General features: G+C 34.6%; 1 protein-coding gene and 1 pseudogene across 2 annotated transcripts; one reads left to right on the top strand and one right to left on the bottom strand.

Annotated features, from left to right (window-relative positions):
• Positions 1 to 2546: 2546 nt before the first annotated feature.
• Positions 2547 to 83435, top strand: LOC143239285 (glutamate-gated chloride channel-like). The gene is made up of 7 exons (XM_076480211.1): positions 2547 to 4595; positions 46830 to 46897; positions 64973 to 65196; positions 72836 to 72918; positions 75074 to 75217; positions 80022 to 80236; positions 83214 to 83435. The coding sequence occupies exons 2-7, from the start codon at positions 46850 to 46852 to the stop codon at positions 83418 to 83420; spliced, it is 921 nt and encodes a 306-aa protein (XP_076336326.1). The 5' UTR covers positions 2547 to 4595; positions 46830 to 46849; the 3' UTR covers positions 83421 to 83435.
• Positions 83436 to 107123: 23688 nt separating this feature from the next.
• LOC143236781 (diacylglycerol kinase beta-like) lies at positions 107124 to 227569 on the bottom strand (annotated as a pseudogene). Its single transcript, XR_013019750.1, has 27 exons — positions 227291 to 227569; positions 220761 to 220968; positions 218591 to 218670; positions 209216 to 209362; positions 206474 to 206681; positions 205850 to 205987; positions 202092 to 202208; positions 191287 to 191336; positions 185752 to 185826; positions 179058 to 179177; positions 177903 to 178020; positions 172164 to 172252; positions 171426 to 171540; positions 162396 to 162494; positions 147889 to 147978; positions 142923 to 143017; positions 139655 to 139729; positions 138630 to 138715; positions 137819 to 137908; positions 136728 to 136891; positions 133306 to 133370; positions 130460 to 130550; positions 128897 to 129101; positions 122988 to 123108; positions 122277 to 122337; positions 114761 to 114890; positions 107124 to 108974 (listed from the first exon to the last, which is right to left on the bottom strand). The product of XR_013019750.1 is annotated as a diacylglycerol kinase beta-like (transcript).
• Positions 227570 to 288358: the final 60789 nt, after the last annotated feature.

Genomic DNA, 288358 nt, shown 5'->3' on the forward strand with positions numbered 1-288358 from the left:
ATGGTCTATGGCTCTGCCAGACCCTCGGCCTTAAAGATGCTGGACCCCATTCATCACCAAGGACTTCGACTCTGCACTGGGGCTTTCCGTACCTCTCCAGTTCAAAGTATATGCATTGAATCTCATGAACCTTCTCTACACCTTCGCCGTTTGCAACTATCTTTACAATATACTTCGAAACTTCATTCCTTACCAAAGCATCCCACCTGAAAATGTGTTTTCCTTCCTCGGTGGGCAGTACTTTTTCAGAACAAACGATCTATAATTGCTCCGTTTGGCCTTCGCATCTGGGCGCAATTGGATGAATTGGGTCTGTCCTTGGATAACATTGCAGATTCCACAGATTGGCCCATCCTACCATGGCTTATTACAGCCCCCAAATGTGACCTTTCTTTCAGTCACCTAAAAAAGGCAGATACTCCAGATTGGAAGTACCGTCTTTTATTCAATGAATATCTTTCAAACAATCATTCAGTTCCCATTTATACAGATGGTTCCAAATCCGGTAATTCAGTGGGCTCTGCTATGGTTTGCTATGGGTCAGTAGTTGCGCGCAGAATCCCTTCTACAGCTTCTGTGTTCACTGCTGAACTGTATGCCATATCTCTTGCCCTGGATCATATTGCAGCTGAGCAGTACTCCAACTGCACTATTTATACTGATTCGCTTAGTTCTATACTTGCCTTGGAATCGCTACACGTTAGCTCACATCCTATTCTCACTGATATTCGAAACCGACTGGCCCATTTCTCATTAGCAGCTACTTCAATCCAGTTTTTCTGGATACCAGGCCATGTTGGTATTCGCGGGAACGAGCTTGCAGACATGGCAGCTAAATATGTCTGCTTCAGCACCATCACTCCTATGCCTATTCCGTACATGGACTATGGTGTTATTTTCAAGGGTCGGCTCCGTGCCAGCTGGCAGTCCACTTGGAGTGAGCAATGTGACAACAAACTTTTTCAAATCAAACCCAAAATTGGACTTTGGCCATCTAGCTTCCATAAAGTTCAGAAGGAGGAAGTTGTTCTCACTAGGCTACGCATTGGTCACAGTTTTTTAACTCATCATTTTCTTTTATCTGGAACTGATGCACCAATGTGTAGTTTGTGTAACACTCAAATCACTATCAGTCACGTTTTACTTTCTTGCCATCGTTACAATTCTCAACGACGGCAATATTTTAAACATATTTTTTCCCAGGGTCAGTCTGTAACATTGGACAGAGTTATTGGTGATGGTGACTCTGTCCACCTTGATAATGTTTTTAGTTTTTTAATGGCCATTAATCTTTTTAATCTCATTTAAGTGTTGCATATTTATTCATTACACCTTTTTAATTGTGGTTCCTTTTTTACAGTTTTAATCTCTCTCATTCAATTTGACATTGGACAATGGCCAGAACATTAAATAACTCGACACCAGGACTGGAAAGGCCAACTTCAGGTGACTAACGCTACTGTTTGAACTATCCGTTTGAACTACTCGTTAGTCGTCCTGGCGAGTTGTCATTATACTTTTGCTGCATATCATTTCACACTTTTACTACTTTACTTTTTAGTACTGGCAATATTGACTCATAACCCGGAACCAGGACTGGAAAGACCAACTTCAGGTGACTGACGGTGGTTTTTATACTTACCTGTTAGTCTTCCTGGCGGGTTATGATCATTACCATTTTGCTAGAGTAAATATTTTACAACTTTGAAGACTGGATGTCAACATTGGTTTTTACACCATTTTCTGTTTTAATTGCTGTTTTGTTTTTACCTTCATTTACTTTTACAAATTTTACTCCATTTACTTGACTTTATCTTTTTACTGGACATTTGGCTACTCATTGTTACAAATTTGCTATGTATCTTTTAAAACTTCTATTTTTTTACATTTTGATACTGGCTGCTATGACACATAATCCGGAACCAGGACTGGAAAGGCCAACTTCAGGTGTCTGACGGTGGTTTTTATACTTACCTGTTAGTCTTCCTGGCGGGTTATGATCATTACCTTTTTGCTAGAGTAAATACCTTACAACTTCTTATACTCTGCCTTCTATCTTAACATTGTAGACTAGGTGTCAACATTGGTTTTATACTTTTTTGTTTTACCTTCATTTCCATTTATGTCTATTACTACATTTACTTTATTTTTATATTTTTTTTTACATTTTTACCGAATGTCTGGCGCAGATAGCCTCGCTGCTTTGTGCCATAAAACACTAAATCAATCAATCAATCAAGTCTGGCTATTTTAATTTCAAAAAGTGGTTTGATAGTCTGGTTACTTTAATTCAAAGAATAGGTAATATTGTCTGGTTATTTTAATTCAAAGAAGAGGTTAGATAGTCTGGTTGTGTTAATTTTGAAAAAAAAAGATGGTTTATAGTCTGGTTATTTTAATTTCAAAAAAGTTAGTTGATAGCCTAGTTATTTTAATTCAAAGAAGAGGTTAGATAGTCTGGTTATTTTAATTCAAAGAAGAGAGTAGATAGTTTGGTTATTTTAATTCAAAGAAGAGGTTAGATAGTCTGGTTATTTTAATTTAATGAAGAGGGCAGATTGTTTGGTTATTTTAATTCAAAGAAGAGGATAACTAGTCTGGTTATTTTAATTCAAAGAAGAGTGTAGATAGTCTGGTTATTTTAATTTCAAACAAGAGGGTTGATGGTCTAGTTATTTACTTTAAAGAAGAGGGTAGATAGTCTGGTTATTTTAATTTTAGTTTGGTTGTTTTCGTTTTGAAAAGAGGTTTGATATTGTAGTTATTTTAATTTAAATTAGTGGATAGTGAGTCTGGCTGTTTTAATTTGAAAAAAAAATCGTTTTATACTCTTTTTATTTCTGATTAATATATGTTTATTCAAGTCTATGATTAGATGACAAACAAAATTCCTTTTTGAGTCAACACTGATTTTCCAGAGTTATAACGTCAAAGTCCAGTAAATTCTCAGCCTTAGACAGAGCATCCTGTGTATCTTAGCTCTGAAGAAACTAACATAGAGATGGAAAATTACGCCTATTCACTTTAAAACTCTAGACAATAAGAACGGGAGGAACATTTGGAAATACATTTACAGTCCATTCTTTTTACAAAATTTTTCTCACTATAGACACAACATTAAAGCGAAAATTTTAATTACATGCAGGATTTGTACCTTATCGAATCAATATATTTATAGCGCATGTTAAAGTTATTTATATTGTACCAAAGCCTGAACAAGTTTCTGGGAAAATTCACTAGAAATAGTCACTAGCAGTCTAATATATTGGTGTTAAGCCTAAATCATGTAATAATATGACGCGAAGGCGAGAAATAAATATAGAAATTTGACACATTTTCAAGTTTTTTCTCCCGTGACACACGACGTTGTATCAGCATCTGAACCGACTTCCAGCGACTCGGTGGTAAATCTCACGGCTTATCACGCAAAAAATCACGTTTTGTGAGTGCATTATTTTGGTAACTCTGCGATCGACAACAAACTAGTAATCTAACGGAACTACAACACGGTACTTTATGTGTGTATGTAAGAGTTTTATTAAAGTTTCTTTAACAGTGAGTTAAATCCACTTTAAAAGTTCTATAGTTAACACGTAGAGGGCGCCAGAAACATGTATTAAAATTTTCAATATACCGTGTTTCTCCGATAATAAGACCTACCCATAAAATAAGACCTAGTGTGATTTTTGGGGATAGTTTTAATATAAGCCCTACCCTTAAAATAAGCCCTAGTTAAGAGTGGCAGGAAGAGGAAAGAAATAAAAAATAATAATTTATTAATTAGTTTAATAGTTAGTTAATTAGTTTGTTTAAGTATTAATCAGTTAGTTTAATAATAGTTTATTTTAAATGGTTAGTTTAATAGTTTTACTTTGTAACTTCATTTTTTTAATATATCAAAATAAGACATCCCCCGAAAATAAGCCCTAGTGTCATATTTTCGAGTGAAAATTAATATAAGCCCTGTCTTATTTTCGGAGAAACACGGTAGAAGAACACGTGGTTCAGATGTACATTTTTGTAAACTGTATAAACTGAAGAGAGTGTTTGTAAACACCGATATCTGTTTTATTTTATACGTATTATACCTTTTTAAAACGTTTTTCTGAGTAAAATAGATTTTGGTCTGAATGTCAAACAGTTATTATAATTTGTTGGACCAACAATAAAGTGAAACGTGTTTTCCCAGCTTTAATGTATATATTATGTATATTATTTAATAATATGTTGGAGATGTACACTTGTGCACACACACACATACTGTAAAAATGGTATAATTGTTGGTATAGAACTCAAAACGTGGTTGATTACGAATTTCCTGGTTTTTCTACCAATCGTCGTGCACCACTCCTACGCGAGAATTGACGTAATTATAATCACCTACGAATCAAATCGGCGAGTTTGGAGGATCCCTATCTGCACTAGTCGAAGTCTTCTCTTCACTTTTCTGTGTAACTCGAACGGCTTTAGAGGTAAAGCTGCGATTACAGGGGAAATACGACCATCGAACCATTAAGTATATCAAATTAAAATATGAAATATTTTGTCGTAGGGTTCGTAGCAGGAATAACCGTTTTAGTTTGTTCGACTGCTGGGTAAGTTAGCAACGAGTTAGACCATTTTATGTGTGTGTATATATATATATATGTGTGTGTGTGTGTGTAGCACTGAATTTTTCAACTCATTAATGATTTATAATGATAATGTGTAAATACACACACATATATATACATATATCTATAATTTTTTAAAACATATAATCAAAAAATTCAGATGAAAATTAATTTTCTACATTTTATATCAAATTTAAGCTTCACATGTTTAGATGTTTTATGTTGTTTTTTTATGCTGAAAAGTAACCTGTGACTACCAAACATTAAATAAATAACAGTTCGGTAAAAACAGAAAATATTCGGTATTTTTAATACATATATTTATCTTGAAGTGAAAGCACTTCTATTCTCAGTGTGTGTATATCTTTGCGCATGTTGTAGTTAAAGTGATAATTGAATTTTAATAAAAAAAACATGAAATTGTTTCTACGTAGTATCGATTAGTTTCGTATAATTTTATTTATTTTAATGTCGCTACAAATTCAAACTAGATGTATTTTTATTGTAATGTTCTCTAAATACAGGGTCCTGTGCTTTTATGTATTATGTAGCTGGAAATTGTTATTAAGCGGAGAAGAGATGGGTGATCGAAAAGGTTTTTCCATTAATTTAAAACGTAAGAAACGGTAATATGGTATATCAGCTGACTTCACAAACATTATAGATCACGTTTTTGTCCACCTTGTCTGTTCAATAAAAATACGACGGAATTAGAATGAAATTAGGTTTTTCTGAAGAATAATCCTTTATGGCTGTCAGTTACGTTTTGATGGCACATCTGAAACTTTGAACTAAATAGTTAGATAACCGTTCTTTATCATTAATTCATTTCGAGTACAGTGAGGTTTCGAATCCTAAGTTCATATTTATATAGATATACATCCTTCTAATTTTGGTTTCATCTTAAATAAGATCAATAGATACAAAGTCTTAAAACTATGTTTTATTTACTTATAAATATGAATACTCGAAATTGTCTTAACGAGTTTATCCATACAAATATACAATTTTACTGTAACAACTTTCGAACCCCTTGTGAATACGCCTGCGTGTAATGTGCGCTAACACACACACACACACACATATATACATGTTTATACATCTGTAATTAATTTTTTATATTTCTTTCTAAGCAAATGATTGACTTTGAGCAATTTTTTTATCAGTATATTGCTCAGAGTAATCACTTAAGTTGGTCAAATCCAGTCCATCATTTTGTTGTCCTAACAAACTGACTGGCTGTGTATGTAATAATTCATTTGTTTAAGTGTTCAACCTGAGTAAACACTAATGAAGTGTTCATCAGATGTGTCACGTTGGTCAAAAAGCTATTTTTTTTGCATATCGATCCTTGTTCAATTACAAGTGTATGTGACACATATTATATATGATCCAGTGTCACAGCATCCTTTGTTCCTGAACGCATCACGTTAACGTAATATAGAGTTTATGCAACAATTACTGTATGTGATCCGGCGTCACAGCAACCTTTGGTCCTGACCGCATAACATTAACATAATATAGAGTTTATATGACGAGTACTGTATGTTATCCGGTGTCACAGCGACGAGGGACTTTACCGTATCACATTAACATAATTCTTCGTTGTTAAACGCAAAGCTAGACAAGGGACTATCTGTGCTGTGCCATATACCAATAGAAAACCTTATTTTTAGCGTTATATTCACTCAGACTCCCCGCTGGGCCATTGTAAGGGTCAGTTTTGTTGATATGTTGTGCACGTTCTGTGTTTGGATGTCTTTACAGGCTTCTGTTAAAATGGTCATCAAAGATCCGCCCTGTAGTTAGACACGAACGTTGGTGTTAAATGAATCGTCTGGAGGGCACGCGTGTCTGAAAGTTCGCGACCCATTGCCGCACAACTACGTCACTCTGCACTTTTGGGACTATGAATGAGTTACGAGAGTGAATAGTTCAATGGTTAACTATGGTCGCTGTCTTTCCTATAATATATTAGTTGAAAATCACGGATGGTTACGTGTTATCCCCTATAGCCGTTAGCGTAACTTTGCGGACAGCCGACCAGAAAAAGAACGCATTAAGTGCGCGGACACACAGTTACATAGTGATCTGATGTCCGTTAGAAAGAAATAGACACGAAAAATATAGGATAACTTTTTTTATATAAGGAACGTTTCCAAGGCTTTCAGTTAGTGTGTTGTTTATCGTTTTGCTGGAAAGTATATTGAATTTGACCAACAAGTATGGCAGTCTAGCTTAATAATTCTCTAATACAGATCGCAAAAGTAAAAACATGGCGAATAAAATGTGTTTGGTTAGATGTTGTTTCCTGTTTTATTCTTTAGACGACATCGCCCTCTGGTATCTAGTTAATCAACTGTAGCATATAATGACAAAATTTACTGAATAATTTTCTGTTTTATTGTGTAATGAATACTTTGTTTTAATAACACTGTGATGCATTGAATATACTTTCACTCCTATATATTTATTTTGCTATTCTGATAAATTAAGTTATTTTTTGACAATGATTATGGTGTTTTGATGTGATTTCTTTGTTTGACTGCATTAGATTAAACCAGTCATAATAGGTTTTGCACCTCCTGGTGGTTCAGCGATAAGTGTGTGGATTTATAATGCTAAAAGTTGGGTTTTGATACCTGGTAGGCGAATCATTAACTGTCCGTTGTGTAGCTAAACGAATGAAAGTTTTTTTTTTTTTTTGTTACTTGCCTCATTTGGTTGAAAATTTGAGATACTATAAAGTGTTGTCACACTTTTTTAAGAGCCGAGTGTGGTCTAGTAAAAACCGTGTTGGACTGAAAGTCGGAAGTCCCGAGATTCGAGCCGCAAAGTACGTTCAACGTCTTTAGTACTGGGAATATTATGACCGTGTCAGTCTCGCTGTTGTTTTCTAATTGGTTGCTGTTCCTTAGGGTCTCGAACCTGATCATCTAGGAGTTGTGTGGGATATTGTTTGGGTCAAAAATTCCTACGTCGTTACACGCGTTTTAAACAGATTAACTGGGTTGACTTAGGCTAGTGGCCCGACATGGCCAGGTGGCTAAGGCATTCGACTCGTAATCCGAGGGTTGCGGGTTCGAATCCCCATCACACCAAACATGCTCACCCTTTCAGCCGTGGGAGTGTTTATAATGTTACGGTCAATCCCACTATTCGTTGGTAAAAGAGTAGCCCAAGAGTTGGCGGTGAGTGGTGATGACTAGCTGCCTTCCTTCTAGTCTTACACTACTGAATTAGGGACGACTTGCGCAGATAGCTCTCGTGTAGCTTTGCGCGAAATTGAAACCAAACCAAACTAGGCTAGCTAGAAAACATTTAATATTACCGTATTTTAATAACCGAACTGGAACATAATGTTTATATATAACATAAACATTAATCAATCTCTTTCCTGTATAAGTAGCATTTTTTAACATTGTTTATACAACATAATCCGAATTTCTTTCCAGTCTAATCCTCGTAGCTTAACAGTCACCTTACGTGTACGTAGACTAAATATTCTGGTCACCTTACGCGCACGTAAACTAAACATTTTGGTCCCTTTATACTCATGTAGACCAAACATTTTGGTCACCTTATACTCGTGAAGATTAAGCATTCTGGTCACCTTATACGGACGTAAATTAAACATAATTTTGAACAGCAGAATAGAGGATTGGTTTAGTTGGTTTTGAAATTCGTGCAAAGCTACACGAGTGCTATCTGCGCTAGTCATCTCTAATTTAGCAGTGTAAGACTAAAGGAAAGGCAGCTAGTCATCACCATCCACTGCCAACTCTTGGGTTACTCTTTTACTAACAAATAGTGGGATTGACCGTCACATATAACGCCCCCACGGCTGAAAGGGCGAGCATGTTTGGTACAACGGGGATTCGAACCCATGACCCTCGGATTACGAGTCGAATGTCTTAACCAACTGGCCATGCAGGGCCACAGAACAGACGAATCTTAGCTGGAAGCACCAGTTACCACAAGTTGTGTCCGGCTTTCTTAACCTTATTGTTCTTATAGTTCGTCCATTGATGTAAGCGCAGCAACACGTCCCTCAACTGTGGGTAACGCAGCCTAACCTGCTAACCACTGTGCCACACCTGGTCTCAGGAGACACAAAGCCACGCCCGGTCCCAGGAGAAAAAACATTTTTATAGGCTGTTAATATGCTTATATTGACGATAAATTCGTAACAACTAACACACCTAGAGTTATTGTTTCGTAAAAGGAAACTTGTACCACTTAGAAATCGATTATTTTGCTTCACAAATTTACAGCTGCTGTTACGTATTAATTATTCATATTTGCGTGGACACAATTCCGCGCGTGAGTTGCCGAGGTCGTGAGTTTACGTAAAAAAGACTAAATTTAGTTATGCTGTTTCAAGCTCTGTTTATCAGAGATCAAACTATTAGTTGTTAAGTCGTCCGATTAGTAATCATATAGAAGTTTAACTTGTACGAAGTAAGATTTCATTTTTATCCCATTAGAAGCTTTCAACACGATTCCAGAAATAAGCTCTCGTGACAACGCGTATAACGTGCGAGATTCCCGTATGAAACGATAAATCAAGCTTGCTTCTAGATGCTTGGACTTTCGAAGCAAGCTCAAATTCGTTCATTTCTTTAATTTTACTTTATATTGTGTATCATTGATTGTGGGATTACACACGAAAAAATCAAATTATAATAAGCGTGTGTATATATATATTTATATATACCTCATTTACTTAAAGTCTAAGAAATGTTATTGCGCTAATTAAAAAGTTTAATATGAGGAAAAATTCACTTTTCTTTCTAAATTGTACACTACTCGCTTGAGGCCCAAAACTAGGGATGTTAGTCCGAGGGTCCATGGTGCGCGTCCCGTTGCCGCAAAACACACACGTAATTTTGCATTTTGGAGCATTGAGAGCTATTAACTCACTGCTTTCTTTCTAGTCTATCAGTTCTGAACTAGGGTTGGCTCTTTTGTAATATCGCGAGAATGTCCGAAACAGAGATTCAAGCCGAAAATTTGTGCGCAATTTCAGGGTCTTTTTACTTTGCTAACAGTTTAACCAGTCTTTATGTATCTCAGGCACGATTTCATTTGTTTCTGTTTTGAAATATATTTTCATCAATAACGCTGAAGTCAGCAAAATTCTCAATACATCAAACTCATTGGTAAACAAAGATGTTAAACGTATTCTTTTCCACGTATTCTACTACACGTTTTGAAGCTCATTTAGTCACTTTCCGCGAGAGGGCGTTCAGATCATAGTACAGTCTGTTACATTGAACTTAGTTAACTCGGCATCCAAAAGAGCCAATAAGTAAACCACGGATTGTTTTAGCCATTCCGATGAAATCAGTTTCTGAACGTCAGTAATGAAATCCAAAATAAAACAACAATACTAAATAAAAATTAATGGAAAATCATCTGTTTTCTTCTAATTTCTGGAACGTTTTTTTTTTTTTATTTTTCACGAATGAAATGACTGTGTTAACAGTTTTATTAAAAGAAATTGGCCCTAACGATTATTACAGAACACAGCCTTTGTATGAAAATCTTGTCTTCTCTTGTCAAGAGTAATCGACTGTTTTTAACCAAAAGTTTCTATATTTCCTTTGCAAGCCTCCCTGCGTCCATCAAAACTTTAACCAGTTCTTTACTGACGTCCAGGGCCGGAGTAAGGTTTAGTGGGGCCCTAGGCACAAGTAATATTTGAGAATTATAATAAAATCATTCTTGCCTTCATTCTGCTAGTTTTACGAACCATTATTTTATTTCTTGGGTGACTCTATGTCCAGAATCCTCGGCTCAGGACTAGATGGTCCATGCGTTAACCTGATACTGCTGACAAACGGAATCGTTTGTTGTTGTTGTTGCAGAATCGTCTTCAATTTTATGATGATGACTTCGTCCATATCGACACCTCTTGAGTTTTCATCGGGGAAAACTTGTTGACAGATGCATCAGCAGTCGTCACGAACCGATAATTGTTCTTTGTAACTTATGTCAGGGGTGTAGGCTAGTTAGAATCGTACAACACTTCAAGTTTCTGTCACGACATAAAATAATTTAATAAGCACTAACTTTCACCATTCTTACCAGAAGCAAATTTGTCTTCTAAAACATGAACTATTTTACGATAAAACATATTATTTTCTTGTTCAGTGTTATGCACTAAAAATTTATATCAATCTATTACAAAACAGTTTCAATTTGTAACGTAGTAAGATATATTGTTATGTTGAAAGGTCATTTAATAACAGACGTACTTAATACTTTGTATCCACCCCAATAATCCAACTGTATTCTAGAGAGTTTGTAACCATAAACTTTGGGGTCCAATCCTTATGGTCGGCACAGGACAGATAACTTCACAGTGCGCTCCCCTTCTGGAACAGCGGCGAGTCTACAGATTTACAATGCTAAAATCAGGGCTTCGATTCCCCTGCGGCGGAGATAGCATATATCCAGATGTGGCATTGCTATAAGAGCTAAAAACACACACAGATTATGTGTATAAGCAAACAACTTTCTTCAACTACCACATTCGTGTTTCTCAAGAAACTTGAAAATACCGTATATGGACTACCATCAATAAAATCTGTGACATTAAATATACAGGGAATATACTTTTAAAGCGAATATGGGGATTCCCCAACGTACTTGCACAATGTCCTCACTTAAATAGGATTAAATATAATAGAGAAAAATAACTTCGAAAGTTTAGCATTACTCCACGTCATGGGAGTTTTTCTATTACAATGAGATAATTACATGGTTAATACTCTTTCCATGCCCTAAAAGTAAATGAATAAATCCCACAAATACAAGAAGAAATAGGTTCCTTCCAACTAGGGTTAATAACCTTCTCGTTTGTTTTTTTAATTTCGCACAAAGCTACACGAGGGTATCTGCGCTAGCTATCCCTAATTTAGTAGTGTAAGACTAGAGGGAAGGCAGCTAGTGGTCACCACCCACCGCCAACTATTGGGCTATTCTTTTACCAAGGAGTAGTGGGATTGATAGGGACGCTACAATGCCCCCACGGCTGAAAGAGCGGTCATGTTTGATGTGACGGGGATTCGAAATCGCGACCCTCATTTTAAGAGTTAAGCGCCCTAATCACGTGGCCATACCGAGCACTGTCCTTCTCGTAAACGCTTATTGGTCAAATTTGAATCGTGTGCTGAAGTTTTGCGAAACATGGAAAGCTTCTTCGAAGTATTCAGTGTTTATTTTACCCAGGCACTTTTTTATTACTAACATGAATCTTTCTCTCTTTCTGACATCCAGTGGCACAGCAGTATGTTAGTGAACTTACAACGCGAGAAACCGGGTTTTGATACCCGTGGTAAGCTTTGTACTTAATTCCAAAATAATCAATCAAACTCTCTTTTTTTTTAAATTGCGTGTTTCTCTACACCAGAGATTTCACTAGATTAATAAAGATTAAAATTATTTATTACATTAATGTAGTTAGTGATATATAACTGAGTGGACAAGAAGAAAACAACTCAGCCACAAAACAAATATCCAACACCTGTGTACAAACAATATGGCGGACTGTCATGTATTGGGTTTTGGCTTGTTTTTTAGATTCTTTGAGGCACGGGGCGAAGTAAAACCCAAACAACGCACGAGGTTTATATGTGTTTCTAACCTTTATTTTATTTAAACAGTTTGACCGAATCTTCACCATTTTTCCAAAATATTTCCACAATACCCATTGCAGAACCTTTCGTGCTTTGTAACAGGAAATCTCTTGGTACAAAAATCAAATTTCTTTTCAAGGCGAGACAACCTTCGAAAGAACAAATCCAAGATGAACAAATTATTTATAGAAATATAAATTTCTAGTACACTATAATTCATGGGTTTCCATAAATAAATAAATAACTGAACATCACAGACATTTTTCAGAAATTGTGATTAAAAGAAAAAAAAACGAATTTAATTTGTCACCCACATTATGACTGGTGCTGTGATACGATATAACAATGTAGTGATATATATCCTGTTATCTGTTCTTTATTTGTGAACAAGATTAAAGAGATGAATTTCTAACGTAATTAACAAAGAATATACAAACTCATTCATCCACTGTGAGGATAGTTTAATAAAACACATACAGACTCATTCATCCACTGTCAGGATAGTTTAAAAAAACATATACAGATATATTCATCCATTGTCAGAATAGTTTAACAAAACTTATACAGCCTAATTCATCCACTGTCAGGATAGTTTAACAAAACATATAGCGACTCATTCATCCACTGTCAGGATAGTTAAAAAAACTTATAAAGACTGATTCATTTACTTTCAGAATAGTTTTAAAAAAAAGAAACTCTTCATCCACTGTCAAGATATTGTAACAAAACATATACAGACTCATTCATCCACTGTCAGGATAATTTAACAAAACTTATAAAGTCTCCTTCATTCATTTTAAGAATAGTTAAAAAAAAATCTTAATTCTCTGTCAGGTTAGTTGAACAAAACTTATACAGACTCGTTCATCCACTGTCAGGATAATTTTATCAAAACATATAGAGACTCATTCATCCATTGTCAGGATACTTTAACACAGCATATTGAGACAAATTCATCCACTGACAGGATAGTTTGGCAAAAAATATAGAAACTCATTCATCTGCTGTTAGAATAGCTTAAAAACCATATATTGACTCATACCTCCACTGTCAGGATAATTAAACAAAACATATACAGATTCATTCATCCAATGTCAGGATAGTTTAACATAACATATATAGACTAATTCATCCACTGTTGGTATATTTCAACAAAACTTATACAGACTCATTCATCCATTGTCAGGATAGTTTAACAAAAGTTATACAGACTCATTCATCCACTGTCAGGATAGTTCAACAAAACATATAGAAACACATTCATCCACTGTCAGGATAGTTAAAAAACTTATAAAGACTGATTCATTTACTTTCAGAATAGTTTAAAAAAAAAGAAACTCTTCATCCACTGTCAAGATAGTTAACAAAACATATACAGACTCATTCATCCACTGTCAGGATGGTTTAACAAATCTTATACAGACTCATTCATCCACGGTAAGGATACTTTAAAAGAACTTATGCAGACTCATTCATTAACTGTCAGGGAAGTTCATCAAAACATAGAGAGACTGATTCATCCATTGTAAGTATAGTTTCACACAACATGTAGAGACTCATTCAACGACTGCCAGGATAGTTCAACAAAACATATAGAGATTCATTTTATCCACTGTCAGGAGAATTTAACAAAAGTTATACAGACTAATTTTATCCACTGTCAGGAGAATTTAACAAAAGTTATACAGACTAATTTTATCCACTGTCAGGAGAATTTAACAAAAGTTATACAGACTAATTTTATCCACTGTCAGGATAGTTTAACAAAATATATACAGACTCATTCATCCCCTCTCAAAATAGTTTAACAAATCTTATACAGACTTATTCATCTACGGTCAGGATAGTTTAACAGAACTTATGCAGACTCATTCATTTATTTTCAGATAGTTTAACAAAACATATACAGACTCTTGCATCCACATTCAAAATAGTTTTTAAAAGAATTATACAGACTCATTCATCCATTGTCAGGATAGTTTAACAAAAGATATAGAGACTCATTCATCCACGGTCAGGATAGTTCAACAAAAATTATGCAGACTCATTCATCCACTATCAGGATAGTTTAACAAACATATAGAGACTCATGCATTGATTGTCAGGATAGTTTAACAAAACATATAGAGACTCATTCACCCACTGTCAGGATAGTTTAACAAACCATATAAAGACTCATACATCCATTGTCAGGATAGTATAACAAAACATACAAAGTCTCATTTATCTACTGTCAGGATAGTTTTATCAAACAATTGGAGTCTCATTCATCCACGGTTAAGACAGGTTTACAAAACATATATAGACTCATTCATGCAATGTCAGGATAGTTTAACAAAACATGTACAGACTCATTCATCCACTATCTGGATAGTTTAAAAATACATATAGAAATTCATTCATCCTCTGTTAGGAAAGTTTAACAAAACATATAGAGACTCTTTTATCCACTATCTGGATAGTTAAATAATACGTATAGAAATTCATTCCTACTCTGTTAGGATAGTTTATCAAAACATATAGAAACTCATTTATCCACTCTTAGGATAGTTTAACAAAACATATACACATTCATTCATCCACTGACAGGATGGTTTATCAAAACATATAGAGACTCATTTATCCACTGTCAGGAAAGTTTATCAAAATATGTAGAGACTTATTTATTCACTGTCACCATAATTGAAAAAAACATATACAGATTCTTTCATTCTCGCTGAGGATGGTTTAACAAAACTTACAGAGACTCATTTCATTTTGTGTCAGAATAGTTTAACAATACATATACAGACTCATTCATTCACTCTCAGGATAGTTTAACAAAATTTGTAGAGACTCATTCATTCACTGTCAGGGTAGTTTAACAAAACATATACTTACTGATTCATGCACTCTCAGGATAGTTTAATGAAACATATGGAGACTGATTTATTCCCTGTCAGGATAGTTCAATATAACATTTATAGACTCATTCATCTATTGTTAAAGTAGTTTAACAAAACATAAGAAACTTATTCATCCACTCTTAAGATAGTTTAACAAAACATATAGAGACTCATTCATCCACTGACAGGATGGTTTATCATAAGATATATAGACTCATCCATTTACTGGCAGGATAGTTTAACCAAACATGTAGAGACTCATTTATTCACTGTCATGTAGTTTAACAAAACATATACATACTCATTCATTCACTCTCAGTATTGTTTAAGAAAACATAAAGAGACTGATTCATTTACTGTCAGGATAGATTAATAAAATATGTAGAGACTCATTTATTCACTGTGAGGATAGTTTCAGAAAACATATACAGATTATTTCATCCACAATGAGGATAGTTTAACAAAACTTATATTGACTCATTTTATTCACTGTCAGAATAGTTTAACAAAACATAAAAAGCCTCATTCATCCACTGTCAGGAAAGTTTAACAATACATATAAAAATTTATTCATCCTCTGTTAGGATAGTTTAACAAAATATTCATCTACTCTAAGGTTAGTTTAGCAGAACATATAGAGACTCATTCGTCCATTATCAGGATAGTTGAACAAAACATATAGAGAATCATTCATCAATTGTCAAAAGAGTTTAGCAAAACAGAAAGAGACTCGTTCATCCAATATCAGGATAGTTTAACAAAACTTATACATACTCATTCATTTATTCTCAGGATTGTTTAACAAAACATATAGAGACTGATTCATCCACTGTCAGGATAATTTAATATAACATTAATAGACTCGTTCATTCATTGTCAGGGTAGCTCAGCAAACCAGAAAGAGACTCATTCATTCACTGCCAGGAAAGTTAATCAAAACATAGAGAGACTTATTCATCCTCTGTCAGGATAGTTTAACAAAACATATACAGAGGTTCAGATAACTGTGTAATTTGTATTGTTGGGAAACTAAAAATAATAATTTTCATGCTGAACTAACTTTTTTAATCTTAGGTTTCAGTTTTTTTTCGCTCTCATTTTTTGCGAAAATCTTAAAATAACTTTATCAGATGACTAAGTCACTAATATAGCGAATGTTCTAGTACATTTGATTTAATTATGGTTCAGAAGTTTGGTTGTTCGTTCACATAAGTTAACTCTTTTCGTTTAGAGAATCCGATATAATCTTGTTCACCTCTGAAGCAATGTATTATACCTTATACTTAATTTATTTATAATAATAATAATACGGTTTTTAATTTTTTAAGTATTGGAAGATGTACCTTACGAAGTGTATTTCTTAACTGATTTTTGATAATCATTAAATATGTGCCCATATATAGCAATTTATTTGAGAGGAACGTGTCTATACTTCGTATATGGATGGCTGCGTAAAATTTTGGCTTCTTATTTAGTTTTTATCTATAACATATATAAATTTTATTATATGGATGTTTTTGGACACGTAACTGCACAATGGAGAGTCTGTGCTTTGTCCACCTCATGATTATTAGCGGTATAAGTCTTCAAATTCATCTCTGAGTCGTTAGGCTCAGCATATATAGAAAAAATTATTTGTGTTTAAAAGTTCTTTCACATTATTAAATTTTCTGATGCCAAACTTTGTTCGTACTGAATATAACATTCGCACGACCACGCAAAATCTTCACCAAGTTTTGTTTGAAAAAACCTTTGGTCCAAAACTTGCGAAGTTTGAATGTGAGATGTTAAACGTTTACTGTGAAGTACATCACGGTCACCGGCTAGGATATATGTCACGAAATCTCTTCTTTCCATTTTTTTTTTGTAGTGAGAACTTTGTTCTTTTAATAGTTTGAATAGCTTCACATAAGTTTCTTACAACAATAATTGTTTTCGTGTGAACGGTTTTCCAACGTGTCGAAGCACGATTTTAATTAATTATACTCTTTTCTAATTATTTACAGTTTTTAATGGACTAGATAAAGTAATGTGATAGGCTCAATATTAATGTGTTATGACAAATATAATTAATTATAACAACCTGCAGATATCTCTTATGTAGCTTTGCTCGAATATCTGAAAGGAACAAATACGTCCCTCTCCTCAGTTTCATGGCGATAAATCTGTGGACTTATAACAGTAAAAATCGGGTTTTGATACCAGTTAAACATAGCACAGATAACTCATCGTGTGGCTTCACGCTTAACTACAAACAGACAAACAAACATAGCGTTTTGATTCTGACGTCGCGGAATACGTGGAAACTGTGGCTACTTTCACCAAGAAAAAATTTTACTATAATGGGGGTAGTGTCGTATATGTATCTATGTATGTGACCGAAATTATAAATACAATGTTGCACCATTATTTGAATGGCACAATAAACACAAAATTCCTAAATAATTTCACACTCTGGGTATTCAAGATTGAGATAATCAGAAAACATAACTAGGGTATGTGCAACAACCATGATCACAGAACACAATTTCAAATAAAGTTACTGTCTTCGCAACAAGAACACAACTTTCATTTGGGCTGTGAGTGAGAGTTTGATTATTTTTTTATTAAATAATTTGTAAATATACTACTAAACAAATGGAGTTATTTAAAAATTAATGTTATTTTTCGTTAAAGGGTACCACTTTTATTATATGAAGCACATCACAGTTTATATCAACACAATCCGAATTCTTTACCCATGCGGTAGTTCTTAGAAAAATTCACTTTATTTCGAGTTTTTCACTTTTTTTTTAAATTTCGCTTTGAATTATTGATACTGCGATTAGTAATTACCAGCGCGAACAGCTGCCTGTTAGATGGCGCTTCTACTAGTTTAAATGATGTACATTTCTCAAACATAATTCAATCATATCATGAACAAAATCTGCAAAACGTAACTATTTGTTCGCCCCCCAGGAACTCAGCGGTAAATCTGCAGACTTATAACGCTAAAAATCGGAGTTCGTTACCTGTGGTGGGCACAGCATAGATAATCCATTGTTTAGCGTTGTGCTTAACAAAAAAACAAGCAAATAAATTATCGTTTTACTTTAAAAAAAATTGTTCGTAACCGAGTCGGGAGTTTCGTTCATCCGCAACGTTGTACTAATATTTCAACATACACTCCAAGTTATTGTACATATTTGCTAATTGTCTCCAAGGCTTTAAATCATAGCAAATACGAAAATAATAGAGTAAGTGAACTAGCAAAAGACAGGAATCACCTGGTAATGAAAGCTAAATAAATTAATGTTACAGTCAACAGTGCAACCAATGTTCGCGTATGCATGAAGTGCTTTTAATTTGTTGTTTCATTTCCATAGACTCGCGTTCTGCGTATAGTAATTGGTAACTGGTCAGTTCCTTATACGTTTCTATGTAAAATAACTTTTGATTAACAAAACAAAAACGTATTTTACGTATTACTGACTACAACGCCTGTATTTTCTCTCGGGAAAGACACACGTTATAAACCTATTGTTTCATTCAGAAGTGCATAGAACCTACAGTGTAAAATAACAACCCCTCGTAATTTATATGAAACATTAAGTTTATGGCTTGTAATACTTTATCTGTGGGCTTACGTTAACAAAATCATATGCTCTCCTTAAACGGTAACACATGCTAATTGTATTCACCGTTGAGAGTATACAATATTTTTATCATATAACCTGCATATCTTATTTATTGTAAACCTTGCATATGTTTATAGTCAGTACATACTCGATATACCATATAACTATATACCTTATAAATATTATCACTACATACATATCCTGGGTATTCTATTACTGTTTCTTCTGTATACCTTATTATTATGTATCTTATTTAATTTATTTATATATATGCCTTACAACGTGTATCTCTTCCACGTCTTATTACTATATACCCCTAAACTATGGTTACTAAACACCCTGTTCATTTTATCAGTATAAACCATTTATATCCTACCAATATATTAAGGTTACGGGTTGTTGTGAAAACCACAGTTTTTATGTACCTGTTATTTACTACTGATGTTTCACGTAGTGGCGAGAACCATAACCTTCCAAATAGTAAATATTCATTAAAGTTAATATAACAACTGTTGTAATCGTATCCTGGTGGTGAACTGACATACAGAGTCTGATTTTGTATAAAACCTAACAACTTGTCCCTCTTCATCCTTGCAATCAAATCATTCGGTTCACTACTTTTAGACGTACGTTCGAAACGAAATTTTTAGCTGACATTTTCATCGAATCAAATTCAGTAATATCCATTTTATAGAGGTGTTATTTGACTTCGACTTATAATTTATGTGCACAATTAACATAATTTATGGTAATAAAATACATAGCAATTGCTGTCACTTTTTTCTTAGACAAGCCGTCTGGTGTTATGTCTGTTGTGTGAGTAAGTTTGGTTAGTTATGCTGAGTAATGGCTGGTTTTGTAATAAAGTCTTCCGTCGATTCCCTGGACGACTAGCAGTCAGTATTATGGATATTGCTTTGAACATTGGGTAATCAGCCTTATGATGATTCTCCTTAACTTTGGGTAATCAGCCTTCTGTTGATTCCTCTAAACATTTGGTAATCCGTATTATGTTGAATCCTCCAAATATTGGATAATCAACCTTCTGTTAATTCCTCTGAACATTGGATAATCAGTATTATGTTGAATCCTCTGAACATTGGATAATCAGCCTTCTGTTGAATCCTTTGAACATTGAGTAATCAGTATTCTGTTGATTCTTCTGAACATTGGGTAATCAGTATTATGTTGAATCCTCTGAAAAATAGGTAATCACCCTTCTATTAATTCCTCTGAACATTGGGTAATCAGTATTCTGTTGATTATTCTGAACATTGAGTAATCAGTATTCTGCTGATTATTCTGAACATTGGATAATCAGTGTTATGTTGAATCCTCTGAACATTGGGTAATCAGTATTATGTTGAATCCTCTAAACATTCGATAAATATGTATTCTGTTGATTCTTCTGAACATTGGGTAATCGGTATTCTGTTGATTCTTCTGAACATTAGGTAATCAGTATTATGTTGATTCCTCTGAACATTGGGAAATCAGCCTTCTGTTGATTCCTCTGAACATTTGATAATCAGTATTATGTTGAATCCTCTGAACATTGGATAATCAGCCTTCTGTTGAATCCTCTGAACATTGAGTAATCAGCCTTCTGTTGATTCTTCTGAATATTGGGTAATCAGCCTTCTGTTGAATCCTCTGAACATTGAGTAATCAGTATTGTGTTGATTATTCTGAACATTGAGTAATCAGTATTCTGTTGATTCTTCTGAACATTGGATAATCAGTATTATGTTGATTCCTCTGAACATTGGGTAATCAGCCTTCTGTTGATTCCTCTAAACATTTGGTAATCAGTATTATGTTGAATCCTCTGAACATTGGATAATCAGTCTTCTGTTGATTCCTCTGAACATTGGATAATCAGTATTATGTTGAATCCTCTGAATATTGGGTAATCAGCCTTCTGTTGAATCCTCTGAACATTCAGTAATCAGTATTGTGTTGATTATTCTGAACATTGAGTAATCAGTATTTTGTTGATTCTTCTGAACATTGGATAATCAGTATTATGTTGAATCCTCTGAGCATTGAGTAATCAGTATTATGTTGAATTCTCTAAACATTCGGTAAACATGTATTCTGTTGATTCTTCTGAACATTTGGTAATCGGTATTCTGTTGATTCTTCTGAACATTGAGTAATCAGCCTTCTGTTGATTTCTCTGAACATTAGGTAATCAGTATTATGTTGATTCCTCTGAACATTGGGTAATCAGCCTTCTGTTGATTTCTCTGAACATTTGGTAATCAGTATTATGTTGAATCCTCTGAGCATTGAGTAATCAGTATTATGTTGAATTCTCTAAACATTCGGTAAACATGTATTCTGTTGATTCTTCTGAACATTTGGTAATCGGTATTCTGTTGATTCTTCTGAACATTGAGTAATCAGCCTTCTGTTGATTTCTCTGAACATTAGGTAATCAGTATTATGTTGATTCCTCTGAACATTGGGTAATCAGCCTTCTGTTGATTTCTCTGAACATTTGGTAATCAGTATTATGTTGAATCCTCTGAACATTGAGTAATCAGCCTTCTGTTGATTCTTCAGAACATTAGATAATCAGTATTATGTTGAATCCTCTGAACATTGGATAATCAGCCTTCTTTTGATTCCTCTGAACACTGGATAATCAGTATTATGTTGAATCCTCTGAATATTGGGTAATCAGCTTTCTGTTGAATCCTCTGAACATTGAGTAATCGGTATTATGTTGAATCCTCTGAACATTGGGTAATCGGTATTCTGTTGATTCTTCTGAACATTGAGTAATCAGTCTTCTGTTGATTCCTCTGAACATTAGGTAATCAGTATTATGTTGATTCCTCTGAACATTGGATAATCAGCCTTCTGTTGATTTCTCTGAACATTTGGTAATCAGCCTTCTGTTGATTCCTGTGAACATTGGATAATCAGTATTATGTTGACTCCTCTGAACATTGGGTAATCAGTATTCTCTTGATTCTTCTAAACATTGGGTAATCAGTATTATGTTGATTCCTCTGAACATTGGGTAATCCGTATTATGTTGAATCCTCTGAACGTTGGATAATCAGCCTTCTTTTGATTCCTCTGAACACTGGATAATCAGTATTATGTTGAATCCTCTGAACATTGGATAATCAGCCTTCTTTTGATACCTCTGAACATTGGATAATCAGTAGTATGTTGAATCCTCTGAACATTGGATAATCAGTATTATGTTGAATCCTCTGAACATTGGGTAATCAGTATTCTGTTGATTATTCTGAACATTGGGTAATCAGCTTTCTGTTGATTCCTCTGAACATTGGGTAATCAGTAGTATGTTGAATCCTCTATGAATTTGGTTATCACTCTTCTGTTGATTCCTCTGAACATTGGATAATCAGTATTATGTTGAATCCTCTGGACATTGGGTAATCAGTATTATGTTGACTCCTCTGAACATTGGGTAATCAGTATTCTTTTGATTCTTCTAAACGTTGGGTAATCAGTATTATGTTGAATCCTTTGAAAATTTGGTAATCACCCTTCTGTTGATTCTTCTGAACATTGGGTAATCAGTATTTTGTTGATTATTCTGAACATTGAGTAATCAGTATTCTGTTGATTCTTCTAAACATTGGGTAATCAGTATTATGTTGAATCCTCTGAACATCGGGTAATCAGCCTTCTGTTGATTCCTATGAACATTGGATAATCAGTATTATGTTGAATCCTCTGAACATTGGATAATCAGTCTTCTGTTGATTCCTCTGAACATTGGATATTCAGTATTATGTTGAATCCTTTGAATATTGGGTAATCAGTATTGTGTTGATTATTCTGAACATTGAGTAATCAGTATTCTGTTGATTCTTCTGAACATTGGATAATCAGTATTATGTTGAATCCTCTGAACATTGAGTAATCAATATTATGTTGAATTCTCTAAACATTCGGTAAACATGTATTCTGTTGATTCTTCTGAACATTGGGTAATCGGTATTCTGTTGATTCTTCTGAACATTGAGTAATCAGCCTTATGTTGATTTCTCTGAACATTAGGTAATCAGTATTATGTTGCTTCCTCTGAACATTGGGTAATCAGCCTTCTGTTGATTTCTCTGAACATTTGGTAATCAGTATTATGTTGAATCCTCTGAGCATTGAGTAATCAGTATTATGTTGAATTCTCTAAACATTCGGTAAACATGTATTCTGTTGATTCTTCTGAACATTTGGTAATCGGTATTCTGTTGATTCTTCTGAACATTGAGTAATCAGCCTTCTGTTGATTTCTCTGAACATTAGGTAATCAGTATTATGTTGATTCCTCTGAACATTGGGTAATCAGCAATCTGTTGATTTCTCTGAACATTTGGTAATCAGTATTATGTTGAATCCTCTGAACATTGAGTAATCAGCCTTCTGTTGATTCTTCAGAACATTAGATAATCAGTATTATGTTGAATCCTCTGAACATTGGATAATCAGCCTTCTTTTGATTCCTCTGAACACTGGATAATCAGTATTATGTTGAATCCTCTGAATATTGGGTAATCAGCCTTCTGTTGAAACCTCTGAACATTGAGTAATCAGTATTATGTTGAATCCTCTGAACATTGGGTAATCGGTATTCTGTTGATTCTTCTGAACATTGAGTAATCAGTCTTCTGTTGATTCCTCTGAACATTAGGTAATCAGTATTATGTTGATTCCTCTGAACATTGGATAATCAGCCTTCTGTTGATTCCTCTGAACATTGGATAATCAGTATTATGTTGACTCCTCTGAACATTGGGTAATCAGTATTCTCTTGATTCTTCTAAACATTGGGTAACCAGTATTATGTTGAATCCTCTGAACATTGGGTAATCAGTATTCTGTTGATTCTTCTGAACATTTGGTAATCGGTATTCTGTTGATTCTTCTGAACATTGAGTAATCAGCCTTCTGTTGATTTCTCTGAACATTAGGTAATCAGTATTATGATGATTTCTCTGAACATTGGGTAATCAGCCTTCTGTTGATTTCTCTGAACATTTGGTAATCAGTATTATGTTGAATCCTCTGAACATTCAGTAATCAGTATTCTGTTGATTATTCTGAACATTGGGTAATCAGCTTTCTGTTGATTCCTCTGAACATTGGGTAATCAGTAGTATGTTGAATCCTCTATGAATTTGGTTATCACTCTTCTGTTGATTCCTCTGAACATTGGATAATCAGTATTATGTTGAATCCTCTGGACATTGGGTAATCAGTATTCTTTTGATTCTTCTAAACGTTGGGTAATCAGTATTATGTTGAATCCTTTGAAAATTTGGTAATCACCCTTCTATTGATTCTTCTGAACATTGGGTAATCAGTATTTTGTTGATTATTCTGAACATTGAGTAATCAGTATTCTGTTGATTCTTCTAAACATTGGGTAATCAGTATTATGTTGAATCCTCTGAACATCGGGTACTCAGCCTTCTGTTGATTCCTCTGAACATTGGATAATCAGTATTATGTTGAATCCTCTGAACATTGGATAATCAGTCTTCTGTTGATTCCTCTGAACATTGGATAATCAGTATTATGTTGAATCCTCTGAACATTGGATAATCAGTATTCTGTTGATTATTCTGAACATTGGGTAATCAGCCTTCTGTTGATTCCTCTGAACATTGGGAAACCAGTATTATGTTGAATCCTCTGAATATTGGGTAATCAGCCTTCTATTGATTCCTCTGAACATTTAGTAATCAGTATTATTTTGAATCCTCTGAACATTGGATAATCAGCCTTCTGTTGATTTCTCTGAACATTTGGTAATCAGCCTTCTGTTGATTCCTGTGAACATTGGATAATCAGTATTATGTTGACTCCTCTGAACATTGGGTAATCAGTATTCTCTTGATTCTTCTGAACATTGGGTAATCAGTATTATGTTGAATCCTCGGAACATTGGATAATCAGTATTATGTTGAATCCTCTGAACATTCAGTAATCAGTATTCTGTTGATTATTCTGAACATTGGGTAATCAGCTTTCTGTTGATTCCTCTGAACATTGGGTAATCAGTAGTATGTTGAATCCTCTATGAATTTGGTTATCACTCTTCTGTTGATTCCTCTGAACATTGGATTATCAGTATTATGTTGAATCCTCTGGACATTGGGTAATCAGTATTCTTTTGATTCTTCTAAACGTTGGGTAATCAGTATTATGTTGAATCCTTTGAAAATTTGGTAATCACCCTTCTATTGATTCTTCTGAACATTGGGTAATCAGTATTTTGTTGATTATTCTGAACATTGAGTAATCAGTATTCTGTTGATTCTTCTGAACATTGAGTAATCAGCCTTATGTTGATTTCTCTGAACATTAGGTAATCAGTATTATGTTGCTTCCTCTGAACATTGGGTAATCAGCCTTCTGTTGATTTCTCTGAACATTTGGTAATCAGTATTATGTTGAATCCTCTGAGCATTGAGTAATCAGTATTATGTTGAATTCTCTAAACATTCGGTAAACATGTATTCTGTTGATTCTTCTGAACATTTGGTAATCGGTATTCTGTTGATTCTTCTGAACATTGAGTAATCAGCCTTCTGTTGATTTCTCTGAACATTAGGTAATCAGTATTATGTTGATTCCTCTGAACATTGGGTAATCAGCCTTCTGTTGATTTCTCTGAACATTTGGTAATCAGTATTATGTTGAATCCTCTGAACATTGAGTAATCAGCCTTCTGTTGATTCTTCAGAACATTAGATAATCAGTATTATGTTGAATCCTCTGAACATTGGATAATCAGCCTTCTTTTGATTCCTCTGAACACTGGATAATCAGTATTATGTTGAATCCTCTGAACATTGGGTAATCGGTATTCTGTTGATTCTTCTGAACATTAAGTAATCAGTCTTCTGTTGATTCCTCTGAACATTAGGTAATCAGTATTATGTTGATTCCTCTGAACATTGGATAATCAGCCTTCTGTTGATTCCTCTGAACATTGGATAATCAGTATTATGTTGACTCCTCTGAATATTGGGTAATCAGCCCTCTGTTGAATCCTCTGAACATTGAGTAATCAGTATTATGTTGAATCCTCTGAACATTGGGTAATCGGTATTCTGTTGATTCTTCTGAACATTGAGTAATCAGTCTTCTGTTGATTCCTCTGAACATTAGGTAATCAGTATTATGTTGATTCCTCTGAACATTGGATAATCAGCCTTCTGTTGATTCCTCTGAACATTGGATAATCAGTATTATGTTGACTCCTCTGAACATTGGGTAATCAGTATTCTCTTGATTCTTCTAAACATTGGGTAACCAGTATTATGTTGAATCCTCTGAACATTGGGTAATCAGTATTCTGTTGATTATTCTGAACATTGGGTAATCAGCCTTCTGTTGATTCCTCTGAACATTGGGAAACCAGTATTATGTTGAATCCTCTGAATATTGGGTAATCAGCCTTCTATTGATTCCTCTGAACATTTAGTAATCAGTATTATTTTGAATCCTCTGAACATTGGATAATCAGCCTTCTGTTGATTTCTCTGAACATTTGGTAATCAGCCTTCTGTTGATTCCTGTGAACATTGGATAATCAGTATTATGTTGACTCCTCTGAACATTGGGTAATCAGTATTCTCTTGATTCTTCTAAACATTGGGTAATCAGTATTATGTTGATTCCTCTGAACATTGGGTAATCCGTATTATGTTGAATCCTCTGAACGTTGGATAATCAGCCTTCTTTTGATTCCTCTGAACACTGGATAATCAGTACTATGTTGAATCCTATGAACATTGGATAATCAGCCTTATGTTGATTCCTCTGAACATTGGATAATCAGTATTATGTTGAATCCTCTGAACATTGGATAATCAGTATTATGTTGAATCCTCTGAACATTCAGTAATCAGTATTCTGTTGATTATTCTGAACATTGGGTAATCAGCTTTCTGTTGATTCCTCTGAACATTGGGTAATCAGTAGTATGTTGAATCCTCTATGAATTTGGTTATCACTCTTCTGTTGATTCCTCTGAACATTGGATAATCAGTATTATGTTGAATCCTCTGGACATTGGGTAATCAGTATTCTTTTGATTCTTCTAAACGTTGGGTAATCAGTATTATGTTGAATCCTTTGAAAATTTGGTAATCACCCTTCTATTGATTCTTCTGAACATTGGGTAATCAGTATTTTGTTGATTATTCTGAACATTGAGTAATCAGTATTCTGTTGATTCTTCTAAACATTGGGTAATCAGTATTATGTTGAATCCTCTGAACATCGGGTAATCAGCCTTCTGTTGATTCCTCTGAACATTGGATAATCAGTATTATGTTGAATCCTCTGAACATTGGATAATCAGTCTTCTGTTGATTCCTCTGAACATTGGATAATCAGTATTATGTTGAATCCTCTGAATATTGGGTAATCAGCCTTCTGTTGAATCCTCTGAACATTTAGTAATCAGTATTCTGTTGATTCTTCTTAACATTGAGTAATCAGCCTTATGTTGATTTCTCTGAACATTAGGTAATCAGTATTATGTTGCTTCCTCTGAACATTGGATAATCAGCCTTCTGTTGATTTCTCTGAACATTTGGTAATCAGTATTATGTTGAATCCTCTGAGCATTGAGTAATCAGTATTATGTTGAATTCTCTAAACATTCGGTAAACATGTATTCTGTTGATTCTTCTGAACATTTGGTAATCGGTATTCTGTTGATTCTTCTGAACATTGAGTAATCAGCCATCTGTTGATTTCTCTGAACATTAGGTAATCAGTATTATGTTGATTCCTCTGAACATTGGGTAATCAGCCTTCTGTTGATTTCTCTGAACATTTGGTAATCAGTATTATGTTGAATCCTCTGAACATTGAGTAATCAGCCTTCTGTTGATTCTTCACAACATTAGATAATCAGTATTATGTTGAATCCTCTGAACATTGGATAATCAGCCTTCTTTTGATTCCTCTGAACACTGGATAATCAGTATTATGTTGAATCCTCTGAATATTGGGTAATCAGCCTTCTGTTGAAACCTCTGAACATTGAGTAATCAGTATTATGTTGAATCCTCTGAACATTGGGTAATCGGTATTCTGTTGATTCTTCTGAACATTGAGTAATCAGTCTTCTGTTGATTCCTCTGAACATTAGGTAATCAGTATTATGTTGATTCCTCTGAACATTGGATAATCAGCCTTCTGTTGATTCCTCTGAACATTGGATAATCAGTATTATGTTGACTCCTCTGAACATTGGGTAATCAGTATTCTCTTGATTCTTCTAAACATTGGGTAACCAGTATTATGTTGAATCCTCTGAACATTGGGTAATCAGTATTCTGTTGATTATTCTGAACATTGGGTAATCAGCCTTCTGTTGATTCCTCTGAACATTGGGAAACCAGTATTATGTTGAATCCTCTGAATATTGGGTAATCAGCCTTCTATTGATTTCTCTGAACATTTGGTAATCAGCCTTCTGTTGATTCCTGTGAACATTGGATAATCAGTATTATGTTGACTCCTCTGAACATTGGGTAATCAGTATTCTCTTGATTCTTCTAAACATTGGGTAATCAGTATTATGTTGATTCCTCTGAACATTGGGTAATCCGTATTATGTTGAATTCTATGAACGTTGGATAATCAGCCTTCTTTTGATTCCTCTGAACACTGGATAATCAGTACTATGTTGAATCCTCTGAACATTGGATAATCAGCCTTATTTTGATTCCTCTGAACATTGGATAATCAGTATTATGTTGAATCCTCTGAACATTGGATAATCAGTATTATGTTGAATCCTCTGAACATTGGGTAATCAGTATTCTGTTGATTAATCTGAACATTGGGTAATCAGCTTTCTGTTGATTCCTCTGAACATTGGGTAATCAGTAGTATGTTGAATCCTCTATGAATTTGGTTATCAATCTTCTGTTGATTCCTCTGAACATTGGGTAATCAGTATTTTGTTGATTATTCTGAACATTGAGTAATCAGCCTTCTGTTGATTCTTCAGAACATTAGATAATCAGTATTATGTTGAATCCTCTGAACATCGGGTAATCAGCCTTCTGTTGATTCCTCTGAACATTGGATAATCAGTATTATGTTGAATCCTCTGAACATTGGATAATCAGTCTTCTGTTGATTCCTCTGAACATTGGATAATCAGTATTATGTTGACTCCTCTGAACATTGGGTAATCAGTATTCTCTTGATTCTTCTAAACATTAGGTAATCAGTATTATGTTGATTCCTCTGAACATTGGGTAATCAGCCTTCTGTTGATTTCTCTGAACATTTGGTAATCAGTATTATGTTGAATCCTCTGAACATTGAGTAATCAGCATTCTGTTGATTCTTCAGAACATTAGATAATCAGTATTATGTTGAATCCTCGAACATTGGATAATCAGCCTTCTTTTGATTCCTCTGAACACTGGATAATCAGTATTATGTTGAATCCTCTGAACATTGGGTAATCGGTATTCACTTGATTCTTCTGAACATTGAGTAATCAGTCTTCTGTTGATTCCTCAGAACATTAGGTAATCAGTATTATGTTGATTCCTCTGAACATTGGATAATCAGCCTTCTGTTGATTCCTCTGAACATTGGATAATCAGTATTATGTTGACTCCTCTGAATATTGGGTAATCAGCCTTCTGTTGAATCCTCTGAACATTGAGTAATCAGTATTATGTTGAATCCTCTGAACATTGGGTAATCGGTATTCTGTTGATTCTTCTGAACATTGAGTAATCAGTCTTCTGTTGATTCCTCTGAACATTAGGTAATCAGTATTATGTTGATTCCTCTGAACATTGGATAATCAGCCTTCTGTTGATTCCTCTGAACATTGGATAATCAGTATTATGTTGACTCCTCTGAACATTGGGTAATCAGTATTCTCTTGATTCTTCTAAACATTGGGTAACCAGTATTATGTTGAATCCTCTGAACATTGGGTAATCAGTATTCTGTTGATTATTCTGAACATTGGGTAATCAGCCTTCTGTTGATTCCTCTGAACATTGGGAAACCAGTATTATGTTGAATCCTCTGAATATTGGGTAATCAGCCTTCTATTGATTCCTCTGAACATTTAGTAATCAGTATTATTTTGAATCCTCTGAACATTGGATAATCAGCCTTCTGTTGATTCCTGTGAACATTGGATAATCAGTATTATGTTGACTTCTCTGAACATTGGGTAATCAGTATTCTCTTGATTCTTCTAAACATTGGGTAATCAGTATTATGTTGATTCCTCTGAACATTGGGTAATCCGTATTATGTTGAATCCTCTGAACGTTCGATAATCAGCCTTCTTTTGATTCCTCTGAACACTGGATAATCAGTACTATGTTGAATCCTATGAACATTGGATAATCAGCCTTATGTTGATTCCTCTGAACATTGGATAATCAGTATTATGTTGAATCCTCTGAACATTGGATAATCAGTATTATGTTGAATCCTCTGAACATTCAGTAATCAGTATTCTGTTGATTATTCTGAACATTGGGTAATCAGCTTTCTGTTGATTCCTCTGAACATTGGGTAATCAGTAGTATGTTGAATCCTCTATGAATTTGGTTATCACTCTTCTGTTGATTCCTCTGAACATTGGATAATCAGTATTATGTTGAATCCTCTGGACATTGGGTAATCAGTATTCTTTTGATTCTTCTAAACGTTGGGTAATCAGTATTATGTTGAATCCTTTGAAAATTTGTAATCACCCTTCTATTGATTCTTCTGAACATTGGGTAATCAGTATTTTGTTGATTATTCTGAACATTGAGTAATCAGTATTCTGTTGATTCTTCTAAACATTGGGTAATCAGTATTATGTTGAATCCTCTGAACATCGGGTAATCAGCCTTCTGTTGATTCCTCTGAACATTGGATAATCAGTATTATGTTGAATCCTCTGAACATTGGATAATCAGTCTTCTGTTGATTCCTCTGAACATTGGATAATCAGTATTATGTTGAATCCTCTGAATATTGGGTAATCAGCCTTCTGTTGAATCCTCTGAACATTTAGTAATCAGTATTCTGTTGATTCTTCTGAACATTGAGTAATCAGCCTTATGTTGATTTCTCTGAACATTAGGTAATCAGTATTATGTTGCTTCCTCTGAACATTGGGTAATCAGCCTTCTGTTGATTTCTCTGAACATTTGGTAATCAGTATTATGTTGAATCCTCTGAACATTGAGTAATCAGTATTATGTTGAATTCTCTAAACATTCGGTAAACATGTATTCTGTTGATTCTTCTGAACATTTGGTAATCGGTATTCTGTTGATTCTTCTGAACATTGAGTAATCAGCCTTCTGTTGATTTCTCTGAACATTGGGTAATCAGTATTATGTTGATTCCTCTGAACATTGGGTAATCAGCCTTCTGTTGATTTCTCTGAACATTTGGTAATCAGTATTATGTTGAATCCTCTGAACATTGAGTAATCAGCCTTCTGTTGATTCTTCTGAACATTAGATAATCAGTATTATGTTGAATCCTCTGAACATTGGATAATCAGCCTTCTTTTGATTCCTCTGAACACTGGATAATCAGTATTATGTTGAATCCTCTGAATATTGGGTAATCAGCCTTCTGTTGAAACCTCTGAACATTGGATAATCAGTATTATGTTGAATCCTCTGAACATTGGGTAATCAGTATTCTGTTGATTATTCTGAACATTGGGTAATCAGCCTTCTGTTGATTCCTCTGAACATTGGGAAACCAGTATTATGTTGAATCCTCTGAATATTGGGTAATCAGCCTTCTGTTGATTCCTCTGAACATTTAGTAATCAGTATTATTTTGAATCCTCTGAACATTGGATAATCAGCCTTCTGTTGATTTCTCTGAACATTTGGTAATCATCCTTCTGTTTATTCCTGTGAACATTGGATAATCAGTATTATGTTGACTCCTCTGAACATTGGGTAATCAGTATTCTCTTGATTCTTCTAAACATTGGGTAATCAGTATTATGTTGATTCCTCTGAACATTGGGTAATCCGTATTATGTTGAATTCTATGAACGTTGGATAATCAGCCTTCTTTTGATTCCTCTGAACACTGGATAATCAGTACTATGTTGAATCCTCTGAACATTGGATAATTAGCCTTATTTTGATTCCTCTGAACATTGGATAATCAGTATTATGTTGAATCCTCTGAACATTGGATAATCAGTATTATATTGAATCCTCTGAACATTGGGTAATCAGTATTCTGTTGATTATTCTGAACATTGGGTAATCAGCTTTCTGTTGATTCCTCTGAACATTGGGTAATCAGTAGTATGTTGAATCCTCTATGAATTTGGTTATCAATCTTCTGTTGATTCCTCTGAACATTGGGTAATCAGTATTTTGTTGATTATTCTGAACATTGAGTAATTTAGTATTCTGTTGATTTTTCTAAACATTGGGTAATCAGTATTATGTTGAATCCTCTGAACATCGGGTAATCAGCCTTCTGTTGATTCCTCTGAACATTGGATAATCAGTATTATGTTGAATCCTCTGAACATTGGACAATCAGTCTTCTGTTGATTCCTCTGAACATTGGATAATCAGTATTATGTTGAATCCTCTGAATATTGGGTAATCAGCCTTCTGTTGAATCCTCTGAACATTCAGTAATCAGTATTGTGTTGATTATTTTGAACATTGAGTAATCAGTCTTCTGTTGATTTTTCTGAACATTAGGTAATCAGTATTATGTTGATTCCTCTGAACATTGGATAATCAGCCTTCTGTTGATTCCTCTGAACATTGGATAATCAGTATTATGTTGACTCCTCTGAACATTGGGTAATCAGTATTCTCTTGATTCTTCTAAACATTGGGTAACCAGTATTATGTTGAATCCTCTGAACATCGGGTAATCAGCCTTCTGTTGATTCCTCTGAACATTGGATAATCAGTATTATGTTGAATCCTCTGAACATTGGATAATCAGTCTTCTGTTGATTCCTCTGAACATTGGATAATCAGTATTATGTTGAATCCTATGAATATTGGGTAATCAGCCTTCTGTTGAATCCTCTGAACATTGAGTAATCAGTATTGTGTTGATTATTCTGAACATTGAGTAATCAGTATTCTGTTGATTTCTCTGAACATTTGGTAATCAGTATTATGTTGAATCCTCTGAGCATTGAGTAATCAGTATTATGTTGAATTCTCTAAACATTCGGTAAACATGTATTCTGTTGATTATTCTGAACATTTGGTAATCGGTATTCTGTTGATTCTTCTGAACATTGAGTAATCAGCCTTCTGTTGATTTCTCTGAATATTAGGTAATCAGTATTATGTTGATTCCTCTGAACATTGGGTAATCAGCCTTCTGTTGATTTCTCTGAACATTTGGTAATCAGTATTATGTTGAATCCTCTGAACATTGAGTAATCAGCCTTCTGTTGATTCTTCAGAACATTAGATAATCAGTATTATGTTGAATCCTCTGAACATTGGATAATCAGCCTTCTTTTGATTCCTCTGAACACTGGATAATCAGTATTATGTTGAATCCTCTGAACATTGGGTAATCGGTATTCTGTTGATTCTTCTGAACATTGAGTAATCAGTCTTCTGTTGATTCCTCTGAACATTAGGTAATCAGTATTATGTTGATTCCTCTGAACATTGGATAATCAGCCTTCTGTTGATTCCTCTGAACATTGGATAATCAGTATTATGTTGACTCCTCTGAACATTGGGTAATCAGTATTCTCTTGATTCTTCTAAACATTGGGTAACCAGTATTATGTTGAATCCTCTGAACATTGGGTAATCAGTATTCTGTTGATTCCTCTGAACATTGGGAAACCAGTATTATGTTGAATCCTCTGAATATTGGGTAATCAGCCTTCTATTGATTCCTCTGAACATTTAGTAATCAGTATTATTTTGAATCCTCTGAACATTGGATAATCAGCCTTCTGTTGATTTCTCTGAACATTTGGTAATCAGCCTTCTGTTGATTCCTCTGAACATTGGATAATCAGTATTATGTTGACTCCTCTGAACATTGGGTAATCAGTATTCTCTTGATTCTTCTAAACATTGGGTAATCAGTATTATGTTGATTCCTCTGAACATTGAGTAATCCGTATTATGTTGAATCCTCTGAACGTTGGATAATCAGCCTTCTTTTGATTCCTCTGAACACTGGATAATCAGTACTATGTTGAATCCTCTGAACATTGGATAATCAGCCTTATGTTGATTCCTCTGAACATTGGATAATCAGTATTATGTTGAATCCTCTGAACATTGGATAATCAGTATTATGTTGAATCCTCTGAACATTGGGTAATCAGTATTCTGTTGATTATTCTGAACATTGGGTAATCAGCTTTCTGTTGATTCCTCTGAACATTGGGTAATCAGTAGTATGTTGAATCCTCTATGAATTTGGTTATCACTCTTCTGTTGATTCCTCTGAACATTGGATAATCAGTATTATGTTGAATCGTCTGGACATTGGGTAATCAGTATTCTTTTGATTCTTCTAAACGTTGGGTAATCAGTATTATGTTGAATCCTTTGAAAATTTGGTAATCACCCTTCTGTTGATTCTTCTGAACATTGGGTAATCAGTATTTTGTTGATTATTCTGAACATTGAGTAATCAGTATTCTGTTGATTCTTCTAAACATTGGGTAATCAGTATTATGTTGAATCCTCTGAACATTGGGTAATCAGCCTTCTGTTGATTCCTCTGAACATTGGATAATCAGTATTATGTTGAATCCTCTGAACATTGGATAATCAGTCTTCTGTTGATTCCTCTGAACATTGGATAATCAGTATTATGTTGAATCCTCTGAATATTGGGTAATCAGCCTTCTGTTGAATCCTTTGAACATTTAGTAATCAGTATTGTGTTGATTATTCTGAACATTGAGTAATCAGTCTTCTGTTGATTCCTCTGAACATTAGGTAATCAGTATTATGTTGATTCCTCTGAACATTGGATAATCAGCCTTCTGTTGATTCCTCTGAACATTGGATAATCAGTATTATGTTGACTCGTCTGAACATTGGGTAATCAGTATTCTCTTGATTCTTCTAAACATTGGGTAATCAGTATTATGTTGATTCCTCTGAACATTGGGTAATCCGTATTATGTTGAATACTCTGAACGTTGGATAATCAGCCTTCTTTTGATTCCTCTGAACGCTGGATAATCAGTATTATGTTGAATCCTCTGAACATTGGATAATCAGCCTTCCTTTGATTCCTCTGAACATTGGATAATCAGTATTATGTTGAATCCTCTGAACATTGGATAATCAGTATTATGTTGAATCCTCTGAACATTGGGTAATCAGTATTCTGTTGATTATTCTGAACATTGAGTAATCAGTATTCTGTTGATTATTCTGAACATTGAGTAATCAGTATTCTGTTGATTCTTCTGAACATTGGATAATCAGTATTATGTTGAATCCTCTGAACATTGGGTAATCAATATTATGTTGAATTCTCTAAACATTCGGTAAACATGTATTCTGTTGATTCTTCTGAACATTGGGTAATCGGTATTCTGTTGATTCTTCTGAACATTGAGTAATCAGCCTTATGTTGATTTCTCTGAACATTTGGTAATCAGTATTATGTTGCTTCCTCTGATCATTGGGTAATCAGCCTTCTGTTGATTTCTCTGAACATTTGGTAATCAGTATGATGTTGAATTCTCTGAACATTGAGTAATCAGCCTTCTTTTGATTCCTCTGAACACTGGATAATCAGTATTATGTTGAATCCTCTGAACATTGGATAATCAGTATTATGTTGAATCCTCTGAACATTGGGTAATCAGTATTATGTTGACTCCTCTGAATATTGGGTAATCAGTATTCTCTTGATTCTTCTAAACGTTGGGTAATCAGTATTATGTTGAATCCTCTGTGAATTTGGTAATCACTCTTCTGTTCATTCCTCTGAACATTGGATAATCAGTATTATGTTGAATCCTCTGGACATTGGGTAATCAGTATTATGTTGACTCCTCTGAACATTGGGTAATCAGTATTCTTTTGATTCTTCTAAACGTTGGGTAATCAGTATTATGTTGAATCCTTTGAAAATTTGGTAATCACCCTTCTGTTGATTCTTCTGAACATTGGGTAATCAGTATTTTGTTGATTATTCTGAACATTGAGTAATCAGTATTCTGTTGATTCTTCTGAACAGTGGGTAATCAGTATTATGTTGAATCCTCTGAACATTGGGTAATCGGTATTCTGTTGATTCCTCTGAACATTGGGTAATCAGTATTATGTTGAGTCCTCTGAATATTGGTAATCAGCCTTCTGTTGATTCCTCTGAACATTTAGTAATCAGTATTATGTTGAATCCTCTGAACATTGGATAATCAGCCTTCTGTTGATTCCTATGAACATTTGGTAATCATCCTTCTGTTGATTCCTCTGAACATTGGATAATCAGTATTATGTTGACTCCTCTTAACATTGGGTAATCAGTATTCTTTTGATTTTTCTAAACATTGGGTAATCAGTAATTTGTTGCATCCTCTGAAAATTAGGTAATTAGCTTTCTGTTGATTCCTCTGAACATTGGGTAATCAGTATTCTGTTTATTATTCTGAACATTGAGTAATCAGTATTCTGTTGATTCTTCAGAACATTGGGTAATCAGTATTATGTTGAATTTTCTTAACATTGGGTAATCAGTATTCTGTTGATTCTTCTGAACTTTGGGTAATCGGTATTCTGTTGATTCTTCAGAACATTGGGTAATAAGCCTTCTGTTGATTTCTTTAAAAGTTTGGTAACCAGTGTGCAGTTGATTCTCTCTAACAGTACAAATTACCTTCTTTTAATAGAATACCAAAATTATTTGATAGTGTATGTGTGAATTGGCCAACGTTGAATTCTACCAAAATTGTGTCCATTTTAACTATATATATGTACTATATTTCCCAGTAAAAGTTATGTAAGTTTATAAATATATTATTTTTTCTTACAAGAAAACAAACAAGTAGCATATTATTATGGTTAGTGGAATAGATCTACTCACACTGTTTACTTTCATTGGTATGTTTTGATACAACACAAAACACGAAAAGGATTCTTATCTCCCCCATTTAGAAGAGAGTTGTTACAGTTAAAACAGTTTCGCGCAAAGCGTTATATTCACACAACTTTCTTCAACTTTGCACAGACAGAAGGAACACAGACAGACAACAACACTTGTCGTCCAGTTTTGAGCGATTTTTGAATGACTAGATTGTAGGATCTTACCATCTTTCCTTTGTATGACACCCACGGTCCCCGTGTGCAGGGCTTATTTTTAGTTGACTACGGGACGATTACCATGAATCATTGAATTCGCAGTCACGACACATTTGTTTATTTTATTGTGACTTTATCCTTTTAAAGTTACAGTCTCTGACCAAATACTTCATAGATTACTTAATTGTTCTCACCAGTAAAGTTGTTTTTAATGTGTGTTTGTTTTTACATACACACAAAATGCCACACTCACCCCGACCCCTTAAGCTGGAAATAATATGAATAAGCAAGAAATATGCACATGATTTAATCACGCCACCTGTCAACATCTTTTATTGAAAAACGCTTTTATCGCACGTTCACTTTTGAAACAATTGCAGAAAGAGCCGAAATACGCATCAGAGAAAAACGTTGCATTTTATTTTTCATCAAAGCAGTGAAATATCTGTGCTGTGGTCGTCGCAGGGATCAAGCTTTGAATTATAGCTTTATAAGCCTCGAGATTACCGCTGATATACCAGGAGACAGAAACAAAATAAAAAGAGAACTAATTATGGTTATTTTGTTCTAGAACTTTCATTTTTATATTTGCATACACAGTATAAAGATAAATTTGGTCTATAAATACAACTATTGGTTCGACATCTTCGAAACCTGCGTGTAAATTGATGTTGGTGGAGTTTGTAGTGAAACCTGATAATAATGACAACTTTCCAAAAACTGAAAACAATGTAATGTATATGTTTTAGGTTTTGTTGCTGTTTATTTTACTTCTAGAATTTTAATATATTTCATAAACTACTTACAGGAAGGTTGAGGCAACCTGATACGAACTGTTATGGTTATAAGCTTGTACCATCATTTGAGTCAATTTCATAATTAGTTATGTGATATACAAGCATATCATATGTTTTTTATTCCTTTACGGATATATATATATATATATATCCACAAGCTTTGGTTATTTAGTTTCATCATCTGTAATGGCAGCAACATAAGAAAGGCGTTGAGACTGACTACCTTGTCCTAGTTAATTTATTTCTTTGTTCGTTTTAATAAATAATGCCCATCAAATAATGCCCGATTTGATATTAAGGTAACATTTGACATCCGAATTGAAAGGTTTGGCACTTTTATGTGCTTTGCTCGCTGAGTATGACATCATCTAAATGTATCAGTCGACAAATGCTATGAAGGGAAAAATCACGAAGTGACCATGTCGACTGGACAAAGAAAGCGAGTTTACCTTTTGAATTCAAATGCGTTTTATTTGTTCAGTTTTACTTGGTTTTCATCATGACTAGTTCACCAGATAATTATCTCGAGAGACATAAAACCGGTGAACTATTCACTGATCCAGTGAGGACTATTTCTCTAAGTTCACACATACACTGTTCTTGTTGTTGATGTGTATAAATAAAGATTGTTTTAACCGTCTTTCAAATGAACCCAATTTCTTTACTCCTTATGCAACTTTAAACTCGGCCAATTTATCAACTACATAATACACCCTATATTTCCTGGTCGAATAAGTTGTTATTTGCGGTTTTTCCTGTCTTCTACTTGTTATAAAACGAGCTTACCTGAAACTACCACAGCTACTGAGTATGCTGGAATTATATATTAATTACCAACTATTTCAAAAATTTATATAGTGCAAAGAAGATCATACTGTGAACAAGTATAATACTAGAGGAAAAACAAAAATTCAAACACAAATAAATGAGTAATGATTTGGTTTAGTTTGTTTTGAATTTCGCGCAAAGCTACACGAGAACTATCTGCGCCAGCCGTTCTTGATTTAGCAGTGTAAAACTAGAGGAAAGGCAGCTAGTCATCACCACCCACCGCCAACTCTTGGGCTTCTCTTTTACCAACGACCGTCACATTATAACGCCCCCTAGGCTGAAAGGGCGAGCATGTTTGGTGTGACGAAGATTCAAACCCGCGATTCTGGGATTACGAGTCGAATGCCTTAACCACCTGGCCATGCCGGGCCATGCGTAATGAACCTTTTTCATATTTTACGCACCCATTCCCTCGGTGGCTTAGCGGTAAGCCCGAGATCGTATAACATTAAAAATCGGGTTTCGATAGCCACAGTGGACCGAGCCCGAGATCGTATAACATTGAAAATCGGGTTTCGATAGCAACAGTGGACCGAGCATAAATAGTATATTTTGTAGTTTTCGTACGTAGACAACAAACAAACCCATTTTACCCATTTTCTATTCGAAAAATTAAGGTGCTATTATCTTATATAATTTTTCGAGCAATTCACGTAAAGTGTTGAACCAAAATTGACACCAACTGGAAAGTACCGGTTTATTTTTAACTATTACACAAGTCACGGTTTAAAAGAATACGAAAGTTTTAATATTTCTCCCAGTTTTCACAGTAGAAACATATTTGTTTATGACGTATGGTGTATCAATGAACTTTGATATGTCTGTTACTGATAACCTAGTGGATGTTCATTTAAAGGTTCTATTTTTAACATCAAAAATGGTTCCTTTAAAATATTTTGACCCAATAAATTGTGCGACTCATTTGGAAGTCAATGTTAAATCGTTTGTTTAACAATACCAGCCAGAAACCAAACGTAAATATGTGGTGGAAGGTAAAAGTGACAAAGACCAGGCTGTCGATAGGGTTAACAGCGACAAAAATCAAGCTGTTGATGGGGTTAACAGTAACAAAGGTCAAGCTGTTGATGGGGTTAACAGTGACAAAAGTCAAGCTGTTGATGGGGTTAACAGTAATAAAGGTCAAGTTGTTGATGGGGTTAACAGTGACAAAGGTCAAGCTGTTGATGAGGTTAACAGTGACAAAAGTCAGATTGTGGATAGAGTTAACGGTGACAAAGGTCAAACTGTGGATGGGGTTAACGGTAACAAAGGTCAAACTGTGGATGGGATTAACGGTAACAAAGGTCAAACTGTGGATGGGGTTAACGGTAACAAAGGTTAAGCTGTGGATGGGGTTAACGGTAACAAATGCGAGTAGACAAGAACTGCTACTGTAACAAACTGTCCACCCGTTATAAGTGATAACAATGTTTCATTGATTGATTATTCTGTAAGCACACATATCACTCCACAGTTTTTAAATACATGTAAATTTATATAAACTTTGAAATATAATAAAAGCTGTATTCATTTCTCTTTTCTTTCCAGAGATGGCCAAGAACTATCGGAAGCTCATTTTAAAAATATGATTAACAACCAATCATATGATTGTGGGGAACGACCAATTGGTAAAGATGGCAAGTGTTTCGATTTACTAATTTATGTAAAAGGGCAGTGAAAATTAGTGAGGTTTATTTATTTCTACATTTAGCTGAATTACGGATGCACACAAAGTTATTTTTAGCCCTTTTGTGTTTTTAATGGAATGAACGGGAACACACACACACACACACACACACATACACTAGCGTATAGCCTATTGGAAATGACAGAGCAAGTACTCCCACCCTCGCCCGCCCCATACCATACCCTAACCTCATGTTTCATAGCTAATTGAAACAAATTCATTTGGAGAATATTAAGCTTGACCAAGAAAGAAGCAAAAAAGTACAGTCGAGGCAGTCAAACGTTTAAAATTAAATCTATATTTTACTTTCATGATAATTTATGTACTTGACTCTAAGTTAGGTGATCCCACGCTACAGCTTTAATTTTGGTTTATTATATCAACATTCACTACACATATAAGGTTTCACGTCCCACTTGCACTCCCGTCACTAAAATCGTAATGGGCAGACAGCAATTGAATTATTCATTCCAAATAAATGCAATTTGGTGTTTACGACTCTACTTATTTCAACTGACTTCTTTATAGGTTAGGTATACAAGTTCAGCGATAGTTGATCATAAAATGTGCAAACGCAATAAGGAATATAAATATATTTAGTGTTGATTATTGGAGGCACAAGTGTGCCTTTCTATGCTCTCTATGTTGGTTCTGTGATAATACTATAAGTGTAATTATTTATTATTTATTCAATATCTCTATTTTCTATACTTTATCTTCACATATGCCCTATTTTCGTATACTAAGATGTCTGTCTTGTGAGCTAATTTCTGTTATGTATAATAAACACTTAACATTTCGCTTTACAACTTCTTTAGGAGCGTCCACGAAACCACGAACCGAAACTGACAGTGCATAACTTTAAATGGCTTAAAATAATGAATTATAACATAATCTATAAGGTTTATTTCTACAGCGTGCTTTTGACGTATTGAGGGTCGAAGTTTATAATTTTAAAACAACAAATTTAGAAGACGTCTGCTGGAGAATGTATGACATTGAATTTTATCAGTGTCTTTGTTATTCAAACAAAACATAGTATGTCTGTTATGAACATTATTGAAGGATGTATAATATTGAATATTATCAGTGTCTTTGTTATTCAAACAAATAAAAGTATGTCTGTTATGAACATCATTGAAGGATGTATAATATTGAATATTATCAGTGTCTATGTCATTCAAACAAATCATAGTATGTCTGTTATGAACATCATTGAAGGATGTATAACATTGAATATTATCAGTGTCTTTGTTATTCAAACAAATAATAGTATGTCTGTTATGAACATCATTGAAGGATGTATAATATTGAATATTATCAGTGTCTATGTCATTCAAACAAATAATAGTATGTCTGTTATGAACATCATTGAAGGATGTATAATATTGAATATTATCAGTGTCTATGTCATTCAAACAAATAATAGTATGTCTGTTATGAACATCATTGAAGGATGTATAATATTGAATATTATCAGTGTCTATGCCATTCAAACAAATAATAGTATGTCTGTTATGAACATCATTGAAGGATGTATAACATTGAATATTATCAGTGTCTATATCATTCAAACAAATAATAGTATGTCTGTTATGAACATCATTGAAGGATGTATAACATTGAATTTTATCAGTGTCTTTGTTATTCAAACAAATAATAGTATGTCTGTTATGAACATCATTGAAGGATGTATAATATTGAATATTATCAGTGTCTATGCCATTCAAACAAATAATAGTATGTCTGTTATGAACATCATTGAAGGATGTATAACATTGAATATTATCAGTGTCTATATCATTCAAACAAATAATAGTATGTCTGTTATGAACATCATTGAAGGATGTATAACATTGAATATTATCAGTGTCTATGCCATTCAAACAAATAATAGTATGTCTGTTATGAACATCATTGAAGGATGTATAACATTGAATATTATCAGTGTCTATGCCATTCAAACAAATAATAGTATGTCTGTTATGAACATCATTGAAGGATGTATAACATTGAATATTATCAGTGTCTATGTCATTCAAACAAATAATAGTATGTCTGTTATGAACATCATTGAAGGATGTATAACATTGAATATTATCAGTGTCTATGTCATTCAAACAAATAATAGTATGTCTGTTATGAACATTATTGAAGGATGTATAACATTGAATATTATCAGTGTCTATGTCATTCAAACAAATCATAGTATGTCTGTTATGAACATCATTGAAGGATGTATAACATTGAATATTATCAGTGTCTATGTCATTCAAACAAATCATAGTATGTCTGTTATGAACATCATTGAAGGATGTATAATATTGAATATTATCAGTGTCTATGTCATTCAAACAAATCATAGTATGTCTGTTATGAACATCATTGAAGGATGTATAACATTGAATATTATCAGTGTCTATGTCATTCAAACAAATCATAGTATGTCTGTTATGAACATTATTGAAGGATGTATAACATTGAATATTATCAGTGTCTATGTCATTCAAACAAATCATAGTATGTCTGTTATGAACATCATTGAAGGATGTATAACATTGAATATTATCAGTGTCTATGTCATTCAAACAAATCATAGTATGTCTGTTATGAACATCATTGAAGGATGTATAACATTGAATATTATCAGTGTCTATGTCATTCAAACAAATCATAGTATGTCTGTTATGAACATTATTGAAGGATGTATAACATTGAATATTATCAGTGTCTATGTCATTCAAACAAATCATAGTATGTCTGTTATGAACATCATTGAAGGATGTATAACATTGAATATTATCAGTGTCTATGTCATTCAAACAAATCATAGTATGTCTGTTATGAACATCATTGAAGGATGTATAACATTGAATATTATCAGTGTCTATGTCATTCAAACAAATAATAGTATGTCTGTTATGAACATCATTGAAGGATGTATAATATTGAATATTATCAGTGTCTATGTCATTCAAACAAATCATAGTATGTCTGTTATGAACATCATTGAAGGATGTATAACATTGAATATTATCAGTGTCTATGTCATTCAAACAAATAATAGTATGTCTGTTATGAACATCATTGAAGGATGTATAATATTGAATATTATCAGTGTCTATGCCATTCAAACAAATAATAGTATGTCTGTTATGAACATCATTGAAGGATGTATAACATTGAATATTATCAGTGTCTATGTCATTCAAACAAATAATAGTATGTCTGTTATGAACATCATTGAAGGATGTATAACATTGAATATTATCAGTGTCTATGTCATTCAAACAAATAATAGTATGTCTGTTATGAACATCATTGAAGGATGTATAATATTGAATATTATCAGTGTCTATGTCATTCAAACAAATAATAGTATGTCTGTTATGAACATCATTGAAGGATGTATAACATTGAATATTATCAGTGTCTATGTCATTCAAACAAATAATAGTATGTCTGTTATGAACATCATTGAAGGATGTATAACATTGAATATTATCAGTGTCTATGTCATTCAAACAAATAATAGTATGTCTGTTATGAACATCATTGAAGGATGTATAACATTGAATATTATCAGTGTCTATGTCATTCAAACAAATAATAGTATGTCTGTTATGAACATCATTGAAGGATGTATAACATTGAATATTATCAGTGTCTATGTCATTCAAACAAATCATAGTATGTCTGTTATGAACATCATTGAAGGATGTATAACATTGAATATTATCAGTGTCTATGTCATTCAAACAAATCATAGTATGTCTGTTATGAACATTATTGAAGGATGTATAATATTGAATATTATCAGTGTCTATGTCATTCAAACAAATCATAGTATGTCTGTTATGAACATCATTGAAGGATGTATAACATTGAATATTATCAGTGTCTATGTCATTCAAACAAATCATAGTATGTCTGTTATGAACATTATTGAAGGATGTATAATATTGAATATTATCAGTGTCTATGTCATTCAAACAAATCATAGTATGTCTGTTATGAACATCATTGAAGGATGTATAACATTGAATATTATCAGTGTCTATGTCATTCAAACAAATCATAGTATGTCTGTTATGAACATTATTGAAGGATGTATAACATTGAATATTATCAGTGTCTATGTCATTCAAACAAATCATAGTATGTCTGTTATGAACATCATTGAAGGATGTATAACATTGAATATTATCAGTGTCTATGTCATTCAAACAAATCATAGTATGTCTGTTATGAACACTATTGAAGAATGTATAACATTGAATATTATCAGTGTCTATGTCATTCAAACAAATCATAGTATGTCTGTTATGAACACTATTGAAGGATGTATAACATTGAATATTATCAGTGTCTATGTCATTCAAACAAATCATAGTATGTCTGTTATGAACACTATTGAAGAATGTATAACATTGAATATTATCAGTGTCTATGTCATTCAAACAAATCAATGTATGTCTGTTATGAACATTATTGAAGGATGTATAATATTGAATATTATCAGTGTCTATGTCATTCAAACAAATCATAGTATGTCTGTTATGAACATCATTGAAGAATGTATAACATTGAATATTATCAGTGTCTATGTCATTCAAACAAATCATAGTATGTCTGTTATGAACATCATTGAAGGATGTATAACATTGAATATTATCAGTGTCTATGTCATTGAAACAAATCATAGTATGTCTGTTATGAACATTATTGAAGGATGTATAACATTGAATATTATCAGTGTCTATGTCATTCAAACAAATCATAGTATGTCTGTTATGAACACTATTGAAGAATGTATAACATTGAATATTATCAGTGTCTATGTCATTCAAACAAATCATAGTATGTCTGTTATGAACATTATTGAAGGATGTATAATATTGAATATTATCAGTGTCTATGTCATTCAAACAAATAATAGTATGTCTGTTATGAACATCATTGAAGGATGTATAATATTGAATATTATCAGTGTCTATGTCATTCAAACAAATAATAGTATGTCTGTTATGAACATTATTGAAGGATGTATAACATTGAATATTATCAGTGTCTATGTCATTCAAACAAATCATAGTATGTCTGTTATGAACATCATTGAAGGATGTATAACATTGAATATTATCAGTGTCTATGTCATTCAAACAAATCATAGTATGTCTGTTATGAACATCATTGAAGGATGTATAACATTGAATATTATCAGTGTCTATGTCATTCAAACAAATCATAGTATGTCTGTTATGAACATTATTGGCTCGGCATGGCCAGGTGGGTTAAGGCGTTCGACTCGTAATCTGAGGATCGCGTGTTCGAATCCCCGTCACACCAAACATGATCGCCCTTTTAGTCGTGATGTGTTATAAAGTAATGGTTAATCACACTGTTCGTTGGTAAAAGAGAAGTCCGAGAGTTGTCAGTGGATGGTGATGACTAGCTGCCTTCCCTCTTGTCTTACACTGCTAAATTAGAGATAGCTAGGGCAGATAGCCCTCAAGTAGCTTTGTGCGAATTTCATAACCAAACAAACAAACAATGAGCATTATTAAAGGATGTATGACATTGAATATTACCATTGTCTATGTCATTCATACAATATTATGGTATGTCTGTTATGTTCTTTTGTTTTGTCCATATTTTAGAATCTTTGTTGACAATAATCGTTAAGGTATTACTAGACAGTGATAACTATAGGTTATATGTTATTAACTGCGAGTTTTATAGTCCGATCAGAACGTTTCATCGTTTTGATAACTATAAGTTATATGTTATTAACTGCGAGTTTTATAGTCCGATCAGAACGTTTCATCGTTTTGATAACTATAAGTTATATGTTATTAACTGCGAGTTTTATAGTCCGATCAGAACGTTTCATCGTTTTGATAACTATAAGTTATATGTTATTAACTGCGAGTTTTATAGTCCGATCAGAACGTTTCATCGTTTTTACTGAGTTCAATTACCAAAATAAACCTTTTCTCTTCACTGACAATAATGGTTCTTACAAAATATAAATGCTCATGTTTTACAAGTTATAAAAGTAAATAATAAATTGTTTACTGCCTGAAATATAGTTGTTTCCAGTATAATTTTGTCATTAATTCAATGCTGGATTTTTTTTTTCATATCAAATTCAAATACTTTTATAAATAACAAAACTATACATTTCTATTTCATCTTGTTCGTCAAACTAATTATAAATCATATTTTAAAAAGTTACTTACAAAGTTTTATATATACATAAAACATGAATCAATAGTTTTGACTTCCTTATTTGAAACTATAAACTCATTTTTTATAAAAACTAATGAACGTGTTTGTGTTGTTTAAATTTATAAATGCATGCTAAAATGGCGAACACGAGTTTGCTTTTTTGATTTTTACAAAAGAAATGTAATGTTTTATACTTTACTGTTAAAATATATTTCTGTAGGTAAGCCACTGACTGTTAAGATGCAACTGGAAGTCGGATACCTAGGGACAATTAACTCCAAAGCAATGGTGAGTGAGTTCAGTATAAATTAACATTCAATAAAGAGATACAAATTATACAACGTCGAATAGGAAGCGCGTGGTTTAACGCACATAAAACGTTTACGCATAACGTTGGAATGGTCTGTTGTTACGCTTTCAGCTTTTGATGCATTATAAGAGCTACTGCAAACCTTGTCATTCTGTTCAAAGCTCTTGTGACAGCGTGTGGTGGTAATTGTTTTCTTCACTCTGCCCCGGCATGGCCAGATGGGTTAAGGCGTTCCACTCGTAATCTGAAGATCGCGGGTTCGAATCCCCGTCACACGAAACATCCTTGTTCTTTCAGCCGTGGGGGCGTTATAATGTGACGGTCAATTCCACTATTCGTTGGTAAAAGAGTAGCCCAAGAGGTGGCGGCGGGTGGTGATGACTAGCTGCCTTCTCTCTAGTCTTACACAGCTAAATTATGGACGGCTAGCGGAGATAGCCCATTCTCTTCAATGATACCGTACATTTATGAACATCAAATATTTTGTTTTAATTATTATGACAGAAAAGTTGGAACACTTTAGATTTAAGAGTGATATTTTTCATGTTAGAAAACTGTTTTGTTTATTTGTTTGTTTTTGAATTTCGCACAAAGCTACTCCAGGACTATCTGTGCTAGCCGTCCCTAATTTAGCAGTGTAAGACTAGAGGGAAGGCAGCTAGTCATCACCACCCACCGCCAACTCTTGGGCTACTCTTTTACCAACGAATAGTGGGATTGATTGTCACATTATAACGCCCCCACGGCTAAAAGGGCGAGCATTTTGGCGCGACGGGAATGCGAACCCGCGACCCTCAGATTACGAGTCGCACGCCTTAACACGCTTGGCCATGCCGGACCTTTAGAAAAGTGCAGTAAATAAATGCTGGTAATGTAGAAAGTAGTGAGTTTCTTATTTGTAGCCATGTTCCTTTTGTCAGAATTAATGAGATATCATTTATTTACATTAAAAAAACCACAAGTATTTCTGGTTACTCCAACAATACGAATTCGTTCAATACTTACATTTACAATATATTTGGTCTTTATTTGGTAATTACTTTTAAAAAAAGTTTATATCTCACAACAGTAATAACACAAGAGTGCAAATTTGAATCTTGTTTTCTGTTTAATAACGAATCATCCATAATTCAACTACATTATCACGTAAGGATTTATTACAAAACGGGGAAAGAACATCTCACTTCGATCAAATTCACAACAATTTTTCTACAAATATAACCGACTATTTCTGGGTCGTTTACACAACTTCTCGTTGCTATAGAAACAAATAACTAATATCAAAAAGTAAGTAATGTCTACATGCACAAACAAACAATTACTATGCAAAACATACCAATGATGTAGCCTGTTAACCGTTTATATACAATCGGTGAGTATCTCGTGGTTTCTAGAGCGATCGGTACGACTCTTGCGTCACGATTATAATTTAACATGCTTTATCCAATTTTTTTTTACATTTTATCTTGGTGTTTTCCTATCTTTTATGTTACTTTATACCTAAAAGAAACTAGCCGAAATGAACATGTGGAAGTAAGTGAAACAATGAAGAATATTTACAGTCATGTGTATTTATGTGTCCGAATATTTTTTCATCAGGTAAATTGTTTAACTGTATTTTAGCCCTCCAGTGGCTCAATGGTATGTCTGCGGACTTACAACGCTAAAAACCGTGTTTCGATACCCGTGGTGGGCAGAGCACAGATAGCCCATTGTGTAGCTTTGTGCTTAATTCAAAACAACAAGAGTCTCTCTGTTTGTTTATTTCAGTGAAAGGCTAAATAAACGTCTTTCTGCACTCCGTCCATCATGATAACACGAACTCCGGATTTTAGGGTTGTTAAACTGCGCAATAACCGCTGCTCCCCCTGTTGAGCAAAATGAAAGTTTCACTGTACGAAAAAAACAGCCGAATAGCCCTAACATGGGTGTAATATCCTTCCTATGATTGTTTGTTGAACTTTCTTTGTCCTTTATAAAGAGAACATTTAAATGTTTATGGCCTATTAATCGTAACTTATAAAGTCAGCTTTCCAGAGTGTATTATGGCTCAATTCTTTGTAATTCATAAACACTACGTTAATAAGGTTCTCATGAAGATTCTTATGAAGATAGAACAGACTCTGGTATCAACATGAATAGCTTGAGCTTTTCTAAGAAGTTCTTGGTTTTTTTATAAAAAAATCCTCTGTGGAAGTATCTGTTGACTTCTGTTTATTGCAGTGTTTTTTTCGTTTTTGAATTTTGCGCAAAACTACGAAGGCTATCTGAATTATCCGTCCATAATTTAGAAGCGTAAGACTATAGGGAAGCCATCTAGTCATCAACACCCACCGCCAACTCTTGGGTTACTCTTTTACCAACGATTAGTAGAATTGACCGTCACATTATAACGCTCCCTAGGCTGAAAGGGCAAGCATGTTTAGCGCGTTATAATGTTATAATGTGTCGGTCAATCCCACTTTTCGTTGGTAAAAGAGTAGCCCAAGAGTTGGCGGTGGGTGGTGATGACTAGCTGCCTTCCCTCTAGTCTTACACTGCTAAATTAGGGACGGCTAGCACAGATAGCCCTCGAGTAGCTTTGTGCGAAATTCCAAAACAAACAAACAAACAAACAAATAAAACTAAACAGTAAGAGATGGTTTTTCGCACTTTTAAATGAAACAGTATCAACTCTTTGCTGATAAAAGTATTCTTTAAAACTTGGAAAGACATTTATAATCAAGTAAGGCTATGTTTATGGCATCAATAATAATTGTAAATCGTGATACGCGCAACTTCTTGGCCCGGCGTGGCCAGACGGTTAAGGCACTCAATTCGAAATCTGAGAGTCGCGGGCTCGAATCACCGTCACACTAAACATTATCGTCCTTTCAGCTGTGGGGACGTTATAATGTGACGGTCATTCCCACTATTCGTTGGTAAAAGAGTAGCCCAAGAGTTGGCGGTGGGTGGTGATGACTAGCTGCCTTCCTTCTAGTCTTACACTGCTAAATTAGGGACGGCTAGCACAGATAGCCCTCGAGTAGGTTTGCACGAAATTCAAAAACATCTTTACAATTAAGCTTTGACCTCCAATTTTCGTAGTAGACCGAGCTAGTAGAGCGCGTGCGCATAGTTCTCTGAGGTAATTATTCCAGTCTATAGTAGTTTTGTCCGCCACGTCTAATTGTCGATGGCACCAATCTATTTAAGTCATTTCAATTGCCCAGCAGTAAATGAGACGAAGACTTGTTACAAAAGGATCCCATAAACCAGTTCCTAACACGCATGTTTACTTTAGTGAGCAAACTTCTAATATTGCAACACCATTCAGTTCTTTCCCCAAATCACACCTTCGTCTTGTGACCTTTTCTGCACACACGTTCAACAGGGTGAATTAATTTGACCTCGCAAAAAAAGAAACCGCATCTTCTTCACTTTTGGCAAGATCCCAAATTGTCATCATCTTCTAGCGCGAGGATAAAACGTGGTTTAACTAGTTGTTTTTTTTTAATTTCTTACTCGCATTAATTTTAATTATATTAAAATTATATTAAATTTGATCAAATAATTAAGAAATTAATGGCACCCGTTGATCCACGACTACCGGGTTCTCTGCACAGTGCCGTCCTTAATTTTAAATTAATATCAAACAGTAAAGGCAGCTTGTGAACAGCACCCACTGCCAACTCTTGGGACACGCTTGTCTAAACGAATAGTGTGACTTATCGTGCATCCACAGCCTCAAAGAATGGAACACGTGTTTGCGGTAACGAGGTGCAAACCACGAATTCTTGAGTTCACAGTTCAGGAACGTTAATACATTAGCCACACTAAGCCAAGTACGTCATGAAACCTGGTGAATACTCTGTTGTACACAGAAGGTACATACATACGTAAATTTACGTATCACCGGTAAAACGTAAAGGTCTGATTAGATTCGCTAGGCCCGGCATGGCCAATCGTGTTAAAGCGTGCGACTCGTAATCTGAGGGTCGCGGGTTCGAATCCCTGTCGCGCCAAACATGCTCGCCCTTTCAGCCGTAGAGGCGTTACAAAGTTACAGTCAATCCCACTATTCGATGGTAAATGAGCAGCCCAAGAGTTGGCGCTGAGTGGTGGTGACTAGCTGCCTTCCCTCTAGTCTTACACTGCTAAATTAGGGATGGCTAGCACAGATAGCCCTCGAGTAGCTTTGTTCGAAATTCAAAAACAAACAAACATAACCAAGATTTACTATTTTGCAATGTTTAGGTTGTTTCTGTACAAATAGCATGGTATTCATTTTGTTCCCATGTTATTGAATGCCCCAGCTATGTCTGTTAACTATAAGACGTACCATGTTTTATATACCTCTTATATCCCGCCTCAGACAAACCGCAATCTGAGCAATTTTGTTTGAGAACTTAAGAACATTTAGCCCATTAAGTCCAACCTACTTTTACTTTGTGATTCTTTGTAGACTTTTATCATCGTTTTAAACTGTAGTTAAGAACTTCAAACGGAAATCTCTATGACACGTGCATGTTCCCAGACAGAATTGTGAACTATGCTCCAGTCACACGTGAAGGAAAGTTAATTCATTATCTTCCTTTGGAGGCTTTTTCTTAGCGATGGATTCTTTCAGCTGTTATTTTATCGCTGGATTTCTATAGAAACGTTTTGACGCTGGATTATTATAAATGCTCTTTTTGTCGCTCAAATCTTATACATAAGTTTTCGTCGTGGGTTTCTCCTAGATACTTCATAACGAGCCCCCCGCTAGTACAGCGGTAAGTCTACGTATTGACAACGCTAAAATCAGGGGTTCGATTCCTCTCGGTGGGCTCAGCAGATAGTGCGATGTGGCTTTGCTATAAGAAAACACACTTTATAACGACGGATTTTTGTAGATACTTTTGTATTACTCTATTATTATACATATATATTCCTGTATTCTTATAGAAACTGTTTTAGTGCTAGATATGTGTACATTCATGCCTGTTTCTCTTGTCACGCATAGTATTATAGTATCACGCAAGCGCGAGACTAAAATTTTGATTACGAACATAAAAAGTAAAATTATTTGTGCACTTTCATTGGATATGAGTTGTTTGCTAACAGCGGTCTATTAGCAAACTGTTACGTTACCTTTAAACCGATGTCCTACTTCACGTAGCAGGGTATAACAGGTTATTAGGGTTTCATTACGTTACTTTTGAACCGATGTCCTACTTCACGTAGCAGGGTCTAACAGGTTATTAGGGTTTCATTACGTTACTTTTGAACCGATGTCCTACTTCACGTAGCAGGGTCTAACAGGTTATTAGGGTTTCATTACGTTACTTTTGAACCGATGTCCTACTTCACGTAGCAGGGTCAAACAGGTTATTAGGGTTTCATTACGTTACCTTTGAACCGATGTCCTACTTCACGTAGCAGGGTCTAACAGGTTATTAGGGTTTCATTACGTTACCTTTAAACCGATGTCCTACTTCACGTAGCAGGGTCTAACAGGTTATTAGGGTTTCATTATGTTACCTTTAAACCGATGTCCTACTTCACGTAGCAGGGTCTAACAGGTTATTAGGGTTTCATTACGTTACTTTTGAACCGATGTCCTACTTCACGTAGCAGGGTCTAACAGGTTATTAGGGTTTCATTATGTTACCTTTAAACCGATGTCCTACTTCACGTAGCAGGGTCTAACAGGTTATTAGGGTTTCATTACGTTACCTTTAAACCGATGTCCTACTTCACGTAGCAGGGTCAAACAGGTTATTAGGGTTTCATTACGTTACCTTTAAACCGATGTCCTACTTCACGTAGCAAGGTCAAACAGGTTATTAGGGTTTCATTACGTTACCTTTAAACCGATGTCCTACTTCACGTAGCAGGGTCAAACAGGTTATTAGGGTTTCATTACGTTACTTTTGAACCGATGTCCTACTTCACGTAGCAGGGTCTAACAGGTTATTAGGGTTTCATTACGTTACCTTTAAACCGATGTCCTACTTCACGTAGCAGGGTCAAACAAGTTATTAGGGTTTCATTACGTTACTTTTGAACCGATGTCCTACTTCACGTAGCAGGGTCAAACAGGTTATTAGGGTTTCATTACGTTGCCTTTAAACCGATGTCCTACTTCACGTAGCAGGGTCAAACAGGTTATTAGGGTTTCATTACGTTGCCTTTGAACCGATGTCCTACTTCACGTAGCAGGGTCTAACAGGTTATTAGGGTTTCATTACGTTACCTTTGAACCGATGTCCTACTTCACGTAGCAGGGTCAAACAGGTTATTAGGGTTTCAAGTCAGATTTTACTTTTCTTTTATTTAAAATATATTTTATAAGATTTATCCAAACTTTGGGCTTAGGAGTTTCTATTCCAGTTAGTTTATGTAACGTTATACATTATGCACGTGTTTTCATGTTGACCTTCATTGAATAACGTTGAGTTCTGTCTAACTATCTGTATTAAATAGAATTCAAAATTATAAGAATATTTTATGAACAGTTGATAAACGACAACGATGGGAGAGTTGTGAACTCGATTTGTTATTCATATTTCAGCTAGTTTCATACAAGGTGATGAAGCGAGAGATATCTAAAGGACTTTTTAATGTGAAGAGCATAATGATAGAAACGTACATCACGGAAGTACAACACTTGGCTTGTAAAAATGTCAGTTAGAACACTTGGCTTGTAACAATGTCATTTAGAACACTTGGCTTGTAACAGTGTCAATTAGAACACTTGGCTTGTAACAGTATCAATTAGAACACTTGGCTTGTAACAGTGTCAATTAGAACACTTGGCTTGTAACAGTATCAATTAGAACACTTGGCTTGTAACAGTGCCAATTACAACACTTAGCTTATAACAATGTCAGTTAGAACACTTGGCTTGTAACAGTGTCAGTTAGAACACTTGGCTTGTAACAGTGTAAATTAGAACACTTGGCTTGTAACAATGTCAGTTAGAACACTTGGCTTGTAACAGTGTAAATTAGAACACTTGGCTTGTAGCAATGTCAGTTAGAACACTTGGCTTGTAACAGTGTCAGTTAGAACACTTGGCTTGTAACAGTGTCAATTACAACACTTGGCTTGTACCAATGTCAGTTAGAACACTTGGCTTGTAACAGTGTTAGTTAGAACACCTGGCTTGTAACAGTGCTAATTACAACACTTGGCTTATAACAATGTCAGTTAGAACACTTGGCTTGTAACAATGTTAGAATACTTTGTAACAATGTCAGTTAGAACACTTGGCTTGTAACAATATTAAAATACTTTGTAACAATGTCAGTTAGAACACTTGATTTGTAACAGTGAAATATCACTCTCTGTATCATGTTGTATATTTAATGTTATCAACACAACGTTTTACTTTCCACCTTACGGCAGGTATTAGAAGTCATGGATTCACACGTATACTGAGCATTAACGTTGTAAAAGACATGATTGACTGAAGTTTTCCCAAGTTCTTACGGTGGGTGTAAAACTATAATAATGCAGTAAAATTTCAGATATATTAAACCAATAGATAAGCATACAACAGGAAATATCCACCAGGTAAGGTAATGTAGACTTGAAAGGTAATTTTTAACAAGAAACCCACATGGGGTTTGCAGTAAAACGTCTTTACCATTGTCAACAAGTCGAATAATAACACAACGTCGACTAGAAAATGAAACCTTCAATACAAACAGTGGACTCGAAGTTAAAGTCAATGTTGTTCTTTATTTTAGGATTTTCTCGCAAAGCTACATAAGGGCTATCTGCGCTAGCCGTCCCTAATTAAGTAGTGTAAGACTAGATGGAAGGCAGCTTGTCATCACCACCTATCGCCAATTCTTGGGCTACTCTTTTACCAACGAACAGTGGGATTCACCGTTACTTTAAAGCCCCATGGCTGAAAAAGCGAGCATGTTTGGTCTCACCGGGATTCGAACTCGCGATCTTGAGATTACGAGCCGACCGCCCTAACCACCTAGCCATGCCGGTCCGTGAAGTAGAAGGAAGGCAGCTAGTCAACAACACTCGCTGTAAACGTAAGAGCTATTTTAATGTCATCGCACAGTGAGGTTTGATTGTCACTCTTATAACGCCCACATGGCTCCAAAGTGCGGATAGCGTCTTCTACAGCAACATGAAATGAACTATGAATTCTCGGAGTTACAGTTTAGGCATGCTAACCTTTAGACACGCCAAAGTTAAACACATTGATCAAGGACTCTTTTACGTTTATAGCACTTTAGACACGTCCGTCTGGTCGAGATTAAAGGGAAAAACTCTTCTAAAGCTTTCATAGAATAGGTCAGCAAAGCTACGTATTCACAATTTGACCTACATATGTTCAGATTTCAACCTGCATAAAATAATTGCAAGAGTGGGTGGACATCATACAATGGCCACCAACCATCGTAATGACTCAGACTATATGTTGAAATAAATGTTTAAATGTTGCCCGCCATAAAATTTATGATCGAAGAAACACTTTCATTGTTGCCTTCTATAAAGATATAGCCCAAGAAAAGTTTTTCATTGTTGCCCACCATAAGGCTTATAATCCCAAAAATAATTTTCATTGTTGTTCACCATAAAGTGTATAATTCCAAAAATAATTTTTATTGTTGTCCACCATAATTCGTATAATCCCCAAATTAATTTTCATTGTTGTACACTATAAAACGTATAATCTCCAAATTAATTTCATTGTTGTCTACTATAAAACGTATAATCCCCAAATTAATTTTCATTGTTGTTCACCATAATTCGTATAATCCCCAAGTTAATTTTCATGGTTGTACATTATAAAACGTATAATCCCCAAATTAATTTCATTGTTGTCCACTATAAAACGTATAATCCCCAAGTTAATTTTCATTGTTGTCCACCATAATTCGTATAATCCCCAAGTTAATTTTCATTGTTGTCCACCATAATTCGTATAATCCCCAAGTTAATTTTCATTGTTGTCCACCATAATTCGTATAATCCCCAAATTAATTTTCATTGTTGTACACTATAAAACGTATAATCTCTAAATTAATTTCATTGTTGTCCACTATGAAACGTATAATCCCCAAATTAATTTTCATTGTTGTCCACCATAATTCGTATAATCTCCAAGTTAATTTTCATTGTTGTACATTATAAAACGTATAATCCCCAAATTAATTTCATTGTTGTCCACTATAAAACGTATAATCCCCAAGTTAACTTTCATTGTTGTCCACCATAATTCGTATAATCCCCAAGTTAATTTTCATTGTTGTCCACCATAATTCGTATAATCCCCAAGTTAATTTTCATTGTTGTCCACCATAATTCGTATAATACCCAAGTTAATTTTCATTGTTGTCCACCATAATTCGTATAATCCCCAAGTTAATTTTCATTGTTGTCCACCATAATTCGTATAATCCCCAAGTTAATTTTCATTGTTGTCCACCATAATTCGTATAATCTCCAAGTTAATTTTCATTGTTGTACATTATAAAACGTATAATCCCCAAATTAATTTCATTGTTGTCCACTATAAAACGTATAATCCCCAAGTTAATTTTCATTGTTGTCCACCATAATTCGTATAATCCCAAGTTAATTTTCATTGTTGTCCACCATAATTCGTATAATCCCCAAGTTAATTTTCATTGTTGTCCACCATAATTCGTATAATCCCCAAGTTAATTTTCATTGTTGTCCACCATAATTCGTATAATCCCAAGTTAATTTTCATTGTTGTCCACCATAATTCGTATAATCCCCAAGTTAATTTTCATTGTTGTCCACTATAAAACGTTTTACCTTCACACCACTACCAAAAGTTGTCCACACATCAGTAACACATGCATATTTTCCTGCTACATCAACAGCAACAGATAATTTAAATATTTAATATGCCTAGGTATCTTTATTAATTGCACAATGGTTAATGTAATGTGAGAAAAACAGTCACAATAACATTTTAAGGTGACGTAAGCAAAACTATTGGTTTAATTTTGTGTAACACCAAATGAAGTACATTATTAAACATTAATGTAAATAAAGTTACTATATTTCCAGAACGTATATTTATATTTTCAATAACATACAAGTTTAATAACCCTCTAGAAACTTGTAGATTATCGAATGTTCCTGACGTAGCTTTAATAGCGAAGCACAAGAGCTAATAATAATAATACATTATGAAACTATAAGTTGTTATTTTGTTTAGATTAACATCAATGTATGTCCATTTCCATAATGGCACGTGATATGTGGTGACATGAAATATACACGTGACTTAACGAACTGCAGTCTCCGACTGCTGTATAGAATTAAATTATTGCTAGCTAGATGAAGTAACGTATTTATTGTTTTAAATAGTACCATGTTACCTTTCCTATTACATCTCCAAGCTATAGAACTATTATATACATGTTTTTTTTTTCTTATTAATTTACACGGCCTGGTCAGGTGGTTAAGGCACTCAACTCATAATCTGAGGGTCGTGGGTTCGAATCCTCATCGCACCAAATATGCTGTCTCTTTCAGTCGTGGGGACGTTATAATGTGACAATCAATCCCACTATACTTTGGCGGTGTGTGGTGATGACTAGCTGCCTTCCTTCTAGTCTTACACTGTTTAATTAGGGACGGCTAGCTCAGATAGCCTTCATATAGCTTTGCGCGAAATTCAAAACCAAACAAATAAATCTTTCTACTTAGTAAAGGCTATTGTAACCTGATATTGTTACAGTTTGGTAAGAAGAGTTAAAACAATAAACAATAATTTAGGCCTATAATTCTTTGGAAATAATGGCTGTTTCTAATAGTAACTACTTAATGTGTTAAATATGTACATTGTGTATCCATCCAAAAAAGATTGAGTGAAAAAGATGAACCACAATTCTGCTTTAGTTCAATTTTTTGTTTTTGAATTAAGCACAAAGCTTCACAATGGTCTATCTGTGCTCTGCCCCCACGAGTATCAAAACCCGATTTTTAGCGTTTAATTCCGCAAACATACAGCTGAGCCAATTGGGGGCACTTTAGTTCAACCAGTTGGGGATAGCCCACAAAAACAATCAATAATTGTTTGCTTGCTTTAGAACAAAGCCAAATCGGGCTATCGAACCTCTTCTGTTAGCGTTGTGAATTCGAAGACTTACCGCTGTCTCAACGGGGGGGATCAACTAGTCAGCCGTGTTTACGACGAACGTTATATGTCACAAAACTAATATCACGTACAAAGTAACTTAAAAACAAGAATAATAATTCCGTTTTAACGAGAGCGTTGTAACACTCTTGACTGGCATTATAGAACATTGTTATTAACTACATGTCTATGAGAAACATGAATACGTAGTAGGCCTGATGTTCGTGATAAAATTCTTTAACTTGAAATCCGTAATAGAAGAAAGCAGCAACATTACAAATTAATATGATTTTTCTGACAAATATACTGAATATTTATTTCCAGGCTTCATTAGATATAATATATTTAAAGGGCTAGATAATACGTTATTTTCATCACGGACTGTTGTTATTAACGGTCAGGCGTGGCCAGGTGTTTAAGGCACGGGACTTGTAATCTGAGGGTCGTGGGTTTGAATCCCCGTCACACCAAACATGCTTTCCCTTTCAGCCGTGAGGCCGTTATAAAGTGACAGTCAATTCCACTATTCTTTGGTAAAAGAGTAGCCCAAGAGTTGGCGGTGGGTGGTGATGACTAGCTGCCTTCCCTCTAGTCTTACACTGCTAAATTAGGGACGGCTATCGTAGATAGGCCTCGTGTAGCAGAGCGAAATTCAAAAAAACAAACAAGCTATCGTTTTAAAGTCAAGCACAAAAAACAGTATGGGCTATCGGTACTCTGCCCACCACGGGTATAGAAACGTGGATTCTAACGTTGTACGTCTGAAGACATATCGCTGTACCGCTGGAGGGCAAATAAATATAACCATTGCTAATAATACGAATAATGCTACCAGAGTGTGCTACAAAATAAAATAAAAAACGTTTTAAGGTTGTATGCTTCAATTATGTCAAATTAATTTGACAGACAAGAATGGAATATAACAATAAGGGTATTTATGAAAACTTTTTTGATTTTTCAAGATTTTAGCAAAAAATCCTGAACGATGAAAAAGGGACACATTGAATAAATAAGTAGCAAAGAAAGAAAGATTTTTTTATTGATAAAAACACGTGGACTTTGATAAATTATGTCACAGAAATGTTGCTACAAAACTAGTTCCCCAAATTAAATAAATAAAAGTCATCAAATGTGTACTTATACTACATATGTAAAACATAGAGAAAGCACTATATAGAGGAGCGAACAACGTTTCGACCTTCTTCGGTCATCGTCAGGTTCACAAAGAAAGAAAGAGGTAACTGACCGATAACTGACCACATGTTTGAAGGCAGTTGTGTAATTGAGTGTAAGAATGTAGAGGGCGTGCTTAGATGTTTGATTATATTTATTTATCTAGGTATAAAGATGTTCCTTTGTATTGGTTTATTTTGGGCTTGAGTTGTTGTATAAGTAAGACTTCTTTAATTTTGCGTTTGTTTATGTTTGTTTCTTTATTTAGTATTTGAGTGTTTTCTATGGTTATGTTGTGTTTATTTGACTTGCAGTGTTCAAAAACGTGTGAAGGTGAATCTGGTTTCCATTTTTCTACTTGTTTCTCTAATGTAGAAGTCGTGGCAGTTATCACATTGTATTTTATAAATAATGTTGGTGTGGTGTTTGTCAGTGTAGTTTTTACATAGTATAGACCTCAGTTTTGTGCCTGGTTTTTGAATAAATTTGGAATTAACTGGAATGTCATATTTTGTTACTAGTTTTTGCCAAATGTTGGTTATTTATCTGCTGATGTCAGGAATATATGGTATGCAGCAGTATACGGTTTCGTGATTTTTTGATTCGTGAGATATATTTACATTTGTTGGTTGATTTTGCTTTATGTCTAGGTGTGTGCGTATAATGTTTTCTACAGTTTGTAGAGGAAACTTATTAATGTTGATGAAGTATTGTTTTATTTTGTCTAATTCGTCGTTAATTTTATCTGGTGAACATAGTTTTCTGGCTGTGTTTATTTGGTTTCTTGGTATGTTGAGTTTTTGTTTTATTTCATGTGCTGAATCCCAAGGAATGTATAATCCAGTATGGGCGATTTTTTGGTGGATTCCTGTTTTAAATTGTGTATCGGTTCTTGTAATTTTGAGGTTAAGAAATGATATTTGATTGCTTTCTTCCTGTTCACATGTGAAGTTAATGTTGGGATGTATAGAGTTAATGTGATTGAAAAAATTAAGTGTGTGTTCTGTAGATGTGAATCCCGCAACCGTGTCATCTACATATCTGTACCAGTATAGTGGTGGATGTAATGCTGTATTAATTGCTTGTGTTTCAACTTGTGTCATAAAAATATTGGCTAGAACTGGTGATACTGGATTGCCCATGCTTAGGTCATTTGTTTGCATATAGACATTCCCAGCAACCAATTAGCAACCTTTATAGAATTCACCACGATGAAGACAAACTTCGTGTTCAACAACCACAACTATATACAAAGTAATGAGGTGACAGCTTCTAGTGAGGTGACAATGTCTGGTAAGTTTAGAACTTCTGGTGAGGTAAAAACTTCTGGTTAGGTTACAGCTTTTAGTGAGGTGGCAACGTCTGGTGAGGTGAGAACTTCTGGTGAGGTAACAACTTCTAGTTAGGTTGCAACTTCTAGTGAGGTAATATCTTTTGGTTAGGTTATAGCTTCTGGTGAGGTAACATCTTCTGGTTAGGTTACAATTTCTAATAAAGTAACACCTTCTGGTTAGGTTACAGCTTCCAGTGAGGTAACACCTTCTGGTTAGGTTACAGCTTCTAGTGAGGAAGATCGTGAGAATGTGTGGAAACTTTAAGTGTGTTTAATGTCAGAAACATATTATAATGAAATTTACACAAACAAAATTGAGTCATACTGTTGAGTCATAGAATTATAACAAGAGATAGATGTAGTCACATGTTTATTTTATCGCAGTTCTACACAACAGTCTGTTAGTGCTATGTCCGTGCAATTCACACGCTGGATTTTTAGCTTTGTAAGTATGTCCGTAGACTTACCGTTGACCTACCTGGTGACATAACTAAAGGATACAACAGTTTTCACATAACAAACAATTACTTTCAACGAAGTTAATGTTGGTTAGAGTCTGAGTTAATCAATGCTTTATACTCTTTATGCGTCTTTAATAGGTTTGTATCTGATAGTGAAAAGTAGTTTCTTGTAACCGTACAAACGTAGTTCCGATGACCTGACAAACTTTCTTATAAAAACAAACACAGATTTGTGGTTGAAATACAAAGTCAATAAGAGAAACGAGTTGTTTTCGAACATTTATAATGCATAAGGATATCAACACTCATATAGAGAAAAGTTTGTTTTATCTTGAATGTTATCAGTGTTTAGATGTACCTCTACTTCCGGAACTGTAGCGTATCAGATGTACCTCTACTTCCGGAACTGTAGTGTATCAGGTGTACCGTTACTTTTAAAACTGTAGTGTATCAGGTGTACCGTTACTTTTAGAACTGTAGTGTTTCAGTTGTACCGTTACTTTTAGAACTGTAGTGTATCAGATATACCGTTACTTTTAGAACTGTAGTGTATCAGGTGTACCGTTACTTTTAGAACTGTAGTGTATCAGGTGTACCGTTACTTTTAGAACTGTAGTGTATCAGATGTACCGTTACTTCTAGAACTGTAGTGTATCAGATGCACCTCTACTTCCGGAAGTGCAGTGTATGAGATTACCTCTACTTCCGGAACTGTAGTGCGTCAGATGTACGTGTACTTTTGAAAGTGTCATTCATCACATAAACCTCCACTTCCGAAATGTAATATATGATATAAATATATATATATAGCTTAATTCTCAAACTGCATTTTATAATAAAATCGACCAAGGTCACGCTTCTATTTTTTTTTTTTTTTTACAAATGCACTTTGAGAACTTCTTTCCGTGGACAGGTGTGATGCTAAGAAAAGGCCATGCACCACTTCGTGTATTAGTCATACAGAGCTCATTGTTTCTTATTGAAAGAGTTTCTTTCATAACTCTGATGCAGCAAATCAATAGAGAAAATGTTGACAGTAACCTTGGAAACTGCATTGATTACAATGAACCTCCTTGAGGCTAACAGAGTGTCCGTGTTTCTGTAAGTTTATATTATTGAACTTAAATGACACCTTATGCACTCATTTGCTAACCATCCGCGTCAAGGATCCTTATATAGCTTTGTTTGTTTTGAATTTCGCGCAAAACTACTCGAAGGCTATCTGCGCTAGCCGTCCCTAATTTAGGGAAGGCAGCTAGTCATCACCACCCACTACCAACTCTTGGGCTACTCTTTTACCAACGAATAGTGAGATTGACCGTAACATTATAAAGCCCCCATGGCTGAAAGGGCGAATATGTTCGGTGCGAGGGGGATTCGAACCCGCGACCCTCAGGTTACGAGTCGAGTGCCTTAACCACCTGGTCAGGCCTGGCCACTGTAGTATAGTACTTCAAAATTAAGGAATACTAGTCCAGACAACCTTTGTGTAAATCTTCACGGAGTTCAACACAAACGTTTTATTACCACATCCTTCATCAGTTTCTGAAGAAAATAAATCAGCTATTGAATGCTGTTATCAAGTTATGAGGCTTATTGTAATATAGGTCTTTATTGTGTCTACTAATATGAAATCATTAATAATAAAATATGCGAATTTAAGCAAAAAACAAGAGGGAATTCTCAACAGCCGCAGCACTTGAAATTCTTTTAGGCAGAACTAGAATATATTAATGTACGAGATATTTTTATTTATTTGCTATATTTTTGTGCGCCAGCATTACTAGGCAAAGGACGCGCGTAAACCCTATTCGATTTTATTACTCTACTATTTCACTCTCAAATTGAAATTACTTTAGGCATGATTAGAATAAATTAATTTACAAGACCTTGGACACGGTCAAATACATCAATCGAAAAAGTTTGCCCTCCTGTGTCCAAAACTGTAACTGAATTTCGAACCGGTCAAAAGGTGATGAAGCTATGGACTAAAACTGTGAATTTAAAAGTAAAATAATAAACAACAAAAAGACTGAGAGCCGTTATGCCGCGACTAAAAATCAATAAATTTGGACATCACTCCAAACTTCGTCATCACAAAACTTTAGGTTCATTTTTGGATTGGGTCCAAGTATATAAAATTCATTGCATTTAATATATCTTTTTTTTTCTAGTCCATATCGTTACTGCAAAATTAATTGCATCTTCTCTACAAAACTTGACCTCCAGCGACTGAGCAGTAAGTAAGTCTGTGAGCTTATGCCGTTAAAAATCGGCCTTCGAATTCGGTAGTAGGCACAGTACCGACAGCCCATTGTGTGGCTTTATGCTAATAAGGAACAAACCAACTAAAATTACCGTTCCATGGAATTTGTAACTCACAAATTCCACGAGCTGGAGTAACCAATGTTGTCTGTTCTTGTGCTTGGTCATCAACTTTATTCCTCTTGGGTATGATAAGACTAGTGAGCCGAAATGCTGATTCAAAGGCTCAAGGTTCGAGCCACGAACGTGGCTATTAGTTATGGGCGTGTTATAAAGTGACATTAATCCTATTTTTCAATTCTGGGTGAAGGATGGAACCCTCGCGTTGGTGGATGCTGTTGATTACATGGTTTCCTTCCAATTGATACAAGAGTTCGAAATTAAGGGCAACTATATACTGAACCCTTATCTGGTTATTTAGCCGATGTGCGCATGAGCTTTTTAATCATGCTTAAATTACAATCACTCTTATGTTTTCCACTTAATAGTGTTGCTGCTATAGAGTATTGTAAACAAAATGTTGCGTTTATTTATATTCAATATTTATTAATCATTTTCGAACTTTCTCAACTGGCTCGAACCTGTGATACAATTAGAGACTGTTCTTCCAGAACTAAAAGTTACGTTTAAACGTTTGATATTCGTAAAGATATTTGACAAATATTTATCAATTTTTTTCCGTAACGCGACAGAAAAGACGTATAAGAAAGTACTGTTTAACAATTCCGCAGTATTTGTGGTCGATAGTACAGAACTTAAAAGAATTGCTTTTATAGGATAAAAGTTTGAAATAAAAACTTAACTGCATTCAAGGTTAATAAAAAGGCTGTTTCTTATTGTTTTGGATGTTGAATGTAAATGTAGAATTATTATTATTATTATTCGTTACTTTTTAAGAAAAATTTTCCAAGTACATGATGGCTTTGGAACGACTTTCGCATCCATTTTGATGAACATACACTAGAGTTTCTCTGTTACAACTAGTGACAAAAATCTTAGATTACTCCACTGCATATGAAAGGTGGACTACAGTATCACATTTAGGCAACGAAGAGAAGCTAAACTCCTTCAGATTACCGTGATTCCGGTTTCTTCAGTTATCGGTTTCGTAAAAGAGGTAATTTATTCTGAGTTTTAAGAGTTCGTGGACGTTTGACAAAGATCCATAGTAACTTTAAATCCATGTTTGTTTCTAGTTAAAAAAACAAACCAAGAGATATTGCACAGTTTCAGTACAATGTCTTTTTGGGTCAGTAGGTCCTCTTTCGTGGCCATAACGAATTAGGGCGTTGCACCTGATTTGCTTGTAACGTGATTCTGGAGCCGGTTGTGATTTATTTCCTTTTTTTAATGTTACTTTTGTCACAGTTTAACGATCTTTACTCTTCTTTAAAGCTCCCTCTAGATTTCTCTTTGGCAGTATGATACAACAAGGTAAGACATTTGATGTGAATCCAATATATAGATGCCAAACATGTTGGCCATGATGTCATACAGCCAACACCTGCATTAGAATGTGAAACCCGTTCACATTACATGCGATTAACCGTAAATGCGAAATCAGTTTCGTTTCCATGTATTTTCTCTTTACAAATAATTTAAATAATATGTAAGTATTATGCCCATTATAAGAAAATGAATTTCTCAAAGGGGAAACTACAAGAACGTGTAATTACCACCATGATAATTATATGTGTATTTAATCTTTTAGACTTTCGAAGTACATCTAACCCTTCGCCATTGGTGGAAAGACAGCAGATTAGAGTTTAACAGATCCCTCGGAGAAGACGTAGTTGGTCAGTTATCACTGAGGAACTCAATATGGACACCAACCCTCTTCTTTCATAACGAGAAAGAAAGCGAATTAGTCCAAACCACCAAGGACAATGTTTATGTTAAAGTGGGCAGCAACGGTGAGGTGTATATGGCTGTAAGGTAGGTTCCACAATCCAGTATAAATGGTTATTTAGATTTGACAGTTCTTTATGTCATTTACTCTCAATTCTAAAGATAAATGTAAAACTTTCATTTCTTACTTGGCTATTTTGGACCTTTTGGACCATTTCACTAATTTTATCTTATATTCTATTAGCGGCTCAGAGAATGGCTCTTAGTTTCTTTGTCTTTGTTTTTAATCAAGAGCAGACTCTTTGCTCATAGCTCTGTAATTTCTTGACCGATGTGATATCTAATTAAAGTTTTGGACTCAGGAGGTCAAACCCTTTTTATTAGATGTATTTGACCACACCTAAGGTCTCATAGATTAATTTACTCTAATCCTCTGTAAAAGAATTTCAATTTGAGGGTAGGCTGGTAGAGGTCCTGATGAGTAATAAATTGAATCGGGCTTACTCGCGCTCTCTGCTTGGTATTGCTGACGCACAGAAATAAAGGTTTCATAGATTAATTTGCTTTAACCCTGTCTAAAGAAAGTGCCGCGGCTATTGAGAACTCCCTCTTGTTTCAATAGAAGTGAGAAACGATTGCAATAGTTTATTAACTTTGAAAGAGGTTGACATCGAACGGACATTTAATATTGAAAAGAAACTGTTCGTGCAACTTTATCAGATTTTTAATGAGTCCTTCACCCTTACTTGCTTGTTTGTTTGTTTTTGAATATCGCGCAAAGCTACACGAGGGCTATCTGCGCTAGCCGTTCCTAATTTTGCAGTGCAAGACTAGAGGGAAGGCAGCTAGTCATCACCACCCACCGCCAACTCTTGGGCTGCTCTTTATCAACGAATAGTGGGGTTGACCGTCACTATATAACGCCCACCACGGCTGAAAGGGCGAGCATGTTTGGCGCGACCGGGATGCGAACCCGCGACCCTCAGATTACGAGTCGCACGCCTTTACACGCTTGGCCATGCCGGGCCCGCATCTACCGAAGAATAGTAGTAGTAAATCTGTAATATTCTGAATTAAAGACCTAATATTGTTTTACAACTGGAGTTAAGGAAGGTTTAATAAAATGGGCAAACTGTTTAATTTATCCAGGTTTTGTTTTATAAACAGTTTTAGTCTAAACCTATTTAGTTCAACACAAATATATTTCAAGATGTCATCTTATTATAACATGCTCAAAGTTTCTTATCACACCGAGATGATTCACTTGTTGTGTTACATAACATTATAATAGTTAATTTATTTTAAGGAACCCAGCCATTAGGCGGATTTCTTTCTTTGTTTGCTTTTTTAATTTCGCTCAAAGCTACCCAAGAACTATCTGTATTAACAATTTAGCAGTGTAAGACTAGTGGGAGGCAACTAACCCCTCACTACCCACTACCAGCTTTTGAGCTACACTTTTACTAACGAATAATGCGATCGATCGTCACAAAATAACACCCCACGGCTTAAAAAGAAAAGCATGTTTGATGTTTCAGGAACTCGAACCCGCAACCTTCAGATAGCAAGTCGAGTGTCGTAACCATCTGACCTTACTAGCCCTATCTTTACGTAGAAAGGCTCGAGCCCATATGTTATTGTCTTTTTTTTTTACTCTCATATAGATTAATAGATTTGTCTAGATGCTGGTGCTCAACCTGTCGAGCCTACATGTCATTTTGTAACTAGCTACGCCCCCTTCATTTTATTGGTTGAAAAACCAGAAATTGTATTTTTTCCTGTGTCATTTCACCAAAACTGCAACCTCTTTCCTATGTGTTTCTGAACGAGAGATCTAGTTATTACGTAGCGTAGATTCTTAATAAATGAAGAAAAATACAGTGTACATTAAAAGACATGTGAAGTATATTCAATGAGAATTTTTATCTGGCTTAATACACTGTTCCAGGAACAGGCATCAGTAATTCTTAGAATCCTCAAGTGATATCCTTGGTCGGAAACTTAAGTGTTAATAAAATTTCACGTTGATTACAAGTTATTTCTCCTGGTGTACAATAACTGAAAAACGCACAGAGAAGTAGAAAACAAAATCCAAAAAATAACATGTGAACGAACTGATGTACACATTTTACGTCATTGTATTAAAACTTTATATGAATATTTCTTTGTTGGTAAATTAACATATTGCGTTTTATGTCGTTTGGTTTGGTTTTTAGCGCCAAACTACACAATCCATTATCTGCGCTTGTCTTTATCACAGGAAATCGAACCAAGAATTTTGGTGTTATATAACATTACAAACGTGCATTTTAGGCACGAAAAATCTATATTTAGGCTCGCAATCCAAGTTCGAAAGACTAAAGTAATTAGCTAATAACAGGATGTCTGTTGGTTTAGAAACACACACACACACATTGTATCTCATATTGAATTCATTATAGCTGCAGTTTTATGAAAATGTGAATGGTAACCAATTTCAATGACATGCCCTTTCACCGTTTTTACTTACATGAACAGCGCTCAATTTTTCTTTGTTCGTTCATGGAAGCAGAAACATATTTCGTTCCATATCGCATTTATGCATAATTCCAATTTCGAAAAGTCACGTGTTTTCTATCGCTATTACCACAACTATTACATTTAAAGTACACGAAACAAAAATACACCTGAATGTGGCCTATGTTTTAAGGTATGTAATTAGCATGTATTTATTTAAATAGAATACATCATCTCTTTTATGTTTAGGCCTGATTGTGAGGATTAACGAACTAGGCCTTTTCCAACGATAAACACGATAAACTGACATAGAAGTTTTCTATGGTAAAACAAATTTTTTAAAAATAAATTATATAATAATATTTTAAAATAATTCGTTTCAGAAAGCGTGAACGAAGTGTGGTATGTATTAAGAATGAAGATCTTAAATTATACTTAGGCCCAGCATGGCAAGGTGGTCACGGTGCTTGACTTGTAATCTGAGGGTCGCGGGTTGAAATCCCAGTAGCACCAAACATGCTCGCTCTTTCACTCGTGAGGGCGTTATAATGTAACGGTCAATCCCACTATTCGTTGGCAAAAGAGTAACCCAAGAGATGGCGGTGGCTGGTGATGACTAGTTGCCTTCCTTCTAGTCTTACACTGCTAAATTAAGTACGGCTAGTGCAGATAGCCCTCATGGAGCTTTGCGTGAAATTCAAAACAAACAAAGTTTGCCAAATTATATTTAATTGGACAGATGGCAATTTTTTTTAAGTTGTGGATGGGGGACGTTTAGGTAATTGCTGTTACATCGGATGGAGAGATATGTCATTAGTGTATTTCAATAAACCAGCAAAATGGTTTCAAAAGCTAGATTTAGTTGAGGAATGCGTTTTATTTCAAACTGAAGAAAGAATCGCCAGTAATAATGGATTTGGTAAATTGCTTGTTACTGATAATTCACCTACTGTATGTTTTTAATATTATCTTTAATGACCACTATTTTCTGAAAGAAATCCTTCTCGAGTGTAGGAACAGTCGACTGGTTATTTAAAGTTAAGTACAAAGCTACACTAGAGCTATCTGTGTTCTGCCCATTAAGGAATCAAATGAGGAGTTTTTCCTTTTGTAAGTCTGACAACAAACCACTGGACCATAAGAGGCCAGTTGATGAGAAGCAAAATATATCAGACTGTCATTACTTACTGTCTAATCACTGAACAAAACGTTTTAATAGTCCTCGCAACACCACCTCCCGGTTTAAATGTCTCACCTATCCACCCTCAGAAATATAAGATTTGGTTTGTTTTGAATTTCGCGCAAAGCTACACGAGGGCTATCTGCACTAGCTGTCCCTAATTTACCATTGCAATATCAGAGGGAAGGCAGCTAGTCATCACCACCAACCTCCAACTCTTGAGCTACTCTTTTATCAACAAATAGTGGGATTGACCGTTTGTTACAACACCCTTACGGCTGAAAGGGCGAGCATGTTTGGTGTGATGGAGATTCCAACCCGAGACCCTCAGATTACGAGTCGAATGTCTTAACCACCTGGCCATGCCCAGCTTCAGAAACATAAAAATTGTGACTAATGGAGAGGAGTCGTTATTTTAAAATCAGGTTTGAGCTTCATGTTGTAACATTTTCGGAAATCGTCTCTATATAAGGTAGTATTGTATATTCAGGAATTGACAGGCATATTTTCAACTCAAACTAACACCATCAAGAAATTGGAAGTTGACGCAAATATTGCTTCATAACTGCGAGGACTTACAGGAGATTACATTATTTCTAGCTGGACAGACTGGCACACCTTTTATGATAAGGACCCACAACACCTGATACATAATACTGACAAGTTGAAAATTTAATATGGTAATCATTGTACTTATGCTGGGGATTTGACGTTTTAGTCAAAACATTTTAGCGTCCTTGGGTTCTCACTCGGAAGTATGATAACCACCACCAGACAAAATGTCATTACAAGAATGTATCAAGTATTGTTGACAACCAGACAAAATGTTCTATATTGTCACTATAAGAATATGTCAGCTATTGTTTACGACCAAACTAAATGCTCTATAATGACATTACAAGAATGTATCAGGTATTGTTGACAACCAGACAAAATGTTCTATATTGTCATTATAAGAATATATCAGGCATTGTTGATTACAAGACTAAATGCTTTATTGTCACTATAATAGTGTATCAGGTATTCCTTAAAACAAAGCTAATGCCATCCATTAATCAAAGTTTATATTGAATTTTGATCTGACCTCATTTTATGGTATGTTTTATCTTCCTCACTGAAGAAGATGTCGGGACAGGAGCTATCCAAAGTGGTTGATATCTTTGGTTGAAGATCCAAAGTGTTCTAAATACTTGTGAGTGAGGAACCAATACTTTAATATGTGAATACTTACAGCAGTGTGGTATACCTGTAGGTGAGGAAGGAACAGAGCAGTATGGTATACTTGTAGGTAAGAAGCTGGACAGATTTGGTATAGCTTTAGGTGAGGGAAAGCAGTGGTTTGTTATTCCTTAAGGTGAGGAACCAGACCTGTTTGATATATCTTTAGACGAGGAATTGGACAACCTGGTATATCTTTAGGTGAGTAAAGAGAGTTTTTTGATATATCTGTAGGTTAGGAGTCAGAATTATTTACCATATCATTAGATGAGCAGTCAAAGTAGTTTTGATGTACCTTTTGATGAAAAACCAGAACATTAGGGTAAACCTTAAGTAAGAAATAAGAACCGTTTTGTATCCCTTTAAGTGAGGAAAAGGATTGGTTTAGTATCCGTCTAGATGAGAAACCTGACATATTTGGCATTCTGTAAGGAAAAGAAAGACAGAGCAGTTTGGTACACCTATAGATGATGACCCAGTGCATTTGGCATATTTTTGACTGAACAACCAGAAGGTTGGCACACCTATAAGTAAGAACCTGAAACGTTTGACACACATTTATGTAAAAAGGCGGAAAACTAACTTTGCATAATGAGTCAGACACAACAAAATAACTTTGGGTAAGATGCTAGAAAATCTGACATATTAAGACAAAAGAAACTAATACTTAAAGGTTTAAAATTGTATTTTTGTTACACATTAAGCTTCCTATTTTAACAAGAGTTACTCTAACGTTGTGTCGACATTATAAGCTCTTTCTTTGGGCTGCAGCTGAATTCTATTGTAACGTTTTCATGATCTCACTTTTGTTTTTCTTCAAAGCTTTTCTTTGGATAATTCAAGAGCACGATGCATTACTGGGTCTACAGTTCTCAAGTCTCAGTGAAATAAGGTTATCTTATTTTCAGTCTGATCTTTCGTATTTTTTTTATTATGATAACAACACTTTCTAACAAAATATCACTGAAACTATGCCATCACGTTGTAAATACTTTGACTTTTTATTGGGTATAAGTTTACAACCATATTAGTGTTTATTTCTCACACGTGAACCGCGTGGGAAACTCTTGGCACACAAGGAAAGCTTTTCTACATTTGCATGTAAGCAATGGCTCGGCATGGCCAAATGGTGAGAGGGCGCTCGACTCGCAATCTGAGGCTCGCGGTTTCGAATCCTCGTTACACCACAGATGCTCGCCCTTTCAACAGTGTGGGAGTTATAATGTGACGGTCAATCCCATTTGTTGATAAAAGAGTAGCTCAGAAGTTGATGGTGAGTGGTGATGACTAGCTGCCTTCCCTCTAGTCTTATACTGCTAAATTAAGGACGGCTAGTGCAGATAACCCTGGTGTAGCTTTGCGCAAAATTCAGAAACATTCTTTACGTTTGATATTTCGAGCGAACGGCCTTTCGAAATCGTTATTTCGAGTAGCCCCCTAATGGCTCAGCGGTATGTCTGCGGACTTACAACGCTAAAAACCGGATTTCGATACCCGTGGTGGGCAGAGTACAGATAGCCCATTGTGTAGCTTTGTGCTTAATTCAAAACAACAAAACAACAGTATTATTTCGAGTATTAAAACATGTAATTAAATCGTTGTCAAACCACTCAGGGACAGTGGTAAGTTTATTGATCTACAACGCTAAAATACGGTGTTCCATTCCTTCACTGTGGACACAGCAGTTAGCTTAATGCAACAAACAAACCAGAAGGATGATCGTATCTTCTTGACAAGATGATTTTCAGTTTATCGTCTTAGAAATTGTTTTATTTGAATTAGTTTTGATAAAACCCACAAGGTTAATCTATGTGTGTATGTATATAAAGTAAAAATTTAAAAATTAAACATGTATGTGAAATATCTCCCTATTTATCAATAATGTAAACTGAACATTTCTCTCAAAGGTGTTAGTGACTTTGTTAGTGTTAGTGACTTCGCTTTGAGCGTGTTAGCTATGTTCTTGAACTACTCGAACGTTAAACCTTCTGACTTTTCCAGTGTTAAACAAACGCATATAAACCGATTTGGAATTCAGATGTACTTGAATAAAATAATGAAATGAAATGGCGTTGACCGGTAACTATACCACTAAATTTGCACGTGTACACGTGGTCATCACGTATAAGACGTACTTTGTTCTAGAAAGTGTCTGTATTTGACGTGTTTTGCTGTTTTACCTAACACAACGTTGGGCGTATCATCTCTCAACTGTAACATTTCACGTGGCTTCACTATTGGAAGTAACGTTAAAAACAGCCTAGTTCTGGTAGTAACGTCACGTCTTAAAGCAACAACATTTTACTAATGTTTTAAATGTTACAAACATTTAATCTAACCTTTGGCCAAAGAAATGTTAGGTGACATTTTATGTCTCTGATCAGTATGATTTAACCAGAAAGTGTTGGGTGACAGTTTGTGTCTTTGATTCGTATGATTTAACTACAAAGTGCTAGTTAACATCTCTAATTGGTATGGTTTAACTACAAAATGTTAGTTGACACTTTGTGTCTCTGATTGGTATGGTTTAATTCCGAAGTGCTAGGTGACATTTTGCGTCTCTGATTGGTTTGATGTATCTACATAATGTTAGGTGACATTTTGTATGTTTGATTGGTATGGTGTACCAACATAATGTTAGGTGACATTTTGTGTCTCTGATTGGTTTGGCATACCTACATAATGTTAGGTGACATTTTGTGTCTCTGATTGGTATGGTGTATCTACATAATGTTAGGTGACATTTTGTGGTTTAGACTGGTATGCTGCTTTCGTTGACACAAGTAAGGACATAAAATGAAACAGTTCATCATTATTTTTAATTCATTTCAGGTTTCGTCTTACTTTGTCCTGTCCAATGAACCTGGTGAACTATCCCATGGACACACAGCATTGTTCAATATTTATAATGAGTTGTAAGTATGCGTTACGTGTTTATGTTCAATATTTATAATGAGTTGTAAGTATGCGTTACGTGTTTATGTTCAATATATATAATGAGTTGTAAGTATGCGTTACGTGTTTATGTTCAATATATATAATGAGTTGTAAGTATGCGTTACGTGTTTATGTTCAATATATATAATGAGTTGTAAGTATGCGTTACGTGTTTATGTTCAATATATATAATGAGTTGTAAGTATGCGTTACGTGTTTATGTTCAATATATATAATGAGTTGTAAGTATGCGTTACGTGTTCATGTTCAATATATATAATGAGTTGTAAGTATGCGTCACGTGTTCATGTTCAATATATATAATGAGTTGTAAGTATGCGTTACGTGTTTATGTTCAATATATATAATGAGTTGTAAGTATGCGTTACGTGTTTATGTTCAATATATATAATGAGTTGTAAATATGCGTTACGTGTTTATGTTCAATATATATAATGAGTTGTAAGTATGCGTTACGTGTTTATGTTCAATATATATAATGAGTTGTAAATATGCGTTACGTGTTTAGACTTTTGTTTATTGCTTTCATAATTTTACTAAATAATAAATGGTAATAAAATTATGATATATATAAATAGAGTTGTCATGCGCTTATCAGACGATAACACTGTTGCTCACGTTCAAAATGTAAATTTCACAAGAACAAAACAATCATAAAATGTGCATTATGACTCTCGGATGACGTCAGTTTCAAGTGTTCTATCATTTTCTCTATTTCTTCCGCTAAAACATCCAAAATGGATAACTAGTGAATCTCGTTGTATTATATAAACTAAATTGTTTTTTTGTGTGTGTATGCACAAAGCTTGTGTTGTTTTACTATGTACTTTAATGTTATATTAATAATTTAGTTTTAATTTCCCTTACTGATTTAATTCTTTTTATGTAGTTTACCGTTAAAAATTTTGTTTATTTGTTTTGAATTTCGCGCAAAGCTATTCGAGGACTATCTGCGCTAGCCGTCCCTAATTTAGCAGTGTAAGACTGGAGGGAAAGCAGCTAGTCATCACCACCCACCGCCAACTCTTGGGCTACTCTTTTACCAACGAATAGTGGGATTGACCGTACATTATAACGCCCCCACGGCTGAAAGGGCGAGCATGTTTGGTGCGAACGGGATTCGAACCCGCGACCCATCGGATTACGAGTCGAACGCCTTAACACGCTTGGCCATGCCGGGCCCGTTAAAATTTTTGTATTTCACAATCTTCGAGTCAGTGATCGAAGCGCCCTCTATCTGTTTTTAGAATATTTTTATTTAGTGTAAAAACAACAACTGTACTTGTAATAAAAGAAAAGCTGTATTTTTATAAAACTGTGACGTTCCCCGCTAGTACAGCGGCATGCCTATGGATTAACAACTCTAAAATCAAGGGTTCGATTCCCTTGATGGACTCAGCAGATGGCCTGATGTGGCTTTGCTATAAGAAAACATACACACAAAGCTTTGATGCGTATATGGATTGTTCTACTATATTTTATGCTTCCACATACGCATTTGTTCGTGTAGATATTTTAAGTATTATTTATTGGCAACAAAGAGTTATTTCTTTAGGTTTAGATTTTATCGATAGATACGTTATGACGACTGTTGGTCAGTGTTACGTTATTGTATTACTGTTTTTGTTTTCTAATTTCGCGCAATGCTACACAAGAGCTTTCTGCGCTAGCCGTCCCTAATTTAGCAGTGTAAGACTGGAGGTAAGGCAGCTAGTTATTACCATCCACCGTCAACTCTTTGGCTACTCTTTTATTTACGAATAGTGGGATTGACCGTCACATATAACGCCCCCTCGGATAAAATAGCGAGCATGTTTGGTGTGACGGGGATTCGAACCTGCGACCCTCGGGTTACTGACTGTTAGGAGACTAAAGATACGTCTGAAATGTCATTTTTACACTTTCTTTATTTTGAAACTGGAATGGGCATGTTAAGATTAATGTGAGAGAAATAAACACTTACAATTTTAGGGTTGTGAGTTTCTAATGTGTACCAGCTTTCAATGTTTAAAATTTTAAGGGTTAAACGAGTTTTATAGGAGTTCTATTGTGTTTAATTTTTAAACTATAATTTGTATATATGGTATTTTCGGCAACTCTGATACCTGGTAGGGTTCTATGACGTCAGCATGCTGATACTAAAGTGGAAGGACCATGAGAAATGCCTGATTCTTCCTTCGTTTAGTCTGCCTGAGCATTTTCTGGACTCAAGTAGTATTACGTGTGACGACAAAGTCACAAGCTACAGCACTTTAGGTAAGTTACCATGGAAGCTAAGTTTTAAGGTTAAGAAGATAAACACAATGAAAAGAATAGTTTTATGTGCGTGTGACTTGCAAAACTAAAGCAATAAGTCTGAAACAGAGGTAGGGGGCGAATTCCACGGTGAGGACATGCAGAGTTTTTAAGAAAGTAACACAGAATTACAAGTTTTGGAAACATAGAATTATTTTATTTTATGGTTTTCTTAATTTGTACCAAAAGCCTAACTTACAAATAACGAATTAGAGTTGACTTTAAATTCGTTTAAGTTTTAGTGATGTTTTTACGGAATTACTACTCAAACATCGGGAGTTCGATTCCCCCCACAAATAGACAGAGGGCAAATAGCCCAATGAGTAGCTTTGTACTGAGTAAACAGTTGCTCTATAATACATCGAATGTTTGTTTGTTTGTTTTTTGAGTTTCCTGCAAAGCTACACTAGGGCTTTTCTGCACTAGCTTTCCCCAATTTAGCAGCGTACGACTAGAGGAAAGGCAGCTAGTCATCATCATCCACCGACAACTTTTGGGCTACTCTTTTATAACGCCCCCACGGCTGAGAGGGTGAGCATGTTTAGTGTGACGGGGATTCGAACCCTGGACCCTCAGATCACGAGTCGAGCGCTTTAACCACCTGGCCATGCCGAGCCACATCGAATGAATTGGCTTGTGTACGTGAAAAACAGGCATCGTCTTATACTTGTGGCTTTATCTATTCTGGTACGTTTAATAACTTCATTTATTTATTTGTTAAACACAAAGTTACACAATCCACCAACTTCTAGATATTTATTATTAGCTCTGCAATTCAAGTAAAATTCTAGAATTTGCCACTTTGGAAGGAGTACTACTACGACATTATTTATAAGTACAGTGATTAATAAACCTTTTCATTTATACTGTACTAATAAACCCGTATCATTTATATTTGTACTGATGTATTTCGGCCCGGCATGGCTAGGTGGGTTAAGGCGTTCGACTCGTAATCTGAGGATCGTCGGTTCGAATTCCAGTCGCACCAAACATTCTAGCCCCTTCTAGCCGTGGGGGCGTTATAATGTGACGGTCAATCTCATTATTCGTTGGTAAAAGAGTAGCCCAAGCGTTGGCAGTGGGTGGTGATGACTAGCTACTTACTAAATTAGGGACGGCTGGCACAGATAGCCCTCTAGTAGTTTTGCGCGAAATTCAAAACCAACCAAACAAACTAATGTAATTCATCATTCCTTTAATTCACATTTAATATTTGTTTTATTTAAGTTTCTAGCAGTTCGTGGTACTTTAGAAACACGACAGGGGGCTAATTAGTGGGTCAGACTTGTATTGTTGTTACGTGACTTCTGTTGGTCCGGCAAAACGGATAATCCAGCAAAACTCTGGAACCAAGGGTGTCAGAAAATCCTTGTTGTACCTGTACTATATTCACCATTACCGAAATGTTATGAAATCACTGATAAAAGCATTAAGTGCAAAGCACATTAACATACTCAACATATAAACATACCCCAACATTTAAACATACTGCTACGCTACGCCTAAGCAAATACCGAATTAGTGTGAAATTGTGAATTTAATAAAACAGTCATATACGCATGCTGAATAAATAAAGTATTAAGTTACTCTTTCTCTCCTACGGACGCCCAAGCGTATCTCAACATCTGAGCATGCTTTACGATTATAGATCTACACGTGAACATATCCCAACATCTAAGCATGTTTCAGTATCATAGATCTTCATGTGAACATATCCCAATATTTAAACATACTGTTACGCCTAGATACTCCCCCAACTGTAAACACACCCCAACACCTAAAGATACCCCAACATATAAACACACCCCACACACCTAAAAATAGTCTTTAACTTTGAGCGTGAAAATATGAGTGTAACAATCTGCATTTGAATATAGGAAAATATAAAACATGACCATAAAATCTCAATACAAATAATTATTAGTAAAAACTGACAAAAAGAATCGTTTCATAAAAAGCATATGAAATAATTCAATAAATACGTTATCTTAAACAACTTGAGACGTAAAGTGAGAGCAAAAATCGTCTTCCGGAAAAGTTCACGGCTTTTTATTCAACCGTTAAAGTATTTAGATGTCTTGATAGAGCTCGATAGCTTGTTTCAAATTTCCATGACTCTTGAATAATTTTTAAACTTATTAACTTATTTACGGTAAGCATCACAGACACAATTATTATTGGTATTAGCCCTGATCAAAACATTCACTATAGCTAATTATTATTATTGTTATTATTATTAGTACTAGACCTGATCAAAACATTCACTATAGCTAATTATTATTATTATTATTGGTACTAGCCCTGATCAAAATATTCACTATAGCTAATTATTATTATTATTATTGGTACTAGCCCTGATCAAAACATTCACTATAGCTAATCATTATTATTATTATTATTACTAGCCCTGATCAAAACATTCACTATAGCTAATCATTATTATTATTATTATTACTAGCCCTGATCAAAACATTCACTATAGCTAATTATTATTATTATTATTATTGGTATTAGCCCTGATCAAAACATTCACTACAGCTAATTATTATTATTGTTATTATTATTAGTACTAGCCCTGATCAAAACATTCACTATAGCTAATTATTATTATTATTATTATTATTATTATTATTATTGGTACTAGCCCTGATCAAAATATTCACTATAGCTAAGTATTATTATTATTATTGGTACTAGCCCTGATCAAAACATTCACTATAGCTAATTATTATTATTATTAGTAGTACTAGCCCTGATCAAAACATTCACTATAGCTAATTATTATTATTATTATTATTGGTATTAGCCCTGATCAAAACATTCACTATAGCTAATTATTATTATTGTTATTATTATTAGTACTAGCCCTGATCAAAACAGTCACTATAGCTAATTATTATTATTATTATTGGTACTAGACCTGATCAAAACATTCACTATAGCTAATTATTATTATTATTATTATTGGTATTAGCCCTGATCAAAACATTCACTATAGCTAATTATTATTATTGTTATTATTATTAGTACTAGCCCTGATCAAAACAGTCACTATAGCTAATTATTATTATTATTATTGATACTAGCCCTGATCAAAATATTCACTATAATACAATGTATTCTTCTTACTTTTTTAATCTTAGTGATTTCGTCATTTTTAGTACGTTCGTTCTTAGATACGTTTTCGTCCGTAATCCTAATAATACTATAGAGTATTTTCTTAAAACAAAAAAAAGTTTGGTTTGAATTTTGCTCAAATTCTGCACGAAAGCTAGTTGTGCTATAACTTCTTAATTTGTCAGTAATAGACCAGAGAGAAGGCAAGTAGTCAGCACCACCCACCGTCAACTCTTGGGCTTTTCTTTTACTAACGAATAGTTAAACTGATCGTAATATTATAACGCACCTGTAGCTGAAATGGCAAGGACCTTTGGGGTGACAGCAATTCGAGCCTATTACTCCTAAATACCGGACCATGTTCGACAAAAAAAAAAGAAAAAAGAAAAAGAAATCTCTATTGGCAGAGAAATTATTTTCTGCAAATTGTATTAAAGGTGATATACTCGAAATCTCGTTTGTTTTGTTTTAATAGGAACTCAGTAATATACGACGAATGTTTCTTTCAATAGTAATTCAAATAAAATTAAACTCAATTAAATAACATAAGCATTGTTTTTGTTATAATAAAAGTTTAGTACTATAGGTGGTGCTTTTGTTTTAATAATGATTTAGTACTATAGGTGGTGCTTTTGATTTAATAATGATTCAATACTATAGGTGGTGCTTTTGTTTTAATAATGATTCAGTACTGTAGGTGGTGTTTTGTTTTAATAATGATTCAATACTACAAGTGGTGTTTTGTTTTAATAATGATTCAGTACTGTAGGTGGTGTTTTGTTTTAATAATGATTCAATACTACAAGTGGTGTTTTGTTTTAATAATGATTCAATACTACAAGTGGTGTTTTGTTTTAATAATGATTCAATACTACAAGTGGTGTTTTGTTTTAATAATGATTCAATACTATAGGTGGTGCTTTTGTTTTAATAATGATTCAATACTATAGGTGATGTTTTTTTTGTTTTAATAATGATTCAATACTATAGGTGATGTTTTTGTTTTAATAATGATTCAATACTATAGGTGGTGTTTTTGTTTTAATAATGATTCAATACTATAGGTGGTGTTTTTGTTTTAATAATCATTCAATACTATAGGTGATGTTTTTGTTTTAATAATTATTCAGTACTGTAGGTGGTGTTTTTGTTTTAATAGAAGTTCGATGCTAAAGGTCATGTTTTTGTTGTATTTTTTAACGATGTTCATTACCATTGTCGTGTTTATTGCTCTAATAAGCAACATAAATTTTAAAAACAAATCTAACCCTTCTTTTGAAGAGATGGAAAGCGTAACCAAAACAACAAAATGCATCTGATAGGGACAGCTATTTTCAGAATTCTGAACGAAAAGGAGTTTGATTTATATTTCCGGGAAAGTTATGCCCAGAAACTAATTGTGAAAACATTTTATTCGATAGATAATAATGACAGTGTTTATGTTTACTTGTTGAATATTTTTAAAGTAGTAGAAGGTGTCTAAGTGTCCGTAGTTATTAAGGACAGTTTACCAAACGTGACCCTGCAAAACTTAAAGTTGCAGTAAATGTAATTTTCATTAAGAGCTCACGTGATAAGAAATTCGAATATTAGGACTTCTTATAATTATGTTAAGATAAAACGTTAACGTAAATTTATTGTAAATTAGGAAACTACAGCGGTTTGAAAGCATTGTTTACGTTGGAACGGGAGTTCAAGTACTACATGATCGAGGTCTACGTTCCTGTCATGCTACTCGTCATTGTCTCGTGGATTTCCTTCTGGTTGGACATTCACGCTGTTCCCGCGCGAGTAGCTCTAGGGATTACCACTATCTTGACTGTTATCACAAACTCACGTGGCGTTAAAGACTCCATTCCCAGGGTAAGAAATATATTACTGATGCAGAGGAAAGCTACACAGAAATGGTAAAGGTCAAACTGGACAGAAAGGTCGTGTTTAATTATTTAACATATTTGTGTAGTTTACAAAAGATTGTTTTACCACCGTTGAGATTTCATGTGCGAATGGTAAATTACATAAATGTTATTTGTTTATCGTTTGAAATATAAATTATATATTATTTACCTAAAAATATGGTAACGTACAGTACACAAATTATTAACAAAATCACATTACTTATTTGTAGATTCTGAAGTCAAATTCTCGAAACTTCCTGTTTCACACAACAACATTTAACACTTACATTTAGATGTTAAAACAATTCATCAAAGTGTAGTGTTTATATTACAGAACAAGTTAAACATCAATAATTGATGTCCTGTTATGGCTGGAAATACATACTCAGAATGACTCATGAAAACTGATTTATCTCAAGTCTGACAACGACCGTAAGAGTAAACATGACAAAGATGGTTTATTTAGTTGGTCAACTGACAAAAATTCCAGAGAAAATTCATTTATTATACCAAAAACACAGTGAGAATAATCTATTTATTGCTTTAAAACATGAATGATAGTTCATTTATTGTTGTAAAACATGATGTGTACATATATTACAATAAAAACATAATATGCACATATATTACAGTAAAAACATGATGTGTACATATACTACAGTGAAAACACCATATGTACATATATTACAGAGAAAAACATGATGTGTACATATATTCCAGTAAAAACACGATGTATACATATATTATAATAAAACATAATGTGTACATATATTACAGTAAAAACACGATGTGTACATATATTACAATAAAACACGATGTGTACATATATTCCAGTAAAAACACGATGTATACATATATTATAATAAAACATGATGTGTACATATATTACAGTAAAAACATATGTAAATATATATCAGTGAAAAACATGATGTTGCACATATATTCCAGTAAAAACACGATGATGTGTACATATAGTACAAATAAAACATGTGTACATATATTACAATAAAAAACACGATGTGTACATATATATTACAGTAAAACATGAAGTGTACATATACTATTACAGTGAAAACACCATATGCTACATATATTACAGAGAAAAACATGATGATATTATTATATATTCAAGTAAAACACGATGTATACATATATTATAATAAAACACGATGTGTACATATATTCCAGTAAAAAACACGATGTATACATATATTATAATAAAACATGATGTGTACACATATATTACAGTAAAAAAACATGTAAATATATATATCAGTGAAAACATGATGTTACACATATATTCCAGTAAAAACACGATGTGTTACATATATTACAATAAAACATGATGTGTACATATATTACAATAAAAAACACGATGTGTACATATATTACAGTAAAACATGATGTGTACATATACTACAGTGAAAACACCATATGTACATATATTACAGTAAAACATGATGTGTACATATATTCAGTAAAAAACACGATGTGTACATATATTACAATAAAACACGATGTGTACATATATTACAGTAAAAACATGATATGTACATATATTACACTAAAAACATGATGTGTACATATATTCCAGTAAAAACACGATGTGTACATATATTACAATAAAACACTATGTGTACATATATTACACCAAAAACATAATGTGTACATATACTACAGTAAAAACATGATGTGTACAGATATTACAGTAAACACATGATGTGTACATATATATACTAAAGTGAAAACACGATATGTACATTTATTATAGTACAGAAAAAGACTGAAAGTATTCACATGTAATGATTAAAACAACAAATTAATTAATTAATCAGTTTCTTGAAACAAACAATCATTAAAAGAATCTAATTACTATAATAAAACGTGACTACAATATTCAGTGCACTGTCACAGATAATTAATGTAAAATATGACAAAGGAAAAAGAAATCTAGTTTTGCAATAAAAATATTTCAACGAAAATCTATTTGGTGAAGTTACAACGTGACAAGGACAGTCCACGTATTAAAATTACAACGTGACAAGGACAGTCCACGTATTAAAATTACAACGTGACAAGGACAGTCCACGTATCAAAATTACAACGTGACAAGGACAGTCCACGTATAAAATTACAACGTGACAAGGACAGTCCACGTATTAAAATTACAACGTGACAAGGATAGTACGCGTATTAGAATTACAACGTGACAAGGACAGTCCACGTATTAAAATTACAACGTGACAAGGACAGTCCACGTATTAGAATTACAACGTGACAAGGACAGTCCACGTATTAAAATTACAACGTGACAGGGACAGTCCACGTATTAGAATTACAACGTGACAAGGATAGTACACGTAATAATTTACAAGGTGACAAGGACAGTCCACGTATCAGAATTACAAGGTGACAAGGACAGTCCACGTATCAGAATTACAACGTGACAAGGGTAGTACACGTAATAGAATTACAAGGTGACAAGGACAGTCCACGTATCAGAATTACAACGTGACAAGGATAGTACACGTAATAGAATTACAAGGTGACAAGGACAGTACACGTATTAGAATTACAACGTGACAAAGATAGTACACGTATTAGAATTACAACGTGACAAGGATAGTCCACGTATTAAAATTACAACGTGACAAGGATAGTACACGTATTAGAATTACAACGTGACAAAGATAGTACACGTATTAGAATTACAACGTGACAAAGATAGTCCACGTATTAGAATTACAACGTGACAAAGATAGTACACGTATTAGAATTACAACGTGACAAGGATTGTCCACATATTAGAGTTACAACGTGACAAGGATATTCCATTTAATATAAAAAGAAATAAGACAAGAGGAACAGATTTATTTAATGACAAAAACATCTAATGTTAAACCCGAGCAAAGAGATTCAAATGTTTTTTCTAATACCGCCAGGTGTCCTACATCAAAGCTGTCGATGTGTGGTATCTCAGCTGTACTCTTCTTGTGTTCTTTGCCTTTCTGGAGTTTCCTCTTGTCAACTTCATCGCAAGAAAAGCCAGGAGTAAGATGGCGGCGCAGATGACTAATTCTGGTAACCAAAATTCTTCGGATCAAAACCCAAACCGGATTTTTCAGGTTTGTGAAGGCATAGAATGTTAATCGCCATAATATTATTGTAGTTAATTGGGGGTTAATTAATTTTCAACGCCAGAAACCGAGTTTAGATATCCGTGGTGAGCCAAGCAAAGATGGCTTTGTACCTAGCTTAAACTAAACAAACAAACAAAAATAACTATTTTTAAGTTTGATGTTTTATCATGCATGAGTTTCCTGAGGATATTGTGATGTTCTACCTGAACTGGAACAAAGCAGTCTTTAGAGAGAAATATTATATCTTGGACACAGTGAACCTAAAGTTTTGGAACAACATAAAACTGTCGAAGTTTGTCTTCTAAAACCATAAGGGCCTGAAGTGAGTTAGTGGTTAACGCACTTGTGCTATTAATCTGAGAGTTTTAGGTTTATGTACCGTTGTCTCAATAACACAATTCGCACTTTGGGCTTTGGACACGTTATAAGGATGGCTTGCTGTTCGGACAGACAAGAATAGTTCAAGGGTTGGCGGCAGGTGCTGTTTACTAACTGCTTTCCTTGTAGTCATTCAGTTAAACATTGTTATGCACAGATGCCTCTTGGCTATATTTGCGCTAAAAGTTTGAATAAAAGATAAAACTTAGAATTACAAACAATTTGATAACCATATTTCATCAAACCAACCGGACTTACCCATTTTTTTATTAAACCAACCAGACTTACCTCATCTTTTATTAAACCAACCGGACTTACACTATCTTTTATTAAACCAACCAAACTTACATTATCTTTATTAAACCAACCGGACTTACACTATCTTTTATTAAACCAACCAGACTTACCTCATCTTTTATTAAACCAATTGGACTTACCCATAGTTTTTTCAGACGAAAAGAAAGCCAACATTTCACTATAAGTAAGTGTTTTAGTAAAGGACGGGCTATTATACTTCCATTTTACTCTAAGTTGGTGCACTAACTACAGGTATGTCTACGGATTTACAACGCTAAAATCAGGGGTTCGATTCCCCTCGGTGGGCTCAGCAGATAGCCAGATGTGGCTTTGCTATAAGAAAACACACAAACACACACACATGGTGCACTAACACGTCAATAAATAGTTACTTAGTTTTCTAAGTTAAAAATATATGTCTCCTGTAGGTCAGCAGTAAGACATACAGCGCTAAAACCCAGGGATCGATTCCTCGAGATGAACTTTGCGTTGCTCTGTATTAGGAAAATAACCTCAGCATCAATCGTCTTTAAAAATGGACTTCCGGATTTTATTGAAAAGAAAGCAAATTATCTTTTCCTTAACGTCTACCGTTTATTATTGTCTTAAAACAATTTTTTGTTTTCTTAATGTCAAAATAGCACTGAGTAATGCAGTTTTTATATGCTTTATCAACCGACACAGAATGTTTTTATTTCGTTTCTGTTTGTGTAGTAAACAATGCACACGTGTCTATTTCTGTGGATTACAAACCACAATGATACAATGCACGTGTTGTTTGATTCTCTGTTCAATTCTGCCCAGAACTACTAGGAGCTATCTATACTGGCCGTCCATAATTTAGAACTGGTGGTTGTAAAGAAAGCTAGTCAACGCCACCTACCGTAAACCCTTGGGCTTCACTGCAGAAAAAGTGAGCATGTTCGATAGTGATAATTAAGATGGTGGTAGCGAAGCGATAAGTCTTGAAGTGGGTCATCAGAAATTTGAAAATAAAAACATTTTAAAAGAAAATAATAAAAAGAAATTACAAAATAAATGTGAAAAGGGGAAAAAATTTTGAAAAATTATTTAAATTAAAACTCAACTTGAAAGATCCTTAGCACTAACTTAACACTAACCGAAATTAAATAAAGATGTTATCAGTGGGAAAGAAAAGAACCGAAGGAGGTTGTAGGAAGGCCAGTTGTTCAGACATCTCGTAACTTCTGATTGCACTGGCAAATAAATATAGAGAAACAGATTTGTGTAAGATTTTAGAATGTCATTAAACCTAAAGTAGTCTGTTTCTATGGTTTATATATATATGAGTACATAAGATAACGTATATATGGATCTAGGTATGATCTCATATATATATATGTATGTTGATATCACTTAGGTCGTGCGACCATCAGGACACACCAATAAAGTGTCAGATAGGAGCCACAGTAAAAAACCTCAATTTAACATAACACCGGAAGACCTGATTAAGACCTTGGAAGACAGTGACGATGACGAAGACGAAGAAATCAGTTTTGATATTTTGAAATATTTACCAATGGCGACCGAAGAATTAGCTCGTTCCATAGATCGTTTCTGTAGGGGTTTGTTTCCGCTTATATTTGCGCTGTTTAATCTCGTCTACTGGATCACGTGGTCACATAAGTAATCGTGCGCGTGTGTTGTTATGTTATTTGATTTTTGACATCTATGTGTTGTTTGTTTATAGTTTGGAATTAAGCACAAAGCTAAGCAATGGGCTATTTGTATTCTGCCCACTATGGGTATCGAAACCTGGTTTCTAGCGGTGTGAGTCCGCAGACATGCCGCTGGGGGCGGCATCTTGTGAGAGTAAGTAATGAGATTTAAAATCGTTCGGTCTTTATCTTCGAAACTTGTGAATCATGTATTCCAAAAGCGATTAATCACTTTTGTTCATTCTTAAACCCTGCAGTGGCTTAGTCGGAAACTTCAGAATTTGTAACGCTAAAATTCAGGGCTCGATCTCTCTGATAGACACAACACGGATAATCTGTGACGTAACTTTGTGGTTAACAAAACCTTACCAGAAAGAAAGATAACTTCACTGAGAGGTTAACCTATCTAGTTCTTTACATTTCGATTTTTTAAAAATTTCTCAATTAGATATTTAAAATAATAATAATAATCGTTACTATTTTAACAACATCGTAAGATATTTACTTTAATTAAAATAAAATACTTTATAGAAAATACAACAGTTTACGTAATTATAATCACACTAACGGCCACAACGAAGTTACAAAGTCATAAAACAAGTAATCCACTCAAGTGGTATCTCAGACGTCCAACACAATACCAGTATAGAAGTCTGTATCTTACAGAAAAAACCCAAACCTGAAACTAACGTATACATCTAAAGTATTCGAAGTTCATTTTCGTTGCACTGTTCAACTCACATTAAAATATAACACCACGAGATGTTACAATATTATTATTATTTGATACGAGAGAGAACATCTCGTTTGTTGCACGAAACCTCTTGGTGTCCGTTGTTACATATTGTAGAATAGTATTGTTCATTCGCACATGTCCTGATATTATAACACACTTCTAAAATTAAGTATACTCCTACTTATGTGAAATGTAAAATTAAAGATGGCAAATTATTTTAAGATAAGCCACAAGATAAGTAAAAAAATGAAGCATATGAGAAACAGAATTTTAGGCTTAAAGAATATAAAGTTTTCTAATCGTGATGGAATAATAAAAAACAACTTCAGACACAGAACTGTCTGTAGAATGTAAGACTGTTTGATAAGTTGGTGATTGTAAGGGTTCATCGATAGGTTATAATATTAAGGGTACCACGTATTGTACATGTGTTCGAATGAACGTTTCGTGTGGTATAATACCTCACGATTATAATATTATAATATTATGTGTTATAATATTAAGGGTACCAAGTATTGTATATGTGTTCGAATGAACGTTTCGTGTGGTATAATACCTCTTACCCGTGTTTAGTTTTGCATTTTTTCGTTAATTAACACGTCTTCAATTTATTTATTTATTCTTTTTTAAAATTATCCGTTTATTGTGAGACTTAATACGTAAATACCTCTGTATTTTGTCTGTATTTTCGAAGCAAGTGTTGTGCTGGAGAAAGTTTGTACTGTTAATATCCATATAATGCAATTAGCGTATTCAGAAATACGTTTGTGTGAAGGGTTTTCGCTTTATTCTATATATTAAAGACTATGCTTTTCTTAAATGGAGTATCATTGTATCCAGTTATGAATATAAGGAACGAATTAAGTGTCTTTTCAATGTTTTTTTTCAGGTTTTTATGTTATGTTCATTAGTCAGTAAGTTTGTTTAATGGCTTCACAAAGATTTTGCTCATGACTGTTAATAAAAGGTAAACCCATTGTTCTTATATATGTAGTTGTTTATATCCCCCCCCCCCAGTGGCACAGTGGTATGTCTGCGGACTTACAACGCTAAAAACCGGGTTTCGATACCCGTGGTGAGCAGAGCACAGATAGCCTATTGTGTAGTCTCTGTGCTTAATTCAAAACAGCAACATTTATTTATATATATTTGTTTTCAGGTCTTTTGTTGATTATTCTGTAACTTGAAAGGATTATTGATGAGGTATTTGTACAAGTGGTTTTGGATCAGTTTTGTGTTGTTTGAGTGACATTAGGGTTGGAACGGTTTCGATCTGTCATATTTAGTTCTATTATTGTTGGCGTGGTGTGATGCATAATGCAGAAATATCGACTTTTTACATGTTTTGCTACATAATGAACCCCCGTATTTGTCTGTCTTGAGTTTGTAGTTACGTCTCAGAACGTCAAGTTTCCTCTTGTGTTTGGTAGTTGTAGTGTGAACTTGATTGATTGGCAAGTAAGTAACAGAACTGTTGTACTGTGTTTTTTAATATGGTTCCGTATACCAAATATGTCACCGATTTATCTAATTTTGGAAGTTAATTTGTGTTTTTTTTACGTGTGTCAAGGACATTCGTGTCTACTGTATGCATGAATATTAACTGTAATTGTGATTGCTGTTCTGTTAACTATTTGTTTCACGTGCCCCCTGTCTCACCCAGTGGCACGGCGGTATGTCTGTGGACTTACAACACTAGAAACTAGCTTTCGATACTCATAACAGGCAGAACATAGATAGCCCCTTGTGTACCTTTGTATTTAAGTACAAACAAGCAAATAAAATTTGAGAAAAGAGGAAATTAAAACAAAAACCAAAGATTTTAAGTGTTTCTGTTTAAGCCTTTAACATAATATATTCATTATGAAAATAATACGCTACTTTACAATTGGAAAATGTAAATACTAATATTAGAAAATAAATTCCCTGACACCCTACACATTGTTATACTGGCCAAACACGATATAATTAAATATATTTCTCATGAGATATCACTTTACGCCTATTATATTTTTGGCACTACATTCCTAATCTAGTCCATAATAGGCCTAATATACGGTTATATGAAAAATATGATTAATCATTCACATTAGTAATAGAATTATCCGCTAATTCACACAGTGTGTGGTATCTCATAAGTTGATATTAAAGCTTCTCGGTACCTCATTAAAACCTATACCAAAGTACCATGGAAAATTGTTTGGTTTGTTTTGAATTTTGCATAAAGCTACACGAGGGTTGTCTGCACTAGTCGACCCTAATTTAGCAGTGTAAGACTAGAGGAAAGGCAGTTAGTCATCACCACCCACCGCCAACTCTTGTGTTACTCTTTTACCAAGGAATAGGGGATTAACTGTCACATTATAACATCTCCAAAGCTGAAAGGGCGAGCATGTTTGGTGTGACGGGAATTTGAACCCGGGACCCTCAGATTACGACTCGGGCCAACATGGAAATAAAACTACCCGGTATTTAATACGTCTCAAAAATAACCAAATATATTAACTCGACTTAACTTACTGACTTAATATATCTCTTCGTATACGTATTTTATAGATACGTTTGATTGAAAGTGAAATTCACTACTTCACATATGAGTAATGCAGAAGTTCATAGAGAGGGAAATAATACAGAAACGGGAAAATAATTGTCGCTGATATGACATGAATGTTGTAGGCCTACAGTAGCCTAGAGGTCATTCAAGGGTAGCTTCTTTATCATGTCCGTTGAAAACATTTCTTAATTTGCTTCGTACACTATAAATGTCAACTGCAACGGTGTAGAAAATAACAAATGAAACATTTTAATCCCTAGATTACCAAGTTCTCTCCATAATGTTAGGAGGCCCGGCATGGCCAGGTGGTTAAGGCACTCGACTTGTAATCTGAGGGTCGGGAGATCGAATTCCCGTCACACCACACATTCTCGCCCTTTCAGCTGTGGGGTAGTTATAACGTGACGGTCAATCTCACTATTTGTTGGTAAAAGAGTAGCCCAAGAGTTGGTAGTAAGTTGTGATGACTAGCTGCCTTCCCTGCTAAATTATGGACGGCTAGCGCAGATAGTCCTCGTGTGGCTTTGCATAAAATTCAAACCATTGTTAATATATTAGTTACTGGTAGGAACCCGCCTGCAATTATACTTTTGAACGTTTGAAATTTCTTTTCAACTGAATATTGTACCATTGTTTAAACATGTGAAAGAAATTGCTTACATGTTACCTCACGTATGGAGATTTTAGTTTTACACTCTCCAAGTTTTGGACTTAATAATACAAAAACCTTCCAGTTTCTGCAAACTTCTGACCCCGAAACTCAAATGTTTTATAAAACTAACAACTATTTTCCTTCAAATATTCATCTTCTGCATACAGATTTTGACTTTTAAACACGGCTTTATTAAGTACTTTATTTTTCCAGTTCTATTCTCAGTCACCCTAAAACGTCTGTTGTCTAAAGTGTTCTCTTCAAATGAGCAAATTCAAAATAATTTTATTAACTTATGAATCATATTTGTTTAATGATTTGTTGATCCATTTGTGGCTGTAAATAAAAAAAAAATCGAATATTTACGAGTTATCTATTGTTATGATATATGTGTATGTAAGAACCATTATTTATTGTTATGATATATGTGTATGTAAGAACCATTATTTATTGTTATGATATATGTGTATGTAAGAACCATTATTTATTGTTATGATATATGTGTATGTAAGAACCATTAGTTACAATAGGAAATATTTTATGATTTTATGAGCACTTGCTTTTGCTAATATTGTTTTCAACGTTGCACTTTTTATGATTAAATACAATAAAATGACTTCGGTTTTAGCTTAAAATGTTTCCAATAACTAGGGTTCTGATACTCTCGTAACAAAAAGTACAATTTGGAATCACTCACAAACATTTCAAGCACTGTTTAGAAGAAATAACCCTTGTACGCACACACGTATATGTAATGTTCAGACGTTACCTCAAAAAGCGCGTGAATTATATTACCAACTTACGTACACACAGCGCAAGATTAGAGATCTAATTTTGTTCTCGAAGTTTCTACGCCACAACCATTGTATAAAAGCTCAAACAAAATGGCGTAAAAATTGCCTTTTACCCCAAATATTCATAATTCATATAAAGGTATTATTTATTTTTAAAGAATTTGCTAATATTTGTAAATAACATTCAGCTACCCCGCATGGCCAGCTGGGTTAAGGCGTTCGACTCGTAATATGAAGGGGGGAGGATTCGAATCCCCGTCGCACCAAACATGCTCGCCCTTTCAGATGTGGGGGCGTTATAATATGACGGTCAATCCCGCTATTCGTTGGTAAAAGAGTAGCCCAAGAGTTGGTGGTGGTTGGTGATGACTAGCTGCTTTCCTTCTGGTCTTACACTGCTAAATTAAGGACGGCTAGCACCGATAGCCCTCGCGTAGCTTTGTGCGAAATTCAAAAACAAACAAACATATTCAGCTAGTAACAAAAAAAAATCACATATATTACCAATAACAGATACGCGATCCAGAATAAATATCGATACGGAATCGACACGTGCGAATGATGTATTTTATCCTTCTTTTACGACTCAAAAATAACATGTACAAAATGGTACATGATGTACGTAAAGAAAATGACCAGACTTCAGTAAGTGGTCATTACCTTACATTCATCTCGTGTTTATCATGGGAACCAACGAGAGTATGAATTTCTACTTCTTTTAGTTAAGAAAAGGGTAAAATAAGCTCTCTCGTAAAGACTTAACCCTTAAAGATGAAAATTTTAATAAATGTATAATGTCACCTGTTGAATCAGTGGTATGTATCAGGTCATCCTATAAGTAATGCCCAAGAATTTAATACAAAAAGTGCATCATCATTTCTGTCTTTGTAGAAGGTTTTAATGACTAAAATATGTAGTAGGACATATATAAAAATGTTCAGACAAATAAAAGAAACTAACCAAACTCCACGTTTTCAGATCATTAATCAAATAAACCCTTATGAAGATGGATATGTCTGAGGAGCACATTAGGCATATAATGCTTTATGACTTTAAGAAAGGCAATAGTGCAGCAGAAACTACATGAAACATTTAAGGTGTTTATGATGCGGAGTATCTCAATGAAAGAAAATGTCGAAGGTGGTTTCAGAAGCTCAGATCAGGTGACTACAGCTTAAATGATGCTGTTGAGTTTAATGATGACTTGCTGCTGGTTGCACTTGATGAAGATTGTGCTGTAACAGTTGAAGAACTAGCACAGAAGTTTCTCTGCATTCTTGTAAACGTACGTCATTCTTTTTGGACAGAGTAGTGGCTGGAGATGAAAATCGGATATTTTATAAAAATGTTAAGCACCGCTGCCAATGGCTCAGTGCAGGTAAACTGGATAAAACACAGTTCAAAATGGACTTTCACCCTAGGAAAGTCTTGTTAAACATTTAATGGGATAATGTTGGTGTCTTCATTGACTTCTATTGTCAACAGTTAAAGTGCTTGAATGTTGCACTGAAAGAAATGAGGCCTGCTTTGATCAGTAGTATAGGTGTCGTGTTACAGCAGGATAATGCACAGCTCCATATATCAAGGATCACATCTGTAAAGATTGAAGAACTGGACTGGGAGAAACTTCCACATCCTCCTTATTCTCCAGACCTTGTCACATCTGATTCTCATCTATTCTGAAGTTTGAAGAACTATCTTGATGGAAAAGAGCTTGGAACTCATGAAGATGTCAAAACTACCCTCTCTACATTCTTTTCCTCCAAACCCCAAGAGTTTTATAGAAGTGACATTCAGAAGCTTGTGAATCATTAGCAGGAAGTAATTGATAGTAATGGGACATACATTATTGATTAAATAACGTTAAAAGTGTTTGAAACCCTTTCTCTTTTTTTGAACCTAAAATCAGACATTACTTATTGGATGACCTGATATATAGACTTACAATGTTAAAATCCGGGATTCAATTCACCTCGGTGAACGGAGTGCAGGTAACCGAATGTGTGTTTTTTATAAAATTATATTTAAATCTTAGTATAGCTAATTTATTTATAAATCATCTGCAGCATACGAGTTGCAATTAAGTTTGTTTCTGTAGAACAAAGTCACAACTGGGATACCTGTTTGTGTCGACCGGATTTTAGATTAGTTTACCGCCGTCCCACAGGGGGACTTGCATTTGAAGAACTCGACCATGAAGAAACTAACGCCTGCAAACATTCGTGATAAAAAACAAATCTTACAATATATAAACCGTTACACACATAGCACAAAAGGAAAAGGAGCTGAAGGCCGCCTGAAGGGTTATAACACGTTTAACCACTTACATCATTGTGCAGTAGCGTATTGTCTGTCAGACAGTCAGTAAACACTAAAATGACGTCATTTAAGAGATACTTAACGTTGCAATTTATACTGTCGTGATGTCATTTTAACCGTGCGCATGCCATGAATCACGAGAAGAATTATGTATTCTTTAGCCTACAACATAGCATGACACATACATTTGAATAGCAAGAAATAAGAATATTTCTTATTCTTAAGTTCGGTTCTATTTACAATCGAGACAGAACACTTTCAGAGATCCAGCTCACGCCGGTGAGTTCCAGATTTACCAGTTACTTAAAGAATGTTTCCCTGGGATTCACAGTACTTCACGTGAACGTTTCCCTGGGATACACAGTACTTCACGTGAACGTTTCCCTGGGATACACAGTACTTCACGTGAACGTTTCCCTGGGATACACAGTACTTCACGTTAGCGGTTGAGTCTCGTTTATCACGTATGATAAACATTCGACAAGTTTATAAAAGTGAAACTAACAAATATAATATCTACGTAAAATAACTGAAAGGTCATAAGTTAAGAAACTTATGTTACTGGAAATTAAATCATGTATAAAAGCTACGTTTATATTTTCATGAAGCTGTCGTGTTTCACTGTTAAACGCAAAGCTGTTTAATATTTCGTCTGGTCTGTACACTTAGCGGTTATTGAAACTTGGTTTCTAACATTTTAAGACCCTAACCACTGTGCCATCAGGAGGGTGGGCAACGACTGTTTGAACAGCATTTTTTTATTAAGTAGAACTGTTATTTCCTGTTTCAAAGAATGTTTACTAGAAGCTTCACCGGGGATATGAAAACAAAATTAATGTTATTTATCTTCAAAAGTTAAATTCGATATGTATATATACATATATATACACACATAAACATATATGCACGCGCAAGCATTTGTTTAACCATCATTAATAATAAGATGGACAGTTTAAATTTCTGCTTTCCTGACATACAGTAAACCAGATTGTTGTGACTACTTTGTTAATATAAACATACAATAGTTGTAAAATACACATATATAGATATTTATGATATATACATACATAAATATATGTATATGGTCTACATTAATTTCTTAGTTATACATATATAAATCATTTTGTCATAACTTAAAAAAACAAATCGAAACAAAAACGCTGCATTAATTAAAAATATCCCATGTTACAACCTATAATGCAGGATTATAAAATATATCCTAGCTGTTAGAGGTGAATGTGAAGTAGGACCCACACTGCGGTGGGGATACATTCGCCAGTCTTATATAAGAAATAAGAGTAGTAATAGATAGAGAAATAGAAATTACGAGTGCGAAATTACTGTCTGCAGAAAGTTGTGGGAATGTTACTAATCTTCAAAATAAAGAATAAAAATTAATTCAAATAAAAATAAGAATAAAAAGTAAGGTACTTCCATTCGGGAATAAGTAAGTTAAAAATATACCTCTTGAAGTTAGTATTCCAACCCTCAATATAATATGGTAGAAAGGTACTAACTAATAGCACAGTAAACGTATGAAACATACCATCGAGTAATCTAAATAAACTAGTACAGCTCTCATCCACCATCCATTTATTAAGTCCACTGTAACTATCATGCTCTAAACAAGCCTTTATATGCGACAAGGTGTACGTCCGCATAAAGTAGTGCTAAGTTGTTAAATGACCTAATTCATAACTAAAAATAATTTAAAAATTTATAATTTATTTCTTTATATCTATTTAATACATTCTTATAGTTGTTACATAATAGTTTAATAATTTTATTTAAAATTTCTTTATTAAATTATTATATATAATAATATATATAATAACAACTATTATATATAAATATAAAATATATTTATAGCCTTTAACACTTTTCTAGCAAGTGCATACTAATACTGTACTTGGTAATAACAAATCCTGTACGTTTGTTAGTTGTTATAAGATATTGTTTCATCATCCTTTCAAGTCGTCTTGAAACTTTAGTTTACTAAAAGTGAGTTTCTCGACATCACGTCTTGTCTTTATCAAGTTCAAAGCATCTAGGACAGAAAATGTTTCGGTGAATGAGGTAAAAACAAAATATAAAGTTGTTTTTAGCACCACCTATCGGAAGTAACTTAATATTCATAAATATATCTTCGCATGAAGCGAACAAAAATATGAGTATGTATATATGTATATATTGCATGTGTTATAATTTTGTCATCATAATTATCAAATGCAGTGAAACATGCATACCAATCAAAATCTTAGGTTACTTTATCGGCGCGATTCTTTGTAAAACAGGGAGACCTTAACTGTCCTAATGTCTGGTATTTTTATGTAAAATAGACTTACCGACAAGCGTCAAAAAGCCAAATCCATAAATAACATAAAATTTGATCAAGAAATAAGTGAAGTGTTCTGTACCTTATAACTTAACTACTTTTTTAATTTGCGTGAAAAATAACCAGGTTGGACAAAGTTAAATAGCACCTAAACATTTTTATTTAAACACAATATAAAAAACGGTGTATGTATCTACCTAGACAAGTAGACGACCTGATCTCTTCTTACTAGCTAGTCAAGTAGGCTACCTAGTTATCGAATGGTTAGCAGTTACATTATACATGGCTACTACAAATGTGTGATATATGGCGCTTCAATACTTCCAAAGCTATGATAAAATCACTTTAAGTGCCTTTTACGACTATAAATCCACGTGATTTTAAATGGCATATGGACACAGAAGTAGGTTTTTTTCTGGTTCTGGTTAAAACTCTTGTATGTTAAAAATCACGTAGTTTTAAATGGCGTTTCGTTTCGCAGGTGGCTTTACGGTCCAGTTAAATGGACTTGCAACAACCTAATGATGACCTAAGAAGGTCGAAGCTTTGTTACTTGCGTTGTATTTCTAAACAAAATTCTTTAAAATCCATACCAGCCGTCTCAGCTGTAGAGATACCAGGTTTTACTATAAAAATAATTCAAGAACCAGTTTTTCAAACAGGTTATTATAATATACAGTGTTTTAATACCATTTCTCTTCTTGACACACAGCCCCCCACTGGCAAAGCGATATGCTTGCAGACTTACAACGGCATAAACCGGGTTTCGAAAGATGTGGTTGCCCGAGCACCGGTAGTCCAATATGTAGCTTTGCGCTGAAAACAATCATACAGTTAATGATGTATTAGGCTCCGGCACGGTCAGGTGGTTAAGGCGCTCGACCCGTAGTCCAAGGGTCGCGGGTTCAAAACCCCGTCAATACAAACATGTTCGCTCTTTCAGCCGTGGGGGCGTTATAATATGAAGGTCAATTTCACTAGTCATTGGTAAAAGAGTAGCCTAAGAGTTGGCGGTGGGTGGTGATGACTAGCAGACGTCCCTCTAGTCTTACACTGCTAAATTAGAGGCGGCTGGCGCAGATAGCTCTCGCGTAGTTTTGCGCGAAATTAAAAACAAACGAAGAAACAAACAATGATGTATTATACCAGAAGGATATATCACGGTTGGTTTCCGTGTATGGGTGAGGAACTTTTGAGTAAAGACATTTATCAACAACCTATATCTTCAAACTTTCCTAAACATTAGCATTCGTTCATGTATTTCAAGTTTCTATTAAATTTTCTATAGGCAATGTAACAATAAAAATTTTTGTCACTGCATCAAACAAGGTTGTTCTATACATAAATTTCTATGTTCTTTTTCCTGTAATGGAAAATGTATGTTTATTTTACGAAAATTGACTCATAAACAGCTCTACAGAATATCGAACCTTACAGCTAAAGAAACGTTTACAATTCGCTATGAAACACTTGTGTCGTTTGACAACTAATCTATTAATAATTTCTCGGTTCTCCTTTCTGTGGAATACCACGTGGTGACTCAACCTTCATAACAAGCAGCTGTAGTGTTACTATGAAACAACGAATATACAAAGTCATTTTATTTGACAGCCTATCATTTATGAAAACACAATTACACAGAATGAATACGTTTTATAAAAAATATTTTGAACCACACCTAGTCCTTATCATCCATGTCGCCATGCCCTGTCATGTTCTATCTGACCATCGACATATTGACAAGAACCCATTAGCGTAGTTTCTATTGCACTTATAAAAGGCTCTGTCAGTAAGGCTTTCATGTCCAAAGCGCGTCACTCTTCCTTACTGCTTCCCATAATTGAGCTACTAAAGATGACGACGTGTTCCCAGAACCAATTTCAACAGTACTACTAAAAAGAAACCTATAGGTGTTAATTCTAACGACTTGACCGGTATGACGTCATACATAATAGCTTCAATAGTTGTTTCTTTCTCAACTGTTTCAAATATGCGATGTTGAACGGAGATGTCTTGGAACCAACTTGTGTAGACGTAACACTTGTGTCTCTCCTCTAGACGGAGATAATTCTTGTTTATGTTGTGGACGTAAGCTTTTGCTATTGAGTTCTTACAAGTGACAAGATATCAGCTTTGCTCGTTTAATACACAGCCTGGTAATTAGAGCAATATCCGGGTCATATGTCCGAATCCTGTCACCGAACATGCTCGCCCTTTCAGTGATGAGGCTTTATAATGTGATAATATTTATTATTAAACAAGTGGTGGGTGGTGTTAACTAGATGTCTTTTCTATAGAATGTCTATAAGAAATGGCTGACATAACTTATGAGTAGCTTTCCGCTAAGTTTACCAAACAAACAACTAATAAAGATAAACTTGCTTTGAGTTAACAACTATTCCAGTGTGAAATAATAAAGATACACTGAATTATAAACTACTCCAGTGTGAAGTAGTAAAGATAAACTGAGTTGTAAATTACTTCAGTGTCAAGTACTAAATATAAACTAGGTTTGAGTTATAAAGTACTCTAGTGTGAAGTAATAAAGATAAACTAAGTTGTAAATTACTTCAGTGTCAAGTACTAAATATAAACTAGGTTTGAGTTATAAAGTACTCTAGTGTGAAGTGGTACAGATAAACTGAGTTGTAAATTACTTCAGTGTCAAGTACTAAATATAAACTAGGTTTGAGTTATAAAGTACTCTAGTGTGAAGTGGTACAGATAAACTGAGTTGTAAATTACTTCAGTGTCAAGTACTAAATATAAACTAGGTTTGAGTTATAAACTACTCCAGTGTAAAGTGGTAAAGATAAACTGAGTTGTAAATTACTTCAGTGTCAAGTACTAAATATATACTAGGTTTGAGTTATAAACTACTCCAGTGTAAAGTGGTAAAGATAAACTGAGTTGTAAATTACTTCAGTGTCAAGTACTAAATATAAACTAGGTTTGAGTTATAAAGTACTCTAGTGTGAAGTGGTACAGATAAACTGAGTTGTAAATTAGTTCAGTGTCAAGTACTAAATATAAACTAGGTTTGAGTTATAAACTACTCCAGTGTAAAGTGGTAAAGATAAACTGAGTTGTAAATTACTTCAGTGTCAAGTACTAAATATATACTAGGTTTGAGTTATAAACTACTCCAGTGTAAAGTGGTACAGATAAACTGAGTTGTAAATTACTTCAGTGTCAAGTACTAAATATAAACTAGGTTTGAGTTATAAAGTACTCTAGTGTGAAGTGGTACAGATAAACTGGGTTGTAAATTACTTCAGTGTCAAGTACTAAATATAAACTAGGTTTGAGTTATAAAGTACTCTAGTGTGAAGTGGTAAAGATAAACTGAGTTGTAAATTACTTCAGTGTCAAGTACTAAATATAAACTAGGTTTGAGTTATAAACTACTCCAGTGTGAAGTGGTACAGATAAACTGAGTTGTAAATTACTTCAGTGTCAAGTACTAAATATAAACTAGGTTTGAGTTATAAAGTACTCTAGTGTGAAGTGGTACAGATAAACTGAGTTGTAAATTACTTCAGTGTCAAGTACTAAATATAAACTAGGTTTGAGTTATAAAGTACTCTAGTGTGAAGTGGTACAGATAAACTGAGTTGTAAATTACTTCAGTGTCAAGTACTAAATATAAACTAGGTTTGAGTTATAAAGTACTCTAGTGTGAAGTGGTACAGATAAACTGAGTTGTAAATTACTTCAGTGTCAAGTACTAAATATAAACTAGGTTTGAATTATAAAGTACTCTAGTGTGAAGTGGTACAGATAAACTGAGTTGTAAATTACTTCAGTGTCAAGTACTAAATATAAACTAGGTTTGAGTTATAAAGTACTCTAGTGTGAAGTGGTACAGATAAACTGAGTTGTAAATTACTTCAGTGTCAAGTACTAAATATAAACTAGGTTTGAGTTATAAAGTACTCTAGTGTGAAGTGGTACAGATAAACTGAGTTGTAAATTACTTCAGTGTCAAGTACTAAATATAAACTAGGTTTGAGTTATAAAGTACTCTAGTGTGAAGTGGTACAGATAAACTGAGTTGTAAATTACTTCAGTGTCAAGTACTAAATATAAACTAGGTTTGAGTTATAAACTACTCCAGTGTGAAGTGGTACAGAAAAACATGAGTTGTAAATTACTTCAGTGTCAAGTACTAAATATAAACTAGGTTTGAGTTATAAAGTACTCTAGTGTGAAGTGGTACAGATAAACTGAGTTGTAAATTACTTCAGTGTCAAGTACTAAATATAAACTAGGTTTGAGTTATAAAGTACTCTAGTGTGAAGTGGTACAGATAAACTGAGTTGTAAATTACTTCAGTGTCAAGTACTAAATATAAACTAGGTTTGAGTTATAAAGTACTCTAGTGTGAAGTGGTACAGATAAACTGAGTTGTAAATTACTTCAGTGTCAAGTACTAAATATAAACTAGGTTTGAGTTATAAAGTACTCTAGTGTGAAGTGGTACAGATAAACTGAGTTGTAAATTACTTCAGTGTCAAGTACTAAATATAAACTAGGTTTGAGTTATAAAGTACTCTAGTGTGAAGTGGTACAGATAAACTGAGTTGTAAATTACTTCAGTGTCAAGTACTAAATATAAACTAGGTTTGAGTTATAAAGTACTCTAGTGTGAAGTGGTACAGATAAACTGAGTTGTAAATTACTTCAGTGTCAAGTACTAAATATAAACTAGGTTTGAGTTATAAAGTACTCTAGTGTGAAGTGGTACAGATAAACTGAGTTGTAAATTACTTCAGTGTCAAGTACTAAATATAAACTAGGTTTGAGTTATAAACTACTCCAGTGTGAAGTGGTACAGATAAACTGAGTTGTAAATTACTTCAGTATCAAGTACTAAATATAAACTAGGTTTGAGTTATAAAGTACTCTAGTGTGAAGTGGTACAGATAAACTGAGTTGTAAATTACTTCAGTGTCAAGTACTAAATATAAACTAGGTTTGAGTTATAAACTACTCTAGTGTGAAGTGGTACAGATAAACTGAGTTGTAAATTACTTCAGTGTCAAGTACTAAATATAAACTAGGTTTGAGTTATAAAGTACTCTAGTGTGAAGTGGTACAGATAAACTGAGTTGTAAATTACTTCAGTGTCAAGTACTAAATATAAACTAGGTTTGAGTTATAAACTACTCCAGTGTGAAGTGGTACAGATAAACTGAGTTGTAAATTACTTCAGTGTCAAGTACTAAATATAAACTAGGTTTGAGTTATAAAGTACTCTAGTGTGAAGTGGTACAGATAAACTGAGTTGTAAATTACTTCAGTGTCAAGTACTAAATATAAACTAGGTTTGAGTTATAAAGTACTCTAGTGTGAAGTGGTACAGATAAACTGAGTTGTAAATTATTTCAGTGTCATGTACTAAATATAAACTAGGTTTGAGTTATAAACTACTCCAGTGTGAAGTGGTACAGATAAACTGAGTTGTAAATTACTTCAGTGTCAAGTACTAAATATAAACTAGGTTTGAGTTATAAAGTACTCCAGTGTGAAGTGGTACAGATAAACTGAGTTGTAAATTACTTCAGTGTCAAGTACTAAATATAAACTAGGTTTGAGTTATAAAGTACTCCAGTGTGAAGTGGCACAGATAAACAGAGTTGTAAATTACTTCAGTGTCAAGTACTAAATATAAACTAGGTTTGAGTTATAAAGTACTCCACTGTGAAGTGGTACAGATAAACTGAGTTGTAAATTACTTCAGTGTCAAGTACTAAATATAAACTAGGTTTGAGTTATAAACTACTCCAGTGTAAAGTATTAATATTGGGCTACGTATACTTATAATAGATGGTTAAAAGTAAGAGAGTGTTATAAATACAGCACTGTAAGACAGTGATGTCATACACGTGTAGTAAACAAGACAGTAATAAATCATTGGTTAATATTTCATAGCAGTGTTTTATTATCACTTTTACTCAAAAGAAACTTCGTGTTAGAAGCTTCATCAGTTAGTAGTCCATGTGGCGCGGCGCCATCTTTAATTTCGAACTACCGACCTAAGGGGGAGGGCGGGGTAATTAATTGGCAGCCACTATTTTTTTATATTTATTTTGTTATTATTTATCGTTTTATTGTTAATGTTTTAGCATCAAGTACCCAAGTTAATTAAACGGTTTCATTATCATTATATCTATTGAGACTGTTATACATGGAGACCTAAAACGATGAACTCCCAAATGATATTGGTGAAAACAAATAGTTAATTACTTACCCAGACTTTAATAACAAATAGATAAATAAAATACGGTTGTAATTTAATATTCTTCTCTTCATGCATTCACAAGGAGTACCGGCCAAAGGACATGGTCAAGTGGTTAAAGCACTCGACTCGCAACCATAGGGTCGCGGGTTCGATTCTCCTTTGCACCAAACATCCTCGCCCATTCAACCGTGGTGGAATTGTAATGTGACGGTCAATCCCATTATTCGTTGGTAAAAGAGTAGCCCAAGAGTTGGCGGTGTGTGGTGATGACTAGCTGCCTTCCCTCTAGTCTTACACTGCTACATTAGGGACGGCTAGCGCAGATAGCCCTCGTGTAGATTTGAGCGAAATTGAAACCAAACCAAATTTCTCACTCTAATACTGGAGTTACGTTTGACCAGGTTCATTAGTTTGAAGTCCAGGTGTCGTTGCGCCTTCCAAAATTCCGCATCACTGACCAATATTGTTATTAATAATTGCGTATTACTTCCCCATTAGAATGCTTTTACTTCTAACCCCAAGCACCCAGAGTAAATAATATGATTTTAATACTATTAAAATACTATATTATGTTTCAGGATTTTAACAAAGGCTTTGATACAGGTTTTTTTCTCTCCAATAACACTGGGATACAACAACAAAAAATTCGATTATTTCTGAATAAACTGAAGACGCATATTTTAAAAATCATGTTGAAAATTATTGAATCACTTCTAATTTTCGAGTTATAATTAACGTTTTCAAAATATTCTTTTTATTTGTCGTGAAATATCAATTTCTTAAAATAACTTTATTATATTTATTTAAAAATTTAAAATTACATCTCAGATTGTATTACGTGCATGCTTTTTATAAGTTTCTTTGGCACTCACAGCATGAGTAACGGGAATTGATGTCTTAGTGTTCTCATTGTGTAAAAGGAAAGCTTTCAGACCAACTTTAAATGAATTGTTAAAAGGTCTCCATTTTCAGGAATGGTGTTCAGTACCCAATTATTTTATTGGTGCATCAATTTATGTTAGGGAATACAAAGTATCTTGCAAACTGTAGTGAAAAGCAAGACTTTGATGGCAGCTTTGGTAAATTGGAACTTTTGTCTCTGGACCTAATAAATACCATTGTTGTAAACGAAAGCCAAAACGTTCCCTTTGTTGCTTTGATAGAGATAAGTCACGAATCAGATCATTTAGCTCCTCTTGTGTGTTTTTCTTATAGCAAAGCCACAAAGGCTATCTGCTCAGCCCACCGAGGGGAATCGAACCCCTGATTTTAGCGTTGTAAATCCGGAGACTTACCGCTGTACTAGCGGGGGGCAGCTCCTCTTGTATGGTCAGATGATGTAGTCTATTTTGAGGTGACACAGGAATAGAAGTACCAGATAAAGAGAAAAAAGGATGACCCAATGTATTCTTCCCAGGATAACTCTTCTGTTTGCTTGTGGATGTGACACTGGATGACCATCCCATGAAGTACTGATTTCATTGCAAATACAACATCTGGATATTTAATGTAATTTTTAGTTTTGTTTGAATATCCAGAAATATTTGTTATGCAAAAGTAGCAGACACTTTGATGGTATTTAGGTTCACTTCGTATCATGGGAACTACAATGATATACTTGCACTCTTATTATTTAGCCACTGTGTAAAGTCAGATGTACAAACTGTACAACACACATGTGAAACCTAATGCTTTTCTCGGTCTCAATTTTATACCCGAAATATTGGCAATAAGGTACCTTTACTTTGTGTGTGATGTTCTTTTGTGAAAATGTAATCTATTTTTCGCAGGTGTAGCAGAAACTGTTTGAACGATTTTTGCACTTTTGGACTTTACGTGAACTAGACACATCCAGAAGTTTAAATTATTTTCTAAAAAAAATATAAAATAATTTATATTTACAGAACTAGAGTTTTTAAAAAAAGTTTTGCAGAATTTCATTACATTATGGGTATGTTTGTTTTGACTGTGTACTGAGCGTGTCAAAGTAACCAACTGAGTGGGTGAGAGGCAGCTGAGGACAGACATTTGACTCACTCCACCCTTTTTATGTTCAGCTGAGGGATTTCTCAAAAGTTCTATCAAACTGAGCACGTGAGCTATTTCCCAGTGGCACAGCGTGTCTGCGGACTTATACTGCTAATAACCAGGTTTCGATACCCATGGTGGGCAGAGCACAGATAGTTTTTGTGTAGCTTTGTGCTTAATAACAAACAACAACAATAGCACGTGTGTTTTTCTGATTCCTTGTTGGAGCAGACGATCATCGCGGTGCAATTTGTTACAATTATATCGAGAACAAATAACACACGTGAACAATATATTTGGAATTGTTCATCGATACAACACAGCCAGTGTATGAAGTTATTAAAAATGTATGCCTTTTTACCCATTAAACCGTCAAAGTAAATCTAGTTTTACAGCATAATTCTATTGTACTGAGTTGATTTCACGGTATTCCACAGTGTTGACAAAATATTAAGATATTACAATAGCTCAAAATCTAAAGATGGACAAATTTTGACTAGATTTGTGAAATTTTGTTTCTTTGTTTTTGAATTTCGCACAAAGCTACTCGAGGGCGATCTGTGCTAGCTATCCCTAATTTAGCAATGTAAGACTATAGGGAAGGCAGCTAGTCATCACCACCCACCGCCAACTCTTGGGCTGCTATTTTACCAACGAATAGTGGGATTGACCGTCACATTATAACGCCCACACGGCTGAAAGGGCGAGGATATGTGGTGCGATCGGGATTCGAACCCGCGACCCTCAGATTACGAGTCGAACGCCTTAACCCACCTGGCCATGCCGGGCCTTTTGTGAAACAAGCACAGTGACATTATTCCACTTTAGTTTCCTTAGGTGGAAAACGTTTTGTTTAATATGACCTCTTCTAGGTTTATTTGTTCTTGTAATAATGTTAAGTTTGGTTTAAATAGCATCTGTCCCTTCACACAAGTCAGTTTGTGATCCACTGCTTTTCACTACAGTATTCCAGATGATCAGAAAGATAATTTCTCCATCTTTTGCTGTTCTGTTAGATTATATTTTATTTCACCATCCACATTATTCGAATACCTCACCAAGGTCACCTCTTATCAACTAGGTTTTCTACGCTCTGGGATGGAGGTTGGACTAAATCTGTCTCTAATTTTGTGAGTAGGTTTATGTTACTGGTCAAATACATTCTTCTCTGAATTAGACGTCCATCTCTCCACACATCTCAGTCCTCCCCCTACATATATTGGCTCAGCAGCTTACGACGATAAAAACAAGGTTTCGATACCCGTGAGGGAGCACAGCACAAACAGCCAAAGAGACTAAACAACAGAAAATCATTTAGAGCTCGTGGCTTTACAGTAGCATCTTTCTTGACTGGTCCAAATGTTTTTTTTGTTTTTGAATTTCGCGCTAACCTACACGAGGACTATCTGCGCTAGCCATCCTTAATTTAGTACTGAAGGACTAGAGTGAAGGCAACTAGTTATCACCATCCACGCCAATTCATGGGCTACTCTTTTACCTACGAAAAGTGGAATTAACCTTTACAATATGAAGTCCCCCACGACTGAAAGGGAGATCATGTTTGGTAGAGCAGACGGGTTGGGGAATTCGAATCCGCAACCCGCAGCTTGCAAGTCGAGCGCCTTAACCATCACTTAACCATAACCTTAACTATTTAACTATTAAATAGTCATACTATTTAATACTTATTGCACGGATGCAATTCTATCTAATATTTCAAGATCTTATAATGGAAAGTCAAGATAAATTTCATTCAGTAGCTACAGTACTGCATGCATAGTTACGTTTCTACTCAACTACCAGTTGCAGATATTAAACATTTATAAAAAATATTATAACAATTGCTGATCGCAGCTGTCTGACTATCTGGGCACGGTCCACTACGGAGAATAGAATCCCGAATGTTTCCGAAGCATAAACATTGAACAATAGCTTGTAGTTACAGCTCAAGAATAATAGAAATGCAACCAATAAGATTTTCCCGCAAGGTAGCGGTAGCTTATATTTTAAGTGCAAAGTACACATATTATCAAACGATGTCAACATTCGGTCATGTTTTATGACAACTATGTTACTACTTTAGTTGAGAAACACTGCTGTGTTTAAAATGCGTTGGCACATCTACTGCAATTTTTGGAATGCTAATATTTCAATGTGATGTTGTCTAATCTTGAATAACGCGGATTCATTAACGTTTATACCAAATGTTTTCCACGAAGCATAAAGATATACTTTTGTATAATTAGTTGCTAGAGAGTCATTTGTGAAATTTATATTATTAAAACTAAAGTCTCTGTTAAAACAATCATGTTTACTTTGTATACACAGGCTTCATAGCATAATATTAACTCTATCACAACTTGAAAAATAATTATATTTCAGAGCTGTTTCATATATTTTATTAAGTCCGCCACGGTCAGATGGTTAGAGACGCTCGACTCGTAATCTCAGAGTCGCAGGTTCAAATCCCCGTTGCACCAAAAATGCTCGCCCTTTCAGCCGTGGGGGCGTTATAATATGAAGGTCAATTTCACTAGTCATTGGTAAAAGAGTAGCCCAAGAGTTGGCGGTGGGTGGTGATGACTAGCAGACGTCCCTCTAGTCTTACACTGCTAAATTAGAGGCGGCTGGCGCAGATAGCTCTCGCGTAGTTTTGCGCGAAATTAAAAAGAGGCATTATAATGTTTCAGTCAATTGCACTATTCGTTGATAAAAGAGTGGCCCCAACAGTTGGCGTTGATGACTACCTGCCTTCATTCTAGGCTTACACTGCTAAATCAGAGAAGACTAGCACAGATAGCTCTCGTGTATCTTTGCGCGAAATTCAAAGACAAACAAGTGTATACTTTACTACAGTCAGTAAAAATATGTGTTTAGTGTCGCTGTAATACACTTTCTATAGTCATTTTAGAAAAATAGTTGTTTATTCTGTTGTAGTTGGACGTTTTCTTTTTATTTACTCTTCTTGAAAGTTTTATACTTAAAGTGTAAATATTTTTCATTTTAGTGGCAATTCCGGTTATTTTTAGGTATACGTTTCAAACTTTCACAACATGTCAGTGTTTTTAGCTTTAATACACGATAAACGTAATTACATTTCGAGATCAACAGTATGAATTTTGTTTTCGCTGAAATATTTAAGCGAAATAATAACTCGAATTGAAATTTAGTCGTGTATATACCAGAAGCTGGAAGAACTCTACCAGGAATGGTCAGAGGTGGGTTGGAATGAAATACGTCACTACTTTAAAACATAACTATGTCCACCTACCGTCAAAATAAAACAGTAAAGGAATACAGTGTTAGAAGGAAAACATTTATTAAAATTATAATAGCCAGTTGTGTGTCATAATAAGAATGAAGTTTCCGAGTACTAGCACTATAAAACAATCGTTAAGTTAGTAAAAAAAATGTGTTCTCTTCTGTGTATTCTTGAAAAGCTGAGTTATAAAAACAAGTTAGGATTAAAATACCCATTGAATGTACAACATTAATTTCTTTATTTTGAGATTTCATACGATGTTATTAATAAATAAATATTAGATCATTTGTAAAGTTCTAAAAGTAGCGTTACATTAAATAAATAATAAATCACAAAAATATTTGAAAAACCTTGTATAGCAGTGGACAGAATATTTTAAGATAAACTATGAAATAAAAAGCCCGTGCTGAAGAAAGAACTGAGACCAAGAAGTCTTTGCCAACGTGATTTTTTTATTTTTTTCTTTGCAAACAAAACGAGCGAGAAACCACAAAACATGAACAATAAGGAAACTAAATATAGACATTCATATGGTTGATATGTGATACTAGAAAACTGAACCCAAGTCTAATGTACAGTCTAACACGACGTTGAACTGAGTGTCAGATATATTGATAAACATTCATCGTGGATTAGGCTTAACTGCTTTTATATGAAACAGTTTATAGTAAGTACTTTAGAACCTGAGACCGTTTTTAAAATTAGTCCTCATAAATTGGTCTATGACCCACATTCGATTTGAGGATTTGATGAAATCGTTGTAGAGTGTTACCATTTGTAAAATGATTCTCGCATACTTATAAACGGAGTTCTGATAGTACAAAGATCCCTATATAAAGAAAACAAATGAACATTGCACACTGAAAAACATGCTATCTACAGTATTCTGTATACATATATTCAGGCAGAGCCATTGAATATTACACACTCAAGAACCTGTAAGTAAAATTAGAACACATTTTCGCCTTTTAACAAGATTTTCCACTATGTATGCTCAGACAATTATTCAGCCAGTTTCTAATCAAGTATTATCCTGTATCTGAACAGTTATCCAGCCAATTTCTGAACAGTTATTAGCTAGCTTCTGAACAATTGCCTAGCCAATTTCTGAACCATTATTTCGCCAGTTTCTGAACAATTATTAGCCATTTTCGAACCAGTTATCAGAACTTAACTAAAGGAAGGTCCCACTAATTACGGGTAAACAAGTAACAAAATTGATCTATGTTTAGTTGCCTTGATTGTTTGAACACATCTGACATTAAATATTCATTTAGAAAATTACTACAGGATTAAAAAAAAGATCTTAAGGGTTTTATTTTTATAAATACAAATAAGTGGCTTTAAGGATTTACTAGGTTCAAATACAACATACAGTGTAAAACATTACACAAAAGAAATGTTGTCCTGTCTGAATACTTGTTGTAGACACCGTACAACGTCGCAGTTTTAAAACAGTTCTGATTTCTGCATAACACACTAATGGTTGGTCAAAGAAACAGCGAAACGTGTCAGATACATCAGCACTGGTTCCATAAGCTTGCCCATAACCTGTAAATCCTCGAGCGGATTAAACTGATTACTTATTCCCAGTTGCATTATTTTGTTTGTTTGTTCACAACGGGGAATCAAATCTCGGATTTTAGCGTTGTAACTTCGTAAAGTGCGTTTCTGCGGAGCAATCCGTTTATTAACAAAAACAGCATAAAACAAGGGGTACAAACCCCCTAATACACACACATATACATGTATATATATATATATATATATTGTTTTAAATTTTTAATGTATATCTTTATTTTCTGACATAAAATGACTATAACAGTACTGAAAGGTCATAGTAGCACTTGAAGGTCATGCTTTCAAAATGACCTCTAGTACAATAACACGTCAGACGACCAACTGAAACGAACACTAAATACAGTTTAAAAAACTTAAATACATATAACTAAACATTTATAGACAAACTTTGTTAGCAGATGGTCTATTACAAATATTCGTAAACGTCCCAGGGACTGTACAAAAATCTTTGGAAGTCTATAATGTAAACGGTCTAGTTCGTTCTACCGGCAAAAGAGAATTAAAGTACTGAATACGAAGGCCATCGGTATTATCAACATTATGCAAAAATACGGTTACGGACTAGAATAGAGTTAGAGAGGGGAAGTTATCCTCTTATAAGTTAGTTTTCCGCCAGATGGAGCTACGACCTTCCTCAGATGACGGATGAGTTAAATATAGATGAGTTTAATAATAGAATAAACACTACGTGTACATCATGATACCTGAAAACAAAGAAAACAAAATATTATGTTGGTTTTTTTTTAATCCGTAGAATAAAAGTGATTCAATTAGAAAACTAGAAACCTTCACATTCTATGGTTAAAACAACAACTAAAGTCTCTTCACGCTATTTATCCGGATTAACCACGACTTGCAAACAGGTAACATTTAACCCATACAAAACTTAAACTATATAAAACATATAAATTAAAAATAAGAAAAACACACAGTGAGCACATAGGATTATACCTTAGTTCGTATGACGCTTTTACTGCTACGCATACGTAGATGCCCTCTAATAGAATACTGCTGTGGGTATATAGATGTCCCCTTATAGAACTTTACCATGGACACATAGATGTCCCCCAATATAATACTGCTATGAACATATCGATGTCCCTGATATGGACACATAGATGTCCCCCAATATAATACTGACACAGACACATAGATGTCACCCTATAGAACACTGACACAGACATATAGATGTCACCCTATAGAACACTGACACAGACATATAGATGTCACCCTATAGAACACTGACACAGACACATAGATGTCACCCTATAGAACACTGACACAGACATATAGATGTCACCCTATAGAACACTGACACAGACATGTAGATGTCACCCTATAGAACACTGACACAGACATGTAGATGTCACCCTATAGAACACTGACACAGACACATAGATGTCACCCAATAGAACACTGACACAGACACATAGATGTCACCCTGTAGAACACTGACACAGACACATAGATGTCACCCTGTAGAACACTGACACAGACACATAGATGTCACCCTGTAGAACACTGACACAGACACATAGATGTCACCCTGTAGAACACTGACACAGACACATAGATGTCACCCTATAGAACACTGACACAGACACATAGATGTCACCCTATAGAACACTGACACAGACACACAGATGTCACCCTATAGAACACTGACACAGACACACAGATGTCACCCTATAGAACACTGACACAGACATATAGATGTCACCCTATAGAACACTGACACAGACACATAGATGTCACCCTATAGAACACTGACACAGACACATAGATGTCACCCTATGGAACACTGACACAGACATATAGATGTCACCCTATAGAACACTGACACAGACATATAGATGTCACCCTATAGAACACTGACACAGACACATAGATGTCACCCTATAGAACACTGACACAGACACATAGATGTCACCCTATAGAACACTGACACAGACACATAGATGTCACCCTATAGAACACTGACACAGACACATAGATGTCACCCTATAGAACACTGACACAGACACATAGATGTCACCCTATAGAACACTGACACAGACACATAGATGTCACCCTATAGAACACTGACACAGACACATAGATGTCACCCTATAGAACACTGACACAGACACATAGATGTCACCCTATAGAACACTGACACAGACACATAGATGTCACCCTATAGAACACTGACACAGACATATAGATGTCACCCTATAGAACACTGACACAGACATATAGATGTCACCCTACAGAACACTGACACAGACATATAGATGTCACCCTATAGAACACTGACACAGACACATAGATGTCACCCTATAGAACACTGACACAGACATATAGATGTCACCCTATAGAACACTGACACAGACACATAGATGTCACCCTATAGAACACTGACACAGACACATAGATGTCACCCTATAGAACACTGACACAGACACATAGATGTCACCCTATAGAACACTGACACAGACATATAGATGTCACCCTATAGAACACTGACACAGACATATAGATGTCACCCTATAGAACACTGACACAGACATATAGATGTCACCCTATAGAACACTGACACAGATACATAGATGTCACCCTATAGAACACTGACACAGACACATAGATGTCACCCTATAGAACACTGACACAGACACATAGATGTCACCCTATAGAACACTGACACAGACATATAGATGTCACCCTATAGAACACTGACACAGACATATAGATGTCACCCTATAGAACACTGACACAGACACATAGATGTCACCCTATAGAACACTGACACAGACATATAGATGTCACCCTATAGAACACTGACACAGACATATAGATGTCACCCTATAGAACACTGACACAGACATATAGATGTCCCCCTATAGAACCTTACAATGGAGACATTTTTTTCCAACAGAATTTTGCCACGGACACACAAATGTTTTCCTATAGAATATTAGTATGGAGATATAAACTTTCCCGGATAGAGAACTGCCGGGTTAGTTTGATATTTAAAACCACCATGAAGAAACTGTTTCCCAGTTACAAGTTTCACTGAAATAACGGGATATTAAAATGTGTCTCACTGTTTGTTTGTTTTTTAAACTGTGTATCTGAAAACAAACACTACACTGGGAGAGTTTTTTATCTATACGTGTGGTAGTGGAGAAATAGAGACCTGAGTGACTTCTTTAACAATTAATGCTTGTGTTGTTTTTTAAGTTTATATTTACAGTTGTTTAGGAAGTTTTTTTTCTTTTATAAGTGTGTATTTACTTTTACTTTGCCACTTTGTAAATGTGTATTCATTGTACTTGGAAAGATTATGTGTGTATTTACCTTGGCAGTTTTTAAGTGTGTAATTATCGAGCTTATAAACTTTTAAATGTGAGTTCACTTTTATCTGGGTAGTATTTTCAGTTAATTTACTGTTGCTTTCTGAGAGGTGAAACCATGGTAACTCAACCACGTGAAAAGTTACACGTGTTTTACTTGGTCTTAAAAACGTTGGCATTCCCGCTTTTATATAAAGATATTATTGTTAAAAAACACATTTATTGTTGTAAACAATATTTAATTATACTTGGGCCACCATATTTACTTCACTCATGTTTTGTTTTGTTTTTTAATTTCGCGCAAAGTTTCGCGAGGGCTATCTGCGCTAGCCGACTCTAGTTAAGCAGTGTAAGACCACAGGAAAAGACGCTAGCCATCGACACCCACCGCCAACTTTTTACCAACGAATAGTGGAACTGACTGTCACATAACAACGCCCCCATGGCTGAAAGGATGAGCATGTTTGGTGTGACGGGTATTTGAGCCCGCGACCCTCGGATTACGAGCCGAATGCCTTAACCACCTGGCCATGCCAGGCCTGCCTTCACTTATGGAAAAATTCCACAGGTTTAAGAGCTATTTTCCCAGACAAAACACTGGCAATACAGGCGATATTTATCCGAGTGCAGAGATGCCAACTATTTCAAATGACTAAGTATAATGATTGTAGACAGAGCCCTTTATCATTTGCAGCTACTGGGCCTGACCAATGTCTATAAGTTGTTTATTATTATAACTATTATTATTTATTACTGCTATATATTGCTCATTTATGACTGTGTTTTGTGTATTTAATAGATCAATTTGAAAAAAAATTATTTTCAAATAATGTCTTTTATTTGGCCTGGCATGGCCAAGCGCGTAAGGTGTGCGACTCGTAATCCGAGGGTCGCGGGTTCGCGCCCGCGTCGTGCCAAACATCCTCGCCCTCCCAGCCGTGGGAGCGTTATAATGTGACGGTCAATCCTACTATTCGTTGGTAAAAGAGTAGCCCAAGAGTTGGCGGTGGGTGGTGATGACTAGCTGCCTTCCCTCTTGTCTTACACTACTAAATTAGGGACGGCTCGGTGCAGTAGGCTAACAACCTACTCACTTAAATACCTGTTGAAGAATCCGCAAGCGATTGCGGCCCCATGTTCCTAGATGGAATCTAATGGTGATAACTAACTAACTAACTATGTCTTTATTTAGTTCAGAGTAACAAACATACTTGTAAAACAACATTGAATATGCACAAACAGTAAGCAGAAACCCAGAAAATTGACAGTCATTCCTATTTCCATTTTAATTATTTCCATCCCTCTGAGCACAAACACGCCATTCCTGAGAAACAAATTCCTATGTCTCAGACGTCTGTGATCCAATAACACTGACTTCAGATGTAAAACAAATTACATCAGAACTATCCGGACAACACCGTTGAGAAAGCTGAACTTACCAGGTTCACTTTATCACAAGCTGACTGGTCTTCACTCTGTGGACATACCACACAGTGACATTTACTTCTCACACAGCATCATTTAACTAGACAGCTGTCCAACACAACTTACTAACAAAACAGCATGCGATATTTTCACCACCCAAACTTAAACCTGTTTCACACGTGGAAAAAATATGAAGGACTGTCTAGTAGGTTCCAAATACAGACTGGTTGGTATCTGCTTGCACAAACTAACAGTCCTTGTGGACAAGCTATTTGTCTTACATCACCAACTTACCAATATTCCATCTTACATCACCAACTTACCAATATTCCAATCGTAAACTGGTGAAACTACACACAGACAAGGTGACAAATTCCGTGAACATCTCCGATTTGTAGTAACGACACCCTCGAACATCCAGTTCCCCAAACCCTCAACTCCCCAGATCACAACGGAACTGACGACCCGACTGAACTCGTTTTATTACATGCCCCATAACGAGATCATAAACTTATCTTTAAATTTAATTATCCGCACAACACTAAATTAGTGAGCGATTTAAAAAGAAATGTTCCTTTCTAAATCTTTGTCAACTTGTCTAAACGTATTTCACCGATCCTTGTTACTATTAAATTATTATTTTGTCACTTTTCAAGTTTATTTTATTACTTTTCTATAACATTTTGATTTACAAAATCCTATTTCTATCACCGTAATACTTAATTTACGTTTTATTATTTAGAAAGGCCGGCATGGCCAAGCGTGTTAAAACGTTCGACTCGTAATCCAAGGGTCGTGGGCTCGAATCCCGTTCGCACCAAACATGCTCGCCCTTTCAGCCGTGGGGGCGTTATAATGTGACGGTCAATCCCACTATTCGATGGTAAAAGAGTAGCCCAAGAGTTGGCGGTGGGTGGTGATGACTAGCTGCCTTCCCTCTAGTCTTACACTGCTAAATTAGGGACGGCTAGCACAGATAGCCCTCGAGTAGCTATGTGCGAAATTTCAAAAACAAACAAACAAACAAACTTGTGCGAAATTCAAAACAAACAAAATAATTATTTATAAAAAACTACTTCGACAGTGTTTATTGTAACAACACTTTTGTTAACGTGCTCCACGCAGTACCTATGTAATTTTGAATCAATATGTTCTAACCCTTCAACGATTCTAAACCTTTTTATCACTATATCATGGTTTAAACTACCTGACGAAAGACTTCGCCCCGAAACGTTGAAAACTGATATCAAGTTGTTTTTTTGTCACAGACGTGTATTTTTGTTTTCCTTATCTCTCCACGTCTTGCAGTCTTTCCTACTGTGTTTACTTCACTTAGGGGTAACCTAAACGCGTTAGTCTTTGTAAACATAAATCGACCAAATAGTATGGACCGGGCGAAAACGTGTTCTATATAATGTATCTGTTCTATACGTTATTTTTTTTTGACGTTAGAAATAAAGATCGTTATTCTAATATTTTTAGAAAGTACAGATGGTTAATTATTTATTTAACTACAATAAATTATTATTCTACTCGCATAAATGTCGTTAACGCATTTTCTGTTACAACATAGAATATTCAAATCACGTTACAACGAGAGGCAATATTGATCACGTGCCTGTAAGTGAAATTCGGCCTAATCGTAACATTCCTGGTTCAATGTTGAATTTATATAACTGTATTTATAACACTACTTTAATAAATTATCTGTGTCTGCATATACATTTACTTACCAAAAAAACAAGTTTAGAATATCTCTCTGAACTACGACCGATGAAAAAAAGAACGAAACGGAAATCGTGGTTTGTTCGCTGGTGGTGGCGCCATCAACATGGGCATTTGATTCTCATGACTTATGTTGATCTAAGTGGACAAAAACAATGTGGCGGTGAATTACAAAGTGTGTGAAGACATTAGATCTAATACTAACAACAGTAACACTAGACTGTGTAACATAACGTCCATACTAGCAACAGTAACACAGTGGTGTTGAACATACCGTCCATACTAACAACAGTTACACAGTGGTGTTGAACATACCGTCCATACTAACAACAGTAACACAGTGGTGTTGAACATACCGTCCATACTAACAACAGTTACACAGTGGTGTTGAACATACCGTCCATACTAACAACAGTTACACAGTGGTGTTGAACATACCGTCCATACTAACAACAGTTACACAGTGGTGTTGAACATACCGTCCATACTAACAACAGTTACACAGTAGTGTTGAACATACCGTCTATATTAACAACAGTTACACAGTGGTGTTGAACATACCGTCCATACTAACAACAGTTACACAGTGGTGTTGAACATACCGTCCATACTAACAACAGTTACACTATGGTGTTGAACATACCGTCCATACTAACAACAGTTACACAGTGGTGTTGAACATACCGTCCATACTAACAACAGTTACACTATGGTGTTGAACATACCGTCCATACTAACAACAGTTACACAATAGTGTTGAACATACCGTCCATATTAACAACAGTTACACAGTAGTGTTGAACATACCGTCTATATTAACAACAGTTACACAGTAGTGTTGAACATACCGTCCATACTAACAACAGTAACACAGTAGTGTTGAACATACCGTCCATACTAACAACAGTTACACAACAGTGTTGAACATACCGTCCATATTAACAACAGTTACACAGTGGTGTTGAACATACCGTCCATACTAACAACAGTTACACAACAGTGTTGAACATACCGTCCATATTAACAACAGTTACACAGTAGTGTTGAACATACCGTCCATACTAACAACAGTTACACAGTAGTGTTGAACATACCGTCTATATTAACAACAGTTACACAGTAGTGTTGAACATACCGTCCATACTAACAACAATAACACAGAAGTGTTGAACATACTGTCCATACTAACAACAGTTACACAGTGGTGTTGAACATACCGTCCATACTAACAACAGTTACACAGTAGCGTTGAACATACCGTCTATATTAACAACAGTTACACAGTAGTGTTGAACATACCGTCCATACTAACAACAATAACACAGAAGTGTTGAACATACTGTCCATACTAACAACAGTTACACAGTGGTGTTGAACATACCGTCCATACTAACAACAGTTACACAGTGGTGTTGAACATACCGTCCATACTAACAACAGTTACACAGTGGTGTTGAACATACCGTCCATACTAACAACAATAACACAGAAGTGTTGAACATACCGTCCATACTAACAACAGTTACACAGTGGTGTTGAACATACCGTCCATACTAACAACAGTTACACAGTAGTGTTGAACATACCGTCTATATTAACAACAGTAACACATTGGTGTTGAACATACCGTCCATACTAACAACAGTTACACAGTGGTGTTGAACATACCGTCCATACTAACAACAGTTACACTATGGTGTTGAACATACCGTCCATACTAACAACAGTTACACAGTGGTGTTGAACATACCGTCCATACTAACAACAATAACACAGTAGTGTTGAACATACCGTCTATATTAACAACAGTTACACAGTGGTGTTGAACATACCGTCCATACTAACAACAATAACACAGTAGTGTTGAACATACCGTCGATACTAACAACAGTTACACGGTAGTGTTGAACATACCGTCCATACTAACAACAGTTACACGGTAGTGTTGAACATACCGTCCATACTAACAACAGTAACACAGTGGTGTTGAACATACCGTCCATATTAACAACAGTTACACGGTAGTGTTGAACATACCGTCCATACTAACAACAGTTACACAGTGGTGTTGAACATACCGTCCATACTAACAACAGTTACACAGTAGTGTTGAACATACCGTCCATACTAACAACAATAACACAGTAGTGTTGAACATACCGTCTATATTAACAACAGTAACACAGTGGTGTTGAACATACCGTCTATATTAACAACAATAACACAGTGGTGTTGAACATACCGTCCATACTAACAACAGTTACACAACAGTGTTGAACATACCGTCCATATTAACAACAGTTACACAGTAGTGTTGAACATACCGTCCATACTAACAACAATAACACAGTAGTGTTGAACATACCGTCTATATTAACAACAGTTACACAGTGGTGTTGAACATACCGTCTATATTAACAACAATAACACAGAAGTGTTGAACATACTGTCCATACTAACAACAGTTACACAGTGGTGTTGAACATACCGTCCATACTAACAACAGTTACACAATAGTGTTGAACATACCGTCTATATTAACAACAGTTACACAGTGGTGTTGAACATACCGTCTATATTAACAACAATAACACAGTAGTGTTGAACATACCGTCCATACTAACAACAATAACACAGTAGTGTTGAACATACCGTCCATACTAGCAACAGTTACACAGTGGTGTTGAACATACCGTCCATACTAACAACAATAACACAGTAGTGTTGAACATACCGTCTATATTAACAACAGTTACACAGTGGTGTTGAACATACCGTCTATATTAACAACAATAACACAGTGGTGTTAAACGTACCGTCTATACTAACAACAGTAACACATTGGTGTTAAACATACCATCTATACTAACAACAGTAACATATTGGTGTTAAACATATCGTCTATACTAACAACAGTTACACAATAGTGTTGAACATACCGTCTATATTAACAACAGTTACACAGTGGTGTTGAACATACCGTCTATATTAACAACAATAACACAGTAGTGTTGAACATACCGTCCATACTAACAACAATAACACAGTAGTGTTGAACATACCGTCCATACTAGCAACAGTTACACAGTGGTGTTGAACATACCGTCCATACTAACAACAATAACACAGTAGTGTTGAACATACTGTCCATACTAACAACAGTTACACAATAGTGTTGAACATACCGTCTATATTAACAACAGTTACACAGTGGTGTTGAACATACCGTCTATATTAACAACAATAACACAGAAGTGTTGAACATACTGTCCATACTAACAACAGTTACACAGTGGTGTTGAACATACCGTCCATACTAACAACAGTTACACAGTGGTGTTGAACATACCGTCCATACTAACAACAGTTACACAATAGTGTTGAACATACCGTCTATATTAACAACAGTTACACAGTGGTGTTGAACATACCGTCTATATTAACAACAATAACACAGTAGTGTTGAACATACCGTCCATACTAACAACAATAACACAGTGGTGTTGAACATACCGTCCATACTAACAACAATAACACAGTAGTGTTGAACATACCGTCTATATTAACAACAGTTACACAGTGGTGTTGAACATACCGTCTATATTAACAACAATAACACAGTGGTGTTAAACGTACCGTCTATACTAACAACAGTAACACATTGGTGTTAAACGTACCGTCTATACTAACAACAGTTACACATTGGTGTTAAACATACCATCTATACTAACAACAGTAACATATTGGTGTTAAACATATCGTCTATACTAACAACAGTTACACAGTGGTGTTGAACATATCGTCTATACTAACAACAGTTACACAGTGGTGTTAAACGTACCGTCTATACTAACAACAGTAACACATTGGTGTTAAAGATACCATCTATACTAACAACAGTAACATATTGGTTTAAACATATCGTCTATACTAACAACAGTTACACAATAGTGTTGAACATACCGTCTATATTAACAACAGTTACACAGTGGTGTTGAACATACCGTCTATATTAACAACAATAACACAGAAGTGTTGAACATACTGTCCATACAAACAACAGTTACACAGTGGTGTTGAACATACCGTCCATACTAACAACAGTTACACAGTGGTGTTGAATATACCGTCCATACTAACAACAGTTACACAATAGTGTTGAACATACCGTCTATATTAACAACAGTTACACAGTGGTGTTGAACATACCGTCTATATTAACAACAATAACACAGTAGTGTTGAACATACCGTCCATACTAACAACAATAACACAGTGGTGTTGAACATACCGTCCATACTAACAACAATAACACAGTAGTGTTGAACATACCGTCTATATTAACAACAGTTACACAGTGGTGTTGAACATACCGTCTATATTAACAACAATAACACAGTGGTGTTAAACGTACCGTCTATACTAACAACAGTAACACATTGGTGTTAAACGTACCGTCTATACTAACAACAGTTACACATTGGTGTTAAACATACCATCTATACTAACAACAGTAACATATTGGTGTTAAACATATCGTCTATACTAACAACAGTTACACAGTGGTGTTGAACATATCGTCTATACTAACAACAATAACACAGTGGTGTTAAACGTACCGTCTATACTAACAACAGTAACACATTGGTGTTAAACATACCATCTATACTAACAACAGTAACATATTGGTGTTAAACATATCGTCTATACTAACAACAGTTACACAATAGTGTTGAACATACCGTCTATATTAACAACAGTTACACAGTGGTGTTGAACATACCGTCTATATTAACAACAATAACACAGTAGTGTTGAACATACCGTCCATACTAACAACAATAACACAGTAGTGTTGAACATACCGTCCATACTAGCAACAGTTACACAGTGGTGTTGAACATACCGTCCATACTAACAACAATAACACAGTAGTGTTGAACATACTGTCCATACTAACAACAGTTACACAATAGTGTTGAACATACCGTCTATATTAACAACAGTTACACAGTGGTGTTGAACATACCGTCTATATTAACAACAATAACACAGAAGTGTTGAACATACTGTCCATACTAACAACAGTTACACAGTGGTGTTGAACATACCGTCCATACTAACAACAGTTACACAGTGGTGTTGAACATACCGTCCATACTAACAACAGTTACACAATAGTGTTGAACATACCGTCTATATTAACAACAGTTACACAGTGGTGTTGAACATACCGTCTATATTAACAACAATAACACAGTAGTGTTGAACATACCGTCCATACTAACAACAATAACACAGTGGTGTTGAACATACCGTCCATACTAACAACAATAACACAGTAGTGTTGAACATACCGTCTATATTAACAACAGTTACACAGTGGTGTTGAACATACCGTCTATATTAACAACAATAACACAGTGGTGTTAAACGTACCGTCTATACTAACAACAGTAACACATTGGTGTTAAACGTACCGTCTATACTAACAACAGTTACACATTGGTGTTAAACATACCATCTATACTAACAACAGTAACATATTGGTGTTAAACATATCGTCTATACTAACAACAGTTACACAGTGGTGTTGAACATATCGTCTATACTAACAACAGTTACACAGTGGTGTTAAACGTACCGTCTATACTAACAACAGTAACACATTGGTGTTAAAGATACCATCTATACTAACAACAGTAACATATTGGTTTAAACATATCGTCTATACTAACAACAGTTACACAATAGTGTTGAACATACCGTCTATATTAACAACAGTTACACAGTGGTGTTGAACATACCGTCTATATTAACAACAATAACACAGAAGTGTTGAACATACTGTCCATACAAACAACAGTTACACAGTGGTGTTGAACATACCGTCCATACTAACAACAGTTACACAGTGGTGTTGAATATACCGTCCATACTAACAACAGTTACACAATAGTGTTGAACATACCGTCTATATTAACAACAGTTACACAGTGGTGTTGAACATACCGTCTATATTAACAACAATAACACAGTAGTGTTGAACATACCGTCCATACTAACAACAATAACACAGTGGTGTTGAACATACCGTCCATACTAACAACAATAACACAGTAGTGTTGAACATACCGTCTATATTAACAACAGTTACACAGTGGTGTTGAACATACCGTCTATATTAACAACAATAACACAGTGGTGTTAAACGTACCGTCTATACTAACAACAGTAACACATTGGTGTTAAACGTACCGTCTATACTAACAACAGTTACACATTGGTGTTAAACATACCATCTATACTAACAACAGTAACATATTGGTGTTAAACATATCGTCTATACTAACAACAGTTACACAGTGGTGTTGAACATATCGTCTATACTAACAACAGTTACACAGTGGTGTTAAACGTACCGTCTATACTAACAACAGTAACACATTGGTGTTAAAGATACCATCTATACTAACAACAGTAACATATTGGTTTAAACATATCGTCTATACTAACAACAGTTACACAGTGGTGTTAAACGTATCGTCTATACTAACAACAGATGTTATAGGACAAAATTGTCACTTTTTTGTACTAACATATCAGTTAAGAACTTGAAGCCTAACAGAGAAAGTAGAATCAAAACGTGATACCTTTGATGAGAGATGTTTACGGAATAGAGTAATAATTTACTGGTGTAGAAAAGGTGGATAATTAATTTTGAAACAACTATTAAGATGATTATGTTCGCTGACTAAAGGGAATGATGATACAATTTGTAAATGAAGTCGAAGTGAAAACATGAAATGAAAACGACAGAGAAAAAGTTTTGACGATGTGACGAAAAAGAAAAGACTTAAAACATAAGCTTTAGTTAGTCTATTGATGAGTTGAGAAACAGTGGGTTAGGACTAACTGATGTAGGTTAGGACTAACTAATATGGGTTAGGACTAACTAATGTAGGTTAGGACTAACTGATATGGGTTAGGACTAACTAATATGGGTTAGGACTAACTGATGTAGGTTAGGACTAACTAATATGGGTTAGGACTAACTAATGTAGGTTAGGACTAACTAATATGGGTTAGGACTAACTAATGTAGGTTAGGACTAACTGATATGGGTTAGGACTAACTAATATGGGTTAGGACTAACTGATGTAGGCTAGAACTAACTAATATGGGTTAGGACTAACTAATGTAGGTTAGGACTAACTGATATGGGTTAGGACTAACTAATGTGGAATAATGTATTGATTAGAAGATCAAGTCTGGCCACAAAAGAAAGGTAAAGGACATGCTGGACGTTTCCTTAATAAACTATAACGTGTTTTCAAAGATGACGACACTTCCGTTAAATTGATGGCAGGTATGGAGACATGAGGTATCCAAATGGTAAGTCTGCTCTTAAAATATATTTAAATCAACTGTTATTTTACTGTTACCTTGTGGTATGATATGCTTCAGAGTTAGGTTCGTGCACGTTTTAACCACAAGAAAACTAATGATGAACATATCACGTACCGAACATGCTGTTTGGACCCATGGCTCTCCATCAATCTGCATTGGAAACCTCTTCTTCGTCCTTCATAATAAGTAAAATTAACTACATTTTTATACTATAATAAATGTTAAGTATTTGTTAATGGGTTTAACGGTCAAAAATATTTGGAATTAAAATAGAATTATTTAAAATTAACAGCTGTTAAATTCTTTCTTTAGTTTCAACAGCTACTAAACTCCGTTTTAAGATTAACAGTTGCTAAACTCTAAAAACTAGAAGTTTTAACAGCTACTAAGCTCAGCCTTAAGATTAATAGCTGCTTAATTCTTTCTCTAGTTTTAACAGCTGCTAAGCTCTGCCTTAAGATTAATAGCTGTTAAATTATTTCTCTAGCTGGAACAGCTGCTAAACTCTGCCTTAAGATTAATGGCTGCTTAAATCTTTTTCTAGCTTTAACAGCTGCTAAGCTCTGCCTTAAGATTAATAACTGTTAAACTCTTTAAGTTTTAACAGCTGGTAAATTCTTTCTCTAGTTTTAACAGCTGCTAAACTCTGCCATAAGATTAATAGCTGCTTAACTCTTTCTCTAGTTGTAACAGCTGCTAAGCTCTGCCTTAAGATTAACAGCTGCTAAACTCTTTTCTAGTTTTAACAGCTGCTAAGTTCTGCCTTAAGATTAACAGCTGTTAAACTCTTTCTCTAGTTTTAACAGATGTTAAACTCTGTCTTACTTTATGACAACAGATGAACATTGCGCCAAACGCCGTCCGGAGCCCCGAAGTCCAGCTTTCACTTGACCCACGTGCATGCAGTTCTCAAGACCAATAACTTCAAACTTAGTATCTCCAATATCTGCCAAAAACAACAACACGTGAAAAAAAAAACAAAAAACATTTAGAAACCATTAACGATAAAACAACAAATTTTATATATTTCCCTGTTCAATTATTTTTCGATACAATACTTATATATTATATAGTGTTATATTATATGCATACTTATTACAAAAAAAAAAACACCTTTGAATAATTAAATAAAATACATAATAAATTATTAACGAACAGATGGCGCTAGAATATCAACTTGAACGTAGATTATTCGTTAACAGAGTCGGAGGAAAGTGGAGTGGGCCGCCTGATTCAGGATTCTTTGCACGTGAATTATATTGAGTTTTAGCTTTGTCATGTTAAAGAAAATACTGATATGGTTATAGCACAGCTGCGTGTAATCTTTAATGTTTTCTACACATTTCACATTGTTTTGATGACGTATTAGCAGTGTTTGACTCGAAATAGTCGAATGCCTCCAGATCCCCCCACTCATAGCTTCACGCTATATATTTTGGTCTCACAAGTTAGAACCCACTTTATCAAACATTCCAGGTATGGAGCTGATTCTCCTAGTTGTTTGTAAATATCAACAGAATAAAGCCCATATGATAAGTACACAGATTTCGATACTTCTGAACAGAAGTCATCCCATTTAGATTTTAAAGCCTGCAAAGTTATTTTAATTGTTAAAAGGTTTTTGTTTTTTTTAATATGCTCGAGCAAACTGTTATATTGTCACGTGCAAGTGGCACGCGATTGTTCTCATTTCAGTCAATCTTTTGTGATAAGCGTATGGCTAATTCTTCACCCTTCTATATTTATGTATCTTGGCGTTTAAGGGTATTCGTTACGATCCAACTAGACTGAAGACACAAATGTGAATGACATCTCATATGTACTAGTGAGTGAATATATCATTTAGGCCTAAAAATAGATAAACCGCAACAGAGAAAAACCTAACACCTCGAACATTTTTACTACGAATTATCCTTTCTAGATAACTATGGTTTGGTTTGGTTAAGTTAAGTATAAAGCAACACAGTGGACTATCTATGCTTTGTCCAACATGGGTATCAAAACCCGAATTCTAATGTTGTAAGTCTGCAGACATACTGCTATGCCACTAAGATAGGAGGGGGGTAAATAACTAGGTTTATCGGGTTATTTGTATCGTGATAAATGAGAGACTCTCAGATAGGGCATATCCTCATTTCGTTACTCTGTATACCAAGTATGTAAAACGAGAGATTTTTAAAATTTACCAATAGCATTTTGTGTTGAGCAGCACGTGGGAATGATAACATTCCTATTGGTCTAAAGACTGTTAGTCATTGATACTGGGTGTCTACCAGCAGATACCAACAAATTAATTTATTATATGTTTGCTGCTAAGAGCACAATCACGCAATGGGCTACCTGTTCCGTGCCCGTCACGGGTTTTAGCACAATCACGCAATGGGCTACCTGTTCCGTGCCCGTCACGAGTTTTAGCACAATCACGCAATGGGCTATCTGTTCCGTACTCGTCACGGGTTTTAACACAATTACGCAATGGGCTATCTATTCCGTGCCCCTCACGGGTTTTTAAACCCAACTTTAGCGAGTTCGATCTTTAAAGAAAGTTAAAAATCTTCACTAAGGTACAGTTTAGCAGAGTACTACTCAAGTAACACAGCGTCTAGCATTACTACAAAAACATTAACAATGTCCAATGCATGGATCAGAGACCAACGGTAACAGTTAATGAAGAAGGAACCACTAATCAAACACTTCTGTTTTTTTCTCTGCTATTTTATAATCCTCATAGTTTTTTTTTAAATTTTGCGGTGAAATATACAGAATTATCGCAATCAAATAATTCTTGAAGCTTGATCAATCTAGTTTAAATGTTTGGTACAAACAACAACAAAACTAAACAATTTGTTTAACGAATACAAACGTTACATACAAGTAGCGAACAGGTCGTCCCATAACAAATAATTATAAATCACTCTCTAGACTAAAATAAATCATTTTTAAAGGAGTTACTGTAAGCTGAAATACCTAATAACTCCTGTTGATATAACCACACATAGAAACAAATACTTGTGTTACTTAAGCTGATTACTTGGGATGGTTAACTTACCAGATTTACAGTGTGGTTTAGATCATTTGATCTATTGGGCCAGTACTTGGCAGATTATGTTTAAGTATTCAAAACGCGAGGTGACGCATGCAGGTTTTTACAATACAAATTATTGTTATGATTTAATTGGGAATACATTTTATAAATACTATTATTGAATAAAAAAATCTTGGAGCTGTAATCGAAAAATCGCACGTGTCACTAAACAGTGTATTGTAGTTAGCACTAGGGATAATACGATCTTGTGTAGCGTCTATAGAAATGTTGAATACACTACAAGGATATTATTGTTTTACTGTACAGACCACTTAAGGCCTCATTTAGAATACTGTGTACAGTTCTGGGGTCCCTTCCTCAAACAGGACATTGAACTGTTGGAGAATAACCACTAACATGTTATCTTGAATGTTGGGATTGTTCTATGAGGAGAGACCCAAACCTTTAAATTTGTTTTCTCTGGAGAGAAGAAGGGTCAGAGGGAATTTGAGTGAAATGTTTAAGACTATTAAGGTATTGATAATATAGATACATCAAACGTTTTGTGTTTAACAGTGAAAACAATAAGACAAGGGGTCATAAGTTCAAATTTTGGCAGCGTAGGTACCATCTACAGTTTAAACAGTTGCTTTTCAAACAGGGTGATTAGCTTTTGGAATGAGCTGTATTCAATGATGATGGAGGCAGAAAACTTAACTGGGTTCAAGAACAAATTAGATGAATACATAAGTAATAAGGGATGATTAATAAGGGACATCCTAAATGATTAATAAGGGACATCCTAGATGACTAATAAGGGGCATCCTAGATGATTAATAAGGAATATCCTAGATTGACTAATAAGGGACATCCTAGATGATTAATAAGGGACATCCTAGATTGGCTAATAAGATCCTTTTTGTCCCTTTAAAATGATATGAATTCATTAATTTGTAAAAACTTGTTGGTGAAAATACAGAAGAGTATGTACGCCACACTGGAGTTGCTGTCTAAAACTAACAAGGCCTTTCATACAATATTAGGGTTCTTATCTTCATGTCATTTCATTCAATTACAAAGAGCAGGCAACCAATCAAAGGGTTAGGCTCTCTCTTCAGCCAAATGGTATGATGAAACTGATGACTGATAGTGTAGATTGTATGTGAAAATTTATCAACACATGAAGACTCACGTTTGGATAAAGTTATGGGAAAAGGTAGAAGGGAAACAGTCTTTAAGGTATCTGGATAAATATAACGAGTTATGTTTGGTTTTGGGATTGTTCTAATCAACTGAAAGTGTCACCTAAGTTTAGGAAGTAATCAGTTGACAGCAAGAAAGATGGACGTTCTGTATGAGGCTAGTGGTAGAGACACTGTTTGTATCAGCAACAACACTCACAATATAAACTGGATTAATTGGTGAGGTGCAACAGCAAGAATGATGGACATTTCGCCTGAGAGTAGTGGAAGAGACAGTTAGTTGTATTAACAACAATTCTTATGGTGTAAGCTGGGTTAATCAGTGAGGTGTAACTTTTATCAATTCTGTTTATGTCACTAGGAATCAGAGTTAATGTAAGAATTTTTAGTATTATATATTATTTACTTATTTTAGTACAATGTATTAATAATTGCATTTTTATTCAAGTAAACTGCTCATTAATAGACGAACCAGCAAGCTACACTCTTCAGGATTACAACAAAATCACACAAACATCTGTGTATCAAGTTAATCTTCAAGACTAGTAAACCTAATATCACAGCACACATTATTATGTGTCTCAAGTTAATCTTCAGGACTAGTAACCCTGATATCACAGCACACATTATTATGTGTCTCAAGCTAATCTTCAGGACTAGTAACCCTGATATCACAGCACACATTATTATGTGTCTTAAGCTAATCTTCAGGACTAGTAACCCTGATATCACAGCACACATTATTATGTGTCTCAAGCTAATCTCCAGGACTAGTAACCCTGATATCACAGCACACATTATTATGTGTCTCAGGCTAATCTTCAAGACTAGTAACCCTGATATCACAGCACACATTATTATGTGTTTCAAGCTAATCTTCAGGACTAGTAACCTTGATATCACAGCAGTCATTATTATGTGTTTCAAGCTAATCTTCAGGACTAGTAACCCTGATATCACAGCACGCATTATTATGTGTCTCAAGCTAATGTTCAGGACTAGTAACACTGATATCACAGCACACATTATTATGTGTCTCAAGCTAATCTTCAGGACTAGTAACCCTGATATCACAGCACACATTATTATGTGTCTCAAGCTAATCTTCAGGAATAGTAACCCTGATATCACAGCAAACATTATTACGTGTCTCAAGCTAATCTTCAGGACTAGTAACCCTAACATAATGACACACATTATCACGTGTTTTAAGGAAATCTTCAGGACTAATAATACTCATAATACAGCACACACACAAGTATTGTCTCAAGCTAATCTTCAGGACTAACACAAGCGTACAAGACCACAACAGTAGCAGGAACACCATTCAAACGTACACATGTTCTAAATATGTTAAATCTATTCTTAAATCCACATTGGTTACGTTACCTCATTTTAAGCTAAGTGATTTTTCTACTAATGTGTATTGAATACAATATTCTTGTTTGCAATATATATATATACACACACACTGATGTACGGCCCGGCATGGTTAAGCGTGTTAAGACGTGCGAGTCGTAATCTGAGGGTTGCAGGTTCGCATCCCCGTCGCGCCAAACATGCTCGCCCTCTCAGCCCTGGGGGCGTTATAATGTGACGGTCAATCCCACAATTCGTTGGTAAAAGAGTAGCCCAAGAGTTGGCGGTGGGTAGTGATGACTAGCTGCCTTCCCTCTAGTCTTACACTGCTAAATTAGGGACGGCTAGCACAGATAGCCCTCGAGTAGCTTTGTGCGAAATTAAAAAACAAACAAACACACACGTATTTTCCGTAAACACTAATATTGATCTAATACAATAGAAGCACGTGTTGATTCGGGTTTCTTTAAACAATAAAATTTCCAAACTAATGATTAAGATACAAACATTTCAGATGAAATGTTAGTAACATATTTTTACACTATTTTCAAATATCTGACCACACAAAAACACTAAGTAAAGAAAAAGAGAAGTGTTTCTATAATCTATAACTGGTATACAGTATTTTCAAAATGTTATTTCGTTCTTAGATCATTGAAGAAGAAATCAAAGTCATGAAAAATATCAATTCACAGCTTGTTGTAGAAAACAGATAAGTTTACAAAAAACTCTTACATTCTCTTAAAGGTATACAAGTTTTTTTATATAAAGACTTTTCCAATTTATGCAGTGATAAATGTTGGGAACGTCACTATTTCATTAAACTTGTAACGTTAACGTATTAATCAATGGTATCTAACTTTTCGTAACAGTTACATGTTAGAGATTTAAAAATGGTTTAATTGTTACTCACTCTGCAAGTCAGTTTCAAAACGAACGTTTTTTTTCCAAAATAATATATAGCACGAGACGACTAAACGCGCTTGACCTGACAAGAAAAGTCAACAAAACTACATCAAGTTCCACATTGTACTGGACATTAAGATAAACAAACGTTTTCATTTGTTAAAAAAATTAGTTGTTGTCGTGGAAGTATGAAAGTTACGCGTCAACTACTTATTTTTAACGTGTTAAATGGAGGACTTTACCTTGGACCGCAGCGCTCAAGTCAATTGGCTGTCTGCTGTTAACTAGTCCGCCCTTATCTTTCGTTTTCTTCCTACATTTCGACTTTTTCCTGCAGCTGGGATTGTCCCCCCAGAGATTGGACCCTCCATATATACTGGGAATATTGAGGACGGCGATCCCTTGAAGCGACGGACCGTTAGCCAAGTCAAGAGGTTGACCATCACACTGGAAATAATATTGTGTGCCAGTTCAGGTGGTTTAATTCAAAAATTTTTCATACGTAAATATTGTAAGGTAAGCGAGAAACAAAGTTGAGTAATGTATCAGTATGACCTGCCTAACAATATAATTAGTACGGTTAATATATGTAAAAACGGCTCGTTTGGTGTGAGAAAATATTTTACGTAGAGGAGTGAACCACGTTTCGACCTTCTTCGGTCATCGTCAGGTTCACAAAGAAAGAAAGAGGCATCTGACCATATGTTTTAAAGGGGTTGTGTAACTGAGTGTCGGAATGTAGAGGGCGTGCTTAGACAACCCCTTTCAAACATGTGGTTACCTTCCGGTCAGTTACCTCTTTCTTTCTTTGTGAACCTGACGATGACCGAAGAAGGTCGAAACGTTGTTCGCTCCTTTACGTAAAATATTTTCTCAACCCAAAACGAGCCGTTTTTACATATGTTTTTTTCTACAAGTGGGTTTTCTCGACATCACTGATTAGTACGGTTAATAGATTGTTTCTACAAGAATTGAGGTTTATGATGAAAGATGGCAGGAACAACAAACATTTGGCACGTGCATGTACAGTAACAAACATTCAATTCTTGGACGTTTCGGAATATATATATTCCATCTTCAGCAAGCTATATTGAAGAGGGTAGCTTAATAGATACAAACATTTATAGAGGTTTGAACATTCCATAAAAGTAGTTAAAATACAGAATAAAATGATGAAATAAAAGACGGACGAACAAACAAAGTATAGGATAATGTAACAATATTGTACAGGTATTTAGAACAGATTTAATTGTTGTGAAATAGTGTTATCTAAATTTGAGAGTTCATTTAAAACAGTTAAACTGTCTTTTAGTATTGGATGACCCAGATGGCATGACTCTTATAAATTCGTAATAAAGACGGGTGATTGGTGTTTTCATTATGGGAGTGAACTGTGGAGTCTGGTGGATTTGATAATGTTTACCAGTTTTGAACCATACACCACATGTGTGCAGGCTCACAGGTGTATAGTTTTTGTCAATGTAAGTCGCCTTAGTGCAGTTAAAACTAATATAATGTACAGATCCATTCCATTTGGCCTGCATGTTAACCACTTTCTGAAGATAGACTAGCTTGTTTACGTAAAATGAATTATTTCTTGTTAAAATATCCCTTTTTTGTTAGAACTTAACACAATGTATCGTATATATAAAGTTTTTGTTTATACTGTTGGTAAAATTAAGAAAACACCAGAAAAAGAATGATTCTGAAAGAAAACTATAGAGGGCGCTGAACATTAAGGCATGTTATTAAATTGTGACAAATGATATTTTTAAACTAGATAGATCAAACGAAAATATACCAACCATAATTTCAATATCATCGTGTAAGTTCTTGCAAGTAGCAAAGAACGTTTCGGACGTAACAAACTCAAAGTACCAGATTTTATTCTTCATTCTGTAAAACATAAATAAAATAATAAACAGCAGTAAATATTTGCAGCTAAACAACGTCATAAAATGCGCTCAAGTGAACACAATAGCGGCAGGATACGTAAGACCCAACTCAAAACAATCCGTTACAATAAATGTTTGCACAATTTCATAAAATTCCCAACATACCCGACCAACATAATTTTTATATATTTCAAAATTTCAATCAAAATGTTATGTTTGAAACAAGTGATTTTTTTTAGTTCAATTTGATTTTTTTAGAAAAATGAAAGCTAATTCAAGAATTCAACTTTTCACACACTATAAACATTACTCTGTTTCTCGATTTATTTTCAGATTTGGCGAAATCAAAGTTTAATTTGCGAAATGTTCTTTTACTCAATTTGGACTTCGATAAATCTTTCCATTGAGCTAAGATTTCAAATCTCCCCCTGCAGTAAGTAAACACGAATAGAAATCGCCTAAAATATTAAAAACGGAACAATAGGCTTACACTGCGTTTTATTACAACCAGATTTTGTTACATTCCGCGCCGTAAATCAGTTCTCCTTTAGGAAATGAATTAATCAGCAGGTATAGTAGTACAAACGCTGTCGATAATGAAGAGATTAATATGGACTTTAGTTTATCCTAAAATCTCTGGATATTGGCAACTTAATCCCGTTTATGTCCTGAAAGTCGCGGGTTCAAATCCCCGTCACATCAAACATGTTCACCCTTTCAGCCGTGGGGACATTATAATGTAACGATCAATCCCAATATTCGTTGGTAAAAGAGTAGCCCAAGAGTTGGCGGTGGGTGGTGATGACTAGCTGCCTTCCATCTAGTTTTACACTGCTAAATTATGGACGGCTAGCGCAGATAACCCTGGTGTAGCTTTGAGCGAAATTCAAAAACAAGCAATGTCCAAAGGGTTTACAGGTGACTATTTCGTATTTTCTCCACCAGGGATTCTCTTTATAGGAGCAAAACCATCTGTCGATGAAGAAATAACTGCTGACGACAACAGAATATTTCACTCGAATTCAGTTTGTTCCTTTAGATCCTTCCTTTGTTGAGAGCACTTCGCATAATCCAGTCTCAGCCAATCGAAAAGATAAGACATGCAGTTATTAACACTATAAACAAAGTGCTGTCAGTTATAATAGTTACAGTTCACGTAGTATACATATAAGTTCCATAATATATTATATAGTACGTAATTCTACTGTTATTAATTTCTTATTATAGTCACTAAGCTCTAAGTCACCGAATCATAGAAACACGGTTGTCATAAATATGTTTATCTTCACAGCTACAGCCCTTATTTACAGCCCGAAATGGGTTTGAGTTTCGTTTCCTTGTTTATTGGATTTCTCACAAAGCTATACAAGCGATATCTACGCTACTCGTTTCTAATTTAATAGTGATATGCTAAAAGGAAGGCAGCTAGTCAACATCACCCACCGCCAACAATTGGGTTATTCTTCGACTAACAAAAAGTGGGATTGATCGTTCGCTATATTGCCCCTAAAGGCTTAAAAGTCAAGCACTTTCGGTGCTGGTATTCAATCCCGTGACCCATAGACTGCGAGCCGAGCTCCCTAACCACCAGTCCATATCATGCCTGTGAGCTTCGTTTCGACAAGCTTTATTAATTTAAACGCGTACAGGCGGTAATGGTTCTCAAACACGCATGTGTTGTTCACTTGTATATCTCTAACTAACGCGTTTTGGGGTTCACAGTATGCGAAGTGGTAAAATTACAAACACAACTGTGACTTGTTAAAATAACAAACTTAATGGCTCGCCAGTCATACTGGATAATTATTAAAGTTAATTAGAGTAAAAACAATAATTAATATTAAATTAAATAACTAGATTCTGTTGTTAACCCTAATTACTTTACATTAAAAACTCATATAAAACTAATAAAACTGCACTTCACTAACTTTATTTATTTCGCACAATAACAGTTGTTGTTCTCGCAACAAGATAATGTAATGGTATCTCAACTATTACTGTGTTAAATTCTTAACGTACCACTATAGAGACGTAATATAAACAACTTTATGTAAGACACTACACATTTTACAAGTTAATGCGATTGAAATTAAAGAAAAATGTAATAACATGTTAACAACATTACATCTGAGATAGGCCCGGCATGGCCAAGCGTCTTAAGTCGTGCGACTCGTAATCTGAGAGTCGCGGGTTCGCATCCCGGTCGCGCCAAACACGCTCGCACTTTCAGCTCTGAGGGAGTTATAATGTGACGGTCAATCCCACAATTCGTTGTAAAAGAGTAGCCCAAGAGTTAGCGGTGCGTGGTGATGACTAGCTGCCTTCCCTCTAGTCTTACACTGCTAAATTAGGGACGGCTAGCACAGATAGCCCCCGAGTAGCTTTGTGCGAAATTCCAAAACAAACAAACATCTGAGATATTCAGTGCCGACGAGACTTTTCGCCTTTTACCAGAATACTCAGGCTGGCTGAAATATGTTATTGTTTTTTTTTTTAAACTAAACCTTCCATTAAATGTTTTAAATTGTAACAAAATTACACAACTCCTATCACAAGCAACTGTTTGGTTCACTCTAAATACACAGCACTGGTTTTCACACGCACAGAAACGTGCTCACGAGAAGCTCACACTTCACGAATCAGCATCGAAACAAGTTCCTTAATATTATTGAACTCTCGGCTACGTAAGTATAATAAATTTGACATAATAAACTTTTTTCTTTAACATAAATATATTTTGAAAATGATATAAATACCTGCTATTGAATTTCTCTGGATGCTTTTCTCTTTCCAAATGAAACTTTATGGCGATGGACGCATCCTGCCCCACAAAAAATAAACATATGATTTTAATACTTATTAATGGTAAAAGGTAGAAGATCTAATAAACAAAGCAGAAAATATGCAGCATTATGTTTGTAATAAGATAAACACAAACTGTTTTTAACACGTTTGTAATTGACGTCAAAAGCTATTTGTTTCCGTTTAAAATTTAGCGCAAATACCCTCGTGTAGCTTTGCGCGAAATTAAAACAAACAAATCTTATTAAAATTAACGTCTTTAACCTATATTCGAGACAATATATATATAGATTTTGATTTAAAATTATACATTTGTAAATAAACAGAGCCAAATATTGTGTGGTATAGCAAAGCCACATTGGGCTATCTGCTGTGTCCACAGAGGGGAATTGAACCACTGATTTTAGCGCTGTAAATTCGTAGACTTGCAGCTGTCCCAGCGGGAGATGAGCCAAATATTTCTAAGGGTCTGTTTGCTTTCGAATGTTTTTTGCAAAGCTACGCAAGGAATAAATTCACAAAGTTGCCTTCTAACTTTAAATTGGTAGACTAGAGGGAAGGCCTGCCATCAATTCTTTGTCTATTCTTGTATGACCAAAGATGGGATTTGAAAGTCTTATTTAGGCTTAACAAACAACAAACAAAATGCATTATTGTGTCAACTAGTCGCGAATCATGAATTTACTGATACACTAATGCACTACAGTAAAATGAACAGTAATAAGATACATTCTTTTACTGACTGGTGTTTGTGTAAATATTAATTATGATAATGTAAATTACAAGTTTCTTATTCAGTGGATAAGCAATACGTTTTCAGGCTTATAGTACTAAATTCCGGGGTTGGATTCCTCGCGGTGGACAGATGGCTCATTGTGTAGCTTTGTGCTTAGAAAATAAGTGCATCTTTTACAATGTGTAAGTTTGTTTGCTTATGTTAAAGCAAAGTCTGAGTCAGTCATTTGGTGTGTTCATCTAGGGAGGGCCCGCCATGGCCAGGTGGTTATGACGCTCTATAAGCAATCTGAGGGTCACGGGTTCGAATCCCCGTTATACCAAACGTACTCGCCCTTTCAGCCGTAGGGTGTTATAAGGTTATAATCAATCCCACTATTTGTTGGTAAAAAAGTAGCCCAAGAGTTGGCGGTGGGTGATTAAGACTATCTTCTTTTTCTCTAGTCTTACACTGCTAATTTAGAAACATGAGATCTATCTGCGCTAGCCGTCCCTAATTTAGCAGTGTAAGACTAGAAGGAAGGCAGATAGTCATAATCACCCACCGCCAACTCTTGGGCTACTCTTTTACCAAGGAATAATGGGATTAACAGTCACTTTATAACGACCCTATGGCTGAAAGAGTGAGCATGTTTGGTGTGACGAGGATTCGAACCCACGACATCCTCAGATTGCGAGTCGAGCGCCCCTTAATCACCTGGCCCATGACTTAATGATTGTATAGGGTTGATGGGGTCTGAATATACCCCTCCCCCTGAAAAAAAAAAAAATGGTATTGCATATAAAAAAATTCATTACGTATATGGATTGAATAAATTAGTGGAAACATCACTAGTAGTGCTCCTGAAAATTACCTAAAGAGATTTATAAATAACTAATAGTTCTCTCAGGGCTATTTTATAATGTAAAATCTTTACAAATCGTTTGACGTCTCTACTTTAGTTCTTCACTTTAACTGTGTTACAATGTATTGTTAAGCTCGTTTCCTAATTCGTATTAAAAACAAAAGTTCTTTTCTACAATCAGTTTTCTTACGCTTTCTCGTGTCCTCGCTTCCTTTGTCCTCTCATTTTCACTTACGTTTCTTATTTCCGCTTAATCCCATTTTCAAATACGACATAACGCAGTTTCTATCTATCTTAAACGTACTTACTATCAATTTGTTTATCCGTAACGTATTTAACTCAGTTACCCTAAATTCGCAGCTAAGCCTTAATCGCTTTTGCTCAAATGCGTTTTGCTTGTCTATCAGTTTCTCCCATGTAGAGAAATATATATGTAAAAACGGTTTCTCCCTTCTTTCTAACATTATTGAAGGCCTAAAGTTACTTATATTCGAAATACACATGACATAGCAGGTGACAGAGATCACCCAGACACATTTGATGTTTCCACTTTACTTTCTTATACAACATATTACTATTTTTAAATAGTAACGCATATTTTTATTCACCGAGTCCATTCAGTATGGAGACATTTTCTGAAAGACACCGTGTAAGAGACTGAGATAATTTAAGAAAGCTATGTTTACCAATAGAACTGTGTTTGAAACGCATAAAAGACATAATTTCCGCCACAGTGAAGGTTAAACACATGTGGGATTTTAAGCCTTCTCGTTTTAGTAACGTAGCTCACAGCCCTGATGACGGAAACTGTGTTACCGAAGGTTGTCACCTGAACTACACCTGTATCTAATAAAAATTTTATCTTATAAAAAAACTCGGGTTTTGTTTATGTTTAATACATATAAAATTTGTATTGACTTAAAAAAAATATCTATTACATATAATTTGATTCAAGATACATGCAAGCTAATCACTAGCCAGTACATGACTTGTACAAACAGCTCATTTATAATATCCTATTCATATATTACCAACATGTGTTTTGGACAACATTTTAAATTGAATTTTGACATATTTAACTTGCAAGTATTAATGGAAAATATAATATTTATTATGTATATAATAAACTGTATCTAAACACCGTTGTACACCTTTGTATATTTTCTAAATAATGCCCACTCGTCAGTTGCACATCGGCAAGTGTTTTTCTTATACCAAAGTCACATTAGGCTATCTGCTGAATCTACCGAGGAGAATCGAGCACCCAACTTGTGCGTTGTAAATCCGTAGACTTACTGCTGTATCAGCGGTGGGACACAAGTGTACAGCCTTATAATGCTAGAAATAAGCTTTTGATACTCATGATGGACACGACGAACATAGTCCATTGTGTAGCTTTGCGCTTAACTACGAATAAACAGAATCAAATATAACGTACTAAATGTAATAAAACTTCCTTTGCACAAACTTGTATGTTGTACTGATAAGACAGAAATTAATTTGACTATTATTCACATTAATATCTATATCAAATAAGAACTTTAATGGCTGTTTTAGTGTTGAATTACGGAAGTGGCTCCACCTTTGAAACGTTAATAACACTAATTACCCAAAATACAAAGTAAATTAATGGAACGGTAATCTTATTTGATAACACAATACTCCTTGTACACAGTGATAATTTACAGAATCTTTTGTAAGACTTCCTGGACTACGAAGCTTCTATTTTATGGTATGACAAATAAAAGCACAACTTATATTAATAGCGAAACTGCGCAAAGTTTCAAAACACTTACCACTCCAATCGAGAAATAGTTGTTGAAGATATTACACGGTATGGGGTCTCCCTTTTCTTCAGTGTCATCTGTCGTAGTAATATCGATTTTCCACCTGTCCATTAACACCGTAGTTGATTTTTCTATCTTGTTCAATATCTTGTCCAGACTTTCATTTTCATAGCCTAAAACGTACCAGAAACATTTTTTTGTTCAGGGTTTCATAGAGATACGTTAGACTTGTATTTGAAAATATTTTTGTAGGTGGCGTAAGAGTCTGTCAGTTTTTTGTTTTGTTTTTTTCATAAATTGGATTGGTTTGTTTAGAATTTCGTGTAAAGCTACACGAGGGCTATCTGCGCTAGCCGTCCCTAATTTACCTATTCGTTGGTAAAATAGCCAAGAGTTGGCAGTGGGTGGTGATGACTAGTTGCCTTCCCTCTAGTCTTACACTGCTACATTAGGGACGGCTAGCGCAGATAGCCCTCGTGTAGCTTTGCGCGAAATTCAAAAAACAAACAAACTATCCCAACGCTAATTTAAATTACCAGGTAACCAGAGATAAAGTTTCTGACACGAGATGGCGGTAATAAATAATTAATTTTTGTTGAAATTACTCGGTATTCCGGTGTGAACGTTGTCGCACCAGCTATTGGTAAGAGCTACGTTTAATTTGTTAAAATTAATTTAAACTTACAACAACTAACAATTAAACAGAATTTTCACTTTTCACCTAAATATACAATTATTTTATTGTAAAATGTATCACGTAGAAATTATATTTTTTATTTTCAAATATATTTTTAATACAAAAAAGTTAGTGTACTGAACGTACACTCCTCTAATTACATACACCAGATAAGTGACCAGGTATTATTAACTTTACGTTGAATTTTAGTTTAATATTAAATTAAACTTGATATGAAGAAATCAACATTAAAGAACTTTTAATTTTGGCTTTCACTGTTCTTTTTTCTTTTCTTAATTAAGCACAAACGTATACAATGGGCTATGTGTGCTCTGCCCACCGTGGATATCGAAACCTTATTTTTAGCCACATAAGCCTTCAGACTTACGGCTGTGTTAACAGGGAACGTCTTATTTCTACTTACCAGGTCCCCAACGTAAACATCTTGCAAGATCGTTTCCCGTACCAAGTGGCAAAATACAGACAGGGGGCGCCTGAGACAGATTCATTTTGTCTAAAATATATGAAGTTTATTAAATAAATAAAAGTATAAAATAACAGTACAATAAACAATGTTATTGTTTTGTTCCCAAGATCTTTATCATTTATTAGTACCTAGAAAATATTAATGACCACGGACTTATGGACGAGGTCCATATGCGTTTCAAACACCGTTATAAACTGTTTAGGAGTTCATGAATCTTGGTAAAACTGGACATCACATATTATACACACCTCACCGGTGGTAAACAAAATAATACCGGACATCTCATATTATACTGACCTCACCGGTATTGAACAGGATAAAACGGGACATCACATGTTATACAGACCTCACCGGTATTGCATCTGTAATTTGAGTGTTAACATGATGTTGAATGATTTTGACACGGGATTACACGACATAATATATCTATATATACATAATGTATCCAAGAACTAGAAAATTATATAGACAATATACATTTATGCTTTCTTGAACAAGAAAATACATTTTAATGAACAATATAACATTGACTCAAAGTCAAACAGTCCAAAAGATGTAATTACAATTTAAAGATATATCCAGCTAAATACATTTCGTTCTATAAAACAAAGGTCAAGATACAATTCAATTTTCAAACGAGTGAAACTGCTCATAATTTCATGTAATGTCTTGTTTTAATTTCTTATAATTTACAGCGCCCTCTACAAATTGCCAATACATAAAGTATTAATTAAAATATTATTCCTACCAATTGTGTCCAAGACCCAGCCGACAGTTCCGTCTCCACCACAGCAAAGCACTCGGAAATTCGGAACATCCTTATAAAACTGTAACCTATGGAAATACCATATGATAATAAGATGTGTTTAAAGTCACTTCTAATTAACTAAAACCTGTTTCCAATCTTTCTTCTGGGATAACGTATTTGTAGTCCTAACGTAAAATACTTAAATCTACTGAAACGACGGTAAGATCAACTTTATATATACAGTTTATATGACAAAAAATAAACAAAACATTAAATACCTGGACATCTAGAACATCTGGACATCCTAATTTAGCAGTGTAAGATTAGAGGGAAGGCACCTAGTCATAATCACCCACCGCCACCTCTTGGGCTATATCAACGAATAGTGGAATTGATCGTTACATTATAACGCCCCCACGGCTGAAAGGGCAAGCATGTTTGTTGTAACGGAGATTCGAACCCTGGACCTTAAGATCACGAGTTGAATGCCTTAATCACCTGGCCATGCCGGGCCGTGTACTATTTTAAGAACATCATCTCGTAATTTATCGTCCAATTATCTCGTGGTATCTCTTTGAGTGTTTGGACAATTCCAACAAAGATTTACATATCTAGCGACTAAAAATCAACACATAGTTTTGGAATTATAAATCTATGTTGTGTTTCGTAGAAAACCTATGGCTGGAAAGGAATAATGTGAAACTATTAATAAAATCTCAGCATTGCAACTTAATGGCAGTTTTCCATTATTTAAACACAAACAATAACATTTTCGGTGGGATAGACATCATTAGATTTAATATTTTCTTACGGACTATATCTGTCTGGAATCTCATCACAAAGACCAAAACGTCCTCACCTCCAAGTAGGTGTAACCCATAAAAACCTCAGTTTTAATCGTCAACTACCTAGCGTTTGAAGACAAACTAGCTCCATAATAGAACTTTAAAATGTTATCAATACTTCTCAGGATTTATATCGAGCATGACGTTTCTAACTGGAGAAATGAAAGGTTTATCACTTACCCCTGCATTGGTCCCCCTGTACTGAGATTATACACCTGCCTAGGGTTTAGTAAATACTGAAACTTCTTGAAAATCCTGCAACAAGAAATAATTACGTAAAACAGCTAAAGAAATTTTGTTTTGATGCAAGTTAAGTCGAACTAGGTTCTAATGGATTTGAATTTTTTTCATCGACTGCGCTTTTCTATGCTCTAGACCAATATAATTTCAAAATACAATAACTAAACAGTCCTATCACTAATTATAGCAAACTACATGCCACAACCACAAGAGATGTTATGCCTAGTTACTAGTTACAGTAAACAACATGCCACAGCCACAAGAGATGTTATGACTATTTACAGTAAACCACATGCCACAGCCACAAGAGATGTAGTGTTAATACTAGTTAGTGTAAACCATATCTCACAGCCAGAAGAGATGTAGTGTTAAGACTAGTTACAATAAACCACATGCCACATCCAGAAGAGATGTAGTGTAAAGACTAGTTACCATAAACCCCATGCCACATCCAGAAGAGATGTAGTGTAAAGACTAGTTACCATAAACCACATGCCACATCCAGAAGAGATGTAGTGTAAAGACTAGTTACCATAAACCACATGCCACATCCAGAAGAGATGTAGTGTAAAGACTAGTTACCATAAACCACATGCCACATCCAGAAGAGATGTAGTGTAAAGACTAGTTACCATAAACCACATGCCACATCCAGAAGAGATGTAGTGTAAAGACTAGTTACAATAAACCGCGTGTCACAGCAAGAAAAAATGTATTATACACGAAAATAAAACAAATCTATAAAACGTTATAGCCCTTAAATTATTGTGACCATTTTATTTGTGCCACGACTTATGAATATTAAATTACTTCGTGTACATCATTGGTGTGAGTTCAGCTTGGAGACTATTAAGTACAATTATTACTTTATACCAAATCGATCAAACTAAAATATACCATTCAATACTAATATAAGAGATTTGATGAAGACAAAAAAGTATGCCATGAGTTACAGCCAACCACTTCTCTAAGTTTCATTTTTAAACGAGGAATATTATCCTATTCTCTCTTTCATCAGTATGTGTAATAACAGTCTCACATTCTTACCACAGTAACCTTGATTAAGAAACAGTTCTCTTTACTATACAAACTACAAGAATATTTAACAGAACGAACAGCAATTTTCGTACTTAGAATATAAACTACAAGAGTATTTAACAGCAGGAACAGTAATTTTATTGTTTACTATATAAACTACACGAGTATTTAACAGAATAAACAGCAATTTTAGTGTTTACAATATAAACTACAGGAGTATTTAACAGTAGGAACAGCAATTTTATTGTTTACAATATAAACTACAAGAGTATTTAACAGAAGGAACAGTAATTTTATTGTTTACCATATAAACTACACGAGTATTTAACAGAAGGAACAGTAATTTTATTGTTTACCATATAAACTACACGAGTATTTAACAGAAGGAACAGCAATTTTAGTGTTTACAATATAAACTACAGGAGTATTTAACAGTAGGAACAGCAATTTTATTGTTTACAATATAAACTACAAGAGTATTTAACAGAAGGAACAGTAATTTTATTGTTTACCATATAAACTACACGAGTATTTAACAGAAGGAACAGTAATTTTAGTGTTTACAATATAAACTACACGAGTATTTAACAGAAGGAACAGCAATTTTAGTGTTTACAATATAAACTACAGGAGTATTTAACAGTAGGAACAGTAATTTTATTGTTTACAATATAAACTACAAGAGTATTTAACAGAAGGAACAGTAATTTTATTGTTTACTATATAAACTACACAGTATTTAACAGAAGGAACAGTAATTTTAGTGTTTACAATATAAACTACACGAGTATTTAACAGAAGGAACAGCAATTTTAGTGTTTACAATATAAACTACAGGAGTATTTAACAGTAGGAACAGCAATTTTATTGTTTACAATATAAACTACAAGAGTATTTAACAGAAGGAACAGTAATTTTATTGTTTACTATATAAACTACACGAGTATTTAACAGAAGGAACAGTAATTTTAGTGATTACAATATAAACTACACGAGTATTTAACAGAAGGAACAGCAATTTTAGTGTTTACAATATAAACTACAGGAGTATTTAACAGTAGGAACAGTAATTTTATTGTTTACAATATAAACTACAAGAGTATTTAACAGAAGGAACAGTAATTTTATTGTTTACTATATAAACTACACGAGTATTTAACAGAAGGAACAGTAATTTTAGTGTTTACAATATAAACTACACGAGTATTTAACAGAAGGAACAGCAATTTTAGTGTTTACAATATAAACTACAGGAGTATTTAACAGTAGGAACAGCAATTTTATTGTTTACAATATAAACTACAAGAGTATTTAACAGAAGGAACAGTAATTTTATTGCTTACCATATAAACTACAAGAGTATTTAACAGAAGGAACACCAGTTTTTGTGTTTAGAATATAAACTACAGGAGTATTTAACAGAAGGAACAGTACTTTTATTGCTTACCATATAAACTTCAGTAGTATTTAAGAGAAGGAACAGTAATTTTTTGTGTTTAGAATATAAACTACGGAGTATTTAACAGAAGGAACAATAATTTTATTGTTTACCATATAAACTACAAGAGTATTTAACAGAATGAACAGTAATTTTATTGCTTCCCATATAAACTTCAGGAGTATTTAACAGAAGGAACAGCAATTTTATTGTTTACAATATAAACTACAAGAGTATTTAACAGAAGGAACAGTAATTTTATTGCTTACCATATAAACTACAAGGTATTTAACAGAAGGAACACCAGTTTTGTGTTTAGAATATAAACTACAGGAGTATTTAACAGAAGGAACAGTACTTTTATTGCTTACCATATAAACTTCAGTAGTATTTAAGAGAAGGAACAGTAATTTTTGTGTTTAGAATATAAACTACGGGAGTATTTAACAGAAGGAACAATAATTTTATTGTTTACCATATAAACTACAAGAGTATTTAACAGAATGAACAGTAATTTTATTGCTTCCCATATAAACTTCAGGAGTATTTAACAGAAGGAACAGTAATTTTATTGTTTACTATATAAACTACAGGAGTATTTAACAGAAGGAACAGTAATGTTATTGTTTACTATATAAACTACAAGAGTATTTAACAGAAGGAACAGTAATGTTATTGTTTACTATATAAACTACAAGAGTATTTAACAGAAGGAACAGTAGTTTTACTGACCTGATACCTTGTCTGCCGCCGCTTTTTGGATTTATCAAAACTAATAACGGATGAGTATTTGGGAATGGAGTGATTTGGAATGATATGGGAGAGCCCTGAAATTAGATTCAAAGAACTTTCAATTAATGCTAAACTAGAATAGAATCGTATTTTGGTTTCAAAGATAAATCGATTCCTTTCCATGATAAACACTTGTAGCGAAACAATAGGATTTATTTTTGTATGTTATAAAACCTTACACTTATGAACAGCTCAGAGTAGACGGAACCTTTACATATTTAACGTACATAGCAACAACTGTAAATTATATTAACAGACCGCCTGGACTGCGTTGCCAAAGCAGCTCCTTGTGCTCTCATTGTAAAATTTGCTTGCTTTGCCCAGCACCCACTCTTCCCTTTTCTACACCATGACAACAGATTATAGGGCATTTCCGCTCATGTGTCTGTAGATAGTGGTATATATGGACGAACTTACTATCTAGAAAGCTTTAATTTATAAAACTGTCCCTCGAATCTACAACAATGTCTACAGGTTTAATTAAAATGTGACGCAACAGTTATTAACATTAATCTTATATTGTGGATACGTTTCAAAATTAGCAATGATCTTGTTGAATTCAAGATATTATTACATTAATAGTAATCACACCTCAAAACAAAAGATGTCTGTCACGGTCTGTATCTTCTGAACTTTTAATCGTTGAAATAAAAGTGATTCTTTTTGCGAGTGAAATTCAAAAGAGAATCAGTACTTCCGATATTAAGTGACTGAACGTTTCTCACTGGTGCAGCAGTAAGTCTATAGATTTACAAGGCTAAATCATGGGTTCGATTCCCATCAGTGGAATCTGTTATTGTTTTGCGAGTTTTTTCGTGTTAGTATTATATAGGTATATAATTGAATTGTACCATGACGAGTAAATTGAATTGAATATCTCCCTTTTGACACTTTGTATAAAAATGACAACTGTAAACAAGCGCCCATTAGAATGGCGTCTTTTCTTGCGCTCAGTAGAATAACAAGGAACCGTGGCATTCACTGGAAAACTTCCCTGCAGCTACTTAGTGAAACTAAACGCTCTATTATGCTGGATGCACCCATTGCATTTTGTTTTTGAATTAAGCACAAAGCGACATAATGGGCTATCTGTGCTCTGCCCACCAACTCCGCAGACATACCGCTGAGCCACTGGGGGGGGGGAGCACCCATTGCATTGAAACACAAACAATTTTGCCAACAATGCATTGTAATGAGTTTCTTTGGCCTGAAAGTAAATGCAATTTTATCTACTGAAAAAAACACACGAAATGACAATAATACGGTTGCAAAGAGCCTTGTAAACAATATATTCGACATGCGTTCTGATCCAAGACGTGGGGTCGATTACACGTGATATACTCATAATCATTGTTTAAAGAACATTACTATCGAATCGTTCAACGGGCATCTGTTAATATTAATAACGTACATTAACTAGCGTTATAGGTATGTACGTCCCACCAACTCACCCATCCCAGTGATGGAGGACCAAACTTGGCAGGAGAAATCGAGATGAAAGAGGTGACGGGGTCAGAAAAAACAGCCACAAATGATGAGAATCTAACACTATGTTATCAGTCATTGTAATGATGAGAATCTAACACTATATTATCAGTCATTGTAATAATGAGAATCTAACACTATGTTATCAGTCATTGTAATGATGAGAATCTAACACTATGTTATCAGTCATTGTAATGATGAGAATCTAACACTATGTTATCAGTCATTGTAATAATGAGAATCTAACACTATGTTATCAGTCATTGTAATAATGAGAATCTAACACTATGTTATCAGTCATTGTAATGATGAGAATCTAACACTATGTTATCAGTCATTGTAATGATGAGAATCTAACACTATATTATCAATCATTGTAATGATGAGAATCTAACACTATGTTATCAGTCATTGTAATGATGAGAATCTAACACTATATTATCAGTCATTGTAATAATGAGAATCTAACACTATGTTATCAGTCATTGTAATGATGAGAATCTAACACTATGTTATCAGTCATTGTAATGATGAGAATCTAACACTATATTATCAGTCATTGTAATGATGAGAATCTAACACTATGTTATCAGTCATTGTAATAATGAGAATCTAACACTATGTTATCAGTCATTGTAATGATGAGAATCTAACACTATGTTATCAGTCATTGTAATGATGAGAATCTAACACTATATTATCAATCATTGTAATGATGAGAATCTAACACTATGTTATCAGTCATTGTAATGATGAGAATCTAACACTATATTATCAGTCATTGTAATGATAAGAATCTAACACTATATTATCAGTCATTGTAATGATGAGAATCCAACACTATATTATCAGTCATTGTAATGATGAGAATCTAACACTATATTATCAGTCATTGTAATGATGAGAATCTAACACTATGTTATCAGTCATTGTAATGATGAGAATCTAACACTATGTTATCAGTCATTGTAATGATGAGAATCTAACACTATGTTATCAGTCATTTGTAATGATGAGAATCTAACACTATGTTATCAGTCATTGTAATGATGAGAATCTAACACTATGTTATCAGTCATTGTAATGATGAGAATCTAACACTATGTTATCAGTCATTGTAATGATGAGAATCTAACACTATGTTATCAGTCATTGTAATGATGAGAATCTAACACTATATTATCAGTCATTGTAATGATGAGAATCTAACACTATGTTGTCAGTCATTGTAATGATGAGAATCTAACACTATATTATCAGTCATTGTAATGATGAGAATCTAACACTATATTATCAGTCATTGTAATGATGAGAATCTAACACTATATTATCAGTCATTGTAATGATGAGAATCTAACACTATATTATCAGTCATTGTAATGATGAGAATCTAACACTATATTATCAGTCATTGTAATGATGAGAATCTAACACTATATTATCAGTCATTGTAATGATGAGAATCTAACACTATGTTATCAGTCATTGTAATGATGAGAATCTAACACTATGTTATCAGTCATTGTAATGATGAGAATCTAACACTATGTTATCAGTCATTGTAATGATGAGAATCTAACACTATATTATCAGTCATTGTAATGATGAGAATCTAACACTATATTATCAGAGTCATTGTACATTAATCTAGCATCAATTTTGGATCTCAGGAGCGCCATATTTGGAACTAGGTCATACTGCCCCTCCACCAAACATTCACACATTCATCGACACCAAATATGGCACATTAACTCATACACTACACCTGTCTAACAGCGTTGTCTTTAGAGGGAGGAAGGTCCCCTTAGCATAGTTGTAGAATGTTGAGATGATTGAAAAGCTTGATTAGTATCCTTTAAGAATTATAAGGGAGCCTTTGACCCCTTAGCGCGAGTATTTTATGCCTGTTAAAACAAAATTGTGTCCTCAGTGCTAAGATAAACAATGGAAGGCCCGGCGTGACCAGGAGGTTAGGGCGCTCGCCTCGTAATCTGAGGGACACGGGTTCAAATCCCCGTCATATCAAACATGCTGACCCTATTAGCCGTGAGGGCCTTATAATGTGAAGGTCAATCCCACTATTCGTTGGTAAAACGGTAGCCCAAGAGTTGGTGGCGGGTGGTGATGGCTAGCTGCCTTCTCTCTTGTCTAACATTGCTAAATTAGGGACGGCTAGTGCAAATAGTTCTCGTGTAGCTTTGCGCGAAATTTCAAAAACAAACAAACTAACTACACAATGGACTATCTACAACCCCCTTTCCAAATACGTAGAGTGACCGCAGACCCCCTGGAATACTTCTGGCATTATGCCAACATGAAAGTAAATATTAACACCAGACGATGTATTAACAAATACGCATGCTTAATAATTCTTTACAACAAACCTTCGTGTTACAAAAGCCCCATATAATGTAAATAGGAACAGTATCTTTGTAACGAGAACACTGAGTTGTATTGATACACTTTACGTTATTTATTTGAGATATTACTGCTACTCTTATGTTTACTCGTTTGTGTGTAAGTATATATATATGTGTGTGTGTGTATATATGTTTGTTTGTTTTTCAATTTCTCCCAAAGCTACACGAAAGCTACCTGTACTATCCTTGATAAGGAGAAGCCCACTTCAAATAAATATGTGTCTCAGAATGGCTGGTATGGGTATTAACACTTTCACTGATAAACAAAGAATCACGTTTCAACACGAAGATGGCCTAGGAGGGTCGAAACGTTGTTCTCTGCTTATCAGTAAGATTGTTAATACCCATACCAGCCATTCTGATACACATAATTTTTGCTATCCGTCCCTAATTTAGCAGTGTAAGACTAGCGGGAAGGTAGCGAGTCATCACCACCCACTGCCAAGTCTTGGGCTACTCTTTTACAAACGAAGAGTGGAATTAATCGTTACTTTAGATGCCCCCAAGGCTAAACGGACGAGCACGTTTGGTGTGACAGGAATTCGAACCCACGACCCTCAGATTGCTCTATCTGGCCATTCCGGTCCTATACATACAGATGTATCTATGTATATTTGTATTTATGACAAAAGTACCAGCTACTACAGCTGTCTACAGCTGTCTACAATTTTGAGCTAAAAATCAGGGAGAAGACAACCATCCATCACGCTAGGGTATTGATTGTCAGGCTTATAACGCATATATAGATTAAAGGGAGTGGATTATTTTGTGGTATTCGAATCTAGGTCGCCACTATCCAAATCCTAAGACCTATGACAGGGCTGATCCACGCCCTGTTTATTTATTACACACTACAGATTGTTAAAGCGAAATATGGATTTCAGCTTTGTGATTTTTTTTCTAATTAATAGCCTGAAGTCCTCAATTGTGTAAAACACAGAATAAAAACTTTCTCGTGTTTCATATATTAAATATTTAATAAGTATCGTTCCATAACTTACAACATTTTGCACGTTATCACACGTCGCCATATTGGAATCTGACCGGGACAAGGTCTTCTTCTGTCCACCAGACATACTTCGTTGTCTTTCCTTCAAAAAAAAAGGTATTAAAGTTTACTTCGTGTCATACTTATAAAAATATATAACACACAAAGAACTTACACAAGAAAACATTACCTGTATTCATTTTCTCTCGTTATTATTCTAGCTTAGAAATAAGTTTGAAAAATAACTGACTTTTATGGTAAACATGACGTGCGCTATAGAATATAGACGAACGTGAAAGACGTACGTTACTTCACGTCAAAATACATTAAGTTGCAACAATTTATAATAACACAACTCCCAGTTTCTATGATTTTGACATAAGTCGCCACTCGTAATCTAAACTAGCACGTGACATAACGTCACAATTAATTATTCAAATAGTTATTTCTTCAGTCGTTCTGTTTCTCTTCTTCTACAAAACGTGGTGAATATTACGAAGGAAAAACAAGATAACATGAGGTTTAATCTGTTTTTGAATTCGTTTCTTCCTCTGCAACACACCAGTTTCGCCGAATTCACGATTCAGGTTACGAATACAAAACTATTTGATCAAAATTAAACACACCCTTTACGTTCAGGCCGGGCATGGCCAGGTGGGTTAAGGCGTTCGAATCGTAAGCTGAGGGTCGCGGGTTCAAATCCCCGTCACAGTAAACATGCTCGCCCCTTTTAGTCGTGCGGGCGTTATAATGTGACGGTCAATCCCACTATTCCTTGATAAAAGAGTAGCCCAAGAGTTAACGATGGATGGTGATGACTAGCTAGCTGCCTTCCCTCTAGTCTTAAACTGCTAAACTACAGACGGCTAGCACAGATAGCCCTCATGTAGCTTTTTGCGAAATTAAAAACAAACGAAACCCTTTACGTTACACTACAACAGAAAACTAGGGTCACTTATTTGCTTCATTCCTTCAAGCGAGACTGGTGAGTTGTGAATTGGTTGAAGCTAGTACGATGCAAGTGAAATAGCCAATACAATAACAGATTATACCTCTACGTCATTTTTTAATCCACTAAAATTCATCTTTTGGTAAGTAAAATAAATTCACAACTAAATAAATGAACTTGTTGCTAACAGACAGTCGGCAAAAATGAATTTATTTCTTTGAAAGAGACGTTTCGGGTTTTCACCCTTATTGAGGAAAAGTGAACTATAGCTCTGATGAAAGTAAGTTTTTCGAAATGTTGCCTTCAAAAATTATTCCAAATCACAAAAACAACCTCAAGGTCACAAAATCCGGATTATTTTTATGAATCCCAACATTTCGGATTTTTCTTTTATCTCGAAAAGCGAAACTTTGAAAATTAATAGCATCATTTAAAGGATTTTGTAATCACGATTTATATTACGACATGTAACCTTAAACATCTTAACTTGAATAATTATTAGCCTGTGAAGAAGACACAACACACCATTACACAAAACATCTGTAGTGAAACACAAGACACTGAAAACTAATATACCGATGATACAACAAAGAAAACACTTATACATTAATGAGATATTTTGTAGATATGAAAACACTGTACACATTACTGAGATATCTTGTGGACGTGAAAACACTGTGTACACTACTGAGATATCTTGGGGACGTGAAAACACTGTGTACACTACTGAGATATCTTGTGGACGTGAAAACACTGTGTACACTACTATCATATCATGTAGATATGAAAACACTGTATACACTAATAATACAGCAATAAGAAAATTGGTGGAAAAGTAGACACAGCAGTATTAGTACAATTTTGGAATCTTACAATATCTCGTGAACCAGTATTAATATCAGTGATACAATTACAGTGTTTTATATATACGATATAACAACATTAATATCAGTGACACCATTACAGTGTTTTATATATAGGATATAACAACATTAATGTTAGTGATACTATTACAGTGTTTTATATATAAAATATAACAACATTAATGTCAGTGACACTATTACGGTGTTTTATATATAGGATATAACAACATTAATCATAGTGACACTATTACAGTGTTTTATATATAAAATATAACAACATTAATGTCAGTGACACTATTACAGTGTTTTATATATAGGTTATAACAATATTAATGTTAGTGACAATATTGCAGTATCATGTGTATAAGATAAACCAATATTAATCTTAGTGACAATAATACAGTGTCATTTATATAAGATACACCAATATTAATGTTAGTGACAATATTACAGTGTCATGTATATAAGATATACCAATATTAATGTTAGTGACAATATTATAGTTTCATGTATATAAGATACACCAATATTAATGTTACTAACAACATTACAGTGTCATGTATATAAGATATACCAATATTAATCTTAGTGACAATATTCCAGTGTCATGTATATAAGATATACCAATATTAATGTTAGTGACAATATTACAGTGTCATGTATATACCAATATTAATCTTAGTGACAACATTACAGTGTCATGTATATAAGATATACCAATATTAATGTTAGTGACAATATTACAGTGTCATGTATATAAGATATACCAATATTAATGTTAGTGACAATATTAGTGTCATGTATATACCAATATTAATTTTAGTGACAATATTACAGTGTCATGTATATAAGATATACCAATATTAATGTTAGTGACAATATTACAGTGTCATGTATATAAGATATACCAATATTAATGTTAGTGACAAATTACAGTGTCTTGTATATAAGATACACCAATATTAATGTTAGTGACAACATTACAGTGTCATGTATATAAGATATACCAATATTAATGTTAGTGACAATATTACAGTGTCATGTATATAAGATATACCAATATTAATCTTAGTGACAATATTACAGTGTCATGTATATAAGATATACCAATATTAATCTTAGTGACAATATTACAGTGTCATGTATATAAGATACACCAATATTAATGTTAGTGACAACATTACAGTGTCATGTATATAAGATATACCAATATTAATGTTAGTGACAATATTACAGTGCCATGTATATAAGATATACCAATATTAATCTTAGTGACAATATTACAGTGTCATGCATATACCAATATTAATCTTAGTGACAATATTACAGTGTCATGTATATAAGATATACCAATATTAATGTTAGTGACAATATTACAGTGTCATGTATATAAGATATACCAATATTAATGTTAGTGACAATATTACAGTGTCATGTATATAAGATATACCAATATTATTCTTAGTGGCAATATTACAGTGTCATGTATATAAAATATACCAATGTTAATGATAGTGACAATATTACAGTGTCATATTTTTAAGATATACCAATATTAATGTTAGTGACAATATTACAGTGTCATGTATATAAGATATACCAATATTAATCTTAGTAAATATATTACAGTGTCATGTATATAAGATATACCAATATTAATCTTAGTGACAATATTACAGTGTCATGTATATAAGATATACCAATATTAATGTTAGTGACAATATTGCAGTGTCATGTATATAAGATATACCAATATAATTGTTAGTGACAATATTACAGTGTCATGTATATAAGATATACCAATATTAATGTTAGTGACAATATTATAGTTTCATGTATATAAGATACACCAATATTAATGTTACTGACAACATTACAGTGTCATGTATATAAGATATACCAATATTAATCTTAGTGACAATATTGCAGTGTCATGTATATAAGATATACCAATATTAATCTTAGTGACAATATTGCAGTGTCATGTATATAAGATATACCAATATTAATGTTAATGACAATATTACAGTGTCATGTATATAAGATATACCAATATTAATGTTAGTAACAATATTACAGTGTCATGTATATACCAATATTAATGTTAGTGACATATTACAGTGTCATGTATATACCAAAATTAATGTTAGTGACAATATTACAGTGTCATGTATATACCAAAATTAATGTTAGTGACAATATTACAGTGTCATGTATATACCAAAATTAATGTTAGTGACAATATTACAGTGTCATGTATATAAGATATACCAATATTAATCTTAGTGGCAATATTACAGTGTCATGTATATAAAATATACCAATATTAATGATAGTGACAATATTACAGTGTCATGTTTTTAAGATATACCAATATTAATGTTAGTGACAATATTACAGTGTCATGTATATAAGATATACCAATATTAATCTTAGTGGCAATATTACAGTGTCATGTATATAAAATATACCAATGTTAATGATAGTGACAATATTACAGTGTCATGTATATAAGATATACCAATATTAATGTTAGTGACAATATTACAGTGTCATGTATATACCAATATTAATGTTAGTGACAATATTACAGTGTCATGTATATACCAATATTAATGTTAGTGACAATATTACAGTGTCATGTATATAAGATATACCAATATTAATCTTAGTGACAACATTACAGTGGCATGTATATAAGATATACCAATATTAATGTTACTGACAATATTACAGTGTCATGTATATAAGATATAACAATATTAATCTTAGTGACAATATTACAGAATCTTGTATATAAGATATACCAATATTAATGTTAGTTATAATATTACAGTGTCTTGTACATAAGATATACCAATATTAATGTTAGTGATAATATTACAGTGTCATGTATAAAAGAAAAACTAATATTAATGTTAGTGACAATATTACAGTGACATGTATATAAGATATACCAATATTAATCTTAGTGACAATATTGCAGTGTCATGTATATAAGATATACCAATATTAATCTTAGTGACAATATTACAGTGTCATGTATATAAGATACACCAATATTAATGTTAGTGACAACATTACAGTGTCATGTATATAAGATATACCAATATTAATGTTAGTGACAATATTACAGTGTCATGTATATAAGATATACCAATATTAATCTTAGTGACAATATTACAGTGTCATGTATATAAGATACACCAATATTAATGTTAGTGACAACATTACAGTGTCATGTATATAAGATATACCAATATTAATGTTAGTGACAATATTACAGTGCCATGTATATAAGATATACCAATATTAATCTTAGTGACAATATTACAGTGTCATGCATATACCAATATTAATCTTAGTGACAATATTACAGTGTCATGTATATAAGATATACCAATATTAATGTTAGTGACAATATTACAGTGTCATGTATATAAGATATACCAATATTATTCTTAGTGACAATATTACAGTGTCATGTATATAAAATATACCAATGTTAATGATAGTGACAATATTACAGTGTCATATTTATAAGATATACCAATATTAATGTTAGTGACAATATTACAGTGTCATGTATATAAGATATACCAATATTAATCTTAGTAAATATATTACAGTGTCATGTATATAAGATATACCAATATTAATCTTAGTGACAATATTACAGTGTCATGTATATAAGATATACCAATATTAATGTTAGTGACAATATTACAGTGTCATGTATATAAGATATACCAATATAATTGTTAGTGACAATATTACAGTGTCATGTATATAAGATATACCAATATTAATGTTAGTGACAATATTATAGTTTCATGTATATAAGATACACCAACATTAATGTTACTGACAACATTACAGTGTCATGTATATAAGATATACCAATATTAATCTTAGTGACAATATTGCAGTGTCATGTATATAAGATATACCAATATTAATCTTAGTGACAATATTGCAGTGTCATGTATATAAGATATACCAATATTAATGTTAATGACAATATTACAGTGTCATGTATATAAGATATACCAATATTAATGTTAGTAACAATATTACAGTGTCATGTATATACCAATATTAATGTTAGTGACATATTACAGTGTCATGTATATACCAAAATTAATGTTAGTGACAATATTACAGTGTCATGTATATACCAAAATTAATGTTAGTGACAATATTACAGTGTCATGTATATACCAAAATTAATGTTAGTGACAATATTACAGTGTCATGTATATAAGATATACCAATATTAATCTTAGTGACAATATTACAGTGTCATGTATATAAAATATACCAATATTAATGATAGTGACAATATTACAGTGTCATGTTTTTAAGATATACCAATATTAATGTTAGTGACAATATTACAGTGTCATGTATATAAGATATACCAATATTAATCTTAGTGGCAATATTACAGTGTCATGTATATAAAATATACCAATGTTAATGATAGTGACAATATTACAGTGTCATGTATATAAGATATACCAATATTAATGTTAGTGACAATATTACAGTGTCATGTATATACCAATATTAATGTTAGTGACAATATTACAGTGTCATGTATATACCAATATTAATGTTAGTGACAATATTACAGTGTCATGTATATAAGATATACCAATATTAATGTTAGTGACAATATTACAGTGTCATGTATATAAGATATACCAATATTAATCTTAGTGACAATATTACAGTGTCATGTATATAAGATATACCAATATTAATCTTAGTGACAACATTACAGTGTCATGTATATAAGATACACCAATATTAATCTTAGTGACAACATTACAGTGTTATGTATATAGGATATAGCAATATTAATCTTAGTGGCAATATTACAGTGTCATGTATATAAAATATACCAATGTTAATCATAGTGACAATATTACAGTGTCATGTTTTTAAGATATACCAATATTAATGTTAGTGACAATATTACAGTGTCATGTGTATAAGATATACCAATATTAATCTTAGTGACAATATTACAGTGTCATGTATATAAGATATACCAATATTAATGTTACTGAAAATATTGCAGTGTCATGTATATAAGATATACCAATATTAATGTTAGTGATAATATTACAATGTCATGTATATAAGATATAACAATATTAATCTTAGTGACAATATTACAGAGTCTTGTATATAAGATATACCAATATTAATGTTAGTGATAATATTACAGTGTCATGTATATAAGATATACCAATATTAATGTTAGTGACAAATTACAGTGTCTTGTATATAAGATACACCAATATTAATGTTAGTGACAACATTACAGTGTCATGTATATAAGATATACCAATATTAATGTTAGTGACAATATTACAGTGTCATGTATATAAGATATACCAATATTAATCTTAGTGACAATATTACAGTGTCATGTATATAAGATATACCAATATTAATCTTAGTGACAACATTACAGTGTCATGTATATAAGATACACCAATATTAATCTTAGTGACAATATTACAGTGTCATGTATATAGGATATACCAATATTAATCTTAGTGACAATATTACAGTGTCATGTATATAAAATATACCAATGTTAATCATAGTGACAATATTACAGTGTCATGTTTTTAAGATATACCAATATTAATGTTAGTGACAATATTACAGTGTCATGTGTATAAGATATACCAATATTAATCTTAGTGACAATATTACAGTGTCATGTATATAAGATATACCAATATTAATGTTACTGACAATATTGCAGTGTCATGTATATAAGATATACCAATATTAATGTTAGTGATAATATTACAATGTCATGTATATAAGATATAACAATATTAATCTTAGTGACAATATTACAGAGTCTTGTATATAAGATATACCAATATTAATGTTAGTGATAATATTACAGTGTCATGTATATAAGATAGACCAATATTAATGTTAGTGACAAATTACAGTGTCTTGTATATAAGATACACCAATATTAATGTTAGTGATAATATTACAGTGTCATGTATATAAGATATACCAATATTAATCTTAGTGACAATATTACAGTGTCATGTATATAAGATATACCAATATTAATCTTAGTGACAATATTACAGTGTCATGTATATACCAATATTAATGTTAGTGACAACATTACAGTGTCATGTATATAAGATATACCAATATTAATGTTAGTGACAATATTACAGTGTCATGTATATACCAATATTAATGTTAGTGACAATATTACAGTGTCATGTATATAAGATATACCAATATTAATGTTAGTGACAATATTACAGTGTCATGTATATAAGATATACCAATATTAATGTTAGTGACAATATTACAGTGTCATGTATATAAGATATACCAATATTAATCTTAGTGACAATATTACAGTGTCATGTATATAAGATATACCAATATTAATCTTAGTGACAATATTACAGTGTCATGTATATAAGATATAACAATATTGATCTTAGTGACAACATTACAGTGTCATGTATATAAGATATACCAATATTAATCTTAGTGACAACATTACAGTGTCATGTATATAAGATATACCAATATTAATGTTAGTGACAATATTACAGTGTCATGTATATAAGATATACCAATATTAATGTTAGTGACAATATTACAGTGTCATGTATATACCAATATTAATCTTAGTGACAACATTACAGTGTCATGTATATAAGATATACCAATATTAATGTTAGTGACAATATTACAGTGTCATGTATATAAGATATACCAATATTAATGTTAGTGATAATATTACATTGTCATGTATATAAGATATACCAATATTAATGTTAGTGACAATTTACAGTGTCTTGTATATAAGATACACCAATATTAATGTTAGTGATAATATTACAGTGTCATGTATATACCAATATTAATGTTAGTGACAATATTACAGTGTCATGTATATAAGATATACCAATATTAATCTTAGTGACAATATTACAGTGTCATGTATATAAGATATACCAATATTAATCTTAGTGACAATATTACAGTGTCATGTATATAAGATATACCAATATTAATCTTAGTGACAATATTACAGTGTCATGTATATAAGATATACCAATATTAATATTAGTGACAATATTACAGTGTCATGTATATAAGATATACCAATATTAATCTTAGTGACAATATTACAGTGTCATGTATATAAGATATACCAATATTAATCTTAGTGACAATATTACAGTGTCATGTGTATAAGATATACTAATATTAATGTTAGTGACAATATTACAGTGTCATGTATATACCAATATTAATGTTAGTGACAATATTACAGTGTCATGTATATAAGATATACCAATATTAATGTTAGTGACAATATTGCAGTGTCATGTATATAAGATATACCAATATTAATGTTAGTGACAATATTACAGTGTCATGTATATAAGATATACCAATATTAATGTTAGTGACAATATTACAGTGTCATGTATATAAGATATACCAATATTAATCTTAGTGACAATATTACAGTGTCATGTATATAAGATATACCAATATTAATCTTAGTGACAATATTACAGTGTCATGTATATAAGATATACCAATATTAATCTTAGTGACAACATTACAGTGTCATGTATATAAGATATACCAATATTAATCTTAGTGACAACATTACAGTGTCATGTATATACCAATATTAATGTTAGTGACAATATTACAGTGTCATGTATATAAGATATACCAATATTAATGTTAGTGACAATATTACAGTGTCATGTATATACCAATATTAATCTTAGTGACAACATTACAGTGTCATGTATATAAGATATACCAATATTAATGTTAGTGACAATATTACAGTGTCATGTATATAAGATATACCAATATTAATGTTAGTGACAATATTACAGTGTCGTGTATATAAGATATACCAATATTAATCTTAGTGACAATATTAGTGTCATGTATATACCAATATTAATGTTAGTGACAATATTACAGTGTCATGTATATAAGATATACCAATATTAATGTTAGTGACAATGTTACAGTGTCATGTATATAAGATATACCAATATTAATGTTAGTGAGAATATTACAGTGTCGTGTATATAAGATATACCAATATTAATCTTAGTGACAATATTAGTGTCATGTATATAAGATATACCAATATTAATCTTAGTGACAATATTACAGTGTCATGTATATAAGATATACCAATATTAATCTTAGTGACAAATTACAGTGTCTTGTATATAAGATACACCAATATTAATGTTAGTGACAATATTACAGTGTCATGTATATAAGATATACCAATATTAATGTTAGTGACAATAGTACAGTGTCATGTTTTTAATATATACCAATAATAATGTTAGTGACAATATTACAGTGTCATGTATATACCAATATTAATCTTAGTGACAATATTTCAGTGTCATGTATATACCAATATTAATGTTAGTGACAATATTACTGTGTCATGTATATACCAATATTAATGTTAGTGACACTATTACAGTGTCATGTATATGAGATATAACAATATTAATGTTAGTGACACTATAACAGTATATTAGATATAACCATAATAGCATTCTGTCTTGTACAAAGTAAATAAAGTGGTTACAATACATATATATATATATATTAGTGTTTCTTTCAAATATAATGATATTTGTCATAAGACATAAATATTGGGTATAATAATAGTGTTCGATCCACGCTATGTTCGTCATGTACATTGCTGACGACGCGTTTTCTCAATCCAGAGTCAATCAGGCCTGCTGGTATACAACAATCACACTAGTTGTCAACACACAACTTATATAAACAGCTTTCAGAAGCTGTACCAAACATGAAGTTTCACTAATGTAGTTTCTTGATTATTTCGGTTTGAATTACAGCTGTATGTCAGCTACTAAGACAAAACTACTCACTAACATGATAAGATGATGAAAATGTGCAATCAAACGTGACAATTGAATACTTGGTTTTGAACCCACACAGACATCTTTAACATTTTGATAAAGTAAAATATGTTTTACTTCACTGTTCTGTACACCTTAGTTTTTGTATGAATAATATTTTGAAAAATGAAATACTGACGTTCGTGGTGAATACAAAGCGTTAACTTTCAAAGCGAGAACATGGGAGAGATATAAACAACATATTTGAAACACGTGATGTTAGAAACATTAAGTTGCTAATGTTCAAAACCTTTCGGCACCGTTTCTCAAAAATACTGTCTCAAAAAGAGCTGAAATCGAAAATTTTAATTAAGTTTACTGGAGGAAGTGGAGACGATATCCTCAAGTTGGTAACGTCGTATTCTTGTTCCGTTTAAAGTTGGCTGTAATAATCCATCTAATTTACTTTAAAAACTGTCACACTAAATAATTTAGGTTATATAACTTTTAAAAAGCATTACTATATTTGTGTTAAACTAATGGTAATACAAACTGGTAATGTTTTGCCTTTGACATAAACTTTGTTACCATGACAGTATTACACTATAAACATCAAGACACTACACTGAAGACTTACATGTTGTACTCTATAAACATCACAACACTGCACTGAAGACTGACATGTTTTACTCTATAAACATCACGACACTACACTGAAGACTGACATGTTGTACTCTATAAACATCAAGAAACTACACTGAAGACTGACATGTTTTACTCTATAAACATCACAACACTACACTGAAGACTGACATGTTGTACTCTATAAACATCAAGAAACTACACTGAAGACTGACATGTTTTACTCTATAAACATCACAACACTACACTGAAGACTGACATGTTTTACTCTTTTAACATCAAGACACTACACTGAAGACTGACATGTTGTACTCTATAAACATCAAGACACTACACTGAAGACTGACATGTTGTACTCTATAAACATCAAGACACTACACTGAAGACTGACATGTTGTACTGTATAAACATCACAACACTACACTAAAGACTGACATGTTTTACTCTATAAACATCACAACACTACACTGAAGACTGACATGTTTTACTCTTTTAACATCAAGACACTACACTGAAGACTGACATGTTGTACTCTATAAACATCAAGACACTACACTGAAGACTGACATGTTGTACTCTATAAACATCAAGACACTACACTGAAGACTGACATGTTGTACTGTATAAACATCACAACACTACACTAAAGACTGACATGTTGTACTGTATAAACATCACGACACTACACTGAAGACTGACATGTTGTACTCTATAAACATCAAGACACTACACTGAAGACTGACATGTTGTACTCTATAAACATCACAACACTACACTGAAGACTGACATGTTCTACTCTATAAACATCAAGACACTACACTGAAGACTTACATGTTGTACTCTATAAACATCACAACACTGCACTGAAGACTGACATGTTTTACTCTATAAACATCACGACACTACACTGAAGACTGACATGTTGTACTCTATAAACATCAAGACACTACACTGAAGACTGACATGTTGTACTCTATAAACATCACAACACTACACTGAAGACTGACATGTTCTACTCTATAAACATCAAGACACTACACTGAAGACTTACATGTTGTACTCTATAAACATCACAACACTGCACTGAAGACTGACATGTTTTACTCTATAAACATCACGACACTACACTGAAGACTGACATGTTGTACTCTATAAACATCAAGAAACTACACTGAAGACTGACATGTTTTACTCTATAAACATCACGACACTACACTGAAGACTGACATGTTGTACTCTATAAACATCAAAAAACTACACTGAAGACTGACATGTTTTACTCTATAAACATCACAACACTACACTGAAGACTGACATGTTGTACTCTATAAACATCACGACACTACACTGAAGACTGACATGTCTTACTCTATAAACATCACAACACTACACTGAAGACTGACATGTTTTACTCTTTTAACATCAAGACACTACACTAAAGACTGACATGTTGTACTCTATAAACATCAAGACACTACACTGAAGACTGACATGTTGTACTCTATAAACATCAAGACACTACACTGAAGACTGACATGTTGTACTGTATACACATCACAACACTACACTAAAGACTGACATGTTGTACTCTATAAACATCAAGACACTACACTGAAGACTGACATGTTGTACTCTATAAACATCACAACACTACACTGAAGACTGACATGTTCTACTCTATAAACATCAAGACACTACACTGAAGACTGACATGTTGTACTCTATAAACATCACAACACTACACTGAAGACTGACATGTTTTACTCTTTTAACATCAAGACACTACACTGAAGACTGACATGTTGTACTCTATAAACATCAAGACACTACACTGAAGACTGACAAGTATTACTCTATAAACATCAAGACACTACACTGAAGACTGACATGTTGTACTCTATTAACATCACAACACTACACTGAAGACTGACATGTTGTACTCTATAAACATCACGACACTACACTGAAGACTGACATGTTTTACTCTATAAACATCACGACACTACACTGAAGACTGACATGTTTTACTCTATAAACATCACGACACTACACTGAAGACTGACATGTTGTACTCCATAAACATCAAGACACTACACTGAAGACTGACATGTTTTACTCTATAAACATCAAGACACTACACTGAAGACTGACATGTTTTACTCTATAAACATCACGACACTACACTGAAGACTGACATGTTGTACTGTATAAACATCACGACACTACACTGAAGACTGACATGTTTTACTCTATAAACATCACGACACTACACTGAAGACTGACATGTTGTACTCTATAAACATCAAGACACTACACTGAAGACTGACATGTTTTACTCTATAAACATCAAGACACTACACTGAAGACTGACATGTTGTACTCTATAAACATCAAGACACTACACTGAAGACTGACAAGTATTACTCTATAAACATCACAACACTACACTGAAGACTGACATGTTGTACTCTATAAACATCACAACACTACACTGAAGACTGACATGTTGTACTCTATAAACATCACGACACTACACTGAAGACTGACATGTTTTACTCTATAAACATCACGACACTACACTGAAGACTGACATGTTTTACTCTATAAACATCATGACACTACACTGAAGACTGACATGTTGTACTCTATAAACATCAAGACACTACACTGAAGACTGACATGTTTTACTCTATAAACATCACGACACTACACTGAAGACTGACATGTTGTACTGTATAAACATCACAACACTACACTGAAGACTGACATGTTTTACTCTATAAACATCAAGACACTACACTGAAGACTGACATGTTGTACTCTATAAACATCAAGACAATACACTGGAGACTGACATGTTGTACTCTATAAACATCAAGACACTACACTAAAGACTGACATGTTGTACTCTATAAACATCACGACACTACACTGAAGACTGACAAGTATTACTCTATAAATATCACAACACTACACTGAAGACTGACATGTTGTACTCTATAAACATCAAGACACTACACTGAAGACTGACATGTTGTACTCTATAAACATCAAGACACTACACTGAAGACTGACATGTTGTACTCTATAAACATCACGACACTATGCTGTAAAAGTGGTTACTTACTAGTACTATGGGACAGATGGCAGTTGGAGGCAGAATGTGGTCTCTGTGCTCTCCTAACGTACACTCTGGTTTCACTTGGGAAGCACAATGGTTATGAAGCTAAAACACGGTGTAACAATGAAAATATAACTGTTATAAACACTTTAAACAGATTCATACTAAACAGACATGTCTGGCTATAGATGTACGGTTTCTGCCCAATAACTTAATTCATTTTTTTTTAAATTAAATATAGAATCACATAACAAGAAAGCAACGTTAGCAAGCGTAATAAAACGTAACGACAAGAAACCCACTAACTAGAAAATAAAACTCAAAGACGACTTGTGGTGGATGAAATGTTATTTCAAATCTACATCGTTTCTCCAACATTATCACAAGGCACCACCTGGTGACACTTTTATAATTTTTATCAATAACCATTCAAGCGGTCTCCAGACAACGAAGTTAAAATATATTAAAATGTTTTACAAAACCACATAAGCACGCCCATAAATATATATAAAAAAGTTTCCAAAACAAATTGAGTCACCAGTGACATATAACTGCTTATTAAGATTTAAATAGCGTCTGAAAAATAACACTATGTAACACAAGTTTTGTTCCTGTATAGTATGTGTTATTTCTTAATTGCTTATGTTGTAAAAATACAGCAAATGACCATTATTCCCTTAAAATTTTGCTTTTGTGACCTGGATAATGATTTTAAAAATTAACCTATTTTCTATGTAAAAACGGGCAAATTTGCACATTTTCATTTACATAAGTTCTGAATAAAACAACATATGAATTAAGATTTACATGTATTTATACTGAAGTTATACAAAAATGTTTAGAAGTGAATAGTTTTTCGAGGTTTGCGACTGTAATGTAAATCACTTTCATGTATTAGCCCCCAAATATAGTCTCGCATCATGTTTTCGTTATATGCTCCCAGGTCACAAAAGCAAAGTTTGAAGAGAAAAACAGATATTTTCCATTTACTTTAGGCTTAAGCAGTTGCGAAACAACACTTTCTGCCCAGGAACAAGAAACAGTCAAAAATGTTGTTACATAGTGTAATCCGTTTCTTTAATAACACACCAACCTGGGTGAAAACTCGCCGTGCAACATATTTGAAACCAATTAGAGGTCTTGGTTCTATAACGTCTTGAACCAAACTAAACGTTCATGTAAAGAGTAAATAACGCAATCACAGTAAGCCTAATTAATTACAAATGTTAATAACACAGGAGTAATGAATGAAAGGAACAATAAATAGATTAAAATAACAAAGATAGAAAGAACTATGTTATTCAAACACATGTAACCCAATAGCTGTATAGTTTCTTGTGAGTTACCACACGAACAAAATGAAGTAAGACGCTATATTATAAATTTCACAAGAGATTAGCGAACATGGCAGACCCTAGTGACCTTCAGCCATCTACAAGTTAATCTTTCCTTTTCCATTGGGGCCCGGACTGGCCAAGCGTGTTAAGGCGTGCGACTCGTAATCCGAGGGTCGCGGGTTCGCATCCCCGATCCCACCAAACATGCTCGCCCTTTCAGCCGTGGTAGCGTTATAATGTGACGGCCAATCCCACTATTCGTTGTTAAAAAGAGCAGCCCAAGAATTGGCGGTGGGTGGTGATGACTAGCTGCCTTCCCTCTAGTCTTACACTGCTAAATTAGGGACGGCTAGCGCAGATAGCCCTCATGTAGCTTTGTGCAAAATTCAAAAAACAAATAAATTAAAATAATTCTGTTGAGTAATATTTGTATAAATTTAAACTTCGTCATTAAATATGTGTATAAGTTTTATACTACAAATTAATTATTGAAACCACTGGTATTTAACTGGAGTTCCATATAATTTCTACTGGCACTAACGAGTAGCGTAATTAATTACAATGATATAGGTACTGTCGTTGGGTTAAGCCTTACATTACTGTGTTGTAGACCGAGATGTGTACAGTATCAAGTTCCAACTGTTATAATAGCGATATCTCTTCCCTCAGTGACACAACCCTGTGTGTTGGATTGCGCTTTATTACAAACAATAAAATAGTAGCGATTGCGTGAGATATAACGGCTAAAAATACAAAAGGTAAAACTAATCAGTAAAACTAACTTATCAGTTACAGAGACACAAGTCACAAACAATTTACGTACAAAATACTAATCAATAAGAGGTCCCATTCAGTCACAACTTTGTTAGCACGTCACTAAAACGTTTGTCAGATCTCGTGCTCTATTACTCAATCAAACCTTAAATGGCTCAGCTAATAATATTAAAATTAATAGGGGGCGATTCTCCTAATATACGTTATTGGTGCATTACTGCCTTGATAAATTACACGTGACACACAGTTTTCTGTTGATTCTACTAGCTCGTCACTAAATATCCTTAACGGATTTTATGAGTGTATTCAATTTTTTTGTTATTGTTATTTCCATGACACCTGTTTGTTTTTGTTTTGTTTTTGAATTGCGCGCAAAGCTACTCGGGGGCTATCTGTGCTAGCCGTCCCTAATTTAACATTGTAAGACTAGAGGGAAGGCAGCTAGTCATCACCACCCATCGCCAACTCTTGGGCTATTCTTTTACCAAAAAATAGTAAGATTGACCGTCACATTATAACGCCCCCACGGCTGAAAGGGAGAGCAAGTTTGAAGCGACCGGGATTCGAACCCGCGACCCTAGGATTACGAGTCGAATGCCTTAACACGCTTGGCCATGCCAGGCTCCATGACACCTGTAAAATTTCCCATAGACTTGTAACAAGAGAGAAATTCAAGAGTATTTTAAGTAATTTTGTGTTTAATAATTAGGTCGAAATTAAAATCAATATTTAGTTTGTTTCGGTTACTCTTAAGCACAAAGTTACACGGGTATCGAAACCTATTTTTAGTATTATAATTCTTTGGTCTCACCGCCGAGCCACTGGGAGAGGAGGGGTGTTAATAAACAGCAAGTAGGGGTTCAGGCTAATCACCGAATATATCTTTTCATTATGAGCGTTTATTAATCTCACAATCACTAAAGCATGGAAAACTATTGTTTTATTTTTTCCCATATATAAACGATCAAATTTCTTTCAACAACCCAGGCTTTTTTGGACTTACGACTTCCATTTATTCTGGGCCCGGCATGCCCAAATGAGTTAAGGCGTTCGACTCGTAATCTGAGGGTCGCGGGTTCGAATCCCCGTCACACCAAACATGCTCACCATTTCAGCCGCGGGGGCGTTATAAGTGACGGTCAATCCCAATATTCGTTAGTAAAAGAGTAGCCTAAAAGTTGGCGATTGGTGGTGATGACTAGCTGCTTTCCATCTAGTTTTAACACTGTTAAATTAAGGACGGCTAGCGCAGATAGCCCTCCAGTAGCTTTGCGCGAAATTTAAACCAAATCAAACTGTAGATACAAACTGTAATAATACCATTACAGTAGTAGGCACGCCCCACTTTTGTGTATACTACTCGCTTCGTGACAGAAGTTATCTATAAAAACAAATCAAAGATGATATGCGTTTAGCTTACCTTCTTTTGCGGCAACCAATTAAATATTTTTGTAAAATATTCCACGCTAGGCTTAATTAGATCAAGTCGTATTACTTTTAGGTTCTACTAGAAACAAGCCGCGTAGTGACTTCATTCGACTTTTATTGTTCCAACGACAATCATTCTACACACTCTCGAGTTATTGTTGTTTTTTATTCACATCTGTACTGAACACTGTACTATAAATGTCTGTTCTGATTAATCGTTCAACTGAAGGTATTATTAAATATGTGTTGTTAAGATGCTATTATAGAACACGGGAAGTTGACGATCGTATTGCTATCAGTTCCAGCTCACCCTTTCTTGTCGAGAACATTTTCGATGTATTCATTTAAAACTGTTCGCAATATACTGTAAAACATTTTTATTGCCTATCAGAAGTAAACACGAGATTCAGGTTTACAGTAGCCTGGGTGAGGGGATTGTACTGTCATTTTCGCAGTAAACGTAAAGTTTCACGTGTAATTTAATAAAACTAAATAAAACCTAACACTAACTTCTCTAAAGTGAGGAAAAAAATTATTCTTAGCGTGTAGTGCCTCAAACAGTATCTTATTAGTATCAGCATGAGTCACGCATAGTAACTTATTTATTTAAAAGGTAATACATAATATTAAAATGTAATCCCAAATGTGTCAAGACATGTTGTACAAAATGTCAAAATCCCACGAGACGAGGAGTTGTGTATAACTGTTTACTAGCATTGAAATAACTTCAAGAAATGTTCGTCTCTTCAGTTATACAACAACCTGGGTTAGAAACACAGTTGATATAATAAAGAGGGCCTGGTTCAGGTGCTTCAGCCGAAAATGTCCTGAACCAAATTACCGAACAGAATAAACATCTCAAACACAGTAAACCTAAAACCTATATAATTTAAAATATTAATAGCAGAGAAATAATGTATAAAATAGTAAATGTAAGGTGAAAAAAATAAAAAGGAATAAATATAAAACATCGATTTTGTTCCTCAACCATACGTAATGAATAGTAGGTTATTGTCCAAAGTTGAATACGAAGCGAAACCAAAGGCGCTATGTTACCATAGGAAGATTGTTTGTTTTTTGAATTTTGCGCAAAACTACACGAGAGCTATCTGCGCTAGCCGTCCCTACTTTAGTCATGTAAGACTAGAGGGAAGGCCGCTAGTCATCACCACCCACCGCCAACTCTTGGGCTACACTTTTACCAACGAACTATGAGATTGACCGTTACATTATAACGCCTCCATGGCTGAAAAGGCGAACACGTTTGGTGCAACGGGGAGTTGAACGCCTTAAGCTACCTGGCCATGCCGGGACAATCCACACAAACAAAATGAACTAAAACATTAATCTATCTAAGGAAAGTTTGGGAATTAATGGCAGACTCACGTGACCTTCGGTCACTTTCAAGTTGGTTTTATTATCTTATTTTACTTACGTTATAAAACAAATATATGAACTTAAAACAGAGATAACCAAAGACTAAAACTGGTGGTCACGTGATAACATGTTCAAACTGTCTTTGAATCTCGTCAGTGCCTGTTACAGTGACGAAACATCAACAAGTCCACGAGTCTATACTTACAGATGAAAATCAGTATATCGGGAAAAAAATGGAGCTATGTTAATTTCGCGTAACGTTATGTTGATTTAAAAACGATCTGTATGCTTTAATTATAATGGGAAATAAATAAACATTAACTATTAGGAATTTAGCCACAAAGTTGACGTGGAATAAAATTATTCATGTTTCTTACAAAAGAACATGAATTTGTTCTGTTGTGAATTAACTTTTCGGTTTATTCTGGAAAGTGACAAGTTGTTGTTTTATTAGTAGTTATAAGTTCGAGTTCCACAGAATAAATAATTTGTTTTTTGTTGTTTGCCTAGTCTATTTGAAACAATCTCTTTTATTAGTAAACTAAATTACAAAATTCGGTTAAACAGCGTTTTAGTTGTAACAAGATTTTTTGTTTGTTTTTCGATTCACAAGGTTGGAGACCCTGTTACACAAACGAAAAGATCGTGTATCATTTTATTAAAATAATTGATATGAAACAAGCCTTCACTCGTTAGAAACAACCCCAGCGTCAGTATAACATATTTGTTTTAATAGTTATGCATTTATAAATACTAAATTATTATTTAACTCAAAACGTTTTCTACCACGGTAAGTTAATGACTAATAGTTCAGATACTTATAACAGTTTTCTTGTTTCCCTACAGAGGACTCTTAAAGAAAGCGAAACTTTCATCTCTCATACAGATCTCGTGAAGTTATTAATAATAATAAACTAATATTTAATGCCTTAAATATTCATTCACTCACGACTAAAATTTTAATACATTTTCATCCCATTGTTCTATGCCTAATTGTTATATTATTAGTACTAGCTTGGTCTCACAATTGTTCTAGGCCTAACTGTTACATTATTAGTACTAGCTTGGACTCACCATTCTTCTAGGCCTAACTGTTACATTATTAGTACTAGCTTGGTCTCACCATTGTTCTAGGCCTAACTGTTACATTATTAGTACTAGCTTGGTCTCACCACTGTTCTATGCCATATTGTTATATTATTAGTACTAGCTTGGTCTCACCACTGTTCTATGCCTAATTGTTACATTATTAGTAGTAGCTTGGTCTCACCATTGTTCTATGCCTAATTGTTATATTATTAGTAGTAGCTTGGTCTCACCACTGTTCTATGCCAAATTGTTATATTATTAGTACTAGCTTGGTCTCACAATTGTTCTAGGAATAACTGTTACATTATTAGTACTAGCTTGGTCTCACCATTGTTCTAGGCCTAACTGTTACATTATTAGTACTAGCTTGGTCTCACCATTGTTCTAGGCCGAACTGTTACATTATTAGTACTAGCTTGGTCTCACTACTGTTCTATGCCTAATTGTTATATTATTAGTAGTAGCTTGGTCTCACCACTGTTCTATGCCTAATTGTTATATTATTATTAGTAGCTTGGTCTCACCATTGTTCTAGGCCTAACTGTTACATCATTAGTACTTGCTTGGTTTCACCATTGTTCTAGGCCTAACTGTTACATTATTAGTACGAGCTTGGTCTCACCACTGTTCTATGCATAATTGTTATATTATTAGTAGTAGCTTGGTCTCGCCACTGTTCTATGCCTAATTGTTATATCATTAGTAGTAGCTTGGTCTCGCCACGGTTCTATGCCTAATTGGTACATTATTAGTACTAGCTTGGTCTCGCCTCTGTTCTATGCCTAATTGTTACATTATTAGTACTAGCTTGGTCTCACCATTGTTCTAGGCCTAACTGTTACATTATTAGTACTAGCTTGGTCTCGCCACTGTTCTATGCCTAATTGTTATATTATTAGTAGTAGCTTGGTCTCACCACTGTTCTATGCCTAATTGTTATATTATTAGTAGTAGCTTGGTCTCACCACTGTTCTATGCCTAATTGTTATATTATTAGTATTAGCTTGGTCTCACCACTGTTCTATGCCTAATTGTTATATTATTAGTTGTAGCTTGGTCTTGCCACTGTTCTGGGCCTGACTGTTATATTACACTATATAACATAAATTTTGTTTCTGGATATTATGTGTTATTTCTTAACACTCCCACGAAAAGACGTTTCTAGTCCTGATTTCTCCAAGCCCGTTCCCCTGGCTGTGGTTTCGCTAGATAGTAGATAGGGACAGTTGGAATCTCGTTAATCCATTCATTAATGGATTTAAATGGCAATTTCATTTAAATACAAAATTATTAGTCTAATATTAATAACCTTTCAAGTTGCTCTGGGGCCTATTAGGCCCCACTGTTCGTAGGAGTGTTAATTGCTTATGTTGTAGAAGTACAGAAAATGTCCATTATTCCCTTCAAACTTTGCTTTTGTGACCTGGATAATGAAATTTAAAAATTAACTTATTTTCTATGTAAAAACTAGCAAATTTCCATTTCCACATTTTCATTTACATAAGGTCTGAATGAAACAACATATGAATCAAGATTTACATATATTTATACTAAAGTTATACAAAATGAACTAAAATGTTTTGAAGTGAGTAGGTTTTCGAGATTTGCGTATGTAATGTAAAAAGCATATCAGCCCCCAAATATAGTCTCCCATCATGTTTTCGTTATACGCTCCTTGGTAGCGGCGTTCAAAGTCCCGTATATCTTGGTGGAAGCGCTCGCCTTGCTCCTCTGAGTATGCTCACATTTTCTCCTCGAATTTATCCAGACGAGCGTTAAGGATATGGATTTTCAGGGACATCCTGCAGCCCATTTTGCCGTAGTTCTTCACCAGAGCCTCAACCAGTCCCAGATAATTTTCGGCCTTGTGATTACCACAGAAGCCCCGAACTACTGCGACAAAGTTGCCCCAAGCTATTTTTGCCTTCCTACTGAGCTTCTTGGGAAACTCTGTGCCCTCCAGGATCTTATTCATTTGTGGTCCAACGAAGACACCAGCTTTGACCTTTTCCTCAGACAACGTAGGGAAAAAGTCTTGAAGGCACTTGAAAACTGCAGACTCCTTATCAAGAGCTGTAACAAATTGTTTCATAAGACCCAATTTTATGTGCAATGGTGGGAACAACACCTTCTGGAGGTCCACTAGTGGCTTAACTTGACATTGTGCCTCTCTACAGGGACCTCGGTCCGTTGTGGCCAGTGCTCCCTGTTGTAGTGCGCTGCGGTGTTCCTGCTGTCCCAAAGGCAAAGATAACAGGAAAACTTGGTAAAGCCTCCTTGGAAACCCATCAGGAATGACACCATTTTGAAGTATCCGATAACCTCCCAGCCATACTCATCATACTTCAAGGCTTCTAGCAAGGTCTTGACACTGTTGTATTCCTCTTTGAGGTGCACCAAAAAGGCCAGGGGAAAAGACGGATACTTATTCCCGTTATGAAGCAGCACATCTTTGAGGCTTCTAGATGCGTATGGAGAATGCTTGCAGCTTCTTGATGCCATCTATGATAAAATCAGATAAGTCTATGTGTTCCCTTAGGCAGCTAGAACTATACTGAAGTGGTGAGTAGTTACGCCCTGTATATATATATTACTGTGGAATGTTCTAGAAAATTCTAAAAGGGTCTTGAAAATTCTCGTAAGTTCTACGACATTCTAGAAAGTTCTTGTAAATTCTCGTAAGTTCGAGAAAATTCTTTATCAGCTAAGCAGCACTGAATCTACCTGAAATGTTCTGGAAAATGGGTAAATTTGAAAATTTTATTGCCCAGGTCACAAAAGCAATGTTTCAAGAAAAAAATAGGTCTTTTCCATTTGGTTTACTCATAAGCAATTAGGAAATAACACTTTTTGTCCAAGAACAAGAAAAAGTAAAAATTTTTATATATAGTGTTATTACTACTAGCTTGGTCTCGCCATTGTTCTAGGCCTAGCTATTATATTATTACCACTAACTTGGTTTCGCCATTGTTCTAGGCCTAACTGTTATAGTATTAGTACTACATATGCCTAAACACACAAAGAATCTCACCATCATCTGACACCACCGGCAGTGAAGCCCACTTATTCCATTGTACGACTTGATGGGTTTTACATTTACTGCACTTTCCTACACAGTTCCCTTCCGTCCAATGGTGAAGCAAAGTCTATATAGAATAGATCACATGTAAGTGTTAATGAAAGAAACCTGTTCTTTGTTTTGTTTTTTACATCAATCATCTGCATACGGATAAGAAATAAATCTCGTGTAAGAAACGATACAACATCACATTTATAACATTAACCTATAAAACAATAACCTATATTTATAACCTATAAAACAAATACTTTGTTGTCAGTGGCCTATAACGAGTAAGAAATGTATTAATGAGAACTTCTTGTTGGACACTCGTTTTGGGGCTATTAATTATGAAACGTAATAAATTAGTAGTAGTTGTTTTGTTACGCCTTGTCACTTTTCTAAATCTAAAAGGCTTAACAGTTTCTGCAGTGCTTGTAAAATAAGAAGAACGTCGGTACTTTATTACAATTTCCACGAAACTACACATGAAATGGAGAACATTTATGAATATTGGACGTCCTGATGACAACAAGAAATCACGTTTGTTAACACTGTCGTCCAACCGAACCCAGCTATATTTACAGACATATCATCTCACTTTTTAACGAACGTATAATTATATAGATAAAACAGGTAGTTATACTGAGTCTACCAAACAATATTACTTTTAAAGTGTATCGTTAACTGACCAATTGAGTTTTTACTTACCTGTGATGTCCTCTTCGACTTTACATATGTACTTATACAGGACGCTGGCGCTTTTTGAACACATCTCTCGTGAACTGTGTACTTGCAAACTAAGAAACGAGATAACAAATATTCCGAAACGTAAGTATAAAAACCAGTAGGTGTAATAACGTAGGTATAATAGCCAGTAGGTGTAATAACATAGGTATAATAACCAGTCTACACTGTTTCCATAAATCTCATTAACAGGTTTGTTTTCAATTTCGCTCAGAGCTACACGAGGGCTATCTGCGTATTTAGCAGCGTAAGGCGAGAGGCAAGGCAGCTAGCCATCACCACCTATCGCCAACTCTCGGACTACTCCTTTATCAACGAAAGTTGGATTGACCTTCACATTATAATGTCTCCTCGGCTGATAGGGCGAGTATGTTTGATGTAACGGAGATTCGAATCCGTGACTCTTAGATTACGAGTCAAGTGCCTTAACTATCTGGCCATGTCGGGCCAATATTTATCGGTAGTGAACGACAAGAAATGTAAACATGAACATTTGTGTTACTTTTTCGATTTGTTCTGAGTTCTGAAGGAAATTAAAATCAACCCAGTTTCCTTTCAAATCAATAGCTGTATTTTACCAAATCAGAGAAAAGTACAACGCTCTCTGATAAGCGTGAAAGAAAAAAACGCAGAACGAAATAATTTGTTAATTAGCTGAAAAATTTAATATATTTTCATATTTTAATATGAGAATTTTTGTTCCCAAAACAGGATAATAAAAACAACAACACCTCTTTCGAATGATTTTAATTTAATCAAATATTCGGTACAGCTGAGTGACTGCCTTTCACAACACTAGTTCCAACAAGAGTTACTCCTGTTATATTGCTTTAGTTAAACCAAGTACGTCTCCATGTAATCAAATCTACGTTACAACACTTTCCATCACACGATCTAACTCCCAATTTCCTTAGGTTGGTGACTATAAATAAAGTGTCTGGAGTCGAAGAGACTTTGTTAATAGTCATTAACAGACTTTAAATCAACTAACTTGTGGCACGGTCTAGGGGGGGGGAGAGTACTTTCGTTTCCCTCAAAGTGTGAGATATAGGATTTGTTGACACTCAACAACTGCTTTATAGTCGTCTGTAAGCTTTAGTTGTTCTTGGCGGCTTGTTTCATTCAAGCCAATCCGCATGTCTGTTTCCCTCACCAGACATAAACAGTGGTTCTTATCGTTCTCAATGATTCTAAGCGCCCCACGTAAGTTTTTTTTCTTACTATGTACACCTATATTGTGAGGGGCTTGTTGGAGAATTGCCTAAGTCAGCGTATCCTAGACTTTTTCGGTTCACTGCGCCCCTGGGCAAAAAGAAAAACCTAACAGTTTCATTTATTAAGTAGTTAGGTCCAAACAACTTAATACTTGATAAGTACTTATGTCCTAACAACTTAGCAGCAGTTTGAAAGAATAATATACATAAATTGAAAGTGAAAACAATATTTTTATTTCGTATTTAAATAACCACAATTACTAATGGGATGTTGGGCACTGCACAGCTTCTCAAACCTGGGAATCAGATTGGACACCACCACCCTCATTTCCTGTTCACACTGATTTTCGTGCTGTACTTGCTTTTATCACAGCAACCGCCGAAAACCCAGGTTCGCAGAGATATGACGTCACAAATGGAATTAGGATTCACTGAGCTTTAGCACTTAGCAACGGATATTCATCTTTACTGATATCCGAAACTCAGTTAGTTCCATGCTGCCAAATTTTGTTTTAAAGTCTTGCCAGAAAACAGCTAAATAAGATTTTCTTTTCTACAGAGATAAATTCAGATGAGGCCTTAACCTTGAATGGCCTTGAATCCATGCAAACTTCTCCATATCTTCTGGAAAGTAATTTTCAAACCAGTCACTGAGCTGTATCAGGTGCTCCTCAAAAGCAGATTTTAGTTCGTGGGTCAAATCAACTTCATTGGATGTAACAAACTGCTGCAACAAAGGGAAACAATCTTTGTCACCAACTTCATTCATTTTTTGTTATCCATAGTAGTAACTTTTTCTAAAGACTGAAACCTTCTCTGCGAGTTTCAGAACGTGCGTGTTGCTTCCCTGCAGAGAGAAATTCAACGCATTCAGTTTTTCTAAGAGTATGTTCAGGTATGTTAATTTTGAATACAAAAATTCAAGAAGTTTTTAGCACGTTCGTGTTCTTCTTTGAGATGAGAATAGAGTTCCTGTCGTAATTCAAACACATGGGATAGTACATTTTCATGTGAGAACCATCACGAGTTACAGTGGTACAACAAAGATGTGTGTTCAGATCACATATCCTTACACAGTTTTTAAAAACCTCGCCTTCTGTGGCCAAATTTTTATAAAGTTCACCACTTTCAACACACCTTCCAAAACAAGGTTCAGTGGAGGAATCGGGTGCTTTGACGCAAGGGCTTCTCAGTGGATTATGAAGTGGATTCATAGTGCATCAAGAGCTTCGCTTCGTATGAGTGCTTGCAATCCTCCATAAAAGCGGGACATAAAGAGATCACCATCTGTACAGACGCCAATGCACTTAGTCCAGTCTAAGTTGTTTTCACACATAAAAGTGTCAAGGATCTCAAACAAGTCTTGAGCCTTTGTACCTACAGTGATATTTTTACAAAAGAGAAGGTCTTCCACAATTTTGTTACCATCCATGAACCGTGTGTAGCAAATCAAATGAACATCCTTGTTACTATCCGTTGCCTCATCTAGCTGGTGTAACAAATCAAATGAACATCCTTGTTACTATCCGTCGCCCCATATAGCTGGTGTAACAAATCAAATGAACATCCGTGTTACTATCCGTCGCCTCATCTAGCTGGTGTAACAAATCAAATGAACATTCTTGTTACTATCCGTCGCCTCATCTAGCTGTAACCCGAATTTCTCACCTTTCATTTTTTTAGTTATCTGATCGTTGAGGTCTTCGACCATGTGTTAGATTGTACGACTGACAGTATTGCTGGATAAAGGGACCTTTGAAATCAGTCTTCCCGCAGATTCACAAACCATAATGTTCATCATATCCACTGCAGCAGGTAAAATCAGTGCTTCTGTGATGGTGTGAGACTTTTACATTTCATGACTCTATATGTCACCTTGTAGGATGATAACAAAGCATTGCTTGGTGTTGAGTTTTTTACATTTCATGACTCTATATTTCACCTTGTAGGATGATAACAAAGCATTGTTTGGTATTGATGCTTGTTTCAAAAATCTTACCTTTTGGTTCTTTCAATTCTTTTAACTTTCTGGTAAAACAATCACAGAATTTACTAACCGTGTCAGGATGATTGGTCTATTAGTGGAGTTTTAGTTTATTTGAAAGCATGCACTCTGGAGACAAAACTTTTAGACATAATACACACTGCGGACACTCTTTATGATTGACATTTACCAAAGTTAAACATTTAGACATAATACACACTGCGGACACTCTTTATGATTGACATTTACCTAAGTTAAACATTTAGACATAATACACACTGCGGACACTCTTTATGATTGACATTTACCTAAGTTAAACATTTAGACATAATACACACTGCGGACACTCTTTATGATTGACATTTACCAAAGTTAAACATTTAGACATAATACACACTGCGGACACTCTTTATGATTGACATTTACCTAAGTTAAACATTTAGACATAATACACACTGCGGACACTCTTTATGATTGACATTTACCTAAGTTAAACATTTAGACATAATACACACTGCGGACACTCTTTATGATTGACATTTACCTAAGTTAAACATTTAGACATAATACACACTGCGGACACTCTTTATGATTGACATTTACCTAAGTTAAACATTTAGACATAATACACACTGCGGACACTCTTTATGATTGACATTTACCTAAGTTAAACATTTAGACATAATACACACTGCGGACACTCTTTATGATTGACATTTACCTAAGTTAAACATTTAGACATAATACACACTGCGGACACTCTTTATGATTGACATTTACCTAAGTTAAACATTTAGACATAATACACACTGCGGACACTCTTTATGATTGACATTTACCTAAGTTAAACATTTAGACATAATACACACTGCGGACACTCTTTATGATTGACATTTACCAAAGTTAAACCAAAATCTAGACAACTATCATCATATTTCTGTCTCTTCACAACTTTACTACTGGTCTGTGGTTCACCATCCTTTACTACTGGTCTGTGGTTCACCATCCTTTTCTTCATTCCCACACTTCTTATTAATGTTCAAAATTCTTTCCATTTTTATGCACAAGGACTAAAAGTCAACAAATAAAATTCACTAGATCACTTGATCACAACACCCTTCAGCTATTTCAATTACTGACGGACCCGGAGAGACGACAGGTATTATATACAAAATATAAGAAACGAGAAACTTCGAGAAGTAACTGGCGTAGCCGAAAATTTTGTTTCTCTTTGTTTTTGAATTTCGAGTAAAGCTGCACGAGGGCTATCTGCACTAGCCGTCCCTAATTTTACAGTGTAAGACTAAAGGGAAGGCATCTAGTTATCACCACCCACCGCCAACTCTTGGGCTACTCTTTTACCAACGAATAGTGGGATTGACCATCACATTATAAGGCCCCCATGGCGAGCATGTTTGGTGCGATGGGGATTTGAACCTGCGACCCTTGGATTACGAGTCAAACGCTTTAACCCACCTGGCTATGCGGGGTCTAGCCGAAAGTACAAGTAAACAAAAACATACCTCAAACATTCGAGAACGTCATCAAAAGGAATGAAGCGTGATCTAATGATAAAACTGTGAACTACTTCAAGCTAGTAGTTCGCGCGGTGTCCGACAGTTGTCGATATCGTATCTCAGAACGGCTGTTATGGGTATTAACACGGTTACTGATAAGGAGAGAACAACGTTTCGACCTTTCTAGGCCATCTTCAGGTTAAGAAAGTGGGTTTCTTGTCATCAAGATGTCGATATCACTGTGTTTCCCTCGATAAATTGCAATATCCCTCGGCGCCCCAGGGCGCCGAGGCTTATAGTTTGAGAACCACTGTAATAATTACTGAAAACTCAACAAGAAAAGGGAATCATGAGTGAAGACCGATGGGTAAAGTCTTGGGGCAAAACACAATTTGTTGGAGATATGTGTGGGGTTTAGTTGTCCGCAATACCTTCAATTTTGTAGGAAAAAAACCAGGAATACCCTTTGAAAACCAACTATCACTGCCCGGACGTCAAATAGTCTATCAAAATAGTGTCTGAGCTATGGGAGTAAACTTATATGTATCAATACATATTAATTATTATACCGTTTTAACTAGATTCAAGGGAAACATGACTGCGTCATGTATTAATGGTATATACACATAATCTATTTTAGAGCTAGATTCTGTTGTTTATTAAATAAAGAATCTGATATGTTACACTCAGGATCATATTGTCATATTCAGTTAAGAATCTAATATAGGATTTAAATGCATCGTTACTGGAGTTTCGGGACCTTCTTAAGGTAACATAATCTTCGCTAGAACACGTTACAGAAGCATTTACGTATAGCTCCCCACCCGCTAGTACAGCGGATTTACAATGCTAAAATCAGCGGTTCGAGTCCCTTCGGTGGGCTGAGCAGATAGCCTGATGTGGCTTTGCTATAAGAAAACACATACATATATTTACTTATAAAAACACAGTAACAAGTCACCATAGAACAACGTCAACCGAAACTTACAATTACAACAAAGCCCCTTCTTCCCGAAGCCGACTAACATGTTGAGACAGAGGTTACAATAGGTAGATCTGTTGAAATGTTTTAAACTCCACACGTGGTTTCCGTCATCCTTCACATTCTGTTGAGGAAAAGAAAAGACATGAAACTTATTTGTAACGTAGAAGAATTATGATAAGAAGTGGATTCTCAGGATGTACCAAGCATTGTTCTGGAATGGCTACAGTGCTTTAGTTTATACACTTTATACATAGTGAACTTATAACTCTAAAAAATTCGAAACATTTACAATGATACATTTTACTTGACCGAATTATATATTAGAGATATAACAGAGTCTCTGAATTTATATGGCATAACTAAATCTTGGTTGTCATGGGTGAGCAATGAACCTTACCGGTTCGTTCTTCAGATGGGCAGATCACGAACTTACCTAATTCATTCCTTAGCTGGGCAGGTCACGAACCTTATCTATTTCATATTTTATCTGGACAGCTTATAAACCTTACTCAACCCATTTCTCACCTCGACAGACCACGAACCATACAGAGTTTATTCCTCAGATGGTTGGTCTGTACACTTTACAAAGTTCATCCCAAGAAAGTTGAATCACGAACTCTATCGAGGTCACTCATTCCAAGTACCTAAGACTCGAAGTTTATTGAGCGTAGGACGAATTAAGTTCCTGCTGCGTCTATCCTGAAAACGACAAACCAGGGACTTAACGTGTACAATAGGAGAACAATAAGAGGTTTTCTCAAACCAGGAACTTACCATGTCCAACCCCAGAAGGACGAGAAGAGATACTGTCGTCACACCAAAAACTTACCATTTTCAACCCTAGAAGAATGAGAAGAGATACTGTCCTCAAACCCTGAAATTACCATATCCAATCTTAGAAGGACGAGAAAAGGTATTGTTGTCAAACCCAGAATTTACCACGTATACCCTAGAAGAACAACATAAGATACTGTTGTTAAACGAGGAATTTATCGTGTCCAACCCTAGAAGAACAACATAAGGCACTGTTGTCAAACGAGGAATTTATCGTGTCCAACCCTAAAAGAACAAGAAGAGGTATTGTCGTCAAACCAGGAACTTACTGTGTCCAACTCTAGAAGAACAACAGAAGGTACTGTTGTCAAACCGGAAACTTACCGTGTCCAACCCTAGAAGGACGAGAAGAGGTATTGTCGTCATTCCACCTCGCTTCCACTCTTCTAGGGAAACTGTTCCATCAGCATCGTAGTCAATTTCTGTCATCATATCTTGTAAGATCTGAAGGAAAACAAACAGCATGAGATTAGATGTTGTTACATTGTATTCTACTTTATAGAAACTTGTTGGGGTCTTCGTTATATGTAGAATATATATTTCTGGTAAACTGGCATCGTTTCAAATTATACACAGTTCAATTTATGCAACGTGGGAAAAGTATGTAATATGAATGTGTGAAACATCTGATGTCTTTCTTTACGTTAATTTGAACTTGGAAACTGAGTAACAAAAGTTTTTGGTGTGATGATTGAGTGTTTTATTTTTGCTGACAATAGCAATATACGAAAAGTTCTCTTGAACGAAAACGATTCTGTGATTTTTGAAGCTGTTTAAGTTAATTAAGTTTCGGGGCGTTCACTTGTCACATCCAGATAGGGGTATTTTCATGTTCAAAATTGATCGCTATTTTCTATTATCGTTCACTGATATAAAAACACGTCGCGCACGAGAACAAAATGTGACATATGTGAACATTGACGTTTAGTGGCCAACACTTTTTTTTGTACATAAACAGTCCTCTTTTTACAGTTAATAAATTTTGTCTCTTACAAATACAACGTATAAAATATCCAAATGTTGACTCCTACTTATATAGAAAATATAATAACAGTTAACAAACTACCCAAATCTGACTCAAACAAATACAAGTTATAATATGTTGTTGTTTTATTACAACAACAATTGAAAGTTATAAGTTATCTCAAACTTGTTTTCTATAAGTAAGAGGTAGGATTGTTTGTTTGTTTGTTTGTTAGGTTTTGAATTTCGCGCAAAGTTACTCGAGGACTATCTGCGCTAGCCGTCCCTCATTTAGCAGTGTAAGATTAGAGGGAAGGCAGCTAGTCATCACCATCAACTCTTGGGATACTCTTTTACCAACGAATAGTGGGACTGACCGTCAATAAATAACGCCTCGACGGCTGAAAGGGCGAGCATATTTGGTGCGACCGGGATTCGAACACACTTGGCCATGCCGGGCCAGGAACAGGTAGGAAATACGTAAATATTGTATACTAGAAATTAGACAGACAAAAAAAAAGTAAAACATTGTGGTTTGTTGCGAATTTCGTGCAAAGCTACACGAGGGTTATCTGCGCTAGCCGTCCCTCATTTAGCATTGTAAGACTAGAGGGAAGGCAGCTTGTCATCACCACCAACTCTTGGGATACTCTTTTACCAACGAATAGTGGGATTGACCGTCAATAAATAACGCCTCCACGGCTGAAAGGGCGAGTATATTTGGGGTGTCAGGGATTCGAACCCGTGACCTTCGGATTATGAGTTGAGTGCCTTAACCATCTGGCCATGCTGAGCCCAATGTTCATAGAACCTGATCAAATATGTCCGTACCAATACTTAGGTATGTCTGACATTTTACAGACATCTAGGCTTTCAAACCATAATTATTGAAGGCCGCTAATATTTTTTATCTTTAACCAGTTAAATATATTACGGAAACTTAGAGCTTATTTTGACATGTACGTGAAGGAAGGTTTTTGAAAGTGTTTCATACGTCATGACTCAACTTTAACATCTGTCACTTGATTCTCATACACTGTTATTTCTTGCACATAAAAACACACATGAATGTTGTTTCTCATAAAAATAATTTATTAAACTATTTTCTTTTCTATAGAAAAAACGAAAACACAATGGTCGATTATTCAACCATTCGAGATTTCTTTTTGTTTGCTTGTTGTTAAACGTAAAGTTACACAATGGGCTGCATGTGCTCTGCCTCCCGCGGGTACTGAAACCCAATTTTAGTGTTATGAGTATTCATACGAAGAATATGACTTTTAATGTTACAAGTTTTCAGAACCGGAACCCGATTTTTGATGTTATAAGTCCTCCGAACCGGAACCCGACTTTTGATGCTATAATTCCTAAAAACCGGAACCTCAATTTTGATGATACAAGTCGTCAGACGAAGAACATGATTTGTAATATTATAATTATTCAGAAGCGGAACCCAACTTTTGATGTTATAAGTCCTCAGAACCGGAACCCGATTTTTGATGTTATAAGTCTTCACAACCATAAACCAACGTTTGATTTCATAAGTCTTGGTGTTTATCACTGAACAGATTAGGTGTTGAACATTAGTAAAAACAGTGACTTAAGACAATTTAACATGTGGCTCATAATGTGTATAACATTCTAACTGGGTTACACACTTAAATGACTGTTCTTTCCTGTGATGACCGAAGCTACAAATAAGTAGCATGGCTCAAAACTGTTTGACATTTCTATAGCTGTTGTACGTCTGGCTCGCCTCCATTAATTTTCCAACCTCAGTATAAGAATATTGACAGACGTATGTAAACCACAACGATCACATAAAGCGACCTTTCTTGATTATAAAATTTTGATTACAAAATATAACCGAAGTACTCATAACAACTCCGGATTAAATTTAGCCCCTTAAAGAGTGTTTATTTACATAAGGCAGGAGTAATTATCAATTAATCTGTAAAAAAACAAAATATTTATATGTACGCTAGATATAATGACCTAAACTACCTGATATATAAAATGGTATAAAATGATACAAAACAAAAGTTGGTGCTATCCTTGAACTGTGTGTAGAAGAAAATGTATACTTAGAATTACTGTTATAACCCACGGAACGTTTTTTTCTAACTGTAATACATTTAACCAAATGTTATAAAATTGACACAAATATATGCTGTGTATATTAGTACCGTCTTATGTGCGTAATCTAATACCCTAACGTTATAAAACTGTACAAATACATATTGTGTTCGTGTATATGAGTACCGTCTAATGACTGTAATATAATGACCTAACGTTATAAAACTGTACAAATACATATTGTGTTCGTGTATATGAGTACCGTCTAATGACTGTAATATAATGACCTAACGTTATAAAACTGTACAAATACATATTGTGTTCGTGTATATTAATACCGTCTAATGACTGTAATATAATGACCTAACGTTATAAAACTGTACAAATACATATTGTGTTCGTGTATATTAGTACCGTCTAATGACTGTAATCTAATACCCTAACGTTATAAAACTGTACAAATACATATTGTGTTTGTGTATATGAGTACCGTCTAATGACTGTAATATAATGGCCTAACGTTATAAAACTGTACAAATACATATTGTGTTCGTGTATATTAGTACCGTCTGATGTGCGTAATCTAATACCCTAACGTTATAAAACTGTACAAATACATATTGTGTTCGTGTATATTAGTACCGTCTAATGACTGTAATCTAATACCCTAACGTTATAAAACTGTACAAATACATATTGTGTTCGTGTATATGAGTACCGTCTAATGACTGTAACATAATGGCCTAACGTTATAAAACTGTACAAATACATATTGTGTTCGTGTATATGAGTACCGTCTAATGACTGTAATATAATGACCTAACGTTATAAAATTGTACAAATACATATTGTGTTCGTGTATATTAGTACTGTCTAATGACTGTAATATAATGACCTAACGTTATAAAACTGTACAAATACATATTGTGTTCGTGTATATTAGTACCGTCTAATGACTGTAATATAATGACCTAACGTTATAAAACTGTACAAATACATATTGTGTTCGTGTATATGAGTACCGTCTAATGACTGTAATATAATGGCCTAACGTTATAAAACTGTACAAATACATATTGTGTTCGTGTATATGAGTACCGTCTAATGACTGTAATATAATGGCCTAACGTTATAAAACTGTACAAATACATATTGTGTTCGTGTATATTAGTACCGTCTAATGACTGTAATATAATGACCTAACGTTATAAAACTGTACAAATACATATTGTGTTCGTGTATATTAGTACCGTCTAATGACTGTAATATAATGACCTAACGTTATAAAACTGTACAAATACATATTGTGTTCTGTATATGAGTACCGTCTAATGACTGTAATATAATGGCCTAACGTTATAAAACTGTACAAATACATATTGTGTTCGTGTATATGAGTACCGTCTAATGACTGTAATATAATACCCTAACGTTATAAAACTGTACAAATACATATTGTGTTCGTGTATATTAGTACCGTCTAATGACTGTAATCTAATACCCTAACGTTATAAAACTGTACAAATACATATTGTGTTCGTGTATATGAGTACCGTCTAATGACTGTAATATAATGGCCTAACGTTATAAAACTGTACAAATACATATTGTGTTCGTGTATATGAGTACCGTCTAATGACTGTAATATAATGACCTAACGTTATAAAACTGTACAAATACATATTGTGTTCGTGTATATGAGTACCGTCTAATGACTGTAATATAATGACCTAACGTTATAAAACTGTACAAATACATATTGTGTTCGTGTATATGAGTACCGTCTAATGACTGTAATATAATGGCCTAACGTTATAAAACTAGACTATTACTAAAACCGTAAAACCAATTAAAATTTATTTTTAAAAATTACCTGAAACCTTAAGACATGCTAGAATATTTCCTCAATGGTAAACAAATCTCTTATTTGCTTTCCTTATGAGCTTGTGATGTAGTTTAATAAAATGTTTTTGTATCTAAATAAAAGGGAATCCACAACAGCCTCTGTACTTTAAATTATTTTAAGCAGGATTAGAGTTAATTAATCAATAATACCTTTGTTTTCCTTTCTATGAACTATATTTTTGAGCGCAGGCAATACCAAACAGGAGGCGCGCTCGTATACCCGATTCAGTTTTATTACTCATCTGAATCTCTACCAATCTACCCTCAAATTGAAAATCTTTTAAGCAAGATTAGAATGGGTTAACCTACGAGACCTTGGAAGGCGGGTGTCGAAGCTATGAGCTAAACGTTTGTACTGATGGTCAATGTGTGAACTGCTATAATGTGACATAAAAAAAGAAAGAAAAAACCCAGCGCTGAAGGCGTATTTTGAATATCTTCATTAATAACAAGAAACATGTCTATATTTGTCTTTTATTTATTAATTAAATAAACCCAATTTCGCTTCTCAAAAGACCAATCGGTTTCTCCTTCTTTTCTCTTTCATGTTTGGTAATTCAGAGCCTCACGACTTTGGTTTCACTGTATTCTCTGTAATAGAAGACAACGCAACGGTGAAACTGTAATCCATCATTCGAACGAAGCGTTAACTCCTCCCAACCCCCTGTTTTCTAGACCTAATCGATCACAAAGCTTACGTTCCTTCTGGCCGATCTGTAAACAAGACAGGTTTTGTTTGGATAGCGGACAGGAAAGTAAAATTGTTTGGTGCGTTTTTCTTTTCATAGTCCTAACTGTTAACGATTGGATGTTTATACTTGAGGTTCGCCAATTATTTATTTACAAAAAAAAAAAAGAAGCAGTTTGGGAATTCGAAATCTACTCAATTTTTCGCGCAAAATTCCCTTCGATTCGTTTGAGTGTCACCTTAGAGAAGAGAAAACACCTTACACTAATACTGTAGATTATTCATTCTTCTTTAGGTACAGGAATTAGAAATTATGTTTTTGTTATCGTGAAATGGATTAGGGTAATTTGTGCTCTATTTTACACCCCGTTTTATACAATATTTTTAAACAAAAAATTCCATGAAATAATCTATAGATAAGTGAAACAATGATCGTTTTCGTGCTGGAAAAAAATATATAGAAAAAATAACAGAGAAACAAAGAGAAACACTCTCTTAGAGCGTTGTGGATTTTTATTGTAAAAATATAATAATTTACTGCCACTTTCGGTTAAAACTGACCATAAATCACTTTTAAGTAAAGACAGTGAAGTTTGTTTGTTTGTTGTTTGAATTTCGCGCAAAGCTACACGAGGGCTACATGCGCTAGCCGTCCCTAATTTAGTAGTTTAAGACAAGGAAGAAGGCCGCTACTCATTACCACACACCGCCGACTTCTGGGCTAATCGTTTTCTAATGAAAAGTGGGATTGACCGCACATTATGACGCCTCCATGGCTGGAAGGGCAAGCGTGTATAGTATAACGGGGATTCGGACCCTCGACCTTCAGATTACGAGTCGAGCGCCCTAACCACCTGGCCATTCTGGGCCCGTAAAGACAGCGAAATTGGTTTTTACCAATTCAGTTAGCCATACACATTATGAGTGAAAGTGAACAACAACCAACAAGACAATATCCAGAAGGCATTTCGCCAGGCCTTATCAGGCCGGATAGGATATGAAAAACAGAGGCGCTAGTAAATTATACAGTTGTATGAACCACTATTACGGTGTGAACTGGATTACGTTGGTGAAGTGCAATATTTGTATTTTATATGAATCGTTTATATGTAAGAATTAAAACAAATATCACTCATAGATCATATATTTAAGTTATTTATTATAAAATTTTATATGAATTTACTTTTATTCATCATTAAAAAACAGAAGAATTGACGATTGCCGGTTTCAGCTCATACCGTTAAGTATTATAAATACGGTATAATTGATTCTTATCGGTTTCATTTCACTAACTTATACATTTAATTAAAGACGTGGAGTTGATTATTGCCGGTTTCAGCTAGTTAATTCATACCGTTAAGTAAAGATGGTAGAATTGATTATTACCGGTTTCAGTTCACTGACATCCCATCCCAGATATTCCGCAACAGCCATCATCTGGTTTACAATACAATCGATTTCCTGAAAAGCAATTAAAACAACTATTAAACCGTACACTATATATAGCAAAACCTAAACTAACGTTTTAATCATGATAGTTTATTAAAGACTATAATTCACTAATGCGTCCAGGACATCTAAATTAATTTTGTTCGTGGACGTAAAAACAAACTAAAAACTCAAGATGATATTAAAATTCAGATTATTAATTTCCAAATAATTAACTTAAAATTAATTGTGTAGTATGCTGTAAAACAAGATAAAACACTGTTTGAGGCTTGAACAAGTAACACAAGGATTACAAAATGTATCTCAGAACGACTGGTATAGGTATTAACACTTTTATTGATAAGCAGAGAACAACGGTTCGACCTTTCTAGGTCATCTTTAAGTTAACAAAGAAAGGTCGAAACGTTGTTCTCTGCTTATCAATAAAAGTGTTAATACCTATACCAGCCGTTCTGAGAGACATTTTTATTTCAAGTGGGTTTCCCGTCATCAAGGATTACAAAGATTAGGGTTTAAATACGTAAAACAAGTGTTACAGAGATTAGGGTATATCTGGATAAAAGAAGTGTTACAGAGTTTAAGGTTTAGGCAAGTAAAACAAGGGTTACGGAGATTAGGGTATATCTGGATAAAACAAGTGTTACAGAGTTTAAGGTTTAGGCAAGTAAAACAAGGGTTAGAGATTAGGGTATACCTAGGCAAAACAGGTGTTACAGAGTTTAAGGTTTAGGCAAGTAAAACAAGGGTTACGGAGATTAGGGTATATCTGGATAAAACAAGTGTTACAGAGTTTAAGGTTTAGGCAAGTAAAACAAGGGTTAGAGATTAGGGTATACCTAGGCAAAACAGGTGTTACAGAGTTTAAGGTTTAGGCAAGTAAAACAAGGGTTACAGAGATTAGGGTATACCTAGGCAAAACAAGTGTTACAGAGTTTAAGGTTAAGGCAAGTAAAACAAGGGTTACAGAGATTAGGGTATACCTAGGCAAAACAAGTGTTACAGAGTTTAAGGTTAAGGCAAGTAAAACAAGGGTTACAGAGATTAGGGTATACCTAGGCAAAACAAGTGTTACAGAGTTTAAGGTTTAGGTAAGTAAAACAAGGGTAACAGAGATTATGGTTTACCTCGGCAAAACAAGTGTTACAAAGTTTAAGGTTTAGGCGAGCAAAATTAGGGTTACAGAGATTTAGATTTACCTACGTAAAAAAAGTGTTACAAAGTTTAAGGTTTACGCAAGTAAAACAAGGGTTATAGAGATTAAAGTTTAGGCAAGAAAACAAGGGTTACAGAGATTAGGGTTCACTTAGATAAACAAGTATTACAAAATTTAGACTTTAGGCGTATTCTTAGTGTATTCTGTCTGTCATTCAATAAACAAAATAAAGTCTATATTAATGAAAAATAATACTCGTATATACCCCATGATAATAAGCAAATAACAACATGAAACAGAAGACAGTGTTTATTTAAGGTAATTATGTGGTTGATGGACCGTAAAACTGCTCAAGTGTTACGTCTTTGTTATATGTTGGTATAATAGGAAATGTAAGATAATACATTGTTTATCGTTTCTACGTGTTTGAATCAGATTACGTATCCTGGAAATGAATTGCTATTTAACGTATAAATACAGTGCAATCAAGACTACACAGATCTGTCAGATTTACGTAATGCGACTTTTACCATGTGATATAGCAAGGTATTTATCAGTTGTTATTTAACTTTTAACATTTATCCAGATCAATATATTTGTAAGTTGTTACTTAACTTTGGACAGTCTTTATGGGTTCACAGCTTTTTAGTTCATATTTGGAAGAACATCCTACACAAATACAAATGGTATATTCCATTATAAGAGTCCTTTGTACTAAGAAAGACGACAATGGAGCAGTCTTTCACAACTCACGAAATCCCCTGTTTCTCCCCCTCCAAAGAACGACATAGGGATATAATATTGGAATAGCAAGTAATACTTCACTACCCATTAAAACCTCTGATGTATATCTTTCATAAGTTCCCCTTTCTATTAATGAACTATATTTTGTTGTTGTGGATGTTTTCGATGGATATATGTGCTTCACAATTTACATGCAAGTTCATACAAAGTTTTAACATCCTAATTGTATAATGAAGGTCGACACAGTGTACCTTATCATTAAGAACAAAACAAGTGAGCTACGTTCCTTTTTAAGGATACCTCTTCATTCAATAAGTACCTACATAAACTAACACTCGTTTTAAGTATGTATAAATACCAAACGACGAACGCGCTTATGGGTGAAGAATTCAGTGTACCATCACCTCACACTAGCTCGCAGAAGTTGCCCCTCGGTGGGTCAGTGGTAAGTTTACGGACTAACAACGCTAATATCAGAGATTAAATTTCCCTCGAGGAAGACACAACAGACAACCTAATGTGGTTTTGCTCTAAAATAAACCCTATGAGATTTGTTCCAACACTGCAAAACATATTTCCTTATAATATATTTCTCTCAGTTTAAACCCACTTTTAAAGTAAGAATGTACCATGCAGTAACTAACAACGCCACCTATACAAAATCATAAAACGAAAAACAAAATACGTAACGTTAATTCTGCTGATACTTCTCACGTGCTGGCGGTTGTTTAACTTAGTTCTGAAAAGAGTTTCTACTAAAGAGATCTTTACTTTTGTATGTGTTGTTCATGTAAGGCGCATGGTTCACTTAGTTACGAAATAGTTTCGATCAAAAAGAAGTTTATGGTTTAAACCTTTTTTTCGCAAAGAAACTGCATCTAAAGATCAAGGAAATGAGTGGTACATAATTTGAAATTTCTCTTGAATCTAAAATGACTTTAAAACTTTATTATGGTGTTTCACAGTAGTGTATAGAAATATCCCACTATTTTTCGTGTTCTACATTTCTTGAGTCGTTTGATTAGCAGAATAATAAAAACTATACTTACTAAGAAGAATTTCGGGAATTGTCTGTATTTACTTCCTAAGACTTTGTAATTCGCTATTTTATATTTATTTTAGAAGTTACTAACGACCTCTTTCTCGTAAAGTTTTCTTTAGATGTTTTACGGTCCTTTTTTACCCCGATTTGTATTTGATATCTCCTGGAAGTTGATAAAGAAAAACGATGACGCAAGAAGTTCTTTGATCTGGAAGCCAATTGTTTACAGCCTAACCATCAACCTTGTCCAAATGTCCTTTGATGAACGAGCACGCACGTAATCACCAAGGATACGCAAACGACAACGTAATCTGCTTCCAATGGGCGCTGTATTAGTCGTAATCCCAGCTAGGGGTTCGACTCTTTGTCTTATTGCTAACCAGGTAAATAAAGTCACCGACTCGAGCTCTAAGTAACATCCCATTATCAAATGAAGAAAAATGTGTTTCTATGATTTTTTTTATCTGTTCGATTTACAAAACGAAATAAAATTGTCTCTTCTATCCAATAATACCATCATTCTATTGTTCAAGTGTTACTGACAAATCGAACACTACTTCAGTTATTTTGTTTCGATTGTGTATTTTCGTATAAGTAACGTCTACATGTTTATGTCTGTATATCTCTGTTGTGGTTCAGATGTATGACTTAACCTTACAGAAGTAAAAGTTACTTCATCTTCAGTGTTTTTATCTCGCAGCCTGAGACTTAATTAAGAGCTGAAATTTACAGTGACAGCTATTGGCTGATAAAAACATTGCTTATTTTACTGGTAAACTATGTCTCATATATTGAAGACAACGACTGCTTTGCAGTTGAACCCGTGGTTGATAACGAATTTAGTAATTTTATAGTTAATGTTCTAACAATTTCAAACAATAATATCTTGTGCTAGCTTGTTAAAGAGTTAGATGCTATATAATCAAATTAGTTTCTCGCATTATTTCGTAGCCACTTGAAATGGTGTTCCCAGTTTCTCCATTAAATATCAATAAACCATCCATTTATTCATTTCCATGTTGCTTATTTCTGAAAAAACATATTTTTTTTAATTATTCCAATGTCTGGTTTGTTTGTAAACACCAAGGTATGGAAAGGACAATCTCCATAATGTCCACCACAGATATAGAAGCAACTAGCACCTGTGGAAGTACTATTGTCATGTATATCTTATTAAAGTACTTGATGAAATACAGTTAACAGTGCGCTACAAGTGATTTTTATCATAAGAAAACAAAAACTGTGGTACAGTATGTTATCATACACCAACAAAAACTGTGGTACAGTACTTTATCATACACCAACAAAAACTGTGGTACAGTACTTTATCATATACCAACAAAAACTGTGGTACAGTATATTATGATACACCAACAAATAACTGAGTCAGGGATTCGGATTCCTGTTCATACAAAATATTTTAAGAAAACAATAAATACATTTTTTTGTATTAATTAATCGTCTTTGGCTAAATAATCGAAGTATCGCAGTTCCGGATAAATATTAAGAAATTCTCAAAAACTCAGAAACATAAGTAAAACTAACAGACTACAATAACAATATAATATATGTGGGCTTTATAACATGTTAAGCATCCAATATATGTCTTCAACACAGAATACAAGAAGGTAAATTATTTGAAATATGTGTTTTATAACGGGTAGTTTTACTAGTTGTTCTGATATAATATAAGGAACGAATAGGTTTATTAGTTCCTGTGAAACAATGTAAGTGTCATTTGTATTACTTATCAATGCTAGATTTTATCATATTAAGACAAAACTAGAAAATAAAGCAAAACCCAGAGAAAACTATTATAATAATACTTATTAACTAAGTGCACTTCGTTCCAACGATTTTAAATAATAGGTGAATTTAAATATGCTTTAGCAGGAATCTTGTGCAATGACATATTACAAGGGTTGTGAAAATATTTAGGACTCTAGGCTACATAATGACATCACAAGTTTATTTACTGAGTGTTAAGTACGGCAAAGTTTAGCCCTAACTAAACTAAAGCGAAAAACGGACAGAAGTTACGGTGCTAATTTATCTCTTTTTCGAATATAGACCGTACTTTAGAAAGGCTAAACTAATGTTAGGCCTAAAGCAAGCGAACTTCACAGATTGCGATGCCTGGCATTAGAATTCCATCGTATTATTCTAGAAACATTGCGTTTAAAGAAGTTTTGTTTCAATAAATATATTAACAAGTACTTTACGAATTTCTTCAACAACACAATTTTAAGTCACTTAGGTACATTAAATTAACAATTACCAACGTTTTCGGCGTATTGAATAAAGCTGTTTTGTCAACGTTGTCATCCGGGTACAAATTAATTTTGCTCACGAATCGGAAGTATCAATCTTATAAAGCCTGACTACCGAAAAAAACCCTAAAGTTGCAAAGAACATATTTCAATGGACAGCGTTAGATATATAAGCATAACATATGAAAAAACAGTAAGTTTATATCTAGAAATTGTCAATAATATGATAACACACATCTCATAAACATAAACAAATCACTTACGTTGCTGTCGAGGTAGCCGTTGCTATCGGTGTCGTAAAGTCGAAACATAACTGTAAAAATAACAATATGTAAATATGAACGAAATAAGATTGTAGAGTAACAAACTTATTTATAAACGAGTTTATTCTGTCATTCTGAAAACCAAAAACAAACATAAAAAGCTAGAGGCGCTCAACAAAACAGTAACCTTAAAAGTTCTGTTCTAATATTTAGTTGCAGATTGTTTCCAGCAACGGCCAGTTTAGCTTAATCTTAGGCCTAAAACAAAACTCGACTATAATGATTTTCTTTCATAACAGTGTTTATTTGGACAAAGTAAATCATTGCTATTATTTAAGTTTCCTAAAACATGGGTAAAACTGAAGAACGTTTAATGTTGGTTTTTCCATAATAAGCTTATTATATAAATTATTATATAAATTACTTTGCAAATTGTAAGTAAGAATTTTCTTGTAATAATATTTATTTTAAAATTATAATTTTTCTCGAATTAAACTTCATTACCACTATCTTCAGAAATAATATATCTACATTACCACTATCTTCAGAAATAATATATCTACATTACCACCATCTTCAGATATAATATATCTACATTACCACCATCTTCAGATATAATATATCTACATTACCACTATCTTCAGATATAATATATCTACATTACCACTAACTTCAGATATAATATATCTACATTACCACTATCTTCAGATATAATATATCTACATTACCACCATCTTCAGACATATTATATCTACCTTACCACCATCTTCAGATATAATATATCTACATTACCACCATCTTCAGATATAATATATCTACATTACCACTATCTTCAGAAATAATATATCTACATTACCACTATCTTCAGATATAATATATCTACATTACCACTATCTTCAGATATAATATATCTACATTACCACTATCTTCAGATATAATATATCTACATTACCACTAACTTCAGATATAATATATCTACATTACCACTATCTTCAGATATAATATATCTACATTACCACTAACTTCAGAAATAATATATCTACATTACCACTATCTTCAGATATAATATATCTACATTACCACTAACTTCAGATATAATATATCTACATTACCACTATCTTCAGATATAATATATCTACATTACCACTATCTTCAGAAATAATATATCTACATTACCACTATCTTCAGATATAATATATCTACATTACCACTAACTTCAGATATAATATATCTACATTACCACGAACTTCTGATATAATATATCTACATTACCACTATCTTCAGATATAATATATCTACATTACCACTATCTTCAGAAATAATATATCTACATTACCACAATATTCAGATATAATATATCTACATTACCACTATCTTCAGAAATAATATTACCACTATCTACATTACCACTATCTTCAGATATAATATATCTACATTACCACTATCTTCAGAAATAATATATCTACATTACCACTATCTTCAGAAATAATATATCTACATTACCACTATCTTCAGAAATAATATATCTACATTACCACTATCTTCAGAAATAATATATCTACATTACCACTATCTTCAGAAATAATATATCTACATTACCACTATCTTCAGAAATAATATATCTACATTACCTCATCTTCAGATATAATATATCTACATTACCACTATCTTCAGATATAATATATCTACATTACCACTATCTTCAGATATAATATATCTACATTACCACTATCTTCAGATATAATATATCTACATTACCACTATCTTCAGATATAATATATCTACATTACCACTATCTTCAGATATAATATATCTACATTACCACCACTATCTTCAGATATAATATATCTACATTACCACTATCTTCAGATATAATATATCTACATTACCACTTCAGATCTTACCACTATCTTCAGATATAATATATCTACATTACCACTATCTTCAGATATAATATATCTACATTACCACTATCTTCAGATATAATATATCTACATTACCACATCTTCAGATATAATATATCTACATTACCACTATCTTCAGATATAATATATCTACATTACCACATCTTCAGATATAATATATCTACATTACCACTATCTTCAGAAATAATATATCTACATTACCACTATCTTCAGATATAATATATCTACATTACCACTACATCTTCAGATATAATATATCTACATTACCACTATCTTCAGATATAATATATCTACATTACCACTATCTTCAGATATCTTCAGATATAATATATCTACATTACCACTATCTTCAGATATAATATATCTACATTACCACTATCTTCAGATATAATATATCTACATTACCACTATCTTCAGATAATAATATATCTACATTACCACTATCTTCAGATATAATATATCTACATTACCACTATCTTCAGATATAATATATCTACATTACCACTATCTTCAGATATAATATATCTACATTACCACTATCTTCAGATATAATATATCTACATTACCACTATCTTCAGATATAATATATCTACATTACCACTATCTTCAGATATAATATATCTACATTACCACTATCTTCAGATATAATATATCTACATTACCACTATCTTCAGATATAATATATCTACATTACCACTATCTTCAGATATAATATATCTACATTACCACTATCTTCAGATATAATATATCTACATTACCACTATCTTCAGATATAATATATCTACATTACCACTATCTTCAGATATAATATATCTACATTACCACTATCTTCAGATATAATATATCTACATTACCACTATCTTCAGATATAATATATCTACATTACCACTATCTTCAGATATAATATATCTACATTACCACTATCTTCAGATATAATATATCTACATTACCACTATCTTCAGATATAATATATCTACATTACCACTATCTTCAGATATAATATATCTACATTACCACTATCTTCAGAAATATATATATCTACATTACCACTATCTTCAGATATAATATATCTACATTACCACTATCTTCAGATATAATATATCTACATTACCACTATCTTCAGATATAATATACATTATATCTTCAGATATATATATATCTACATTACCACTATCTTCAGATATAATATATCTACATTACCACTATCTTCAGATATAATATATCTACATTACCACTATCTTCAGATATAATATATCTACATTACCACTATCTTCAGATATAATATATCTACATTACCACTATCTTCATTACCATATAATATATCTACATTACCACTATCTTCAGATATAATATATCTACATTACCACTATCTTCAGATATAATATATCTACATTACCACTATCTTCAGATATAATATATCTACATTACCACTATCTTCAGATATAATATATCTACATTACCACTATCTTCAGATATAATATATCTACATTACCACTATCTTCAGATATAATATATCTACATTACCACTATCTTCAGATATAATATATCTACATTACCACTATCTTCAGATATAATATATCTACATTACCACTATCTTCAGATATAATATATCTACATTACCACTATCTTCAGATATAATATATCTACATTACCACTATCTTCAGATATAATATATCCTACATTACCACTATCTTCAGATATAATATATCTACATTACCACTATCTTCAGATATAATATATCTACATTACCACTATCTTCAGATATAATATATCTACATTACCACTATCTTCAGATATAATATATCTACATTACCACTATCTTCAGATATAATATATCTACATTACCACTATCTTCAGATATAATATATCTACATTACCACTATCTTCAGAAATAATATATCTACATTACCACTATCTTCAGATATAATATATCTACATTACCACTATCTTCAGATATAGTATATCTACATTACCACTATCTTCAGATATAATATATCTACATTACCACTAACTTCAGATATAATATATCTACATTACCACTATCTTCAGATATAATATATCTACATTACCACCATCTTCAGATATAATATATCTACATTACCACCATCTTCAGATATAATATATCTACATTACCACCATCTTCAGATATAATATATCTACATTACCACTATCTTCAGATATAATATACCTACATTACCACTATCTTCAGATATAATATATCTACATTACCACTATCTTCAGAAATAATATATCTACATTACCACTAACTTCAGATATAATATATCTACATTACCACCAACTTCAGATATAATATATCTAAGTCAAAGTTTCAGAATATCGTGTTTTTTTCAAGTTATTTATACTCCTTTATACTCCTACTATACGTAAGGGGTACAGACATCCTGTAAAGAGTATAGACTAGGTACTCCTACTATACCTAAAGTGTATAGATTAGGTACTCCTACTATACCTAAAGTGTATAGATTAGGTACTCCTACTATACGTAAGGGGTACAGACATCCTGTAAAGAGTATAGACTATGTGCTCCTACTATATCCAAGGGGTATAGACTATGTACTCCTATTATTCCTAAGTGGTATAGGCTACGTTCTCCTACTATACCCAAGGGGTATAGACTATGTACTCCTATTATTCCTAAGTGGTATAGGCTACGTTCTTCTACTATACCCAAGGGCTATATATATTATGTGCTCCTACTATACCCAAGGGGTATAGACTATGTACTCCTATTATTCCTAAGTGGTATAGGCTACGTTCTCCTACTATACCCAAGGGTATAAGAGACTATGTGCTCTTACTATATCCTGCCCCCGCTAGTACAGCGGTATTCTCCGGATTTACAACGCTAAAATCAGGGGTTCGATTCCCCTCGGTGGGCTGAGCAGATAGCCCTTTGTGGCTTTGCTATACGAAAAACACACACACACTTACTATATCCAAGAGGTATAGACTATGTACCTTTACTCCAGCTAAAAGGTACAAACACCTGTATGGAGTATAGCTAACCAGATAAATAACTTGTTTGTTCAATTTCGCGCAAAACTATTCGAGAGGTATCTTCGCTAACCATCTATAATTTGGAAGTGATAGACTAGAAGTGTGAGATAGAAAATTATATTTTACGTGGGGGGTTGTGCTTATCGTTCATTTATCATCTTCTTCTATCGCTTACGTTGTCTATAAATTAGCACGTTAACTCACCTTCTAGCTAATCATTTGTACATGAAACAAATAAGCGCGTATAATGAAACTGACACTACCTTCTCTAGCGGTGACGTACAGAAGTACTAATGTAGTAGAATAGCGTGTAAATTTATAATCACACGAGATGTATTCTCGTGACCTATTCGGTCAATAAATACCCTGTCAGAAACTTCACCAAGAGAGGAGTCATGGGATAATAAGTGAATTATTGCTGTTGTAACGGATTTACTACTATATATTTATTTTAATATCAATATTTGTTTTAGTTAAATATATATTCCGAAATGCATGTAACTTATACTGTTAAATCTGTATTGTAAAATTCCCGCTTATTCCCTGAACTTGTAAAATAATCTCGAATATACGAGGGCTGTTTCACTGTGTCGGTATTTGGGTATTGATGTTGTTAAATACCCAGGAGGGTCAGGTACATTTGACCTCTTCCTCCCTCATGGCTGTTAAAAAAATACGCGGACTGTTTGAATTGCGCGGCTCCAGTTGGTTCCAGGGGAATCCGCTTGGTGTCGCTAGGTTCGCACAGATCAGCTGATTACAACGCCATTTTCCGATTGCAGATATCTTCATTTGTGTATTAGCTACGCGGTTTTAAGTGAAGTGCGATTTTTTTCGTTTGGCGGATTTCAGAATGAATGGCCTGAAGGAGCAACGACTTGCTGTGACATTTTGTGTTAAACTTGGAAAATCTGCGACAGAAACTTTTGCTATGCTTAACACGGCTTACGGTGATGTTGCTATTAAGCGTACGGCATGTTTCAAGTGGCATGAACGTTTTAAGGATGGTCGACAGTCCATTGAAGATGATGAGCGTCCTGGACGTTCTTCCACGTCAACTGACGACCCACACGTCGACAAAATCAACACCCTGGTGCGGGCAAATCGACGTCTGACTGTCAGGGAGCTTGCTGAAGAGTGTGGGATATCAGTTGGATCTTTTTACGAGATTTTGACCGAAAAATTGAAGATGCACCGCGTTGCTGCGAAATTCAGCCCTCAGAACTCGTGAGATTTTGGCCAAACACTCGATCACTGTTCTTCCCCACCCCCCTACTGACCTTGTTCCTTGCGATTTTTTCTTGTTCCCCAAACTCAAATGACCCTTGAAAGGAAGAAGATTCGAGACGATTCCCGAGATTAAGGCAAATGCGACGAAGGAGCTGGAAGACATTACAAAAGAAGCGTACAAAAACTGTTTCAACAAGTGGAAACACCGTTGGGATAAGTGTGTGCGTTGGGGAGGAGAGTACTTTGAAGGGGTCCCAGACCTGTAACTTCTAAATAAAGTACATTTTGTTTTATGACGTCAGTCCGCGTATTTTTTTTGAACAGACCTCGTAAAAAACAATACACTATGTGTGTATCTAAATACTAATGATTGCCAGTATTGTTGGGCCAGATGTTTGTTTGTTTTGGAATTTCGCACAAAGCTACTCGAGGGCTATTTGTGCTAGCCGTCCCTAATTTAGCAGTGTAAGACTAGAGGGAAGGCAGCTAATCATCACCACCCACCGCCAACTCTTGGGCTACTCTTTTACCAACGAAAAGTGGGATTGACCGTCACTTTATAACGCCCCCACGGCTGGGAGGGCGAGCATGTTTGGCGCGACTTGGGCGCGAACCCGCGACCCTCAGATTACGAAGCGCACGCCTTAACGCGCTAGGCCATGCCGGGCCCCTGGGCCAGATGAAATTTCTATAATTTTGTTCGCCTAATGTTCATAAACCGACCCGCCAAGAAACAGTTTTTATATTGCTGGTTTGCTAAAATTACTATATTATAAACACGGGAAGTTATAACTGTGATAACTGATTGGTTATCAACAAACTACAGATATTTGACCAGGAACGTTTATAGATTTCAAACACTTCAGCAGATTACCAACTATTAGTTACGAAAACATTATATAACTTCCAAATGAAATAACTCTCGTATGATAAGCGAAGAGTTAGCTAGCTCCTCGTTAAGTGAATTGTGCCTATATTATTTTGTTTGATTGTTTGGAATTAAGCAAAAAGCTACATAATTGGCTCTCTGGGTTCTGCCTATCATAGGGATCGAAACCCGATTTTTAGCGTTGTAAGTTCGCAGACATACCACTGTGCCACTGGGAGGCGCCTATATCAACTCGAAATTAATTCGCTTATCGTAAAAACTCCATATTATATCAAGAAACTTCCGAATCAGATCAAAGACTCAATATTGTTAGTAAGTTTGTAAAAGTCTTGTACGCAATTCTATACTTGTGATAATTGTTATTATAGACTTATTGTTGTTTTTATTTTAAAATATATTTGTCTTAAGAAAGAAAACTGTGTGTATCAATCTTGTCGGCAAATATTATAAATTTGATACATCTCAAAATCATACTATAATGAAACTCTTGCTTGCATGATATTAGTTAAAACCTTTTTATTACATGATGTGCGACCCCCAACTTCGCATCATTTTTATCTTGCATACATATAGATTTGCAATATGGGTAACAATTTTCCCGTTTTGCCTCCATTTCCCGTCACGGAGAACTTCATTTTTCTCCTTTCTCAGGCTGCGGTCTCACGCGGATCTAATGCACTGGACCATCTATACAAATATAATAGTACTGCCTGTTCTATGTCTATGTATATATTTCGCAGGGTGTGGATGGAACTTCACTAAAATCGGTAAGGAGGTTCATTAGGTTCATGGGGAAATACAAATTTTCAAATTTGCATTTTACTGTTTTTATTAATGTTTTACGGGCGTTTGTTTTGACCACAACTTCATCCTTGTTGATAAACCTTCACCAAATTTGGCATGAAGGTTTGTTGGGTCCACGAGGAGATACATGCACATTTACGGTTTCACATTTTGTGTTTTCCTGTTTTTATGGGTGTTTTGGGTTTATCTTTTTTTAATTACATATAATTGAAACAACTTTTCATGTTCTAAGATAACCTTTCATTAACAATAATTATACGCAAATTCCGTCCAGGATACGGGTACCCTAGCTAGTTTAATAAACTTCTACATTTAAATTATAATTTAACTCAGTTTGAAGCTATTTGAAATCGTAATACGTAACATAATAAAGTGGAGGCTTGTCCGAGATAAGTTACAATACGTAACACAGTTTATCACTCGATACTGTTATTGACATTGAAAGGTATATTTGGAATATTGTATTTGCTGTTGTTTTTTGGAGTTTTTTTTCTCTCTGGTTACTTTTTCTGATCCTATTATTTGAAATAATATTTATATTATTAATATTCATAATATATTGTTTATTAATATTGGTGTGTTTACTTGTTTTGAAGTTAATCACAAAGTTACACAATGGGCTATCTGTGCTCTACCTACCGCAGGAATCGAAACCCAGTTTATAGCGTTGTAATTCCACAGACTGGGAAGCAAAACAATTGCTTATGGCGATCTCATCTTTTTCAAAATAAGCTGATAATTCGGGTGTTAATTATTTATTTGTAGTTCACGCACAAAACTACACAATGGGATGCCTGTGCTCTGCTCAATATAAGTATGAAAAAAAAAACCCTGTTTCTAGCATTTTACGTACACAGACATGCCACTGTACCATTGGGAAGCTTTATTGTTAGTATGAAGAACTAGCCAGGCACGTGTTTATTAAATGTGATTTGGCAAGTGCTGTTATCACTGAAAAAATTTGTTTTTCGTTGTTGAACCCTGATTTTAGTGGCGTGTTCATTTTAGATCGTTACAAAGGGAAGGCTATCACCGCCAAGTCCTGGGCTACAATTTACGAGCGTATAATGAGATTGATCGAACCATTATAGCGCCCCCACTGCTGAAAAAGCGATAATGTTTAACGACTGGTTCCAGAAATAATATATTTATTCGTATCAACGTTTCAGTATTTCTGTTTTATCAGGATGTTTGTAACTCTACCCTAACAGGATAGAAAGACACTAATGAAGGAGAAATACCGAACGCTGACGTCACTCAAGATATTTTTGGTGATATATAGACCTACTTAAAAAAGGTATGCGTCACACACTCAAGCTCGCATTATAAAAGTTTAAGAAAAAAACGTTTGTGTTAGTCGTTTGTTTGAGAAATTTCTAATTCGATGTTAGATAGTGCCATCTGGTGTTAGAAAATAGAAAAAACAATATAATCAAACTTAATAATTGATATAAGGCATCAGCAGTTTTTGAATACTTCGGCAATATTTGTAAATATGATCAATTTTCAGTATTTTAAAATGAGAATACGTCTTTAGTAATACACCCTGGGCCCGGCATGGCCAAGCGCATTAAGGCGTTCGACTCGTAATCCGAGGGTCGCGGGTTCAAATCCCCGTCGCACCAAACATGCTCGCCCTTTAAGCCGTGGGGCGTTATAAAGTAACGGTCAATCCCACTATTCGTTGGTAAAAGAGTAGCCCAAGAGGTGGCGGTGGGTGGTGATGATTGGCTGCCTTCTCTCTAGTCTTACACTGCTAAATTAGGGACGACTAGCGCAGATAGCCCTCGAGTAGCTTTGCGCGAAATAAAAAAAACAAACAGTAGTATACCCCCCACATTGAATTTCAAAGTTGGTATAGAAGTAATTAGGCTAAAAAAATCTACGGTAAAATATTAAAATATGTTATTTGTGAGACTTGCTTTCGACCAAAAGAAACATCGACTTAGTTATTAGAGATAGAGTTAAATATTAAACATTTATTAAGACTTAGTACTGGATTCGTCAGTAAATATTGTGATTTCTACTTCTATTTTGTAATCAATATCTTACATACTTCAAGAAGAAAAATTACATTAAATTACATTTTGCTTATCTCATAACATATAGAGCCCTGAGCTCCGACGTATAGTAGCTAAGTAACATTAATTCATTAGTTTAAAAGCACATCACCCGAACAGAAACGCCACAACTTGCATAACGAAAGATCAAACAGTTCAAGTGAGGTGTTGATTGTTTCAGCTAAACTTACCTTATCAGTGTGACGTCATCTACATTTTTTTTTTGAGAAACGATATTTCAAAACAAGCACCATTTTTGTGGACCCACATCTATTATAAAATCTTACGCAAGTGAACAGAAAAATACTTACAGCAAGAAGTTTTGATTCCTGTGTTTTTCAGTGTTTATTGTTTAACGCGTTCGAAAGATACGTTAATAGTGCAGCACACGTATGACGTCAACAAGACATGAAATCATTTTCAAAACGTTCACAGATAGTGGTTGTGTATTAGCTTGGTGAATAACGTTGCAACCTGATAATTATTAAAATGAGCTGCTAAAAGAATATATTTTTTTATTTGTTATTGAGCTCAAAGCTACACAAAGGGCTTCCTGTACTTTGCCCGTAAAGGGTATCGAAACTTGAATTTTAGCGTTATAATTCCTTAGACTTTTACCGCTAATCCGCCGATAAAGTGTTTAAGAAGTTTACCTTTCAAGCGACATTCCTAGCGTAAGTTAAAAATTCCGTTAATTTATTCACATTCTACAAAATTACGACCACTAGTTCGAAGCCATAAATCTTGTACAATAAAGTAAATCAAGTAAGTTCGGTTGTTTTTTCCGAATATGAAAATGTTGAAAAAGATAAACAAAAACACTGGATGCCGTAACCAAATCTCCAACATAACCCTACGAAGTACATGTACAAAACTTACACTCAAGTTTATCTTCTGGTCTTCCAGCCTCGAGAAGCGACAGGTAACAAACAATGTCTTTCAAAGGAACTTGAAGTGTATGGACATCCACGAGGCTACCCGTCTTCCTTAAGTCGACTTAGGAAAGAACAATAGGCCATCTTATTCAAACGGTTTCAAATATCTACAGTAACAGTTAATAATTTACTATTTATCAAACAATAACAAATTATCCGGCTGATGACGGATAGTAAAGATGTAAACAGATGTGCTTCTACTTTATCATTTGTTTACTGATGTTCATGTTTAGGCGAGGAAAATAAATAATGGATATTTAATTGTAACGGTTTGTGTGTATATAATTAAGCACGCAGCTGCACAATTCTCTGCCCACCACCGCGATCGAAACTGGGTTCTTGTGTTGTAAGTACGCAGACATACAGCTGTGCCAGTGTGGAGATAGTTGTAACGGTATGCCACATGGTGTCCAAATACCTAGTGTATTTTAGGTTATTAGATGTGGATAAATGTTACATATCTAAATATATAAGTTTATTAGGTAGTGTATTAGGTGGTGTGTGAAGCCCATACATCCAAACACCTAAAGTATTGTTAGGTGATGTGTTGGAAGACTATACATCCAAACATCTAAAACATTGTTACATAAAACGTGTGAAGACTATACATCCAAACATCTAAAACATTGTTACATAAAACGTGTGAAGACTATACATCCAAACACCTAAAGTATTGTTATGTAACTTGCATGAAGCCCATACATCCAAACATCTAAAACATTGTTACATAAAACGTGTGAAGACTATACATCCAATCACCTAAAGTATTGTTATGTGACGTGCATGAAGCCCATACATCCAAACACCTAAAGTATTGTTATGTAACTTGCATGAAGCCCATACATCCAAACATCTAAAGTATTGTTATGTAACTTGCATGAAGCCCATACATCCAAACATCTAAAACATTGTTACATAAAACGTGTGAAGACTATACATCCAAACACCTAAAGTATTGTTATGTAACTTGCATGAAGCCCATACATCCAAACATCTAAAACATTGTTACATAAAACGTGTGAAGACTATACATCCAATCACCTAAAGTATTGTTATGTGACGTGCATGAAGCCCATACATCCAAACACCTAAAGTATTGTTAGGTGATGTGTTGGAAGCCCATACATCCAAACATCTAAAACATTGTTACATAAAACGTGTGAAGACTATACATCCAAACACCTAAAGTATTGTTATGTGACGTGCATGAAGCCCATACATCCAAACACCTAAAGTATTGTTATGTAACGTGCATGAAGCCCATACATCCAAACATCTAAAACATTGTTAGGTGATGTGTTGGAAGCCCATACATCCAAACATCTAAAACATTGTTACATAAAACGTGTGAAGACTATACATCCAAACACCTAAAGTATTGTTATGTGACGTGCATGAAGCCCATACATCCAAACACCTAAAGATTGTTAGTGATGTGTTGAAGCCCATACATCCAAACATCTAAAACATTGTTACATAAAACGTGTGAAGACTATACATCCAAACACCTAAAGTATTGTTATGTGACGTGCATGAAGCCCATACATCCAAACACCTAAAGTATTGTTATGTAACGTGCATGAAGCCCATACATCCAAACATCTAAAACATTGTTAGGTGATGTGTTGGAAGCCCATACATCCAAACATCTAAAACATTGTTACATAAAACGTGTGAAGCCTATACATCCAAACACCTAAAGATTGTTATGTGACGTGCATGAAGCCCATACATCCAAACACCTAAAGTATTGTTAGGTGATGTGTTGGAAGCCCATACATCCAAACATCTAAAACATTGTTACATAAAACGTGTGAAGACTATACATCCAAACACCTAAAGTATTGTTATGTGACGTGGATGAAGCCCATACATCCAAACATCTAAAACATTGTTACATAAAACGTGTGAAGACTATACATCCAAACACCTAAAGTATTGTTATGTGACGTGCATGAAGCCCATACATCCAAACATCTAAAACATTGTTACATAAAACGTGTGAAGACTATACATCCAATCACCTAAAGTATTGTTATGTAACGTGCATGAAGCCCATACATCCAAACATCTAAAACATTGTTACATAAAACGTGTGAAGCCTATACATCCAAACACCTAAAGATTGTTATGTGACGTATGAAGCCCATACATCCAAACACCTAAAGTATTGTTAGGTGATGTGTTGGAAGCCCATACATCCAAACATCTAAAACATTGTTACATAAAACGTGTGAAGACTATACATCCAAAGTATTGTTATGTGACGTGCATGAAGCCCATACATCCAAACACCTAAAGTATTGTTATGTGACGTGCATGAAGCCCATACATCCAAACATCTAAAACATTGTTACATAAAACGTGTGAAGACTATACATCCAATCACCTAAAGTATTGTTATGTAACGTGCATGAAGCCCATACATCCAAACATCTAAAACATTGTTACATAAAACGTGTGAAGCCTATACATCCAAACACCTAAAGATTGTTATGTGACGTGCATGAAGCCCATACATCCAAACACCTAAAGTAAGGTGATGTGTTGGAAGCCCATACATCCAAACATCTAAAACATTGTTACATAAAACGTGTGAAGACTATACATCCAAACACCTAAAGTATTGTTATGTGACGTGGATGAAGCCCATACATCCAAACATCTAAAACATTGTTACATAAAACGTGTGAAGACTATACATCCAAACACCTAAAGTATTGTTATGTGACGTGCATGAAGCCCATACATCCAAACATCTAAAACATTGTTACATAAAACGTGTGAAGACTATACATCCAATCACCTAAAGTATTGTTATGTAACGTGCATGAAGCCCATACATCCAAACATCTAAAACATTGTTACATAAAACGTGTGAAGCCTATACATCCAAACACCTAAAGATTGTTATGTGACGTGCATGAAGCCCATACATCCAAACACCTAAAGTATTGTTAGGTGATGTGTTGGAAGCCCATACATCCAAACATCTAAAACATTGTTACATAAAACGTGTGAAGACTATACATCCAAACACCTAAAGTATTGTTATGTGACGTGGATGAAGCCCATACATCCAAACACCTAAAGTATTTTTTTATGTGACGTGTTGGAAGACTATACATCCAAACATCTAAACAAACAGCTTTATTTGTTAATTTTTGTTGACAACTTTGTTTAGTAACTTCAATGATTTCATTGTCAACTTTAAAAGCTACAAGATAAATTAAGATTCAAACGTCTGTTATTTGCAGTTGGAAACTTCATTGAATATTTCATTTTAGTAACTGAGTAACAAATATCATAAACGTCAGGTGCGCAAATCTTCAAAACAATACATTTATTATTATTTGCGGAAGTAGGAGAAATAAATTGAGAAATATACAAGAAACATGCTTTTCTTCATTCTAAAACTTGTGTTTTGATGACTTAAATAGAAATCCTTCATCAAGTGATGATGTACATGTAACCATCCCGAGAAGAGATGTTATGTAACTAAGTGGAACAAATTTTGCTAAGAAAACACAAAGTGGTTATTAATATCTTATTTCGAGAAAAGGTTTTTAAGTACTAGTTATTGAATTACAGTTCAGAACTTTTGTTAATTTTTGTTTACTATAAGAAACAACACCAAAGCTTACCATAATTTCAACCGTGTTAAGCCTAATCCATACCCTACGTTATACAATGACCACTTACTATTGTGTATGTGGATGGAACTGTTGGACTTTCGAGAAGAGTTTCTGGACACTACACTCTGATTAGGAGAAGAATCCGTGGACAGCTGGTCAGCATAGTTTTGGGTAACGGTCACCATGGGGTGAATAGAAGCGCTACCTAGCGGAGAGCAAGTAAGAATAAAACATCTTTTTAAAGTTGTTGAAACGTGACCCTTTCTATTTGTCGTCTTTCGATAAAACACTAAAAAATATTTAACTGTTAACAGAGGAATGTTTTTATACTGTTTTAAGACTATTGCGAGCTTCTGCTAAAATGTCAATAACACAACAAGAAAAAACAGTTTCTAAAAACAACACAAACAACGTGTATATGTATCAACGGTGAGTACATTTATAACACAACTTGTATCAACATTGAGTAGATTCATAACACAAGTTGTATATGTATCAACATTGAGTAGATTCATAACACAACTTGTATATGTATCAACGGTGAGTACATTTATAATACAACTTGTATCTGTATCAACAATGCGCACATTTATAAAATTACTATCAATAAGTCCGAAACACTAATTAAATCACAGGCTTACTTTAGTCGTTGTTACGCTAAAAACTACACAGTAAGCACTCACTAACTTACCGGACTTTCCCGTGAAACTGTCACTGTCACTACGATGGTGTCCAAGACTGTGCAGTTTTTCTGTAAAACCATGAAATCTTTCTGCCAATCCGTGGTATTTCTCGTCCTTCTTCTCCGCTTGCCCGGATTTGGCTAGCTCCGGCAAAGAGCCACAACCATTATGTGACGTCAAAGGTGCACAGGCTGTTGTGGACGTCACAGCTGCCACCTTACAACAACAACAACAAAAACGGATTTGGTTGTTCTCATTTTAGCAGAAAGCTACGTAGTGAGCTATCTGCATTCTATCCATCATAAAGAATCGAACTTCGGATTTTAACGTTATAAACTCATAAACCTAACACTGACCCACTGGTGAACCAAATATTTCTGATTAAACTATGTTTAGCAAACTATAGTGTACATTGGGTTACGTGATAAATCACATTACAAATTTGCTTACCAAAAAAATATATAAATCTACATATATATATATAAAATCAATGTCACAACAACGTTGGGGGAAAATGCCCCACGAACTCTTTGCAGATTTCTGTTCTTATGGGTTATGCCTTATATCTGAACCACTAGGGGTTCTTGTTTCTATTGTTCGGTTGTTTGTTATTATTGCTTTTTGATGAATAACGTATAACTAATAATTCATACAATTATTAAAACTGATTTACAGTTTAGCAATATAAAATTATAAACACTATGGATACATTTTTAAACAAATAAAATATTACAGTAGTTTTGGACCAGTAATTAAAATAATTACAAGTAATTTATAGTCGTTATGTTATTAAAACACGTATGATAAAGTAAAATATGGAGACACATTAAAATATATTAACATAATATTCTTATAAATAAATCCTTTAAAATTATAAGTTTTGTTTAAATAAATTTTCCCATAAAGTTATTATAAAATATGGATTCGTATATCGGTTTCATTTACAAGGGCTATACCAAGGGCATTCTTTTATAAATAATATGAGTCTTTAATGTTCCCTTTTCTGATTACTCATCGGCAAGCCCAGGGGCTTATATCGCTAAAGATCGGGTTAAGATACACTCGGTGGACACAGCATAGGTAGCTCATTGTAATGTTTTGTACTTAATTATTTGTTTATTTAAATCTAACCACAGAGTCATACAATGGGCTTTCTGTGCTTTGCCCACTACAGGTATCGAAATCTGGTTTATAGCGTTGTAAGTACGCAGATATACCACTGTGCCATTGGGGGATTTGTTCTTAATAACAAACAAGCAAAAGCCTTTAACGTAGGCCTAAAAATAATAATAAATTAATTTGATAGAATTCTGGGTTCTATATATTTGCAAGAATGGACAATAACGAAAGTAAACCCAAAATAATCCTTTGAATAGAGTAGCACAAACGTTTGAAAACGTACAAACTTTTATTTCTGTGGCTAAAAATCCAGGAGTATCTCGCTGGTACAGCAGTAAGTATACGGGCTTACAACACTACACTCAGGGGTTCGATTCCCCTCGGTGGACTCAGCATATAGCCTGATGCGGCTTTGCTGTAAGAAAGCACGCAGGAATCGTAACACTCTCATTGGCTGATTTGGTCACGTGATTTTGACTAATACCATAAGTAAGTTGATATATCTTCAGTTTTGTTTTGTTTTTAAATGGAATTTACTGGTATTAGTAGACGAAAGAAAAGAGAGTAAGTTTATACCAGAAGTGTGTGAATAACTGAGTTGAACACAAAACAACAAGTTTTTTTTTTCTTTCTGTTAATTCAATCACATAATTGTAGTTGTTAATTTAAACTTATTATTACGTGACATATCATGATAATATATCTTGGAAAATTACATTGTTAAAAGTATATACTTACGCACAGAGATATATATACTGTATGTTTCAAACCGAATAGTATTTGTCTTTTCAATGTATTTCACGCATTGGTTTACTATGAATGAGAGAATATGTGCGTCAGATGTTCGAATGCATCATGCAAAAGATATGCGCTGAGTTTGTTAGTTTACTTATTTGTAAAATTACACAGAGTATATTTTGTTATCAAACAAATGCTGTGGGCTGAGATACGTAAAACAGAAGAGAAACATACTTACTACTATATGCAATCCTTGACTTTTGAATAACTTAATTTGAGCTCCATTTAATAAGTCATTTTTAAATTTAGACCTTGCAACTATTTATATGAGTCTCTAAATATTTATTTACGAAATACAACCCAGAATTCTATCAAATTAATTAATTATTATTTTTAGGCCTACGTTAAAGGCTTTTGCTGGTTTGTTATTAAGAACAAAGCCCCCAATTGCACAGTGGTATATCTGCGTACTTACAACGCTATAAACCGGATTTCGATACCTGTAGTGGGCAAAGCACAGAAAGCCTATTGTATGACTCTGTGCTTAGATTTAAATAAACAAATAATTAAGTATAAAACATTACAATGAGCTACCTATGCTGTGTCCACCGAAAGTATCTTAACACGAATTTTAGCGATATAAGCCCCTGGGCTTGCCGATGAGTAATCAGAAAAGGGAACATTAAAGACTCATATTACTTATAAAAGAATGCCCTTGGTATAGCCCTTGTAAATGAAACCGATATACGAATCCACATTTAACTTAGAACTAAGAATGTCTAGAAACACTTAAAAACAGTGAATTCAGTTACCATTTCGGCCACAAAACGATAAAATATAAATTTCTTTTGTTTTCGAAAACTTACCAGTGAGCCACTATTTTCAGATCTCACCTTGATAAGTCGACCATCGAAACTCTGGGAGGTGGACTGGGGTGATGTTTTTAGAAATGAAAAGAAAAGACGCTTGGATAAATCTCGTGGAGTTTCAATCTCCAAATATGTGTCCAAAAACAGCTGAAAGCCCTCGAGGTCAATATCCTTAAAAAATAGAAATCACTGTTGTTGTTACCAAGAAAACTGATTGTTTTTTTTAAGTCTCATAACATGGGTAAATTAATGTGTAGAACTTATACACGGACTTTTCTCTACCTTAAAATACTTTTATTTGTGAGGTTTGCTTTGTTTCTTGAATTTCGCACAAAGTTACACGAAGGCTATCTGTGCAAGCCGTCCCATTATTTAGCAGTGAAAGACTAGAGGAAAGGCAGCTAGTCACCACCACCCACCTCCAGCTCTTGGGCTACTATTTTACCAACTAATAGTGGAATTGACCGTCTCATTATAACGCTCCCCCCAGCTGAAAGGGCGAGCATGTTTGGTGCGACGGGAATTCGAACCCACGACCCTCAGATTGCGAGTGGAATGCCCTACCCACCTGCCCATGCCCTGTTACAGGAGCCTTCACTGGGCAACGATGTACATATACATTTATTGTGTTTTCGAACACACTTACCAGTAAACAAATGTTTTCAAACTTCAACTTGAAAAGACAACCACCGAAACTCTAGGTGTTCGACGGGGACGATGTTTTGAAAAACAATGAAGGCAAAAGGGTTCCGAGAACTCACAAATTCAATGAAGAGCATTTTCACGTATTTATGTAAAGATTAGTGTATAATTCTACATAAAGAAAATTGATTGGTAGAAATACAGTACAATAGTAGAAAAAAAATAAGTGTGAGGTAAGAAGAAATAACTAATGCACTGACGTAATTATACTTATAGTGTGATATTCAAACCAAAACACAACTAGTAAGAGGTGTGTTGCTTTTTATAAATCTCCAAAAACAACGTCTCACAAGGTGGAGTGACATCTTTTTATAGTTCACTTCAAAAGAACATTAAACCTCAGTGATTACTGAGGGCAAAATCTATTAAATATTATATTTTATATATGACATCTAACCTATATAAAATTCAGATTGTGTTTCGTGACACTTGATTTCACGAACTAATAGGAGCCATAGAAGCCAAAAAACATTCATCTAGACAAAACAGTTCGATTACTGTCCGCCCATCATGATGTTAGTATAAGGTATCTGTGAAACCTTATAAGTGTAGTGAGTGTTATGATCACCAACCCTAGTGCGAAGTGCAAAAAATGTATAATGAAAGTTAAAATATATATTTAATTTTAAACTTAAATCGTTTCTGAATTAAGCTATTTTCTGTTATATCATCCAATATTTTTAATAAAAAGAAACGGAGTTAGTCGATGGAGACTAAAGAAATCAACAATTATATTTTCCAGTTTCATTGTTTTTACATTTAATTTTATACTATCAGTGCATAGACTAACAACTACATTGGATTATATTTTATTTGCTAAACGAAATGACATAAAAGCCATTATTCGAACACAGTATTACCAAAATGCTCTGGCTAGTGGATATACATATTAGAAGTTGTTAATCTAACTGACTTTTACCAATAATTATTCTATGATTACGCCACGAATTTATTTAATGAATTATCTTAATTTACCGAAGTTTGAGTGCCTCTACTCTGCTTTTGTGTCTTTTGTTTTTGGTTAACTATGCTCCTTCAAAATTTATTTATTTAAACTGGTTCTAAAATGTGAGGGTATGGTATACTATTGGGTGGGTGGGGTATGGCTTTACACAGAATGGACGTTGGCGGACAAACGTTTGGTTTGGTTTTGAATTTTGCGCAAAGCTACACGAGGGCTATCTGCGCTAGCCGTCCCTAATTTAGCAGTGTAAGACTAGAGGGAAGGCAGCTAGTCATCACCACCAACTCTTGGGCTATTTTTTTACGAACGAATAGTGGGGTTGACCGAAACATTATAATAACGCCCCCAAGGCTGAGCATGTTTGGTGCGACCGGGATTCGAACCCGCGACCCTCGGATTACGAGTAGTTGCTCGCCTTAACACGCTTGGCCATGCCGGGCCCGAATGGAAAAGGAAAGATTAACTTGTAGATGGCTGAAGGTCACTAGGGTCTGCCATGTTCGCTAATCTCTTGTGAAATTTATAATATAGCGTCTTACTTCATTTTGTACGTGTGGTAACTCACAAGAAACTATACAGTTATTGAGTACATGTGTTTGAGTGCCTTAACCATCTGGCCATGCCGGATGTTATATGGTTCAAGAGTTTGGTCGATACTCTTCCTGGTGAGCAATGCATAAAATAAAAACAATCAAAAATAGCTAACAGAATAGATTAGTTCCTGTCACTTATTCCCTTGATATTTGGAAGTATACTAATGATGTAAATTTATTTATTTAATACACTACTTGAGCAAAACCAGCCAAGAGCTGCTTTATTGGTAGAAACTGGTCAATCGTGAAAGGACTTGGATCACTGTATATCTTATACGCTGGAATTTCGTTAGGTCAAACTTTAGCTCTGTAGATATATACGCTTTGCTATAGAAGAAAAATAAAAGACATCGCTACATTTAATGGATCGTTACGTTACACTGCTAACACGAGATATGTACGTGATTCGAATATAGAAGTAGATAATATTTATTATTTGGATATTTATCCGCAAGGCTAGAGCTAGACCCCATTGTACGTCTCACTGTCTATCTATCACGTTTTAGGCCTCTAATATAAATCGCATTAAATTAGTAAATGTAGGATGTTTTTAGGCTTATCTGTAATATTATTGTCCAAAACGTCATGAAATTAAATGATAAGAAATCAGACATTTTTAATGTTTCCAGTATTAGGTTTACTGTGAACTTCAATGAAGCTACAAATTTCAAGGACAGTTTGTTCAATTACCAATGTCCGTTTGTCAGTATGTCAGACAGAGGTCATTAGCCCTAGAATTTCTAGATTACAACAGTTAGCTCTAGCTACACTGAACCAACAAACTGATGTAGCTTTACTAATACATGTATGTTTTCCAACAAGTTATACGTACGTCATATATATATATATATATATATCACACTTTGGTTTTGGAGTGTCAGTTATTCTTTATTTCTCGTGACACGTGCATACAGACTCTTCGATAATTTGCTAGTAGCTTTGATCACAAACAAAATACCTAAATGTTTGATTTGGCGACGGTTAAGCTTCAAAACATCAGTGTATTTAAATAAATAAAAAGTCGCTCCGGAAACATATCGTCTTAGTTTCAAGTAGAGACAGTAAACGATTAGCTGAGTAAAACAGTTATTTGGTAGCTGGAATGGAAGCGACAGCATGATTGTCACTTCTTCAGAACAGACAATTACATTTTTTTTTATGGAAGTACTTTCTTTAGTCATTTTCAAACATCAATTAAAATTGGAACACTACAACTTCAGAAAGCTTTTTGGTTTGTTTGTTTTTAACGAAGACAGTCTATATGACTCCAAGCTGTAGCAAATGGAAGACAAGACGTCAAAACCACAAAACAAAACGTGATATAACTGTCACATCCAAAACAAACAACTTTATACTCAGACAGCCAGTCATAGATAAAACAAAACAGGTCAGGAAGATGACCGAGGACCAATTCGGGGCTCGAAAATCCCAATGTGAAGATTAAACGCACCACCTTTTCTAGGCGGTCGTAACTAATAAACCAGTTGCTTTTCAAGTAAGTAAGTCCGGGTACAGCTTTTCCACAACGTTGGTAAAAAAGACTTATTTGGTTTGTTTTGAATTTCGCGCAAAGCTACACGAGAGCTACATGCTCAAACCGTCCCTAATTTAGCACTAGAGGGAAGGCAGCTAGTCATCACCACCCACCGCCAACTCTTGGGCTACTCCTTTACCAACGAATAGTTGGATTGACCGTCACATTATAACGCCCCTACGGCTGAAAGGGCGATAATGTTTGGTGTGACGGGGATTCGAACTCGCGACCCTCGGATTACGAGTCGAGTGCCTTAACCACCTCCTGGCCATGTCGGACCTGGTAAAAAAGAACGCATACATTTTACAGACATAAGACAATTATACAATTGAACATCAAACAGTTAGCTAATAAATTAATCTTTATATTACACTTTTCCACTTCCACATTGCGTTTGTGAATTTTCGAAATAAAAAAAATAAATATTACTCCTTACTTTTTATATAATTCTGAATCAGCCTCGTTCTGATGTCTGATTGATTAGATTTTAGTTTCGCTCTAAGTAAACATTTTCCTCTGGTTAATAGTTAATATTAATCTTATTACATCTTTGTGAATGAATAACTAGGATCATTATATTAAATTAATCAAACAAAACATAATTCTACAATTGTGGGATCCCGTGTGTTAAAATATCACATAAAAAACTTAGAAACACCTTTCATGAAAACAACACATTTCTAACACTTGATGATTTAGTGTTATAGTATAATATTTTTATCATGTAAGTAACATAAAACTTTTCCCAGCTAATATTTCCCCACGAAACTAGTTTTACTTATTTATCTTTCCAGAACTGGTATTTATCGTTTCAAATTCCCAGTTCCGTATGGAAGATGTTCTTGTGTTGTTTGGCAATATTCTTAACCATTCTTCAAGAAGAACATTTTCAAATGATCACTAGCTGTCTATTCGCTAATATAAAACTTATGTATAAAAACTTTTATTAAAATAAAGTACAGAACAATGTTTCGATTTTCTTAGGCGATCTTCAGATTAATAAAGAGAGTTTGCAACTGTCTGTTACCGAGCACATATCTTAAGAGACAAAAATGCAAACGTGAACGGAAGTGTAGGTGGCGTTGCAGTTAGATGTTTGTTTGTTTGGGAGGGCTATCTCCGCTAACCGTTCCTAATTTAGTAGTGTAAGACAAGAGGGAAGGCAGCTACTCATCACCACCCACCGCCAACTCTTGGGTTACTCTTTTACCAAAGAATAGTGGGATTAACCGTCACATTATCACGCCCTCACGATTGACAGGTGTGACGGCTATTCGAATCCGCGACTCTCGGATTACGAGTAGAGTGATTTAACCACTTGGCCATGCCGGGCCTTTTATTAATTAGTAAAGGTATAAAGGTGTTCCTTTATACTGGTTTAATTTTGGTTTAAGTCGGTGTATAAGTAGGGCTTCTTTGATAATTCGTTTATTTACATTTGTTTCCCTCCTTAGTAACTGGAAGACCTAGGAAGAAACCTGTTGATCCATTCTACACAAACCGAAAATACCAACAAAACAACCACCAGAAAGAAGACAACTTTGACAACAACTGCATCGACAACCAACAACCTATCTTTCCAGGTAGAACTGAAAACATTTATTTCCCGAAACACCTCAAAACAGCATCTTAAACAACATTTTAAATAATTTTCACGCAAAACCATCAACATAATTTCACAGAAAAAAGAAAATTAAAAAACAACTTCACATGAAAAGATAAACAACTTAAAACAAGACAAAAACATCAAAATTCTAAAAGCAGATAAAGGCAATGCTATAGCTATACTGAACACAAATAAATACATTCAAAAACTAAATAACATCTTATCGGATACAAACAAATTTAAATTAATAAACACAAATCCAACAAAAAACATGAAAACTAATTAAACAAAATACAACTACAAATGAAAGAAACCAACACAATCTCAGAAAACATTTATTTTTACCTTTGCAGGACCGACTCACGCACACTACAACTATACGGTACTCCCAGATCTCACAAAACAGAATGTCAACTGCGACCCATGTTGTCGACATATGAATCATTTAACTACGATTTCGGTAAATACAGAGTGTGGGTATTTTCTAAATATCTAACATCAGCCAACCTCATTTTCAAAGACTCTTTTAACTTTAAATCCATTCTTAATCAACTAAATCATAAAGCCTTAATGGCCAGTTTTGATGTAATCTCCTGCTTCACAGAAATCCCAACAACTGAAGCCTGGAAGACAGCTTTAGAACTTTATATCCAAGACCCCAACCCATTGATACAGACCCCCAGCAACCAATTAGCAACCCTTACAGAATTCACTACCGCCAAAACTAACTTTATGTACAATGACCAAAACTACCTACAAATATATGGGTTAAGTATGGGCAATACCGTGTCACCAATTCAAGCCAACATTTTTATTACACAGATTGAATCTCAAGTGATTAGTTCAGCCTTACATCCACCACAACACTGGTGCAGGTATGTTGATAAAACAGTTGATGGAATCACATCTACAGAACACAGATTGAGTTTGTTCAACCAAGTTAACACCATACACCCAAATATTAAATTCACTGTAAACAGGAAAAAAAGTAACCAAACAACATTTCTCAACCTCAGAATCACTAGAACTGATACACAATCCAAAACAGAAATCCACAGAAAAATCACCCACACTGGACGATACATTCGCTGGGACTCGGCACATGAAACAAAACAATAACTCAACATACTAAGAAACCAAATAAACAAAGCCACAAAACTATGTTCACCCGATAAAATTAACAATGAAACCAACAAAATAAAACAATACAATCAACAAATTCCTCCATGGAAGAAATTGTACGAACACACCTAGATAAACAACACAGTGAACATAGAACTGACAATAATAAATCCCAGGATACAACAAACTACAAAACTTTACCTAGATAAACAGCACAGTCAACATCGAAATGACAATAATAACTTCCAGGATACAACAAACTACAAAACTTTACCTAGATAAACAGCACAGTCAACATCGAACTGACAATAATAAATCCCAGGATACAACAAACTACAAAACTTTACATTGCTACACACAATATATTCTCAACATCAGTGATAAAACAACAATCATTTGGAAAACAAAACTAATAACAAAACACAACATTCCAGTAAAAACTAAATTTATTCAAAAACCAGGTACAAAACTAAAGTCCGTTATGTAAAAATTGCACTGACAAACACAACACAAACATTATTTATAAAATACAGTGTAACAACTGTCTCGACTTCTATATTGGAAAAACAAGCAGAAAAATTGAAATTAGATTCAAATAACACAGAAAAACACCACACGGTTTTTGAACACTGCAAATCAAATAAACATAACATAATCATAGAAAACACCCAGATACTAAGTAGGGAAACAAATATAAACAAACACAAAATCAAATTAGCCCTACTTATACAGAAATTAAAACCAAAATTAAACCAATATAAAGGAACTCCTTTATACCTATATTAATTAATAGCCTAACATCCAACTGCAACGTCACCTGCAATCCCTTGATGACGAGAAATCCACTTTGTTAACCTGAAGGTGATCTAGGAAGGTCGAAACGTTGTTCTCTGCTTATCAATCAAAGTGTTAATACCCATACCAGCCGTTCTGAGATACACCTACAATCCGGTACCTGTTTATACTCTTATCACTAAGACTGGTGTCCGGCAACAGCCAGTTGCAAACTCTCTCTTTGTTAACCTGAAGATGACCTAAGAAGGTCGAAACGTTGTTCTCTACTTTATTTTAATAAAAGTTTTAGTACCCACACCAGCCGTCTGAAGATACATCTTTACTTAAAGTGGATTCCTCACCGTCACGGAACATGTGTGTATAGTTGTAACCTAGCAAAGAATCTAGCTTGGCTTATCTCCTATTATCCGATTATATCGCTGCTTTAGGACACAGAAAAATGAATTACAATTAATGACCTTATTAAACTCGACCTTAAACCACTGTTAATTAGGCCTATCCTGAAACATCAGGCTTGGTTCATTTCCCTAATCTCTTAGTTTGTTTTATTTATATAACACACCTGAGAACGTTGACAAAGTAAAAACAAACATACAAACAATAACACTATTGTTTTAATTATTTAGGAGTTTCTGATGTAAATATTTTGTTGTCTTACCCTACTGTTGACTACATAGATAAGAATATTTGTAATGCAATAATACTGTTGTCCTGATTATTTAAGAATCTTTGTAATGCAATAATACTGTTGTCCTGATTATTTAAGAATCTTTGTAATGCAATGATACTGTTGTCCTGATTATTTAAGAATCTTTGTAATGTAATGATACTGTTGTCCTGATTATTTAAGAATCTTTGTAATGCAATAATACTGTTGTCCTGATTATTTAAGAATCTTTGTAATGCAATGATACTGTTGTCCTGATTATTTAAGAATCTTTGTAATGCAATAATACTGTTGTCGTGATTATTTAAGAATCTTTGTAATGCAATGATACTGTTGTACTGATTATTTAAGAATCTTTGTAATGCAATGATACTGTTGTACTGATTATTTAAGAATCTTTGTAATGCAATGATACTGTTGTCCTGATTATTTAAGAATCTTTGTAATGCAATGATACTGTTGTCCTGATTATTTAAGAATCTTTGTAATGCAATAATACTGTTGTCCTGATTATTTAAGAATCTTTGTAATGCAATAATACTGTTGTCCTGATTATTTAAGAATCTTTGTAATGCAATAATACTGTTGTCCTGATTATTTAAGAATCTTTGTAATGCAATGATACTGTTGTACTGATTATTTAAGAATCTTTGTAATGCAATGATACTGTTGTCCTGATTATTTAAGAATCTTTGTAATGCAATGATATTGTTGTCCTGATTATTTAAGAATCTTTGTAATGCAATAACACTGTTGTCCTGATTATTCAAGAGTTTTGAAAACATATATAGTTATCTTGTTTCTCAAACCGTAAATAACTTGTTGTGTGGCAATGTCTGCCACGTTATTTTACAGTATCAAAACACTTGTTATGTGTTTGTTTTGGCGCAGACCTACACAGCACAATCTTTGTAATGTATTGCAATAAAAAAAATATTACAACGTTGCTATAAAGTCACAGCTGTGACTGTTGTATTAAAATATACAACGTTGCCATAAAGTCACAGCTGTGACTGCAGTATTAAAATAGACGATCGTTTATGTGAAATATTTTCGTCAGATATTTACATCAAATATGTTATGTCAAATAGAATGAGTAAAATAATGTATGTTTTGGTCTGTGTGTTACGTTGTATATATATCTTTCTGTGTCTCAGCCGGATAATGTTTTTAAAGGTAATTGTCATAGGCCTCGAATGAAAACTGACAACCAAATACATCACAGCGACAGGTTTATCTAGGTCCTAAATTTTGGTCTTTAAAATCTACCAATTCAGTGAGCATTCTGAGCCAATAAAGATGAAATACGAAATCGATTAAACGCCAGTTTTTCAGCACACTTAATGAACACAAATTTGTTTAACCTTTGTACGTTAAAACATAAACAACCTAATATCTTCAGTCACATATACTCACTCCTTCAGGGTTGTACTTAGATAGAGCTCCATCTTCTTTGAACTCTTCTTCCAACACCTCAGTTAGTTTTTTAGATGAAACTGGTGTGTTAAAATAAAGAGAAAACAATAAATATCCTTAAACATTTGTCTTTCCTACTTATCTAATTATTTGTATACCAATAAACCATCTTAGACGTTTGTATTTACTTTTTACATAATCTTTTGTTTTGTAATAAATAATATTAAATGTTTGCATTTTCAATGAAAGTGGGTCTGAGGCTCCCTGGAAGGGTCACCTCTTTTAACCACTCCTACCATTCATTAGTGTGTTGTTTGTAAGTCAGTCAGTAGACACTAAAATGACGTCGCATAAGGGATGCACAACGTTGTAATATGTACTATTGTGACGTCAGTAAAACTCGCACACGTCATGGATCACGAGAACAATTATGCACTCTGCAGGCTACACCACAGCATGGCACATGGACTCCAAAAGTCAGAAATAAAAGCATCTGTTACTCTTAATTTTGGTTGTATTTGCTCTTGAAACATTTTCGGAGTACATCTAGTAAACAGCATTAAATGTTTATATTTCTTACCTACACAACCTTTACTCTAATGATAAACAGTAAGAATAAATAATTTTGAATATTTTCCCGTTTAGGTGCATGTTTAACAATATACTTATAACCTAAAAAGAATAATGACTTTGAAAACCAGCTGGTTTACCTACTTTTAGAAAAGAATATGAAACTTTATAGATAATAGTTACAATAAATGAACAGACTTTCGTAAAATTAGCTCATGCTGAAGTCTTATTACATAGAGAAAAAAAGAACGCATCATCAAACATGATTGAAATCTAAATATGAATTAGGATGTTTTATATAATCGATTGAACATAAACCAAAAATGAAATAAAAGCTTCGAATCATCATTTTAGTCAGGAAAGTTTCAGTTTTTATTAAGGGTTAGAAGTTAAATTATTGTTTCCAATAAGTTTGGATTTGTTTAATTTTTGCATTGCAATGGAGATGGAAAGTTTAACTATCAGAACGTGACTCGAAGTTAGAGCATCTCAGGCTTTCTTATTCTGTAATTTACATTAACTTAATAAGGTAATAGACAAGTCTTGTGGTTCTGTAAAATGTCCCACTACAGGAACTTAAAACACACAACTCAGAACACAAGTCTATAGAATACTTAGATTCGCTCATTTGTGTGTGATACCTACCCAGTTTGTGTGTGTGTGTGTGTGTGTGTGTGTTAGGGATATTATTTATTATGATTGGATAATTCAATTACATATCTTTCAAAAATTGATTATTATTTTTTTAATTTCGCGCGAAGCTACACGAGGTCTATTTGAACTAGCTGTTCCCAATTTAGCAGTTGTAAGAATAGAGGGAAGGTAGCGAGTCATCATCACCCACCGCTAACTCTTGGGCTACAATTTTTCCAACGAGTAGTGGGATTGACCGTCACATCATAACGCTCCCACGGCTGTAAGGGCGAGTATGTTTGGTATGCTGGGGGAATCGAACCTTCTACCCTCAAATTACGAGTTGAGTGCCTTAACCATTTGACCATGTCGTGTACATTGTATTAGAAATTACATTAAACTATTTTCTGAAGTAATACGTTCAAGTGAAAATAATTGTCGTGTTTACAATGAAAAGGGCCTGGCAGGGCAACACGGTTAAGGCAGTCGACTCGTAATTTGATGGTCGCGGGTTCGAATGCCCGTCACACCAAATATGCTCTTCCCTTCTGCCGTGGGGCGTTATAACGTGACGGTCAATCCCACTATTCGTTGGTAAAAGAGTAGCCCAGGAGTTGACGGTTGGTGGTGATGACTAGCTGCCTTCCATCTAGTCTTACACTGCTAAATTAGGGACGGCTAGTGCAGATAGCCCACGTGTTGGTTTGCGCGAAATTCAAAACAAACCAAACCATGCCGGGACCTAATTAAAAGTAAAATACTGTAAACGAATGTGTTCATATAGCATCTGGTTTTGGTTTTGTCTTGCTCATTATTCAGAACCTCATGAAGCTAACGTTTCATCAGGTTACTAAATTTCTTCAGCCTATTAATAAACTGCGCAACAAAACCAAAACCAACTTTTACCAGAGCTATGTAAAAAATAAAACCGACGGTATCGACTACACTATAAGCAAGCTTTACTTACATTGTATAAAATCCTGTAGTTGTTGAAACTCGGCTGGAGAAACTTTTTCCCACTTTAATGTCATCATCTGGACTCACTATAACGGGCATGAACTAACTCAGCATCACAGACAAAGAGAGCGCTCGGACTGTTGCAGACACCAGAAACTGCCAAACCAGCATTCGGCACGAGCCAAAGTTGTTTGTAAACCAATCTCAGAAACCATCAGCTGGAGAAGAAAGGGAGACGATAGAATTTATAAGAGTACCAAGATGTTTATCGACAAACGTGTAAAGCCTAAATTGTAATAAATGTTTGTCTTTTCTCCAAGACAGAGGCGGTAATTAGTACAGTACTCGTTCGCGAGGAAAAAGAAGGCTGTTGTTCAATTCATGCAAATAAATAATGTTTATTACACGTATGCGTATTGAAGAAATCGGTACACGTGTTTTTTAACAGCTCAAGTTCGTTTCTTTGTTGACAGTCTAACAGATTTATTTCCTGCTTTTAATCTCCAGTGGATGGTAGTTCACAAATAACGTTTTTAAAACATCTATTTGTCACATTTATATACTTAAAAAGTTATTTTTCGCATTTTAATACAATGCTGTGTAATGTGAAACAACTTGAAACACAATATTAACAATACAGTATAACACAAAAAGAGCTCCAGTGTCAGTGGCATAGCTGGAAATATTCTTCTACAGGAAGGTATGTGCAATATGTACAAATTTCCAGATACCAGGTACATGTACATATCTGTCATTAAACTGCTCTAAATAAAAACCATACACGTACTAGCAAAACTTTATCAGTTGACTAAAGGGTAATTCTTGTTTTATGTCATATTTACATTTCTGGATTCTTCTTTACTGCATCTTTGCAAAGAGAACCATTACATTCTCTCCCATGTTGCTACGCCACTGATGGATCTATTTTTCACCCAACTGCAAGGTACCTTCAAAGAGAATGTCTCTTGTTAGCCTTCCAGATAAGTGTATACTTTTAATAATTCAGTAACAGTTGAATTAAGAAACAGAAATGCAAGTACCAAGTTGTACAGAAGCGAATTAATTAACATGTGCAACTAGAAATACAGAGTACACTTTAATATAAAACTATATAAAATTTTAAAAGGAAAACCTGTTCTTACTACGACAATTGTTGTGGCGCGAACGGCTAACGTAATGTCTTATGGCAAATATAATTAAACTTTGTTGTTACAACAATAACTGTTGTGTCACGAGCACCTAACATAACGTTTTACGACAAATATGATTACAACTTCTTGTTGTTCGAATAGCGGTAGGGATTTCCGTTTTTAAAAACCAAATAAATTAGTTCTATGTGTGAGCATTCTAAAACCATGCTACTTCACCCCTAGAGTGTTGTGAAAGCATGCGAAGTCGAGGGAAAAGCTGTACAAAACTATATAAAATGAGATATTTGAATTCTATACACGCAGAGAATCGAACATCATAACTTAGCATTGTAACTCCCTAAACTTGTCGCTGACCCACAGAATCTACACAGTGGAACACCTTTGTTGTGCCAAACACGGGTACTACAATCTTTCAGACATACCGGTCTCTAGGGCTTAGCTACACAATGAGCTATCTGCACCATGTTTACCGTGACAAATCGAACTCCAAATTTTAGCGTTCTAAATCCATAAATTTACTTACTGCTGATCCACCAGTTGGATGTTAAAATGTTCATTTTATTATATATTTGTGATTTCAAGTTTTACACATGTTTAAGGATAACAAGGATACAAACAGAAACTTTTTCGACAGTATTCTGAGACAGATTCATGGTAATCCTGTACACAATGTGGTTAAGAAGCTACACAGATAACTGTTGCTGGCCCGGCATGGCCAAGCGTGTTAAGGCGTGCGACTCGTAATCTGAGGGTCGCGGGTTCGAATCCCCGTTGCGCCAAACATGCTCGCCCTTTCAGCCGTGGGGGCGTTATAATGTGACGGTCAATCCCACTATTCGTTGGTAAAAGAGTAGCCCAAGAGTTGGCGGTGGGTGGTGATGACTAGCTGCCTTCCCTCTAGTCTTACACTGCTAAATTAGGGACGGCTAGCACAGATAGCCCTCGAGTAGCTTTGTGCGAAATTCCAAAAACAAACAAACAGACAAACAATTGCTGCTGTCAACTTAGCCTATTTTATCCGTATATATAAAGTCAGTACAATCATCTTTTTAACCATATATATATACAAAATGTGAATTGAACCTGTTTAGCTGTATGTATAAAGTATCAGTTCAACCTGTTTAGGTATATATAAAGTGTTAATTCAACCTGTTTAGCTGTATGTATAACGTGTCAGTTCAACCTGTTTAGCTGTATGTATAACGTGTCAGTTCAACCTGTTTAGCTGTATGTATAACGTGTCATTTCAACATGTTCAGCTGTATATAAAACGTATAATGAGATATTGTTGCGAATGGTGACTACTGAAGAATAACAAATCAACGCATAAATAACCTGATTACTTCTGTAATTTTTAACCGCGACTAATTCCAACTCAGAAACCTTCTGTTTCAGGTGTATGGTGCACATAGAAGAAATAATTATAAACGTTGTTGCTTCCACACACGTCCGCTCTACTGAACATGGTAGTTTGATAAGTGGTACAGAAGAATGGTTCAGCAAGGTACAACAGCCAACAAGTGTTTTTAACTTGATGGCTGTAATAACAAATCAGTGGAATATGTTTTCCGAACTAGACTAAACACTTTGCCATGATATTGTTACAAGCGTTTTTCTGTAAGTTCACCAATAATTAATATATATAGTATTCTTTCTATTGTTATTTATTCCTCGTATTAAACCATGATCTACTTTAAAGACGACACAATTGTCTGAATAACTACGTAACAAGTTGTTTTAACACACCCTTTTTTGTACAGTAAAATATAATGTCTATATGATGCTTTAAAACTTTATGAATGTTTGTTATCACGCACAAAACCAGGCGTCGCTAGCTGATTAAAAGATTCGGGACTCGAGTTCGTACCCGCGAAAATGTCCGACGTTTCAGCATGATAATGACCATGGTTTCCTATTCTGGTTTTTCAACACAAATTAGGGATTCGGGGCACGTGTGATGCCTTTGAGCGTAAGACTTCAGAGGATCATCTTCAAGGATCGATTCCCCAAATGCTAGCGTTATACGCTCTCAAACTCCCCACTGAGTCACCAAGGAGCTTTTAAGAATAAAACACTGTTATACCGTGAAAACAGATTATATGGGTAAATAATTTGTTCTTTCTAGTAATAAAAGGGTTTACATCCGACTGGTGGTAATGAAAGAACTAAAATAATAAAATGAAATACTATATAAAAACAAAACTTTAAACCTCAACAACTGAACTGTTACTTTTGTTCAATTTGAGTTCGTTAAATAATCAAAAACACTTCTCCAAAACCCTAAAATTAAATTCTGATAATTCTGATCAAATATCAATGTATAACTTGTACAAGGGTTTCAAGTCCGACGTGTCATTTATTTTCGAGTATTAATTTTAGAAACGGTTAGTTTCTACACTCAAATTACTCCTTTTGGATGACTAAGTCACTGTAGATTCAAACTTTTCAATAGGTAAGGCAAGTCATTAAAAACTCTAGTGTCGTTTAATTATGTGGCATGGTCAGGTAGTTTGGGCGCTCGACTCACGATCTAATGATTGCGGGTTCGAATCTTCGTCACACCAAACATGTTTGCCCTTTCGAAAAGTTGTGGGGGCATTATAATATGATGGTCAATCCCACTATTCGCCGGTAAAAGAGAAGAAAGAGTAGCCCAAGAGTTGGTGGTAGATAGTGATAACAACCTGCCTTTTCTCTGGTCTTACACTGCTAAATTAGGGACGGTTAACGCAGATAACCATAGTGTAGTGTTGCACGAAATTCAAAAACAAATAATTATTTTAATTCTATTTGTTTTTTGCTAAAAACGTTGCATAATTTAATATTTTGTAAAGTGGCAAAAGTTTAAAATTCACATGAAATATTTGATTCAACGAGAATGTCATACGGATAATACTCCTAAACAGAAAAATACTCACAGCGTCAGAATAATGCACAAAGTACGTGAAGGTGGTGCATCGGTCCAAAGAAATAGTAAGAATATAAGAAATGACTAATTTATAATACGGTTCGCACGACGTAAAGTATAATAAGGTTTTCAGCAAACATTCTCATGTATGAATAGAGACTAGATTTCTGGAAACGCACGAGAAAGAACAGTTTTAAAAAATGTTTATTATACTATTGTTTATCAATACGTTCGATCTTCCCCAGCAGTACAACAATATCTCTGCGTACATAACATACTGGAAATCAGGTATTCCATTCTGTATCTGAGTGCTTAATATACAAACAAATCATTAGCACTCGAATCACCCGGTTATTTCTATACTGATGATACCACCACATTCAGTAATGATTTACCTGTTATAACACATTTAGGGTTAGCTTCATTTCCGTAATTTACGGGACTAATTGCAATTCCAATGGTATATTTGTTTATATTTTGTATGAATTTATCCCTCATATCTTACTAAGAGTTCTATAACTCAACAAAAGTATAGTTTTATGCCAGAGTTTCTTTGAGGAAGTTATTACAAAGAAGAGAAACTTGACGATGACCGAAGAAGGTCGAAACGTTGTTCCCTCCTCTACGTAAAAAAGTTTTCTCAACCCAAAAGAGCCGTTTTTACATATATAGAAGAGAAACTAGTTTCTATATTTCCGGCACTGCTAAGGTTAACCAAATGTATTTACTAGTCCTAGTCAAACATTCTTGAAAATTAGAATTTTTGTGCGTGTTTTATATACGATGAAAGCAATATAAAATATGTCGCCCATTCTGTGTCTCGAATGTCCTGCTTTGTGCTTCTGTGGGTTTTGTTTGCATATAAGTTAATCCCTTTCTTAACCTATTCATCAACTGATTCAAATATTTAAATTCCCTTATTGTTAACTACCATGATATGGTCAAAATTATTTAATAAGCTTGCAGTTAAGTATATGATGGCTAAATAGGAATTGGTAAAAATTTATTTATCACAGCTGTCGAGAAACTCACGCTGGGAGACACGTAAAACGTCTGAGACTTTCCATCATCAACTAGGCCTGGTTTCGGTTTCCCTCATCCAGAGAGAACAATGTAACAGTTTAGGGAGCCTGGAAAAACGGTTATTGTTATTGTATTTGGGTTCTAGCCAATGCAATAAGTTCTTTTAAAGCAACAATGAGTTGATGTGGATGATGAAGCTACTAAGATGTCAAAATATTCAAGTTTTCGATTTATTAACCTTCAGATCACAAGTATGCATATTTAAATTTAGACACAAAAGGTAAGATATTTTGAGTTTTTATTAAGGAAGAATCTATGTTTTGATATAAAATTACTCTGAGAATTGGGATAAAAGAGGACAAAAACGTATTCGACCCATCAGTTCCAGCTCATATTTAACTGATTTGCACTGGCTAGAAGATTAGAAAAGTACAAACCTTACCAACTTATTTGATAGTATAGCTAATAAAACATAACTCAATACCAGAAATGTGAAAATAAATAACGTCGTGTTAGGATATTTTACAAAGAAAGCCTCGTCTATTTAAGGTCTTCTAGTTCGCGAGATAAAAAAAAAAAAAAGAACCGAGTTCAGTCAAATAGAGAGAGTAAAAATGGCTAGACTGAAGAGCCTATAAATCCACTGTGTCCAAAGTCGTGCTTGTTATTTGCTATTAATGGTCAACAGTTGGTTCCATAAGAGCTCAAAACGATTACATCCATTGCAGTGTTCTTGAATTTCGTGCAAAACTTCACGAGGACTATCTGCTCGAGCCGTCCCTAATTTAGCAGTGTGAGACTAGAGGGAAGAGAACTAGTCATCACCACCCACAGCCAACTCTTGGACTACTCTTTTACCAACAAATAGTGGGATTGACCGTAACATTATAACGCCCACACGGTTGAAAGGGCGGACATGTTTGGTGCGACCGGGATTCGAACCCGCAACCCTCAGATTACAAGTAGTACGCCTTAACCCACGGTTGGCCACGGCTGCATACAAGATGTACTCCTTAATAGTGTGTTTAATTTCCTGATGTATTTCTTAAGCACTGGAACACTTACCAACCATATGTTTACAGCAACTAAGGAATACCTTCTTGCACTCTAAATGCACGAGTTGTGAAATGTATTTTGCTACTGAGTTTGCATTTAAGCAAGTCTGACATCGCTTTATCATTGCGAATTATGTAAACATTTTGAGTAATAAATATTTCCCAGGTATAATTTTTTTAGGCCAAGATATGGTTGACAAATAAACCAGATAAACATTGACACGAATAAAAGAATAACGTTATATAAATAACCTCAAAGTAAAACAGTGGGATAAGACAGCTATCTGAAGTTTCAATACGGTTTTCACCTATCCAGATGAATATCACGAAAAACCAAAAAGTTTTAAATGTAAATCCTTATTATAAAAGTATTTTCTAGTTAAAACAAATATTCAATACAGACCTTTATCTTTAGATATGAAAAACTGAACTTCTTGCAGTTGGGGGCCATTTTATCTGTACGGTTTTATAAAACGAGCCGCCATCTAACTTATCCATAAACTGAGTGATATATTTCACAACTAAATTGAAATAACTTAAATCACCGTTTAAATGCTACCGGCGGGATCAAAGAGATCACGCGCAGGTTGCGCATGATCTTGGATAATGGCGCAAAGGAGAGTACCAGTGTGGGGTAATGATGTACACACATTGCAGACGAAGCCTACAGTGGAAATACGCGTCACTGACAAATGAGCAACCAACCTACGAGCTGTGTTGCTTCTACCACATATTTCTCTGCCCACGCTATAACTCTTCGTTTCTTTCTTTTTTTCCAGAGTAATTCTCCAAAGCTTTCGGTTCCCCGGTTAGTCTGTGGTATGCTTACGTACTTTCGAAATAATATCCGGGGTTTGATTCCCTGTGGTGGAAAAAGTACAGATAGCCCACTGTGTAGCCTTGCAATAAGGAAACAACAATAACTTAAAATGTCTTTACAAGTAAGACCCTGAACAAGAGAGCTCCCGCCAATTTCACCTTTGATTGTTCAATTGCTTGTATCAGAACACTTTTTATGTATGTCATATGTTTTAAAATAGTAAGCTACAATAAAAACTGAGTGTGTAAACTGATTCATTAGCATTAAGAACACAAATAACAGGTTTCCCGAAAGACTCCTCCACGTCTGCTAGTGAATTTTCCTTATATATGTTTACGTGTAAATTACCCCATAACGCATCAAAAAACAGCAATGAATAGACCAATATGTTTACGTGTAAATTACCCCATAACACATCAAAAAACAGCAGTGAATAGACCAATATGTTTACGTGTAAATTACCCCATAACACATCAAAAAACAGCAGTGAATACACCAATATGTTTACGTGTAAATTACCCCATAACACATCAAAAAAACAGCAGTGAATACACCAATATGTTTACGTGTAAATTACCCCATAGCAAAGTCAAAGACAGCGATAAATACACCAGTTATCTCAACTCATCAGAATTTATTGTCTGTCAGAGAGAATTTTCGATACCAAATGCTAGAACTATTCATTTCATCAACCTAAAGACCTTCTGTATTATAGCATTGAAGGCACACACCCCAATTTGCTTCAACGCATCTACACACCACATTTCTTCTAGCATTCAAATGGCATTACTTTCACATTTGCAGTTTCTACCGGTCCAAGAACGTTCCCTATTGAAAATCACATCTATTCATTACGTAAATATAACGAAATATGAAATACAAAATATAAGAAGGCCTAATATACAAAATACAAGTCAAATAACTGTCCTCAAACGATGTATCGTTAAAGCAACTGTTATACTCCATTTTGAGCCTATTATTTAACTTTCTCGAATATCTGTGGCTCCTTTACTAAAGTCTGCATAATCATATTCTACTGTTACGTACAATCCTGTGTTGGTTCCATAGTAACAAAAAGTATAACAAGCCACCTGATATAAAACCACAATTAAAATAAATATCTTGCAAAGCAGATATCTATTGTGTCATTGTTTGTTAAATAGGCCACATCAGTTTGAGGTGATATTAATCACTTTTTATCAGAGGTAGAGGATTTTTAAAATCTCGTTTCTGTAGGAAGTCATAAGTTTTAACTCACATGATCGTTTGTGTGTGTGTTTTTTTTTATTTTCGCGCAAAGCTACACGATGGCCATCCGCGCTAGCCGTCCCTAATTTAAAAGTGCACGTATGTATTTGTTTGTATATATTTTCTTATAGCAAAGCAACATCAGGCTATCTGCTGAGTCTACCGAGGGGAATCGAATCCCTGAGTTTGGCGTTGTAAATCCGTAGACTTACCGCTGTACCAGAGGGGAACTTGGCAGTGCAATACCAGAGAGAAGGCAGCTAGTCATCACCACCAACCGCCAACTCTTGAAATACTCTTTTACCAACGAATAGTGGGATTATAACGTCCCCACGGCTGAAAGGGCAAGTATGTTTGGTGCGACGGGGATTCGAACTCGTGACCCTCAAGTTACGAAAAGAGCGGCTTAACTACCTAACCATGCCGGGCCTAATTCACATGAAGTGAAACATAATATCATTATGTATATAAGCGTGTTTTTTTCCCACGTATTTAAAGTTATTTCGTTTCCTTCAACAGATGAGGTCTGATTTCATATAGAAACAAAATCGCTGCTTCAGTATTAAATCTATAACTAGTACCATTTAACCTTAACTTGACCTTGAACTCAAAGATCAAGAACAGCATACAGGCTAGGTCGTGATTAGCGTAAATCAAAGATGTTATTAAGTGTGGTAATGATGTTATAAAATATTTTCTCTCTCCAAATAATAAAATAACAATACCTGTTCTAGCACGATTGGCAATTTGTAACAAAATATACAACGAAAATTGTATTTAAGCGTCGTACTGAAATTGGATAGATGTCTTGTTAAGATAACACAGGTTCACTTGATAAGTTTCACTGAGTTAACTGTACATCATCAGGTTGCAACAACAAAATTTTGTTTTCAAATTATGTCCTGCTGCTATTCGTTGCTTGATGATGTCATGTTTCGAAAACTATACAAAAATAGCTTTACACAAATGAAGAACTTTGACAATTATATTTGTTTTATATCATATTGTGACAATGAGCTTTAACCCTTCAACTACTGTTAACATTTCGCGCACAACATTTCGAGTGCCCCCAGTCTTTGCGCATAGAGTGGTAGACAGATTTAAACAAGCTACAAACAAACAAAGGGTTAAAGTCATCAAAATTGCTACAAGAAATAATATTATACATAATTTAAAAAAGAGAAGTTGAATATATTTCGTATGACGTCACATGGCATGCAATCACTAATAATTAAAAATCATATACTGAGTACTTATTACTTTAATAGTGTAGTACACACAAGATATTAAGGTATAAGCAGTCTAAATACTCGTCAGATGACGTCTCCAAATGCTAGTCTTGACCCACAACTATTACATGTTTAAAGTATTTGTGTAACAGGTATACTATAACTGTTTTCCAAGCTGACAATGCATAATTATAATTAATTGCACTTGTACAAAACATTGCCATTGGATCTAATAGATTTTGAACACTATATTCTTAAACTAAGTCTTAGCGATTTTGAAGAATTAAAAAAATGTATAATAATAGTATTCAAACCATACTATGCTCACCATACCTACACCCTTGTGCAAATTAATTGAAACAAGACGGAAAATTATGATTTTTTTCAATTTTTTGCGTTTTATTTCTGAGAATCCAAATATTACTCACAAATTAATACATGATATGACCGCCATTATATTTCAGAAGATCGTTAATCCGCTTTGGCATCGAGTCCACGAGTTGACTGCAATCTTTACTAATTTTTGGATCGCGGTACCACACCTCAATTATGGCCTCAATTAGCCTATCTTTCGTAGTACAGTCTTTTCCCCGAAGTTTTTCTTTACAAATCGCCCAAAGATTTTCAATAGGATTTAAGGCTAGAAAGTTTCCAGGCCAGTCCAGCACCTTTATTCGAGTTGTAGTCATAAAATTCTTCACAAGTTTCGATGTGTGTCACGGAGCCAGATCTTGCTGAAAAATGCCAGATCCATCTGGAAATCTCTTTTTTCAATTGTGGAACGGCTCTTCTCTGCAAAACTTCGATGTACTGTGGTCCTCGCATCATACCTTCTACGACATGTAAGCCTCCGACGCCATAGTAGCTGAAAAGCCCCAAAACATCTTCTTCAAGGAATGTTTTACGAACTGATTGATGTGAAATTCTCTAAGTTTCTCACCTGTAGATCTGCGAACATGCAGACTTCTTTGACCCTGTACGAAGAAATGAGTCTTGTCACTGAATAACACCTTCCTCCACTGTTCTTGCGTCCAGTTCTTGTATTTCAGACCCCATTGATACCGTTTATTCTTCATTATGTTAGTAAGGAGTTGTTTTTTGACTGGCCTCCTTGCCCTTCTAACGCAATTTCGAATGACGTAATATTCCTCAAAATTTCGTCATATATCCCAAAAATAGATCGACCGTACTACAAAACACAACTAATGACGTCGTCTGTGTGAAAAAATGACTATTAAAGGAAATCAGCGGGTCCAGCGAGCCAACACCGGCCGACATGCTGAAAATATTGTAAAATGACAATTTGTTTCAATTAATTAGCACGAGGGTGTATTGTTAGTGGTGTAGTTGTAAGATAATATGCTTTGAAATAGAATGATATTTTAATATGTAATGTTCAAACAAAGTATTAAAGTATTTTAAAACAATAATGATTCTGTTTAAATGAACAACATTTATCATGTTTCGGAGATGTTTAGAACTTTTAGATACAAGCACTTACGGAAATAATATTTCGTTAAGAGTGAGTTTTCACCGTTAGCTAATTTGTTGGACACTCACAGTGGGCTATATGGTAATTTTCATTTGCACAATAGGTTTTCTGCGCTGGACTTAACTTAGAGGATCTACCCCTGAATTTTAGCTTCAAGAGCTCTCAAGCTCAATATTGAGGAATCAGAGACGTTTAATTAATGTAAATATATTAAACAACCTTGCATGAACTACCAACGAACCAGTTCTATTATTATTATTAAACTTGGTATAGAATTATACAGGTTTGTACGTGTTACGATCCAACTTTCAGACATACAAGATATTTGTCAATAAACGTGGCCTATATAGTACAAAAGGAGATTTGTTAATTTGTGTATATATATATATATATATATACGTTTAAATCAAATTGAATTTCAAATTCTTTAATAACAGAAACATTTATTGCATTGATACCTACAAAATTCAACCGCAATGTGAAATGTAAATTCATAAATCCCTATGATTTGTTTTTTGTTCCAGGTTAACTTACACTAAAATTACAAGAGATAATATCTCTAGCGAAATTTAATCGAAACTACCCAACTTTCAATGCTAATACCGGGTTTTGATATCCATGGTGAGCACAGCAGAGATAACCCATTTTGCGTTGCATTGTGCTTAACTACAAACAAAACCTATACTAAAGTTTAGACATCTCAAAAAAATTACAACCATATTGCAATTTAAAAATATGTAAAAATAATAAATAACATGAAACACCTATCTTTATAAAGGCCTAACTTAAGCTTATCAGTATGTGTTCATTCTCAGTCGGCAATTAACGTCGATTTTGCCCAACTTACGTTACTACAAGGTACAGGATTAACTTAAAGTTTAGACAACTCGAACAATTATAATTATAGTACAATTTAAAAATATATAAATGATTACAATTACAAGTTTAGACCATGCTATTGTTAACTTAAATTATTTACTATTTAATGATACGTTTGGGTATACAAGTTTCTAACTTAATCACAGTCAAGGTTATATGCACCACATTTTCACAGCTTTGTAACTGAAATGGTGTTGTACATTATTCTTATGGTAACCCGTAGAGGACCAGTCATAGAAAGATGTGGTTTGAATTGTTATATTCTTAGTATCATACAATATAGTGCTGCTAATAGTGTTTATATATATATTCTATAAGTGAATTATGCTCTATTTGTTCCTTAATGCTATTTTTATTAATGTTTTTTTTTCATTTTGTTATAGTGATGTATTTTTACTGTAAGGAAGATTTTACATTTTAAAATTAGTACATGGATTTAGTATTGCAGAAGGAAGTATCGTTAAGAGTGAATGTATCAAACTGGTACAACAGTTCATTTCAATCATTATAATTATCAAAACTTTATATAGGCCTAATTTAAAGTTATCGGTATGTCTTCACTCTGAGTCAACAAAAACGTCGGTTTGGCCCAACTTATGTTACTATGAGTTATATAGGTCTAACTTTTTTTTTAACGATTATTAACTTTTGTTTTTAGCCTCGTCCATTGATTTCATAATTCAAAAATAAATACATTTAACTCGACCAACACTAACTTGAAAAAGTCAGGCATTTGATTGATCATAGTTTGGCAATGAACAAAAATAAATAAATATTACGAAACTAACGTTTCAAACCATCAGTTTCCGAAGTTGAGCTCTAGTAAGCTACTTGGTTTGGCTCACTAAGCCTATTCTCCCTTAGCCTAATTTTAGATCTAACTATAAATAACGAAATAAAAACTAAATTATTAAATATAAGATAAGTATTATTTTGAGTTATTCACACATACACACAAAGAACTAAGTAAATGCACAAAAACGTTTTACTTACTTGCTAAAAGTTAAATTGTAATATTGTTGAGGAAAAAATAGTTAGGGCAATCATCTGGTACAGAACTCACCCTATTCGTTCGCATGCACACAAACTCATTTCGGAAAAAGGCTTTATCCACGCTAATCCGATTAGTGACCTCAGATATTTCAAATGTGTCCGTTTTTGGAAATTTAAAAATGGCTGGTTGTTCGTTTTGGAGCAAAGCCACATTAGGCTGTCTAGCATGTTTACTGCGAGAAATCGAGCCCCAGATTTTAGCGTCGTAAGTCCATAAACTTATCGCTGTCCCACCACAAGAAAATCTGTTTATTTATTTTTCAAAATTACATAAGACATTTTGAGGCTAATATATAAATGTTTATTTATTTTAAAGCAATCGAATTCCTTGAAATATTAGTTTCAAACACCAGACAAACAATCTTAGTTTTAAACACGTACTATATATAAATGCCGCATCTATATAAATATAACAGTACTGTCTGTTGTATGTCCATGTAAGTATTTCGTATGGTGTGGATGAATCTTCACCATAATTAGTAATGGATGTTCATTATATAGAAATTTTCAGTTTTGTATTTTCATATATTTACCATTACTTCGCCTCTTGGTATCAACATTTTTTTGGGTCCATTACCAGATACATACAAATTTTCAGTTTTGCGATTTTTATCGATGTTTTTACCACTACTTCGCCCCCTAGTGATGGATCTTCACCAAATTTGGCATAAGGGATTTTTGGGTCCATGCGGAGACACAAACGTGTACAAGCTTCTGGTTTCGTATTTTGTGTTTTGCAGTTTTTATGGGCGTTTCTCTTACAGTTACATATAAGGGAAGCAACTTTTCATGTACTAAAATACCTTTCATTACTCGTCACACCAAATATGCTCGCCCTTTCAGCCGTGGGGGTATTATAAGTTACGGTCAATCTCACTATTCGTTGGTAAAAGAGTAGCCCAATAGTTGGCTATGACTAGCTGATTTCTCTCAAGTCTTACACTGCTAAATTAGGGACAGTTAGCGCAGATAGTCCTTGTGTAACTTTGCGCGAAATGCAAAACACAAACAAAGAAACCTTTCATTAATCATTAATTTACAATAATATGACTGCACGTTAACACACACACACATATATATATAACACTTTAGCAGCATAAGGAAAACCTATCGTTTGATGCAGTAAAAGTATATGGTAAAAACTTCGAGGCTTCAGTAACCCATAAAACTATATTAGTACATTAGGACTATTTATTAAATATATCGTTGTGTTTGTTTGTTTTTCTTTGTTTTTTTGGAATTTCGCACAAAGCTACTCGAGGGCTATCTGTGCTAGCCGTCCCTAATTTAGCAGTGTAATACTAGAGGGAAGGCAGCTAGTCATCACCACCCACCGCCAACTCTTGGGCTACTCTTTTACCAACGAATAGTGGGATTGGCCGTCACATTATAACGCCCCCACGGCTGAAAGGGCGAGCATGTTTTATCGTTGTGACATATACTGTCATTCCGGTTTATCCTTACTGCCACCAGGTCTTGTTAGAGTATATGGTGATGTATCTATCTGTATGGTATCATTAACATATGCATGCAGTTTTAAGAAATATTTTACACTCCTAGTTACACATTTAAATAGATATTTCAACAATGTGCAGCATTTATGCTACTAATTTAATGTTGTTAATTATTTAGACAATAAGATGCTTAAATTAATAAAGACTGGAGGGTCACTGTGAGAGTAAAAGACATCTTCAAACACCAAACAGCTAATATTCATTCCACCACTCTTTGAACTCTTAGTGTTATTCTTTATATCTACCCTTTTCTAGGGTTGTCGTTGAGGGGTGTTCTACGAAACCGGTAACCTCAGTGACAAGGGTTAAATAGAATGGCACATTAAGTGCCACATTTAATTATGATTTTCTAATATCAGCATAGTTTGCTAAGGCTCAACAATCGACGCAACTGTGATATATTCCATTACACAAACACAAAATACACGAACACTCTCGCCTTTTCAGCCTTGTAGGCGTTATAATGTGATGGTCAATTCAACTCTTCGTTAGTAAAGAGTAGCTCAAGAGTTGACGGTGCGTGGTGTTGACTAGCTGCTTTCCCTTTTATCTGTCATTTTCTAAATCAAGGACACCTAGCGCATAGAGTGGCGTTACGTAAACTTCAACAAAACAAGAAACTATACACATAAGGATATTTCTTTAAAACTGGGCTTAAGAGTGAATCAGGCTCAAGAAAAAGTATATTCACTTGGATTATAAGAGAGACTTACTGTTATGTACAATCATGCCAGTGGAAGTTGTTGCCCAGGGTTGGATATCTGGGGCATCAATAACAAACACAGTTCGAACGACGAAATCAATACCTTGTCAGTGAGCGATCTTGACCATTAATAGCTCCAAACGAACAGGAAGCACGCGCAGTTAATCGTCACGAAATAAGAGTTGACGTCATTTGTACTTAGACAAAACCACTCTGACGTTTATTGAGTTCTCAGGGCAGGTCACACTTGTCAACAGGGAGGTTTTGGAACAGAAAGATTGCGCGTGACGTTAGTGTATTTTATTTGTTTGTTTTTGGATGTTCGCGCAAAGATACACACAGGCTACCCGCGTTAGCTATCACTAATTTTGAAATGATATAAGAAAGCAGAGGTAGCAACCACCGCCAACTATTGTGCTACTCTAATCAAACTGTGGGATTTTACCGCCACTTTATAAATAGCACTTACGGCCCCCAAGTTGAAGCACTGGGACGTGTACTATGAGCCTCAGATTCACAGTCTGGTCCGCTAACTTTTGGGCCACGTCCGACCACATGAGAGAGGTGTAGAATGTCCTGTTTACTGTCGCCATGAGAGTAAAAAGACCTAGTCTAAGATATACTAGTTCTCCATATATAAGCATTAGATTTTTTTTTATGCCATGCGACTGTTTCATTCGTCTTTATGTGTCATAATAACTTGAAACAGAGTAAGATTGTTTATTCGTCTGGCTGGTGAATGCACCAGTTGTTGTGATTGTTTTCAGTTAACCACAAAACTATACAATAGGTTATCTGTGCTTTGTCCGCCACGGGTATCGAATCCGGTTACCGGTGTTGTAAAGAGCGTTGGGGAAGAGGTGAAAGTGTTAAGGACACATTATAAATTATGTTTTTTACCTACAACACTGAAGTGTCTACGTAAGGTGATGACCCTAGAAAACACAGGTCAGTTCAAATTTGAAATTAAATTATTGGGAGTTTCATGATATGTTAAGAAGAAACGTATCAATAAATTATTCTCTAATAAACTAAGATGTGCGATGTTATCTTCCCTGATGGGTGCAACAGTATGTGTGGAGTTAACTTCCCTGAATGGGTGCTACAGTATGTGTGGCGTTATCTTACTTGTATGTGATGTTAACTTCCCTCTATGGGTGCTACAGTATACGTGATGTTAACTTCCCTGAATGGGTGCTACAGTATGTGTGGCGTTATCTTACTTGGATGGGTGTGACAGTATGTGTGTGATGTTAACTTCCCTCTATGGGTGCTACAGTATACGTGATGTTAACTTCCCTGAATGGGTGCTACAGTATGTGTGGTGTTATCTTACTTGGATGGGTGCGACAGTATATGTGTGATGTTAATTTCCCTCTATGGGTGCTACAGTATACGTGATGTTAACTTCCCTGAATGGGTGCGACAGTATGTGTGTGATGTTAATTTCCCTCTATGGGTGCTACAGTATACGTGATGTTAACTTCCGTGAATGGGTGTTACAGTATGTGTGTGATGTTATGGGTGCTAGTATACGTGATGTTAACTTCCCTAAATGGGTGCACAGTAATAAAGAACAGTAAAAGTTAATAAATTAATGAATTCGTAACACTGCACTCAAAAAGAAAACAAGCTAAGAGTCAGTTTTCTAATCCTATATTCTTGTAGATCAGTAGACGTACTTATTATATTCGTTCCTTACTTAATAACCTCCCTCTTGTGTTTATCTGTGTATGTGACATTCACCAAAACAATGAACAAAGTATTTATTTTAAATGGATTACATCAGAAGGAAGGATAACGTAACTTTTATAGAATATATCCAAACCTCAGCTGAAACATAATTAGACTGAATTTTATAGAGAGGGTAAAAAATAATAAATAATAAACTATAAGTGAAAAACAAAAAACAAACATACATCCAATCGAATCGACGATGTACCCACAACGGAATTTTGGTTTTTCTTCCGCCGGTACCTCAGAAGAAAAAAACAGGGAACATTACGTAATGTCCCACCCTATGGTTTGTGCCCTGGTTGTTGGACGTTTGTTTTGTTGCTAGGTATTTTTTAAATATAGTTTTTCCTTATCTAGGAAATCAAATCTAATATTCTATACATATAAACACACACTCACACGTATACATGTTAACTAGTTCTGTAAACTCATATTCTTAATGTGTTCATATATTACACACGCATGTATACAGTTAGTTAAGTTTAGATCCTTACGAATAGGACATACAAGCTATAAAGTACAATTAAATGTTGATGAATGACTGGAACGTTTGAATATCCTTTGTTTTGTTTTAAATTTCGTGCAAAGCTACACGAGGACTAGCTGCACTAACCGTCCTCAATTTAGCAGTGTAAGACTAGAGGGAAGGCGGCTAGTCATCACCACCCACCGCCAACTCTTGGTCTACTCTTTTACCAACGAATAATGGGATTGATCGTAACATCATAACGTCCCCACGGCTGGAAGGGCGAGCATATTTGGTGTGACGGGGAATCGAACCCGCGACCCTCAGATTACGAATCGAGTACCTTAACCACCTGGCCATGCCGGGGCCTGAATAAGCATTAGGAAAAAGGGTGAATTTGTAAAATGTTTAGTTTGGTTTGAGAAATCACCTGTTTCGTTTTTTATAATGTTTCCTTCAATTTTGAGTTGCGGTCGGTTGTTCTAGAAATTGACATTTCTCGCCTACTTTCAGAAACACGTGCTTAACGGAATTTTAGAAATGTCAAGAATAGGGCGTTTACCCGAAAACCGTTACATTGTTATTAGACAATATTGGTCACTTTACCTGTATTTTAAGTTTTATCATTTAATAAATAATAGAAGGCAGCTAACACTAATTTTGAACCTTCTATTAATGACTGCGTGATTAATTCGAAAACCACTAGAGTTAATTGAATTTAAAAGTTAGTAAAATGTATGAACAGATCAAAACATTTGTAGAAACACGCATTAAATCAGCTAGTCATCACCACCCACCGCCAACTCTTGGACTACTCTTTTACCAGCGACTAGTGGGATTGACCATACATTATAACGCTCTCACGGCTGTAAGGGTGAGCATCTTTGGTGCGGCAGGTATTCGAACCCGCGACCATCGGATTACGAGTGGAGCGCCTTAACCACCTGGCCATACTGAGCCTCAATAGAAAACAATCTTAAGGAAGACTGAAATATATATTGTGTTTCTAGTAATCGGTCGGAAATATATTGGAATTACAAGTAGCATCTCGAAATCGAAAAATTTGATTGTTCGTTTTCATTTAAGCACAAAGCTACAGAATGGGCTATCTGTGCTGTGTCCACCACGGGTATCAAAACTTTTTTTCTATCATTTTGAGTCCGCAGAATTGTCGCTGCGCCACCAAGAAGTAAATCCAAAGGATATAACAAGTTTCCTCATGGGGATAAAATTTATATTATGATGTACAGCTCTCATTATGGGGTATTTATTTTATTCAAAACCCTTTACACACTCAAAGTGTTTTTTTTTGGGGGGGGATCATCCACTGGAAAAGGTTTAGTGCCCAATTTCAATAGGCAGACAATTATTTGTTCCTCCCTTAATTTTGTCTTGTAATTTTTTCTTGATTTTCAACGAAACTGCAGAAATATATTTGTAAACCTAAGCTCTTACATTCTTTTTTATATATATTTCTGACATAGTAAACCATTACGTTTAACTTTTTTCTTCTTTTTAGACGGTTTTTGGTCCATAATAATAGGGTCTTGTTTACTCTTAATAAAGGTTTTGTCAAACTGTGCCCCGAAACCAACAAACAATTATTTAAATAAGCAATATACATTTAAAACTGGCTCCCTTCCAGGTGGAACGTCCGACGGTTTGTAAGCCTAAAAGTCAGATTTCGATACTGGCACTGATAGCCTATTGTGTTGTTTTGTGCTTAACAATAAACAAACAAAATCATTTAGAACTTGAACATGAAAGAACTTGCAAGTGAAATACAGATCTTAATAATCTGTCCTGTTGTTTTTTTCATATATCTATACATATAGTCACACATTGTGACAAACAAATACGGATCACAACCAACAACTTACCAAGAATGTCAGAGTTTGTTATCAAAACAACGAGTCTGAATTTACAATATAACAACGTAAAACAGAAACTTGCTAAAGATATAAGGCTGCTTTGTTTTGTTTTTGTAATGTAAAGCTAAACAATTGGCTAATTACCCTATATCCACCCTGCGGAATCTAACCCTGGATTTTAAAGCCTTAAACCTACTGCTGTTCCATCAGTGGCATTTTCTGTAAGTCTAGCATGCGCAGATCTGACATAGCCATTATGACGTCATGAAAATCATTCTTTAACCGAACGGAAACCAGTTCGAGAGAAATTTGTTCGTCAGGATTTAGTTATCAGTTTTTTGGAAGGACTGAAATCAAACTTTTTTTTTTGAAAGAGAGAGGATCAATCAGTCTCTTGAATAAGATGCTGAAGTACAGAAATCTAGTGTAGTTGTTTTTTATTATTTTAATGATGCGACTTTTAATTCTCGGACTCCGTACTTCTATTCCAAAAACAAAAATTGTGAAGAATGTTTACAACATCATCTGTGGTTGGTCATCAGTATTCTTACCTTTTTGTGCACTGTCTGTCTTATTCATCACGAACAGTTTTACTAGAACAAAAGTTCAACTTCTTCATGCATTCACGAACCATTAGTAAGGTCGTGAGTTTTATTTCTAGATGAATAAAAATAGTGTAGACCAGTGGTTCTCAACCTTTTTTATGCCCCGCACCCTTAAAAATTTTAATATGTTTTCGCACCCCTCACAGTAATAATTTATTTAAGAATAAAGGTGAAGTTGACGAAAACAAATGTTATCTCGCAACCCCTGGAACGCTATCTCGCACCTCTTAAGGGGTGCGAGCACCCCTGGCTGGGAACCACTGGTCTATACGAACAAAATTAACTGGAATTTCGTTCTCCTCTAAATTCCATCTAGCGGCATCACTGTAAGTCTACGGACTTATAAGCGTAAAACCTGGGTTTCGATACCCGTGATGGCCACAGTACAGATAGCCCGTTGTGCAGGTTTGTGCTTCACAACAAACAAATCTCCCCTGGACACGTATTATTCAATAAAATAGATTGGACAAACATACCTAACGTGATGAAACTGAAATATTTATAATTTGGAGGTACTGTTACAGTAAACTTATCTCAGTGTATGAATCATCTAATGATAGTACGATTAAATTTGAAAACTTTTTGTTTCCATTTAAAATTGAATCATGAACAAAATAGGCGAATTTGTTTGTTTTTTTCTTTTACAGAGTACTTGAAATACGTTTTCATTTTATATTCATTTAAGCGGACACAAAATAAAACAAACATTTTGGTTAAAATAATGTTTTAACCAAATGCAACCATTTCAATTAATTGCTAATTTCGAGATGGAAGAGGTAGCGAATAAAATCCAGGAAGGATTAGGTTAATGAAATTAAATAGTCTAATTTTACTTTCAATATACATAATTTATCATACGTACCCGACCACTAATTTAAGCACCGCTCTTTATCAGTTTTGGAAAATCACCGGATTAAGAGATTACAGAAATGTCTTTAGAAATCCAGGAACTCCAGAATACTTTTTATATAGAGATAATTGTCTACTATTTATCATTAGGTTTTGAAGTTCGAAACTAATAATCCTGATGGTTATAGCGCTTGACTCGCAATCTGAGGGTCTCGTGTTCGAATTCTCGTTACACCAAACAAATTCGCCTTTTCAGCCAAGGGAGCGTTATAATGTGACGGTCAGTCCCACTATTCGTTAGTAATAGTAAAAGAGTATCCCAAGAGTTGATTGTGGATGGTGACGTCCAGATGCTTTCCCTCTAATCTTTGGCTAGCGCAGATAGCCCTCGTGTAGCTTTACGAGAAATTCAAACTGAAGTTCCCCCAGTGACACAGCAGTATGTATACGGACTCACACTGCTAGAAACCGGTTTTCGATACCTTTATGTAGCTTTGTGCATAATAATTAAACAAATAAACAAGTAAATTAATTATTAACAATCGTCTGTAGTTCTAAAACAAATAACGGACAATTATAAGATTTATAAAAAAGTAAAAGGCTTTCATATTTAATTTGACGTCGCTTGTCGCTGGCACACGAGGACCGCGCCCCAGTTCCATATCACATTGCCCCAAATGAAAATAGAAAACCATGAGCTTTATCTTACTAACATACAGAAAACTCCCGTGCCTATGGACCCTGGCCCTGAATGTTTTAGACACCCAGCGACGCCTCTGGATTTGGGGATACCTAACATTAGAGAGCAAATAAATGGCAGGCTGGGTTGTGTAATTACCAAACTTAATAGCTCTGATGGTATTAGAAGTGTTAATCATTATAAACAAATGGTTAAATCCAGCATTGGTGCTAAGTGCAATCAGATACGTTCGGTCAAAGATTAACGTGTGTGTGGAAAAAACGACCCTTAGAGATGAAACATCGCTATAAGCAAATAAAAACTTAAGGCTGAAAGTCAATAGTCTTCCAAATATCTTAGACCAATTATTTAAACTACTAATTAAAATACAGTTGAAAAAGGCATGCTTCAAATAAAAGGAAATCGATTAGTCTAACACGTGGTTTAAGAAATATTACTTTTAAATTAAAAAAAAGTTTATAACGGTGCATTATTAGTTATTATATATTGTACAATTAAAGAGTTGTTTGGATGCACGCATGGATTCTAGGTTTTTCACATCTTGTTTTTAAGACCGAAAAAGTACAGATAAGATGAGGAAACACATCTATAAGTATAACAAAAAATGTCATCACGAAAAAATGTTTCATTAGATTTATACTTTTTATTTAACTTTGGGGTACATTTCATACCTTGTAACCATGACTAAATGATTTGGTTTGTTTTGAATTTCTCACAAAGCTTCACCAAGGATATCTGCACTAGCCGTCCCTAATTTTAAGGTGTAAGGCTAGAGGGAAGGCAACTATTCATAACCACCCTTCGCCAACTCTTAGGCTACTCTTTTACCAACGAATAGTGAGACTGACCGTCACATTATAACGCCCCCACGGCTGAAAGAATGAGCATGTTTGGTGTGACGGGGATTCGAACCCGCGATCCTCAGATTACGAGTCGAGTACCTTAACCACCTGGCCATGCCGGGCGGGACTAAATGGATATTTTTAAAAACTGATTCTATTTTTCTGTTTAAAACCCTAACATTACTCTTGTATTTCTTTTCAGAGTACCTCATATGGATGCTAAGGGTTCCATAAATATCTATCCGAAAGAAAATGAATAAGAAATTGCATAAGTTTTCTTACACCTGTTCCTCCATTGTTATCGACCCGCAGATGGCTTCAGCCCCTTCCATATTACACCTGTTCCTCCATTGTTATCGACCCGCAGATGGCTTCAGCCCCTTCCATATCCAGTTATCTATAAACTATCTCCTCATGTTCCACCTACTAACCACAATATCATTGAACATTCTGAAATTCCTCCCTTCCAAATCCCTGTCATCTTTCATGTTCCAAGAGAACGTAGATTTACTGTCTCCTTTAGGCTAATATTGCTATTCTCAAAGGCACTTGATGCTGTGTACATATCTGACAAGTTAGATGGTGGAATAATAGTGATTGTTTATGTGAGCTTTCGTGTGTTTGAACAGTAGAGAGTAATCAACCTGAGTTCGAGGCTAAGTTAACTTATCTGTGTTCGTTTACAATCCAATAGTACCCTTTATATCACAGTGTTGTTCCTTCTAATTTATAGCGATGGGAATCATGGATTAAATTTAAACATGTTATATGACATAAATCATATTATTAGAAAAAACAGAGAATAAATTCTAGCGAAACCAGGATATAAATATACTAGTACTGTCTGTTGTATGTCCATGTAACTGTTTCGCAGGGTGTGGATGGAGGTTTACTAAAATTGGTGTGTAGGTTCATTGCTCCATGTAGGGGTACATACAAATTTTCATTTTTAACTTCTTTTAACCTTTTCCTCACTCCCTCTTGATGGATCTTCACCAAATGTGGTGTGACAGTTTATTCGATCCATGCGAAGATAGATGCAAGTGTGTAGTTTCACGTTGGTTTTTTTCAATTACATATAAGAGGAGCAACTGTTCGTATCGTAAGATAACCTTTCATCAATCATTCATTTACATAACTTCCATCCAGGGAACGGGTACAACAGCTGGCATACAATAAGTTGGTTAGTTTATTGTCATCTGTAGCTCTGTAATTACTCTAGCAATTTCAGTTAATTATCAGAAACTTTCTGCTTCGATTCTATGCTATTGATGTTTCTAAGAACGCAGTGATAACGCAAAATAAATAAATCTGTTCTCTTTGTACACGTGTCACGTGCTTAAAGGTGAGAACGTTAACAATATTTAAGGAAATATTTTGTTGTCGAATAGACAATTCATTCCTCTAAATAGTTAAAATAGCCAATACAAACAGTTAAAGAGGGCGTTTGTGTTTAAGTGCAGAGCTATACAACGGGCTACCAACTAACCACGAGCTTCAAGCCTTGTTTTTTTAAGCCTAAACTTAAGTGTGGTAAATTGAAATTGCAATTTCGAAAAAGTACAAAATTTATGTGAAACAGATTATTTCAAAATATCAAACTAATGATATTTAACTCTGGTAGAAAAACACCATGTAAATCCTTCTGTGTTATAGGTGCTAATTCTTTGACACTGTCAATATTTACTTTCCTAGTGCTAAAAGTAAGATGTTTAATTTTTTCCTCCAAAAAACACGTGACATGGAAGCAGCAGTATTTGAACGCTCACTTCCTAAACAGTTCCGATACCTATACATTTTTATATTTCCTGACTCCAGTGGATGGGTTTGTTTTGAATTTCGCGCAAAGTTACACGAAGGCTTCTGTGTTAGCCGTCCCTAATTTAGCAGTGTAAGACTAGAGAGAAGGCAGCTAGTCATCACCACCTACCACCAACTCTTGGACTACTCCTTCACCAACTAATAGTGGGATTCACCGTCACATTATAACGCCCCCACGGATGAAAGGGCGAGCATGTTTGGTGTGGCTGGGATTCGAACCTACGACCCTCGGATTACGAGAAGTCGAGTGCCTTAACCACCTGGCCATGTCGGGCCACTCAAGTGGAACTAACTCGTAAATTTTTTGCATCACCCATTGCTACCAGCAACAGATGGCGTACTTATAAATTGAAACACTATTCAACTGATCACCAGTAGTTTTGTCTTTGTACAACTTACGTATGTCTATGACGGCTCTTTAACAGTAACAACAGTGAAATACTTTTGAAAGGTATCACAACTTAGAACATCAATACGCTAACTTCACTAAGACTAGAAAACGTAAAATTCCTGTTCTAAATACTTAGATTGACTTGTCAAGATGTGGAATAACAGAGGACGTTTCGATATTGTAGAATATGAAAGTGACGTTTCCCACTTTTATTCCTAAAACGTAAATCTAAAAGACGCCCCGTGCAGCGAGATCCCATGCATTGGTAAAGCATCCTCATCTGTCCAAGGAAGATTATTACCATGCTAAAAATATTACGTGTACATTCCATGGACTTTGTATTATAAATTACATTAAGCTACTCCCTCATGTAATACGTTCAAGCAAAAATAATTGTCTTGTTTAGAATGAAAATGACCCGGCATGGTAAGGTGGGTAAAGCACTCGACCGTAATCTGAGGGTCGCGGGTTCGCATCCCCGTCGCGCCAAACATACTCGCCCTTTCAGACGTGGGGGCGTTATAATATGACAGTCAATCCCACTATTCGTTAGTAGAGTTGGCGGTGGGTGGTGATGACTAGCTGCCTTCCCTCTAGTCTTACACTGCTAAATTAGGAACGGCTAGCACAGATAGCCCTCGTGTAGCTTTGCGCGAAATTCAAAACAAATAATAAAGAGGATTTTAATCAAACACTACAAGAAAACAATCTATTTACAATCGATCCTAGTTATTACCAACACAATATCTAATTTTATGAAATGTTATACTTGTGTTAGAAACACCAAAGACCCTATATTGCTAAGACGGCCCCTTAGTAAGAAACAAAAATCAGTCTCACCGCAGTGCTCCAAGCAGTAGGTTTAATACATAGTAACTAATATTGCTGCTAAGAGAGGTTGCTCTATAAGAAATTCTGTATGTGTAAATATCTATCTAAGCAAAAGTTAACAAAAATAGCGATAAGTTTCATGTGCATGTATAACAACTTACTAATTAGTAGCTGTGATAATTATACACTTTTCAACTCATGTGTAGCTTTGTTTTGTTTCAAACATTTTTTACCCCTTCTGAATATTTTTTTTCTCAAGCAATTCATGGCTTCGACGAAATAAACATTATCAACATACATAGAGAATATTACTTTTCCTATGTTGAAACGTTACTAGTTTGTCATTTTTGTATCAAATATTCTATCATCCTAAAGACTCACTAGAGGTCAGTCACGTTGCATCATGTCCTAGTTATGAAAAATGTTCTGGAAATGAATGAAATTATAAGACGTCGGAGTTAAAGCATTTACAAAATATAAAGTAATTATCACTTTTTATTGAATTTAAAACTCTACAATCAATCATTAATCAATAATTTCTCAATTCAATCACTTCGTTGTATTCATAGGTTCGATGGTGTATTTTCTGATCGACTACCATGCCGAAACGTACGCATATTTTACAGAGTTCAATAAAAAATATTCAATCTAACAATCTGACGTGTTTCTTCATGTTTACCACATATGATTCCAAGTTTCTTAATATAATAACTCTTCCTTAATATTACAACCCAGGAAATTCTTAAGACCCTTACTATTTATTAAATGTGTATAATTACATGAACTAACACAAACCAAAGAATGAAAGTAGACAAAGACTGCATGACACGTTGATATGATCTTATACATATATGCATTACTAATTGTCAAATAGAAGCTCTGGAATACGTCATAAAGTGGGCGGTTAACTAAGCGGTTTGACGTCGAAAAGTGGGCGGTTAAATAAACGGTTTCATAAGTGCTATCAAACCTGCCCTCAGATTGACGAAATTCAAATTCAATTATGCTTGAAGAGATGGAGAATGGACCCTCTTAAGGTGTTACTGTAAAGCACTTCTTTCTCAGTTTTCTTTGACTTTATAATCGAAACGTACGGATGGACTTAAGCTACATTTTAATCTTACTATACAAGCTAGAACTATCATATCTACTTCAATTGACATGTCATAGATATCGAGATATTTCTATCGTATGTTATGATGGCCAAGCGTGTTAAGGCGTTTGACTCGTAATCTGAGGGTCGTGGGTTCATATCCCCGTCGCGCCAAACATGCTCGCCCTTCCAGCCGTGGGGGAGTTATAATATGACAGTCAATCCCACTATTCGTTAGTAGAGTTGGCGGTGGGTGGTGATGACTAGCTGCCTTCCCTCTAGTCTTACACTGCTAAATTAGGGACGGCTAGCACAGATAGCCCTCGAGTAGCTTTGTGCGAAATTCAAAAACAAACAAAGAAACAGGCGTATGTTATGTACATTTTGACATTTTTGTAACATGTCATACAAATTAAAATACACTTATAAGATTTAGTGTAAACTTAGACTTTTCTTCATAAATGTTTGGACACCTTTATAAGATGACAAACCAGATAGGATGATAAACCTGCCTATCTGTTTATCTTATTTATACCTTCCACATTTGTAAAATAAATAACTGATTTATACACCAACCAACCCCTGTACTTAATTCTGTCAGTTATCCGGAACAGATGACATGCTAAGCTTTGCTTAGTTCCAGCAGTTATCCGGAACAGATGACATGACACGCTTTCGTTAATTCTAGCAGTTATCCGGAACAGATGACATGACACGTTTTGCTTAATTCTAGCAGTTATCCGGAACAGATGACATGACACGTTTTGGTTAATTCTAGCAGGTATCCGCAACAGATGACATCCCAAGCTTTGCTTAATTCAACAGTTATCAGGAACAGATGATATGCCAAGCTTTGCTTAATTCTAGCAGTTATCCAGAACAGATGACATGACAAGTTTTGCTTAATTCTAGCAGTTATCCGGAACAGATGATATGACACGTTTTGGTTAATTCTAGCAGTTATCCGGAACAGATGACATGACACGTTTTGGTTAATTCTAGCAGTTATCTGGAACAGATGACATGACACGTTTTGGTTAATTCTAGCAGTTATCCGCAACAGGTGACATGCCAAGCTTTACTTAATTCTAGCAGTTATCCGGAACAGATGATATGACAAGTTTTGCTTGATTCTAGCAGTTATCCGGAACAGATGACGTGACACGTTTTGATTAATTCTAGCAGTTATGCACAACAGATGACATGCCAAGCTTTGCTTAGTTCTAGCAGTTATCTGGAACAGATAACATGACACGTTTTGCTTAATTCTAGCAGTTATATAGAACAGATGACATGTCGAGCTTTGCTTAGTTCTAGCAGTTATATAGAACAGATGACATGTCGAGCTTTGCTTAGTTCTAGCAGTTATATAGAACAGATGACATGCCAAGCTTTGCTTAGTTCTAGCAGTTATATAGAACAGATGACATGTCGAGCTTTGCTTAGTTCTAGCAGTTATATAGAACAGATGACATGTCGAGCTTTGCTTAGTTCTAGCAGTTATCAGGAACAGATGACATGCCAAGCTTTGCTTAGTTCTAGCAGTTATATAGAACAGATGACATGTCGAGCTTTGCTTAGTTCTAGCAGTTATATAGAACAGATGACATGTCGAGCTTTGCTTAATTCTAGCAGTTATATAGAACAGATGACATGCCAAGCTTTGCTTAGTTCTAGCAGTTATATAGAACAGATGACATGTCGAGCTTTGCTTAGTTCTAGCAGTTATATAGAACAGATGACATGTCGAGCTTTGCTTAGTTCTAGCAGTTATATAGAACAGATGACATGTCGAGCTTTGCTTAGTTCTAGCAGTTATATAGAACAGATGACATGCCAAGCTTTGCTTAGTTCTAGCAGTTATCAGGAACAGATGACATGCCAAGCTTTGCTTAGTTCTAGCAGTTATATAGAACAGATGACATGTCGAGCTTTGCTTAATTCTAGCAGTTATATAGAACAGATGACATGCCAAGCTTTGCTTAGTTCTAGCAGTTATATAGAACAGATGACATGTCGAGCTTTGCTTAGTTCTAGCAGTTATATAGAACAGATGACATGTCGAGCTTTGCTTAGTTCTAGCAGTTATCTGGAACAGATGACATGACACGTTTTGGTTAATTCTAGCAGTTATCCGCAACAGGTGACATCCCAAGCTTTGCTTGATTCTAGCAGTTATCCGGAACAGATGATATGACACGTTTTGGTTAATTTTAACAGTTATCCGGAACAGATGACATGACACGTTTTGATTAATTCTAGCAGTTATGCGGAACAGATGACATGCCAAGCTTTGCTTAATTCTAGCAGTTATCCGGAACAGATGATATGACACGTTTTGGATAATTTTAGCAGTTATCCGGAACAGATGACATGACACGTTTTGATTAATTCTAGCAGTTATGCGAAACAGATGATATGCCAAGCTTTGCTTAATTCTAGCAGTTACTGGGAACAGATAACATGTAAAGCGTACACAAGGTTAAACTTTCTGGTTAATATATATATACAATTTTACTGATTTATCACTGCTGATAAATCTGACAGAATTATTTACATGGCGTCAGATTCTATAGGAGTTTCTCACTGGAGAATCAGTTTTGATTAATATTTAAAATAAAAATTATTTTCGATTTTGTTTTCAGTTCTTCATCAAAATGGTTGTGTTAAGAACAGGTTTACTTACCAAAGTTATTTATTAATATAAAATATGAACAAAAATCAATTTATGTTTCAAGTCTAAGATCGAACGACAAAGAATGACCACAGTTATTGAAATTCCAGCATTTAATCCTTTTGTTTATACAGATATTTTCGTAAGAAAACTTAAAAAGAAATCAACTGGTTTGTTTCTCTTTCTGGCGTAAAACAGTTTTATTAAGCCTAACACAGCGTACGTTTGTTCACACAATACTACAGAAAATGCTGACAACGTTGTAATGAGTAAACTTCATAACGACAAAACACGAAACGGCTTACATATTATATGTTTGTACCACATACATTCCGGATATTAACAACGTTATGATAAATAAATAAAAAATTATTAAAATGAAATACTAAGCCTAAAATAGCTTACGTTTTTCTTATTCTAAATGCTTTACAGGATGATAAAACACAGTAATGAAAAGCAAACTTTATTACTATCAAATCCTACGACTAACAAGGGTTAGTTTTTCTCGTACTAACAATACCGAAGTTAATGAGACTTTTTAAGGAAGAGAAAATTATAAGCCTAAAAAAGGCTTACGCATTCTTGTAATTTATGTTTATATTGCTTTTTCATTCGTCTCCTTTATGGTGTTTTGGACTGAGACTTATTTCTGTCCGAAATGACCCATCAAAGAACTGCATGAATAGGCAAAATAGGCAGCTCTCGAGCAGTAACGGAACGCACGGGAACACTTGTCAGCACTTAAGTTGGCTGTTGCAATGAACGGCATTTCAGTACTTTTCGGAACCTCGTTAACAATAAATAAAAATTGTTTCACGGAAACTAAATTCGAAATTTATCACACACAAAGACTATCATCGTCGCCTCGTTCTGGGACGCTGTGGCAACAAACTCACGCTATCGTAGTTTAAAACGGATCATATAATCAAAAAGGCCTATTCTTTTAAATGAACTGGGACACAGCATTACAGAAGCACAAACAGTTCTGTTATTTAAAATGAACTAAGATGCACCATTATAGAAGTACAAATAGTCCTGTTGTTTTAAATGAACTAAGACACACCGTTAGAGAAGTACAAACAGTGAATCTGTAATTGCATAGTTTCCTGTTTTATTTTTCCTTTGGATGTTATTATTTAATGTTTACACTCTTGTAGCGTACATCTAGGACACAGTATGACCAGCTGACTAGTCTTATTTTGATAACTATGGATAACACACGAAGAAACATTTAGTTTTACTGTATTAAAATATTTAGTTTGACTATTGTAACAATGGATAACACTAAAAACATTTACTTGGACTGTTGTAACAACGGATAACACACTGAAGGATTTTTTCCAAATTTCCTCCCATTCCCCACGGTTGCGCAAGCAGTATGTCTGCAGACTCACACCGCATGGTAGGCAGAGCACGGACAGCCCATCGTGCAACTTTGTGCAGACTCACACCGCATGGTGGGCAGAGCACGAACAGCCCATCGTGCAACTTTGTGCAGACTCACACCGCATGGTGGGCAGAGCACGAATAGCCCATCGTGCAACTTTGTGCAGACTCACACCGCATGGTGGGCAGAGCACGGACAGCCCATCGTGCAACTTTGTGCTTAATTCCATTCAATCATTTAACATTTTCCAAACAGAAATTACAGTTTTCTTATGTCACCAGTTTTTAAACTGATTTTTTCTAACTTTTGATTTCTGTTTTGTTAACTTACTGTTTTAATTTTTTTCCCTTTTTACGATTTTCTTTTTAATTTCTGATAATTAAAGAAACTGATACAGATAGTTATCTTTATTTAATCTTCAACTGTTGTTGAAACGATATCGTGAGTTTTTTTTTAAGGGACTCGAGCACTAATAACAGGTGCACGTGAAATTTTTCCAATGAGTTTGATGCACAACCTATAATTACAAAGAAATTAATGATTGGTTAGGTCAGAATCGAACTGTTTAAAACAGAAACAGTGTTCACAAGTGATACACTCTGTAACGAGATGGAAAACGAAAGAAACGGGTTGTCAGTTTCTTTACAGGACTAACAATGTTACTGAACGTCACTGATTCTTTCCCTCGAAATTGAAACAAAAAAGCATTAATTGAGGAACAATGTAAGTGTAGGGTATTTGTGGAAATATTTATTTCTGTTGGGATTAGAAATAACACATTTCACTTAGAGAGCAGGATTTGTTTAACAAATCAATTGCGGAGATTTTTGAAATAGAGTGTTTGAATTAGAGATAAATCAGTTGTAGGGATTTTTGACAAAATGGATATGATTTAGTACAAAACAATTGAGAGAACCTTTGACACAGGAGATATGATTTAGAGACAAATAACTGGCGGAGGTTTTTGATACAGTGTTTCAATTAGAGACAACCCACTGCGTGGACTGTTGACTCAATGGATACAAATTAGATGCAAAACAATGAGCAATATGTCCCGAAAATGTATAAACTTTGTCAAATTTCAAAAGTTTGCTTTAAATAACACTGCATTTATCTAATTTATTATCACGTGATCTAAGTTCTCACAGACTCTCACTCTAGCCTCGTGATCAAAATAAATATGTTTAAGATTTTCGTTTCGAAAAATCACATCACCTGATCACCTACAAAAATACATTGATACCTAGAGAAAAGTGACATACGTTTTACTTTACAACTGAAAGGGAAACACTGCAGAATAGCTGAACCGCAGTGGTAAACAATTCAGTAAAGTATAACAATGTATCAGATAGCAACTATGGACCAATATATGTGTTAGCATATTTCTATATGATCATTGTTTGTCCGTAACCATTTCAAATAATATTCCCCCCACCGAAGTTAAGAGGTAATATTTTGTATGGACTTACCGTGTTAAAATTTGGGGTTCGATTCCCCGTATATAGCCCATTGCTCTAGAAATACAACAACAACATTCCCCGTATATAGCCCATTGCTCTAGAAATACAACAACAACATTCCCCGTATATAACCCATTGCTCTAGAAACACAACAACAACATTCCAAATAATAATTTAAGTTAGAAAATTTCAGAAATATTACACAAAAATGTTGAATAAAATGTTTTCATTATATTTTTTTAAAAAAGAAAAATGTTTGGTCGGAGGTGAAATTTGTTTGTTTCACTAAGATCTGAAACACGAAACAAAAAGTTCTCACTTCCCTCCCCAGTGATAATATTTACCTATTTTATTTTGAGTTTCTGCTATACCTATTATTTACCCTGAAATTCTTGGGGGGAGGAGGCTGTACCACATAAGAATGGCGCGTTTTTATTTAAATCGAAACCAAAAACTACGAATTGGTTTAACCATTATATTTTTTTAAGCTGTTGTGATCATAAAACCAACAACAGTTGAATGAGGTTTATAGTCAAAGTACTAGCATTTTAAACTTGTTTCTCTATAAATGAACGTCTACAGATTTTATTGGGTAACTTATATAATAATATTAAACGAAAAAAACAAACGAACTCGAAAACAAAAATGAAGTAAGATCAAATCCCTTTTTATTTATTCTACGGCTCTTTATACTTCGGGAACGAAGTGCATATGTAATATCAGTTCACAAAATAACTGTCGTTTGAGTAAAAAATAATAACAGCATTTTGAGATCTCACGAGGAAAATTATATATAATTGGATATCCCAGCGTGTGTAATTGACAATGCTTTTCAAAACGTGAAACTATCATCTAACCTCGTATGTCTTCAACAGAGAAATTTATAACAATCGATATAACCAAAATAAATACAACGTTTGCTCTCTTAGGTACAAAATAACCCACGCGTACTAATTAAGAAACATAATTTGTTCATGCACGGAAACAGTAATTTAGTTTAAATTACAAACATTGAATGATCGTGTATTAACCTTCACAGTTATCTTGTTGTATGTTTTAGTGTTCTATACTGTATATAATTACGAAACTGTAACGTTGTGACCTGCTGCAGGACTTGGTTTATATCATCGCGTCTCTACCACTGTAAAAACCCATGTATTCTGGGTAAATGTTGTTTGTCAGTCCCACGTATGGGCTAAAATAAATGTTTTAATCCAAACTTTGTATTATGATAGTAGGTTTGTTGTTAAGCGCATAGATACACAATGAGCTATCTATGTTGCGCCCAGCAAGGGTATCAAAACCAGTATTTGAGCGTTTCAAGCCCTCAGATGTATCACTGAAATACTAAAGGACTGTATCGTGATTGATAGAAACTGGTTGGTTGTTTTAGAGTAAATTCACCTTGGGCTATCTGCGATGTACACCGTAGGGAATCAAACCCCGGATTTTAGCCCTATAAGTCCGTAAACGTACTGCTGTCCTACCGAGTGCCCGTGGTAGAAAATAAATTGAGTGCGTTTTTAGTAAAACAATAACTCTATAATCTAAACATGCTCGCCCTTTCAGCCGTGTGGGGTATTATAATGTGATGGTCAATCCCACTATTCGTTGGATAAAAGAATAGCCCAAACGTTGGCGGTGGGTGGTGATGACTAGCTGCCTTCATTCTACTCTTACACTGTTAAATTAAGGACGGCTAGTGCAGATAGCCCTCTTGTAGTTTTGCATGAAATTCAAAACAAACATACAAACAATCTTCAAATCTATTATCTCTACCATTTTGTAATTTATGTTATTATAGCATTCAACAGATGGCGCCATAATGCAAAGTAGCACAAATTTTAATAAGATCCGATTGTGATCGCAGTTAATGCTTCTTCCAAATCTGCCGATACAATTGTTGAATACCTAAATGGATTTATACAACTGACACAGAACTGATCTTTACTGTACAAATTTAAGAATTCATTCAACATTTTTCTGATAGCAAAACTCAGGGCACAAACAGACAGGCTCGAGCGTTTCAGAACTTCTTGTTCTTCGATTAAATTTGAATTGCCTTACGATTGAAATAACCACCGCTTTAGCACTGATAGATACCAGTATCACAGTATAACGGGAATTTAACAGAACTTTGTTTATCAGAGGGCGCTTTAATTGCAGTAGATACCAACAATATAACGGGAATTTAGCAGAACTTTGTTTATCAGAGGGCGCTTTAATTGCAGTAGATACCAACAATATAACGGGAATTTAACAGAACTTTGTTTATCAGAGGGCGCTTTAATTGCAGTAGATACCAACAATATAACGGGGATTTAACAGAACTTTGTTTATCAGAGGGCGCTTTAATTGCAGTAGAAATAAATGACAAACATATAAAAAATATTCAGTTAGCTTCCTTTCAATACAAATTGGCAAATGCAATTAATTAGTTGAATCCAGTCAAATAAACGGTATTGTTTTTAGCGCAAAACATCTCAATGGGTATAGAGAAAATCGAACCCTGTTATTTAATGTGGTAAATCTGTACCACTTACTCATCGAGGAATGAATAAGCTATACCTAATTATATATATCAATAAACATTATGTTAAACCTATTAAATTTTTAACATTATCATTATAATTGGCCAAACATGGTGTTTTATGAGAAATATATAATTAATTTTATTATACTTCGGCAGTTTCTAGGTGGCGTTCACGCCATAACAAATGAAATTTATACCTGTATCTGTTTAGAATATGTGACTTAAAATATATGTCAATATAATAATATTCTTTTAAAACGTTCGGGGCCTTGAATCTGTGGAACGAAACTGAAACCAAGTTCAACACAAACACATGTATATATAAAGTAATTAAGGTACATACAGAAGGTTCATTTAAAAGGGTTACTGCTTGTTGAAGTCGAAACACAACCCTCAACAAAAATTCGCTCTACTGTTTATCAAAATAAAAATGTGTTTAGCCGAATTTTACCCTGCGACTCCTGCGAACTTAGGCTGAAACTGGTGTGTGTGTGTTTCTACTTAACGTTCCAGTAGATTGTTTGTGAGATGAACGTAAAAAAAATGTGTTTCAGTAATTAGGATGAAGAAAAGCACGTGTTTTGTTAATTGGTGATGCATGAGAACACGTCTGACGTAAACTGGTTTCTAAAGAATATTTTATAGTTTTTTTTTTAAGTTTGGGAAAGGCCCCGGTATGGCCAGGTGGTCAAGGCACTCGACTTATAATCCAAGAGTCACGGGTTTGAATCCCCGTCGTACCAAACATACTCTCTCAACCGTGGTGGTGTTATAATGTTATGGTTAATCCCACCATTAGTTGATAAAAAAGTGGCTCAAAAGTTGGCGGTGGGTGGTGATGACTAGCTGCCTTCATTCTAGTCTTACATTGTTAAATTAGGGACGGCTAGTGCAGATAGCCCTCCTGTAGCTTTGCGCGAAATTCAAAACAAACCAAAACCAAGTTTGGAAAAAACAAACAAACACAATGGTTTACATAGTGTAAAAAGAAAGAAAGACAACTGAAAGGTATTTGAAGAAAAAATAACACAGATTCTTCTGTTATTCAGAAGTGATTTAATAATCTGATAAATGTCTGTTTGTTTTGGTATTTCGCGCAAAGCTATACGAGGGCTATCTGCGTTATCCGTCCCTAATTTAACAGTGTAAGACTAGAGAGAAAGCAGCTATTCATCACCAACCACCGCCAGCTGTGGAGCAACTATTTTACCAACGAGTAATGGAATTGACCGTATATTATAACGCCCCCACGGATGAAAGGGCGAGCATGTTTGGTGCAACGGGGATTCGAACGCCTTAACCCACCCGGCGATGCTGGGCCCTAATAAATGTCACGTGCGTACATAAAAGAAAATATAATTGAGTTTGCGATGAAACCGGTGTTTGATACCTATTGTCTCTAAACGTTAACTTCGTCATTAATGTTGGTGCTTTTCGAACGGTTGTTTCAATTCTATCAGAGCCGGTTGTTCAAGGAACAACTGTTATCGGAAAGTGTTAAATGAGACTTAAACACGCTACAGATGTTCTATTTTCGCGTGGTTTCAGCACTATGTAATTATAAATCAAATATGTGATAATACTGATGCAGTATTTGCATACTTATACGGATCTGTAGGAAATTGTAGGCAAAAAAAATACATAGCTTCTAAAATCCAGTCAAAACATGTAACCAGTCACACAGTTATATGGAAAAAACAACAACATTTTAATTAGGTTAAACAAATTTTGATAAAAAGGATTAGAAAAAACAAACGCTCCATATATGTATATATATATATTTAACGAACGTTTCATCTTTGGTGTATTATTAGTCTTAGTAAACACAACTGTTTCGGAGTACAGAGGTCGTTTTCACTAAACAGTTTTATCAACATTTGTTAGTCTCTGCAGTACACACCCCAAATTTTTAAAGAGGTTAAATAAACCTAAGACACTTCCCAAACGTTTGCTGTATATTGTATCTGAAATATAGTTTCTGTCTTCGGCTCTAGTCTGTCTCTTAGTACTGATCTGTTCTGAAGGTTAGTTAGTTTTTTTTGTTTTTTTTTGTTTAGTAATGCTGAGTTTCCAATATTTCTTAACAGTACTATATATTTTTGTTAAATCACCACTCGTCAAACATCCAATTTCTAAGAACAACTTTTTTTTAGATAAGAGTTATCCTTCCCGGAATAACCCATATTTTACTTACTTAATAAAGTAGGCCTTCGTAATCATTGTCATAATAAACATCATGTCCTATTTTCAGTTTTTCGCTTATTTACAGAAGTAAAATCTATCTCGTTAGGGGGCGCATCTGTCAGAGTCACTAAATCTTCTCATATATGAACATGTTATAGGTTATAATACAATATCTTAATCAGTTATAGATATTTAAGGTTTTTATACTCTTATTGAATTAAAATATGAAGGTTATAAAACCGAACAAGTGGTACATTATGTTCTAATCAGATATCTTATATAAATCTAAATTGTTTAATACAGTTGTAATACTTTATGTGTCCAATAGTGTCGGCCCGGCATTGCCAGGTGGGTTAAGTCGTTCGACCCGTAATCCGAGGGTCGCAAGTTCGAATTCCTGTCACACCAAACATGTTCGCCCTTTCAGCCGTGGGGGCGTTATAAGGTGACGTTCAATCCCACTATTCGTTGGCAAAAGAGTAGCCCAAGAGTTGGCGGTGGGTGGTGATGATTAGCTGCCTTCTCTCTAGTCTTACACTTCAAAATTAGACACGGCTAGCGGAGATAGCCCTCATGTAGCTTTGCGCAAAATTCAGAAAACAAACAAACCAATAGTGTCAAGGTTTTCACGATCAACTTTTTACTGGCCCCCTGGATTTCCATATCCGTGGTGGGCACAGCAAACATAGTTCACTGTGTAGCTTTGCGCTTAAGAACTATAACAAATATCACAGACCTCTCATTGGCTCAGTACTAAATCTGAAGGCTTACGACGCTAAGAATAGGGTTTCGATACCCATGATTGACAAAGTTAGCCCTGTGAGTAGCTTTCTGTTTATCAGCAACCAAACAAGCTTTTGATTGGAATAAGTCATTTTCATGTTTAAATCAACCGTGTTTAAAAACAATATCACTTTATAAGATTCCTTGGTTAGTTGTTGTTGAACAAAATGGGTTATCTTTGCTATGCCTACTACAGGTATCAAAACCAGATATTAAGTGTCGTAAGCCTCTAGACATACCGCTGAGTCAATGCAGAGCTAATGATGACTTTTGGTTGTTCTTAAGCGCAAAACTACACAATGGTGTATCTTTGCTCTGCCCACCACGGAGATCGAAACTCGATTTTTTAGCGTTGTTATCTTGCCGTCTTACCGCTTAAGGCACTCCACTGAAATTGCATGATTTGTTAGTATAATAGTTTTTCTGTAATAGTGTTTCAATCAAAAATAATTTAAAATTTACAGAGAAGTGCACAATTATTACAGCATCCGTAAACAGAACTGTCAGGTGACAGAAAAATAAACTTTGTTTCACACCTGTTCTATTCTACGTTTCTCAAGTCGCCCAGTTTAGTTTAATTGAAATGGGGTAACGAAAGGTTACCCAACTAAAGTAATCGATAACATGTGGTGAGTAGAAATGTGGTAGAATTTTCTTTTCGATTAATAATATATTTCATAAAGAAATAATAAACCATTAAAACTACACGGAACAGATCCTAAACAGATATTATGTTTGATAATAACTTATCACCTTTATGTTACTAAGAATATTTTATCTTTATTTAAGAAGCTTAATAAAAGTGACAGTTAGGGCGATTATTCGACTGAAAGATCTGTCAACTGGCTGTTCAGGTTGAAAACTTCACTGCATAGAACATATTTTTACAAGTTGACCGATCTTTTAGTCGAATAACCGCCCTAACTGTCACTCTTATTATTAAGCTGAAAATTGGGAACGTGTCGTACGAAACCACGTTTCGAACCCCAACCCTTTGTGACACAAGAGTAATACCATCGCTTCATATTTTTAGAAACAGTTCTAAGGCGCTTGAAGATGGTAGATGCACGATGTACTTAAAAACGAACCATTATTAGTGGACGAAAATCTTTGCAAAACTCTCTGTGTGATTATATTTATATGTTGATGACAACTGTGTACCGTGAACATATCCGTACGTCTGAAAGGCACAACCCAATAAAACATTAAACTAACATAAATAACTTTGGTAACTTCTCAAACTTACCTGTGTAATTGTAAGAGGTTAAACATAAGTCTATGTTCCATATAATACTGTCACTACCCAGTGCTAACTGGATGAACAAACTTAAGTGTTCTGTATGGTAACAGACTCGACTGAGCACGTGGTTTGTGAATCTATTTTCATCCAATGTTCATAAATATTTTAATCTCATCTTATCTTCAAACAGAACGCACGAGATATCGATTGGCAGAAGAATACAAAACTACATCACGTAATTTTGAAGTCTAAACCATCGGATAACTTTTTATCTTTTATCGTTGTATCGCTTCCGGTGTTTCATTACTCAGCTCGACTATTTCCGCTGAGCTAGCCGAGAAACTGGCTAGCTCGTGAACCTATTATATATATCCTATAGTAAAGGGTGACGTATGAACAAAACCCAAGGCTTTATGTACGCATAAGAAAGATCTAGTGCGTTCCAGCAGAAACGTTTTCTAGATTTATTACAAAAATACGAACAACGTTTCTCGCCGCCCACTATTTAATGGATAGATTTTCCAAAACTTCTTCTTGCTGTTTTAAACCTCAAATTCTTAATAATTTGTCTCTTTGTGTTAAAATAAGACTTAGCTGTGTGATTTTGTTTCAATGTTCACTATTTTGATACGAATATGTGTGTACGTTAAGTTTTAGATTAAGTGGGAAATTATTTAAATTCGTAACACCGAAGTTCTGCTCATTTTTAACACCGATATCAAAAAGTTTGAAAACAAATCTTTTTAGCACGGCCTTGTGGTTAGGAACTAGACTCGCAATCTGAAGGTCGCACGTTCAAATCCCCTTGTCCTTTTTGCGGAACGTTACGGTTTGTTTGTTTGATCGTTTCGGAATTTTGCGCAAAGCTACGCGATGGTTATCTGCGCTAGCCGTCCCTAACTTAGCGGTGTAAAACTAGAGGGAAAGCAGCTAGTCATCACCACCCACCGCCAACTCTTGGGCTACTCTTTTACCAACGAATAGTAGGATTTACTGTCACATTATAACGCCCCCATGGCTGGGCTCACTATTCTCACTATTCGTTGGTAAAAGAGTAGCCCAATAGTTGGCGATGACTAGCTGATTCGAAAGCTACTCGAGGGCTATCTGTGCTAGCCGTCCCTAATTTAGCAGCGTAAGACTAGATGAAAGGCAGCTAGTCATCACCACCCATCGTCAGCTCTTGGGCTACTCTATTACCAACGAATAGTGGGATTGACCATCACATTATAAAACTAAAAGGGATAGCATGTTTGGTGCGACGGGAATTCGAACCCACGACCCTCAGATTACGAGTCGATAGTCCTAATCACCTGGCCTATAAAGCTACGGTCAATCTCATTATTCGTTGGTAAGAGAATAATGTAAGAGTCGGCGGTGGATACCTCTCTAGTGTATCACTGCTAAATTAAAGACGGATAACGCAAAAAGCCCTCATGTAACTTTACGTAAAATTCGAAACAAACTTTCAAGAAGTTAGGGTTTTGAATAAAATAGAAAAAAAAAATGAGATTTAGGTGTTTCATATGAAACACCTTATTAGGTAAAATGTATTAAAAAAAAACAACATTAGGTGCTTAAAACCGTTAATAATGAAAATAACTAGACATGCTTAGTTTTCTGGTTCTTTTTCATTTGTCTGTCGCGTAATCCAAATCAGAGACGTCGAAAAATAGCATTTCACTTCTATGTTCCATAAATCACAGCCAAAGTGGTTTTTCTTTCAATACCAGAACTCGCTAGATACGTTGGACCAGTATGATTTTAAATATTATTTATACAGAGGATAAAGTTTGAAAACTTATAGTTCAGGCACCGAAAGTTGGCGAATCATTAAAACTAAAGGTTGAATATTTTGGATAGAAATCACGTTAATTACAGACTTGTCCTTTAAATTGATCTATCGTGGATTCAAAATCAGATTGAATCCAATAAAGCTTATTGGATTATAATAATTCGCTATTTTTCTGCGTTTAATTATTTGTTTTAGATTATTTACGTAATCTTACACAGAGGGCTATTAACACATATATGTCCCTAATTTTGAACTACCAGACTGGAAGGAGGGCAGCTAGTTGACAGTACACACACACGCATCAATTCTTTGGGTTACTCATGTATGAGTAACTGCCCATATCACTTCGTGATTTTTGTACCTGGCCGTGTAAATGGCCAGGTGGTTAAGACACTCGACTCGTTATCCGAAGGTCGCTGGTTCGAATTCCCGTCACACCAAAATGCTCGTCCTTTCAGCAATAGGGGCATTAAATGTGACAGATAATCCCACTATTCGTTGGCAAAAGAGTAGCTCAAGAGTTGACGTTGGGTGGTAATAACTAGCTGCCTCCATTCTAGTCTTACACCGCTAAATTAGGGACGACTAGCACAGATAGCCCTCGAGTGGCTTTGCTCGAACTTCAAAACAAATACTCTTGTATGAATGAAAAGTGGAATTTGACCGTTTTTTTATACCACACACATGGCCATAAGTGCGGAGTGCGACTAAGCGGTAACGGAACTTATATCATGAATCTTCAGTCTTTAAACATTAAAGTTTGTTTGTTTGAATTTCGCACAAAGCTACTCGAGGGCTATCTGTGCTAGCCGTCCCTAATTTAGCAGTGTAAGACTAGAGGGAAGGCAGTTAGTCATCACCACCCACCGCCAACTCTTGGGCTACTCTTTTACCAACGAATAGTGGGATTGACCGTTACATTATAACGCCCCCACGGCTGAAAGGGCGAGCATGTTTGGCGCGACGGGGATGCGAACTCGCGACCCTCACATTACGAGTCGCACGCCTTAACACGCTTGGCCATGCCGGGCCAACATTAAAGGTTAAGCTACTTTCGACCCATCTGACGTGATCCCCCCACCATACATAACAGCGTTCGCCAACCAAAGAATAATTTTTAGTTCAATGCACGAGTGCAAGAGCGCTCAATTAAATAATTTTTTTACACCGTTTAGATTCCTATGCATTTAGGGAGGTAATACCATGCGTTCAGGGGGTTATCATAATTAGTTCCCAGTGGCTCAACGGTAAGTCTGCAGGATTACAACGCACTTGGGTTCGATACCCATGTTCAGCACAACTCAACGCATCCATCGTTAAGCTTTGTGCTAACAAATTATAAAACCGAACTTGTTTCAGATAACGTGTCACTCTTTGGTTTGTTTGTTTGTTTGTTTGTTTGTTTTGGAATTTCGCACAAAGCTACTCGAGGGCTATCTGTGCTAGCCGTCCCTAATTTAGCAGTGTAAGACTAGAGGGAAGGCAGCTAGTCATCACCACCCACCGCCAACTCTTGGGCTACACTTTTACCAACGAATAGTGGGATTGACCGTCACATTATACACCCCCACGGCTGGGAGGGCGAGCATGTTTTAGCGCGACGCGGGCGCGAACCCGCGACCCTCAGATTACGAGTCGCACGCTTTACGCGCTTGGCCATGCCAGCTTCGTGTCACTCGTTTAAAGTACTACCCAAGAGATGCCAGCTGCGCCACCTTTTATCTGAAATGAAACGAAAATAATAAAGTCCGAGTGACGCTATCAAAAGGTGAATAGGCACTTTCGCCAATTAATGGCTTCGCATATAAAAAAACTGGTCGAAGAAATAAAAAACATCGCCTTGAATTATTTACATCCAAGAGGGAAATAGCCGTAAAATGGCGCCTCTTTTATCTGTAACTCACAAAAAAAACTGAATATATGACTCAGGTAAAAGAAGATATTATGTGATACAATGTTGTATTAAAAACCAGGAAAAACTATAATCAGAGCTGTATCTGAATAGCGGATTTAAATATTATGGTTGTTACTATGATAATAAGGACCTTGTTAAGGTCATCATCTGTGACACCATGATGGTTACTGTGATTATGAGGACCTTGTTATTTGTGTACAAAGCATTTTTGTAGCCAGTGGTGTCATCCAGAATATGTGTACAGATAGTTTGTAATAGTGTTGTACAACATAGACTAATAACAGGTAGTTTGTAATAGTGTTGTACAACATAGACTAATAACAGGTAGTTTGTAATATTGTTATACAATAGAGACTAATAACAGGTAGTTAGTAATATTGTTATACAATAGAGACTAATAACAGGTAGTTTGTAATATTGTTATACAATATAGACTAATAACAGGTAGTTTGTAATATTGTTATACAATAGAGACTAATAACAGGTAGTTTGTAATATTGTTATACAATAGAGACTAATAACAGGTAGTTAGTAATATTGTTATACAATAGAGACTAATAACAGGTAGTTAGTAATATTGTTATACAATAGAGACTAATAACAGGTAGTTTGTAATATTGTTGTACAATATAGACTAATAACAGGTAGTTTGTAATATTGTTATACAATATAGACTAATAACAGGTAGTTTGTAATATTGTTGTACAATATAGACTAATAACAGGTAGTTTGTAATATTGTTGTACAATATAGACTAATAACAGGTAGTTTGTAATATTGTTGTACAATATAGACTAATAACAGGTAGTTTGTAATATTGTTATACAATATAGACTAATAACAGGTAGTTTGTAATATTATTATACAATATAGACTAATAACAGGTAGTTTGTAATATTGTTATACAATAGAGACTAATAACAGGTAGTTTGTAATATTGTTGTACAATATAGACTAATAACAGGTAGTTTGTAATATTGTTATACAATATAGACTAATAACAGGTAGTTTGTAATGTTGTTGTACAATATAGACTAATAACAGGTAGTTTGTAATATTGTTATACAATATAGACTAATAACAGGTAGTTTGTAATATAGTTGTACAATATAGACTAATAACAGGTAGTTTGTAATATTGTTATACAATATAGACTAATAACAGGTAGTTTGTAATATTATTATACAATATAGACTAATAACAGGTAGTTTGTAATATTGTTATACAATAGAGACTAATAACAGGTAGTTTGTAATATTGTTGTACAATATAGACTAATAACAGGTAGTTTGTAATATTGTTATACAATATAGACTAATAACAGGTAGTTTGTAATATTGTTATACAATATAGATTAATAACAGGTAGTTTGTAATATTGTTATACAATATAGACTAATAACAGGTAGTTTGTAATATTGTGATACAATAGAGACTAATAACAGGTAGTTTGTAATATTGTTGTACAATATAGACTAATAACAGGTAGTTTGTAATATTGTTATGCAATAGAGACTAATAACAGGTAATTTGTAATATTGTTGTACAATATAGACTAATAACAGGTAGTTTGTAATATTATTATACAATATAGACTAATAACAGGTAGTTTGTAATATTGTGATACAATAGAGACTAATAACAGGTAGTTTGTAATATTGTTGTACAATATAGACTAATAACAAGTAGTTTGTAATATTGTTATACAATAGAGACTAATAACAGGTAATTTGTAATATTGTTGTACAATATAGACTAATAACAGGTAGTTTGTAATATTATTATACAATATAGACTAATAACAGGTAGTTTGTAATATTGTTATACAATAGACTAATAGTTTGTAATAGTGTTGTAGAGTACATACCAATAGCATCAATAAGGTTTACTTACTTGGGCATTCTCCAAATTTCGACTATTTTCGCGTTTTTAAATCAACCCCAACCCCCAGCACTCACCCAGCCCTTGTAAACCTCATTACGAGCAACACATTGCAACAATGGGTGAGAAACTCCCAAATGAAAGAAAACGAAGTTATGTTGCTGTTCTCTACTACGTCATTTGAGCGATTTACGTCACGCTTTCCACGTAGATAGCGCGCGGAAGGCCGTACCTGACAGGAAATGTAAGATAGTACAAGAATTTATCAAGTCCTTATTCTCTTAAGTATATACCAAAGTAACCACTACATCTCTCAACATACCTCAAATTAATTTTATATGACAATTATTGAAATTATAAAAACTTCACGTTTCATTGGGCTGAGATCTTTCTTGAAATATTTTGCTTTTCATGAGTTCTTTGTTTGTAGTTAAGCACAAAGCTACACGCTGGGATGTCTGTGTTCTACCCACCAACGGTATCGAAATCCGGTTTATTATTCTTTTCTTTGTTGTAACTATATATTTTTGTGACATAAATTTAACGTAAAGCTTCCCAAGGCATTCCTGTTATCAGCCGTCTCAAATTTTCAAACAATGAACCAGAAGGAAGGTGTGTTGTTAAAGCCAACTCTTGGACTACCTTTAGCAACGAATAGTGAGATTGACCGTTACATTTTGACGTCCCTAAGGCAAGCATGTCAGGTGTTGGTATTCGATTAATAAAGTTGAACTTGGTTCGGGTAATATTCCAATTGAAGATGATAAGAATTCAACAAGTGTATCTGTGACTAGGAAAGGTTAAGAAAACAAACGAAACCTTTCAACTACTAGAAACATTAAAATTAAGAAAAATTCTTAACAAACACGAGAAAAGATAACATTTACGATATACTCTACTCACAAATCAGAGTGTTGCTTACATAACAAGACATACTAATCGAAAATGAGACCGCATTATAAAACCACGTGACTTTAATGTCACTAAAGCAAGAACGTTGTGTAAGGTGGACTTAGTGGACGCTGAAGGGTCAATGTAACTGAAACATTACTGTTGTTTAATGTTGAGTTTAGTTGTTAATAGTTGTTACAAATATACAGCGTGGTGCGTTTTTATAGACAATATGTATATGCAGCTGATACATTGTTCGAGGTACTTCATAACGAATTAGTTTCAATTAACCTTTGTTCTAAGTTTTGCAATGCGACTCTCGTTTATAATGAATACAATCTTTTATCCTGATATTCTACGTTTTGCAGTGTTATTATAACAATCTAAGTTTTATATACTTTTGTTCCTAAATTTAGCAGTGTAGCCTAATGTTATAATGATCTAAGTCTTATATCATTTTGTTCTAAATTTAACAATAAGACATGTTGTTATAATTATTTAGTATTGTATCCTTTATATTGCACGTTTATCAATGTGGCATACTGTTAATGACCCAAGTTTTATATTCTATTAGTTCTAGGTTTAGCAGTGTTCTCTGCTGTTACGATGATATAAGGTTATAATCGTGTTAACACTGTGCATCGTTTGAACCGTCAACACGTGTGTTACGTTGTACATCGTCTAAAGTTTAACGTGGCGTGTTTTATTTATTGTTCTGGTCCCCATGTAAGTACTGATCCTAAACCTAATTCTAGTAGAAGAAAATATTTTATATAACATTTCAAGCGCTTTTCCTCATGTAAGTGCTAACCCTAAACTTAACTCTAGTAGAAAGAAAATATGTAATACTCTTTATCTTAGAAATAGACGAGTTTCAGTTTACGCTAATTACACGGTAGGGACTGTGAGTTTGAGAGTAAGGACAGCAAAAATAATTTAATTTCAAGACTTTCAACATTCACCTTCTTCACTCGTAGAACTGAACAAATTTAGTGAAAAATTATTACACCAATAAATGTACTTGTAGAAGGTTTGGTTTGAATTTCGCACAAAGCTATTCAAGGGCTATTTGCATTAGCCGTCCTTAATTTAGCAGTGTAAGAGTAAAGGGAAGGCAGTTAGTCATCATCACCCACCGCCAACTCTTGGGCTATCTCTTCATGGAATTCCGACACTTGAAGCTTCAAGTTCGGCTTTGGCAGATCATTTGTCGCATCACAAGCTCAGAGTAGCGGGTTCGAATCCCCGTCAAATCAAATATGCTAGCCCTTTCAGCCGTTGGAGTGTTATAATGTTACGATCAATCCCACTATTCTTCGTTGGTAAAAGAGTAGCTCAAGTGTTGCCAGTGGAGGGTGATAACTAGCTGCCTTCCCTCTAGTCTTACACTAATAGATCATGGACAGCTAGCGCACATAGCCCTTGCATAGCTTTGTGCAGAATTCAAAAACAAACAAACATTATGCGTCTAAAATACGGTAAGATCATGTATTTGAAACACTGTAAAACCTTACGATTAGAATATGGTCATTTCAATTTGTTAGAAAGCCATTCACGCGTTACATAAAGTGTCAGAAAGCCTTGATTAATGTTAAAATGTACTACAAGAAACATCTAGACGACTGCGTACAGTAACGTTGGATTTTTTTTTTATCTTAGCTGTAAGATTATTGAAAGTAAAAAGTAAAAACTGTACGAACTTGTTTAATTGTGTGCTTCGAACGAGGTTTGTGACAAAAACAAGTAATCCAATCTACAAATGAAAAATTAGGGTCTTATAAAGTTCAGATTAAAAATACGATTCAAGTTTTATATGCGTTGTGTATATTGCAACGGTGTTATTTAGACATGTGTTATGTGTTGTTATACCATTCGTTATATGTGTTGTGTATATTGCAACGGTGTTATTTAGACATGTGTTATGTGTTGTTATACCATTCGTTATATGTGTTGTGTATTTTGCTATGACGTTATTTAGACATGTGTTATGTGTTATAATATTAGCCTTTACATACCTGTAAATCTACTATTTGTAGCTACATCTTATGAGTTGTTACAATATATTAAAAGCTAACTGGAGAACCTGGACGTAAGTTATGTAAATTAAAGATTAATGGAAAGACATCATAAGACATGGAAAGTTGCTTTCCTTATATGTAATTGTAAAAAACACAAAAATGCCTACGAAACTTCAAAACATAGAATGTGAAGCCGTAATTTTGCATGTATCTCTGCATGGATCCAATAAACCTTCATGTAACATTTAGTGAGGACCCATCAAGACGAAGTGAAAAAGAGTTTAAAAAAAACTCCCATAAAAACCGCAAAATACAAACTACACAACTGCAAATTTGTTTGTATCTCTCTATTGATCGAATGAAATTTGATGAAGATTCATTCACACCCTGAGAAGTAGTTACATGGACATATAACAGACAGTACTGTTATATTTATATAGATAAGTAGTTACATGGATATACAACAGACAATATTATTATATTTATATAGATAAGTAGTTACATGGACATACAACAGACAATACTGTTATATTTATATAGATCAGTAGTTACATGGACATACAACAGACAATATTATTATATTTATATAGATAAGTAGTTACATGGACATACAACAGACTGTACTGTTATATTTATATAGATCAGTAGTTACATGGACATACAACAGACAGTAGGTACTATTATATTTATTTTGATAAGTAGTTACATAGAGTCGCGCCAAACATGCTCGCCCTTTCAGCCGTGGGGGCGTTATAAAGTTACGGTCAATCCCACTATTCGTTGGTAAAAGAGTAGCCCAAGAGTTGGCGGTGGGTGGTGATGACTAGCTGCCTTTCCTCTGGTCTTACACTGCTAAATTGGGGACGGCTAGCACAAATAGCCCTCGAGTAGCTTTGTGCGAAATTCAAAAACAAACAAACAGTTACATAGATATTCAACAAACAGTACTATTAAATTTATATAGATAAGTAGTTACATAGACCTTAAATAGACAGTAAGTACTATTTATCTCTATATAGATATTCATTAGATCATAACATTTGTTGCTCTGAAATTACTTAGATACGTCATGTGTTGTAAGTATAATATTTAAATAGGTGTTATAGTTATATACTTTAGATATGTACTCTAGTAATATTTTTTTATATTTTTGTACGCGACAATAATGTCCTTAGGTTGCATGTTTTGCATTAAAATAATTTTAAACGTATTTTATTAATTAATATTATGTAATACAATAATATATTTTAAAACACGTGTTATATACTGACGATATACCTAATATCCGATGTCGAGTTATTATATCTTTGAAATAGAACAAGCGATTACTACTTAAAAAATATGTCCGAAATTTGGATGAAAGACTGTAAAAAGATATTCCTGATGTCCTAAAAGTCGGGTTATTTCCTATCTTACTTTACTTTTTATAAGTATGCAAAGTGTGTCAGTTATCAGATACTTACCATGCAATCTGAGAAAGCTGAATATTGCCCATGTCACATGACGTCACGCTTTAATGCTTTACTGCCCAAGCATGGCTTGGTGTCGATTGTTAGGACTAAGCTAGTATAAACAATACTTTGTCATATGTTGATTTAACAGCTACTGTGTGTGAAGTATTGCAATTTCAAGTAGGCTTAAAGAGATTTTCTGCTGTCATTCTTAGTGTATCTAAACACTCTATCTTTGTTCCGAAAAAGAGGATTTATTTTACCTCTATAAAAAAAAAAAGTGACTTATTCTCGTGTATCATTTCCGACTGGGACACAAAAAATATCGTAAAGTTAACCCCAACATGACGATAATTATCACAAAGCAAACGGAAAAAAAAAATTACGATACTATTTCTATGATATATTTATGTACAGATAGGAAGCAAAGGAACTGAAAAATATATTTATTGGATTGTGAATGTAGGTTATTTGACGGATTTATCGTTATACGTCTATTTTAGTACCTGAGCTTTTTCATTATAATTTTTTCTTTTGTATGTGTGTGTTGTGACGTATATTCTTGACTGTGTATTGCCCAAGTCCCGCCTGTTCTTTAAATTTGTAGAAGAGTCTTCAAAGTAAGAATCAACAGTCTTTCTTTTACGAAAACGCGTCACAACATTTTTGAAATATCTACCAACTGGCGTCATTCTTATAAAAGTAGCTAGCCGAAAGACGGAAGGAGGTTATTATTGGTCAGCTACAGTCAGTGTACTATAGGCATGGGAATCTATATTTGTGATTAACACCTATTAATCGGAAAACTACAGAATTTGATCAGGAACATTTGTAAATTTCGAATATTACAAACCGCTCAACGTCAGTAAATTACTGAGGAAGTTATTATTTCTACGAGGACATTAAATATCTTCATCGGTAAAAAACCAGCGATGTGAGTCCGACCAAGCTAACTAGCTTAAGCGAGATGTGACAGTATCAACTCAGAATTAATTTATTCGACGTGGACTTAGATCATCAATAAAATATTCCGTTCATATTGACATTTAATTAACTTCTAGATTCAAATTTACGGCTATTTGAAATAGTAATACGTAACGTATATAACACAATAAATAGAAGGCTCACCTCAGATAAATCATAATACGTAACAGTTACAAATATCAGAAATATGAAACCCAGATTATAGCATGAAAGAAGTCGTGGCTACTCGGTTCGACTGACCCATTCCCTCCCAGTAGCACAGCGGCAGGTCTCCAAACTCACGCCCCTAGAAATCGGGTTTCGATACTCGTGGTGTGGTGAGAATAGCGCACATCGACCTTTGTGTAGCTTTATTATTAAGAGCAAAACAAACAAAACGATTCGACTGTTTACATATAAAACTGTTTACGTATTGCAGCAGTTCATTCATATGTGTATTTTTTTACGTGGCACGTTTAGGCAGGGGGAAAAAGTTACTCACCCCCTGCAGTTATACACCAGAAAATTATATAAATATGTCAACACTGATGATTTCAAATGTTTACATATGACATTAGTGAGTGTAATACATGTTAATGTTCTTTAGTAACTCTCATATCCATGTACTGCACACTTTGCCGCATAAATAGTAAAGTTATATAGATATATCTTTGAAATGCATGTGTTTCGCATATTACTGTACACCAGTACTATATAAATACAACAGTACCGTCTTTACCATGATCCAACATTATCTTCAACATCATTGCTATTAGCATGATAATAAAACATGATGGCATACAAATGATTTTCAACCCGTATTACGGGCATAATCGAATCCATAAAGAAAACAGGATGTCCTTTCGTAATAAGTCTCATGATTGGCCTGCATTTTTGTCGTTATGTTTATACAGACAGTTTCCTCTCTAGAACACAACCGGTTGATAAGTGCACCTAACTCATTAACTCCCACGTACCTCTGTTGTTGCAATTAAAGTGGTTGATTTGTTTGTTTGTTTTCATTCCTTCTCGCTAAAGTAAACGAAGAAAACCACTGTTTGAGACAACTGGCAAGTCCACCGAAATGAATCTTCTTTTGAATATTCTCAAGGTCGAAGATCAAGCTCGATATAAAGAAATGTAACCTTCAACCTTTATACTGGGTTGTAAACGTGTGTGGTCAATCACTAATGGTTTAAGTTCAGCTGAAATGAATTATAACATTTGATAAACTGAATATTTTTTCATCGAATTTTATTATTCACTCGAAGTTATTGAAGGAAATGTTACTCTGAGTGAACGGTAATTGACCATTGCGCCCCCAAATTTTTTTCTTTTCTCATACCAAAATAATTTATATTCACTTTTCGCGCACAAAAACTGTGTTCTTTTCTCTACCCTCACACACAAGCGAAACTAACATTAATATCTTGACCGTCTTTAGTTAAGCCTGATATGTTATTTATTAGGCTTATACCCCTACGTCCACTCACTCCACTGACCTTGCACCCCTTTGTTATTCACTAATTTAATAATCTTAAATGGATTCATCAAACATGCTATGACTCACTATGAACTAGCTGTATTAAAACCCACATTACTTCACCACGTATTTGTTCGATTCATTTTTTCATTAAGTGAACTTTCTTTATGTTTCTTTTAATTTCTAAGTGAATATCTTTTCTTGTAGAGGCTCTTTCGTTATTGGTTTGCTTTGAATTTTGTGCAAAGCTACAGGAGGACTATTTGTGCTAGCCGTCCCTAATTTAGCAGTGTAAAACTAGAGGGAAGACAGCTGGTCATCATCACCCACCGCCAACTCTTGGGCTACTCTTTTACCAACGAATAGTGGGATTGAGCGTAACATTATAACGCCCCCAAGGCTGAAAGGGAAAGCATGTTTAGTATGATGGAGATTCGAATCCGTGACCCTCGGATTATGAGTCGAGTGCCTTAACCACCATGCTGGGCCAATTTCGGTAATTCTAAAATAATATAAAACTTTGCAAATGTATTAAAAATATTTTAAAGAAACAGAATTATTTCAAAAAGGTGTGTGTATGTGTATTTTCTTATAGCAAAGCTACATGGGCTATCTACTGAGTCCACTTAAGGGAATCGAACCCCCTGATCTTAGTGTTGGAATTCCGTAGACTTACCCCTGAACAAGCGGGGGTACTTTTTCAAAAAGGAGTTTCAAAGAAATGTTTTGTTTTTTATAAACGGATTTTTCAAGGAAACGGGATTATCCTAAAAACGAGTTTTAAGGAAACGGGATTATCCTAAGAAAGAGTATCAAGGAAACTGAATTCTTTTGAGTTATTTTTAAAAATATATATTGCGTACATATATAACTGCAGATTATTAAGATAGTTCGTTGTCCTGTCTTACTACAGTGACATGCCTAACAATCCAAATGGCAAATACGTTGACTCTAAAGCAGGTAAGTCTTGTTTTGCTTTTTTATAACTTATGCTTAAAATAAAGAAAGTAAAAACAGATATAAAACTGAAGAAACACTTGAACAAATACGTCCCCCGAGTGGCACAGCGGGACGTCTGCGGACTCACACTGCTAAAATCCGGGTTTCAATATCTGTGGTGGGCAAAGCACAAATAGCCCATCGTGTAACTTTGTGCTTAATTCTAAACAAACAACAAACACGTTTTATTAAGTTTTATGTGATACTACATTAAACAAGCAGAGGAGGTAGAACTGAATAACCACTTAAATAAACACGTGTTTTATTGAGTTTTACGCATATTAAACACAAACAATCTTCCAGTGTTTTCTTTATTCCGCACAAAATACGCAGAGAGCAATAAACAGATAGCAATACGAGCAACTCAGGAGAACTTTCAGTTAATCTTACTGTTTAAATCTGAGGAGAACTTTCAGATACCCTTGCTGTTTAAATCTGAGAACTTTCAGCTACTCTTGCTGTTTAAATCTGAGAAGAACTTTCAGCTACTCTTGCTGTTTAAATCTGAGAAGAACTTTCAGCTACTCTTACTGTTTAAATCTGAAAAGGACTTTCAGCTGCTCTTGCTGTTTAAATCTGAAAAGGACTTTCAGCTACTCTTACAGTTTAAATCTGAGAAACTTTCAGCTACTCTTACAGTTTAAATCTGAAAAGGACTTTCAGCTGCTCTTACTGTTTAAATCTGAAAAGGACTTTCAGCTACTCTTACAGTTTAAATCTGAGAAACTTTCAGCTACTCTTACAGTTTAAATCTGAAAAGGACTTTCAGCTGCTCTTACTGTTTAAATCTGAAAAGGACTTTCAGCTACTCTTACAGTTTAAATCTGAGAAACTTTCAGCTACTCTTACAGTTTAAATCTGAGAAGAACTTTCAGCTACTCTTACTGTTTAAATCTGAAAAGGACTTTCAGCTGCTTTTACTGTTTAAATCTGAAAAACATTCAGCTGCTTTTACTGTTTAAATCTGAGAAACTTTCAGCTACTCTTACATTTAAATCTCAGCAACTTTCAGCTACTGTAAGGCCAGAAGTAAGACAACTAGTCGTCACCACCCACCGCCAACTCTTCGGCTTCTCTTTTATCAACAAATATTGGGATAGACCGTCGCATTATAGCGCCTTTACGGCTGAAAGGACAAGCATGTTTGGTGTAACAAGGATTCGAACATGCGAGCCTCGAATTACGAGTCGAGTGCCTTAACCACCTGGCCAGGCCGAGCCTCATCATATCTATATATAACGATTCTCACCAAAAATAGTTGAACTGTGTAAGTTCAGAAAGAACAGAAAATAGTCTCTATTTTTATGAACCATATTGATAGTAAAAGAAATATTTTCACATGCCATTTGGAATAAAACAACAATCTATCATTAACAGATTTCTTTCAAAAATTATCAAGAACAGCTGTACTTACTCTTGTTTCTAATATAGACTTTATACCATGTTTATCAAACAAACTGAAAAATACAAAAACAAACAACAATTAAATTATTTTACATTGTTTATCTCTAAAACAAAATTCTTTTATAAAGCTCCACCCTCACAGTGGCTCAGCAGTACTTCTTAAGGCTTATAACACTAAAAACTAGGTTTCATTATCCATGATTTACACACCGCAGTACCCAGCTGGGACAGTTGTAAGTCTTCGGACTTACAACGCTAAGATCAAGAGTTCGATTTCCCTCGGTGGCTATAGCATATAGCCCAATGTGGCTTTGTTATGATTAAAACGCGCAAACACACGCTGCACAGTTTAGATAGCCCAGTGTGTATCTTTGTGCTGTGCTTAACTAAAAAACGTTTAAATCAAACTTTTGACTGAAATTCTCTTTGAAAATATATTGCAGAAATTGCATTTAAAAATCACATTGTTACAATAAACCAGTATTGTGTAACTATCTTGGAAACCAACTATCTTTAAAAACAGGTATTGGTGGAACTGTCTTTCAAACCACTATTATTTAAACTAGCTTTCGAATTGCATTGTTGAACGCGTATATATATAAATAGTATTGTTAAAACAGCTTTTGAAAGCCGTATTCTTCATACTTTCTATAATATATGTTAAGTCTAGCTTTAAAAGCAGCAAAATAAAAATTTGCTTTTGAACTCATTGTTGAAATGGCCGATAACACCGTATTGTTGAAACCGTCTTTTTCAAATTACATTGTTAAAATTATCTGTTGAAATCAATTTTAAAAACCGCGTTTTTCTTCCAGCTGTTTTTTCACATCGTTTAGTGTTGATTCACTAAAACGATTACAAGAAAAATAAACTATGCTTAAGATATTTAATTCAAGGAAAACTGTACGCGAATGATTAGAGAAAATCCCGCGTGTGATAGTTATAATTTTCTTTTTTCATTCCTTTCTAATGAGACATAGATCCTGGAAATCCTGAATTTTTCATGCAACGTTTAATGTTTACCCTACTAGGTGGCTTAACTTCGAAGACGGGCAAACAAGAATCCCAGCAGCGGAAGTACGAAGACTGAAGGAGACTCTAAGCTAACAAATCATGGTTCAATTATAAACTGGACAATGGCTCAGGAGAGAACAGTTACGTTCTTTGAAAATCCACCTAACTGACGAGCCTGTGTTGTTGGCAACAAGAAATGTAATAAGGCAACACTAAATGGCGGAGGAAACTGCTTTATAGGGAGTTATTCATTTTCTCATCATCTGGGCATAAAGTCCCTTAGAATAAACAAATAGTGCGTGTGTTTCAACACTTTGGTGTAATCCTATGTCAACTCAGCTTGTAGGTTTGTATGTTCAAATAACTCTTCCCAAAGTCCTAAAGTAAGCAGGCTGATTCGGAGTGGCGCCAGAACATCCTTATCTGTATTGCATATCACCCTAGCAATGAGGTTAAAAGAAATATACATGCAAAAATGGCTCGTTTGGGTTGAGAAAGTATTTTACGTAGAAGAGCGAACAACGTTTCGACCTTCTTCGGTCATCGTCAGGTTCACAAAGAAAGAGGTAACTGACCGGAAGCTGACCACATGTTTGGAAGGGGTTGTGTAACTGAGTGTCGGAATGTAGAGGGCGGTGATAGATGTTTGAATATATAATTTTATTCATTTTATTATATTAATATAGGTATAAAGGCGTTCCTTTGTATTGGTTTATTTTGGGTTTAAGTTGTTGTATAAGTAAGGCTTCTTTAATTTTGCGTTTGTTTATGTTTGTTTCTTTATTTAGTATTTGAGTGTTTTCTATGGTTATGCTGTGTTTATTTGATTTGCAGTGTTTAAAAACGTGTGAAGGTGACTTTTTATATTCTTTGAATCTGGTTTCCATTTTTCTACTTGTTTCTCCAATATAGAAGTCGTGGCAGTTATCACATTGTATTTTATAAATAATGTTGGTGTGGTGTTTCTCAGTGTAGTTTTTACCGTAGAAAACATTATACGCACACACCTAGACAAAAAGCAAAATCAACTAACAAAAGTAAATATATCTCACGAATTAAAAAATCACGAAACCATATACTGCTGCATACCATATATTCCCGACATCAGCAGACAAATAACCAACATTTGGCAAAAACTAGTAACAAAAGATGACATTCCAGTTAATACCAAATTTATTCAAAAACCAGGCACAAAAGTGAGGTCTGTACTATGTAAAAACTACACTGACAAACACCACACCAACATTATTTATAAAATACAATGTGATAACTGCCACGACTTCTGTATTGGAGAAACAAGTAGAAAAATGGAAACCAGATTCAAAGAACATAAAAAGTCACCTTCACACGTTTTTGAACACTGCAAGTCAAATAAACACAATATAACCATAGAAAACACTCAAATACTAAATAAAGAAACAAACATAAACAAACGCAAAATTAAAGAAGCCTTACTTATATAACAACTTAAACCCAAAATAAACCAATATAAAGGAACGCCTTTATACCTATATTAAATATAATAATAATAATAATAAATTATATATTCAAACATCTAACACCGCCCTCTACATTCCGACACTCAGTTACACAACCCCTTCCAAACATGTGGTCAGCTTCCGGTCAGTTACCTCTTTCTTTCTTTGTAAACCTGACGATGACCGAAGAAGGTCGAAACGTTGTTCGCTCTTCTACGTAAAATATTTTCTCAACCCAAACATCAATCACATGTCAATACATTAGACCAATCATATATCAGTATATTATATCATACACGTCTAGACATTATATCAGTCAGATGTCATGACAGTATATCAATCACATGTCAACACACCATACTAGTCATTATACATTACATCAATAATATGTCAAGCCATTACACCAATCACATGTGAATACATACACCAAACACAGGTCAATACATTATAACAATCGTATGTCAATACATTACATCCGTCACATGTGAATACGTTATACCAGTCGTATGCCATGACAGTATTCCAATCACATACCGATATATTACACCAATTACATGGTTTGACGTTATAACCATGACATATGATAGGTAGAATGTTTTTTCGACTTGTTTGACATGAAGAACCAGAAACGAAAATATTTACACTAAATCTCACATTTTACTTTGTTTGTGTCGAATATTTTCACCAAGATACATAAGGTTTGTCTGTACTCGTGGTCCATAATTTTTAACTAACAGACGTGATCCTCCAAGCTAGTCTAACCGAACAGAGGGATGTTACTGTCCAAGTTGCAATTATACGATAAAGAAGCACGAGCCATGGACGGTCAAATTGACAGTACGGCCACGCCACAAAATAAGCCATGCTCGGTCCCCCATTAAGCGAATTACGTGTACGTTAAATACGCTTGTACACGAAGCTTCACGACTACTGTGTTTATTTCCTCTATACAACAATCACAAACAACCTTCCTGTGTACGGGGAAAGATAAAATTGCCTAGCAACATAACATTATTACACGACATCGAGATAGAGTGTGATATCATACAAAACAATTCTTTCCAAATGCAGTTGACGTTTGGAGACTTTTGAACCACTCAAAACGTTTATCAACTGGAAGTTCGAACAATCGTGATCGTCCAGGCGGAAGTGACTGTCGGAATCTGTAAATTATGCGTAATTATACACATAGAATTAAAAACCAAAAGAAAGCTTTGTGGTAAACTATTTATTTTATTCTGTTAAATACTGTTGCACAACACTGTGCTACACTATATCCTATAAGGGTGAATAATTTCACGCATCAAACTGACTATTCCGGTCCACATATACGTTTCGACTGTTTCTGGGCTATGAAGCCTACCAGCTGACAACCTACACGTTTACTCTCACCTACACGGGTAATATACTTCATCACGGCCTTTCAGCTTGTTAAAATCAAGACAGTTAACTTATTCGTTACATTTTAACTTGATGGTCAACGTGAGTATAGTTTCATTTTGATAAACTTACTATAACAGCCACTGAGCTAAAATCTACACGAAACATTTAATGGAATCTGTTGATAGTTGTTTATGACACGTTGGGTGTAAACAGCTACACTGATAGATATATTAACCTTAAAATAAAATTACCTTGTAATAGGGGTGTAATGTTTATCATTTACGAGAAACCAAAGCAACACAATAAATATATGTTTCTCTCGTATTAATACAGTTTATATTACCTGTCGTCCCCTGGAGAAGACAACAAAAGAAGGCGTTTATTATTATTATTTTACAAAATGATATTATTTTTGGGTGCTTGACAGTTTGTAACGCTAGATTTAGGGGTTCGATCACTGTAGTGTGCACAGCGCAGATGGCCTATCACCTCTGAACAATAAAATGACTATTTTGATCACAAATATGATGACTAATAATTATAAAGTTATAATCTCGTTGCGAGGGGACTAGTCAACAGACGAGATTAAAAATGAACTGCACGTTCTACCCGCCTATTTACATTGAAATCGAAGTACTTATTATATATACAGTATATATGACGCTACTAGACTTTGACTGTGGAAATCTGAACTGTTTAACCACGGGTACGTTTTACAGTACAAACAAATAGGTTCAGTAATTGTACTTACATATATACGTCTCGTCAAGCCGTTTCCAAACTGACGGTTTACACAATCCTTCCGTTCTGGTGTGATTTCACAGAAACCAAAAGTGAAACCTTACTTTTCCTGGAGAGGTCATGTTGCGCTTGATTATATGTGTATCTGTATAAAATCTGCACAGAATCTCACATCCCACTTATTAGATTATTCAGGGACTGTTCGATATCTATTCCTCTCTGTCCTCGCCACGACACTGCAGTCCTTAGTGCAAGCTGGCTATGAATACACCCCTGGCGTAAAGCCTTGGTTGAGGCGGGAAGTTTTACGTAAGCCACGGATTGGATGCGCCTGTGCAGATCCGAGTTTCTGTTCCTCTCGTGGGGGTAGGGGCCATGCTTGCTACACCTATTCATAAACTTGACCCTGCCACGATAATGACGTCCCCTCATAAGCTCCTCTCCTGCGTAGAGATAGTAGCTTATCTCGGGGGATGGGAGAAGCCTTTTTGTGAACCTGGACTTCATGATGTGACTGTGATGATAGTTCACCGTTCTACAACAATGTTGCAGTGTTGTGGTAGATGTTAATCTTCACGTGTAAAGTATCATAGGTACTTATGTGTTGGGCAACACTGTTTTTAATACTGATTTGTTATAACAACAAAAATGTCACTGATTATTAAATATTAGCTCTGACAGATAACAATTTCGGCTCCGACCCACAGACATGGACAGCGATAATTCCACGGACTTGCAATGTTAAACTTCGAGGTTCGATTCCACGCGGTGGACACAACAGGATAGCCCCCTGGGATTTTGCTGTATAAACAAACAAACAACCCTCTAACTACCACAACACCTAACGGCTCATCGGCAAGTAAGATGACTTACAAAGCTGAAAACTTACCGTGATGGACACAACAGTGGTAGAACCTATTGTTTAGTTTTGTACTGAACAACAACAATAAAAAACGTAAATAAATCCACTTCTGCCCTTAATATTACGTGTTAATACCTTATAAATAAGATAACAAAAAAGTCCAACCAAATATTTATTTTATAAAAGAATGTTTATAGACGAATTAGAGTTATGGAATCGTTTGTAAATTACACAAAAATACAAACTGCCAACTCTTCATGTTTAAAATACGAACAACAGAAAGCGGTGACACATACTTGCAGACACAAATGATAAATAATCCGATAAACATTTAACACTTTATTACCATGGAATTATTTAATCAATTTCATTTTCATTCGAATTACACTCATTGGAAATGTCCTAATTTAACTGCCCTGCGGTCGCAAAAAAACAACAAAAAACAATCTAAACACTAAACCTAGCTAACACTCTAAACAAAATAATCTTATTAGTGCGTGCTGATTGGTTTGAATTTCCACAAAGCTACTCGAGGGCTACCTGCGTTTACCGTCCCTAATTCAGCAGTGACAGACTAGAGGGAAGGCAACTAGTTAGCATCACCTACCATCAAATCTTGAACTATCCCTTTACAAACGGATAGCGGAATTTACCGTCACATTATAAAGCTATCATGCCTGAAAAGGAGAGCATGTTCGGTGAAGGGGATTCGAATTCGTGACCATCAGATTGCAAGTCATGCAACTCAACCAGTGTGCACAGATATTCTTGTTTGTCTAACTTAAATGTAGCTGAGAACTGTCTAAGGGATCTATTGTTCTAAGAATTTTAAACTTAGTTGTTAATCAACTAAAAAAAAGTCTGGACATTATGATGTTCCCATAAGATCCAGTTAAGCTACAGTACTGACCAACAATTGGGACCCTATTCATTCATTGTATCTGACATGTTTGAATAAATCTGCGGCTAGTTTGGTTGGTTGTTTTACATTTCGCTCAAAGCTACACGATGGTCATCTGCACCAGCCGTCCCTGATCTAGCAGTGTAAGGCTAGAAGGAAAGCAGCTAGTCATCACCACCCACCGCCAACTCTTGGGTTACTCTTTAAAAACGAATAGTGGGATTGACCATCACATTATAACACCTTCACAGCTGAAAGGGTGAGCATGTTTCGTGTGACGGGGATTCGAACCCGAGACCCTCGAGTGCCTTAACCACCTGGCCATGTCGGGCCTTTTTTATTTTAGAGCATGGGTATTTGATAAAATTGTATGAATCAAATGTCAATAATTTTCATGCTTCAAAACATAAAATAAACAACATAATCAGAAAAGCAACACAACAAGGTAACACTACTGGGATCCTCAGTATTGAACCAGATTCACGTGAATCAGGTTCTGAAGAGCTGCCCTAATGAGTTACAGAACAATAGTAGTAGTTACGGTTTGCTGTCTCTAACGTTTAGCTGGGAACTGAAAGTTTCATTGGACGACTTTTGGTGACAGCTCTAAAGGTAAAGGTGAACATACAACAACTACGTTATTCATTTCAGGAATAGGGTTAACATTGCATAACTTATAACTTATGGTTACGTTGTTGAAAATTTATGATTTAATTATTATACGCCCCTACCCTCAGATAAGGCATTTTTCAAGCTAAAATTAACGCTGTGAAGATGTTTATGGAGGGATAAGGGGGACAATGATGTATAAAGTAATGGTTTATATTTAGTGAACTGTGTGGAAAATTCTAGAGGATGAAAATAGAATGTTGATCATCGGCGGAAGATATGAAGAAAATAATGAATATTTAGCTTTACTGACCTCTGACATCGTTTCAAACTAAGATTCTCTAAGTCTTCAACCCCTGACCCAAAACTTTGTGAATAATTACTTAGGAATGGTAAGAGATCCAACGGCCAGGAAACCTATCATTGAATAAGGAACTGAAGGATTAACTGTTATATACAGAATACATTCTAACTGATATAATGAGTTAGTATTAACGTCCTTTTAAGTTATTAACTTGAATAACTGAATTTGTTACTCTGATGTAGTTTTGTTGTAGAATACGTAATCCGTACATATAACTTACGTTTGTTCAGTTTCGAATTTTGCGCAAAGTCACTCGAAAATCATCTGTGCTAGTCGTCTCAAAATTTGTAATGATAGACTAGAAGTAAACCTACCGCCAACTCTTGGTCTACTCTTTTGCCAATGAATAGTAAGATTGATTGGGATATTATAACGCCTCACGGCTGAAAGGACGAGCATGTTAGATGACGGAGATTCAAACCTGCGACTCACAAATTGCGAGTCTAGAGTCACAACCACCAGGCCAGGCCATGTCCAATTACTTTAGGAACTATGCAGACACCATTTACTGCGAATCCTGAAATGTTTGAAACTACACGCAAGAAACTTAAACTTCTTAAGAATTTGTTCAATTTGGAATTTTCAAGAACATTTTAAAATTAATAATGTGAAAAGTAATTGTATCTATTCTGCAACAGACTAAAATATATAATTATAGTAGAATAGTAGTGTGAAATAGAATCGTATTTGAAGTCCATAAAAATAAAATGAATAAGTTGATATATTTCGTAACAAGTAATGGCTATTTCCGTTTAACCACACATAATTTAATCTCACCATGAATAATTGACTTTAAAAGGGTAATTACTCAAGTAATTACTGCTTAAGAGCAAAAGTAATAACTTCCACGATAATTTGCTCTGACGGTTACAAATTTTCTTTAGTAATTGAAATACTGTGCCTCATGACTTTATAAAGTAATCGTCGGCTTGGTTATGCGCGATTACTTTAATTAGTAATAGCAGTGCCATCTCTTAGCTAAATGTGTAAATTTTAACTCTTACTGATGGAATTAAATAAAGTTATTTTCTTCCAATTTATAATTACGAGTTTATGACTAATGAAGAATAAAAAGAAACAGCACAAAATTAAAACATTCTGAGGTAGCTGTCAGACTAGTCAGACTATCCGTAGAAATAATTTTAAAACATGAACCTATAAAATGTTGAGAAACCCAAGCTCATCCCCACACCACTGATTCTTATGTTTTTCTAAATGGAACTTTAACATTTTGGTTAACAACATTATTTGACATTCGATTTTTTTTTTACAATACTGTATATTCTTTAATTGTTTGGTAATTGTAAGCTGCCCTGTGAACCATCTGTTACCTAATATAGAAACCCGATTTTCATATTTATAACCACTCAAACTTCCTGCTCAACCATTTGGGTACACCAAAGGTCATCTATGTTGTCATACTGTTTGTCCTTTTTATTTTAGGTCACCAAAAATCAAATGACAGCATCAAAATAATTTATTTTAGAAAATTATAACGAAAAGTGCTTAAAGTAACCTTATTTTAAAATCTAATTAAGCCCATGATTTTCAAACAGTCGGTTTAAAGCTAAACACAAAGCTACACGATGGACTGACTGTCTGTGTTCTGTTTACCACGAGTATCGAAATCTGGTTGCTGGGAATATAAATCCGCAGACATAGTGATGTGTCACAGAGTGGCCACCTTAACTGGCTCTGCTTGTCTAATACATAGATCTTGGGTCTGCGTATCTGGCATACGGTTTAATGACTAAACAATCAGATCTATAGATGTTGTGTCTGCTTATCTGGCATATGGTTTAATGACTAAACTATCGGATCTATAGATGTTGTGTCTGCTTATCTGGCATATGGTTTAATGACTAAACTATCGGATCTATAGATGTTGTGTCTGCTTATCTGGCAGATGGTTTAATGACTAAACTATAGGATCTATAGATGTTGTGTCTGCTTATCTGGCATATGGTTTAATGACTAAACTATAGGATCTATAGATGTTGTGTCTGCTTATCTGGCAGATGGTTTAATGACTAAACTATCGGATCTATAGATGTTGTGTCTGCTTATCTGGCAGATGGTTTAATGACTAAACTATCGGATCTATAGATGTTGTGTCTGCTTATCTGGCATATGGTTTAATGACTAAACTATCGGATCTATAGATGTTGTGTCTGCTTATCTGGCATATGGTTTAATGACTAAACTATCGGATCTATAGATGTTGTGTCTGCTTATCTGGCAGATGGTTTAATGACTAAACTATCGGATCTATAGATGTTGTGTCTGCTTATCTGGCAGATGGTTTAATGACTAAACTATAGGATCTATAGATGTTGTGTCTGCTTATCTGGCATATAGTTTAATAACTAAACTATCAGATCTATAGGTCTTGTGTCTGCTTACCTGGCAGATGGTTTAATGACTAAACTATCGGATCTATAGATGTTGTGTCTGCTTATCTGGCATATGGTTTAATGACTAAACTATCGGATCTATAGATGTTGTGTCTGCTTATCTGGCATATGGTTTAATGACTAAACTATCGGATCTATAGATGTTGTGTCTGCTTATCTGGCAGATGGTTTAATGACTAAACTATAGGATCTATAGATGTTGTGTCTGCTTATCTGGCATATAGTTTAATAACTAAACTATCAGATCTATAGGTCTTGTGTCTGCTTACCTGGCAGATGGTTTATCCACTTATTCTACCAAAAATATGTTAGATAAGAAAACAAGGTTTTAATCTCGACCAGTCCTCGTCTTCACTACCTTCACCAACAGTTTTCGTACATTTTTCTAAGTGTAACGCAAAACGTCTACTGAAATAACTACTTAGCGGTGTACAAGGGTTAAACGAAAGTATGTATATCATTGTCAATATTCTTTCAGTGTTCACTTTTTGTTCCAACAACCTTTAAGACAAAATATTTGTATTACGTAAACAAACTCCATTTTTATATCACGTTAGATTACAAAGAAAATGAGAAAGAAGCATGATAACTGACTTTTAATGAGAACAATTTGTAGTATTCCAATAAATACAAAAATACACAATTCTCGACTCTGAAAAAGAAAAAGTATCAAATATTATATCAGCATGGCGGTTATCCTGTTCGACTTATCAGATGAACGTTACAATGAGGCGATTATTTCCACAGAGTCTCAATGGATAAGTAAATGAAACAATGATTGGAATATCATCATGAACCAATAAGGTCGCCATATTTCGTGTGAATGTGTCACCTCAAGGAACTAAGCCTAATTCTTCAGCACATCTTTCACAGAGTCTCAATGGATAAGTAAATGTAACAATGATTTAAATATCATCATGAACCAATAAGACCGCCATGTTTTATGTGAATGTGTCTCCTCAAGAAACTAAACCTAATTCTTCAGCACATCTTTCAGAACTGTACAGATGCCCAACTACAAAAAATTAACAGTTGTAACAACCAAAGATTGGAGGACACGTTATATATAAGCAGCTCCAGTCTCTGTATCGGGAAGATAAACAAGATGTTTTTTTTAGTTCAATCCGTATTTCAAAATGTTAGCCAATGAACTAGAGAAAGTTTAATGTGAAACAAAAGGGCATGGTTTGTGCATTATTGTGAGCTTCATTTCGTACACGATTGTTGCATAAATCGCAAGTTAATCACGACTTTCATCAACCTCCACTTTTACATGTGAAGTAAAACAGTAAGAAATCTTAACAAATAAGGGCGTCGGCTGTAGTTATTCAACATACAGATAATGACCCTGAGAACAGCAAATACTTCAAGAACACTAAGGCTTAGTGTCCGGAGGCGTTACTCGTTAATACTATGTGTCACTATAGGTCAGTCCTCATAAAAATGTAGTTGAAAATAAAAGGGCCAGGTGCAGTGTGTGTGTCTAATCAGAGAGACTGAAAAAAGTTCGGTTCCCGCAGCATTAAGCCACTTGCAGTAACACACACAAATTAGCAAGAAAACGCACAAAGGAAAACACACACATATGATAGCCTAAATGAACACAATGAAGTCCCGGTATTATTAAAAGTAGCCTAGTAGGCTGAATTCTTCAAAACGATATTTACTGACACAAGAAAAATGCATCAAGATAAATTACCACAACACATGGTTATTAATTCAAACAAAAGAAGCACGTGCACGTTGACATAAACTATCACAATCCTACCAACAAAATCAAAACCAACAAAAGCCTGTATCAAAATTAGACTGTAAGAAGAAAAACACAACACATAAGTCAATGTGGTGCTTTAAGGATACATAACTCATAAACATCTTGAAAGTATAATTCTTCGTTGGAAAGAAATGGAGCGTCTTTCTACGGAGTTTTCAACACGTCGAGAAAGTTTCCATCATAGACTCAGCTACGTAAGGTATGTTTATGTTTCGTGAATAAATTCTGGGGATACAAAAATTGCATTTTAAAAAATGTAAGAAGAATGGTGACAAAAGAAGCACATGACTATATCCTGCTTCAAGTTCATGGTTATATCGTACTTTAGGTTCTTCATTATATCCTACTTGAAGTTCATTGTTATATCCTACTTGAAGTTCATTGTTATATCCTACTTGAAATTCATTGTTATATCCTAGTTTTTCACCTATTAAGAAAGAATAATTTTATTACCTATGAAATTTAAAGCTGAACCCACAGAGGTGAGTATGTGGACTCTTCTTCTTCTGCTCTTGATGGTCGACAAATTCCTTTCCATCAATGATTAACTATAGCTGGAGAACGTTTATTCGCCATTGATCTGACTGCCTCGGATGATAAAAAGCCGTGCATGTGCAGTTAAGTGTTCCACATAGATTACAATCAGGACATATAATGTTCTATTTCCCGACAGTGAGACGGAATGATTTTCTAAAGTCAATACGTGATGGTCGTGTCACTTCTTTCAACGTGTCGGTTGTGCATTCATCATTTGTCATGTACATGTTTTATATAACAACTTAAGCGTTTAGATACTAAAAACAACATATGAATGGGATGTTAATTTACCTTCCCAGAATTATAGCTGTTTAGTTGTATCACAAAGGCTGAGCATGGCTCAGTAGTTTACACACTGAACTGCAGGGCTGAGCATGGCTCAGTAGTTTATACACTGAACTGTGGGGCCGAGCATGGATCAGTAGTTTATATACTGAACTGCAGGGCTGAGCATGACTCAGTAGTTTATACACTGAAGTGTAGGGCTGAGCATGGCTCAGTAGTTTACACACTGAACTGTAGGACTGAGCATGGCTCAGTAGTTTATACACTGAACTGTGGGGCTGAGCATGTCTCAGTAGTTCACACACTGAAGTGTAGGGCTGAACATGGCTCAGTAGTTTACACATTGAACTGCAGGGCTGAGCATGGCTCAGTAGTTTATACACTGAACTGTGGGGCCGAGTATGGCTCAGTAGTTTATACACTGAAGTGTAGGGCTGAGCATGTCTCAGTAGTTTATACACTGAAGTGTAGGGCTGAGCATGGTTCAGTAGTTTACACACTGAACTGCAGGACTGAGCATGGCTCAGTAGTTTACACACTGAACTGTAGGACTGAGCATGGCTCAGTAGTTTATACCCTGAACTGTGGGGCCGAGTATGGCTCAGTAGTTTAGACACTGAAGTGTAGGGCTGAGCATAGCTTAGTAGTTCACACACTGAAGTGTAGGGCTGAGCATGGCTCAGTAGTTTATACACTGAAGTGTAGGGCTGAGCATGGCTCAGTAGTTTATACACTGAAGTATAGGGCTGAGCATGGCTCAGTAGTTTATACACTGAAGTGTAGGGCTGAGCATGGTTCAGTAGTTCACACACTGAAGTGTAGAGCTGAGCATGGCTCAGTAGTTTATACACTGAAGTGTAGAGCTGAGCATGGCTCAGTAGTTTATACACTGAAGTGTAGGGCTGAGCATGGCTCAGTAGTTCACACACTGAAGTGTAGAGCTGAGCATGGCTCAGTAGTTTATACACTGAAGTGTAGGGCTGAGCATGGCTCAGTAGTTTATACACTGAAGTATAGGGCTGAGCATGGCTCAGTAGTTCACACACTGAAGTGTAGGGCTGAGCATGGCTCAGTAGTTTATACACTGAAGTGTAGGGCTGAGCATGGCTCAGTAGTTTATACACTGAAGTATAGGGCTGAGCATGGCTCAGTAGTTTATACACTGAAGTGTAGGGCTGAGCATGGTTCAGTAGTTCACACACTGAAGTGTAGAGCTGAGCATGGCTCAGTAGTTTATACACTGAAGTGTAGAGCTGAGCATGGCTCAGTAGTTTATACACTGAAGTGTAGGGCTGAGCATGGCTCAGTAGTTCACACACTGAAGTGTAGAGCTGAGCATGGCTCAGTAGTTTATACACTGAAGTGTAGGGCTGAGCATGGCTCAGTAGTTTATACACTGAAGTATAGGGCTGAGCATGGCTCAGTAGTTCACACACTGAAGTGTAGGGCTGAGCATGGCTCAGTAGTTTATACACTGAAGTGTAGGGCTGAGCATGGCTCAGTAGTTTATACACTGAAGTGTAGGGCTGAGCATGGCTCAGTAGTTCACACACTGAAGTGTAGAGCTGAGCATGGCTCAGTAGTTTACACATTGAACTGCAGGGCTGAGCATGGCTTAGTAGTTCACACACTGAAGTGTAGGGCTGAGCATGGCTCAGTAGTTTATACACTGCACTGTGGGGCCGAGTATGGCTCAGTAGTTTATACACTGAAGTGTAGGGCTGAGCATGGCTCAGTAGTTTATACACTGAAGTGTAGGACTGAGCATGGCTCAGTAGTTCACACACTGAAGTGTAGGGCTGAGCATGGCTCAGTAGTTCACACACTGAAGTGTAGGGCTGAGCATGGCTCAGTAGTTTATACACTGAAGTGTAGGGCTGAGCATGTCTCAGTAGTTCACACACT

The sequence above is a fragment of the Tachypleus tridentatus genome, chromosome 13, assembly GCF_004210375.1.
Source record: "Tachypleus tridentatus isolate NWPU-2018 chromosome 13, ASM421037v1, whole genome shotgun sequence".
NCBI classification, from domain to species: Eukaryota; Metazoa; Arthropoda; class Merostomata; order Xiphosura; family Limulidae; genus Tachypleus; species Tachypleus tridentatus.

Excerpts from the sequence above, each read along its gene's own strand:
- LOC143239285 (XM_076480211.1), top strand. The coding sequence starts at position 46,850 with ATGCAACTGGAAGTCGGATACCTAGGGACAATTAACTCCAAAGCAATG. Across the intron at positions 75,218-80,021 it reads CACAAGCTACAGCACTTTAG|GAAACTACAGCGGTTTGAAA; the intron begins GTAAGTTACCAT and ends ATTGTAAATTAG. Across the intron at positions 80,237-83,213 it reads TTAAAGACTCCATTCCCAGG|GTGTCCTACATCAAAGCTGT; the intron begins GTAAGAAATATA and ends TAATACCGCCAG.